The following is a 205,738-nucleotide window of genomic DNA, read 5'->3' on the forward strand; positions in this document are numbered from 1 at the left end:
CCAATTGGGCTCATCTCCAGTGCTATCATTACACAGGGCCTTCACTCACCCTTTAAAGAGAAATTGATGTACAAGCACGGGCAGAGTAACAATAAGTGTGAATAGGTGTCATTCAGGGGTGGTTAAGGATAATGCCTCTGTAAAGTGCCTCTTCTCATTGGTCAAGAGTTGAGAGCAGAGAGCATTTATCCTCATTTTCTTTCCCGTCTTTTTTTTTTCTTTGGAGAAACTGAGCGTCAGGTTTTCCTCCCAGGAGTTAAACCATCCACAAACTCGGTCAGATCCCTTGGGAATAAAGCATGCTCTTTCTCACCTTGAGTGTGTGTGTGTGTGTGTGTGTGTGTGTGTGTGTGTGTGTGTGAGTGTGTCAGAGAGAGTGAGAGAAAGAGAGAAGGAGGATGAGCGAGTTCTTTATGGATACCATCCATCAGGAGGAAAACTCACTCCAGACTGCCACCAAATTAGGCTAGCGAACTGTCTTAACCGCAGTCCCCACACAGATGTATTGCAAACGGCAGATATCCACTCTAAAACATGCACATTCACACACAAACACACACACACACACACACACACTCACTGACACGGATACATGCCAGTACTGCTCATGCCCATCTTGTCATGTCATGTTACATAACATATCAGCATGTATCCATAAATCAATGGCAGAAAAGATGATTCTTATGTCAGGGCCACTTCGGCTGGAAGATAAGGTGACTCATAAGAGCCTGTAGCTTAAAGCAAAAGATGCTGGCTTTCACTGCTGGACTGGAGTCATCAAAGCTACCTGACAGTTCATCATCAAAGCTACCTGACAGTTCATCATCAAAGCAAAATGACTGGAGAGATTCTGCCTTTGTTTCAGTGGTACAAAACGGACTTGAAGCCATATCAAATATAAAATACAGCCAGTAACAATGGACAATCTTTAATCTTTAAAAAGGTGTATCACATCACATCTGTCACTATTTATATACTTGATATATACTTGACTATATTTATATTTGTATTGCACAACGGACTAAAAGTAAATAGATGCTTAACTGAGACCTGGTGGTGCCTTCTGTATGTCCTAGGGCTGATAAGACTTCTGTTCCCCCACCCTTGAATGCAATGTTTCTGTTTCTCCGTGCCCCCTTTTCTTCCTCCAAGCCTCCCAAGTCTCCGCTGTGGGTCTCACTGGACACAGACAGGCAACCAATTAGCATATCCACCCCCAGGGCGGCTCCATCCGTGACAGTGGGGATATGGGGGTTGGGGGCAGCCAGACGAGCTGCTGGATTCAGAAAATAATTCCTTTCAGGAAGCAGGTCTACAGAGAGCTCGCCCCCTCCCCCTCCCCCTCCACCTCTGTCTCACCTGTAGGTGTCTGAGTAATGGACCTGTCCCACTAATGTTTCTCACAGCGTCCTGTGGGGACCTTCGAAGACCAGGATCTGTTCTCTACCACAGACAAGAAAAATGCAAAACGAAAAGTAAAAAAAGTAAATAAAGTGATTTTGCCGAGCACTGACCCCTGAGAAGCGGTTAAAAACTTCAATTTGAAAGACAAGTCTTGACATTAGCACTCAGACCATTTCAATTTCTTTTACCTTTGAGGCACCGCTAGAGAAGCATTAGCCTGCCTCCGAATTTCCTCCTGTGCAATTCTGATATTCATCACAGAGGACGGCGCCTGTTTGCCTCGCATCTAATGAAAACGGCACAATGGCTTATCCTCCCTCCTTGACCTTGAAATCCTCTGTTTTTGGGTCCCTTGGCAGTGGGGGGGGCGTCGATGTTCTATTGACAAATGAGCTACTGAATACCCAGGGCTTATTTCCCGGTTTCTAACCCCCAGCCCAGGGTACAAATATGCCACCTACCTCAAAAAAGCCAAGCAAAGGGGATGAGATGTAGCCCAGAGGCTCCAGAGAAACCTGACACATTACTAAAAGAAGACCCTTTTTTGTTTGTAAATTGTGCTATACAAATGAAACCGATCAATTTCCCAGTGTATCGAAGGAGATGCAAAAATCAATCACAGAGCTCAGATGTTCCCCACCTGTAAATAATGCTCTATTAATCGACTTTGCGAAAGAAGTGGCATAAAGAAAATCCCATGATTGATCTCTGGGTAGCACGTTGAAAGGAGGGATTAGTGTTAAAGGCACATTAACATTGTAAAAGTCAACCTAATCAATGGCAGATGAATTTGATCCCTTGTGAGTAAATATATTGAACTGTAGGACAATAACTGAGAGAAGAAGGCAAGGGCAAATGAGAGACAGAGAGCATGACGGAGAACCAGAGGAAGAGATAGAGAGGAAGATAGAGAGGAAGAAGGGAAGAGGACAAAAGAAAAAGAGGACAAAAGAGGAGGAAATGGAACGTGAACGGCACCGAGAGGAGCCTTCGTCCACACCAAACACAAATAATTTCCTCCACGCTGAGAAGCCCCCCAGGGCCGTGAACACCTGCACAGGCCACAGCCCTAATCCACCTGCCAGTGGACACAAACACGGGCCACCCGCCGTCTCCATTTCACCGCCACACGCCACACCACGGCGGGGGAGGGGAGGGGAGGGGCAGAGGCAGCAGATGCTATTAGATGCTAAGATTGGGCCAGGACACACTGTGGAGGCCGCTGGCTCGGTCACCAACAAGGACACGCACACATATGGCACGCGTGAGCTGAGCACAGACACACGCATGAACACACACACACACACACAAGTTTATGCACACACACACACACACACACACAGTCAGCACAAAGTCTGCTGAAATGCATAGAAATCAGTCAGGTCAGGTCTCTAAATCCATGCTCAACTGGCAGCATTGAATATGCAAGAGTATGCCATGATGCCGGCTGCAGCTATAGGTCATGAAACTGATCTGACAGTGAGTGCATGAACGTGACATATATATGCCATTGCGCCTTTTCTGTCTTAATCTCTTTACCTCAGCGGAAAGTCATGTTTACGTCAGGGACTTCTTTCCTGTAGATTGTCAGAAGCCATTACGTTTAATAATAGAGGATCTAGCTGCTTAGAGTCTGTACCACGGAGCGGACGTCCTCCTGAGAGCTCGTAGCCTTCCAAGCTAATGGAGAGAGAGGCAGGGGGTGGGGGGGGATCATGGTCACTCACACAGAAACATCAGCAGGGATGGCCAGGTAATAGGCACCCATTTATTGTAGAAACATGACTGTGCTAGTCTATTCATGATCATGACTGTACTGTATCTATATTTAGGACTTTTTATGCTGTACTAATTACAATGTGTAATTGGCACTCCAGTATTATATATATATATATATATATATATATATTATATATATATGACTTTTATTTCATAGGATTAACAGGAAATAACGTATTATTTATAGGCTGCTACTATGCAAGTGTAAAATGTTTGTTCTGCAGCACTGCATTATGCCTGTGCAGTAAGTCTCTTATTTCTTGTGTGAACGTGGGTTGTTCAATGGTTGTTGTTGGGTTGTTCAATGGTTATGGCACATAACTGAACAAAAGCCCTTCGCCCCCATCCACCCCTAAACAGAGAGATGACCAAGTCAAACGGACAGAATTGCTACAGAGGAGGGTCATGGCCTTTCAATGATTTTTAAATGCTGACATTAATCACTGCCCCAAGCGACAACTATTATTAACATGTAACCCCTGATTGGAACAATGGAAGATCTCTTCTCTGGATGGCGCAGTGAAATATCTGACTTTTCATTGACAAATAATTCCATCCGGCTGCTTCTTCAGTAGGAAAATATGGCTCATGAATCATTTATTAAAGACAGCCTATTTAGAATTCTCTCTCATTAACGCTTTTTTTTGGCTTGTGTTGTGTCTCGACAGATGTGTTCTTTATGAATGATCTTGGATTTGAGTGTTGAGTTCTTCAAAGAGCTTGTGAAAGAAAATGTAAAAATAATCCTTTCGAGGATGAGAGCATGTTTCACCTGCTATCATCATTATTTTCTCAACATTGCCTGCAAGAATTCAGAGATACACACCCATAAAGTCATAGCAATCTATACTGTGGTTGAAGGCGCAGGTGCAGATGGTGCATCTAAACCCAAGCAATGACCCGACTATTCGACAAGCCCAGAGGCAACACTGACATCTGCAATTCCTCAGAGACCTGCAAGTTCAGCCTATTTCTCTATTTGCAAACCAAACATCACAGACATACAAAGAAGGGTGGAGTAGTCTGTTCTTGCCAAATTTGACTTTCAAAGTTAAAAAAAAAAAAAAATCAGAAAAAAACAATGGTCCTCTTCTGTTTTTATGTACACAGACATCACTCATCGTAATATTCAGTTTGAAGGGCAGACATAACTGAGGTGATAATCAACATCTGCCATACATGTAATTACCTTATAGCACAGAGAAAGATAGTGTCAGTGTTGGACTATGACTACTTATGTATCTCTTATTTGTGGTTGAAAGAGGTGTATTTTGCTAATTTGCTGTTTGCTTTGATTGAGTGTACCTGCACTGTGTTAGAAAATGTGTATGTGGGCTTACGTTATTTCCTGTTAAAGTCACACATATATATAATACTGGAGTGCCAATTACACATTATAATTAGTACAGCATGAAAAGTCCTAAATATAGATACAGTACAGTCATGATCATGAATAGACAGCATCCTGTTGAGGTACAGATGAATTTAGTTATTGTGCTGTTGAAAAAAAAAATGTCATTACATTTAAGAAATGCAGGCAAGGGGGGGCTTTTACATGTCCAGGCCCAAGGGCCCATGGTTTCGTAATCCGTCCATGGATGTACATGAACTTTTATGTCTTCTGTCTAAAGTATGGGTCTAATGCTTTTCAAATAAAGCCCTTTTACATCCGACCAAACACAATACCTTTTTAATACATGTAAGACTGCCTAGTGACTCAGGGAGGAAAAAAAATAGCACACTCAATTAAAAGAACAGGCGAGTCATGGAAGAAAATAGCTGAAAATACTCTTCCATGCTCTCTGCCTCTGGCCAATAACAAATTGCACCAATGGGGGAAGACAAAAAAAAAAACATGTTCAGCGTCTTCCGAGGCGTGGTCTGACCGTAGAAGAGATATAGACACATGTCTGCGGGCTACTTTTCCAGGAGAAGCTGCAGCTGGCGCGCGGGGGAAATCTTTTCAGATCTGGTGCTCCGGAGAAGAGGAATACTAATCAGTATTTCAAACAGACAGGCACACAAAGCCTACTCGAACTTGAAAAGCCACTGTGACCTGACCGGTGCTGCGATTCACGGGAGTGGGGTCAGATAAAACAAGCTGTCTTCAAACACAACGCCGGTGCATCAGAACGGTGGCAATTTTCAAAGCAACTTGCTTGAATGCCACATAAACACATGATAGGTTACATCTAATGTTGCCAACCTTAATCCAAATAAACAGTCATTTAAAAAAAAAAAATAGAAATCGAAAATTAAGAGACAAACATTTACATTTTCATCACTTTCAGTAGTTCTAATTAATATAGAATGGGCGCACATCGCAATTATATGGTCGGGTGTATTAACATTAGTGATTTTCTCTGTAAACAACGCGGAATTAATAATGTGGTTGGAATCAGTATTAAACCTATAGATTTAGATAAGGTGTGTGGATTGGAGATAAGTCAATGTGTAGCGCAACTTCCAAACAACAGGATAGCATGCCGCTCTTTACGTTTTAGAGAGTTCAATGGAGATTCCCAGAGTAAATCGTACAGCGACTTCAAAATTACATGTAAGATTGCAGCAAATGCAAACGTATGCTTGAGAACATGCTCAAATAAACGGGCCATAAGGTCTTACCTTAAATTCACCGAAGATGTTGATGCCTTTTATGCATAAAGTCGAGGAGTAATACATGCACAAGAACGAATTATAATCAAACGCAAAAGACCTACGAGAAGTCAAAATGCAAATCACCTAGCACTCGTTTTCTGTAGACAAAAGGTGCAGAAGAACAAGCGTATCGCTGCGTATCGCTCTTTACTACAGCATCGACCATACCACTCCTCAGCTACGACTAGATGATGAGGGAGCACCTCCTACCTCTTATCTAAGCACGAGTCAGCGGGTTGACATCAGTGAGAATCGTACTTGAGCGTGGGCAAAGAAGACAGATCGGCTGCGTGACCGTAAGTACTTTGGGACACACGTGGTGTGAAATGAAACACCGAAAACATTGGGAAATATGTAACAGACTTGCAAAGCTGGCATTTCATACGGATTTTCAAATAATCAGCTTATTCTCGAGACCTTTTGTTGTAGTTATTTACCAACAGTTTATACTGCTTGTTTTACAATGTCTTAACTGAATACAAGACAGTACAATACAATAACATAATGTATAAGTACTTAATTTAACGTTTAATGAAATTAACAGTTAGGCTATAGATCCAGCCAGGGTGCCATTTGTGGAGGGGGAGGAAACAGGGGGAGGATGATTTTCAAACGGTTTTTTTTCCATGAAAATAAATCGCGAACCACAGTGGGCTGTAAAGTAGACTATGAAGCCTGTTGGGCTATTTCTTGCAGCTGTTAAAGCATGCTCTGGATTAAATAACTCACATAAAGGCCAGGTGTGCATTGCAAGCGTTAGCCAGCTGCTTGTTTATGTAATTAATACGATATTTTTTTTCTCTGCACTAATGGCTGAACTAACTGATCTAAAGAGCACTTTCGTTTCACCCTCCGCAAATTGTTAACCAGGTAGCTATCTAGACAGCAATATCAATAAATCAAGCTTACCAACTTGGTTACAGCAGATGTCAGACATTCCAACCATAAACGTTAAACACTTGGTGCAGCAAAACAGGGATCTGTCCCACACTAAGAACTTAAAAACGCATATTTTACCGTTTGACTTGTCCTTGACCTTACTGTTTGTTAATGTGAACTTGTTCATAACATCGTTTGATTCAGCCTGGGAGTTGCCCTCCGTCCTATCAACAGTAGCTCCTGTAGTCACATTCTCAGTTGTAATATTTCTAGGAATTTTTGTGAGGGTCCTGTAAAATACAATGATATGCTGCACTGAAATCTTTTCATTTTTCTTTCATTTGGCTGGCTAGCTGTCTTTTTCGCGCTTAAATAGGCTATTTTTCCTTGGTGACATAGTCTAAATTGTGTATGGATTAAAGACCTATGGAACCAAGGATCATCACGTAGCCTAGCTACAGAGAGCTGACATTGATAGTCACTATTGTTTTCTTACTGGGGATAAAATAATTCAGCAGAGGAAAGGATATATAGACCAGAGGAGGGGAAATATCTTTCATCCCCCCAACGAATGGCACCCTGGCTCCAGCTATGTCGTGAATGCCAAGCGATTGTGTAATACTAAGCTAACAAACTCCATCACACACCTTACACCAAAGGAATGGGATATGAAGCAGTAATTGAGTCAGACTCTGCATAACCTTATATCACCATCAGGAAACCAGAAGAAGCGGAAAAATAAGCTGCAATTTAACATCAAGGCAATTTTATGCGGTAAATAAGAACATATGCAGTGAAGAAATGAGGTAAACTGCTGATTTTGCATTGAATGCGCAAACCGCAGAATTGAGAAAAATTGGAAGGATTGATGTTTCCCACATTCCCTCTCTCTCTGTAGTAACCCCAGGCTTGTTTCCTCGCTGTCACTTCGCAAATAAATAGCTAGTGAATGTCTCATTTCCACAGTGGCAGGTTATTACAGCACTGTGTCTGATTGCAGACATCATTATTATCTCTTATAGGAACCCTTCCCCATATGGTAATGTGAATGGAGGCCTGCGAGCGGAAGCGCTGGATGTAGGCTACCCTCTCTGGTGAGGCACTGTCATAGCCTCTTTGCCATCACAAATGGTGCAGCATTGGAAATGGATTACAGTGCAGTGGTGATTGCGCGGTCAAAAAAAGCATGATTAACACTACTAACATCATAAACAGAAATGAATTAGCCTGTAAGCCTGTACATTATCAACATCATACGGAAGAAGAGTCAGTGGTGACTACCAGGCATCTGTTCTCACTCTGTTCTTCACCTTACTCTGTTCTTTAACCTTTATTTCCTAATCATGTCCTGCCACAGTCAGCACCTGCAAAGCACATCCGTGATTTACTAATCACGCTTGCAATGATGCTCTCAGAAGAAAGCATGCAAACAGATCAATGGCACCAGCAGTCGACTGCATCCATCAGTGCAGTCTCACGGCACCAACTCCGTGATGTTGTCTCCTTGTCTGCCAGCAAGGCTTATACACTACTCTCTATCTACATACAGTTACTTAGACACGATTCTTGACACAACACCCCTCTCCATCACAGGTTAACATGCTCTGCGTATCGACTGCCCCCTATGAACATAGCCTTCCTGAGACACAATTATCGACATCACACCTCTTCCATCACAGACTAGCATTCCTGTTTCAAACTCATGTGCACACACTGCTCTCTGAAACAGTATGCTTACTTAGACACGATTCCTGACAGAACTTCCCTTCGATCACTTCAATTCTGTTTTTCAAACCCGTGTTCATACACTTCTCTCTATCTGCCTATTCAGGAGACACTGTCTTTTGTCATAACGCCTGCAATCTGTGTTTCAAGCTCACGCCTATACATTACTCTCCTGGACGTACACGCTACACACTACTCTCTCAAACGAGACACAATTTCTGACAGAACACCCCTGTCCATCAACAGTGTTCTGTGTTTCAGGCTCATGCTCAGTCCCTGGAGCCTGTGTGATACCCACAGGAAGTGGAGCTGTGTGGCAGTCACCAGTCAGGCATCTAATACGCCGAGCTGCATCCCAACGCTTGAGAGAGAGAGAGAGAGAGAGAGAGAGAGAGAGAGAGAGAGCCTGGAATGAGCCGCTCGCGGGCTGAAGTGGGCCCGGTACGCTGCCCCGTAATTATACACTCTTCCTAACCCCAATTTCCCTGGAAAATGGAAAACATGGCAGAGAGTCTCTGACTGCATTCTGAGGCGGTGGAGTATCATTTTCATTAATGAAAGACTCCAGAAGGAGCTGATTGCTTGGTCAGATCCCACGCCAAATATTAGGCCACTGTTTGATTGCTGAGACACGATCATGAGTTTGCTGGGAAACAATCGGCGTACTTGATAAAAACCCCAAAGAAGAAGATGAATGAGGATAGTCATATCAGGGCTATTTTCTTCCTCTGCTTGGAGCCGCTCTTATGTAAGGCCGCCTCTGCCAACGACTCTCTGTATTTTGAGCATTAATTGCCTTTGAATCATGCTTTAGTCCAGCCCTTAGCATGCCAAGCAAACCACACTTTTAAACTTCACCCTTCACTGCACTCCCTGCATGGAAAACTTTAAAATGCATTATTTAAACCTTTAAAACCCTGTGATGAAACCACATGACATTACCACCTCCTCTGACACTGGAGGCATTCATTTTGATTTAGCGAGTGCTTTGCATGTAGATCCAAGAAAAATCACTGCACAGCACTTCTTTTCCCCACCACTAGCATCCGTGGCTTCCTGATATGGACATGGACATGGGAAATAATAGGCAAAGCCAAGTTAAAATGTAAATGTGACTTGTATGCCATAAAAAAGGCTGATTACTGTATGTCCTTTGTGCTATTACTCAAACCTGCTCCAGAAGAGGCCTCTGTTCCAGGAGGGTGGGGCAAGAGGCTTCATTCTCCAAGGCTGCAATTGCCCTGGTCCCTGCCAGCTTGGCTAGGAAAGAAAGGATTGCCGCTGCTACACTTATGCATATTTCATTGTGGAGAGCGTCTTTTATGTCCCAACCTAACCGAGATGAAGGTCTGCAACTGGAGGTGGCAAAGGGGCCTCGGTGGCTTCAGAAATTAGGTGAAATATTCATTAACATCAGATCTCCTTTTCAACAACCCCCCCCTCCCTCCCTCCCTCCCTCACACCGCCACATGTTATGTGTTATTCAAGGCCAGGAAGAGACAATGCATGAAGTGGCCTAGCTGCAGCACCTAATGGCTCTGTCTGGATGTATTTAGTGTATTTGCGGGGTCCAGCAGCCCACGGATCGGCCCCTTGTGAATGCAAAGTGCACTGTGAATCCTCTAACAGCACCATGTGTGGCCGTGTCAGAAGGCATCAGCCCGTCACCGCACAACACAGCCTCAGCCAGAGCAGGAAGTGTCACCCCATCACTCCAACTCTGAGCCGAAATAAAATAAGAGAGCCGATGACGATGTTACATAGGGACGGGGCTGCAAAGGCTTCACCAGGACATAATAGGAAGACAGGGCACAAAAAGAAAAAAGAAACCTTCAGCTGCTGATCGAACAGAATTGGATTTGCGCAAGTCGACAGTGGATCTCGTAAATGCGGTGGCTAGATCAATGAAACCCCGAGGATTGACTGCCACCGGTGGTAAAAAGGCCTAGGATGTGTCTGACTGTCAGAAGACAGAGATGAAATCTATTAAATTTCTCCTAAGCACTAAGGTCAGAAGACCTAAACTCGGGCTACATCCATTATCATGATCAGCAGGTGTGAGAATGTGTTAAAGCCAGAGCTAAGAACCACAAGGGAACACATGATGGAGTCGTTCTTGTTGTCCTTAAGTCTTCACAATGTGAGTTACAGTAAACTCAGTGATAGAAATGGGACACATTGAAAAAACATTTCTTTAATTGGAGCTGAAAAACATAAATAGCATTCTTTTGTGGTTCACGTCAATCACACAAGTTTCCTTTGAAAAAGGACTGCAGCATCAACTTTTTCCAGTGTAAGAAATTGCACCACAAATGCCATATCACTCACCGGGACCCACAAGCTCAATGAGAGCCTTCTCAACATCAGAAATGGCAACTACATTGTCCACTCAACAACGTGTTGTGACTAACATGCCAAATATTAGCTTCCCCACTGGTGATAAAATCAGATAAACACAATGCAATCCAACAGCCCAGCTGATAACCAACAGGCAGTACCCATTAAACTGTTTTCTATAGCAGACTGGCTGAACCAGCCTATTGCTTTCCCAGCCCAGTTGTGGTTGCAGTGGATGTGTGTCTGGCCTGCAGAAGGCCCATGAAGCCCAAACTCATCCCCTCGTCAGGCCAATCCGTAGAGTTTCCCCATGCACAGAACGGCTCCACTTTACCCAAACAAACCACTGATTGCCTCTAATGCCCTTCAGCTGGTTGCTCCTCTTTGGCTGCTCGGCTGCTCTTAAAGTGGCATGGCCAATTCTCCATGCTTTGTGTGTGTGTGTGTGTGTGTGTGTGTGTGTGTGTGTGTGTACGTGCTTGCAATGTGTGCTTACCACACATCCATACTCTTCCTCCTTTTTCACACTTTTCTTCTCCGAATCAGATGAATTATGCATGCATTCCCTTACAGCAGTTTTGGCAGTTGCATAATGTGTTGAGTAGCATGATCGGGGTAAAAAAGAGTAGGTATCTTGCCCTAAATGTTTCCCTGTCTGTATTTAGACAGATTCATATTGATGAGAGACCATGGCATCGGGTGCCTGAAGGCGTTTAGTTTGTCGTGCTCATAGTTAGTCCTAATAATGATAATTATACTGTGAATAGCCATAGAGAGGATGAGGCTGCTGTATAGTTCCAATGCTGTGATTCTGGACAACCACAATCAGTAGAACCCCAGCTTTTGCCCCCCCCCCCCAAAAAAAAATCATAGTAAATCCCCAACTCCTATTGATTGAGAACATCAAAGGAACCCCCACCAGTTCCTGCCCCCCAGAGGGGAGCACTCAGGCTGGAGAAACCCCCTTTGAATACCAACTGATTCGGTAGAGGGAGGTGACCTCAGAGCAGAGGCTCTCTAACCTGGTGCATCCACCCCAGCAAGAGAGGAAGAGAAAGACAGAGAGAGAGATAAACTGGCCCACCATGGCAGGCTGTGGAGGGGAGAAGAGAGAAAGAGAGAAGGGCAGAGAGAGGGAGGGGGAGAGAAAGAGACGGAGGGGGGAGGGTAAATATAGGGTGGCACGCAGTGCATTCATGGTGACTCACATGCCCTAATGACAGTCTTAAACACACATGATGCTTTTTTTCTCTCCCCGTGACTCAATAGCAGTATTGCTCTTAAGGCGGAGAGGAAAACAAAGCCAGAGCAGGAGCCTAGAAACAATCACAGAAAGCCCAACTTCCATTGACGCTCAAATTGGTTCTGGAGTCGCTGCCTTTTAGGGTGCGGATCGCCACCTTTCTCCGCCACAGCATCCTGTGATTACCAGGAAATAATAATAGCACAGCTGGGGAAAGAGGTGGAGAAGAGCCTGTCGCTGGGCCTTCATCCCCCCCCTCCCCAAAAAATCAAAACAAAAGAGCATAGCTTCTTAGTGGTGCATCCTTCAACACCAGAAAACAAGGAAAATATTTCCCCTCTGGTCAACGTGTTTCTGCCAACCAGTTCCCACATCCACTCTCTGTTTACATGACCCACTCTACTGTATTCTGGAGCCTGAGGAGTAAACACCATCTCATGTATTTTTCATGAGAGAAGCTGCCTCTATAACCCTGAATGGATAATGGATTAAAAACTGTTTGTTCCTTTCCTCACAGCCTGGAATTGGAGGTGTAAGCATGTAAACATCTCCCGTGTTAGACCACGCCAATCCCACGGTTCAATCAAACGATTGTAACAACTGAACAGGAAAGCCACAGATTGAACCAAGTCATGGAGAATCAAACAGACATCAAGGACAGGGGAAGGTCAGTCATTTCCATGTGTTTGCAGGCACAGATTGATTACACAGGGCCTGAAGAGATGGTGGTTGGACAGAGAACTCTTTGCCCTTTTGTGACTATAGTTAACATAATAGATCTGCAGGCATCATCTCATTCATAGCCTTGCAAAATCCCACTGAGGTTTCTCAGATGAATGTATTGGTCTGACAGCTTGTTAATTATTTAGGTGTTCAGTTGAATCTTGTGTGTTCACTGTACTAAGGGCTGTGTTGTTTAATCATGCTGCATCTGAGATGATCAGTCCACTAACACTAGAGAAAACATGGAAACCCAGACGTCCAGAGAGGATGTGTGAGGATGTACTGTGCAATCGTGTGAAGGAGCTCTGATTCGGAATGGTGAGGACACACTGTCCCCCATAAATGTTAAAATTACATAAAATATTTACACCCACACACACACACACACGCAGCAAGAGAGAGAGGGATGAAGAGAGAAGGTGAAAAAGAATGAGGAATACTACTGCATAATCTCCAACAAATAAGTTATGGTTAAGTTCACCCGTCTCCAAACCCGTCAACAAAAGGAGAGCGCTACATTCAGATCCATCGCCCCTCTGGGTAAAATGCTGATTATACTGTATGTATAGAGAGCATATCCAGTATATGACTGTATGCATGGGCTGTATGTTTGCATGTATGTATGCAAAGAGGAGTTCTGTTGCAGGGCAGCTTTCGACTCAACGCACAAGTAGCCTGGTAGAAATGAGGTTGAGTAGGGAGTTATTAAACCAAACCCCTATTTACGACTGACTTCTCATATTATGTAAATGACAAAATTAAAGTGCTCTTGAGGCTGCTATGGTTTCTTTACTGAAGTCTTGTCTTTACAAGACAAAGCTATGGATGATTACACATGAAAAACAATCTGTTTGTTACTGAGTACAACTGCAACTGCAACAGCTTGCATGGTTTCATTGTGAAATTAATTATGCTGCAGGCGGTGAGAGTATGTGCAAAGGAAAGTAATGACAGTCTCATTGTGGATGGATGGGGGATATAATGTTTCTGAGACTGATCGTAACCAAAGAGCAAATATAATTTCATTCCTGTGTGTTTGCCATGTTTTTGCATGGCGATGCTGGCCAGAGGCTTGTTTTGTCTGGCCGGTCTGTCTGCCTGAAACAAAGCCATAGAGGGGCCAGTCTAAAGGACCCTCCGAAGTGCTGCTTCCGTTGTGTTAACTGGGCCAACCTGTTCGCAGACCCGTAGCCGTTCTTGAATATGTTATGAGTAAGTAGGAGGAAATGTAATTAGGAGCGCACTGTGAAGATAAGGCTCGCCACAAGCTGTCTTTATGCTTCTGTCATTATGGGCACAACAAAACTCATTCCGTGGTCCAAAGATGGCTCAGAGCGCCGGCTTAATATGAAGTAAATTAAAAGATTTCCGTCTGCTTGCTTTCATCACGAACTTACAGAGAAAAAATGTCACAATATGTAAATGTGATTGGACGGCAAGCCATAGGTTTGTCCAGACTTAGACTAGAAGAGGTAGCATGTGCTCTCTCTCTCTATGTGTATGTGTGTATATTAGGGCTGTCAATAGATTAAAAATTTTGTTTGTTTGTCTGTTTTTTTTTTTTTTACTTCCAATGAAAAATATCTCAATTTCTATACATTGTCAATCAAATGAGCTGTGACACCCAGGTAATTGTCATTGCTGACTGATGGTCACCAGTAAGGGTGACGGTGGCAGCTTGCTCGAGGAGCTGAATTTTTCGTGCTCTCTCGCCGTCATAAAAGGAATGTATGCGAGACACAATGGTGCCCCTCAACGGTAAATCGTAAGAGTTGTCTCCTGAAGCAATTCGAATCACCTCAGTCAGCCCAACGTCCTTAACTATGTTGATGGTCCGACAGTCACCGGCAACCCAAACTGCTAAAGCGTTGGTAACCTTTTCACGGACTGGTCTAGTTATTTTACTAGAGAAGTCGTAGAGTGTGGGTTGGCGACCATCTAACCTGGGACTGCTTTCTGTCGGGTTCTTTGCATTAAGGTGATAACTTAAAGACGAGCTGCTTCTGTGATAGCTATTTTGCCTATTAAACAGAAACTTTCCACCCAACAATCCCTCAGCTCTCTCCATCTTCAATTACCGCAGTGGTTGTCAAACTTTTTCTGTCATTCCCCACTTTGAACAAGGGGGGCTATTGGTAGGCCAAGCCGCCTACTTACATTGCCCGAGGGGACACAGGTTCAAGTCTGGCCTGATGTAATTTCCCAATCCTCTCCCCACCTCTTCTCCGCATCGCTTCCTGTCATAATTATTATTTTTTTTTTTTTAAGTTGCGTTAATTGCGTTAAAATATTTTATCGCGTTAATTGCGGCCGCATTAATCGCATAGATTAACGCGTTAACGCTGACAGCCCTAGTGTATATATATGTATATATATATGTATGTGTGTGTCTGTTTGTCTATGTAATTGGCAACTCTTCCACAAATTGGTACTCAACAACCCATGCATAACCTTTTCACTGTTGATTCAAAAAAATCAATACCAGTTGCAAATGTCTTTGTCATAACATTCTGCAGAACCATTACTAACATCGCTGTCTCTTTCTCTCACTCACACACACACACACACACACACACCCTTTCTGTCATTATGTCGGCCTACACCACAACACCTATCATCCACCTACTTACATTTCGCAAATTCTATTCTTTTACCGCCATGAGGACCCATCAACACTAACTAAATCCAGCCTGATCATTTATTTCCCAATGTCAGACACATAGGGTGGCAAGAGGAACTCTGGGCAATTGACATCTGAGCATGACGTCAGTCATCAGAGCCCTTTCTCCACTCTGACAGTGTTACCAATAATACAATAGTCATTTGACTTGCCTTTTTCCAGGGGATTTGGAGCAGAAAGACCAGCTTTAGAGCCCAAAGGTCAACCATTGTAATAATTACTGATACATCTTGGCATTGGCAAGATCCCACTGTCGGACCACAAAATGATCACACACAGCTGGTTTTACAATGACCAAGGCATTTTACAGAACTTGCAACACCACTGTAAGGTTCTAAATCTAAATCTGTCCCTTACACCTTCCCTCATAGCTTCCTTTCATCACACACAACCAGAGTGTCGGCCAGGCCCCCTCCAGGTGGGAGAGAGACAGAACCAGGGGCAGGTCTGGGGTATGGGGGTCTGGGAGGTGAAGGGTGAGAGGACAAGTGCCAGACTCCATCCCAGTGTGGACTCCTCACTAGAGATGACAGAGAGTTGGCTGTGGTCCCAGACACAGCAGTGAGCAGAGCGGCGTAACCTTACTGGCTGATGGAAACAGGACGGAGAAAACACAAACACTAATGTGTGGAGCTTATCTTTAAAGTCATACTTGCAGTTTTGGGTTGACTTCCATAGCCATTGGAGCAGTGCAGTCTTTTCTTCTGTATGCTGTATAAATGCACAATAATTGATTGTCATGGATGCCATGGACATTTTCTATACATTTTTAGGGATATTTTCATATTTTCTTGAGAACACAGACGCACTATGGTGAAATACTCAGTTGCTAAGTGAAGAGGCCCATGGAATCAAACGTAATTGTATATATATAATCTCACAGAATCTATTTTGTGACAGCAATAGACAGTTAGCCAAACTAACAGTGTCTCTAGATATATTATCTAGCAGGTTTGATGTCAGATTATGAACAATATGGTATTAAGAGACTTGTGGAAAGCTTTAAACATATCTTTCCTATTGTCATGTGTGGATAATGCAGAGGAGAACTGAGGACAAATAAACTCCAGTAAGCCAATAAGCCATGAGGCCAAAAATCACATATTTGTACATATTTGTCTTTATTTAGAGTTATTGCTATTTATATTACATTGACTTACAAAAGAATGATAACTGTCAGGACAGTAATATGTCTTGGCACATTGTTTTACAGGATAATATCATTTTCTCCCATATTCCTTTTCAGACACCCCCTCCCCCCCAAAAAACCTAATTTGTATGTCACTAATCAATTTTCATCCTTCAAATACAGTAATTTATGAATGATTCTTCCCTGTCACACTACTTGTCCTTGCAGCAGATGGAACTTTCAGGCAGCAAGGGTATCACTACTTGGATCTGCATGTGATAACAGCCAGAGATGTTTCAACATGATTCATTCCACAGTGCCTGGAGTACTGTACTCTTTCCCAGTATTCCTTCCAACACGTGAACAGGTCTGGACCAAGACGTAGACGGAGAACAAAACACATAACATTGCAGTACTGTACACACACACACAGACACACACACACACACACACACACACTCAGTTACTCCGCTCATAGTGTGTGCACACATACATACAACTGGTTGGTGATGACAATCTAAAAATGTTAAAGAATAAAGTCAATAAATAAATCATTGATATTTTAAATATGAGATATAATTTGCATACATCTGGAAAATATATGACCATATGGCCAATATATTAGGCTTTGTATCTACAGTATTGAGAGAAAATGTGTGATACTACTATGACAGGGAAAAGAGACATGACACCTTGGTCCATTGGTGGTGATTAACCCGAACATCTCTACACACAAAACAATTGTGTGCAAAAGATGATAATTACCTCTAGTCCATTGTTTCCTCTGACAGCTCTGCTGTCTTCACATACATTCAGTATTGTCTACTTTTATCTACACAAATGATCGCGTATTACTGCTTATAATTTCACAGGTTACAGCGCATTAAATGTATATGGAAACAAATCTTAACATGTGCTATATCTGTCCAGTGTTTAAGGGCAGTCAAGTTCATAACTAGCTTCTCAGCATCCCCAATACAATGAATTCATAAAGTCATTCTGACACAAAGAAAGAACATTTCCTCTGTCATTGTCTTTCAGCTGGGGTTAAAGTAAACATGATGATTTCTGAAAATTAAAACAGCAATACTTCATGATTGTGTAATAACATGTAAATATCTTCTGGGGGGGAAAACACCATCAAATTAACAAGTAATAACCCTCAAAATGTTACAAAATACTATGCAGACTCAGATGTCTAAACATTTTGTCATAAATAAAGCATTATTATAATTTCTAATATGGACACTGTTATGACTGATATGTAACAAATCCACCAGTGAAGCAATTTCAAATGATTCTGATTACCCTGATTCATCACTACCACGACTGGTAGTCACGTATAATATGTGTATAAATATATCAGTAGCTATTTTTAGCCTGGTTACCTCATATAAAAATACTGCGGAGTGAAATATATTGGACCAGAGATCGGACTACGCTAGTGCATAAATACAATGTCAGTACAGACCCTCCTGTGCTGAAAGAGTTCAGACAGACAGAAATACACGGACCACATAAAACACGTGCCTTCCCATTTTGAACCAAAAAAACAAACAAAACAAAAACAAGACATCCCTTGGTGAAAGGAGACAGTCAGACGCGTTCTCTAGCCCTCTCCCCGCTTTCTTCCTGATGCATCAGCTCCGTCTGCATCCCCTCTTCCTCATCAGACACATACATTGCTTCAGTCTAGCCAGTGGGGCTACAGTCCTCTACATTTTTAAAACACAGTAGTCTCTATTCCTCATCGTTATGTGATCACCTCTGTGGAATGGGGGGTTGGTGGGTGAAGGGTTGGTGGGTTGGGTTGTTAGGGACAGCAGCATGAACACCCTCCACACCACCACCTTTCCCCTGGGTGCGCTCTCAGAACTGGGAGTCGGCGCCCAGGGTGTTGAAGTCATCCGAGGCGTATTTCTCGCGTCCAGACGACTGGCGGAAGCCGGCCGAGATCTCGTCGAACGTGCGGCCCTTGGTCTCGGGCACCTTGAAGTAGGTGAAGGTGAAGAAGCCGAGCAGCAGCACAGTGAAGATGATGAAGACGTACGGCCCACACAGATTCTACGGCGACACACAGAGCAGGGTGAGCGATGTAAGAAATGAACCAAATAAGAGAAGAAATCAAAACATACATACATACAAACATATATAAATAAAAATGTATGACCGCTGTCATTGGCAGCGGGTTTTGTGCTTCTAATTCACATCTTTCATATCATTCCGCAAGTAGTCCGGTCATTTAACGTAACGGAAAGTCATTATAACTTGAATTCAGCAAGTAATGGGTTGCTATGCAACACCTGAATCTCTATAGTTCTATTTGTGTGAAGAACAATTTTTTCTTAGCGGAAATCTCGAAACGGCAAAAAAAATCATTAAAAGGTTTTTTTTTTGGAGGAATGTCTTCCATCGTTTTGGTTAGTAACCAGATAATGAGCGGGATAATGTATAGTTCGGCGGTCATTATCGAAAAATAAATCCCTTCAAGACGAAACAAGTCGTCCCGTCGGTATTTATTTTTCGATAGTGAGCGCCGGACTATACATTATCCCTTACGTATTTCATCCAAACAGATTTATTGCACAGCATTATTGAACACAATGGGCCAGTGTACATCTATGCAGATCATCTGCATTTAGTGACGCAGATGGTGCTTTTAACCACATACTTCCTATACACGAGTGAATCCATTTTACCAGTACTTGAGCTCAGTGGAAATGTAATGCATGACCTAGCCATTGTTAGTGCATTTTCCTATCAGCAGAGTGACTGATGTACAGATGGAATTTGTAAAGGTTTTTTTTTTTTTCAGTAAACGCTCCCTTCCCAAGTGACAGTGCTTTCCATTAGAGTCCATTAAAGCCACAAAATCATCTGTACTTGTGCTGTGCTCATTCAGATTCGGATCGTTGACCTCGGCGCTGTTCCAGTTTGAGTTTTGTAGGTGACAGGAAATGAAAGTACCCAAAGTGCACTTACCGCTACATACTGGAAGCACATGCCCACCACGAAGTTGGCGGACCAGTTGAAGAAGCCTGCCACGGCGAAGGCTGACGGGCGAGGGCCTTGGCTGAAGAGCTCGGCCACGATGAACCAGGGGATGGGACCGGGCCCGATCTCAAAGAATGCCACAAAGGAAAAGATGGCTACGATGCTGACATATGACATCCACTTCAGCTGGTCCTGTGGAGAGCAGACGAGAGAAAGGAATGTTCTAGAATCAGTCAAATCAATCATATAAGCAAACTCAGTAGACGTACGTACGTTTCAGAATATTTCTGACATCTAAATTAAACATGGATTTTTAATAAAACAGGACGCATTACCAGGTGTTGACAGTGTGAGAAAGCATTTCAGCTAAAGAATATCAAGCTTTTAATGTGAACCGAAGGTATGGTAAGATCTCCCTAATATTGTTTAGGGACTGCACTCTGTTTTGAGCCTCTCCCTACTCTCACAACCTGTTAGGCAATTCAAAAAACACTGTTTTATTCAACATTATCTGATCTAGCTGTGCCAAGCTAATTGAGATCAGAGAGGAACACAACAGCACACCACAGCACTGCACAACAGTGTCCCGTGAGAACCATGGGGACACACTAACACTGTGCCTGACTAATCATCACGAGTGGCCCTTCATGAGCCGTAATGGCTGCTATGTGGCGGAGATGAGGACGTGTACAAGCCGAGCACACCCACCAGCAGCGCCATGGCGATGGTCATAAGCACGGCAGATCCTGCCATCCCCATCAGGCCAATCATGTGCAGCGACCGGCGGCCGGCACGCTCCACCACAAACAGCTGCAGGAGAGGGGAGAGGAGAAGCACAAGAGAGTAGAGGTGTGGAGAGAGGAGGAGAAAACAGGAGGAGAGAGTAGAGGTGTGGAGAGAGAAGGAGAAAACAGGAGGGGAGAGGAGAGGAGGAGAAAACAGGAGGAGGGGAGAGGAGAAGCACAAGAGAGTAGAGGTGTGGAGAGAGGAGGACAAAACAGGAGGAGGGGAGAGAAGAAGCACAAGAGAGTAGAGGTGTGGAGAGAGGAGGAGAAAACAGGAGGGGAGGGGAGAGGAGGAGAAAACAGGAGGAGGGGAGAGGAGAAGCACAAGAGAGTAGAGGTGTGGAGAGAGGAGGACAAAACAGGAGGAGGGGAGAGAAGAAGCACAAGAGAGTAGAGGTGTGGAGAGAGGAGGAGAAAACAGGAGGGGAGGGGAGAGGAGAAAAAAAAGAAGAGGAGTGAAAAGCGAAGGACAAGGAGAGAGGAAGGACAAGAAAGTAAAGGAATAGAGCGTAGAAGAAAAAGCCGAGAGGAGAAAAGAGGAGTGAGAAGAGACAAAAAGAAGGGATGAGTGGAGAACAGAAGAAATGACAAGGAAGAAGAGGAATTAAAAGGACAGGAAGACGGCAGAGGTGACAGAAAGACAGAGAAAATGGCAGGAAAAGAAGACAGGTCAGGCACTACAACCAAAAGTGACTAGGTATAGTCTGTCACACAACAGGAAATCAGCATTCATAAAGTGACTAGGTACAGTCTGTCACACATCAGGAAATCAGCATTCATAAAGTGACTAGGTACAGTCTGTCAAACAACAGGAAATCAGCATTCATAAAGTGACTAGGTATAATCTGTCAAACAACAGGAAATCAGCATTCATAAAGTGACTAGGTATAGTCTGTCAAACAACAGGAAATCAGCATTCATAAAGTGACTAGGTATAGTCTGTCACACTTTTTACACAAAAAGAGCTGCATTCTGGGCTCCATGTCAGGGGCTGAGAGACACGTACCGAGACCACAGTGAAGGCGGTATTCACCACCCCAGCACCAATGGTGGCATAGACTGGCTGTGAGACTCCTGCCTTCTCAAAGATGTCTGTCGAGTAGTAGAACACCTGGCAAACAGGTCAAGAGAAAATAGTGGCATTGTGTTGACAGAGTATATTTATGTTTGTTTGTGCATAAGTATGTGCTTGAGTGTGTGTGTGTAAGAGTGTACTTGTGTGTGAATGTTCAAAATGGACTATAGTCTGGATGTGTATCCTTGAGTTGAATGTGTTCTTTGAGTGGATTTGCACTGTTACTGATTGACCATTCAAGGCACTGATGCTTGCAAGCCCTTACGTATGTATGTTTGTAAGTGTGTGAATGTGTGTGAGTGCATGTGCCTGTGCGACGTGTGTGTATGGTTGTGTGTGTATGTGTGTGTGCCACTCACGGCATTGATTCCTGACAGCTGCTGGGAGAGCTGGAGCATGATGGCGATGAGGATGGGCTGGCGGTAGAGTGGCGAGCGGAACAGCTCAGCGATGGTCACCTTCTTCTCCCGCATCATCTGTCTGCTCTCCTCCCTCATTTCCTGCATGTCTGTATTCACGTCGTCCGACCCACGCAACTTACGCAGCACTGCGGGGGGTTACACATACTGTACAATAAGTCTCCATAACAACGCAACTTACGCAGCACTGCGGGGGGTTACACATACCGTACAATAAGTCTCCATAACAACGCAACTTACGCAGCACTGCGGGGGGTTACATATATACCGTACAATAAGTCTCCATAACAACGCAACTTACGCAGCACTGCGGGGGGTTACACATACTGTACAATAAGTCTCCATAGCAACGCAACTTACGCAGCACTGCGGGGGGTTACACATACCGTACAATAAGTCTCCATAACAACGCAACTTACGCAGCACTGCGGGGGGTTACACATACCGTACAATAAGTCTCCATAACTTACACAGCACTGCGGGGGGTTACATATATACCGTACAATAAGTCTCCATAGCAACGCAACTTACGCAGCACTGCGGGGGGTTACACATACCGTACAATAAGTCTCCATAGCAACGCAACTTACGCAGCACTGCGGGGGGTTACACATACCGTACAATAAGTCTTCATAACTATTCAACAGGCCAAATTCTCAAAGGTCATAATATGACACACAGAATGGGCTATACTATATTACAATATTATTGCCTAATGCTGTAGTAATACTGTACAAAATGAATATTAAGTTGATATAGTAATGAAATGCAATATCTTGCAATGAAATGAAATATCGCATTTCATATCATATTTTCTTTTTAAAATGTATTAAATTTATTGCCATTTTATTCCAGACATAAGTACTGAGCATTGGGTAGGCACATTATTATCTCCCTATTTCTCATCACAAACTATGGTATTAGTTGCAATTGTATGATACATGTATATTGCTGGCTATCCTAACCCACTGGCATACGTAAGCAGGTCTTACCGTCCTGGGCCTTGCCCTCCTCGTTCTGGTTGATGAGCAGGAAGCGGGGGCTCTCGGGGCAGAAGGGCAGCAGCATGCACTGCAGCAGCGCAGGGATGAAGGTGAAACTCAGCAGGAAGGGCCACAGCGTGGCATTCCCCATGATGGACTTCATACCAAAGATCTGCACACAACACAGCATGGGAGTTATGTGGTGAGATAGTATGGTGTGTTATCTCAGCAGTCTTATACTGTACAGGTTCATGTGGGAGGACAGTTTGTGTGTGCGTTTGTGCAGTGAATGCTTATGTGTGTGTGTGTGTGTGTGTGTGTGTGTGTGTGTGTGTGTGTGTGTGTGTGTGTGTGTGTGCAGTGAATGTTTATGTGTGTGTGTGTGCATTTGTGCAGTGTGTGTGTGTGTGTAGTGAATGCTTATGTGTGTGTGCACTGAATGCTTGTTCATGCATCATTATTTGTGTTTGTGTTTCTGCAATTTCCCAAGAGGTCTCCGATTGAAAAAGTACATAAATAAACTAAATAAATGCAAAATGACAAAACAAATCCACACTAATCCTTTATCCGTGATTTCCACACCTGTGCCATGAGGATGCCAACGACGACACCGAGCTGGTGCAGCGTGCCCAGCGCCCCCCGGAGGTCGGTGGGTGCGATCTCACCCACGTACATGGGCACGAATCCTGTGGAAAGGCCGGAGTAGAGGCCCACGATGAAGCGGCCGATGATCACCATCTCCCACGAGGCGGCCAGTTTGGAGAAGCCAAAGAAGGCTGCGGAGATGAACGCCAGGACGTTGGCAATGAGCATCGAGTTCCTCCTATGGAGAGAAAAAGGGGGGGGGGTTACTCTCTCCTCATGTGGATATTATGTGTACTTGGCAGACTGTCACAACAAAATCACATGATGATAACCACACAAGCAAATTACACGATATAATAAATAAAATAGGCCAACATGTTGTTAAGGCATTTTATTATGACCAGCGTGTAAACATAATGATGATTACCCATTACCCAATAAACCATTCACGTATGGACATTACTTACTTAGCAAACTAAAGGAAATAATTTGGTTGATATGCTAGATATTAGATTTAGCACATTTTTACCACAGGAAAGATAAAAAATAGACATTAGACTGGAATAGGTTTGGCAGTGCCAGGAAACAGAAATCCTGCATGGGTTATTTAACATATAGGCCTTGCAGGATTACTGCAGATCCACAGGTCACTGTAGCAGGTAGTAATCTTATTTGGGCAGTCTTTCGTAAGACGGCACGTGGAGCCATTGTTTACCTGCCCAGGCGGTTGACAAACAGACCCACGGAGAAGGAGCCGAAGATGCCCCCGACGGAGAAGATGGCCACCGATATGGACCAGAGGGTGGTGAGGGAGGACGGAGGGATGGATTCGGAGTACCTGTTAAAGTATGTCTCATTGTAGAAACCCTCAATGATCTACAAGGAGACGCAAAGAGAGGGGAAATGGGTCAGAGTTCACCTGTTAATCATAACTGATCATTGTGTACATTTTCAGAAAGGGTGACTATTGAAACAAAATGCTTCCAAACTTCTCACTCTTTTCAACATGTTGTCCTGAAATGCTTTAATGATTTTCATTGAGAGTATTCTTCAAATGACTTCAGGAGCCACATAATCATTGACACTGCCATACTAAAAACATCCAGCAGAGGGCGCACCACACCAGTAAACTGTGGTGTTGACAAATGCTGACTGATAAAAGTGACTGCTACCACCATTTCCAACAGGGTACACTAGCTTCCAATGCGGACTGTTTTAACCTTGTCTTATTAATCTTATCATACACTGTACACAGTCGTAAATGAAGGTGTTAAGCCAGTTAGTATAAATATAAAAGCTATGTTCTCTAGGAAAGATTTCACAAAGACAAGAACAAAGAAACTGCTCACTCATGACTTTGGAACAGTTACAACCAGCTGTGTCACTCTGCCCTGACCTTGGTGCCTCTTCCTCTTTCAAAAAAGTTTGTCTCGAGTACATATCGCAATGTCTGCCAGAGAGCACCAACTTAGAGCACCTTGAGCCAACATTAGCCCTAATCTGCACGTCCCTATTTGCAGAGGAGCTCAGAGTTGAGTTGCCCTCGCAGGTTCCTCATCTTACAGCATCGTCTCATCTCCTTATCCCCTTACAGCACCGCCGCCTCCGAGGCCACCGTTGCCCCGCATCGCATTTTGCCTTCCACCAAGGGGGGTGCCTTTCACCTCCAACCAGCTGAGTCAGACGGCCCAGAGGCCTGAGTCACGTCAAGGAGAGACGCTTGAAACACAACAACTACTGCCCCCCCCCCGCCATCCCTGCCCTGCCATAAACTCTATTACTTGTACAAAATGCATCCTTGTCTGTTAAGGCCCGGTCATGTCGTGATGATATTTACAATTCCTCAATCAGACTAAAAGCCTCTAACGGTGACGCAAAGCCCGGGGAAGCATGATAGCTAACACATACAGGGCCCATAATATCAGCTGAGTGCTTGGCTCACATCTCATCCTACCTGGCCTTTTATGGGTGGGAAAATGAGGCATTGTAGTGGACAGGCAGATCAGGACCTTCTTCTAGTACGGTAGGTCTGTGTGAAAGACGTGCCTCTCTATAATTAGTAGCAGAGTGGTTCATACACGTGGGGCAGAGCCTGGGCTGGTGTTCAGGGTGCTGCTGATGCTGTTTGAATGGAGTCCAGCGTCTGGATAAATATAGATCCCCTTCCTGTTCCTGCATCTCACTGCTATATGTGTGTGTGTGTGTGTGTGTGTGTGTTTGTGTGTGTGTGTGTAGGAGTGTTTGAGTGAGAGAGAGAGAGAGAGAGAGAGAGAGAGAGAGAGAGAGAGAGGGTGTGTGTGTGTGTGTGTGTGTGTGTGTGTGTGTAGAAGTACTTGAGTGTTTGAGTGAGAGAGAGAGAGAGAGAGAGGGTGTGTGTGTGTGTGTGTGTGTTTGTTTGTGAGCACTCACCTTCTGAGGGGCATTGATGACTCCAGTGTTGTAGCCAAACTGCAGGGAGCCAATGACAGCCGTCCCTACGGCCAGCATCAGATGGAACGTCACCTGCTGTAATGCAAAACAAAAAGGGAAACACACCTATTTAAAAGCAGTTCTACTGCATATAAACATGTCGCAAAGTCTAGGGGAATAGCAAATGGTAAGATGCCATATGCCATTTGTTTTTCCTCACTTATCGTGTTTTAAATTACATCTGGACATAGACTACAGCTGCTTATGACATCTGTTTGGCTTACTTGTCATGTCATAGATTACAATGACAACACCACGGCATAACATGATCAATTTTCCATGCAAGACACAATATGTGCACTCCAACACCTGTAACATTCCTCTGACAGGGCTAATATTGATGACTTCCATCTACCTAAAGATAATATAATGATCTCTGGCATACTAAGAACGAATGTATACATTAAGGTATAAGAATGAGACTAATTTCAAGGACAACATTTTGGTGGGACTACCCCAAATGATATTAAGGATACAGATGAAATGGTTTCTTTAGTATCGTTCTTTGCATTGAAAATAAATAATTGGCCTATTAGAAAGGCAACTGTTTTTCCAACAGCAAAGTACAGAAACAACAACAACAACATATGGACAGGCTTAATCCAGCAGATGCTAAAGATTAATAGAATTGTATTAAGGCCCTGAGTAAATCAGCAGTCAATTTAGCAACAGCAGTAATCTTGTTAAGGGACAATGGCGCATCTGAATCTGAACACGTACACATACCTCATTGAGAGAGGGACATCTGAATCTGAACACGTACATATAGCTCATCGAGAGGGGGACATCTGAACACGTACATATAGCTCATCGAGAGGGGGACATCTGAACACGTACATATAGCTCATCGAGTGGTGGGACATCTGAATGTGAACATGTACACATAGCTCATCGAGAGAGGGGACATCTGAACACGTACACATAGCACATCGAGAGGGGGGACATCGCGCATGCAGCAATGCATGCCATCACTGAACCGCACCGCATGGGCCAACAGCCTCCCTCCCTCCCTCCCTCTCATGACGAACGCAAAGCCAGCTGACGCGGCCCCATTAAGAAAGAGTGTAGGAACCCTGGAGGGCCCCGGGTGTAATCTAGTTAAGGGTTAAGGAGAGCATCGGTACATGGACACGTACACGGAGTTTCAGGCTAAGTTAGCAGTAGTTATTCCTGCTCCAATCCACTCGCCTGCCAACACTAAGCCTTTACGTAACAGGTTGGGGAGTTTCTGTGCACTGTGGGAGTGGGAAGCCGTGGGAGAGCCGGACCTTGAGAAGCGCTGGTAGTTGGTAACGTTAGACACAAGTGAGGGTTGAAATGACTGACTTTTCTTCAACGGTAGAATAGAAGTCACTGCCTGCTAAGACACTTTTGGCCTACATGTTTGAGAATAACTTCCCTAAAAAAAATATATAAATAACATCAATACTATTAATAACGTCAACACAATCACTAACACCTGCACTTTATCAATACTACATAGAATGAACTCTGCAATCACCGAAGAAAAATGTGACCCCTCTCAGGCCACACCTTATCTCTCTAAAGCTGATTGTTCCATCAGTGGTGGCCTTATAATAGTGTTCTAATCTTGTTTCAACCCGCCTACACTCGCACACACGCCACACACAAACACATATTGTAAACAAAAAAACAAACACACACACAGGTCTATGTGCGGATGGGTCACGTGAACCCTGGTTGAGATGAATGATGTTCCAGGAGTCATAGCCATGACAATAACTATTTCCCTGTATTCAAAGGTATTTCAAGAGAAAAACATTTCCCAGCAAGATCCTTCAAGTGAGTCCGGGGTGCATGCATTTCAAAGCATTCACTGACACGAGTCTGAGGCTAAATAAATCTAACCTTAAACCAAACTAGGGTTTAATTCCTCGTAATTAATTTGCCACAATCAATATCAGTGACCCACAGCTTTTTATCTTTGTTAGATCACTTCTATATGGTATACATAAACCTGTAATAAACATCATTATACACTGACAAGTGTCTTTCAATGGAAGGGAGTATTTTTTGTCTATTTTAGTCTATATTTAGACTAATAAATATATATATTTTTTCACAGTTTGTTTGTCTGTGTTATGTTATGACTGTTGAATATTGTAAGACAACAGATTCATACCAGTTTAGCTACAGCAGAAAAAATAAACCACATGTTGAGCTCAGCTTAAGGTTATGGCTTAACCCTAACTTGAAATGTAAACAAGCATGCATAAAGGCCGCTTTATTGGTGAAACTCTGCTGCTGCAGCTTAGCTGTTTCAATGGGGATAAGACCAAGCACACAGGGCAGAATGATTACCCTTTACACAGGGACAGATGTGTTCACGCTCCACGTGGACACTTCACAATTTCTATACACCTTTCACTACTTTTGTTTTTCAATCAGATGACCATCACCATCCTGGAGAAAAATGGGTCACCATAAAAAGGTCTTGATTATGTTCAGACTTCCACGCATCTTTAGTGATTTTAGGCTACTGGATAATTCGTTTTTACTTGAAATAATGTAAGACTGGAGTTCATACGCATGCCTTGAAAGTATGATCGTTCAAGTTTGGAAAGACTAAATATAATCTGTTATCCCTCCCTGTGTAGGGAAGCAAATGGTGAAAAGTAATGGTGTTTAACACCTGTTTGTGGTGTACAAATAATGGATAACATCTCAAATAAATGTACATAAATCTTCCATTTAAGATATACTAGCCGGTCTCTCTGTGAATGTTGCCTACTGTTAAATGTACTACCCAAAGGTATCTCCTTATCTGTTTCCGAAATTGATGTCTACTGACAAAAATGTTCTCTCTCCCTTATAGCATGATCCAATCGCTGATGGATGTGGAAACATTGCTCCTCACCCCCACTGCTCCACATACGCATATGGACAGCCAAACTCTACCCACTCACTCTGTTCTTTTTCTTTCTCTCCTAAACTAGACTATCTTCGCTACGGGACGCTGCTGTAGTCTCTTCACCCGATCTACCTGTAGAAACCCTCGGCCAATTGCACCCACCACCACCGCACTGCCGTACACTTACTCTACCCCATACCCTATGCTAGCATTTATATACACTATATATTATTGCCACCACCAACATGTTTCTCTGTTCCTACTCCCCCTTACCCCTGTAACAGTAACCCTATGAGCACAGTGTATACCTACTAAACTGGTCTGGTTTGTATCATGCATTTACCACCGGATGTCTGTATATATATTATGTACATCTACCAAATGCATGCTGTGTTCAACACCTTCTCCTTGTGCCACACAACCCTCCCCCATCCCCCCCTTCCTATCTCCACCCGGCAGACCTCAAGCAGATGGGTCCCCCCTTATGTGCCGTGGTTCTGCTTAAGGTTCCTTCCTGAATAACAGGGAGTTTTTTTCTTGCCCCTGTTGCCATTGTGCTTGCACTAAGGGGGTTCAGGCTCTGGGCTCTGTAAAGCGCGTTGAGACAATTGTATTGTTATGGCGCTATGTAAACAAAATTGAATTGAATTGAAATTGAATTGAATATATTCTGAAGGAAACCCGATGCTTTGTTCATCACCTAGGCCGATCGACTCACTGACAGCTGTCAATCTATCTGAGGACTTTGGCAGATTGTGTTAGGAGTTCTGGGTTTTTGTTGAAATGTCTCCCCAACAAAAGCATGTTAAAGACACCGTTAAAAGATAATGAAAGGTTTTGGATTGTGTAACAACTAATCCATAACTGTTAAGTGTTGTCATATCATCATATTACTACTTGAAAGAAAACTGCAGCACGCAAAAAATAAAGAAAATGAACTGAAACTAAAACCGAAATTGGGGTTCTTAGAATTTCTATATGAATTCACATCGCCAGTTATGGCAGTGTTTCGAGGAGCACATGTAGCTAATGTAAAGGCAGAGAGGAGGTCACTTAACATCACTTACTCACAAACACTATAATGCAAAAAGTAGGTATCAAAGGCCTGTGTTTCTAAAACATATAACTAAGTAAAACAAAAGATTTAGTGAGTCCAGAAACTCTAGGATACTGACAAAGGTCCAGAGATATGGCGAAACCGGTGTCGGTGTCACCCAATAAGCTTCCAGTTGACATACTTCTTAACTATTCACCCGAAAGCCTTGTGACCACTTATCTATTTATTTGATCGATGAGTGAACCAAGAGTCGATCATAATTCCATTATCATTATCGCACATCTACAAGCACATTTTGTTCTCATTAGCAATAGGCTATATCCCTACATTTAGTGTTATTTTACGAAATTCTATAATATTCTAAAATAACCATAATAGCCCACTGGTTTCAATGTCTGACCTAGGACACCTTCCATCACATCGCACATGGTATGCCGTAGACGTTGTCCATAGTTCCGTCATACTGTATTCAGATGAGTTAACCCTTACCTTGTCAGGATTCATGATGCTGTAGTGGTAAAACCAGTTTGAAAACTCCTGGAGATGTTTTTTCTTTTTTTGTCTTGGTCACCAATATCACAACAAAGACAAAAGCGGCTTCAAACAACGAATCCACCAAAGCGGTTACAACACTTTGCCATATGTGTTTAAACTCCCGAGATAAGACGCATTTAAGAATCAACAAATTAGCATTTCATTGCCATTTAAAAGCAACTTTATCTTATAGTCTTTGCCATCAAGGCTACAGGACAAGGTCCTTCCTCACATTTACTCCTCGGATATATTCCCTGTGCAGCTAAACCGGCAAATATATTAATCTGGGAGGACTGTGATTGGCTGGCTGAGCTACTTGCTGTGATGTGCAGAAGGGCGCGTTTGCACAGGCGCTGCGATTGGTTGTTGAATGTCACATTGTCAAGCGCTATGCGCTTCACAGACATAGTAAAGAGCCATGTGCTCTTGCACTTTATCAATTTATCTTTTTTTTTTATAAACACTGATATACTGATTCAACACTGCTGACGAATAAGATACTACTAGTAGTACTACTAATAATAATTGCTGGTGATGATAAACAAACGTGTGGATGTGGCACATCATCATGTATTTTTTTATCAGATGTGCAAACATAAGCAGCCACGCACAAACTCTGACATTATCACTGTTATATAAAAAGTTTGGATTACTTCAAGCTAGGCTTTAGTGTCTGAGCTTTTCGAGTTTTCAAACACTGAAGTAAATCCTTTGGAAATACTTCAGACTATTCAAATATGTAAACACCAGCATATATCATGTACAACATCCATTTTCTGAAGATTTCTGAAGATATTGGTTACAAAGCAGGAACAATGAATTCACATCCTTGCTCTATTACACAACCGTGTTCTACATAACCTGTGTGAGAATGTGTTCCAAAATGATATCTGGGTCAGTGTGTTTTTGATACGTCGTCACTTTGTTCATTCCTTTTTGTTTTTGGCAGCAGGGAAGAGTCCGGTGTGGCAGTATGTAAAATAAACGCCGGTGTGGTCCAGGAAAAAGCCTTTTGCATGGTAAGGCCCGACATGAGAGAAAAGAAATTAGGACCGATTGCAGCAGAGCTGAGCCCTTTCAGATAGAAATCTATGCTCTTTGAAAAGATCACCACAAACTAAAACAGACAGATGGCAAGACAAAGTCTGGGGGGATGTTTGGTGGGGTTCACATTGTTCAGAGGTTTATTTGTTCAGGTGCTTGTATTTACATCAACAGATGTTTGAGGAACAGTCGGGTGGCTAAATTCATGAAAAGTAGGAAATTGATGAAGAAAAGTGATTCTCATAGATTTTTGGACATTAACATGTTATCATGCTCCCTTCAAAATTGACAGCACATCAAAGTTTCTCATTGGAGAGAGCGAGATAGATAGATAGATAGATAGATAGATAGATATGAAGCTTTTTCTCTCTCTTTGTGTGTGTGTGTGTGTGTGTGTGTGTGTGTGTGTGTGTGTGTGTGTGTGTGTGCATGTGTTCAGCAGAGCAAACAGCTCTTTTGCAGCACACATTTCAGGGTGACACACTTCACATCTCAATTATTATAAATGGGCCGGCGTAAATGATAGAGACTGATAGGCACAAGAGCACAACTGCTGATGTGGCGATGTACACTGGTTTCCTCTTCAGCCGAGAGAGCAGGCTGTTCCACATTACAGAGGGCAACAGTCAAGGTTATAATAGCCATAGCATGGCTAGAAGGAGCTGGTATACAGCTGGTATACAGCTCCTTCAGTGAGAGAAAAGATGTATCACAAACTCTAGCCAAGCCTCTGATTCGAAGTGTTTTGGTTGAGCTCAGAGTCTAGGCTAGGGCCAGAACAGCTATCCTTGCATTTTGTGTATGAGACATAGATAGCAGAGGCATGCCTGACGCAAGGTCGTGCGGTTATCATAATTGGCCTAAGAGATTGTCTGTCATGACCTAAGCTGGCGGTTACAGCTGACCCATCTGTCCAGTGGACCAGACAAATGTCAGAAGAGCAAAGGGTCAATGTCCAAGGTCAGCCCGAGAACAGTTCTATGCCATATCAATACTGTGTGGCTTGCCTATAATGGCCTGACAAAACATTGTTCTTCGTCAAGAACATGTCAATTTAAGTACTGATGAGTTCTGACAAATAGCTTGGGAAAGGAATAGCAGGTTCGTGTTTTGGTTCATGCCCAGTAATACCGCCGCACCCCAAGGTCTGTTTTCTCGTCGAGTCCCAGAATATTTAGTTTGAGTGAGCAGGAAAAACTGTAGGTGAGGCGGCACTGGGGTGGTGCTCCAGTTGCACTGTCTCACAGATGGAATCTTATAGGGCAAAACCGGAAACATGATAGTGCTGAACTTGGCAGTTGGTAGTGACAAAGCAATTCTTCAGTGACCTCAGGCGAAAGGTCCTCCAGACAAAAACAATTGATCACAGCAACTTTCCTTTAAGCAAAAAGCTCGGAGGTAACCTCTTCATTATTCTATCCAATAAGCTCGGAGCTAACCTCCTGATTATTCTAGCCACTGGTTCACACATATACAGATGCTTTAGCAGAGTCCTAATCTTTTTTTTGCACACATCCTTTGTTTACTTAAAAGATGAAGTAATGTGGACTGTTATATGAACACGTCTCAAACAAAGACAAAAACTAAAACAGAACATCTTTAATTTGTAGCATTCCATCCCATTCCTTTCCATGTAATATAAGCCCACTTGTATCTCATTGGTGCTCAGGCAAAACTTCAGTGTTTGCCCACATGACAGCACAGGTGAGATGTAGTCTTAATCTGATTCGCTGTGCCTACAGGACAACATTCACGTATGTCTGAGAGGAGCTGCTATTTATAAATGGGACCTTATCAAAGGGTGCTGAAGTTACTGTGACAACACCTTCTCCATACAGATTATGGAGAGCAGCATACAGTAGAATGTCTTGCCTGGGGAAAACGGCAGCAACAATATCAACAACATAACAACAACCACAAGAACATCAGCTGTGCACATACTTTTTTGAATTACCTGAATAGTTCCTTAAAAACTTGACAACATTTGCTCTGGCAGAAGTAAGATGGCATTCTGTCCAACTCAATATATCAGTGTATCAACACAACGATATCATATTTCACATATCAGTATGTCAGCCTTGATGTCAGCCTTGATGTGTCCTTGCATGCCATTCGCCTCTTTAGCTGGATCTTAACACACTGTGTCCACGGTCATGTGTTTTGACTGTAATGTAAATGTTGTAAACTGTAAATGTAAAAGTGTGCAGCTAGCCTGCCTGCCACTGATGCTTGCCAGGGCTCTCCTCTCCTGGGGCAAGCTGAGTACAGACAAGGACAGTAGAGCCTGGTAATCCTGGCCGTCACGTGAGCCATGCGGCGGTGTCTAACTGAACATAGGCAGCTTCTACACTCCTCCCCCTCCCCACACACGACTCACCTTCACACGAGAAGAGCTCAAATCCTCTTTCACCGTTCTCTGTCCCTTTCTCCCTCTTGTTCACTCTCACTCTCTCTTGTCTCTTTCTTTCTTTCTTTCTTTCTCTCGTCTCTCTCTCTCTCTCTCTCTCTCTCTCTCTCTCTCTCCCTCCTCATACATGGGGCAGCAGAGAGACAGGTCTCATCTTTAATCCGTGTGCATGGCACAATCTAAGCTCTGTCTACCATGGAAGGGAAGGGTAGTTTTATGTCCTCCTTCTTTATGCTATTCTTAAACGTTAAAAGTTATAGTGTAGCTCTTCACGAGAGTAAATGCCATGGATTATGATAGAGCCAGAAATGCAAAGACAGTACAGTACAGCACGTGCAAGGAAAACCCAGTCTGTGTTCTGATAGGATGGATATGTTGTGTTCTTTCCTTATTGAGAGAAATTGAAAGTTTCACCATAGCTGGTATGACAAAGCCGAGACAAAGTAACTGAACATTTCATAGTGGGCTACATGATGACAGCAAACTGGATAAAGTAGATATTTTAATTTGAGATGAGAGAACAGCAAGATACTGACCTATTCCAAATTTCGTTGTATGTGAATACAATAACAATAAAGGCTTTTCTTTCTAACACCCGTGACAGGTCACAATACTGAGATATAGTGGACTTCAAAGCTGTCTGAAGCAGCATCGGTGCAATCTCCTCTAGACCCTGGTGGGGTCGTGCAGTTCAGAGAACTCACTTGGCCTCGGGAGGGAGCCGTGCAGAACACTAGCATGTAGCAAGGACACACACTCACTCACAGCCTCTCTCGCTCTCCCTCCCACTGTGATCACAGTGCCTGGTCATCGGTCCATCAGGACCCCCATTTCATTACTGACAGTGACAGAGTCAATTAGGCACATGGACCATCATGAAAAGGGACGTTCTTGTGGTCCGGTAGAGACTTTCGCACCAACAAAGAAGCTGACATAAGCACATCCCTTGTTCTGAAGCACCCGGCAGAAACAGGACAGTCAGGGCAGAGTCCCGCAGAGTTACCAGGACCAATTAGGGCCGCCTCCGCCTCTTTGTAGAAGAGAAGAGAGAGATAGAGAGAGAGCAGGGATGGAGAAAGTGTATGGCACAACAAGGTCAATAAGAGACCCATTACTGCTTGATGGCTCAGAGGTTTGGAACAACGGGAGCAGTGGTCCAGGGGACTGTGGGAGGTTTTGGCGGGGGGACACAGCACCCCTGTGTCCCTGCTCCATCATGGCCGCCCCGGTGACATAATAGTGGCATGACTCACTGCGCTGGGGTAGGCATGGTGACACGTCTGGTCAGGAAGATGAGTGTGCAAACGGGAGCGAGGGCCTGGTCCACCTGTGTGCATTGGGTCAGTGCCCTGCACTGTATACCATACGATGCACTCGGCTCTACTATTAGTGGTACTTTCAGCAGATTTCACCATCTGCTATTAGCAGACTGCTAATGATGAGAGTCAGCTCGTTAAGCATTTGTCCAGATAGTCTTGTGCTGACTGGTAGAAACCAACTATAATATTCTCCCATAAAGCAGATGTAATACTTAAGCAATACTGAGCATTTATGTCTTTTTGTGTTATATTTTACATAACTGTATTACAACCATCATTAAAAATAAAGGATTAGAAAAAATAAACGTGGTTAAATAAAGGTCTGGAGAGACTTAAAAAGGGCATGCTTTAATTTAATTGAATTTTCTTTCTTGCATTATCTTGTCGCATTCACTGAGCTTCTGTTCTAGCTCGACATCATTACTTCTACTACAAGCATCCTTACTCTCTTATTTATTCTGCTTCCTTTATCTAAATATTTGATGCAGTCTCCAAAAGCCATTACAGTCCTTAAATCCCCAAGCTTTCCTTTCTCTAATGAATTTTTGATGATTTGAGAACATGACAAATATTGACCCCACTGTTTGTCCCAGTGTCTGTTCCAAACCCACTTGAGAATGTCCACTTCAAAGATGGAACCAGAGAAACAATGCTTTTCCAGCAGTTGGAGGCCTATAATAATATGTTACCTAGGGTAACTTGAGACTAATCTATCCTGTACACCTTTGAAGAACAAACACAAGATGCTCTGACCTGTGACCTCTGACCTCTGACCTGTGACAGAGTATTGTTCTGTTGGCAAATCTGCTATCCCAACAGCAGGTCAATGGTATACAAACTCTACATCAATAATATATGGTAACAACAGATCTATTTGATCTTTTCATTGCCACTTGCCTCCACACATGACAAAGCCACTCTGACAAAACAAAAAACATCCAAGCTTTGGTAGTCCTTCATGGCATGAGGGAAATAAATAGATGCATTGCCAGGTCAAAACAGTCCAAGGAAGCAGTGCTACACAAGGGAGCAGCTCCGCCCTTCGCCACCACTGTTCCCTTGCAGAGCGGGGGTCTCCCATCTGGCTTTGGTCTCTAAGAGCTGGGGAGGAACTATCGGTGTGAGTGGGGAACCATAGGGATGAAAAGATCCAGGAACTTAGGAAAAATAACCTAAACTGCCAGAGTTCACCGTGAGTCAGTGTTGGGCTGTTAGATGGCCTATGTCATAAACAGCAGCTCCCTTGCTGTGAAAGTCCATCTGATGGGCTCAGTCCAGTCACTGATTACAGGGCTGTTGGACTCAAACACCCAGAGGACAGTCCATCATGTGGCAAACATCAGTAGGCCTTCCTCAGACTGTCTCAATGTCTCTTTGGTCTGAGTAGAGAGAAGGCTACAGGTGAGGAAGAATGCTACCGCCCTCTAGTGGACAACATTGAGCTTGCACAACCACATGGCCAACACCCAACTACTCTGCCACTGTAATTAAGTGAAATTAAGCAACACTGGAAGCAGACCACAAAGTCCATGGCCGCCTAACTGGTTATTTTGGCTGAACTGACACCTTGTAGTGAACATGGGTGGTCTCTTTGGTTTTGGAATGTGCCTCTCTCGAGTTTGTAGATGAAACTAACAGCCATTGCGATAACAGCAAAGAGACTGTGCTGCCAACATGTTCAGCAGCCCCAGCTTTCCCAGCCATGCCATGCTGGACCCCGCTGAGGCGCTTGCATATTTGTGGCTTTCCCAGGGCCAAAGAAGTGACCTTTGACAGAGCGACGCAGACCTGTGAAAACATGTGTTAATAACACAGTAATCTCCTTCCTCTAGGTCAGCCATGTTATGAGGCAGTCAGGGAGCCTCTGGTATGGAAACATCAGTGATACATTTATGGTCATTTTGGTGCAGAGATCGTGAGACGCCTCACTGCCTTTCAAAGGTGTTTTTCTGTCATCTGTTTCAGCAGATATCGGACTACTGCTAATAGTTTATCTGAACGTAAAATGTCGTGTAATTAAACAGTATCAGTTTTTATGTTCCCGAGATTCAGTCTGGCAATCAAAAAGGTGCTGAACAACACTGGTGAAATACCCAACATCATCATGAAGGCTGTCTAAAAATCCACCTAAGTTGAGAAACAGCAATGTCCACCAATAAATGTGCTCTCTCCTGAGTAAATTTGAAACCTGATGTGAAACACATACACACACACAGGGTTACAGAACAGAAGCAAATGGTCAAAGTTAAACTATCCAGTAGTTCTCCCTGACCTTGTCTCTCCTTTCTTAAGCACTGCAGTCAGTGTCACATCTTTATAAAACATTTCATAAAAGTATAAAACTATACAGCATCATTAGCAGGTCCATACAGATAAGGCCTTCTAAATCTTAATCACACAGCCCAGGGGTCCTGCACCAACCAGAGTGAAAACAACAGGAGGGATTATTGTTTCCATCACAAAGTGCTCAGCTAGCCTCCTGTGTATTAGCACATGTGCTACAACCTTAAAGAGACAGTGTACAACAATTTGTCACTTTCTGAAACATATTTGTATAGGTAACTAGTGCTGGTATTGTACCTTAAATTAATTGTTATGGTATGTACTAGGGGTGTAAAAAATAACCGATACGTATCGATATCCGTTTTTAGCGTGTAAGATACGACTACATCGATGCGTGAAGTCCCGTATCGGTATTAAAATGACATGAACCGGTCTTTGCCCGATTTAAAAGTTATGAATCGGTTCACAAGGGTTTGTCTCTCCATTTTTTTGCTGCGCAAAACACAAAACACTTGACCTGATGCATTTGATCTCAGTCAGAACAATGACAGCATGTCATTGGCCAAAGCCCGCATAGCATAAACCAATCAGGCTGTATTCTCACAAATAACGCCAAGACCTGGAGAGAATGACAGATTACAACTAGCTACGCTAGTCATTTCAATGGCCAATGCTATGCTAGCTACCCTATTCATTTCAATAGCCTATGCTATGCTAGCTACTTTAGCCAAGGAAGATAAATCGTTGTTGATTGCGTGTTTCTACAGACATCCTCGGATTTAAATAATTATAATAATAATAAATAGGAGACTATTTGTATCATTAACAATTATGTTTAACATGTATAGTCATGATTCCGAGACCGAGCCATCGTGATGTCCTAACATACATAAAAGCACTATATGAACACTGCAAATGGCAGTGAATGAATAAATAAATAAGCACTAAACTCAATCGCGTGGATATAGACATCGTGGAATAGAATGGACACATCTACATTCTGCAACAGTACCTCCACCCCTTCCCTGGTGAAATTAGGTCTGGGTTTACCGGTGCTTGCTTTGAAATGATTTTGATCAGTCTCTGAAGTTGCTTTCGCGTTGCCTGTGGAGTGTGCACACACACACACACACACACACACGTTGCAATAGCATGCCCTTATAAGGAGCTGGCGGGGCGTTTCTGTATGCAAGTTCAGGTGCATGAGAAAGCCCTTTCAATTAAGAACACATTTCCAGGCGTTCATGAATCTGAGATCTTTTCTGAGGTTGGTAAGAAGATATTTAATAAGACACAAGAAAATGTTCGAGAATGGGGTCCATTGTTTCCTCACAACTCAGTGTTTTCAATTATTGAACTGCATCGAATCGCATTGAATCGAATCGAACTGAATCGTTTTTATCAACATGCATCTTTTCTTGTATCGTATCGTGCCCATGTATCGAGATACGAATCGGATCGTCTTTGTCATGAGAGATTTACACCCCTAGTATGTACTCATGTGAAGTGTTACGGCCACATGTGTTGTGTTCTTTGTTTGTCACTTCCCTTCCCTGTAGCTCCGCCCAGGTTGTGTTCCCCATGATTGCCAGATGAGATCCACCTGTCCAGGTGATCAAGCAGTAGATAAAGGCCGTGTTCGTAATGTCTTAAAATGCCTCCTTCCTTCCTTCCTTCCCATTAAGAGAGCAGGGACTGTTCGAAATGTCTTCTCCTTCTCTTCCACTTTAATAAGATACCTTGAAATACGTCACATAACGGTCATTTTTCAAGAGAGCATATGAGCTGCCTTGATGTCTCGATGGCGGCAGGTATTACCCATAACTCTCTGCGCCATTCCCTAACCAGAGACAAATTTTTAAAAAGGATGGCGGATGAAATCGTCGAAGTTCCACAAAAGTATTCACCGATGTACATTTCTTTGCTTTTTTTGGTAATTTTTTTTAAAAGTTACCGAGAAATAAACAGTGTTCTATGTACTTATGTCATGATTGATTAACAAAAATAGTCTGATTTCATTAGCGATGTATCCGTTAGCCAGGTCGCTAACAGTAGCTGCTAGCTAGCAAATAAGCACACACAGCGTGATGACACAGCGTCATGTTGCCGTACATGCTATCTTAATAGACTGTTCGAAATCAAAGGTTTTTGAGATACCTTCCCCTGAAAGGACCTGTCTCGTCAGACACCTGTCCAACAAGAGATCAAGGATTAAGACAGCTATCTAAGAATCCGAACACGGCGAAAGACTCCAGTTTCTTGCTGCAGGAGGGAGGCTTCTAGCTTGGGAACTGCTGGTCTTGCTGCCTCTTAGCCTGGGAGTTTGTTGTACAGCTATGTTTGTCTTGTAGTTGTTAAATGATGTTGTATTAATAAATCCCATGAATTTGGTACTTTTAAAGGTGTTTTTAGTAGTTGTTTTGGGTCAGTGGTGGAATAATTGTTCGCCCATAGGGCCACTAAATTTGGGGCGTAACAATTGGGGGCTTGTCCGGGATTGAACATCCATGAGGTAGATAAGGTTTTAGCTAATGGCCTTTGTGTTGCGTAGTGGTCATCTTTTTGTTAGATAATTTGCTTCTTTAGTGCTTTTGACTGGTAGTTACCTCAGTGACCTGGAGTTTTTGAGAGCATCCTAATTAGATAGCCGTCGGGCAGACAATAGAGTCTTGCCACTTTGTTATTTTGCCTTTTTTATTTTTGGTGGTATACGTGGGTACGTTTTCTGAGTGTGGCAGTAGGCTTTGTATTGGGTCTGCTGCCTGCCTCCCTCCTGCAGCAGGAAACTGGAGTCTTTATCTACTGCTTGATCACCTGGCCAGGTGCATCTCATCTGGCAATCATGGGGAACGCAACCTGGCCGGAGCTACAGAAAAGGGAAGGGAAGTGACAAACAAAGAACACAACACATGTGGCCTTAACAGAAGGACAGATAAACACACCCGTTCTTCCAACTTGCCGCCTAGGCTATGCTCCATGCAGGTCAGAAAGAAAACCATCACCAACTATATCACCAAAAGACAAGAGTCGATCAGCCTTTTCATCAGTGCCAACTGTGCTGTTGTCGGTGTTCCTAAAGAGTTTGAATTAATTGAATTAAATAGTTTCATTGCTAGTTTTCAGCCAAAACACCTTACTGCAGCTTTACTGTAACAGCACATTCACTAGCCCTATACCCCAATCCACCCATCACTGGGGCACATTCACTAGCCCTATATACCCCAATCCACCCATCACTGGGGCACATTCACTAGCCCTATATACCCCAATCCACCCATCACGTGGGCACATTCACTAGCCCTATATACCCCAATTCACTGGTGCACAACAAACAGCAAGTTGCCTGAAGACACACTTTGAAAAGTTATCATAGCACAATAGATATGACAAAATTGCGTGACTCATTTTAGTTGAAATGCATACATATTGAATTGAACTGAAACAAAACCCCAGCAAATATTTGGTCTGTCAGTGATGCTGACCTTTTCCCCCCACAAATGTCTGCATCCAAGGCTTTATATGAACTACACAATGCAAAGCAACTGATTTTCATCCCAGACCAAACCTGCATCATCAGCAGTTCAACCCCCTGCACATGGATACTGTTTATGCTGAGACAACATCTGCTAGGAACTATCCTTGAGTACTGACCTACGCCTGGTTCACTGATGATAAACACACAATGCTTTCCTTCATGTGATTTTACTGCATGATACAGCAAATTGTCTCTTATTACTGGTAGTTCCAAAACAGCTGTTGCACGCAATACGTCAACACCTCTATTTCCCTGTACAGTCACAGTCCAGGTGACCGTGCGTAGCTCCGGGTCATGATGACTGGTGAAACAACACTGAAAAGGGATCTGCTCATTAGATGAATATCCAGACAGGATAGTGACTATAACAAGATTGTGATGTACTTATAGTCTATCGTGTATTAAGTTGGAGGCTGTTGACAACGTCCAGGCATAGAGATATGGCAAGCAAATGTCTGCTAACAGGATTATAGAGCACATAAGCACAATATTAGCAACCAGATGCGTGTACGTGCACACCGTGATCAGATTAGACCTGGAGCACAGAGTCAACTCTGACTCGAACTCTAGATGGGACAGACAATGCTTTTACCTTTTGATAGAATGAAAAATACTATGCAAAGTTGTTTTAACTAGTAGGACTTGTTAGGCTCAACTCTTTCTGTTTGTCTCTCTCTCTCTCTCTCTCACCTAAAAGGTGATATTAGTGTTAGACAACTGTTCAATGCTACAAAAGTCAAATGGGCCATAGTTTTGTTGAATCATTGTCTTTCATCCCCTATTCCTCTCTTACTCCATCTCTGTTTTTCTCCCACTTCCTTCTCTCTACATGCCTCTCTGTCTCCCTCTTGCCTATCCATAAATGTACATAAAACAATGTACATTCTATGCATTTATCTACACTTCAGTAACACTGCTATCATACGGAGAAGAGACTATAGGCCTCTTCTAAACCTTCAGCCTATGCAGTTCTTCCTGAGTCATCCAGTGTAGAGAAACCAAGGTGAAATAGAAGTGATGGAGGACAAAGGTACCCCCGCCCCCACTTACCTCCCTGCCTGACGGGCCCCTGACCAGGCTGGTGGACTCCAAGGCGATGTCCTTTCTGGGAGGGGAGTCCCGCTGTATATTCTCTGGGCTGCTCATGCTACTGCTCCTGCTACTGCTGCTGCTGCTCCGGTGTGGAAGGACTCAGGGACAGAGTGTGTGCGAGCAAGGACAGCTGCCTGATTCAGATTATTAAGAGCCGGAGGCACACACACACACACAGACCACAAAAGGCCCTCCCCAACTTGTGTGTGTGAGCGGCTCTGCCTCCCCTGCTTCCTCACTCCTCTCCTCGTCCCATTCATGCAGTGCAGCTCCACACCTGCCTCCTTTCACCTCTCATCACCTGTCTAAAGCCAGCCGCTGATCCAGGACCTGTCAACAACAGAGCCAAAAGAAACCCACATGAAATGGCCTTTCTGTATATTTTTGCATTAATAATATATTATTATATTGTGCAAGCGAAAAATAATTAAATGAAATTCCAGGTGTAATTTATAAACTGATGTTTTGTGTTTAACCAGAAGATGGCAGGCAAGTTTCTCCAAATTTTGGTTAAGTTGACCTTGCTTCGATCTCTTCCCAAACCAAATGTCTCACACAGTAAGTATTCCATTGTAAACAAATGGGAGTACAAATATGAATTAGTCAGAATGTATTTTTTATTTATTACCATTAGACTTGTCTTGAGACTCTTTGTTTTGATTTAGAAATTGGTGATTGATTTTAGTTCATCATTAGAATCAAGACGGTCTTGTGAAAAGTGGGCTTTAGATTGAAATCAATTATCTCGCTGAAACAATTCTGTTAACGAGGAACAGATTCCACTTCATATAATAAAAATGCAACTTCAACTTCTAAAGGAAACAATTACTTGATTTAAAATCTATTGATGCGGTCACGATTCGGAAGGTCGAGACCCAATTGCAGACCAGATGCAGGGACAGTTCAAGGTTTATTTACAAAAAGGTTTAAATGCAAAAGTCCAAAAGGCAAACACACAAAAGATCCAGGCAAAACACAGAAGACAAAGAAGATCCCAACTTAGGGACCCAAACACAGGCAGAGCCAAAAAACGTGGAAGCAAGGCAGAGCAGGAATACAGGAAAGCACACAGCCAAATAGAACAGAACTCACCATGCTAAAAATGACGAACCAACAAGAAACACAAGACAGACTGAACTTAAATACCAAAGGGGGAACTAGACAACAAGACACGGGTGAACTAAACAAGGGGAATTAACAAGGGAGAAACAAATCAGTCAAACAAACAGGGTGATAATTGGGAACAGGTGAGGGGTGGAGACACGGACAACAACAAGGGAGCACATGGCAGGAACAAGGAAGTAACATAAAAGGACAAAGGGGAAACAAAGTAAAAGCACAGGACAAAAACATAGCACAGACCTATAACCCCCCCCCCCCTAAGGGCCGGATCCCAGACGGCCCAAACCAAACCAAACAAGTCCACATAGGGTGGGTGGAGGGGGTCAAGAGCATGGCAGGCGGGCAAGCAGGGGCCAGGCAGAAGGCTGGACAGGGACCAAGGGTCAGGCGGCCGGCCCGAGTGGACGGCCGAACAGGGGCGGAGTGTTTGGCGGCTGGGCTGGTGGGCAGTCGGAATGGGGCAAATGGTCTGGCGGGTGACTGGGAGCCTTTTTGGGGGCGAGGAGACCACGACGCGCCTCCTCAACCAGGGCTTGGAAGACGTCGTCAGGGGAAGAGGCCGGTGTTGCAGCACAAGAGGTGGCTGGGACTGCAGGGTCAGTGATGGCATGGACTGCAGGACCAGTGGCTGGGGTAGTTGTGGACTGCCTGATTCACTGGGGCTGGCGGTGCCGGGGACAGGGACTGTGGCACCCGGGACAGGAGCAACCAGAATGGGGAATCCTGTGACACTGGAGACAGGGGCACGGGCGTCTGGGACAGGCGCCTGGGACGCTTGGGCTCTGGGACGCTTGGGCTCTGGGGTCTGGGTCGGCAGCGGTGGCTGCGGGGTCTGGGTCGGCAGCGGGGGCGACTGGGACTGCAGGCACTGGAGGCACAGGAGGAACAGCAGCAGTAGCCGCGGGAGGAGCAGCAGCAGTAGCCCGGTGTGGTGCAGGCCCTGGTACTGGGGTAAGTCGGGGTGCTCGAACTGAAGGAGACGAGGCCTGAGGTGGTGTCCTGAACGGGGTTCGCCGGATGGCCAACCGACTACCCTCAAACAGTGTGTCTCGGCTGGGTCCGGGCTCAGGAACTGGTGGGAACGTTTCTTCCTCCTCATCTGAACTGTCCCCATAGGTATAGTCTGTGTAGTCGCCTCCGTCTTCTGACTTTTCAAAGAAGCGATCACCTAGGATAGGACCTTCATCAATAAACCCACCTTCTGTGAGTTCGTCATCGGTGTCCCGGTCCTCCCCACTCGACGAACCACCGTCCCAGAAAAGTTCCCAGGGAAGCAAATGTAAGGCATAAAAGGACGAAGGGGAAACAAAGTAAAAGCACGGGACGAAAACAGAGCACAGACCTGACAGATGCCATATATTCCTTGTTAATAACCAACATAAATATAATTCTAGAAAATGCAGTGGTCAGACATTTAATGACTTGATAATTGATAAAACAAGGTTTTTCCTGTTGCCGACAACGTCCATGTAGACCCATAGTCATTTGCAATGGCTGTAATGTGATATCTTATAAAGTTGTATGCAAAAGTCTGGGCACCTCTGGGCAAATGACATCATGACATTTTCTTATCCTGAACTGAAAAGTAGTCAATATAGACACAATGCTAATGCAATGGACACTTTTTATTTCATGGAGGTAAAAATAGCAAAAAAGAAACAGTATTTGTGGTATATGCCCATGGATACTTAAATGTTATACAACTGCACATGGAGATGCAGATTGACTGACTGGATGTGTCTGTGTGGGTGTGTGAGAGAGAGAGAGGGGGGGGGGGCAACATTGCCCCCATTGTCTGAGGTGTGAGTGATTAACTGCCCTGTGCCGTACACCTGGCTGGTGAGGGCAGGAGCTCTCGTATACACGGGGGGCAATTACAGTGACACTGAGGCGTTTACAGCTGATCAGAAACAGTGTCGGGGACGAGGCTTTCTCTGGCCGTGACAGGGAGGCTCATAAAGAGTGATGGATGCTCTGAGCCCGAGCCCTGAGCCCTGGGCCCCACGCCAGCCCCTTTCATCCCTCCACTCAAATGAGACATCAGTAAAAGGAGGGCCATAAAAGGGATGAGAGGTGATGGGATGCACGCAGGGGGGCAAAGCCCACCAATTCTCTTCGCCTTTCTCTCTCCCTCTCTCTCTCTCTCTCTCTCTCTCTCTCTCTCTCTCTCTCTCTCTCTCCCTCTTTTTCTCTCTAACTGTTCATCTATTCGTCTCTTTTCCCTTCTTTTCCCCACCGTAGCATACATGTGTAGCACAGCTTTCCAAAAGATTTCCCTGTTGTACAGCATCTAATGTTCGTCACCATTTGGCAGTTTCCACAATCCGCTTTTTTGAGAAATGTGTCAGCTTTGAAGAGCTTGATCATGTATTTTATCTATGTATTTACTAGTAATGATTTGAATTTCTTTCCTTAACATGGAAAACACAATGACCCATTAAAGCAGTGCATGTGTGGAATGATGCTTTCTCTCTGGTCTAATATACAAACAAGTTCTTAAACAAGCACCCTGACAAATCCCTGCAACAAAAGAGGCTTTAACCTCTTTGAAAAAGAGAGCCTCATGTCATTTTACAAACGACTGATCTACCTGACTTGCCTGCGGTTTCCTTCAGTCTTTCTCACTTGAGACCTGGGGCCACAGGGGTTATTGTAACACCAGGGATTAGAGTCAACAGGGATCGTGCTGACAACAGGAAGTTGTAAATTATACACCAGGAAGCTGAGGTGGGGCACGGTTTGAAAGCGCAGGGTGTGTTTCTGATCAAAACTCCTTACTCTCTCTCTCAGCCGTGACACAATTTCACACACACATGTTCATGTCATATGTAGTCCAGATAATGTGGCATGCTCTGCTCTCTCAGGCCATGCCTTGCGTATGCCTCAGTTCATGCTAAATACTTAACACCAGCTTGTCCGTGCTACAGAGGCTCAGAATACCTGACAGCTTCGAACACCTGTTAAGGGCAATTTGTCAGCCGTTCCCATGTCTCGGACCAGAACAAAATTTTAATACCTTCGAAAAATGGGTCCAAAATCTACAGAAGCTGCTGTGCAAAGAGGCTTTGTTTGGGAACAAATCTTTCTTTCTTTCTTTTTCCTTCCTTCATTTCTGTCTTTCTTTCTCCCTTTTTTCTTTCTTTCTTACTTTCTTTCTTTCGCTTGTTCCGCTCTTTCTTCCTGTCTTTCTTATTTCTTGCTCTCTGTTCTGTTGTTTTTTTGTGTGTCTTTCCGCTATAGCACAAATGGAGCATGAGGAACACATTATCTGAGAGGAAAATAGCACTTCCTTCAGACCCCTTGCCATGTTGTGACCTGTTTAATTATGTCATTACTGCCAATGCACCTGTGTGCCCAAGACAATTACGCCCAGAATCACTTACCCTCTCCTTCCTCCCACAGAAGCCAGTTTCATTTCCGGACCGGCACAACCGCCTAGCTCCACTGTGGCAGACAAATCATCAACATTTGAGACGTATAAACTTTAAAACACCCCAGACAGTTAGCCAGTCTTGTTCTGTTGGGCACTCAAAGTCGCTGCCTATAGCGTTAAAATGCTGAATGGTTAAAAAGACCAGAAGTGCTAATAAAAGAAAGGTTACGCTTCAGAAGTACGTCCCAAGATTTCAGTCTGCAGCAACACCCTCGACACTAATGAAACACAGAGGCTGCTGCACAGACTCGCACACACACTCATTCACACACTTGCACTCATACACATATGCACACACTCGCACACACACTCATTCACACACTTGCACTCATACACACAGGCACACACACACACACACACACTCATTCACACACTTGCACTCATACATATATGCACACACTCACAAAACACAAATATACATAACTATGCACACATGTGCACACATAAAAGCATATTTATGCAGACATACACATATTTATACACATGGGTAACTGGTGTAAATTATAGTCTTTTAGAAACTAAGGAAACCATAGTATGCAAACTAATAATCTGTTTGGATTATCTGCATTGCAGCAGATATGCTGTCAATGATGTACACACTATGTTGCTGTCAGATAGCACAGCCACATTGACACTGCACTAAAAGCACTGGAATACAGCTCTGTGAACATGGACATTTTTGAATATCTTCTGTGTCTGCGCTTATGCAAATATAACTTGTTTAGCTCACAGCTTGTGCAAATATACATTTCTTTTATCTGCAACCACCAATAATTTCATGAAAACGTACACAATCCATACATTTATCTATGCCGTGACCATGTTTTAGTCAGAAGTTTAAACACAATGATACAACACATACAATCTAAATGTAAGGATTAAATCCCAATGTGCTGCTATGGAAACCATGGCAAAGTGTCAGTAGTTCCACCCCTGTCACTGAGAGAACAAGAGAGGAGAGGGAGGGACAGGGAGTGGGAGGGGGAGTGTCTGTCTGATGTAGGGCCTCCTCATTGGTCAGACATGGTTACATGGCTTCTTTCAGATTGCTAATTCATGTCAGGAAGGTTTTTTTCAGTTTGCAGCTCCTCCTCCCCTGTGCTGGTGTACTGTGTGACTGCCGGACAGAGCGAAGCCCAGAAATGGTATAGGATAACAGGAAAGACTCATGCAAGAAACACGTCAAGGAGAGACACCAGGGACAAACTGAAGGTATGGAAGTGTTGGTTTGTTGCTTTACGGTTTTAGATCTGTGGTGAAGACAGCAAACAACCAGTGAGTACTCAGTGGGTCTTCATTTGTGAGAATGTTTGTGTGTCTATGAGTTTGTGTGTGTGTGTGTGTGTGTGTGTGTGTGTGTGTGTGTGTGTGTGTGTGTGTGTGTGTGTGTGTGTGTGTGTGTGTGTGTGTGTGTGTGTGTGTGTGCGTGCGTGCGTGTGTGTGTGTCTAACTTTGTGTGTAAGTATTTTATGTGTAAGTGTGAGAGCATGCTTGTGTGAGTGTAAATGTAATCTCTGCAGTCTGTGTGAATCCTTTTGTGACATGAAATAATCCTGTGCTAGTATTTCATAGCAATGGCAGTGACTGCTGTTAAACAGGTTTACAACTACAGTGACTTGACCTCTCAGCCTTGTTCCTAGTAGATTCCTTGGTCATGCACATCTGAACACACTTTTGAAAGTTTCATTTGACAGTTGGTTTGTACTGAGACACCACCAGTCACAGAACACATTCCAAAGCAACACACTTCCTTGCTGGTGGGCTGTGTATGTGTGTGTGTGTGTGTGTGTGTGAGTGAGTGTGTGTGTGTGTGTGTGTGTGTGTGTGTGTGAGTGTGGGTGTGTGTGTGTGTGTGTGAGTGAGTGTGACAGTCAGAGGGCTGATACAATATATTTGGGGAGGGGGTTGGCGGGGTGGCGGCTGGTGGAGGTGGGTAACCTCTCAAATAACATGACCATCTGCACTCCTCACAGACACTTCAGTTTGACCCCTCCACTGTGTCCACACAGCCAGGGGGGGAGACCATGCCTGGCCTACACTTGCCTTTGCCTGGGCCTTTAACACTTTAGATCCATGATCTGACACGCTCACAGAAGACCCTGACAATCAGAATTAGACATTTAGGTTTTTTTACACGTCTTATTCAGAGTGGTTCAGTTCACATAGCAGAACTTGGTCAGGTCCTAGTGATCTGCCCCACTCACAGAATATACTGACAATAAACTAATTTACTAATACAAAATAAATAAAATGTAGCAAAATAATACATTAAATAAATAATAAATTAAATAAAACAAAATAATATTAGACATACAGTTTTTTTTACACTTCATGGTGAGAGATTCTCATTCAAATCCAAGATTCTAACGATTTCAGCCAGATTGACCAGACCTTTGTTTCCAAAGCCAAAAACATTTAGTGGCTAAATACCATCTCTTGTTTATGCGCCGTGACCACTTTCCAGTTGCATATTTCACCTCCAAAGCCAGAATAAACAAGCGGCCGCTGGGCAGAAGTACCTGTATGTGCAGGACTCAAGCTGCCCGAAGGGATGTATTTACATAAACTCATACTGTGCATATGTGTGATCTCTCCTTTGAGATTTGTTAGAGCTCTCTAGATGGGAGAGGAGAGCTGCCTTTGCTTTCATTTGATATGTAAGGCTCTTTTGAGGCTCTCTCCATAGATGGCTCCCATGACAGTGTGTGTGTGTGTACTCAGTCCATAGAGTAGGATGGCTCCCGTGACTTACTGTGTGTGTGTACTCCATGAGGGAGGAACCGCACACTTCACACACTTGGCCGTCCGCTAGCACGAGGGCCACAAAGAGCTAGAGTGTCTCCCCTTTGGCCCCCACGGGTCAGCAAGGGAATCAATCATGCTAAATCTGCTTGTTTGTGTGTGTGCACACGCATGTGTGTGTGTCTGTGTGTGTCAGTGAGGTACGGTCATGTCGGGTTGCATTTAGTTGGTCCACAGGTGTGTGTGTGTGTGTGTGAGGTTTCGAACATGTGTGACAGCACAGGAAAATGATACACTCGCATGTCAGGCTTAATCTTGGCAGATTACAGAGGTCCGTACTGAAATAAAAAACAGACGAAAAATGCTACGTTGAAGATTTTTCCAAGCAAACCTTTAACAACATTTTACCCAGTGAGGTCAGATATATAAACTGAACAGTACTTCAGTACTCAGAGTAACTCCAGAAAATACTGCCAACCATAAGGAAAAGAATCATGTCAAAATGTGCAGTGTTTGTAATGCTCTGACACTCTTCTGAATCATTTGATTAATACATTCGGTTTCAGGGTCCTAAAGAAAACAACTTATAGCACAGAAATTGATGGTGGCAAGGCTATTAGTTGGACTGATGAGTACAGGCATATGGACGTCTTGCGTCTTGAGCACCAGACTCCCATGAATGTTGTGAGATGAAGACATGTGATGGTGTGTGCAATGAGAGGCCTTATGAAAGTGAGCCCTGTTTCAAACACAGTCAGAAGAGGAACCAGATGAGCAGATGAGCTCCCCGCAGAGTTCAGTTCCTCTGCTCTCACCGACCCTTTCCCTTCTCCTGTGCAGTACAGTGCATGGGGCGTGCCTCACCGCACCGGGCCACATGGCACCACGCCGCACCGCTCCGCACCGCACCGCACCGCACCGCACCGCACCGCACCGCACCGCACCACACCGCACCACATGCAGACAAGACAAATGAAAGTGAACTCTCATCTGCAGCCTCACCGTGTCATCACACTTTGTCACGGGCGAAGGCCTTGCCTGCGGCGTGACCTCTCAGGAGCTCTCCGCGCACGGATTACGCTGTCAGGCTTCACGACCCTCCAGCTTCTGAAAAACACTCCACTCCATCTCTTCTCCTGCCCCTCCAGCCCCCTCTCCCATCCCTCTTCAGATGACTGTCTCAACATCTTAGGAATGTTTTTTAAAAGATTAGGGAACTTCCCAGCCATCCCTGTCTGAGAGGGCTTAGCGAGAACATGCTAGCACGCTAGAGTGCGGAGGCTTTTGCCTGGGTCTGCCCTGGGCTTTAGGGGAGAGCAGGCCGGGATGTACTTCCTCTGGCGCGGGCCCTCAGATGTCTGAGGTGTGTGAGCCGCTGACAGGCCCCCAATAGGTTATGAAGTGAGTGCGGACAGCTCTCGAGGGGACAGAGGAAGAAGGGCCCTCACAGTGGCTCTGGCCGGCAGCTCAGCACAGCTGGTCTAGGGCCACGCTTAAGAAGAAGAAAGTGATTGGTGCCTAAAAGGCTCCTGTTCTCCATATGCAGGTGTTCCCCCGCCTCCGCCTCCTCCTCCTCCTCCTCCTCCTCCTCCTCCTCCTCCTCCTCTTGCTCTTGCTTGAGGTCTTAAGGCCCACATGCTACCACTCAGATCCCTGGCTCTAAAGCCGACATGTAGAAATGTATGTATGTAAGCTTGCACACACACACACGTACGCTATCGCAGATAAGCACACACACACACACCCACACACAAACAGCTGTTTCAAATAAAGCCACAGAGGCCCAGTCTTTCTGCATTGGTGATTTAGCTCAGCACTGGCTGGCATGAATATCGAGGAATATCGTCCTTAGTGCCTGACCCAAAGTCACGGTTAGTTCTTTTTCTACTTTTCACCTCATGGCTGACGCTCAGGCCCTACCTCGGTGAATTAGGACATCAAGTCCGTTGTATTTCACCTCACCGACACAGTCACAGAGGAAACTAGGGGAAGCAAGCATTAACTAATTAAATAAGCATTTAAAAATGTATCAATACAATCAACTAGCGCTCATCAAAAGGTGATGTATCAGGGATTGATTTCTCACTGTTTGGAAAGTGGCCATACTAATCTGTGCCTCCTGATAGTAAGATATCACTGATGCTCCAAGACAAAAGTAATCTCTGGGGTTTAGTAATCTATAGCTACACAATTCCAGCGTGGCCTGTACATTAAAGCAATGGGACCTACACAGGGTGAAAGTCTGGCAGAATCTGACACCTTCTGATGGCTTATAATATACATTAAATCAGACATACGTATGCTGAAAGGACAGATGGTTTCCCCAAAGGCAAAAAATACAGGCACAACCAGCGCAACTGCCCAAACATGCTCTGGTTGCTATGTCTTATCAGTCAGTGATGCTGTTGACACAAGCACAATGGCCTCATAGCACCCAAACAGGTCGGAGCTGGTGAGGCCTGAGAAACACAGCAGTTAATTTTCTTTCCCGTCCTCTTCCACAAATGTATCTGCACTGCATTTATCGAAAGCATCATTATGCTAAGACCATTCAAACTAAGAGATAGATGGAGTTCAAAATGATAGACCCTCAGTTAACAATGACACTTTAGGGAAGTACCAACCTGAACATTGTCACTCAGGTGCAGCACAGGGGGTCTTGGCCAAATGCAACAGGAGCACCTGCTGATTGGTTCCCTTAGCAGCCAGCAAGGGTGCTGACACATGAAGCTGTGCCAGGCGACGGACCCGAACACAAGCCTCTGGGGTGATGCCAACAGCTGAGAAAAGCCTCTGGGCGGGTGTCCATGTCCTGTACTGCTTGAGCCTACTCTATTACAGTGATGCTACAATACGTCAAGCACAAACTGGCATCTCTCTTTTTCTAGGTCCTCTTGGTAAAAGCCCTTGAGGATTTGGCCACTGGATGTGTTTAAGTAAAAGAATGGAATCTTCACTTGAAAAGAAACATCCCTTCCAATGAAAGACTGTATTTCCAGTATGAAGAAAAAAACATTCATGAGAATCATCTGAGACCTCCAAAACACTGCTGAACGTTTGCCTTCTACATCGATCAACATACCCATGTCCTTCAACACTAACAACCTTAGTTGTACTAAAGTACTGAAGTACTTAGTCTTACTTTTCAATTTAACAGCACTATTCAATACTCTGCATCTTTGCATCTTCATCATAATTCAAAGTAGCAGCAACAGAGAGTAGAGGCGAGGTTGGTCTTTATTTGGAGATGCTAAAATCTTAATGTCAAATTGGAGATTGGAGAGTTGAAAAAGAAACATGGTGCTTCCTTCCTTTTAAACTTTAAAATTATCGATATCACGCTCAGGCAGACTCAGTGAACTCATATTGAGAGGTTAGAGAGGTACCATGATATTGGTGGAAGAAAATTGGTGCATTTATTTTGATTCCTGCCATTTCACGGTCCAGTTAGTCTCACCATACAGAACCGATTTTTTTCCCCCTGTATGATCAGTGAAGAGAATCGTACTTCTGCCAGACAGCTTTCAGATATCAATTCCTTCCTTTAGCAGGCCTGTGCCTCACCTGCTCACATGAAGAGGCAGCTCATTTACATGCTAATGTCAGAATTTATAAACAATGTGTTCAAAGCTTGATTACTGACAGTTACCAATTTGCTTAATTGCTGTCAGTGAGACAACACCCTGAGTGTTGAGGTGTGTGTGAGTTTGTGATATCAGTGCAGTTTCTGTCACCACAGATTTGCTTGTGGTCTGTTAGATGATCCTCACAGTTACAAAGAAGTTAGGATCATTAGTATGACTCTTGGATCTGTTTTCAGGTTGGAAATCGGGTAGGAGCAGTCCAGAGCAGTCTTTAATTACTGAAGGTCTCATTTAAAAGGCCGGAGTTTACTTTGTCACCATTGGCAGTTATATGAATCTGGCAGGGTGTCTATGACATGCAGAATCCCCCAGGGATCAGTTCTCTTCTGTTCAATATCTGTATGCTGCCTTTGGGCTAAATGGTACAGAACAATAACATTGATTACCATAGTTACGCAGATGATACACATATATATGTCTCTCTCACCCTCTCTCACCTGACTTCGGCTCAATAGATTCACTGTGTCAATGTTTAGAGCAAATCAATTATTGAATGAGCCAAAATTCATATAAATGAGGACAAAGCAAAGACTATTGTGTTTGGCAACAAAGAGCAGAGAATTAGTACTAGAAAACATTCCCGGGCTCCAGAAATCCTAAAACCAAGTGCACATCTTGGCGTCCAAATAGACTCAGATCTCACCCTCACCAGCCATATCAGAGCAATCACCAAAACAGCCAGAATCAAGGGTGTGGTGTCCCCAAAAAAACAAGAGACGCTCATCCATGCATCCATTATCTTCAGGAGGGTGGACTCCTATAATGGTCTCTTAACTAGACTTCCCAAAACAGCAGCAGCTAATTTTTTATTATTAGTTGTATCCAAGACCAAAAGAACAGAGCACTCCAGTTCTAAAATCTTTACACTGGCTTCCAGGTAGTTACAGAATGGAGTTTAAAGTGTTGCTACTAGTCAATAAATCACTGAATGGTTTAGGCAGAGAATGCATCCCTTTAAAGGATATAAACCAAGCAGGGCTCTTAGTCCAAACTAAACATGGTAAAGCAACCGTTAGCAATTATGCAGCATGCAACTGGAACCAACCGCCAAAAGATCTTAGATGTGCTCCAAATGAAGCCATGTTTAAATCCAGGTTAAAAACATCTATGATTGACCTCTAAAACCTTTTTCTTAATCTTACTGCACTTTCATTCTGGAGGTACAACTCTAGTCATTTCCGGTAAATAATTTCTTGGGCTGACAGCTAAACTCTCAGATTAATAAATAGAATGATGGTCAAATTTAGTGAGCACCATATATCCATACCACATGACGTAGAGTTTGTTGCTATACATACAAACATTTTCTACAGTGAAGCGTCACAGAATTCATGGGCTTTCGTAAAAGTGCTCATTTTGCTTCATACTGGAAATCAATGCCGAGAACACATTAGTAACAGGAACGAGGAATCCTTGTAGAAACATTAAAATACTCAGTGCTAGAATGTTCTACTGCTTCGGTTTCAGTCCCAAACCCCCCACAGTTGCTAACTAACAGACTCTGCATGGCTCCTCAATCAGGGGCGCCATGGCAATGGCGGCCATATTTCATTCCCCTCTGGTCAAGCAGAATGCCCCCCAGCAGAACAGAGCTGTCAGGTTTATGGCGGATCTTAAGGAAATTAGGGTCACAAATCACCCTCTGACCAGGTCCCATGAAGAGACTGCTCCAGCGACATGGGGAGCGAGGCAAAGAGTCCGTCAGCAGAGTGGCCAGAGTGATTCATTGATCTGAAGCCCAAGCAAATCTCTCTCTGGTGTTTGAAACATGGCCTTGTGTCATAGATGTCAACAGCAGAAGGCAGAGAACATCATTAATACATCTGAATGTCACAATGATTTGTGCAGGATCAAGGCAAGATGGAAGGCATTTGTATATTATAAAAAAGTGGGGGTTTAACATTCTGTTTGACAGAGTAAATATCAGTAAGTAATATCTGATATTGTCTTGAAGAGAAAGTAGTGGTTAACAGTTTTATAGGTCAATCATGGTTGTAATGTTCAAGAGTGAGTGCAGAGAATGTGAGCTCGTAAGAAGAGTGGAACCTCAAACTGAAGCTGCGAGGCCATGCTTTAGAGATCAATTACTGTGATGCTTTTGTGATGTGTATGCAAAACAAACCCACTATATTGCTGTTCTATCAACACCTTATTGAGAATGAATAGTTGGTCTTACTACATTCAGTAGTACCAGAGAGAGGGACTTAGGTGTGACTTGTAGCACTCACCATACTGTGTTCTTTCTCCCCCTTCCTCTCTTTTACAGACACACACACACACACACACACACACAACACACACACACACACACACACACACACACACACACACACACACAATCTCACACACACACACACTCACACACTCACTCACACACTCACACTCACACACAAATACATATAAATCAGATCAATTTTCATGCATAATCAGATAAACCTCCTGAATCTTCACTGAGAGCATAACTAACTTTAGAGACACTTAACTCTCTTGTGACGTGTTGTCAGGCTCTCAGCTAGCTAATCTAAAGTGCCTTGTAACGTGCTCACTGAAGCAGGAGGGTGCTGAAGGAGTGATGAAAGAGTGTCGGAGGAAGGAAGGAGCCGCTGCCTGTTTGCTCTCCCTCCCTCTACGTCCAGCCCTCCATTTACACGTGGGCGACACCAACAGCAGGGACAGCAGGCGACGTGGCAGCGCTAATATCCTGACCCGGGGTGTAATCAACCACAAACAAACAAACAAACAAACAAACAGCACAGGGTTAGAGTGATGGGAGTGAACCAGGCACCCACAGTCCTTTGAAGTCCAGTCAGCGTTGGTCAGCTGGGGTTTGTGGCTTTGCGAGGTCCTGCCACGGCTGTGGGTTTCCCAGTCACTCACTAATGGAAGATTAAGGCTGCTTCCTTCTAAGAAAACTTAACCGTAGACACAGAGTAGTTCAAATGAAAGCACAACCACAGTTTGTAACTGCACTGTAAGCAGTACCAAGTTCTCCTTGCCACCTATTTAAGTCTGAGCCTTCTCCCAATTTGACTTCAATAGTAATAGTAATAGTAACTTCAGCATCCTCAACCTCAACATCATTTCTATCATCATTTCTATTCAGTAGATCTGTTTTCAGTGCCCTGTATCATCAACATGTGCTTCAGATGTAGCACCCATAGGGATGGTCTTCAGCCAGACCACTCCCAGAGGATGACTCAGTACTGTGTGGCTTCAGTCAGTCCTGTCCAGACAAGCACAGATTGGGTGTCCTGTCCCATCCCATCCATTCGCTCTCCTCACGGTCGGCCTGAGGGCAGTCATGCTGTTTGAGGTGGGCTCTGCTTTTTCGAAGAAACCTGTTCTCCTGCGTTCACCACAGTTCTCTCCCCACTTCCTCCAGGGTTACTGTACACCGCTGACCAAAAAGGTACTGTTGTGTCTTCTCCTTCTCCTTCTTCTTCTTCTTCTTCTTCTCCTCCTCCTCCTCCTCCTCCTCCTTATTTTTCCTCTATTAAACTATTACATCTCTGGAGTTGAAACAGTACTGTGAATTCTCTTTCTCACACTGCTTTTCCAAGAAGGGCATAGTTTTGATGTCTTGTAGGCGCCGCGTTGTAAACAGATGGAGAAAGCAGGCGTTTAGTGAGCCAGGAGGGGCCTGTGGTCATTGAGCATCTGTGAACTGAGGATTGAGGGAAGCAAATTGAGTGAGATAATGTGCAGTGTGTAGAGAAGCCTGTGCTATAATTAGGTGAGAGGAGAGGGGGGAGAAAGAAAGAAAGAGAGAGAGAGAGAGAGAGCGAGAGGAAGAGTGCCCTTTTGAGATTTACCATCTAATCAAAGGTTAATCACTCATTCTCCAAAGATTTTTCCTGAATGTTTGGCAGGACAGGACCTGTGTGTGTGTGTGTGCATGAGTGTGTCTGTATGATCAACACTCATCATATAGCGCTGTACAGAAATGACTCATCCTGAGTAGATGTGAGCCAGGGTGAGGTGATGCAAGCGATGAGTGAGCTCTGGCTCTAAAGGACGTGTTGTGGCAGGTGGATTTCACATGTGCTTCTCCTTCCTCCATTTGGTAGTCTCTCTGGAGCTGAGGAGTGTGTGTGTTAGTGTAGCTGTTCATTCAGGAAGCCTCTGTCCCCCTCTCTAACCGCCACTATACACACACACACACACACACACACACACACACACACACACCCTTGCCCCCAACTTCTCTCTCTCTCTCTCTCTTTCTCTCTTTCTCTCTCTCTCTCTATCTCTCTCTCACACACACACGCACGCACGCACGCACGCACGGACGCACACACACACATATATAGACACACACACACACTCACTCACTCATTCATTCTCTCTCTCTCAGACACACTAGAAACCCAAACAGACACACACTCTCTCTCTCTCTCTCTCACACACACACACACACTCACACACACACACTCCCAGTCTCCCCTGCCCCCCCTCCAAAACGCCCTCCAGCATCCAGACTAAACCCCTTTGATGTGTGTTTGTTTAATGAGCACACACCAAATCCCAGCCACTTGTAATGGGAGGAGTTTTCTCTCTCTCTCCCTCACGGGAGCAGGCGGGGTATTGGGACTGATAGGTTAGGGTGTTTTTTACAGGAGCATGAGTGTGCTCTCTAAAACTGGCACATGGATAGGAACCTGACTGACTGACTGACTGACTGACTGACTGCTTAGCCACTGGGCCTCCTTGTTAAAGTGAGTACTGTTGAGGGGTGTGTGTGTTGCGTGCTGTTGTTTAACGGGAGCCCTTTACTGAACGGCTCAGTGACTCGAAGGAGCTGGGGCTAATTTCTGGACTTTATAGGTGGCCGGTGATTGTTCTTTTACGATGTCAGAAAGGGAAAGTGTGTGTTAGTCACTAGCGAGAGTAAAAGCAAGTGGTTGAATCATACATTCCATCCACCGATACTGGCATGGTATAACATGTATGGTAAAACAGAGTGTAACTGTACAAGGGCTGCTAGAGAAATGATGCCTGCTTCAATGTTTTGAAAAAGCTTTTCAGATATATCTTCCAATATCGACAATGAATGAATATTCAAAAGTTAAAAATCTAATAAAGAGACATTTTAAACGGAAACTTTTGAATACAAGCCTTCAAATATACATGTATGGTGTATGTGTAGTACAGCTAAATGTAATGATCTACTGATGCATCTGATCATCTACATATTACAGTGTGTCCAAGAGTTTATATTTCTGCGCTCAGATGAAAGAAGCCTACTGTTGTTTTCACTACTGAAAATAGGTGAAAAAACATCTATTCAGTGGCTCAGACCATTGTGGGAATGCATCACTCGAGAACTGATTGGAACATCTGTAAACATCTGCAAAGTCACATAAAAACACATCAATTTGGAACCTTCTGCGCTGAAGAAAACTGATTTTGTGAACCACAACAAAATGACATTACGGTCTTTTTTGTTGCAAATGCACTTTTGTTTTCAAAATGAATCAAACAATGAATGATCAACTAAACTTATGACCATTGTTGTTTGTCATTCTGCAGCCTAATTTCTCATCTAAATTCACCTCTTCCAACACAATCACTCGCAGTCACCTGACCCCGGCAGCAGCTTTTAAATCACTGGGGAGAGTTACATGATGCGGTCGGTGTTCTGGCCGTGGAAAAGAGTTTAGTTTGACAGCATAATAATACGCTGGCTGCTGGAGCACTTGTTAATGTGCTAAGTGACACGCCTCTCCTTCTCATCACGGAGACGGCCTCTTTCAGGGCCCATGATTTACATCGCTCAGGTTTCCCTGAAAAACGTTAAAGGCGGATAATTTGTCAGTAACCCGAGTCGCCGTCCTTTCACCTCTCACAGGTGAGAGAGAAGGAGGTGTGAGGCGGGGGAGAGAGGTCAGTTACCTGTGGGCTGAAGTGTTCTGGTACTTCCACACACTCTGCTTTTATGGGGAAACCAGAGAAAAACAGACAGAGAGAGAGAGAGAGAGAGAGGGAGGGAGGGAGGGAGGGAGGGAGGGGGAGAGAGAGAGAGAGAGCGATTTCAAGGCACCTGAAACATGTCAGACGGTTCATGGAGGAATGCGGTGAGAAGCACATGGCCAAGGCAGAGCTGAGTCCAGATGGAGGCCAGTGTGTTGTGTTGAGTGTGGTGAGAGTGGTGAGACTGGTGAGACTGGTGAGAGTGGTGAGAGTGGTGAGACTGGTGAGAGTGGTGAGAGTGGTGAGACTGGTGAGAGTGGTGAGAGTGGTGAGAGTGAGTGGTGAGAGTGGTGAGAGTGAGTGGTGAGACTGGTGAGAGTGAGTGGTGAGAGTGGTGAGAGTGGTGAGAGTGAGTGGTGAGACTGGTGAGAGTGAGTGGTGAGAGTGGTGAGACTGGTGAGAGTGGTGAGAGTGAGTGGTGAGAGTGGTGAGACTGGTGAGAGTGGTGAGAGTGGTGAGAGTGACTGGTGTGACTGGTGAGAGTGGTGAGACTGGTGAGAGTGACTGGTGAGAGTGAGTGGTGAGACTGGTGAGACTGGTGAGAGTGGTGAGAGTGGTGAGAGTGGTGAGACTGGTGAGACTGGTGAGAGTGGTGAGAGTGGTGAGAGTGGTGAGACTGGTGAGAGTGGTGAGAGTGGTGAGACTGGTGAGAGTGGTGAGACTGGTGAGACTGGTGAGACTGGTGAGAGTGGTGAGAGTGACTGGTGTGACTGGTGAGAGTGGTGAGAGTGGTGAGACTGGTGAGAGTGGTGAGACTGGTGAGACTGGTGAGACTGGTGAGAGTGGTGAGAGTGGTGAGAGTGGTGAGACTGGTGAGAGTGAGTGGTGTGACTGGTGAGAGTGGTGAGAGTGGTGAGAGTGAGTGGTGAGAGTGGTGAGAGTGAGTGGTGAGAGTGGTGAGAGTGAGTGGTGAGAGTGGTGAGAGTGGTGAGAGTGAGTTGTGAGAGTGGTGAGAGTGAGTGGTGAGAGTGGTGAGAGTGGTGAGACTGGTGAGAGTGGTGAGAGTGGTGAGACTGGTGAGAGTGGTGAGAGTGGTGAGACTGGTGAGAGTGGTGAGACTGGTGAGAGTGAGTGGTGAGAGTGGTGAGAGTGAGTGGTGAGAGTGAGTGGTGAGAGTGGTGAGAGTGAGTGGTGAGACTGGTGAGAGTGGTGAGACTGGTGAGAGTGGTGAGAGTGGTGAGACTGGTGAGAGTGGTGAGAGTGGTGAGAGTGAGTGGTGAGAGTGGTGAGAGTGAGTGGTGAGAGTGGTGAGAGTGAGTGGTGAGACTGGTGAGAGTGGTGAGAGTGGTGAGAGTGAGTTGTGAGAGTGGTGAGAGTGAGTGGTGAGACTGGTGAGAGTGGTGAGAGTGGTGAGAGTGAGTTGTGAGAGTGGTGAGAGTGAGTGGTGAGACTGGTGAGAGTGGTGAGACTGGTGAGAGTGACTGGTGAGAGTGAGTGGTGAGACTGGTGAGAGTGGTGAGAGTGGTGAGAGTGGTGAGAGTGAGTGGTGAGAGTGGTGAGAGTGGTGAGAGTGAGTGGTGAGACTGGTGAGAGTGTTGAGAGTGTTGAGAGTGACTGGTGAGACTGGTGAGAGTGTTGAGAGTGAGTGGTGAGAGTGGTGAGACTGGTGAGAGTGGTGAGAGTGGTGAGAGTGGTGAGACTGGTGGGCTCCCGTCTCCCAGCTCCAGGGGGATTGTCTGCACAGCGCCAGCTCATCCCCTTATGTTAGACAGGGATTCCCTACTCCGATTCTATGACTATGGGACTCCTCTGAGGCCTGAGCAGTGTTGTTGTGAAGGAGTTAGAGGAGACATTCAGCCTAAGCCAGAGTGACTGGTTTTCTTGTTCTGTAGTTGATCCTCAAACACAAATACTGGAGCAGAAATGTTGCTTCTTTGGGTTTGGTTCTGGTTTGGTGTTTGGACATCTTATGACGATGTTCAAGTGTTACATGATAATAATTACCACACTACTGCAGAACTTTGACAGTGGCAGTCGTCTTGGGATTTTGGGGACATGCTTTAACAGCTGGACATCCAGAACCTTTCATTCTCTTTCTCTCTCAACAAAATGTCAAAGTCTCATTAAGCCTTAAGCAAGTTAGAAAATTCCATAACATTCTGTCTGTGATGTGGTGGTATATTTCGGTGGATTTTTGCTGTTCCTGTTGAAGGAAAAAATGCAAAGCTGTAGGGTTGGTGTCTACTTATGCAAACTGTATGCCTACTAGTGCAATGTAAGCAGAGGCCTCCATGAGAATCATGAAACAGTATTACTGCTGCCCGGTAAAGTCAATTGGTGTGGGAGATGGTGCTTACAAATACCTTTCAGAGAGATCATTACCTGAAACACTCATCATGCACTGACAAGGCCTCTTTATCTTTACCATACGTATCACCATTCTTCCCTGATCATTGAAGAGATAACAGGATTTGTGGATAAAAAGATAAAACTAATGGAACCAGACTGCATCAACAAGCTGGACGCTGACTGTAGCCCAGTCCATCTCCTTATGAATGACTCATCTCCTCTCTCTCTCTGCCCAGTAGAAGACTGGAGGGTTCCTGGAGACGAGCAGAGGAGACAGCAGCAGTGGATCTCCACCAGGCAGGTGGAGGGTGTCATGGAGAAGGAGCAGGCCCCCCCGGACTGCAGCGCCAGCGCCCCCGACCCCCCCACTAACCCCCCTCCCAGCACCACCCTCAGCCGCCCAGCTGTGCCCCAAATCTCTATCTACGGGGGGATCCCAGACAGACAATTACAGGTAGGCAAGGCTTGCACTTTAAATGTCCAGTTTTCAGTCGATCTCTAATGTCAAAAGGTTTAATACTAATGCAATCAATTGCTGGATCAGTCTTTGACGTTGTCATTAAATTGTGTTTTCGGTTGAATATTATAAATACATTCCAAAAATCATCATGACCTTGTTCTGCATTCAACAGAAAAAAAGGAAACGAGAAGCGTGTTTTCATAGACGTATCATTGCTGCCCTCTGCAGGCGGTCTGAACCAGCACAACCCTCATGGTGCTATGTAGGCTCTGTGCAAAGTTTTGGCGAATGTTTGTGGATTTAACTTTTTGGTGCATGTCTAAAGGTCTCTGCAAAGTGTAGACAGCTGTTGTCTAACAAAGTGCGGTTTGAGAAGATTGATGGGTAAATTGGGGTCAAGAATGCTATTTGTCACGCCTCAAGAAAATGCCATCCATCTTGTTGTTTGAGGTGAGCTTGAGCAGTAACAGGTATGAACCATGACCTGCTAATGATTCCTGATGTCTTCATCCCCTTTGCCCATTAGTATTTCACAGAAGGACTAGTACGAGGCGGAGGGTTTTCATGTCATTTCATTTCAAGATTTACGGCAATAAACAAAAAAAGAACTTAGATGGTTCTGAATGAAACATTGACAGTGAATATGTCAATATTCATATTTTATATATACATGAATATATATAAAGGCTCTCAAGATCTTGCAACCAATACAAGGAAGACAGATACGTTTAATTAGACTAAATTAAATTAAATCATGTTTCTCTAGTGAGCAGATCATATTTCCCTTTACATTATGTTGGACTCACTCCATTTCTGACCTGCTTATACAACTTATACCCAGGCTTTGACCTTTGGTGAAGTCCTACTCTTGCACCCTGGTTCAGTAAATAGATGTGTAAACAGCATATCACAAACAGTTTAAGAGGGGAAACAGGACACATGCGTAAGACTCCCAACATGTCTTCCTTTAGACGGACGGGATTATGCAGTTTGCCCTTCCTTCACGACCCTGGGGCCAATGAGGAGGTCATCCCCAGTCAGGTTCATAGGTCAAAGGTCAAATTGCATTCTCTGCACACATTTGCCGTGAGACGCAGATTGTCACTCAATCAGAGATGTAACACAGCCTCTACGGAGAAAAGGGAGTGGTTAAGGTAGTCTTCAGGAACTATTGGCTGTTCCAGCATTTGGGATAGATCTTGTTTCATGTGTATGTTTCAGTCACAAGTTGTTTGGGATCCAACGTGAAGAAAGGGTAGTGTTACTGAGAACCGCTCCGGAACACTACAGTGGGAACTCTATTGCCCTGCCTGCTTCTGTTCTATGTTTGGGGGGGGGGAGCATGAGGAGGATTTAATAGAGTTGGGTGAGCATCTTCATTAATTTATTGTTTTCTTTTACTAGCATGACTGAATATTATAAAGATGCTAATCATTATTAATTCATCATTATTTTTTCTTATTGGTTATACTTACTTCTGCCTTGTAGTTTTGACTGGATTATATTTACTTCCCGTTAATCCCGTAATAATAATAATTCCCGTAATAATTTTACCAAACCTTTTCCCACATTTAAATGACTTCTGAGATTTTAAGAATGTGTTCATTGGATGGGATTGAAGTCTTGACAAGTTCTAAAGAGTTCTGTTTTGCGTCTGTCTAGAAGGCCTCATAACTTAGAGAGAACTGCTATAGAGGGGGAAAGTCCTTGAAGGATTGTGGAGTAAACTTAAAGGATTTAGCAGAGTTACACTTTGGTTCCTTTATGCAGACATATAGATAATTCACTTTATGTTTCCCAGAAATTGATAATATAGAAATATATTGATATGAATTTGACCAGTCAGATGTATGGTTTTACAGTGGCTTTGTGGTATTTTGTACCTGTACCTGTATTCAGAGAGTTCATATTACAGCACAAGGTGCTATAGACCTCTCAGATCACTGGAGAAAATCTGTTGGTAATACCTACTGTCAGAACTAAACATGGTGTAGCAGCCTTTAGCCGCTATGCTGCTCAACCTGCTGATGACATCATAAAGTTTCAAATTTAGACCCAACTGTTCCCAAAAGCTTTTTGTTAACTGCGCAAATGCACTCTTCTTTATCTATTTACTTTTTAATTTATTCCATATTCTATTTCTATGTACTTGTTATGAATGTTCTTTTAATTACGTTCTTGACTTTCTTTTAGTTATATTTTATCTTTTCACTTTATCTTTCCTTTGGATGTTTATTTTGCTTTTATTTATGTAAAGCACATTGAATTGCCCCTGTGTATGAAATGTGCTATATAAATTAACTTGCTTTGCCCTGCCTATAAAGTGGGTGTGCAGTATTGATAAGTACCATGCACATCTGGCTTTTATGGCTGCTTGTCCAAAGCAGGGGCCAGTTATTATATACGAGGGCCTGAAAATGAGGTTCGGAAAGAACTTGGTTTGTGTTGTCTGCCATATTTCTTGTTTGTTTTATGGTTTATCTATATTTTACGTGCAAAATGATGGTGTAAATGATTCGCATGCTGGACCCTGTCCAGTGACACAAATACAGATACGACATGTATTGTATGTATGTACATATGTAATCATATTTCATGTCTATGCACAGTACATCTTTTTTTTTCTTGAGATCTACAGATCAGCACAAAAGCTAGCCTCATAAATCTACTCTATCTGTTCTATCTCCTACTGTGTATAGCGCTGTTTGGCAAAGCCTAAGAGAACTCCAAATGGCCTCCCTCATTGCTCAGGCCTCATCCATTATATTAAGCCATGCTGCTCCCAGAGGGTAGAGAGATGATGGAGGAGAGATGATCCCATAGGTTTAGGCCTCACATGGCCGGAGGGGCCTCCCGGGTTGGTCCATCAATGTAAACAGGCCTTACGTGGTGCCTTGCCTCTCACAGATATACATACACACAGAGACATATAGTAACACACACACGCACAAACACACACACAGATGCATACTAACACACATGCTTCAGGCCCTGTTTTCTGAAGCCTGAATGATGGATCAGGTTACTGAGCAGGGGGGATTGGGGTGGAGGGGTTGGGAATGTGTTTGTGCTGTCAGAAGTAGGGGTGAGAGGGAGGGTGCTTTGACAGATGGGCTGCCATGATGGAGACCACTGACCCCTCCGGTGACAGGAGAGGGCTGCACTGCCCCTGGTAGCAGGGTAGTGTGTGAGTTTTTTTGTGTGTGTGTGTGTGTTTGTGTGTGTGTGTGTGTGTGTGTGTGTGTGTGTGTGTGTGTGTGTGTGTGTATGTGTGTCAGTGTGTGTGTGTGTGTGTGTGTGTGTGTGTGTGTGTGTGTGTGTGTGCAAGACTGGAGGGATGGTGGTAACAAGTTCTGCTGCGTATGTTTTTTTTTTTTTTGGACATAATTCATAGCTTGATGGCTTTTCAATTGAGAGAGAACTCCACAAGCTTCCAGAAAGACTGTACCATCTGTGCATGTATCATCCTACATTTGTGTCTCACTCAGCTACCTGCATATGTGTTTAGGTTTGTTTTTATGCTTTTAAATACATTGTGATTTTAGGTTTTTAAGATTACTGGACATTCTACTTCTCTAAATAGCAGAATGAAGTGTTCAGTTTGTTCTCCTCTCTCTCCCCTCTCTCTCCACTCTCTCTCATCTCTCTCTCTCTCCACCTCTCTCTCAGGTGCTCCAGCAGGCCCTCCACAGACAGCCCAGTACGGCGGCGCAGTACCTGCAGCAGATGTACGCGGCGCAGCAGCAGCACCTCATGCTGCAGACGGCAGCCCTGCAGCAGCAGCAGCACCTCAGCAACACGCAGCTCCAGAGCCTGGCCGCCGTGCAGCAGGTGTGTGACAATACACACACACACACACACACACACACACACACACACACCCACTCACACACAGTGACACCCACACACACACACACACACACACACACACTCACACACAGTGATACACACATTCACACAACACACACACACACACACACACTCACACACAGTGATACACACATTCACACAACACACACACACACACTCACACACAGTGATACACACATTCACACAACACACACACACACTCACTCACAATCACACATGTCAAATATTCTCATCCATTTATTTTAGTTTGGATAATAATGAGAATATACCAATTCTTCAGTGAGTCAAAATCATACGTCAACATCAAACGGTAGCATACAGCATTATTCTAAATGTTATCTCAGTGCTCTTCTTTAGCTGATTTTTAATAGAAAAATGTGATATGTTTTCTTGACCGTCTGTTTTAGTCTTGTAACCTAACCTGGCCCATTGTCAAGGACACCACTTGAGTGTTGAGCATAAAGCCATTAGCCTCATATCATATGTCTCTGGCTGTGGCGTTTTTCAGCTATATGATTTCATCTCTTTTTAATCAGTGCAAGCATCTTTTTTGTCAGTCACAGAGATACTAATAAGCAAAGTTAAAAAAAATGTGTAATAATGGAAATTATAATGAATAATTTTCTGTCATTAATGATGCATTTGTTTTCACAATGGTAAAACAGTCCAATACCAAACAGTATAATGCCTTACATAATATTCTATTAACACGATGTCTTACATAATATAATATTAATACAAAAGCTGTGTGAGCTGTGTGAGAAGCCTGAGCCCTGGGCCTGATGACAAGCATCACCCTCATGCGCTGTGACACTAATAGATATCTGTTTAAATGCCCAATCTGAGGCTCATTCCACCCCTTCACATAGCCCTAGAGACTTGCCTTCTTTATTTTTAGACTGACTCATTTGGTTATATTCTCATACGGCACCATTGTGAACTAACTCATGAAATGCGTAATGAAAAGACACATCATTTTCTCCCAGATGCTTTAAGTGTATTTGATACTAGCTATAAGTATTTATCAATGACAGGAAAAGCTGTTGGATATTATTCACAGTTAGCATGAGGCTAGCGTTGGTACGTTTGAGCTACTTGTCACAATTTAGCAAGACAGAGCGTGGTATTTAGCAGCTGAGATGTGAAAGGCTGAGATAAGTGTGTTTGATGGATGAATCCCACTGTTCCCCTCAGGGCACACTTGTTTTACACTAAAGTCTTGATTGTGGAAACCCCACTCCAGCTAAGAGCTACCACATCCTGTTTCCTATGGACAGTGCAATATTAATATCGCCTCAACTGCCTCTCACACATCTTGCTTTTATACTAGTCTTTGAGGCTCCACAGAACAATAAGTCATTTACCAAACACTCATGAAGCTCACTGATTGAGATTAATTGTGTATTGCTGTATAGTCTTGTTTTTTGTGTGTTTTTTTTTTTAAACGAATAGGTTAGATTTCCCCCGCAGTTGTTGTCAGTTTCACTGGGAGAAAAGGAATGCATGTGTTCATTCAGAGGAGAGGAGTGGGGGATCTGTTTCCTGCAGTGTGCTCTCCCAGGGTGCCGCTCTGTGTTTTGAAGTGCCAGGACTCTCACAGTGTTGATTAATGGGCAATGGGTTTGACTTGTGCTCCATGTCCCCCACCCCCTCCTCCACCACCACCACCACCACCATCAACCCTGTTTAAACTCTCTAAAGGCCAGTACTGTGGCAGGAAGGCAAAGCTTGAGCCAAAATGGAGCCACCTCCCAGCAAATGCTGTCCTCACAAACCACAGTGAGGTCTGCAAATAGGACACGAGTGTTTCTTTCAACAGGGCCTCTACAAATAGTAGCACATGTGTTTTTGGCTAAATGGCCTGATGTTAAAATGGGTGGACAGCCTGGGTGATCGTGCCCATCTGTAGCCTGCAGACTACAGTGTTGTTGGCAGCCCATCGGTAACCAGGATACATCCCCTTAAAGAAGCAGTCAGCCAATCTGGCAAAAGCCATTGAAATTACACGCCTCGCTTCTATTCTCCTGAATCAACATGTTGATTGGCTGGAATTATTTATGACTTGGTCCAAGACACTATATTTGGTTCCCACTTATAGCGCCACGACTGTAGGAACACCGGAGTTCTTTTGTGCTCCTGCGCCGAATGGAGAGCTGGAGAACAGTGACGAGCAACTCTCTGAATTTGACAACAAAATGATTGCATTAGAATCGTGGACTGGACCTTGAAACATATGATAATTACCATCATTAAAGTTACCCCCAGAAATACAGGATCAGTTCAAATCTACTTACATCAAAAGAGTGCCAATCACTCCCTGATATTCCTAGTTGACAGAAATATCATGATTGTAGTTTTTGTATCCAAACTGCTTAAATCTACACATGTCCCTATGGTTTGGTGAAAATGTTTCAAACAAAACTCTGTTGCTAAATTACTAAACGTAACCAGAAAATGGTTCACAATCACAAATACCATCATACACATGATGAAACTATATCAAATTTGGACTTGGACGAATGAAATCGCCCTCTCCTTGGTCACCCTTTCTCTCTCTCTCTCTCTCTCTCTCTCTCTCTCTCTCTCTCTCTCTCTCTCCTCTCTCTCTCTCTCTCTCTCTCCTCTCTCTCTCTCTCTTTAATGCAAACTCTCTCTCTCTCGTCCCCCTCTTCTCTCTCCTCTCTCAGATCACCCTGGCCACCTCTCCAGCCGCTACCGCCCAGCTCATCAGCCGAGCCCAGAGCGTTAGCTCTGCCCCGGGCAGCATCACCCAGCAGGCAGTGCTCCTGGGGAACACCTCTGCCTCCACCCTCACAGCCAGCCAGGCCCATATGTACCTCCGCGCACAGATGGTAAGAGCAGTGAGTGAGCGACTGATTATGGAGGAAACCTGAAAGAAACCTGAATTTTTTTACACAACTATCCATGGCCTACAGATTTGTTTCAGTTTCTCCTGAGGAAGGGATTGGCACATAAAAAGTGGCCAGGGAGACTGACAAAAGGGATCTAGCATTTCCCCCATAGACTTCAAGCATCCTCTCTCCCCTGTATTCAAATAAATACACGCCATGAAAACGTGTGAAACTGTGGCCTTTAACCACAAGGGTGTGGAATAACCTTTAGTTCATGATCTGACTTCTATTATAATTGGCCAATTGATGTTTCTTTCTGAATCGGTAAAAGGATACAGTTCCGAGAAGCATGTGTTTTTTTACTTGGTTGCATTTTTGGGGGTTTGGTGAAGAAGGCCACAGCCCGTGCATGCCATTAGTAAAGACCCCAGACATCAGTAAAGACCCCAGACATATTTCACTTGAATGAGTCAGTGGGTCTGCCATGAATCTCCCCCTTCAAACTCAAACCACATAGCTCTCTTCTTGATGCTGGAATCCAGTTATATATGTATATCTTATGTCCAAGTGACTTGAATAGAATAGTTTCTCCATGCAGACCGTAGAAAACTGGAATAACACACCCACAGTTTTTACAGTGGAAATCTGGACGTGCTCCCCTTCCTCGCAGCTATCCAAATGTCACATTTTCCGACCATGAGGCTTCTCTTTCTTGTGGCCTGAGCGTTTATTTCAGGCACCACACTGGCTCATTTAGAAAACAAATGAGACCTGGGACTGCGGATCCAGTGTGTTTCTCCTGGCACATCTGCTGTAGTAATCCTCATATAGCTTTTGGGACAAAAACCCCATCAGTGCATCTAAGGAAGATCATGAGAATGGAGTGCATTACTATAACATGTATATATATATACTGTACATATATATATATATTAATTACAAGTCTTAGAGCATCTTTGATAATCCATTTGTTCTTTTCACCATTAAAACTGAAAAGCTATTTACTTCCAATCAGTCCCTCAAGATTAATAAAATAACTGAGCTGTCACATATTTGTGGAGCTGCAACGAAAAAGGCTGAACGTGTTTGGTGTGATTTTCAGGCTCAGCAAAGTAACCTTGTGCAAGTAGCTAGGAGCCTAGGCCGCGCTGTTCCTTTGTCCCCTCAGCTCATATTCACTCCAACTGCCACAGTCACCGCAGTCCAGACGGAGGTGCCCACACATACAGCCAACCAGCAGCCTACCAGCACACAGGTACTCTTACCACACACACACACACACACACACACACACACACACAGTACACAGATGCGCACGCGCACACACACACACACACACACACACACACACACACACACACACACACACACACACACACACACACGCTAACACATTTATGCAGACACACACACACACACACTAAACGTACTAAAACAGCCCACAGCACACACACATAATTCCATTGAAAACATATAGGCAAACACACTGGCGGTCTCTGGCATTCTCACCTCCCTCGACAGTCAGTTGATTACCAGTCTAATTTCTGCCCAATGACTATGCCAACTCTTCCCTCCCAGGTGCCAAACCTGGCTCCCTGCAGCCAGCAGGGGGAGGCCTCCTCCTCCCAGGCAATGGTCCAGGCCCTGGGCCTCAAACAGGCCCCTGCAGCCCCTCTACTCCCCCTGGGCGCCCAGGCTGGAGCCCAGATCAAGAGCCTAGGCCACGCTACTATACTGAGGGGTGGAGGCCTTGAGGCCTCCTGTGTGCTTCCAGACGGAGTGGGTAAGATGGAGGGGGCTAATGAGCTAACGGCCCACATGGTGGCCATCAGCAGAAACGTTACTGGCTTCACCAGTCACCCTCTCCTCAGCTCAGGTATGACCGCAGCCTTTCTGATAATACATGATAATGCATATATACGTGGAATAATAGCACGCTGCTTTCAGTTACGTAGTGGATACCATGCTTTACAGTTTTACAGATCTACAGATCAGAATCGAAAAGCATTAAATGAAAATATGATATATGACACTCACAGTCAGAGACTAACTCTCTGTATGACTCTTCCATGTGCAGACAATGCAATAATACTACTGGTGTAAATGTATGGGTTTTCTAAAGGCCTGGAAAAGTGATTTAAGGACATTTTTGTGGGTTCCAACTACCCACTTATGTCCCAACCAGCCCTGTAGGTTTGTCACTCAGTATGAGATGGAGAAACTGAGATATGATATATCTATGAGAACTTTGCGTGGGGTCACCATGGCATAAGGTTGTCTGCCATGATGTTTTTTTTTTCAGCTATGCATTGGAGAAAAAGTTTTTGAGTGAGGGCGACAGCTGTTGACATACTAGCAATCCTCTGGGGCACGCAATGTGATGCTGTGGTGGTGACCCGCCCCTGTTCAGGGTGGTAGAATGTGATGGCTAACTTGCCGCTAGCATGGCGAGGGTATTAGAATGTGATAACTAACATACTGCTAGCCTGCTGAGAGTGGTATAATGTGATGGTTAGCATACTGCTAGCCTGCTGAGAGTGGTATAATGTGATGGCACAGCCTGTGTGAGTCTGAGACAGTGACTGCTCCACTGGTAGCCTGGTTTAACAAACCCAAATTCACTTTGTGAGTAGATCTGGTCTGGCCACACTCCATTGGAGTTCCAGTCGTTGCATCCTAATGGGTGTAGACTTCAGGTTCATTTTGAAATCACTGGACCACTGACCACTGTGGGATTGCTATACTTCCTACTTCGCCACTAACAGTGCAAGCTGATATATTAATCTTTTCCCCGTCTTTGTATGTGTCCCTTGATGAATACATTTACACATTCTTCTTGCTCCTGCTTCAATTCTACAATGTTGCTAGCTAGCGTCGCTATGATTGCTGGTATCACATTGTCTAGCTCAGAGGTAGCCAACACGGTGCCCACGGGCACCTGGTTGCCTGCAGGGACCACATGATGAGGCATGTTCTGAAAACACTACTCGCAGATGATAACACTGGAGAAGTTGGGCCAAGAAGCACTTCTTTAACAACTAGGCCTGACCCAACAGCTTTAAACAAAGACTCTTTCAGCTTCTTATCATCTGATGTGAGACTAGTCGAATAGTGATCTGTGCAACTTTGTTATTCAGGAAGTTTGTATCAGACAAGTAGTCCTTCGTACTACTTAGTAGCCTACCCTTAAAGTAGCTCTCAGTTTCAAAAAGGTTGGTGACCCCTGGTCTAGCTCTAGCACTGACAACATTGATGACACTACCACCTGTTCACACTAACGCTTCACTTAAACGCCATCGCACTGAGCCACCCTCACTGGTCGCTGATTGAAGGCCACTCAGAATGGCCCTGCAACACATCTTGCAAACAGAGTTTCCAGACTGTAATCAAAGCGAGCTCAAACTGAGCTGTGATCAACAGGCGGGCATAGCCAGACTAGCTCCACAGGGCTCCCGCCTCCCACACCGACAGTGTGTCACTGGAAAAAGCGGTCTTATTATGGGGTTAACAAGGCCTTCTTTTTTTCGTTGAGTGTGTGAAAAAAATGAAGAAAACCGTGCAGTCAGTGTATCTTTTGCATGGTTACAGAAACACCCTAGAAACAGTAACATGGGATGTTTGTTTTATGCTACATAAACCTCAATGTCTGTGAGGGCATACTCTGTTTCATTATAACAACAATTGGGGGTGCATGTGTTCAATTCCCGGACCTCAGTGTTGTGCACAGTCAAGCTGACTTTCAGAGCTATTTTACACACACAGCCTGCACCATGTCACCCTCCTGCTTCATCTCTTCTGAGATATAATGCTCTATATTAGTTGGGAACTGAACAGCTTGCCATGTGTATTTTCAGTCCATTAGCCTCATGGTGACCCATTCATTGACTTCTTACTTGAGTCTTCCAAGCCAGGCAGCTCACTAAGGCATTCCTAGAACAGTCGCTGACTACTCACGAATGGCACTTTGAAAATGCACACATGCTCATTGTCATCATGAGGAAACATAGACACATTAGGACTGTTATGGATATCACCTGTAATATTTCCTAAACAGGGGTTGAAATCCTTGCTATCAACTCTACCTATTAACGTCCACAGGAAATTGTAGAAAAGCTAAACGTTCCTGTTTCTGTAGCACATCATCAGTCTGTCTGACGTAAACATGTTGCCCTAAAGGAAAGCCAATCGTTCAGTACTCAGATTTGAACTAGTCTCATAGGAAACAAAAAAGGCTCCGTGGCCAGTGACTGGAAATGTATACATCAAGGGAACACTTCATAGCAAATGTCTTTGGAGTTGTACTTTGTCTAGGAGTTGTACTTTAGTTAATTTCAGGGAGTTCAGCAAGTCCTGTGGGCATCAGTATAATGCAAATAGTCACTTTGCAACAAGATGTTTACATGAATACAATGTGAATACAGGGATCATTCTTCACTGGTCCAAGATATCTAATCAATCTGCAGTCAAATGGATTGTTTGAGTTGTATTGCTTATCTGGAATCCCTTTTCACTTTCCTAGAGGGTTTCTGTTTGACTTGTTAATGGCAGGAAGTTGCCCTGGAACAAACAGCTGCACATAGCAGCGACTGTTAAAAAAGAGACCTTGTTTGTCCTCCTCGTCCACTGATTTTCCCCTTCATGAGGATCTCATTAGACTTGAAAAGGCCATAGCCAGAAGCAGAGACCTGGCTGCTGCATCGGACCATCACGGGCCCGCTGGCTGCTGAGTGGGGGGTTCTAAGTGGGAACAGGCTCTCCCCCGGAGTGACCCCTGCAGACATGGCACTGGGCTTCTGTTGGAACCTTTGACCAAGGGCTCTGACATGGGGGGGGGCATCAGATCTGAGGGTACTATAATGAGCTGAGGGACGTGTGTGTGTGTGCATGTGCATGTGCGTAAATCCATGTGTGCGAGTGTATATGTGCATGCATGTTTGAGCATACATGCATGTGTGTGTACTTGTTTGTGCACATGCATGGATGAGTGTGTGTGTGTGTGTATGCATGTTCGTATGTCCATGTTAAGAGCTGTTCAGAGAGGATGTATATGTGGCTGCAGGAATCAATATCTCTCAACAGCAACCCTTTTTAATTTATCGTTTCAGTTTGGCTTCAACATGTCTTGTAATGAGGAATTTGCTTCCTACAGTTTAGAACATGTGTTTAGAGTAAGCAAATATGTGTGTAAGAATGTTAGATTTGTGTGCACGTGTGGGGGAGAGTGAGAGAGAGTGAGAGAGAGAGAGTGTGAGATTGTGTGTGTGTGTGTGTGTGTCACCTCCATCCTGCCAATGTGTGTGTGTGTGTGTGAGTCTCTCCACGCTGATTCACTTTAAGTGTGCCTGCGCATACCAGCCCTCATAAGTGGTATGGATCGGGCCCCCGGGCTGAATGCAGCCGATTCACTCTCAGGGCATTTCCATGGAACCCTTCCACAGAGGTGCTGAAACACTACTCTAACATATGGGATTAATAGAACTCAGTCTGAATGTGTCTGTGGTGCAGGTGTTGCACAAGTCTATCTACCTAACTGACATGTGGCAACCAAAATAATCATAAAAAATGTAATTCAATGCAATTTTTTATTGATAGCGCCAAAACAATGAAATTGTCTTGAGGCGCTTTACGGAGCTCAGCCATATAAATTATATTACCACAAAAGAAAGAAACATTATACAGTAACCTGTGCTCAAAATGTCCTTCCTATTCATGATATACAGTGCATTTATGTAGATCTGAGAAAGTGAGTCTCAGCTATCCCCACTCTAGGGTACATGAGGAGGCACAGTCAGGATGCCTTCCTCTGTTGTGTGTGAGTGGGCACTTCTAACCTGCACAGGCCCACTTAGTGCCGGGCTGGAATTAATCATTCATGTGGGTGGAACTCGATCCAGATTGTCCACTCCATCCCGACCAACACACGTCTGCAGCAGCATCACTCTTTGATTCCTCTCAACCTGGTGTGGAATCATCGGCAGGATAGAAGAGGCTCTTAATGAAGCTTCACTGAGCTCCATTGGAAGTGTCAGAATATGGCTCTGATAGGCTTCAGACCACCAGAAATTGAATGTGTATACCCCAGAGTTTCCCCAGAGGGGGGAAAAGCCTCAAGTTCCCGGAACTTGCTGTGTGATAGAGACTGACTTACGGTTTGTCGGCCATTAAGATAAGGCACGTTTCAGATTTACCGGAACCTCTTGTCACTACGGTCAGGACCCATGCACCGTGGAGAATGCTGAAGCTTGTGCACTTAAACCAGCTTCTGTATTTGGCCATTATTTACATACCACCATGATCAATCTGACATAAACCTTTTTAGCTGCCTGAGCAGGCACTGGGGGAAAAAAGTAGTCCGACAACTTACACTGGAGGAAAAGAGGGGAAAGGAAAAAAATCTACTCTCCACTGTAGAGCAGGGAAACTCAAAACCACAGTGGCGTGTGAACTTCAACATGCCTATTTTATACCGTTTAAGTGCTTCTGGGTGTGTAGAAAGGGCAGGGGGGACTGGCATGCTGTGCGGGTACCCACAACAAAAGGACATCTCGCCCATGTCAGGGAGGCAGACGCGGGTGTGGACGTGATATCCCCTCTCTCGGTGCGGCACTCAGAGGGAACTCACTGTGCCTTCGCGTTCTGATGAGCAGTGCAATGCTTTAGGGCCCTGGGAGCTGGCATTGTGCTGTAAGGGGCTGAGTGAACCCATTAACCCAAAGAAAGGATGGTGTCAGTTTCAGAACTGCATGTTGGGGGGTGGGGTGCGAGGGGACAGCTCTCTCTGCCGTCGGGCTTGGCGGTAGAGGGGACTCAGGCTCACGGTGACATGTTTCATGGGGATAAAGTGGGGGGCTAATTTCTCCTATCAGATGTAGACACTTAGAGAATGGCTTGTTTTCCTTTGATTTTGATCTGAATTGTCACTGATTCCCTTTAGTGAGAGTGAGTGAGTCAGGGTTTGTGTGTGTGTGTGTGTGTGTGTGTGTATGAGAGAGAGAGAGAGAGAGAGAGAAAAAAAGAGAGACACACAGAAAAAGTGTGTGGTAGAAATGTGAATGACAGAAGGTTTGAATGAGGGACATATCTCTGAGACAGAATACAGCGTATGTGAGGTGTGGGTGAGAAAGACAGATGGAAACACGAGAGAGAGAGAGAGAGAGAGAGAGAGAGAGAGAGAGAGAGAGAGAGAGAGAGAGAGAGAGAGAAAGCTGTTATATATGTGTTCATGCCAGCACACTATTTAACCAATCTCCATGACTGTGGTATAATAGCTTTCACCTCTTCATCAAAAAGCAGGTTCAGTCTCTGATTCAAGCAACAGTGAAAACAAAACTGTCGAGTAATGGCTGCCATGTTTTTCTCTGTAGGAGAAGGGCACCAAGCTTCTGAACACCCCCACTTTTACATCTCAAAGGGATCCTTTTTTCCTGGTTGTTTGTTTTTCTCTGTCCTACTCTGTACGTTAATGTCTTTGCCCACTGGCTGTGTGATGTTTATTCAGCAAATACTCAGCCTCAACCTCAGCCTGCTTCTCTGCTCAGAACTAATTCAAATTCATAAAAGGTCACATGAATTTTAAATAACAATACAAAACAAATATATTTTCTTTCAAATACGTTCGTTACCAAGATGACCAAGATTTAACCCTTGCTTTCCTTTATAAACAACATGATGAAAAAGCAGTAAGGTCTTGTTCAAATGTTCTTTGACGTGACAGGGAAATGAATGAGACATGAATCTCATTTCAGTCGTCCTCAGTTTGAAATTCCATTTTGTAGTACCAGAACCACAAGGACCAGAAGTGATTTCAATAGCAACTGCCTTATATAAATCCCTGCATCGTGGGACTGTTGCATTTGAAATAAATGTAAGTAAGTTGTCTATTCCACTTGCCTGTTGCAGCATACACACAGATTCAGACACACCAGCTGCTCAAGCAGCACCAGCAGCAGTTTGTCATCCAGCAGCAGCAGCAGCAGCAGCAGCAGCAGCAGCAACAGCAGCAACAGCAACAGCAACAGCATCAGCAACAGCAGCAGCAACAGCAGCAGCAGCAGCAGCAGCAGCAACAGCAACAGCAACAGCAACAGCAGCAGCAACAGCAACAACAGCAGCAGCAGCAGCAGCAGCAGCAGCAACAGCCACTACAACAGCAGCAGCTGCAGCAGCCACTACAACAGCATCCACAGTCCCAACTGCCTCAGAGGACTCAGGCCCAGCTTTTCCAAGCCATCCCCATCCAACCCTGCCTACAGACTCAGGCCCATACAGCACAGGCTTTGGCTCTCCAACCTGTCACGCCTGCTCCACTGCAGAATCAGAACCATTATCAGAACCACAACCTGAATCAGAGCCAGAGCTCCATAGCGGTTCTGCCCAATCCAGCAGTGCCCAGCCAACACACCCCCATCTTCCACTGCACAGTTACACCCCAGGTGCTCCCTGACAATGGTCACCCCCCAGCTCTGAGCCCTTCCTCACAGGCCACAGCAAAGCCCATACAGCTGGCAGCTGCCACTCCCCAGGTCCAGCCAGCACCAACCACTGTAAGTCTCTCACTCTTTTACCATCTGCTTTCTCTTGAGGAGAGATCTTGTGTTGTCTTTGGGTCGTGTTCTTGTTGTTTTCAGACTCGGTTGATCTTTGTTGATTTGGCTCTGCTGTCACCCCTTGCTCAGGGTGGTGTGGGGCAAGACCAGTACAGACAGCCTACAGCTGAGGTGATGTGCCCTGTGTCCAGTCAGCAGCTGGCAATGCCTCTCCCAGCACTGGATGAGCCCACTGCAGAGTCAGGTCAGCTAAGCAGACGCACTGAAGGTAACTCTCATGCAACCTATTCAGATCATATGACCTGCTATAGGCCTACATATCCTAGGCATATATATGCTGCAAATACCATAAATATGCTACAGTGTAGTGATGTAGGCATTGGGTAAGAGGAAAGCTATTTGCTCCTTGGCACCATGTAATTGTCTAATAAATTCTTGAGGTAGAATCAGGATGCCTACACAAGTCTGTGACACTCTTATTACAACGTTGTCACCAGGACCACCACACAGTCATACTAGTCAGTGACTGAATATATACATTAGAGGGATATATATGCCTCTTTTACATAATCAATTATTTTGTCATAATCAATTGTGTTTTGTCAGTGCATGCCATCTGGGGACATAATTTCCTAACCAAGTAATTACATTCCCACTAAAGGGTGTACACACACACACACACACACACACACACACACACACACACACACACACACACACACACACACACACACACACACACAAACCGAACTGGAGCACACGCTTTTAACTGTCTTTAATATCTAAAATCATTTTGAAAACTCAGGTTAGCCTCAGATGTGATCAACTTCAGATTGCACGGTCTTCCACTGTAATGGGGTAAACTCACAATGAAATTTTAACGGAATCCCTCCTCATCTGATTTGAGTCTCTCTTCAGTAGTGTTTCAGATGCCTGCTGTGTGCATTTGTGCTGATTCACAGTATGCTGGACCTGCATGGCCAATTAGGAGAGATCAGTGGAGAATCATGATCATGGGAAAAAGCAAGTGATGAAACTGAACAGTGGCATGAAAAATCCAATTGTGTTGCATCTTGCTGCGTCAGAAACACATCCCATGTATGCCCACAAGGGAAGTTCTGTTCCTGTCTCTCTTTTCTGTGTTGATGCTAGCACTTTTAGTCCAAGCGATGAGCTCAGCCCTGTGTGATGAAAAAGCCTGGTAATGATTACCAGACTTTGATTCGAAGGAGCCTGAGTCGAAAGACAGACAGAGAGAGAGACAGATGGAGAGAGAGAGAGCGACAGAGAGAGACAGAGACAGAGACAGAGAGAGAGAGAGAGAGAGAGAGCGACAACATCACTGGCATCTGTAGGCCTGCCAAACCCGGACACAAAAGGGCCCGTCGGCCGCACTCTCTCGCTTCCCTCAAGCGGAAGGCTAAATCTGTTACGCCCCAGTGTCTATTGTCCGGGGGCCGGCACTTGGGGGGGAAGTGACAGCTTTTGCCATAATTAGGGGCGAGGGGGTTCTGCCTGGTGAGCCCCACTGGGACGGACGGAATAAAGGTGGACACAGTCCGCTTGTCAGGCAGGTGTGTTCAAGGCCCATCTAATCAGACCCATAATTAGGAATGATAATCAGTTACATCTGACGAAGACAAGAGCGGCCTAGTCTGTTTTAGTCAACGCCAAAAGCAGAAGAGGATTGCGGTGGTGGTAGTCATAAATCATGTGCTGTTTTTCAAAAGGCTGTCAAATGACTGAATGGCTGCAAACACAAACAATGAAATAATTGGGAAAACAAACAACAGTAGACAGTACTTAAAAGCTCTTCATGTGTGTCTGTAAAAACTGCCTTTGTGCTTTTGTGCTTGGATCTCAATTACATGTCAGAACGTGTTTTGAGTATGCAACATTAGCGTACCCGAAGGCTGGAGATGTTTTAGAACACTGCCTATTAGAACTCCTCATTGTTCCAGTGTTTGCCCTAGTTTTACAAATTGGTACATGAAGCAAGAGGTTTAAACATGGCCACATGACAACTTCATCTGAAGTAAACCAAAACTTGAATTAAATTAGTTATTTTTAATACAGTTCTAGCAGCATTTCAATATCCATACAGATGTTCCTCTGCATAAAAATGTTCATGACAAACATTCTGAATTAGTCCAGGAAAATGTGCCTCGTAATAGTCATACCATTTATAATATGAACTGTATACTCCCGTGCCTCTAAACATACATCAGTTGCTAATATTAAGCAGTTAGTCATTTTGCACCTGCCAGAAAATGTCAACTGGATTCTGATCCAGTACAACTGAGGTTGAAAAACCAAGACTGTTTGGGAGCTAAGTTCAGATTTCTGTGGTGTGCAGCAGTCTGCATACATGGTGCAACCCAGTGGCACGCTTCTGCTGGCTGAGTCTTTCAATGGCCTCTTCTGTCCTCATGGAAGATTGAGTTTCCATGAGCCTCTCCGTGTTATTCTGGCTCTCCTTTGTCACTGGGAGAACCAAGAGTGTTTATCAGAGGACTTGACTCAAGCTCTGTTTCCACTAAGACAGGAGCATCAGATGATTATCTGACAGCTCCTTCCAGCTAGCTGATGCGGAGAGCATCTGTGCAGACGGGGTCAGTTTCAGCTGTAGTGTGTGTGTCCTAGAACAGATACAGTACTTTTCAGCACAGTAATAATATCAGGTCCCAATCTTGTTTGTCAGATGTAAACGGATTGCTATAGCCTACATGTAAAATATCAAATTAATACCAAGATTGATTTGATCAGTTATCCTCGTTATCTGTTTTTTTAACTTATGTTATTTATGGTCTTCAGTGTTGATCAATTCTGTACAAATCTGCACAATACAATGTCACAATGTTGCAACAATTGTTTAAAAGTGTGTCAGTGGATGGGGAAAAATCAAGTTAGAACTTTTGTTTGGCACTTTGGCTTGTGCCGCTGTTAGTCTTGCCGTCTGTAGTGAGAGTGAGTGTTCTGATGCTTTTGGCCTTCCCTTCGTAATGGAAATAGATAAAATGCAGTCAGTAGCAACTGTTCCTTTCTGTGTCACTTAATAATTCCAATCATAATCAAACTCAAACAATTTAACAATTTGCAATTTAAACTAAATATATTAGACTATAATATATATATATATATGTCTATCTAAATGCATAAGAAACATTTGTATTCTGCTTACCTATGCCTTAAGTCGATTCCACAGCACACCAGCTAGGCCATGAAAGAATCAGGCTACATATTTTGCTATATGAAAGATTATGAACCATGATGCTGCCTGGTAGTTATTACTTTATCTTCAAAGTTTGTCTCAGTTTGGTTTTAGTGACCTAGAAAAGGAGTTCACCGGTCACACTGCACAGTTTAATTGACAGCCGTCACAGACTCTTGCTGGCCGCCTTCACTGATCTTTTCTCTGTCACTGGATAAAGCCAGGCTTTCGGAAAGCTTGGCTATGTTGCATTTGTATGAGCCAGGTTGCTGCTTTTGACGTAGCGAGTATAAATGCAGTATGCAGCAACGACATGAGCGAATCATATGACGGCGGGTAAAAAACGCATCCTTGTGTAATTATTTCTAACAAATAAAACCAAATGACCAATGAAAATGCGGGACATTTCCTCACTTTGCGAGATACGGGACAAAGGGTCAAAATGCTGTGTAGTAGAACGCAAAGCGGGCCACCTGGTCACCATATAATCTATAATATGCGCGTATTCATTGTTGTGCAATTGAAACCTCTAAGCAAATCTGAATAAATGAATTACACTTTTTTAAATCAGTGACTATTATAGACAGATTGTCAAAATTGGAATCACGAATGTTTTTCCTCTTCTCATGTGGGTATTCAAGAATGTACCATGCTCTCTCCCTCCTCGTATTTGTTGGAGCGCCATCGCGCTTTCTAAGCCAATCACAGACTTAGTAAATACAAGGCGTCATTGGATAGAATTCCAACTTCACCCAGCCAATAGCAACCCTCTTCTGTTTCCTATTGAGTTCCCTCATACAAAGGGGATTAGAGAATGTGCCCCTGCTGCTCATGCGGGAGAGTCGGTTTGTACAAACAAAACAAAAAAGTTTGGGCGAGTTTTGCCTGTCTTGTTCTGTATCTATTTATGGAACCCGTGTGCAACGCCGTGGAATACGCAAAAAATGGAACTCTTTGTCCACTTACCTCCTCTTTGAGCGGCTACTGGGAATAGTAGAGGAAAGATCCACTGGCGAAGTGGCGGAACGGAACAAAGGCGTGTGCTTGTGGAGGCTGTTGACTATTGTCAGGACCCCTGTATGTAAGCGTTTGTGTTGGGACTTTATGTGGCGGGTTTTTCTGTACCTAATGTCGCTGAATATTAACGTTAAGTGTTTGAACATGGGGAGGATATCAAGAGCTCCAATTCAAATGTAACTTTTGGATATTGTTTACATAATAAAGCAGTGCAGGAAAAGCTTTCATTTATCAATGACCGACGATTGTGTTAATTACGATGCTGGTCAATAATTCGTCATACGACCACATACGACTATAAATCGTGCCTCGAATTCACATAAAGGTGTTTGCAATGTTTGCATGACTACGTGTTTAATGAAAGGCATAATCAATCGATCTCCAAAGAGACCCCAGATACTAATAAAAAGTAGTTTATTTTAGTGCATTGATGACTATCTCAAATGAATATCTTGGACAGTAATCTGAGAGGCCCAATGGTTGAGTGACAGTCCAGATTTATCGCGACGTTGAACCTGCTTGTTTTCATGAATGGATTCACGAATTTACATTTTCTTGAATGGCCTTATCACTTATCACTCACATTAGTCATAAAACAGTGTTGTAGCATGAAAGCAGAAGTTCACTGCCTTTGATAAGTTGATGGATGCTACTGTCTCGTCCTCAGGCGCGGGTGTCGCAGAGGGGAGAGTGAATGCGAAACCAGGTGTGGGCTCACCTCCAGCCATGACCTCGGGCAATGGGAACAATGCTCCCACTGTGACCGGCAGTACTCCTCAAAATGGCGAGAATAAACCACCACAGGCCATTGTGAAGCCCCAGATCCTAACGCACGTCATTGAAGGATTCGTTATCCAGGAGGGAGCCGAGCCTTTCCCAGTGAGTCCACTGTATAGCTCCACTCCCCACCCACGTCCGTATGAATTGCAATCTCTAGGGAACAGTTAAGATGAAATGTCATAAATGAACCTCTGTTAAACCACAGTCAAGTCAATGTTTCAATCAGCTGTTAGTCTAATAGAATAAATCATAGCTTATCTGCTCAATCACCTTATGCATCTCCAGGTTGAAAGGATACATACTTCCCTCTAGTGGCCATTTCGACCCAGTGTGTCTTTACTGTACTTTCCTGAGCTCACATTAAAAGTTCTTCAGACTTCAGAGATGTCTTCACATCTGTGCAATAACTATACAGTGTATCATCACCTGAAATTAAGTTATTCACTGTGCTTGTTTATTGCTGTAAGTGGCTAGTGTGTTGTGTGTGACCATGGTCTAATTATCCTCAGGTGGAGAGAGCATCACTGTTGATCGAGAATCTAAAGAAACAGAAACAGCAGCAACAGACCCATTCAGACTCGGATAAAGCGGCACACGAAAATTCAGTAAATACCGCAGATTCTGAGATGGAGGATCTGTCACAACAAGGTATGGGCTTCCATTGGTTTTATTGCTTCAGAGATTTGCACAGTGCCAATATCATGGAAAAAAAATAGATGGTCAAAGTGACGCAGCCAAAGATGATGTCAATGAAAACTAGTAAATGATGTTACTGTGACACTTGATTGACTTGAAGATCAGGTTTTAATTTAAAAAAAATAGTTAAACGCATTTTGACTCAAGAATGTCTTTGTCGAGGCCACACACTCTGTACTGATGAAGCGCTCACAGCTGTCATTTGAATGTTTTTTTTCCAGAGTTAAAAAACCCGGACGAAGAGCCAACCCTTTCCTGTGAGCTGTGTGGCAAAGTAGACTTTGCTTATAACTTCAAGCGGTCCAAGAGGTTTTGCTCAACTGTTTGTGCGAAGAGGTAAATGCTTGTTTCTGGCACAGTATCTGGGTGAAATGCACTACGGGGGCCTGCAAGAAAAAATACATTTCCATCTGCTGTGGACCTTAATGGGGCAATTGGTTAATTTGTCAGATCTTTGTGTGCTTGTTCTAGGTATAATGTTGGGTGTACAAAGCGAATGGGTCTTTTCCCAAATCGTCATTCTACAATGGAAAAACTGAAAAAGCAAAGGTCCTCCAACACAACACCTGAGGCCAAAAAACTGGTGAGCGGACTCTCCTTCCTAACCTACTCGCATTCATTCAGATCACAGGTCCATCCAAACTGAAGTTAGCACACTGGTATACTTGTAGTGCAGTTGTTCGTGAGCACAGAGGTATAATTGTAATGCAACTGTAGTTAGCACACATGCTAACATGCGCTCCTGTTGACAGTCAACCCCCAACACCCAGCAGCACATGGCCGGCGCTCGCTCTTCTCCACACCTGGGTCGCGGCAGTCAGGGGGAGTCCAGTCAGTGTTCGGACATGTCCAGCTATGAGGAGCCCCCCTCACCTCTGTCCGCCGCCAGTTCAGGGGCCCAGAGGCCCCCCGTTAATGACCGGGGCTCAGAGCACGGGGAGAGGCACGACCACGACCACGAGCTCCCTCTCCTCAACCAGCCCTTCCTGCCCAGTGACCCCGCCAAATGGAATGTGGAGGACGTTTACGAGTTCATCTGCTCCTTGCAAGGTGGGTGTGGCACTGTTGGTATTTTCAGCCGCATGGCACATGTGCAGCAGAGCACAACTTTGAGAATATTTACATTCTTCCCATGTAGTTCATAAATAAAATTTGAGCACATTTACAATAGAGTTTTAATACAAAATACTTATCAACATCATACAGGTTGTTACTCATTAATAACCCTAGCCCTATCTGTGTGTAGAAGCCATTACCTCATGTACTTGTATATGTATGCTTGAATAAGTATACTAGATTGGTTAATGAAAGACTTTAATTAAGCACCAAAGGCTAATTAAAAATAAAGTGGCACCATTGGTAGTGGTGGAAACAGATAGGGGCTGATGGTTGGGCCTGAGTGAGGGTCATCATCGCACATTTTCTTCAACACGCTTTGGAGATCGACAAACCGACAGAAATCGGTAAAAAGTGTCACCAACAATAATCACCTAATAAGACAGATCACAGTTATCTATGAGCCACGCAGATGAATGGCTAGCTAGCCATGGAACATAACAGGGCTCGCGATAATAACACATGTGGCATTACCCTCCTCAGTGCGCACTAGTAGTACTAGCTGCCTGGGACAAAATGCTGCAAACTCCCTGGGACCCTGATGGATGGATGAATTTATTGTCATTGCACAGAGTACAACGAAATGCGGTCCTATGTCTAGGAGTACAGTTAATAGTTGTGAAGAGTATTATACTATTAGCACTGGCTTTTACTTCCTTCTCTAATTTATACCATGACAAATAATGATATACAAACATGTTTTGACGTGGGATGGATGTATTTTATGCATTCTTACATTGATTCCTGTTTTTCCTGATTTCCCTCCCTGCAGGTTGCCAGGAGATAGCGGACGAGTTTCGCTCGCAGGAGATCGACGGCCAGGCTTTGCTCCTGCTGAAGGAGGACCACCTCATGAGCACCATGAACATAAAGCTGGGGCCTGCACTGAAGATCTTCGCCCGCATCAGCATGCTCAGAGACTCCTAGCCTCTCTCTCTCTCTCTTTCTTGTTCTCTCTTTGGAAGACCTCAGATGACACAAGCACTCAAAACAAACTGGAAGAGTCCAAAGCCTCTGCACTGATTGCCTGTTGAAACATCTCCCCAAGGGCTTTGTATGGTGAAGAACACTACCACACATGAGCCACAGGTGAATACATCAATACTGTATTCGCAGGTCACCATGGAACTGTTGTCCCCAAGAGATTTGTCCTGTTTTTAACTGAAGTCAATAGGGGAATGGGTGGGTAAGGGGGGGGGACTGTTTCAGGACTATGAGCCCAAGTGGTTTTGCCCTTTGCATTGATGATGTTGGTAGGGGCAACAGGGTGGGCCAAACCAGTTTAAGGGGAAACAAATCTGAAATGTGAATAGGTGTCATTTCGGTTTAACTGGAACTGTGAACTCTGCAGCATACTCAAGAAAAAAAAGTTACTTGTGTTTTTCAGTCCAGTATGACTGACATGCTGTTTAAGTGGTCTTTGCCTTGCAACCACCCCAAAGTGTCCCTTTTAAATCAACTACAAGTATCAGAATTACATTATAATGTTTAAGTAAAGGGATGAACCCTTTAGAATCCCAACAATAACTAACTTTGATTGCTTGTCCCATTTGTAATGGTAGTCGAAGAGTTTTAAAATTGGCCTTGTTCTTCGTAATCAGTGATACAAGCTGTGTTTAAGTGAAGTGGTTGTGGCAGATGTTTTTTAAAGGAGAATTACTCTTATCATGATGTGCCTAATATTTATCTGAATGCATCCCAAAGATTTCCTCAACCCTAAGCTCACATTCACCAGCCAATTCCATAAACCCCAGAGAGGTTTATGGGCCAATCACTCTGCAGGGATTATAAAGGTATATGTAAAAGGCCTCTCACCTCATCACAAGTGTTCAGTTTAGAAGACTGGACTTGTGACCAGTAAATGTACATAGTGTTGTTAGCTGTTCCTTGTTGCCAGGATACACAGTGATACTTACACGCTGGAAAAGGATTACCAGGTTAGCGTTCCAGAAGCAGATTCAACAGTGTTTTCTTCTCCACAGTAGTCCAATGAGTTGGTGTGTTATGTTGGCATTGATAGTTCAGTTGTATGTACTTGTGTTTGATGTTGATCTCACACATACAAGTAGTAGTTGGCCTGCAGCACCAAAATGTCATCAAGCACATTTATGTGACAAGTCTCATTTTGTATATGAGGAATAAAAGGTTTACATAAAAATACAACACCTGTTGTGTCGTCTCAGAATGACTTGTATGCTTTGAAGGAGAATACATTAACCAGGGACCATCACTGTTAATATCGTCTTAGAGTGACCATGCCCTGTTTTTGTCTAATAGTAACCTCAGTCCGTTTGAGTTGAGATTTTGAGTGAGATTTCTGAACACTTAAAAATGCAAAGTTACATCAGTTACATCATTGTCATGTTCTGAAGGCAAATGACCACAGACACGATCTTGGTTTTGTTTTTTATTTCTTTTTTTCATTTATTTACAAGCTTTAGATTTGCTCTATCAGTATGAAGAATTACAAGCACTTTAGGTTCAGCATCATCTCTTAGTGTTTTTGTACAAGATGCTTGCTCTTTTAATTCCATTCATTCAAATGTTTTGTTGTTGATTCACGGCCTGTTGTAGTCTCCTGAATGCATAGTTCTGCCACTCTGCCGGATTATAAGTGTCGTAGAGCAAGCTAAAGCAGAAGGGATTTGTGTGGTTATCCCCTCGATAACCTTAAACTTTTTGACGTGCTAAACCATGAATCCTCCCTAGTACCCCTCCTTTGCCACAGAGGCGTCGCGTGTTCACAACCGAACAACTGGTAAATTAGGGAGGCTGTTTAGAACAACTTTTACCATAATTATTAATCATTAATATTATTAACATAATTTTAATTCATTATTTCTATATCCTCCAACGCCTTCACATTCTGACCACCTGCAAATGTTAAATACATTTCATATCTGCAGTTCTTAAAAAAAATAAATTAAAGAGTCTGAACTGATGTTTTTTTTCCTTTGTAGCATGTTTTTTCGTATTATTAAAGTCTTTTTTTTTCTTAAAAAGTAACAAAAGAAAGAAAATTTAAAACTTTTTAACTGAAATAGTTCTATAAATAATACATGTTTTTTTTCTTTTTTTCTTCTTTTTTTTTTTAGTGCTCCAACAAAGTTAAGTCACGTCGTTGCGGGAGTGGAAAACCGTACCATAAACCTCTCACCCTTCATCGCCATCATCCTCTTCCTCTCTGCCAGCCGATGCATATGTGTGGCTTTGTTACGTTTTTTTTGTTTTGTTTTAGATAATGCAGTTATCTTTTGCAGCGACCATTGTCCTTTTAGCACTAAATTGGCAAACAGGTCCATTTTCTTTTCCTATTGTTTTTTTTGTTTTTGTTTGTTTTTTTCCTTTTTTGTCCTACAGCCCTTTGTCAATTGTCCTCTGACTCCTCCTCAGCCTCGCGCAGCCAAGTGAAGAAGGCGGTGACAGACTTGAGGGCCACGCCCTTGCCCAGCTGCTCAGCAGGGTCTTTGCTCGTCTCCCATTTGTAGAACGCGTCCTCCGAGATCACGTCCTCGTCATACAAACAGTCAAAGAACATCCGGAGCAAGTCTAGGAAAGGACACAGAGAGGGTTGATAACGTAAAAAAAATAAATGAACTGAAAACCAACACAAAATTAAGACACATTGTGTGTACATAATGGCTCTTTTACGTAACATCTTACAAAGAAAAGAAACTGATTTTGAGTCACTTTACACACACATACCAGCAACTGATAAATGGTCGAGTCTTTCTTTATTGCACAACCCATCATACCATGTGACCTGCCCCAGGATTCCCTCAGTCTTTGCTCACAGACTTAGAAGAAAATGACAGTTATATGGAACAGAAGCAAATCCCAGTGACTGTCAACTGTAACGCAGTCACTGTGCTCCAGTGGTCATCCAAATGCCCTTAATTGGCTACATCTGGTGTGTTCAGGAATGTAGTCAGTTTAGTCAGGTGTGGTAGAGCAGGGCGAGAACATGCGCTTTGAATTGTACAACACAAGCAGGATTGAGATCCCCTGGTGTAATGCAAAGCCTTAGTGCCAGCCTTGCCCTGCCAAGACATAGCCCTCTTAAATATATGAGTGGCACTTGCAGAAGTATGCCTTTTTCCAAATCAGCAGAGCAAGAAATACACCCTTCCCTGTGTCTTGCATGCAGGCTTAACAGAGCAATGCTCTGGTTACAAATGTGAGGCAAACATGTTGTCCAACCATGATCCCTAGCAGCACAACAATACAGGACAAAGGGTCCCAAGCGTCCAGGCATTCAATTTAGGGTGAAGAGTCATAGGCAAATGTGTTTTACTTCCAAATTAATTGCGTAGATTTCTTTAACACATGCCCCACAAAATGCTTTGTTTACTTGCCAAATACATTTATTCAAAAAGTAAGTTCTGATATTTAAAAAAAAAATGTAACACAGAAAGTCTTGTATTAATGAGCAGGTAAAGCTGCATTCTGGTATTAGTCAAAGGGAATAATAAGGAGTGGCGTTTGACCTTAAAATGCCCTCCAGCTACCAAATGTTCAGAGTTGTGTCAGGTCGTTTAATATGGAGGAGCTTTACAGCAGCCGAGGCATGTCCTTGTTTAAAGGTGTGCTCCAGTCCAATTTTCAGTCCAATTTAGTCCGTCTTTTTTAAAATGGCGCCTCTCATTAAAAGCCATATGACTGGTTTGCACGCGTGTGTTGCTCTCTAACCGTGCCGTACTAATCTATCCATGTGCAGAGCTGCGATGGGACTCACTTGGAGGCTGGTCCAGTTTAACTATCAATGCTTGAAGTGCATAAAGTGCTTGCAACTGGCGCTCTGTGTCCGAGTTAAGGTACTTGAGTAATACAGGCAACCTCTTCTGGATGATGGCTGTGTCCACTCGACAGGAGGAGGCTTCCCCTGGGCATGAGAGGCGGAGAGAGAGAGAGAGAGAGAGAGCGAGAGAGAGAGAGAGGTGGAGGGATAGAGAGAGAGAGAAAGAACAGTTAGAGAGGTGGAGAGAAGATTACAGAAAAAACAACGATCGGTTAACCATTTCAACACCTCAATGAAAACAACATATAATATACATATAATTCCTAACGCACTCTCCAGGAAATTGAAACTCTTAATGTGCACACAGAACAAGACAGCATAGCAATGAAGGCACACTGCTTCATAAACGAATGCAGAACAGGTTTTCAAACGCTTCCTCTTTGAAACATCCTTAGCAAATCCCACTGCCCCAGGCTTGCTTTGTTCCCCTCTTTGAGCAGACAGTTACTAAGGAACACACCAGCTGTGTATTTGAATGTGTGAGTGTTAACGTGTGACTGTGTGTATGAGTGTACATGTGTGTGTGTGTGTGTGTGAGATTGAGTGAGTGGGAGGAAAAGAGAAAGAGAGAGACAGGCAGACATACAAAGCCTGGAGCTCTTGTTTTTTTCTGTCTGTCTGTCTGTCTCTGTCTTTCTTTCTTTCTTTCTTTCTTTCTTTCTCTCTCTCTCTCTCTCTCTCTTTCTTAGAGCCAGGAGTGCGTAGCACTTACATTTCACTGCTGCCTTGAACACAGCAGTCATTAAAGCTCTCAGGAAGGGGGGGGAGCTCATCTCAGCTTCATCCAGATTGGCCTGAGTAGGGAAACGAGGCAAAGGAGTAAACAGCTGGAAAAAGCCCAATTTACACATAGGCTCCACTTTACATGAACTGTCCTAAGACTGTAAGGACCTAATATGTACCCAAGTCATTAAATGGTATTAAAGTAGGTCTATACTGCTTATACAGATACATGAACACGTACTTGGAATTAGGATTAGGTTAAGCACAACAGGAGTGCTTACATGAGCTGAACCCATTGCTGACTTGCACACATTGTAATATGGACACTTAGTATAAAGTGTGATCACTGTGCGTAATCAAAATATAATGTATTTTATTAAGCCAGATATTGAGTTTTAAATCGCTATACCTTCTTCATCTGAAGCTTCGGGTGGGAGTGAAAAGAACTGTGTTATATAGCCATACCTCTACCCAGTCGAAGATTTGTTCATCGCCGGCCATGTCCTCTAGGAGTAGTTTTTCAAGTTGTTTGTTCAGCTCCTCAGGCGAAAGTGTTTTCTTCGAAGGGGCTTCGGTGAGGCTCAAGCTCTCCGATAGGGTAAACTCTAGTTTCTGGTGAGAGGCCAAGATAAAGCACGTTCACAGATACTCCAGTATGTACTTAGATACTCAGTACACATGTGACAAATACATACACACGCACTCAACAATCACGCACACAGACAGCCGTACACACACACTCACACACACACACAGAAAGTGGGTGTTTCTCACCTGCTCAGCAATAAAGCTTTGCTCATCGGAGCCCTCCGGTAGGAAATCTGCCCAACTCAGTCCTGATTCCCTCCATAAGGCCCCCACTTTCCTATGGCTCTGCAGGAGAGAAATGGCCAGCGCAGGTCAGACCAGGAACATGTGGCAGACAGGTGGAAGGTGCCACCATCATATGGATCTAGCCACGCATCACATCTCAACCTCATTTGTCAATGTACTCATGACACAAGTATGAAACCCTATGTTATATAGAGTTTATAGAAGTATTTAATAGAAGTAAGTAAAGGGCATACGTGTTATGGATGTGACTGTGAATTCTATTTCTTACCATTTGTTTGCATAGAAGGTGCAATATTTCAGAAAATAATATCCCAGCTCTTCCCACAGGGAGTAAAGGTTTGCTAAATTCACTGGGAATAAAACAGAAAAAGAAAACAGACAAAATCATTTTAGGGAGGACGACAACACGGTCTCCTTTTCACTCATCTGAAGTGTACCTTCACAGACTTGTTTCAGTCTAAAAATAGCCAAGGGACACGGTGCATGGAGTGTGCTCCGGGTGCTCACCTAAATAATTCTCTCATAGAGATTCCTCCTTCTCGGAACATGGGGTTGACCAGCTCCGCCAGATACAGCCATATATGGGGAATGTCAATGGCCATATCATCTGCTAGCTCCAGGGTGTCAGAGAACCTGCAGAAACAGGTTCGGGGGAAAAGGGAAACAGAGTTGATCCACAGGACATGACAGGAAAAACAAACACACACACACACACACACACACACACACACACACACACTAGTACAAACATGTGCACATTCTCTGTTTACCAAACACACAGACTTTTTTTCTGACACAAATCCACACTCTTATTTTCTGTTTACGGGACAAGTAGGCACGGCACACACACTCTCACTACACAAGCTCAGGCACAGCACACAGATGCCCCGAGTACAAGAGAAAGGATAGAGCCTCAGCTCCTCTCATCCAGACCGTCAAGGGATAAAATTACTTTTCTGGAACGCTCTAATGAGCATCTGTGCTCCACCCAACATTAGCTAGTCCACACTGGAGAGCAGCTCAGGCTGCTCATTGACAATGCACAGTATTGTGTAGCCTAGCAGCAAGCAAATGTAACAACAACTATGTAACAAATATTAATATTATTAATGTTATTATTTATAGTAATAATAATAGCTTCAATGTTCCTACCACCAAGCATGCATCTCAATACAAATAGAAAGCACACCACACAATATCTACACAACATGCGTCATGTTGAAGTGAATGGTTGAGCCTCCCGGTCCTGCTGGAGTGGTAGTGTGTGGGTGTGGGGGTGTGTGGGGGGGCTCTGGTGCAGTGAGTGTGCACAGGGCCTCACCCTTTAAAGAACTGAGGTTTGGAGAGGGTCCCAGCCTGCACCAGCTGGTGGAAGAGCTGACCCATGTGGTCTCGGGTGAGCTGGCTGCGCTCCAGCGTCGACTCCACCCCCACCCGCACAAACACGTGCAGCACGGACGCCTGCTCCATCTCCTCCACACACTGCACCGCCTCCTGCCAGAAAACACACAACACACACAACATCAGAGGCGTGGATTATCAGACAGGTATGCACATACACGCATACTCACAGTGAGACATATTAAAAATCACTCACACATACACACAGAGATTCAGAATTGCACACACACACACACACACACAATCAGTGCACAATCAAACACATACAAGCAGAAGGACCCATACAGGCATACGCATTCATACACACAAAATCAAACAAAAGCTGATCTATTCCTTTCAAGAGGCACACCCTCTTGAAAAACAGAGTTTCAACCTGTCAAGTGAACCACTTGGTCCAGATGAGTACATCAGACAACCCAGTGGCTTCGTACCTTAGAATCATTGATGTGCAGAAACTCATCAATGATGGCTTTGCACCTCCTCTCCATCTCCTCCTCTGACAGGGCAGGCTTGTCAGGAGAGAGGCTGGCTGGGGTTTCAACTTTTACTGGAGGAGAAAGGGCACACCATCAGTAGAAACCCAACAAGACCGTAAAAAACATTTAAATGGCATAAAATCAGGCAATGTAAGTGTACAATACAATAACTACCCCGTCAACCTTCATCTTTCCCTCTCTCAGTACTAGAGACTTGGGTTCCAACACTGCTGATTCCAACTAAGACCAAACACAGACCATATATGCCTAACCTTGGTCCAGTGCTCCAGCCATCAGCAGCTAAAGCCCTCACCTGAGTCCCTGGAGCGACTGCGGTCAGACTTGGCCTTGTCGCCGCCCTGAAGTTTGGGTGAGTCGGAGGCCTCCCTGCGGGGGTCCTCCTGTGACAGCTCGTCTGAGGCCTCCTTACTGCCCCCGCTGCCACCCAGAGAGAGGGACCCAGGACGGGATGGGGCCGAGCTCGCCGGCTTGTCGTTGCGCTCTCGCCCAGAGCTGCCGCGGCTGTTTGGGAACATCACAACATCACACACAGGGACACACCATTCAAAACTCATGCAATCTGTGTACCTGACTCTGTGTAAACCGCAAGAGGCACAGAAGGTTACAAAACATTAAGGTTCATGTGTCAGTCATTCTGATATAAGCCCATACAAGTCCTCTGATGCTCTTAATCAAAACTTCATGCAGTGCAGTTTTATTGTGCATTTGAAATGCGTTATAAGTCCGATACAGATCTGATTTTGGACCCATCTTTACTACTAGCTGCTAAACACATCCAATGTCACTGAAGAGAATGGAAGAGCAGCCATCAATGTACACATGAGGCTGAATGTTCTGCACACACGCGTGCTCCTGGTGCATGTCTGAATAAGGTGCAGTACCTGCTGAGGCTCCTCCTGGAGTCCACCTCCGTGGGGGGGGAGGTGCTGCTGGGGGCCTGAGAGCTGGAGGACTGCAGGGCGGAGTAGCGGTTCAGACTACTGGCACTGGTCCTGGACACGTCTGAGGAGAGAACAATACGACAATACGCATATCAATATGTGTACATGTGTGTGTGAGAGAGAGAGAGAGAGATCAGCACACCAACCTCTAAGAATATGTAACATAAGACAAGAGAGAAACATCAACTACTTCCAACTATTTCCACCGGCATTTTTGGTAGCTACAATCAGTGTTACACCCAGAGTCAGACTTAGTACTCTGACTCTGTGGTGACAGCAAGCATGTGAGTAAACACTTAATCAAATTGAGGGGTCCAGGCACCCATCTTCAGCCACGCTCCTGTGTGAGCACCCTACAGCACACTTCCACTCGGCCCCTGCTCTAGCAAGCGCAGGCCTGAGAGAGGCTGCTTAAGACCTCAGCCAGCCCTTTGCAGACAGGCGCTGGGCACCTCCTTACCCGACTCGCTGGCCTTGGCTCCAGCTCCCCCACTGCTGCCCTTCATCCAGTTCAGGGCTCCTGCCCGGGGACCCAGCTGGATCTTATCATCTAGGGTAGGCTGGAGATGTGCACGCACCGAACACACACACACACACACACACACACACACACACACAAATATGCAGACGCAGGGAAAACACACACACGCACACACACACAAACATCAAAACTTGTACACACAGAAAAAAAAAACAGACACAAAATAACTTGAATGAAAAAAAAACCCAGCAGGAGCAGATGTTGCACTGCAACCACAAATACCACAACTTTCAGCAGATGGCGCTGTTGTACAAACTATCTGTTCTTATGAGTTTCAGATGGGAGCACTTGGCATTGAGAGCACCTGCTACACACACACACACACAGACACACACTGGTGCATCAGCATAGGGAGCTGTCCAATTACATCAAAAGCTGCAGCCTGAGAGGTGAATGACTGTCCTCGAGATGTTTTAGTACTTCTCTCCCACTTTACATCAGGAGAAATAAATATATATGGTGCTGCCCTGCAGCACTCCTAGAGCGCTCCCTCTGAACATCCTGTGTGCTGAAGGACTGAGCACGTCCCGGGTGGTGTACTAAATGACAGGCGCCTCTTATCTACCTTAGAGATTTTGGGGATCTTGCTGGGGTCTATTGTCCTGCTGTTCTTAGTCATGGGCACAGTGTTCCAGGTCTCTTCTCTTTGCACCACTTCTCTTTGCACCACTGGAGAGATGGAGAGATGGAGAGATGGAGAGAGATGATAAGAGAGAGAGAACAAAAAGACACGTGTGAGAGGGAGGGAGGCTAACAGCATGAAAGAGAAGAGGTACTAAAGGGGGAATACAGTGGAGGTCAAAATAAATAATCATGAAGATTTCGCAGTTTAAAATACATCAATGCTCAATTATTGTTACACCTAAATAATCTCGACAAATGACGTTCAGTCGGTAAACGATTAGAATGATAGCAGTGGTCCATTTCTGATCAAGTGCCTGGGCTCAGTGGGGGGTGAAACCGCAATAGGTGCAGGTCCAGCTCAGGCTCTGGGGGGAAGGAGAAACAGAGGACTAGTCTAAGCCGTAAAGAGGATTAGGCCTGGGGCCCGCCTGACCTGGTCTTCTCTTATTGCTGTCCTTCGACAGGAGCTGCTGCTGGACCTTCCTCTGCTCCTCCTGCTCCTCGATCTTGGCATCCTTGTGGATCTGCTCAATGGTCTTGGGGCCCTGGTCGGCTCGGCGTGACACCCAGTTGTGCTGGGTAGCAGAGAGAGAGACAGCGAGGGGGTTCTTTTTAAATGGCCAAGACTAACATTTTAGAAGTAGATGAGGAAAAATGCAGAATCATACTTTGCCTGCTTGTCACGTGCACATGGTTGAATAAGACGGGCCTTACACACACACACACACACACACACACTCACACACACACACTCACACACACACACTCACCAGTCTCAGATCGATGATATCCTGCAGCATAAAGCGTATGCGGGAAGATGTCTTCCGCTCTTTGACAATCTTCTCCATCTGGTTAAAATACTGATCCATCCGGGGCTGTGAGGGAAGTCCAGATGCAGGGACATGATGGTCGATTGAGAAAGGGGGAGGGAGGGAGGGAGAGAGAGAGAGAGGGAAAGTGTAGAGGGAAGACAATGATTTAGCAAAACAACCGTATCTGTTGGACCTTTGCAAACTCTCCCAGCTGTCTAACAGTGAGATCAGTGCCGGGGCGCTCCGTGAGACGTCTCCCTCAGTAGGTATGCAACATCAGCAGCCTACTGCATTCTCTGTCCCCAAAAGCAAACCGTGACTCAGCCACAGTCAGCGAGCAACGCTGGCACAAATGATCTGTGAAAAGAGAGTCCCATATGGCCAGCGGGGGGGGGGGGGGGGGGGGGGGGAGAGAGGCAACACCCTCCCTTCCTCATGCAATCAGTGGACCTTGGCTCTGCTCTGCCCAATGGCAGCGGGAGCGACAGACAGCAGACAGGAGGCGTTAGAGGGAGAGAGACTGGTGCTCAGGCAGCCAGGCAGGGAGGGAGGCAGGCAGGGAGACTAGGGAATACAGGACAGACAGCCATGCTGGCCTGTCAGGAGTGCTACACTGCAGGGAAGCCCAAACAGGCAGCCGGTCTGGAGCAGTTTAACGATATACAGGTAAGGCACCGATGCATCTGTGGATAAAGAGCTTAATTACTAGGCTCCTTGGCGGAACTTTCTACTGATCTTTTAATCAATCCACAACCAGACCCTAACACCCCACTTGGAATTAATGAAGTACTTTCCTCTTATCTCCAAATAAAGACATAATTTCCCATCAGTACCCCATAGGGCTGGGACTCCACATGGACTACATTGCCCATCTCTCCTGAATCATACGTCTACATCATCTTTCTCTGCTGGATTCACAGCCCAATCCTGCCCCCCACCCCCGTCCAGGGAAGCCTTTTCACTTCAGCAGCCTCTCAAATACTGACAGATTAGAGGAGCTAAGTCAACACCACAGCCCACCTCACACCACAGGGACAAAAATAAATAAATAAATAAATAAACTTTTCTGGCTCAGACCATCTTGTGCACTTTTTATCTATCTGACACTGCCTCAGAGGTCATTTGGTTTGGGGGGAAAAAGCACAACAACACAGCAAAGAGGTGCCAATGAGGGGCCAACATCTCGGACAACAACTGACTGATACAATGAGAAAATGAGGCAACTTCAAACCCTCAATGGAGAGACACAAGTTGCATAAACATACATATACCTCCACCTGTGTCCCTCTTGTTCTCTGACCCTAGCAAAGAAAGACAGACACAATGGACGTGATGGGATGAAAAACAACAACTTGTAAACCCATAGACCTGTGACTAAAGTACGCAAACAAGGCAAAGTGGTAGGCCAACACAGGCCTGCCCCTCACCTTGGCCTTCTCAAAGTCCAGGTCCTTGCCGATGGTGGTGAGCAGGCGGCAGAGGCACTCCAGACTCTCCTCGTCGTGGTTCTTGAGCAGCTTGACCACGCAGTCGTGCATGATGGCTTCGGTCAGCATCTTCAGCTTGAAGAGCTCGCCGATGAACCTGATGTTGCCGATGGAGCGTCGGCGCGCCTTGTCCTTGGCCTCCTCCAGCTCGGCCTGCAGGTGATCCCGCTCGCTGGCCTACAGCAGGACAGGACACAGTTGGAGAGGGCAGGACTGACACTCACAATACAGAGAGGGCTGATTCTTTACATCAAAGGGTTGGTACTTCACACAAACAGACTGGGAACTTTCAGAATCAATAGATGATGTAGGTAGAGGATACGTATTTCCCATGGCCTGAACAGCCAATCACTTGTGTGTTTAGTCGTATGACTTCGTAAAAGTTTGGTTAACAAGTCAGTTGAGTATTGAGCCGTATAACTTCGCAGAAATATATATATATTTTTTTTAAACGATAGTTTAAAAGTCAGGCGATCGACACAATTTCTCAATGAAAAAGTAAAGGTCCTGGTATTAGCCAGTCAAACGGAGTAAAGTACCCACCCACCCAGTTTCAATACGGATCCCATAGGAAATACATATCCTCTACCTACAGATGATGTTCACCGATCTAACAATTATATTTAATCAAGTCGGTGTTACACAAAGAGTGACCGCTCAGACTACGGACAAAATGATTATAACATGAACCAAAAATGAACTTGTGAATTGAGTATTTCCACCTTGGACCTGCAGTGTACCAATGACAGTTTCAACGACACAGAAACAGACAGCTTGAGTTTCATACGTAACAAACCTAAGGGCACATCTCGATGTTTATCATTTCAATCTAGCCAAGTCTGGTGATTGGGACCAAAGTTTATCTAGCATTAGCGACGCATTATTAGCCGTTTGATAACACAGTCAAGCCGAAGGCAGAAAGATAAAGGCAGGCTAATTTGCATATTTATAGATCCGTGAATGCTTAATGAGGAGAAGGTGTAGTGCTACATCCAAGCCATTTTTAGGCCATGAGGAGATTTTTTGTCATTAAAAGATATGTCACACAAACCCAGCAATGCAATGAACCCAGAAGCTCCTTTTTTGGGAGCCCATGTGTGTCAGCTCTGTGTAGGGGGAGAGGAGTTAAGAGGAGCCCATGTGTGTCAGCTCTGTGTAGGGGGAGAGGAGTTAAGAGGAGCCCATGTGTGTCAGCTCTGTGTAGGGGGAGAGGAGTTAAGAGCAGCCCATATGTGTCAGCTCTGTGTAGGGGGAGAGGAGTTAAGAGGAAGGGATGGTGGCAGAGAGAGCTATGAGAGCAACACCTGATGCTGGCCATCAGCTCACTACCATCAGACACCTGAGTCTCCCACAGCACTGTAGCCGTAGCTGCTGTAGCACGGACAGACAAAACACCAAACACCACTTCACTGGGAGTGGCTTTGGATTAAACACATTTGTGGAGGGACTGCATGTGCAGGCAGATGGCACCTTTCATATCAAAGTGCCCACCTGACCACCTATCCAATTCCAGACAGGTCATTAACATGATGAGTTAGTTTTGCATCTAGCTCTGAGTGAGGAGGAGTGAAAGGTCGTTACCGAGGCAGCAGATTCCAGCTCTTTCTGCTTCTTCTCGAAGGCGTCGTCGTCCACTTTGCCCTGCTCAAACTCCTTCTGACAGCGGTTCAGCAGCAGCTTGCGGAAGTTCACTGTGCCGTTAGGCTTGTCTGCCATTGGCACTTTCAGCTGGGGAAGAAGAGGTGGTGTTTTAATAACACATCAACACATGTTAGGGTATTTACAGGAAATAGATCATTCAGGCATTCTTATTCCTAATTCAATCCAACATGCCCTTTCTGTTGGATTTCACTAAAAGTAAAGTTTCATTTAGATCAACCTGAACCCATGATGAAATGTGAAAGACATTTCATGAAATAAGGTCATTTCTGTACTTAGGAGTAGGGGATAACAAATAATGTAAGTGATTCCTATACAATACAATATAAATCACACAACACTACTGGAATGGACAAAAAAAAGGACTGGTCTTTGGCTTACTGTGGCGAGGCAGCGGCACATGTTGCCGTAGGCAACTGAGAAGCTGGGCTCATCGATGGCCTTCTCGAAGACGAGGTCGATGACGCCCTTGAGACGCTCCTCTGTGTCGATGGTGAGCTCCGTCACCTGCTTCATCAGCTGGTTGAACATCTGCGGCGTCAGCTTGTTCAGGATGCTGCGCACCTTACGGAAGAGGTCCTGAAGAACACAGAGATCGGAAGGTCCATCAAGATGCTCTCATCCTCATTCATACTATATAGAATGCCAGGGAAGAATACTTTCTGAACCACCAGCAATGGTTGGTCAATCTGAACGAAGCACCACAAATGTGTAGGCCCTGCCCTTTGTGGTTGAGTACGGACAGAGGCAGACTCAGGAAGTATAGATGTCAACAGGTTTTTAAACAGTTCCTGGGTTCAAGTCTGCCCGCTTCATTGTCCTTGATCCAGTAATCAAACCATAACTAGTGGGCACTTAGTGATCCTGAAGTGCAATACATTTCCCTGTTATCGTATGATTATGTTCCATCTGCCCAATTGAGACATCTCGCCTCCCTTGAGCTCAATCTCTCACCCTCTCTCTGCGGGGGGTCACCCTAGTAGAGGTGACTGTTGGGTGTCTCACCTGTCCCCTGACTCTCACCTGTGTTTTGGTCATGTCAGGGTCCTCCACAGCGCCTCCTCCAGTCACCTCCCTCTTCAGGCCGGGCTTCCAGGCGTTCTCGGACTTCTTCAGCTGCACCTCGTCCACCGACACGTTCATGATGATCTTACGTGGCGGGGGCCGCCGTTGGCCACCCACATTCAGCATCTGAGGGGGGAACACACAAGCACAGACATGCAGATGAGAGAAATAAACACACATTCACACAAAAACAGGATTTTCTCATTTTGTAAATAATAACATTATGTTTAGTAAGAGTGTGAATGTGGAGGATGTGGATGTGCACTTGTATATGAACAAGAATGTAAGTGTAAGTGTGACTGTGTGTGTTACCATGTAAAGTGTGTGTGAGCATGTAAGTAAGTGTGTGTATGTGCATGTGCGTGTGTGTGTGTGTGTGTGTGTGTATGTGTGTGTGTGTGTGTCTACGTAAGTGTGTGTGTGAGTGTGTATATATGTATGTTGACATAAGTGTATGTGTGTGTGTGTGTTCGTGTGTGTGTGTCTTGTGTCTGTAACCCACCGGTGCTCCTCTGCTTCCTGGTGTCTGCCTGCTGAAGTCAGCGAAGGCTGGGGTGAAATCTGGCCCTCGTGAGATGACCCGCTGATCCTGCCGCTGTTCCTGTCGCTGTGGCACCTTGTTCTGGTTAACCTGGGGGTTGGAACACGAGTCAGTCAGGCGGCCATGATGGCTCTGACCCATCAGTTAACAATGATTTGGTCATAGCACCATCTGATGTTCCGTCACGTTCAAAACCGGTGATGTGATTCACCATGACACTATCATCCTAGCATCAGTGCACATCATTATACAATACTGAGAAGATAGACTATTGGTTCGCACATTGGCTTGGTTCTGGTTTGTGCAATCCAGTATGCTTGACTGTAATGTATGCAAGATCCTTCTGGTCTGAACATGATGTCATGATTAGCAGTTGCATTGGTGGCATAAGGCGCCATGTTGTTAACACCCAGCATATCCGTGTGTATGTGTGTGTATGTTTGTGTGAATGAAAGCATATATGTGTGTGTGTAAACGAAAGAGTGAGAAAAAAGTGAAAGTGACGGAGCTCTGAAGGATGCACTAATATAACAGTTTGTGGCATCTTCTTCAAACCTTGTCCAGAACCACGTCAGAGATGGGCGGCAGGCCCTCTGGTTTCTGCACGCAGGCGGGCATGAACTGGAAGCCCAGCAGGAAGTCCCGGTTATACTGCTTCTTCTTGTCCTCTTCAACTGGCTCTGCAATTCAGAATTAAGACTCCTGTCAGAATGGTAACAGATGTACTGATGCTTTTGGGTAAACACTCGAGTTCACTCAAATTATTCATAGTTTTTTATTGCGTGGATGCTGTTTAAGCTGCGCTTTAGTGTGCAAGAACACTGCTTTTGTCTGAGGCCCTGGTGAGAGATAAACAAGCACACACTTCGGATTTTTCCATCTTGACACGGCAAAAAAATACGGGTGTAATTGAGGTTTTATCCAAGTCTAGATCTATAATTGAGTTGGTGGAATCCAGTGCCCAGTAGTGTGGTTTGTCAAAATTGAGTTGTAGTACCACAGCCTCTAATGCTTGGTGGATCAAATCCATTCTGACTGCCCGGCCCATAAGACTACACATTCAGGGAGGCAATAATGAACCCTTTGGAGAAACTAGGGTGTGTGGTGGTGTGAGCCAAGCTGATTCAAAAAGTAAACTTGACAAGAATCACCACCACAGTGGAACCCCATGAGCTCTTCAGAGAACGTTGTTGTGAGGAGAAACAGGAGCGTGGGCCGTCGGGCTGAGGAGGTGGCCACTCACGTGCGAGAGGGTCAGCGGAGTCGTCCCCGGGGCCTGGCGTGAGGCCGCTGTTGCTGCTGTCCGTCTCGGACGTGTGCTCGGCTCCGTTTCTCAACGGCTCCGGCTCTTGCTCGCCGTTCTCCTCCACCACCACTGCCGCTGCTGATGGAGATGGAGATGGAGATGGAGACGGAGACGATGAGGCCACCGGCTGCTCCTTCTCCTTCTTCTCAGCCTCAGCATTTACCTCCACGGGAGGTGGGCTGGGGCTGGCCTTCTCCACGACCTCGGCAGATGCACCCTCCTGCGCTTCCTCCAGTGCTTCCTCCTGCAGGAAACAGACACACACACACACACACACGTTTGTTGCATTCATTTTGTTTAGAATTGTTAGGCACTAATCTTTTAGGGAAGGAGCAACCAAACAAAGACAGATACACACACATTGTATTTTCTTATTTTCTACAAAAACAGAAACTGTTTCTACAGTCATTTCTTTACAGTTATTGAGGTAAACAGACACACGTCTATCTCTGCAGGGATCTTTTCCATGTTGTCAGACACTTATAATAACATTATGAGCTTGTCAGTGGCGAAAACAACGCAGATGCTTGTCCCATGGGACTACATTGTATAGCCATTTTGCGGTTGCCAGTTATAGACTTCCAACTCAATACTGGACCGATTTCAATTGTTAATTGTCCTTATTAAAAGGACTTATTAATTTAGACACAAAGAGATCGAAAAAATAGGGCCCAGGTTAGAAAATCCAGAAGTTTCCCTTTAATAATGTGGAGTTATGAACTGATTGTAATTGAGAAAGCAGGCCTGTTTAAAGTAGTTCAAGAAGAGGCACTCATCTCACCTCTCTGTCCGCACAGACAGGTCCTGCAGAAAGCTCCTCTTTTGGCTTCGTCCAGGTCTTTGGTGCACTAGGTGTAGCTGTGGAGGCACATTAAACCAATGATGTTAACAAGAACTCACGTGATCTATGAAACTCATATGAATTAAGCTCTGCAAAAAGACAGTCACTGGATATTGCTTCCTCTTTGAAGAAGTATCCAATTGGTAGCGAATAATGCTAGCCAATAATAACTGAACAGATTTAGTCCTAGTGTGCACATGAAGTGTACATGAAACAGGATTGTCCCCTCACCTTGATTTGAGCTTTTTCTCGACATCTGTAGCTGAGCTTCGGCCTTGTCTTCCGGTGTGACCACTGCTTCTCTCCCAGCCTTGGGAGCCTCCGTGACCTCTGTGGGCCTCTTGGCCTGGGCTACTGCCTGTGGGATGGGCAGGCCCGGTGGGGGCTGCAGGCCGGGGGGAGCGGCAACAGGAGCGGCAACAGGAGCGGCAACAGGAGCAGCAACAGGAGCAGCAGCAGCGACGACAGCAGCAGCAGCAGCAGCGATGGTGGAAGTGTTTGTGGAGGAGATGGGTGGAGTAGGAACCATAGGAGCAGCAGGCTCTGCAGCAGCCTCAGGGCTCTCCTTGGGCACCGGCGTGGTGTCGGGCTCCTTGGGGCCCTGGGTGCTGAGACTCGACTCGGGCTCCGGGGCCAGTTGAGCTGGGCTAGCCCGGCCAAGGGCAGGCAGCTGGGGAGCCTCGGAGGGCTGGGGGCTGGAGCTGTTGCACAGAGAGGGTGCAGAAGGAGCAGCAGCAGCAGCAGCGATGGTGCTTGTGGTGGTGGTAGTGGCCATGGGGGCAGCAGAAGTGTCTGCATCAGCAAGTCCATTAACAGCCTTGAGGACTGGGCAAGGAGAAGGGGACACCGCGGGACTGATGGGGGCCAGGTCAGTGGGGTGGGGGCCACCCTCGGGCTGAGAGGTTCTCTGGAGGTTCAAGCTCAGGGCCAATGGGGCAGGTCTGGGCTCCTCAGAGCAGGAAGCAGGCTCAGGGGGGGTCTGAGCTGTGGGCTCTGGTTTAATGACAAGAGTAGGACCCGGGCCTGAAGCTGGGGCTATCGAGGAGGAGGAGGAGGAGGAGGAGGAGGAGGAGGAGGAGGAGGAGGAGGAAGGGGCCACCTCCGGGCTACTGGCGGGAAGCTCAGGTTTCTCAGATGAAGAGGGGGAGGAGGAGGGGGCAGACACGGAAGTGGAGGGGGAGGTGGTGGCGGTGGAGGAGGAGGAAGAGGAGGGTTCGTGGGGTGGGAGAGGGCCTCTGACGTCCCTTTGCTCTGATGGAGGGTCTGGTTGCCGCAGCCCTGGGGATGAAGACTTGAGCACTGCGGGCTCCAATTTTGGCTTGTCATCTGGAGATCACAGGACAATACCAGACATGCAGAGATGAAGATATCAAGGAGTGAGTATCAAACAAACAGGTAAACAGTAAAACACAACGAAAATTAGAATTATCTAGACTAGAATATCTCTTGTTTATCAATTTGCATCAAGCCCTGGCTGCATTAAAGAACTTTATCACTTTAAAGGAAAAACTCCCTGTGAAGAGTGAATGCTGGAGGAGAAACAAAAAGATCAAAACAGACATCCAAATTCACCCAACACTCAAAACACCATGGTTGACTAGCAGCCGTGTGTGTGTGTGTGTGTGTGTGTGTGTGTGTGTGTGTGTGTGTGTGTGTGTGTGTGTGTGTGTGTGTGTGTGGAGGCGTGGGAGCTGACACCATGCCGGTGGTGGAAGAGGCCTGACCTGGTTTCAAGTCAACGGGGGGAGCGTGGCTGAGTGCGATGGCAGGAGCGGGAGCGGGAGTGTCCACGTTATACATGACGGGTCCGTGATCCGAAACCTGGCTGCCCAGCTGCTGGGATTTGAGGTAGAAAATGTGAGGATAATGAGGGTGTGGACATAAAAACTAGCAACACGGAGAGACAGAGAGCGCACAGACATGGACAGCGCACACACACACACACACACACACACACACACACACACACACACACACACACACACACACACACACACACACACACAGACATAGACAAACACATAGGCGCAGACGGACGGACGGGGCAGAGCGGAAAGCAGCAGGGGTGGAGGTGAGGGTTGGGATTGTTTGGGTGGAGAGGAGTTGGACCAGTGGTTTGAACAGAACATAATTACAGAAGGAGAGACAGAGAGCAGGAGAGAAAGAGAGGAAGAGAGAGAAAGAGAGGGGGGGGAATAACAGGAATCATAGAGAAAGAAATGAGGAGGAAGAGAGAGGGAAAGAAAGAGAGATAGAACAAAGACAGTGTGAAGGCAGATCAGGCAAGACAGAAGAAAGAAAGAAAGTAAGAAAGAAAGAAAGAAAGAAAGAAAGAGAGAGAGAGAGAGAGAAAGCAAAAAAGGGAGAATATAGATCAGGAGATAGGGAGGGGGGGAGGGAGGGAGGGAGGAAGAGAGGCAGACAGGCAGTGGTGGCGTACACACACACACAGAAGGTCAGAAGCAGCAGACAAGAGGAGGCAGGGGGATGTGTGGAGGGGGTGGGGTGGGGTGGGGTGGGGTGGGGAGGTTAGGCAGAGTGGACAACAGAAATGGGGAAAGAGAGGAGAGACGAACACTGTTAACATCAAGGGAGAGAGAGAAGACAAGGAGCAAAGAGTCACAACACAGTAGTGGGTGTTCCCTTCACAGAGCCCAGCGAGCGTGAGAACAGGGCCTTGCTGAGCCAGTTGGAACCGGCTCTCTTGTGGAGGGAACACGTGGGGGGAGAGTAAGGATGACACGGACATTAAAGATCTAGAACATCAGTGGACAAGCACAGCTCATCTAGCCCTTTTCATTCGGCTTCAGTTACTGCCTTCACTCCTTCAACAGCACTGAACAGAACATGAGCGCACAGACTCAGGGAAAAACAACTAGAAAAGTTTTACCGTTTAAACCGCAATGAATGTCCTGATCAAATGTTGGTCAGAGTGAAGTGCAGCAGACTGGCCTAGTTCTTTGTAGCACCCTGTGTTGGCAACCACAACACCACTAAACTGGAGAGGGTCATCACACAACATGCGAATAGGAACCACCAAGGCACAGAGGCCAGGCCATTGGTTGTGCTAGCCGTGGCACAGGAGATATGCCATGGGGCACGCATGGAGGGAGCAGAGGCTCACATGGAGCCAACAGGCAGCCAATAGGAACATTGTGTTCAGCCAAAACAGCTATGCAGCCCTGTCTGTTTTGTTACAGTGGGATTCCTACACTGATATATGTGAAGGAAAGAGGTATGGTGGGAGAGCGAGTTTTATCACATTTTAAAGCTATATTTTCAAATACGAAGTCTGATTTACTTTTTAAAGATTTTAAACCTAGCCATTTGTACCCTGACAAACAGAGGCTTCATTGGTCATTGCGGCTGATGGCCATCGAATGCCTGATCATAGCAAAGTGCAGCTTTCAGGAGTGTGCACTACCAGCTAAAGATCATGTAGTGGGAGATTTACAGCCTCATAGGAGATGGACAAGGGAGGTTGTGATGGGTGACCAGAGATGGTGCCGAAGAGATGGCTGGATTCTGCCACAGCACTCTTACCTGTGGAGGTGTGGGGGTGGAGGAGGGTCTTCCGACAGGTGGGGTCGGGTTACGGCTCCCACCGACCCCGGACATGATTTCCTCCGTGATGTCCTTGCCGCCCTGGTTGGGATCTCGGATACGGATCTTGGAGGACAATAATGTCGAGAGAGACAGAGCCCATCACTAAAGCACCGGGAACTACAAGAGACCCTCCCACTGTATTCATTATGCAATCTTTATGACCGCTTACTTTGGCATTCAAGAGCATTTGACTGAAGCTCATCATTTCGAGCGGCTCATATCCAACACTAATGTAAAGACCTCCTTCCCAACAAACCCCTAGTGAGAGCGCTAAAGAGGTCTTTAGTAGAGTGACTCAGATACTCACTGTTTTCTTCTCCCTCTTGGCAGGTGGAGGTTGCTGTGGTGTAGGCACTATTATGGGTTGTGAGGGGGTGTACACAGGCTGTCCAGGATAGTAGGAGGGGGCTGGACACAGAGGAGTCAGAGAGTCATGTTTCCGCACACGGAACAAGCGTAAGCACACACTGTAGGGCAGGGTTCTGATTAGGGCTGGGCAATTAACCAACACTTACCAATGCAGTAATATCATAGCCTATCTTACCTACCAAAGTCTAGGGTATGTCAGGATGTCAAAATAGAAATTCCTACGTTTCAAATTTCATAACACTGAGTGTTGATGTCCTATAAACAGAGATTTGCCACAGACTCTGTTGTAAAGGCATTTCTTAAAAGTGGTATTTTGAAGCTTGATTAATCCATAATAATGTATCTTGTATTCGGCATTACCAATGTAAATCTCTAAAATCATCATCATACCGTAATTTCCTGACTATTAACCACGGTATAGAAATTGATTTTGCGACATTTCTGAAGCCCTGCGATTAATACTCAGAGCTATCAATGGGAATGCTACAGAGACACCTGGTAGTTGGTAGTTGGATGCGTGCAGGGAGGGTGTAGTATTTTTGCTTGAAATGCCTTTCCCTACTTCATACAACTTTTAAGTGGCAAGTAGCGCTCACACCACAACCACATGGCATTTCGTTTTACACTCGTAAAATTTGTAAAATTACAGTTTATATACAGTGCGGTTAATAGTCAGGAAGGTACGGTATTTCTTATAGGTCAAATCACCCAGCCCCAGTGTGTATATCATGTAATCTGGTATGTCTGAGTGGTTGAGTCTGAATGATATACAGGGCTGGAGGAGGGGCAGATTCAGAGGCAGAAACTCAAACTCACCATATGGCGTGGGGAACTCCCCTGGACTGGGCCCGGGGTAGAAGGTACTGGGACCCGTGGGCTGCACTGAGTACTGCTGCGGAGGGCCCACATATGGGGTACTGTGGCGGTACTGTAGATACACACACACACACACACACACACACACACACACACACACACACACACACACACACACACACACACACACACACACACACACACACACACACACACACGTTGAATTTAGTTAGGGTTCCTGAGCGATCAGAAAATGATGTCTGTGAAAGGTAATGCAGTCTGCTACATCATCAAGAAAAGTAATATACTACCACAAATTTACCTGAAGACCAGTCAACAGCTTTATGCTTCAGTGAATAACTGAAGATTACCTACATACCATTGGGTGACACAATTTTAAAGGTTTTTGAACCAAAAAAACAACACTATCTATATCTCTGCATGTCACTAAACCACTTCCTTCCAAGCTAAAGTAGTTACCAGACTGCACTGTGCTTTGGACCAAGAGTATGCTGTAGACCAAATAGTGCAGGACAACTCTCCATCCCATATGTATGTGGACACATGAGGATATGTGTAATAAAACACACAAACAAACACGCACGCACGCACACACACACACACAAGCACTTTTGCAGTGACAGAGGAAGAGAACTTGTGTACACATGTGTGCGCACACACACACACACACTCCCCCCCCTCCAGAGGAAGAGAGCTTGGGTGCACTGACCTGTGGGATGTAGTACTGTGGGGCCTGCGGCGAGGGGAAGGGCATGGCCGTCATGGTCATCATGATGGGCTGGTTATGGTTGTAGACGGCCGTGGGGTTCTGGGAGGCCGGCCTGATGGAAGGGTTGTTGTTTGGAATGGTGGGCCGCGCCGTTTGCATTTGGGTCCTCTGAAAAAACTGGGGTGGGACATGGATAAAGTGAGATAGAAAGATAGATAGACATAAAGATAGAGAGAGAGAGGGATAGAGAGAGTGAAAGAGAGAGAGAGGGATAGAGAGGGAGAGAGAGAGAGAGAGGCAGGGACAGGTAAGTTTCTAAAGCTCAGCACAACACAGCTGATCCCCAGAGTCTAAGATGCCCATACAGAACAGGGTTCGCCCACACCTGCTTGTGTCCACCCACACCTGCGTGTGCTTTAGGTCTGTGCCTGTTCACACCTCATCAACACGCTGATGGGCTGGACTAGCTCAGTGTGTTTAGGCCATTTACTGCAGGGGAACCAGAACACTAATCCATAGCCTTGAGCATTGATCCAGCACATCAGGACTCTCAATCCTTGTTAGAGGGAAACTTCACGTTTCATACCATTGGGGTGCAGTTGGGTAGAACATCACACCTGCAAGGGCAGTAAAAGCTCTTCTAAATTCTTTAAACAGGGTTCTGACTAATGCTTAAACAAAACAAAAATTCCCTACAAAATCCAGTGACTGGTTGTAAAATATGTGCATGTATGACGACACCAAACTTCAGCTAGAAGTAACTTGTCATAAGAACATTATATGCCAATACCCCTGCAGGGTGGCTGGAAATCAAAGGTGGGGTTATGTGTCTGAAACAGAAACTGAACTGTGAGGTCAGATGTTGTTGTAATTATCTGTTGCTGATAAAAGCCACAGCGGGGGAAGCCCTGCCGTAGGGTCCTTGGGTCGCCACGGTAATGATAACATATTCCAAGGGGCCCATCTTGGGATTTACAGGAAGCGTCCCGGACATCATTCCCGACAGCAGCGGGGCTTGGAGTAGAATACAGTAGCAGAATGCTGAGGTCACTAATGACATGCAGAGGCGAGGGGAGGTCGTGTACACACACATCCACCTACAAACACACACACACACACACACACCTCTCCCTCCTCCATCACACACAGTTAATGGCTCTTCTGCACGTTACTTGTCTGTGCTGACAGGGTGTTGATGCTGAGGGGCCCATCTATTTACTGGCCTTTCCTTTGCTTGAGGTACAGGACTCTCACTGGGTGAGGAGGGCCCAGGGTGGTGTCTGAGGTACAGGACTCTCACTGGGTGAGGAGGGCCCAGGGTGGTGTTGGCTGAGTGGGCATCAAACAGTGAGGGCCAGGTCAACTTAAGCCCGGTCAGGGTCAGGGATGGACTGTTATAGGCTACAGGCTAAGTGGACTGAGCTTCGAGAAATGTCAAGTTTGAAGAGGATTATTTTGTTTGGATAATTACATCAGCTATTTAATATTCTCGTTGTGAGCTGGATGTGTGACTCAACATGCACCTTGGTACAGTATACGAGAGCAAGACAAAATGCTCTAGATTAGACTTCATACATTCATTTATATTAATGAAAAAAGATAGAGGAACAATACATGAGTGATTGAAATACTATCAAAACCACAGAGGCGTGGAGGAGAGGCTGAAGAAGGGGATTCAAAAAAGAAAGAGATAAAAGAAAGGAGTTGTTTCCTCTTGGGTGGGAACAGGATGGCATTCTGGGACAGCATTCTGGAGTGTGTGTGTGTGTGTGTGTGTGTGTGTTGGGGTGGCGGAGGGGGTAACGGAGATAAAAGAAACGGGAGCGTCATGCCATGCACTTCTGGAGACTTTTCTACATTACCTGAATGGGTCTGAATCCTCCCTTGAATATTGAAGCAGGGAAAAAGAGAAGAACTAGTGGGACACTGTGCTAATTGGGTTGGCGGGACAAAGAAGACTAATACACAGACCACACACACACACACACACACACACACACACGCACACACTTGTGTGAGACCCTATTCAAGTGAAAGTCTGTGCTCTGAATAGGGCCTGCTCTCCCTGTGCATCGACACACTGGGACCAGGGACTATGGCCGAGGGCAACGCGGTGATATCATCCATGTGTGAACACACACACACACTCTCTCACACACACACACACACACACACACACACACACACACACACACACACACACACACACACACACACACACACACACACACACACACACACACACACACACACACACACACACACACACACACACACACACACACACACACACACACTCACACAGGAAGCTTTGAGCTGAACTTGGCTCACCCCCTCTCCTGCACACAACACCCCACCCCCCTTCCATAGCCCTTCCAGCGACAATGAGCCTGCATTCCTCTAGGCTAGCCTTTCTAGAATACAACACAAGCAGCTTTTCAGAGACCCCGCTAGCAAACAGGAGCAAAAGAGACCAGCACCTCCTGGAGATGGGCCATGTTGGTGAGAGGCGATCAGACAAGTCACGGCAAGTGTGTAAAACACATACAGACAAACACACCTTAAAACCACAGTCACTTAAAAAAAATAAAACTATCCACGCAGGTTGATGGTAGATGCCAGTTACAAGAACGCTTGCATGCTTGATGGATGCAGGAGGGGAAAGATTGCATCATTTTAAAGAGGTGTGAATGAGTCGACTAAATCCTGAATGTATTTAAATGGAGCTTATTTAAACATCTGACTCAAGTGAATGAGAGAAGTTGGCAGTGACAACTGCTGATGGCTCCCTGTATAAACAGACTGCTGGGTAACCTAGGCAAACTGGATGCAGGTTATTTCCATAAAACAATGCCCTCCCTTGAGAAGCTGTGCTACCCACCACACACCTGACATGGACACAGGGCCAAAGGTGTGGTACAGCACTGGGGCCACAGTTATGATGGGACGAGCTCTCAATCTCTCAAACAGCAGCTGTTTTGGATAATACTGACTGCTTGGAAATTATGCTTTTTCTAGGCTATAACATCAACTCTTCATAGTGAAATTCTCAGATGTAAACAGCTCTGGAATGAAAACCGAGTCGACGTCACATAGGTCTGCCAGATGAAGTGAATAAACGTGTGTATATATACTGTAAGTGTCTATATACAGCCAGGCACATCCATTTGTGTGATGTGTGAGAGTGTGTATGTGCCTGTGAGCACTGATCTTTGACTAGACGCCACCAACTTCAAAACCATCTCCTGCCAGGCTTCATTTAAGAGGACACATAAAAGACTATGTACACACTCCTCTGCTGTCTGTCTCTCTCACACACACACACACACACACACACACACACACACACACACACACACACACACACACACACACACACACACACACACACACACACACACACACCATTTATCTTCTCAAGGATGGCATCGAGTCAAAGCCGCCATGGATGTGGCTCTTTAAAAGCACTTATGTCAAATCGATCCCTCCAGGGTGATCAATACTGACGGCACACCACGACTTCAGGACAGCAAATCAACACTTTACGAGCACCCCAACGCACCACCCCCCGCCGACCCCAACCAGTTCAGTTTCAGACTGGAAAAATCACACACACACACACACACACACACACACACACACACACACACACACACACACACACACACACACACACACACACACACACACACACACACACACACACACACACACCTGCACACACATACACACACACACACACACACACACACACACACACACACAAGCTGAGAGAGATGCAGGGTGTATGTTACCTGGTGGTGGGTAGGACGAGGCCCGGGCGCATACTGTGAGGAGTGGTGGGGGTGGAGGCAGGGAGCAATGCAAAGGAGAGAAAGAGAGGGGGGGGGGGGGGGGAGGAGAGAGAGAGGGAAGAGAGACATTAAAATAATCAGTGCAGTACATAAAGAGCAAGATATAACCACAAGCTCTGCAAGCCACACACACACACACACACAATCTGCAGAGGCATTGTATTAACTGAATCATACCTTGGGACAGCACCAATCAAACTCTATGGTGGAACACAAACACACACATACACACAGATTTCTCCTGTTTTGAACTGGGAGGTGGGAAGCTGAGCTCCACGCTCACATCTGATTTGTGGTTATACGCGGAGCCTCCACTGTAGCCTATGCAAGTGGCCTACATCATTGTTTGCATTTATACTTGTGAGCTGGTGTCTGCGTACAAAAATAAACAAAGATGGCAGACCTCACTCCGTAGATGTCCGTGTTTGTATGTAAATTAAATTAGTTTGGCTTTTTCTTTCCCAGTAAATTTGATTTTTAAAGTTACCAAGAAACAGACACTGTACAATATGATTACCCTCGTTATTGTAACCAAAAGTCTGAGGTGATTTGCGAGGTATCACCACATTAGCATGTTAGCTTACGTTAGCAAGTTAACTACCTACCTACTACTTAAGTAGACAGCTTACTAACGAAGTAAGGTCAGTAATTCATAGCAGAGGTCAGCAATTCACAGCAGAGTGACTGGTCCGTTTGTCTGACGTATGGGGGTGTGTTGATAATCACAGTTGCTGTGGTCTGCGCTGCTGCAACATATAGTTCCATTTCTGGGCAGGTGCACATCAGGCTACGGCGTAGGCTCCTTGGCTACGCTGTACCAAGGTGGCATGTACCAAGCATACATCAGCCTTTAAGCTGTTCCTCTGCTGGACACACCACTTGGGTTGGCCCAGGGCCCTGGAGGTAAGCTGGTGTCCCCTTGCATACATCCACTTAGCTTCTTACATACAGACTAACATGTCCAACACACATTAAGGTCAGGGACTTCGGTTTGGGCAATTAGTTAAACACCAGACTTTTGTTGTGAGTTTCGTTGCCAGACTGGAGTTTGGAACAATCCCTAGAAGCAGTGCGTCTCATCAGCAGTGATGATCTTTATGACGCCATGCAGCAGGGTGGAGACAAACACTGAACACACTCGAACACACTCATCATACTACACCTTTAACTGGGGACTTCAGTGCACAAGCCAGCCTAAAACAAACACTAACAATCGGAATGAACGGCGGATGCTGGGGTCTCAAACCCAAAGGTCTTCTCTGCACCCCTCTGCCCCAGTAAAGGGGTAGTAGAAGGAAGAATGGGGCACTTACCGGGCGGCTCTGAGGCTGTGCGTTCATTGGCTGCGTCGGCGGGGAGTACACCAGCTGGGTGGTGCCTGCATTCTGCCCAGAGCTGTACGGAGACTGCAGCAGCACGAGGAAGAGGAGGAGGAGGTGGAGGAGGAGAGGGAGATGTCCAAAAGAAGGGCAGGAGAAAGAGAGTGAGAGAGAGAGAGAGAGAGAAAAGAGGATTTTAAAAAAATCAGTGGTTAGTGATCAGCTTTGAGATACCAGAAAAGATACCACAAGATCACTCCAGGGAGAATGAGAAGCCCCAGTAACCTGCTGGGTTTCTGTGTGAGGGTGTGAGTGTGAGTGTGCATGTGCGTGTGTGAGAGAGAGGCTGAGTGTGTGAGTCGTGTGTATGGGGGTGACGAGGCACAACGAGCGTCCACTCCCTGCCGGCTCAAACACTGCGGTCTGCTGACACTGACAAATCTGCCATCCACCCTCACTCACACTGCCGTCCAGAGAGAGAGAGAGAGAGAGAGAGAGAGAGAGAGAGAGAGAGAGAGAGGGATGGAGAGACACATAAAGAGATAGATATGGATTGAGTAAGTGATAAAGAGCAGATAGAGAGAAAGAGGAGAAAGGGTGAGTGAAACCAAAAGAGGCACGAGACTGAGGGTACAAAGAGAGAGATGAGGAGAAATGAGCGCTAGACAGAGAGAAAGAGAGAGAGAGAGAGGGAGAAAGAGAAAGTGAGGGTGGTATGAGGAGAGGCATAGCCTGGACGCGTGGGTGCAGTGTGAGCTGATGCGACAGGACACGGCCCAGCCTTCAACACTGTACAGTACAGCACTTCACCTCTCCTCTCTACTTGTTCACCCATCTCTCCGCTCCACTCTCCCTTCCTCCTCTGCTTTCTCCATCGCTACTCTCCTACACTTATACATCTTCTCTCCTGTCCCACACTATTCCGCCCCTTCATTACCCATCTCTCCAGTCTTCCACTCCTTTCCATCTCTCTTTGCATAGCCTCCACTCCTCTCCACACATGCCCTCTCCTCCACTCCTTTCCACACATCCCCTCTCCTCTCCACACATCCCCTCTCCTCTCCACACATCCCCTCTCCTCTTCTCTACTCCTCTCCACACATCCCCTCTCCTCTTCTCCACTCCTCTCCACACATCCCCTCTCCTCTCCTCTTCTCCTCTCCACACATCCCCTCTCCTCCACATCCCCTCTCCTCTCCTCTTCACACATCCCCTCTCCTCTCCTCTCCTCCTCTCCTCTCCTCTCCTCCACTCCTCTCCACACATCCCCTCTCCTCCTCTCCACACATCCCCTCTCCTCCACATCCCCTCTCCACACATCCCCTCTCATCCACATCCCCTCTCCACACATCCCCTCTCATCCACATCCCCTCTCCACACATCCCCTCTCCTCCACTCCTCTCCCATGTCTCTGCTCTCATTTCCTCTCTGACAGGCTCATGCTGTGGCCCTCTCTCTGCTCTGCACCTCTGAACTGAATTCTGATTAGCCTGTGTGTGTTGGTGCGGTTTGTTGGTCAATGCATGTACTTTGAGCTAGCTTCTGTGTCTGCATGGACTTGCACTTGGTTGTGTTTGTGGCCATTTTGTATTTACATATGTATGGCTCTGCATGTGCTTGGTGTAGCATTCCCAAAAGTTCCAATGTGTTGAAGAATGATTGTATTTTTTTCCACTATGGGCAATGACATTATGTGTCAGTTTTGGCCAGTTTCCACTGTAGTGTGTGTGTGTGTGTCTGTCTGTGTGTCTGTGTGTCTGTCTGTGTGTCTGTGTGTCTGTGTGTCTGTGTGTCTGTGTGTCTGTGTGTCTGTGTGTCTGTGTGTCTGTGTGTCTGTGTGTCTGTGTGTCTGTGTGTCTGTGTGTCTGTGTGTCTGTGTGCTAGAGAGTGAGTTTTGGGGCGCTGCTCCTGTCTGCCTCCGTGTTTGTTAATACTCAGGGTTATGTGTGTGCATGTTTGTGCACAAGTGTTTGTGTGTCAGATGGATGTTGCATGGTGATTCAGGTTGTGCCTCCTGGGAACACTCACTCGTGGGACTATTAATAGTGGCGTCTGAAATCCCCCCCAGAGGCAGGAGCAGAGGCGGCTGAGGGTGCAGTTCCCTACCCAGCCGTGGTGCGGAAATGTGAGCACTCTGGTTTGAGCGGAGAGGGGAGTGGAGGGGAGGGGAGGGGAGTGGAGGGGAGGGGAGGGGAGGGTGGGAGCAGCCCTAGAACAGCTGAGTCACTGTGACATCTTTTCTATTCCTGGTACAGAACGGAGCCACGCACTGTATGGGCTCTCAGGGAGTGGGAGTGTGATACGAAGTGAGACTGTGTGTGTGTGTGTGTGAGAGAGAGAGAGAGTGAGCAGGTGGGTGGGAGTGTGTATGAGTGTGAGTGAGTGAGTGAGTGTGAGAATCTGAACACAAGATACAGACGTTAAGGCATGACAATCACTGGACTGGACAGACTGTGTTAACAACACTGTGACAGCTCTGTGAACAGACACATGGCATGCATGCTGTTGGTGGTGGTTTTCAGCTATTTATGTACTTGGATCAAAGCTTCTCGCTCAGATTGCAAAAGAGAGACTCAACATATTAGACTAGGAGATAGTAATCACTATAGTAACACTACAAAATAATATTCATATGATAGCAGCAACGTGTTTTACTGGATACTATTACTGATAATACTAAAAATGAAACTGAAACGGTTCAGATGAATCACTGTTAACTGTTCACTGTTAATTTCACGTAAAGGGCAGGTTTTCAGTAAAAGAAAAACTAAAAGTACATTTCCTCACATTACACAAGCCAGCAGCAACAAGTGTCAGCATGTTGATCTGGTCACAGGTTAGATTAACAGGCCATATGGAGGTGGCCAGACAGTCACAGTCCAACAATTCGATCAATACCAACAAGAAACCATAGGAATAACAACAACAACAAACGGCCAAGTGGCAGCGAGAGGGACGGCATCACCAGACACCAGCAGTGTTTAAGCAAGACAGACACACAGAGACTCTGTTAGGATCTCCAGTTGGCAACTATGCTCGCAACCAAAGTCTAGGGTGTTCTAAGGTGCCCAACCTAACCTAAATGTGTGCAATAGACGTGTTGGTCAGTATGTAAGATGCTACATGGATGAATGTGCAAGGAGACACCAGGTTACCTCCAAGGCCCTGGGCCAGCCTAAGCTGTCTCCTGTGGCGAATAGCCCAAGTGTGGACTCATCTCGCCTCTTAACTTTAAATAAACCAAAAGGGGCACAATTCCAAAATAAATCCAAAACCAGGGAAGGGAATCCACTCAGTTGGCCCAAACTGGGTGGGGTAATCAACACTGAAAGTACGGTGAGCCAAATGTGAGATTCCACCATGCTGAATCGTTCGCCATCCACCTTGCTTCAGGGCCTTTTCTAGCTAGCCCAACAGGTAAACAACAAGCAAGCTAGTGCCCCCTTGTGGATGAAGTGTTGCCCAGAAGCGCACTAAAGTTATCATGCTAACCAGCTAGCCCCGGCAGGTTCTCTCTCATATTACCACATTGTACCTCAAGAGGCGCTAGTCGATCAGTGTAGCAAAAACAGCAAAGCAATAGATACGGTCACTGCCTTAAACCCACACGAAGGTGTCAGGAATGGTGTTTTTGAAATCGCTAACATCCCATTTCAGAGGCTAAGATAATGACATCCATCATACCAGATTGCCCAACCTTAACCTGAACCCCATTACCAGGATTCACTTGGTAGGAATGCTGCTGGCGTGGACCTACATCACAGGTTATCAGGTGAGTGTGGCTTGGGGTGTCCCTAAACAAGCCTTTCTAATGAGTGGACAACCCAACCACATCCTCTCGGTTATGTCATATTTGCCAGCTGCTCAGGTAACCACTCTAGAGTCTGGAAATTCCTGCCTGCCTAACACGGACTCAGCAGAACAAACAGTCATCATCACCCCCTTGACTCTCTGGGCCTGGCTCAGCACCGCGATAGCACAGTAGCTCACAAGTCTCTTCAAAACTAGAGGCAGCTGCCCTTAAGGGTACGACCAAAGGACTCTTTACCTGCTCTGCAAGGAGAGCCTACAACTGCAGCCAACTCCGTTCCAATGGTGTCCATACATATAACAGAAGAGTTCTGCGGAAGACATCAAACAGGTAACCGTGTCCAGATGTTCTACTGAAGAGCCTTGTGCCATTGAGGCCCCATTCAGCAGCACACAACTCTGCACAGGTCTCCTCACATACAGAAAAGAATCCAGGTCTATCTGCGGTCTCTAGCCCCTCACCCTAGAGGTCGGACACACTGGGGACCCAGCCACTTCCTTGCCCACAGCCAGTTTGCAGCAGCCAGCACCATTTCTCCTGTGGCCAATCTAGTTCTCCAGCTAGCTTCTCTGAGCAATCAAAGAACAAGCTGACATCATCCTCACATAACTTTGGCACCAACATCAAACAGCTATTTAAATCAGAGCGAATCTCATGCTCACCCTCTTGTTGATTATTTTTCGCTCTTGCTAGTTTGGACAATTCAACTTGCCAATGTTACCTTCTTCTCTTTACGTTAATGTGATTAAAAAACAGCACCGCAAAATCCTTTGGCATCAAATACTGCCATACTTAACAAGACGGAAAAGTTTTTACAAGAGAGAGTAATAAACTGCTAATCTTACCTGGAGCCAAATCTGCTAGCTACCTAAGTGCTAATGCAACACCAGCACAGTTGCAGACCAAAGACACGATTCTTCCGACAACAAACATTGCCTCAAGTGCTGAGTTATGACCAAACTCAAGCCACCGGCCTAAATAAACAGTAGCACAGTACCAAACACTTCTCACAGACTCTGCCTCCACCGTGTTGACATTATGCCTCAAGGCTGATAGCATTGCCGATTTAACGGACCAGTGTTAACTTACCCTATGTTACCCAATGCAATGTTACACCAAAAAGAAATAAAAACATTACATAATTTTACAGATGTGTGTTTGAGGTGGAAAAAAACCTAAAGCTATGTGGGTTGGGTACATTAAAGATAGACACATAATTAAAGGGCAATTTCTCCCCTTTATTGAAAAACAACAATGAAAAACATGCCACCACATACCTTTGCACCAATACACACATGCCATTACACTAAGGTGAACAATGAGACAGCCTGTCTGTCTGGTAGAATTATTTTGAATTATGAATATTCACACTTGTTGCAACTTGCAACTATTGCAATTGTTTATGCACTTATTACAACTGAACTATTTACACACTTTACAAACTATTTACACACTAACAGAAACACTAACTCTATAAATTAACTGAAATGTATTTTGTGATGGTCTTGTTAGCAACTGAACATGTTCTGACAAAAAAATGATAATAGTCATGACGATAATGTGCATTGTCTCATTTTCTGGACAGTTCTTTTGCCAGATGAAGCCACTTGCTTGATGTTTGACTGTGTTAGGAAAGTCGTTGGCAACCTAGCCAACATGGCTATCACAATAAGATTACAAAGAGCACTTAATACTAGCATCAGGGGTGAAAAAAACATAATACTAGCATCAATGTCCAAGCCTGTTATAACAAGCTTGCTAACATCGCTAACGAGATGTCTTGCTAGCGGCTAAATTTAGCGAAACCTGTTAAATTTGCTTACTTTGTTTATGACAAACTAGCAAGTCAACAACTTTCCTAACACAGTCAAACATCAAGCAATTGCAACACAAGACAAAGCAGACGTCCTCTTTTTCGAGACCTAAATGTGTCCGGGTAAAGGAGGACGTCTGGTCACCCTAGCTAAACTAGGCTACTCGTGTTAGGCTGTATATGGGTGAGCTTGGGGGTGTTCATGTTTATAATCACATTTGCTAACCTGTCGTTCTTTGAACTTTCTGAAAAGTTTGGGGTGTCTGTCTGATAGGTGCTTAGCCATATTCGACGTGTTCCCTCCCTTTGCCTGAGTGGATTTGAAGTGTCTGTGTGTGTCGATGGGTTTTCCTTCGGTGTCTGCTTCGTACCCGAAGTATTTGCATGTGTGAGAGCTGGGCAGCCCCGCCCTTGCAGTCAATGTGTGCAGGCAGCCTGACAGGGAGCGGAACAGTGAGTGCGCTCTGATTGCGTGCTTTTTTAATGAAGTACCGGTACCAAACATATGCAAAATCGTATCGTTTTTAACGTAAGGGTACCGCGGTACTTTTCTAGTACCGGTACACCGTGCAACACTACCACACACCCTAACAGAGACACGGATACACACACTGATAGACAGATGTCCTCAGTAACACACACACACACACACACACACACACACACACACACACACACACACACACACACACACACACACACGGATACACCGACTGACACAAACACACAGTAAAACACACACACAGACCGACTGACAGACACACACAGTAACACAGACAGACAGACAGACAGACAGACAGACAGACAGAGAGAGCGCGGACGACCGGTGGGCTCACTCACCCCTCCTCCTGCCTCCCAGCTCTTAGGATGGCCATACAGATGCGCAGTGGACACTGAGGACACTGATACCTGAGAGAGGCCGGGAGACGAGGCGTGGCCTGGCGGTGTGGCCGCTAGGTTGGGGTGGGCCTTGCCGATGTCATGTGCTGTGTAGGGGGGGCCGGGAGGTCTCTGGACCTGCAGAACACACAACACAAGGGGAGAGGGGAGTCAGCGGGGAGAGGTGGGACACGTACACACACACATACACACCCATTAGTAGTACACTCTACATGTTCAAGCTGGTAAGAGGCTTCAGAACTAAATAACACAAATGAAGAGAAATGACAAGCAAACACACTAGGTGTCATATGTTGAGGTCTCTAACATTGAGCCACATAACACAGAGACAATACAAATCAGAACAACACACTCACTCAGCCATTTACTCACGTGCACAGTCCTTCTCCCTGTACTCTTGCTTAATCTTTCACTCTCTCACCCACCCACCCACCCACACACACACCCACCCACACACACCCACACACACCCACACCCACACACACCCACACACACATTCAAAGGCCTATACATCTGGACCTGAGGCACACAATACTACTGGGAACAGAAAGTGTCAGAAGCCCTGAGCTGCGAACCACAAAACAAATCTGAGTCAAAGTGCTGAGTGGACAAAACTCAGAGATGCCTGGAGCTGACTAGAGAGAGCTGACTAGAGAGAGCTGACTAGAGAGACATGACTAGAGAGAGCTGACTAGAGAGAGCTGACTAGAGAGACATGACTAGAGAGACATGACTAGAGAGACATGACTAGAGAGAGCTGACTAGAGAGAGCTGACTAGAGAGACATGACTAGAGAGACATGACTAGAGAGAGCTGACTAGAGAGACCTGACTAGAGAGACATGACTAGAGAGAGCTGACTAGAGAGATCTGACTAGAGCAGTGGTCACCAAACTTTTTTGGCCAAAGATTACAAACTCTGCCTTGCTGACAGGCAAGATCTACCTATTGAGGTGTTGAGAGAAAAAGACTGTCCAGACTGTACTTACAACTTAACTTTTTATTTAGCCTAATTGTAATTGAGTGAAATTAAACACTTTGGTCCAGCTTTCAAGTTGATGTGACCAAGAACACACTAAATCACTTAATTTCAGTGCAACATAAAAAGGAAAATATTTGTTAAACGCACTCAATATGAACAAGAAAAAACACATTTGCAATGAGCAGGCTGGATATGAACTGCTTTATTTATCAACTGAAGTTACAACACAACACTGACCATCTTTGTTTTCAGATCATTTGACAGTTGTTTTGAGGCCATGTTGCCACTCTTCAGAGGAGAATCAAGGAGAAGCACATCTTGCAATTGGCTACCTTAGATAGTTTTTCTAATGATTGAATGCACCTTTCTATGGAATTGAAGGCTTAACAAGCTAATCAGACTAATTATGTGTTGCAATTATTCAGTATTGAGTAGTTACAGGTATTCAAATCATGAAAATTATTAGGGTGCCTAAATATTTGCAGAGCCTATTTTTCACATTGATTTCAAATACTGCTACACTAAATATCTTTGTCTGGAAAACACCCCAGTACTCAGTGTTAAATAGAAAATGAATAATATCCCACTGTGATCTTTTTTTGGTGAAGACAGAGTAAATTATCATGCAGCCTCAGAGGGTGCCAAAACGTTTAATACGACAGCGTGCATATTAATATTTCGAAAACCAACACGGTAATTGGAATGAAGTGGGAGTGGCCGATAACTAACATAAGCGCAAACGTACTCATGTAACGTCACCTTTAACATTAATATTAATATTTAGAAACACGTTGCAGTGTTAAACGAGTCGTAGAAGTTAAAATAGACAAATATCTGTCTCGAAAACAGTTCATTTGGGTAAGCTAATACATAACGTTAATCTATAAATAGACTTAGGATATCGGTTTATTTAACAAACTGGCCGATAACCAAGATAACAACGACCAAGATCCAAGAGAGCTCGAGGATTTTATGCACGCGAGTTGAGCCTAGTTGCGAGCTGTCAGACGAGCTGTCAGAATGTTGGAAATCTCTCTACATTGCTCAGACATTCTGCAACTTTACCCAATCCGACTGAACATGTTGAACTCTTCCGACAGTACCCGACAATGACCAACAAACACCAACTGCTGGCGCACACTGACCCAACTGTTGGTGTTTGTTGGCGTTTGTCAGGGCAGTGTGCAAGCTGCTTTAGAAGGGGCATTTAGTGGGAAGGCCTGAATTTGTGAGAAATCGTTGGTGATTACGTTCATATCAACTCTACGGACATCCTTGGATTTAAATAGCTGGCGTTCATGAATCAGGCGGAGATCTTTTCTGACGTTGGTCTTCCGAAGACCGTTAGAAAACATTTCAGAAAATGTTCAATTTTTTTTTTTTTTTTTTCTGTATTTAAAAAAAATAATAATTTGGTGATCGACAGAGAAGGTCTTCGAGATCGACATGTCGATCGCGATCGACAGGTTGGCGACCTCTGGACTAGAGAGCTGACTAGAGAGAGCTGACTAGAGAGAGCTGACTAGAGAGACCTGACTAGAGAGACCTGACTAGAGAGACCTGACTAGAGAGACCTGACTAGAGAGACCTGACTAGAGAGCTGGCAGCACACATCTGAAATCAATAGAATTCAGATGAGAAACACACACATACAGACGAGAAGATCAGAGAGGACAGCAGCACATACACAGGTTCTCTATCACATTCTCTCTCTCCCTCCCTCTCTCTCACACAGCCTCTCTCCCTCCCTCTCTCTCACACATTCTCTCTCTCTCCCTCCCTCTCTCTCTCACACACATTCATTCTAACAAACGCGGACATAATCATACATACAACCTCTCTCAGTCACACACACATAGCAGGTAGCAAATTAACTCCTTGACTTACTGCACAGAGACAGCAGTTGGGATTACAGGAGAGAGGAGGGGAGCAGTGGGGAAGAGGGAGTGTGAGTGTGTGTATGTGAGTGTGTGTGTGTGTGAGAGAGAGAGAGAGAGACAGAGCCTTACTCTTGGCTGGGGCTGGATGAGGACAAGGCCTCACTGAGTTTCACCCTCCCTCTCTCCCTTTCTTTCTCTCTCTCTCTCATTCCTCTTTTTCCTGGGCCGGGCGCCAGCTCTCTGCTTCAGTTACACATGCTGCTAGTCAGCCATCCACCCTCCACAGACAATCCTGCGCTCTGTATGAACAGTCATCCGGTGGAGCTGAGGCCTTCCCCCCCCCCTCCTCCTTTAACCCTCTTTTCTTTTATTACTCACAGCTTCAACACCAGGCTCCCCGCCTCTTGAGTTTCACCCGATACTCGCTAAATAAGCACAAAGAAAAAGCTGCAAACATGCCCACTAGGAGAGCGCTGAGAGAGCCACTGCTGCTGCTGCTGCTGGTGGTGGTGGTGGTGCAGCCCTGGGTTGTAACAGCAAGCAGAGGAATGATAAGCAGATTAACCTGCCCCCTGCCCCCCTGTGCTGAGCCGGGTCGTGAGAGGGCCGACACCTGTGCCTCCGCGCTGCTTGTTAGCGGTAGCGACAGGGTTGGAAGTGAAAGGCAGCCAGATGAAGGGATGCCGGTCACCTTCAAAAGGGAGGCTTTTTTTTTTTTTTACTTTCAGCATTTCTTCTCACCACATCCCAGCTCTCCTGCAGCATGTTTTTGCTACTCTCTATTAACAAGCTTTCTATTAACCAGCCGTCTGTGACAGAACAGGGTAAAGCCTCAGCTACGCAAATGAATATGTGAGTCTGGGTCGAGATTGCGCTGACTGCTTCATGCTTGTGCGCATGTTTTTCCCTTTCCTCTTTTGCTCTCAAGCAAATCTCTCACACCCAGGTGGAGATGGACTTGGTAGGGTGACCCACTTGTGGTGGGTGGTGTTAGCGGAATGGATTACGCAGCTTTATCCGTCAGCCCGGGAGGGCAGGGATGGGGGTGGGGCGGGGTGGTGGGTCAGGTGTGGGGTGCAAGGGAGTGGGCATGTGTGAAGGCGAGATCACAGGGACCAGAGCTGTGGCTCAGAGATTGTAGGGAGTGTGTGTGTGTTTGTATGAGTGTGTGTGTGGGGTTGAGGGAAGGGAGAGCAGGTCTGGGAGTTCAGACCACACAGCACAGGAAACGCCACCGGGGCAAGAAAAGACCAGCTCGACAAAGAGGGAAAAAAAAAGAAATCAAAGTAAACAAAACGCAGGCACGACAGTGAAACTGCTCCGCCGCGGCCATATTGGATGGATTTGAATTGCAACCGTTAGAAAGACAGCAAGCCTGCGTTAATAATTCATATTTTTTTTTAAATGCGGTAATAGTTCGGAATTTTCCCACTGCACGCTTTTGACGTCACGCTATCATCAATGTTTTGGGTGGTAGTTGGATGTTAGGTCTACAGCCTCATCTCGGAGTTTGTTTGTATACAGTACATAACCTCGCTTTCCAGTTTAAGATGGAAAAATCCAGAATTTTAGAAAAGTTTGAGTAAAAAAAATGTATTTAACTATGTATAGTACATAAAAAAAACATTGCATTTCACCAAAGCAAAGCAAAGTTCTAGAGCGCAGGTTTTGGGTGATAGAAGTTCCCAAGCAGGCAAGATTTAATCAGTGCTTACTATGGCATACTTGTTGGTGTAGTCTGGTGTTACCGGAGTTAGTTAGCCCACTAGTTTTAAGCCAAGCCACACCAAACCGACATCAAAGAGCTTGCGGTGACGAAGGACGACTGTTGTGTCGCCTCACGTTGCCTGTGTCAGCCCAAACAATTGCACTTGCACACACTGCAAAGACTACAGCCAACGGCCAACTAGCCTGTACGTTCTGCACCTGCATGAGGAAATACCTTTCCATACAAGCAGGTTACCATTTTACCACTACTCTCGCTCACAACAGACAGTTTTGTATAGCTACTTCTAATCAAGAATATGTCTGAAGCCCAAGTTGCAAATGGGACTGACGTTGTCAGCCCTTGGTCTTTTGGTTGCTGAAAAAGAAAGGAAGAGGCGGAGGCATGAAATAAGGATAAAAACGCTCTAAATGGGTGAAATCATGGATATTTCAGCTCAAGGGGCTTTTCTGAACCTAGAGCTGGAGATAAATTAGACCTGCGTTCCTTTTTATTTCGCTCGGGTCTGTCCTTTTCAGTTCCACACGTTGAAGGAATTTATCAATCCAATCACCCAGAAGGCAAAACAGTAACACAAAGCTGAACAGCCAATCAGAGTGATCTCTCTCACAGATGGGCTCCACCACTAATTCAACTAATTAACTTGGCCAAAAAGCTGCCGCCAGGGGTCCGACTAGTGCCACCGGTGTGGGACACCCCACAAAGACTAGGGCCACAGACACTCACTGATGGCCGACATTATGGGTCATGGGCTTTAGAAAAACTATGAAATAGGTTAATAAGGAATAAAAAATGTGTTCTTCCTTAAATAAAGTTTAATTGAAGTATCTGTTGTTTGCTATTAATGTGTGGTGAGCAGGATTTCCCATATTTTTTTCAGATTTATATACTAATTTATATACTCATATTTTAGTCCTTTAGTAAAAGCACATTAAAAATGCACTCAAATTTTCAACTGGAAATATTGAGAAACAAGGATTCAATTGTGTTTTACCTACCAATCACATCCATTATAAAATGGGCTTGTTGATGATGATGATGGTTAATAAGCTGTAGTTTCTTTAACCGTAGGGCTAGAGACATCATTCTTTTTGTATTTTGCTTTTACTGTCATACCTACAAAACGAACACGCAGACCCTCCCCTCCAACTTCCACTTCCACCCAAACACCATCACCTCAGTGGAGCCTGAACCCTACTCCACCAGTGCTGCTACTGCTAACGCTACCACATTAATTCAGAATGGGATGTGTATACTCACTCTACTGCTAACGCTACCACATTCATTCAGAATGGAATGTGTATACTCACGCTGTACACTGCAGCGACTTGCTGCGTGGGGAAGATTCTGTCTTCCAGCGGTGGCTGTACTCTTGGGATCCTAGGGTTGAACGCATTGAGGAAAACTCTGGCGCAAAGATCCTTTAAGGCCAAAAATCAATCAAGGTGGGAAAACAGACAAAACATCCAATACAAACACAACATGCCCTGAGCATTTTAGGCCTATCCTAGGAAACTTTGCTTCAGTTGGAACATCTAAACAAAGCAAGTTGGCAAAATGTGCCAAATAAGGTTAATCATGTCATTTTTGTCTGTTGTCTTCTTCAAATGGTACAAATCAGTGTCTTTTCAGGGGATTCTTATTACTTTTTTAACAATTTGCTATGAAACTCCATCATATGATGTCATGGCAACACTAAACAATTCACTGGAATCCTTCCTTCCTCAGCACCAAGTCAATGCTTTGAAAGCATCCCTGTTGGTTAAGACAACAGTGGCTGCAGCGTGAGGCTCTGTGCCCCTGAGCAAACAAACGGAGCGGAGGGAAAAGCTGGCACCACTACACAAGCATAAACACAGAGGGGTCAGGGAGCACTCCAGTGCTTAAGTCATCATTCCGCAAAAGTGGAAACTTAGAGGTAGGCTTTTCTCTTTGCCACTTTTTCCACCTGGACTTTCTCTGACTCAATCACTCACCCCAGACTCATTCTCCTACTCTCTCCCTCTCCCTCTCCCTCTCCCTCTCACACCTTCTTTCTGCCCCGCCACCCTGCTTCCCTCTCTTTTCTTCTGCTGGTTCAGAGTGTGCGTGTGTTTTTTCTGCAGCAGTGATGGAGGCAGCTGTGTGTGCTGAGTGGACAGGAATTCACAATGTTGTCAAGACATGCCTGCTCCCATTAATATATAGAAACTGGGCCAAACTACAGCACTGGCAGCAGCTACAGTACACCAAGGGATGCTGCAGTGGGGGAATCATTCTTCTTCCATTCCCCTTTAAGTCAGGAATTAATGCAATTAATTAAGATCAGATAAAGGGTGATTAGGCTGAACTGAACTAAACTAAACTAAACTAAACTAAACTAAACTAAACAGCAGTTTTCACAAGCATCATTCTGTCGGAGCAAGTGTTTTAAAATGATAAATCTCTAACAGAAGGTAAACTGAGAGTAAAGAGTAAATGACTCAGACCAACATTAAACTACTCTATTTTAGGCTGTTCCCTTGCCACAACAAAGGGCTACAGGGAACTGAAGATGCCTCTGCCATCTCCAAAGGAGGGTGGGCTAGGCCTCCACCCTCTCGGTCTTCAGGACAGACCGGCCTTCACAACTGGGTCTTTGTTGTGAGGGAGGGAGCATAAACTCTTTCTTCCCTCACATTCCTGACTCACGGAGAACACTATGAGCCCAGGAAATGGTATGGCACAGCTGCGTATGGACAGGAGCCAGATATAAGAAGCAAGATTATTGGATTTGGGATTTGCATTTATTTTAGCACAGGTTGCTGAGCTATGACTCTCCTTCCCTCTCCCTCTCCTTCTCTTTCCCTCTCTCTCTCCCTCTGCCATTTAAGACTGAGCCAAAGATAGGTATATAGGTTAATGGTTCAGATATACTTAGGCCCTCCAAGTGTACTGTGTCGATCACCATATCATCTCTATCTACACAGAGGCCACGGCATGACGCAGCAGCAAGCAGTTAGGTAAGATCAGGTGTGGAGGTTATCGTTTCCAGACTGTATACGGAGCTTCCAGAATATTGCGACATCCAGCTATACAATATAGATTAGCCAACTGCCTCCAAACCAATTCAATGCAGTACCTGAATACGTAACTATAGTGAAATGTATTGGAATAGATATGGAATGAACACATAATGAATGGAAAACACTTTGCTAAGAACTCTCGGAACAGGTACACTGTGTGGGTATCAAACTTGTAAGATTTCTAGCAACTCATCATGTGCTCACGTACAAGCTGTTCAAGGTGGGTCTTGGAGTCCAAATGTGAACTGAAACTTCCAGCAGTGGCCCCAGCCATTGAAAGGTGGTGATCGATGAAGTATCACTCCAAAATCTCAGCCCTGCATTCAAAGAGGTCCAGCCTTTGTCTTGCACACACACAGGCTTCCGGAAGCACAGAGTGGCCCACTATTGATGCCGAACGAGGCAAGACTCCCGACCATTACACTGTATTCTTCAGCTACACTTCACATTAGAGGCTACGGGTGAGAAGCAACACAGCCACGAAACCACACCGTCTTTTTTACTGGTCTAGTTCCTCATTGAAGTCTACGAGTGGTTTATACCAATCCAACAATTTCCTCTAGGGAGTATGAAGGTTCCAAGGAAAACAAAAATAGACACAGCCCAAGTTCAGTGCAAGTTAACAGAAAGCTATAAGGTAAGTAAACATTACCAGTAAGAGGTGGGGAATCCCCCACAGTTGCCAAGGAGAAATGGCACACACACAGGGACTAAGTCAGACAGGTCATTGCTCTCAATAACAGCTGGTGCATTCACTACCCCCACCCCTTCGTGGGTTAATTCTGTAGTACAGGTTTCAAACCACTTTTTTTTTCCCACTGTCAAAACTATTTGGCTATTTTAAATATGTTTGTATATGCGTTTCTCAATTCTAGCTTGATTTTGAACTCTCTCCTTGTTACTGTAAACAAACATCTTACAAAGCTGCCAGAGGCAAATACCACTGAATATCACAGATGTGCTATCTCCATTCATAAAGTTTGGCATTCATTACTAAAGATTACCGGCACAGAGTTAAATTCTGTTATCAGATGCAACTGGATCTAGGATAAGGATTTATCTTTGACTCGAGAGACAGTCATATGCATTGCAGATTAAAGAAATGCCAGTCACCTTTCCCACCTTAATGTAATGGCATCAGCTCTGTTCAGTTTACGTAAGACCCTACTGAATAATTAAAAGAGATTTAGGATAGTAGCTGGTTTCAAATGAAGGCCTCTAGTCTAAACTCACTACTTGATAACGCTTTAACAGAAGTGACAGATCAACGAGAATGCAACTGAAAACATTTACTGTGTGGATGTTTAGGCAGACATTTACCATAATATCGTATTCACAATGCATACATTGAATATAAGAGTATTGAGCTGTAATTGCGTAACTATATAATTACTGCAGAGCCAGTGGTGAACTCATTTGAATTGTAAGTGTGCAGAGACATTTTGACAAATAATCTGTAATCACATATATTCCACATCATGCACGAACAAGTAGACATCCATGTGATGTGTGATGACAGAGGTGAAACCGGACTACAACATCACTTTAACATAGGGGGAGGGCGTGAATGAATATTGCTTTGGCGGCAGCTAGCATCCAGCCCGGTGAAAAGTGAAAACTACAGGCTTGTTCCAAAATGTAGCAACTACCGTGCTAAAACTAGACATTATTGTTCAGTTGATCACATTACTATATACAATGTATCTATCCCCACCGAATGCTGATTTGGCTTCCTTCCTGTGAAGCTTGGCTGAAACAATGTAACTAGTGAGCTCATGGGATAGCTCACGTCAACTAGATATTCAGCTAGGTGGATTTCCACCCAAATGATTGGCAGCCGGCTAATCATGCTTCAATGAAAGACTCCACGTAGACTAATAAACTGCCAGACGCTGACCCGCATCGCGTCTCTTACCACTTCTTGCCCCAAGGCAAAGCTCCATTGCAATATTAAATAGCCAGATTGAAAATGTTAGTTTAGCTGACTAAGGCTACAGTAGTTTGTTGTGAAGCAAGAGTTATCGAGGCTATCCTGGCTTAATCTATTGGCAGCAAGCTAAGCAACGTCCCCCTCCACAACTGAAGGGCATCTCGAAAGATACACACGTTATTATAATCAGTTAGAGATGCGACAGCTCCTCGTCTGCTTCTTACCTTACCTTAAGTCTATAAATGTTCACACAGAGGTCTGCTAGCCAATATAAAACACACGGTATTTGAGAGAACGCCACAGCTAACGTAACGTTAGCTTGCCAGCTAATATACACAGATCAACACTTCCAACCGTTCTAACACTTCCCTTCAATCCTCTGGGCTATCCCTCTGGTTCGGTATCCAAAAAGTGAAACGGACAGCTTTTCCTTTTCAATAGAGGGGGAGCTGTTATCAAGGAAGGATACTGCGTCGGTGGTACTGCAGGCTGCTGCTGCTGAGCGACCGCGGGCCCTGGGAGCTGTACGGTGGTTAGAGTAGCCCGTAGCTGACTCGAGGGAGACGGCCCGGTTCCAGGTCCACTTCCTACAGCAGCGGCTGATTTCGGTACCGCTTTCGGCGGCAAACTCATTGCAAAATGTTACAAAATAAAATATGTACAGTAATAAATAGCTAACTAGTTACTTATCTAGTTTAAAAAAAATACACATAAAAACTAGCTAGCGAGTTGCGCCAATGCCGGGCCTTTTCTTGTACAAGCAGGTTGCCGGTGGCTAAATGGGATAGAAAAAGCCTTGAAAACTAGCTTAGCTGTAGTTTAGCGAGCTAATGCTAGCTAGCTAGCGGTTATTGTGGTTTATCTTCATTTTGGAAGGTAGGGGGCTGTTCCCCCTCCCCGGCCGGGGTTCCCGAGGATCCAGTTCGATTCCCGTTGCCAGGGTATTCTTGACGGTTTCCTCTACGAAAAATAAGTAGAAGCGTTATCCCCGAATGCTATTTTACGAGCCCCTTTTCACTGAGAAGGGAGATTTCGTTCAACATGGCGCTGTGGCCGCCTCCAGCAGTCCGACAGGACGGACCTTTCGTATAATATCGTGTCGTTTCGGAAGAGCTCGGTCAGCGAACGTTTATGACCTCAAGCTGTGGTGTTACGCTGGAATTAAACACGATAACTCGTAGAAATTATATCAACAAACACCAATTGCAAACTGATGCAACTGAAAATCTTACGGGCTAACACGTTTCTTTTTTTTAAAACGTCCACTGCGCAGGATGAGTGTAGCCTGGGGTGTGCTATCAAAGAAAGTAAAAGAACAGTGACATCTAGTGGGCTTATACTCTAAGTACTCCTAAAGTTGGTCCTTGGTGGTGAAAGGAGTTGGCTACTATGAATATGACTGGTTATATAGTTGCCACTGGTGGTAAGTACTAAACACATTCTGATGTCTGTTATTAAAATGAAGAATGATTGTGTATTACGGCACAAAACTTTACAAAAAAAATCAGCTCCTTGATTTAATTTGAGAAAAAGGCAACTCTGATCCGGTCTGTATGAAAATCCATCATGCACATCATGCATATATTATTGTATTAACCCCAGCTAAAAAATGTCAGTAGCACAAATGATGACCTCTGAGGCTGCATTTAGATTTTAGATCTAAATTGTGTGTGTGACCTTTCTTTTCTGATTTAATCTGGGACTGACATAGATGTTGCCACTTTTTCTTACTCAGTGTTCAATGAAGCAGAACATGTTTCTGTTTTCAGAGAACAAGCACATGTTCAGATAATTTATTTGTGATACTGCTCAAGAGCATCATCAATGGAAATTGTTTTAAAATACTTTATTTTTATAAACAAATATACTGGAAATCATCTTAATTCCTTGTAGAAATCCTCCTTTATGTCATGACAGTAGATCTCAGAAGTATAATTGTGTGGGTATAATGATGTTTCTCGGCCAAAGACACAGAATATGACTCTCAAAATCAAGTGTAAAGCAAAGATTAGTTTGGATTGTGAGCCATCTGTGTGGCTGCACCAAATCAATAATGCCATCCTGTTGTGTTCCAGATTTGACATTTTTAGAAATCCTCAACACCACTACATTACCACTGTTACATTCTTAAGGGGGGGGGGGGTTCTCGCACATTGCAAGCATAGGTGGTCAGAATCAGTAATCTTGGTGTTTGTAGCATCTCTTTAGTAACTGAGTATAAATAGACTGAAGTCAGTGTTTAATCCAGTGGTGGCAAGTCTATTTGCTTATTCTTTTAAAAGAGGACAATCTCATTTTTCATTTGCGTTTAATTTTTTTCAGAAGTGCAAAATAAAAACTACATACAACTAAAATTATAGAAAACAGAATGTGATAATAGCAGGTTTCACATAGATATTTACAAACTCCATACAAATACAACACCGAAAACTAATGCCATGAAATTAAAGCAGGCAAGTATCTAAATGATTACTCCTCTAAGAAGTATGCAAAAAAAAAAACATTAAATATACTTAACACACTTGGAAAGTAACCATAGTATGGAAGTAACCAGAGTAAGTATGTAACCAAGACAATTCCGTTTTGAAGTATTAAATCAACAAGAAATGGAAAATTCACTGCATCTGGACAAAAGATACTTAAGTATTTCATAAAGAAGTCAAAACATCAGTCTGTAGATATTTGTCCATCCTCAGTCATTCAACAGCCGGTGCAGGCAACATAGGCACAAACCTCACAGACATCCATGCGGGTAGTGACCAGTGCTGCCAACAAACAATCAGAGAATCAGCCTTTTTAGAGTGCTACAGTACTGCGAGTTCAGTGCACACTGTTATAATACTGCCAAGCAGATTAGCAGATGATGATAAAATATGGACTTTCAACACTTTTATGTCTCTCCTGATACAAAAATTAAGTACATTTCCTCATGTTCTTTAAGCATAGAGTGTCTTGAAAGTGTTTATCGGAGAAGGTGTATTTTACCGAGTCTGGTGAGGGAAGCCCTGGCATTTTTGCTTTGGCACACAGGTTTGAATTCCTCAGGGAAGCCCGGGTTGGAACACATGGCCGCTGCGTTGGAGAGGCCGCTCCGGGCATTCTGTTTGAATGTTGGCTCCTGGTCCAGAAAACCCTTCAGTTTCTTCACCGCTTCCAGTGGAAAAGAGAATTCTCCCTCCTAAAAATTGTATATGAGGACACCCAGTTGAGATGCAATACACACACGAACGCCATAGTCTAGGATTAAAAGATATCATAATAAGCATTATTAAAACATATTAGTACGTAGGTTGGCCTTACAATTACCTTGATAACAACATTTTCGGCTGGCTGGTAGAAAAGCACTAAGGCCAGAGCGAGAGGTATTAAAGTCTTCATGTTGGCTGGGTGATCCCTCTCTGAGATGTGTCCCTGGTTTGTGTTGTGGCTCTACCCGCTCACTTTCCTTTTAAATGAGACGCTCCATACTAATTGGCACATGCTGTTGGATCCCCCTGACCAGTGTAAAGGTTCTTCTAGTCTAGTTAATGATTGTTAGACATAATTTATCACACAGTGGAAAACACACAGTGTCACAACATATAGTGTTTCTATAAAAAGAAAGAGATTAAAAACAATTGTGTACAGTGCACATGATTATTGTATAAAATGATTTGATTGTGCCGCCAGTTAATCCATCTTCTGCCCTTGTCAGACGGGCAGATTTACATATTTGGATCAACACAACTTGATAGCATAGAATCTTTCTAGTTCCCTACTTGTGTGCCAGTGTCTGCCCTTCCATCTTCAAATATGAACCCATTTCGATATGTAAACATTACATACTGTATACTGTATCTAGTTCATCTCAAATAGATACATATTTTGTTTTAAAGGAAGTATTTGACCATTTACTTTCTTATTTGACTCAACTGACTATTATATGAAAAATGTTCATCTGCAACACACGTATTATTATTAACATGAGCTATTTCTCTTTCTGCATTAATGGTTGTTATCTCAGAAGTTTGTCATTATAAGTTTCTCAAGTAAATTTGATCAAGAACATGTTTTGTTGGCCATACTTTCCAGAGAAACGTGACTGTGGACCATAGATATTGCCGCATAATGCTGTCTAAAGAATGTCTGCGCTTTTGAAGCACACAGGCCAAAGCTGGTAATATGGGATTAGAAGAGTTTTTAAGTTGTCTGGCAAAGACCTTTTAAATCCTTAAATGTCAAGTGTCAGGCCATGTAAATGTTTCCATGGCAGGATTTTGCAGGCGAAAAAGACTCGCTTTAATCAACTTGAATTGTGTAATCATCTGTCTATTGTTGTTAAATTCTTATTATTAAATACCTGCCTTTGCAGTGCTATATAAAAATACACAGGATGGGATAAACATTTTTTTTTTACAGAACCATAAAGGTTAATATGTTTTAACAGGATATCTGGTTGTCGGTGTCTGTGGTTAGGCAAAATTGATGTTATCTACATGCTGTAAATCTTCCATTTTGAATTATTTATAGCCACAACAAGACATAAGCCAATTAGTACTGATTTAAGGCTATTCAGTGCACTTTAAATAACACTGAGGTCTATTTGATTAATTTTCGAGGCAAAGCAAAAAATGTTTTTCCTTTGAAGAAAGCGGCCCAGCGATAACGAAGACAGATTTATTTGATCTTTGCCCTTCGGGACTGGTTAGTAAATGTCAGAGGTAAACAATACTAGCCAACACATTAATCACCCTCGAAGGGTCTCTTGACATGAACAGAGTTAACACATATTGCCAACAGCTATCAGTAATGCCAATGGCAAAAAGGTGAAAAAGGGCATTTTAAGTATTTTAGGTATAAAGGTGCACACGTGGGATGAGACTGATGGGTGGATGGGAGTCATGTTAATATGCTGGACAGAAATGTGCAAATGAAATCAAACAGCAGGACAGGGACAAATAAACATGTAAATACAATATATTCCATTTTTATTATATACACAAGTTATAACACATGTATTTACACAATCACACTCTTAATTTTTACACATTTTTACATTTTTATTTCATTGTTTGATTGTTTCATTATCTCTGTGACTTTACGCGCGTGTGTGGATAGGTTGGCTTGCTATTCACACCTATAGAAATTGTGTATAGACCTCTTTGAGTTGTAGAGTGGGTAAGAGTGGTTAACAATGAATAACTATCACGAGATATATACAATTTGCCGTAAACTTGGTCACACAGTTCTCTTGAAAAATTCTGATGTTCGGCAATGTGAAACTTCCAGGTCTGCACTCTGACAGCATGGTTTATCATATATATCATACAGAGATGCTGAGGGCAAGTAGTAATGTACAGTTATTTCTTCCTTTTACATATATAGAACTGATGATACTAGGTTTTTATAAATGGTTTTCTCATACATTTTCCTTCAAAAAGGGTTCCATAATGATAAAGAGAACCACTCAAGATTGTGGTTGACACATGCGAAAGGCACTTTCTCTGCCTTAAGACATCTTTCAGAGACAACAATGATAATTGAATAAGGCCATATTCCTGCAAAGTTCACTTTACAGAAAGAAAAATGGCCTAACAAAAATGTACCCTGAATTAAAAAAAAAAAAAACCATTTAAAAAGGCCATTACTGAAGTCTATTTACACGGTTTCAGACAACAGTACAAAAATATGGGATAGCTTTGCCAGCTTCTGCTCATATCCTTTTTTTTGTGCAATTTCCACAGCAGCAGTAGTATTTGGAGCTGATTTCAAAACAAAACATACTGGTGGTAAACCCACTCGCAGAGAGTGATTTGTCCTTTTCAAATTCCAAACCTAGTAACAGAAATGAAGTTGTGCAGACAGTTTTATCAGTTTGACACTTTTATCATGGGAAGGTAATTCTTTCCCTCTGTCAAGTGCTTCACAAACATTTCTCAGAAACAAAAAGGTTCACGAGCTATTCTGATAACACTGAACCTGTTGAGGGTTCGACTCATTTATCATGGTGAGGTCCCTCTTTCCCACCATCATGTGCTGTGCTATGCTAACGTTATCTGGTGAAAAAAGGTTTACGAGAAATCCTGACGACCCTATAGGTATTTAGTCCCGGGGCATCAAAGCCAGGCGAGAGACCCTTTCTGTTGAAGGAGTAGAAATTGAAAAGTTGTCTGTCTTGGTTCTCCAGGGAGACAGAGGCAGAATTGACTCTCAAAACACAGGGGTACTCCTTCTCAAACACGACCCTAAACACCCTGTCCTCCAGATAGCTGAGCCTGATAGTCCTGTACTGAGCCGGGACCATGGTTTCCACCTGGGGACCGAACTGCTGCATTATCAGAACGCCGTCCTCCCCTGCTCTGATCTCATAGAAGGTCATGTTGCCGTAGGTGAAGTACCCCTCATAAGGGCTCGGGCTGGGGGGAGGGGTGAAGACGCGTGGGGCCTCCCGAAAGGCACTCTCCATGGCGGGGATGAGGAAGCTGTAGGCCTTGGTGACAAAGTCCTCGTCCTTGGGCTTGGCTCCCGCCATGAGGATCACCAGGCCCAGCTTGAGGCGCGGCACCAGGGAGAAGGTGGCAGAGTAGCCGTCCAGCTCCCCGGCCTTCTGCACCAACTCGTAGCCGAGCAGCTCGTCCACCTCCCACGGCGTTCCCGTCTGGTTGGCGAAGTAGCTCTTGTCACAGCGGAACACCGGTGTCAGCATGGTCTTGAGCGTGTCGGGCTGCAGCAGCGGGCGCGGCCGCTTGTACGACCCAAGTAACGCCATGCCCAGCTTGGCAATGTCCGCCGCCGTGGAGAACATTTGACCAGACGGCTGGTACCAGCCCAGGTCGTAGAGTGGCGCTTTCTGCCCACTGGAGTAGAACCCCACGGCCATCTGGCTCTGCACCTCCGGTGTAATGACAAAGCCTGTGTCCTCCATGCCCAGCGGGTTCAGGATGTTTTCAGTGACCCAGCGCTGGTACTTAGTGCCTGCCACCTTCTCTGCCAAAACGTGACCCAGCAGAGAGAAGGCCAGGTTACTGTAGTGGCATCTGCAGAGATGGGAGAATAGGACATTACTTCCATCAAATGTGCAGAGAAGTCAGAAAACATACACCAATAATCAGATCCTCATAACACGAGTGCTTACAATTAAAGAATGTCTATACGGTGGCAATCCATCCCCCTGTCCCCAAACTGGGAGTTTATTTCTAAGTAAAGAACTGATATAGACTTATATGCTTAATATACTTGATATAGTTTCTCTACATATTCTCAACATATTCAAGGAAGTCGCAGAGTAGGTGATAGAAAGGATTGAACCCCATAAGCAATATGGTTCCTCTTACTTGGTTCCTGGGTCTGCCACGAGGACGTCGTCCTGGAGTAAACTGACAGCAGCCTCGGTGCTGCCCCGCCAGAGAAGGTTGGTTGACCTGAGGCGTCTGGGTAATCCTGTGGTTTTAATTATGTGTAAATAAAGACATTAACATTGCTCCACAAAGACTGCTCTATTATCCTTATATACATAGTTGTAAAAACATAAAAATTATGTTTGGGCCCCAACCTATAAAAAGAAAAAAATCTAATAAATGTTGACACTGTGTTACTGTGACACTAGTTCTTCTTTGAATAATATATTTTCACAGAAAATGTGTGTAGATACCTGTAAATTATCACTTTCTAATTTTAACTTTTTTAGAACTGTTTAGAGTCCAAATTATACTTCATTAGACATGAATATCTTCCTTATTTTTCAACATATATTCCCTATGCACATTTCCTTGTGGGTTATTTCAGCACACACTACATCCAATATAAGCTGGCTATGGTCTAGTAAGGCTGTTTTCTGTTCTAATCCTCTAGGGAGATCCAAGGCCTGAAGGGATCTGGTTTTGTAGGTTGCGTTCAGGTAATACAGCTATTCACATTCACATAGAGCTATTTTTAACCTCAGCACTGAGCCATATTGGGCCACTCCCTGATGGCTACTAGATATTGTTTTACCAGAACAGGATGAAACAATAGCTTCCATGACTACTCTGTCACCTAAATTAATGGAAATACTGTTTCATTATATTTACCTCCTTATATTCTGCTACTGTTGGATATAGTACACATTCTAATAAGGGCTATAAAACGTGCACTATGTCTTGTATGAATGTATTCCTTACCAGAGAGCTGGCTGGCCATCCTGCGCAGGGTGACGGAGGAGGTGCGGGCCCTCCTCTCCAGGGTGTTGGAGGATCCATCTGGTTTGGACTTGAGGTCAGAGTCTCCTGCCTTTCCCAGTGGGTTCTTTATGGTAAAGTTCTCCATATACTTCTCCAGAGGGTCATCCAGAGAGGCCACCTTACCCTCTTCCCAAAACTTGTACAGCATAAGTACAGGGAATATCTTTGACAAACTAGCAATTCTGTAGAGATAAACCAAGAAAGGTGGACAACTTCTTAAATGGCAAATAATCAGCGTTTCCTAATTAGACATATACCTATACACATATCAGACACATACATGTACACTAATTAGACATATACATATACTCATATTAGACACAAAAAACAGCTTCAGCTACACAAAACACAAAAGTCTCTGACCTGTACACAGTGTATTCATTTGGTAGTGGGGAGAACGGGTCACTTCCATTCTTTCTCCCAAAGTTGCCATTCCACAACACAGAATCATTGAATATGACGATGGCAGAGATGGCTGGTAGGCTGGTGGCATTAATACTTTGCCTCAGAAGTCCATCCACCTGGTTTGGTAAGTTAGAACCTCACATTATAAAACTGTAAAGGTACAATAATGATATTGCTTTATATATTGATTCGTTTTAGTCATACTCGAAAACGAGATGCTGCATCTCAAGGGGTTATCCTCCAAACAATACATTTCAAATATAAGTGTATAACTACTGAAATTCAGTTACATATTTTTTCAAATCCGCAATAAAAGTTTTCAAAGCAACCTTTTTTAATGCAGATAAATGTCTACTACTGAAATGTGCAACAACGTTTTCACTGGATACCATCACAGTATCTACAGCGGTGTAGCCCCCCACCTTTTCCAGTGCCTCTTTGAGAATAGGGATGGGGTGCTGCAGGGGAACAGGCTCTGGGAAGCGGGGACACATCTCCTCCTGCTGGGCGTCGTTCACCATGATCTCCTCTACTAGAGAAGAGAGAAGAGAGACCACAGGGGACAGATGAGGAAATGGATGAAATCTGCGTGAAACATAAGTATTATACCTTTCACTGCTATCCCATATGCTATCAATGGATAGCTGTAGTTCCTGAAGATTTTTAGAGGTTTAATTACACATTAAAGTCCTTTACTACGAGGTGAAATGGTTACTTGTGCAGTATCTCGGGTTTGCTGTGTATTTTGCAGGATTACAAATGCTTTCCTCTCTTAAACCCATAAGGCATGGATAACATTTTTTAATACCACATAATACAAATATAGATATCATCTTAATTTAATCGTAATGTAATCATAATAATCACATCCACTACTAATGTCCTGGCACTGTATACCGTATGCAATCGCCGAATTTCAATCAAGGAAGTAACTGGAGAGCTCTTTTTTTTTTTCTCAGAAATGATGATCAGTGTTTTTCATCTGATCATACTCTCCACCATGGTGTCTTTTACGCTAAGTTGGAGCTGGGCTCTCCTCTCCTACCCCCCACTGATAATCAGGCTTTGCTGTGCGCTGTAAGCTGGGAGCCACTATGTCGAGCTTTGTGTAATCTCCAGCCATCCCCCGCAAATGATCAATTAAGCATAAGGAGATCAAAATGCTAAATGTATAAGTGCAGGACCAGTGCCCAAAAGAAGTCCATAGGAATTCTATATGTATGGATTCTATACCATTTCTTAAAATATGGTGAGTTGTAGTTCATTCCTCTGGTTTGTACAAACTGGTGCAGGGATCTGTGGGAAGAGAGTGATGTGAGTGAAGTTATTTTAAGCCATCACAGAGAGTTCAGGACTCTTACCGGTGCTCTGCTTGGGCTGTCTGTACTGCCATATGAAGCAGCCAGTCATGACGAGGGAGAGCAGCAGGAAGAAGACCAGGCCCAGTGTGGTCCATTTCACTTTCATCTTCTCTGTGTGGTGCTCCTCACTGCCTACAGATAGCTTTCAGGAGGAAACACAACAAATACAGACTCAGTTTTTAATAAGACCAGTCTTCACAGAAGAAGGTGTTGATTACACATCCTCCTTCAGTACGTTGTTGGATATTCTCAAGCACAGACATTTCGTAAAGTTTTTGGCATGATAAACATGATAACGACTATTATGGCATGATAAAGTAGTAGAAAACAGTCAATGTATCAAAAGGTTAGCATGCCATGTACTACAACTACAACCACTGAACTGAGCAGACTTACCACTGAGTATGAACTAGAAGAGGCCACTCAGAGCGCTCCACCGCTCCACATGCATCACAGTGTCCTCTTAGCAGACTTACCACTGAGTATGAACTAGAAGAGGCCACTCAGAGCTCCACTGCTCATAGTGTCCACTTTTCTTTCTCCAGCCAAGGGTTGATCTCCTATTCTTTTTGTTTGAAACAGCAGAAATGTCGCCTGTCAAAAGAGCAGAGTGTTGAAGTTGGAAGTTGTGAAGGAAGAGTCCACAATCATGCACTCCCTTGGCATGTTTTAATCTCGGCAATGACCTCTCAACTGACATTTCTATTTCCTCTCCACCAACTGTAGCTCATCACGTCATAATCTGAGGATATCCTCGACTAAAGCCTAGTGGCCCTCACAGACGAGGGAATCCTGATTGCGGGGGAGGCATTAGAAATCAATTCACTTCATTCGCCTCGCATCCCGCGTGTGCAAATGAATAACGCTTCAATTACTCTTAAAGCTTTATTTAGACTAGATTTGTCCCTTTTTTTTTGCTCAGCAACAACAATATACTGGTTAGTGGCAGGGAATCCTATTGCCATGGATTTCTTTAATATATAGTATTACATATAATGATGTTCACAGAGACACACACACAATATTGTATGTAAATAACATATATTAATCATATACATTTGTCTGAAATATAATAAAAACAGAAAATAATGTGGTAGTGTGATAATATTAAAGGTCATATTATACATGCCATGCATACTGTGTTTGTGGCACATCTTTTTTTTTTCAACAACAAATAACAAATGACAAACAAATAACAAATAACAAATGACAAATGACAAACAAATCCTGCATTTTCAGTTGTCTTCGGACACCTGTGTCAATTCCTCCATCAGTGCTAAATGTAACAGATATAAATCTTCATTGGAAACACTATGTTTGATTTCTTCTCACAAATTATATATTTAATATATACAATATACAATGGAGTATAAATATATATATAGATATATAGACATAGTCTACATACATAAATTACATCGTAACGTTTTAGCATAGGTCACATACAGTATTTCATTAATACATGTACTGCTGATTTATGACTGAATGTGTCCTGTTGTTTAACATAAAGCACAGGGTTCTTTCCCATAATGTAGGGCTCTCCTCGCAGTAAAGGCTTGTAAATGTGTCAGGACTGATGTACTGCACCACGAGTTCCACTATCTCACCAACACCCAGAGCTGCCCTCCCGCTTACCACCTGCTTAGGAGTGACAGGGTCATTACACCTCACGATGCATCAGCTGCACATATGGTGGATTTTTAAATATTTGCCTTGAAGGAGCAGCGCTTCGGTTATTCGTGTTACTATGCTCTGAGAGCATGATCATTTATGATAATTAATGCTCTCGGTAGGCCTGCTTACATAATTTCAAAATGATTAGAAACTATAAAAGAAAAAAAGCAAACATTTGTTCATGCAAATAGACACCATATGATAAAGTCAAGATAAGATGCTCTGACGAATGTGAGCTCTTGCAAACAGTTAACAGCTTATGACATTAGGCTGGATTTATGGTAATAAATGTAAAAAGGTGGGCATGTGACCTTTACACGTTGCATGCTATGCATTTAGCTTTGAAGACAGTACACGGTTCTGAAACAGTAGTTAGCTGTTTTAAAGCAATACCCCTAGGTGGCAGCAGATCCACAGCTGCTTTCCCCAGTTCCCTTTCTTTTCTCTCCTAAACAGATATACTAAAAGCAGTCCATTAATTGCAGTACAATGCTCTCATTTGTTACTTGATTGATTGAAGTGTGATAGCTGTAAGTCATACTGTACATATCCTTAATGTCAGCTTGTCCTCCTGCCAAGTGACAGCTGCCATTCTCTGTCCTCAGCAGTTTCCCCTCGATCCTTTAAGGGGGTCTGGTGGATATCAGTGCCAGCTCAACATGTGTTCAGCTGACCTCTGCATCTGAGCCTGTGGTGATCCCATTTTCCATCCCTCTCCCTGGGGTCAATCATGGCTGGAATCTGACTGAGGAGGTGTAGGTCTAATTCCTCGTAGCTTAGTGTAGGTTTCAGTGGTTCAGTCTTACAGTCATAGATTTTTTTTTTTAAATACGATATGTGTGTATGTCAATACAATTTTTGTGTCCTCACCCAATTTGTCAACAAAAAGTCCAAAAGTCAACAAGACTTGTTTAATTATTTTCTACCAGAACGTTTATGTTTCGTCGTTTAGCAGATGTTATGATGAGGATGATGTTATGAATCGTAAATGAAGGTCTGATTTTTACGTGGTTCTGGACCAGCGGGTTATTGTGCACTCCACAAAGGCATGTCTGGAGATGACATTGACAGTCAACATGAGAGTGGATGTTTTAAGATAAGAAGTGACGCTCCGGTGGAAGCTGTGTTGGTGCCTCACTTCTTTCCTACCACCTGCTGCCACTCATAGTTGCTTGGCAGGTGTTCTATTCCCAGTGTCTCCTGGCGACCTCAGTCTCCTCACATTCTCATCCCTTTCTATTTACAGCACACAATTATGATAGGGCCATGCCCATGATCTAGATATTAAATTACTCGTGAAATATTTGCTTGTCCTCAAGGCTTTATGGTATTCTCAGCAGACAACAAACTTCCCCAAGTGTCTCAGAGAGCAAATCGCGTGTCACCTCTGGGAGCAAGGTCAATTTTTTCAATTTAGAACAGCAGCATTAGTGAGCCAGACACACTTCACTGTGTGTTACAATCAAACTTCCTGGATGGGTTGAGTTGGGTGTATTGGTATATTGGTGTGTGTGTGTGTGCGTGTGTGTGTGTGTTTTCGTGTGTGGGCGTGTCTGTGTGTGTGTGTGTGTGTGTGTGTGTGTGTGTGTGTGTGTGTGTGTGTGTGTGTGTGTGTTCGTGTATGGCGGGGTAGACTGATAATATGAGTCTATGAGACCGGGTGAGCTATTTCAGCCCCTATTATCTCCAATGTGAACCACGCACCACATGCGCACAACGGGAGAGCAACGGCAAATGATTTTTCTCAAGATACTACAATAATGCTAGTTTAATCCAATTATTTAATCCGAAATCAATATCACATTTAGCCAGGAAGCTTGTTTTGGCTTATCTCAAAACATCTTTTATAGTATAGTATATAGATAGTGTTAGAGAAGCTCATCTTCAGATGGTGGATGCCTCAGGGACAGGTGAGTGGTTGAGCTCTGTCATGCCCTGCAGGCAATCACTGCCATCTTAAGCTATCAGCAGCACTGCAGCCAACGCTACCTATTAAGTTAGTAATGAATAGTTAATTATTAATATATGGAGCTGTATTTCCAATGTGTGCATTTCATATACAGTTTTCCTTCTACCTGAACACATGTATTTTACGTACTCGTATCACATGTTGAATTTGTATGTATTTAAGTCTTTTTGAGTGCTACTTAGATAAAAGATTGATTTGGCTGGAGCACTCCCAAGGTCTTATCAAGACCTATAATTGGTATAGTCACATGCTCACGCACGCCTAAACATTTACAAAAGCATGCTCTCATGCATATATACACATGCGCCCACACGCAGACTAAGCTATTGACGTATTTCCATTGTGCAGTGTAATCAATATCAACTAATGATCAACTAACGACCAACTAATCAATACTCCTCCTCATATCTAAGTCCCCTTAAACACATGAACAAATCTGTGCGTCAGTGATATGAGCCAGAATAGAAACCAGTTTCATGGTTCAATTCATGACCCGCAAGTCAAGACAGATTAGACCTGATTGGGTTGTTGGTGCCATATGTGACCTACAATCTGTGCTCTGCTTGCATTAGCAGACAGGAGGGTCGCCGATCTCCCTGGGCAAAGGTTTCCATGGGAACGACCCCTGGACCCTGTGGTCTGCCGTTTTTCAGCCCTCACTCATCTTGAGGCTGAATTATCCTAGATTCCTTTATGTCAGTTCCATATTCTTCTGCTCTATTTCCTCTCTCTCTCTCTCTCTCTCTCTCTCTCTCTCCATTTCCCCGTGGTTCAACCCCCTCCTTATCCGCTTCACACACAGCACTCTTGCACACAGTGCAATGGCTTCTAAAAAAGATCAGTGCATTTTGCTCTACTTTTACAGTCATCATGTCTTTTGTTTGTTTTACAATCCATCTGTGGTTTTTCCACTTACATACATTTGTAAAATGAGCAAGGCATGTGGTCAGTGCCTGAGGTATTTTAATCGGTGAAAAAAAAAGATATATATTAGATGGATTACTGCTGTAGTGGCTGCTTTATGGTAATACAAGTTAAAATGTCTGTTTTTTAAATGTTTTAAATTAAAGTACTGGTTTTAAACAGCAAAAAAGACATCAAATTCCTTCACAATAGAATTAATTTCCAAAGTCAAACAGAAAAAAATAACAAAGCACACTCTTTCACAGCGCTATAGGTGGCCGCTGGCTTTCCAGCAGGATGTTAATAGTTAGGGGTTAATTCGCGCATTATAAGCCACTCAGTCTGAAACGCTGAGTGGATTTTCTCAGGTTAGGGTCAGGGATCATGTGTACACTTGTGAAGAAGCAGGCCAGTTTTCTCCGTCTGAACGCCTTATGATCTGCCAGTAACAGTGATGGCCGTCTGTGGCCGTCAACGCCAGACGAAATCCGATCATTTGATTCACATTGATTTGTTTTGTGATTTAGGATGAACGACCAACACGTGTGCTTCAAAAACGGTCCGAGTAGCCAGCTCCACTTTAGATTTCTAACTCAAGATGGCAGTGTTGACGCAAAAGAGTGGTTGCTACCCGACTGGTTTGAAACGGCGCAATAGATCCACGTGTGTTGGAGATTAAGTGAAAGGCCGCTTCGTATTTCTATCCTTATTTAGTTTATGTGTAGGCTGTTATGAATAAGCACTGTGCTGTATGTTCTGTCTCCATGTTGCAAATGAGCTAATATCATAATTGCACGTTCTGATATGGAACTATATCATATAACTGTCTTGCGCAAACAGTTTCGTGATAAGTTACGATTACATTTGTTTTTAATTTTACGTTTAACTTTTCAGAATGATCGTTAGGTGGTCGAATTACTTGTAGTAGCCTCCCATCTATTTATATGCCTTGCACATATATATTTTAATTTAGTACAAATCTATTCTGTTGCCCATAGCCTATAATAATAACATGCAATTAAATACAAAATTATTATTTCAGGCTTAATGTTATTTCAGGCTAATTCAAAGTAGTCTCTTACTTTTATTTCCCCGACACTGAAGCAATCAACCGTCATTATTATCATCACCAACAGCATCATCCCATCGTCATCACCATCACCACCATCATGCAATACAAGCTTATAAAAGAGTAGCCTAGCCAATACTTAATTCAATGATTTATGTGCTTATTATATCGTGTATGGCAATCAAAGCGTTAGAGGGCTATAATTGTGAAGTTGAACAGTCTGGTGCAACATATTTCTGGTGCAACACATTGCCCTCCCCCTCTTGTCTGACTGCATGGTTTCGTCCAAACTTGGCGTATTCTACTGTAGATGTATATTCATCCCACAAAATGTGGTTTATTCTGTTGGCTGTGAAGGCTGTGTTTCTTCCGATGGCTCACTGGACGAATATTTAATGAATGCCCCGTTTTTTTATATTCACTTTTTAAGAAATCCACTAGTTATGGATATCTTATATTTTTTATGGATATTGCCTACTGTAATGGGTGTCGAAGGTAAGAGTTAAGAATTTTCTTGAAACACATGTGTGTATGTTTCCTTTGAACTATCATGAAGTGGACGAGTTAATAAACTGTTTGGGAATGCTAATCATTCAGCTTGTGCGATATAATTTTTAGAGTTTTTATAATTATTCATTAATGTATATGCCGTTTAATAGTGAAAATATATAATGGTTATTATCATTGTTTCCCTCGAATTCCTGAGAACAGGTGTAACGTTACACTCTTCTCTGATTGACATAATTTGATCATTATCCACATTATCATTTAAACACGAGACATGCTGCTGATAAAAAGCATCTTCAAAAAGCTAACTATGCATGAAAGCTTGGAGTAGTTCCATTCAGTCCCACTGACACACCAAGGGCTACTGTTTGTGTACAGCCTACCTTACACAACAGATCAAAAAGTTACATTTGGTTGACATATTCCATTCTTCTAATTGGTAGCAAATTTGAAATGTACGATAGAGCTCCGTTCGTATGCTTTTCGAATTAGTAGGTTCAGTAATCTTTCAGTTAGTTTTCCTTCACTGTATTGCAGTCAGGCTTTCAAGTAGACTCTCCACGGTTATCCAGTTCTTCGATAATCTGGCTAGTTTACGCTACATAGTTGTACATAATGGGTTGCGCGTGTCCTTTAACATTTAAAGCACTTTATTTTATAATTGTATACTCATTTAAGAGGAAGAATTGTGTGTAGTTCATGATTAATGTTTCTTAGGCATTTGTTTGTGAAAACACTCACACGCTTGACCTCGCCTGCCGGTACGGGGCCATTGTCCATTAGATATGTGTGCCTATTTCGTTAATGTTGTTATCAACGGAGGTGCTTGATGCTGTTGATGGTAACCAATGGTGCTAACCTTCTATCAATTAACCATCAATTGTTTTTTTCACCCCATCACAGACTGGAGTCTAGAAATGAGCACATAACGCAAAAATGAGTAGTTGCCTTTACGATATCTGTGACAGATGTCTACGGGAACTATCACCTCAGCCTATTATAGTTATTCTCTATACAGAACAGATATAAAGAAATAGACCAACATGAATCCTATACAGCCTTTACAAAAGCTTTACTGCTAGGTTAGACGTTTTTCAACTTCATATTGTTATGGTTGTATTTTTTTTATTATCAATGAGTAAAATCAAGGTGTTTGCGGTTAAATCTCATTAGTAGATCCAGAGTAATAGATCACGTATGACATTCATATTTTCATAAGTTTACATCACCCCTGACCGACATGTAGCTTGGGATACATCCAGTTTAGCAAAAGTTGTACCCGTGTATTGTTACTAACGTGGGACATATTCATAGGTATTTGTAGTTATTACTAGAAGACATGATATGAATGAGATCTTTGCCTGGCACCCTAAATAAAGACAGAAGGGGACAAGTGGATTATTTTGACCTGTTGCTCAGGTGTTTGGTCATTTGATCATGTCCAGACTTTTTTCTTTGCGTGGTAAAATGAATTATTTGAATTCGAACTAAATAGAGCATTCAAGAAAAATAGTGAAATGTATACTTCATGATTTTTAGGACCAAATTTCACTTCATGTCCTTTTGACTGACAATGTTACATGATGTCATGGCATATTCTCCTTGTCTATAATTGCGGCAACATCACAGATGTATAAGCTAGTGCACTTCCTCTTTGGTTTGGCTGTTGATGAGCCTCTTTGCTTTGTTTGGTCTGTGTTATGGATTTCAAGAGGTCTACAATTAAAGCCACTTATTCCATTGTAATTGCCGCATAGGGGATTTGTTTTGCAAGTGGTGTGATTTGGTTTTCCCTTGGCAGAAGGCCCACATCCCTATAATATGTGGCAAATTACCAGTCATCAGCAAGACTGTATGACTGATTAGAAGGGCCCTTGTGTTTGTGTGTTGGTGGACTTTTTTGTGATCAAAATGCATAATCATGTTACCTGAATAATCATAATGACACTGTCACTAATCCGCAAGTAGAGACCCACTTCATCTCCAACGTCAGCAGCAGTTCATGGTGGCAACATGCAGTGAGCACCAGATCTTAGCAAGAGATCTTTTCATGGGATGAAATAGTATAACAATCTATTGAGCAGATGTATGTCTACACCCACAGTGTGAGAGAAGATCTTACCTTGATATGATCAGTTTAGAGCTATTTGGAAGAGTGCCATTGGATTCCGGTTGATTGTGTACAGTAACCGTACTCCTATGCTCCTTCTCAAGACATTTAAATAACCAATCACATTTCATACGTGTTTCCCTCCGTCTTCCACTCTCCTTATTCCACGCCACATTGCAATTCATGCAGCACGTAATGATGGTGGACCTTCACTTACTTACTCATAGTGAAGATGGATATGTTTTTCAGTACAGCCACTATCCGCAATCAACAAATGTGAATTTTATGAAAAACATGAATGCCACATACCTAAACAAAAGGCCTTAAACTAGTGTGTCTACACTGTTGAAACAGTCTATCTATGTCTCCTTGGCGTACGGTGCAAGCAAACACACGCACAGACATAGACACACACTCACACACATCGTTACAATTCTCTGTTCCCTGTCACATTCCAGTCCATCATTGATGGCAGTGTCCATTAATCCCACAAATGGGCAGTGGCTTTTTGACGTTCCACAGGCACCTGAGCACTTGATGTATGTATGATGGAGTTGGTGATGTGGTGGTGGCATGTGATCGTGTAGTGTGTGGGCGAGCACTGGGCACATGTGATGTCTGTCAGCTCTGTCTGCCTGCCGCCGCTCTCTCCCCCGTCCCTCTCGATTAGGAGCAGGACCATCCCCCCCTCTGGCTCCTCTGACATCTTTCCAAGACTTTACGTAAGCAGGGCAGACCCTGACCGATTTCAGGCCTGTCCGACTGGGCCAAGTGTCCCCCAGCTCCGCGTAGCACTAGAACGGTGAATGGAGGAGGTGTGTGTGTGTGTGTGTATGTGTGTGTGTGTGTGTGTGTGTAAGCCCCAGGTGTAGACTTCAGTGTAATTACTGCTGAGTGTCTCATTAGTTCAATGCTTCACAATACCTGTCCATTAGGAAATGACGAGAAGATCCTAATCACTCTCTATTTACACTGTAGAAAACCCACTGAAAGCACAGGCACGTTTTCCGGAATAAATTCACCCTCAAACTATTTAATGGCTCAATTACCTGTGTGTTGAGTAGGAAAAGAACACAATGGGATTTTAAAACAGTGGGACTGAGAGCGAGACATAGAACGAGTATGAGAAATATATTGAAGATTTCTCCTTTTTTCCAGGCAAAAATACTGTGCCTGACAGACTTCACAAAGTTGTCATTTCATATACAAAGATAGTTTATGTGAGACATTTCATATACAAAGGTAGTTTATGTGAGACATTTCTTTCACCAAATTCAAGCTCCTAATTTTCACTGACTAAAAGTGAAGTGAATAGCCTCTATTACAACACTGATTTGACTGAAATCATATTAACAGAAGAAAGATTCACCATGTAACATGTAACAGTGTACCTTCATTGTGAAGTACTGAGGTTGAAGTTGCTGTGCTGTGTGAACCCCTTGAACAGAGTAAATTACCGGGTTGCATTTGATTGACTACTGGGTGTTCTGACTGACACCCCAAGAAGATACCCATCACAAACGCATTTCACTATAAACCATCCAACCATCTAGCATCACTGAAACACCCATTCAACAGCTGTACATTTAATATCAACTATTACATTTGTCGGTAGCAGCAGAATGTGGGTGGGAACACAACTGGCCTTGGCACGCACTAGCTCGCCTGAATTTGGTCCGAAGTAGAAACCCGGCTAATGTACACTGTAAACCAACACTGGTACTCAGAGCTGTGCCTAAAGTGTGGTGTAAATTTAGGCTGAGTTTAATCTCAATTTGACCCATTAAATGCTGCACAGACGTGAACAATATCAATCTCAAATCCAATCAATATCCAGGACTGGAGTTCTTATCACAGTGCTGATGTCCCATTTGGGACAGACATATAAAATATTGAGTACAAAAACGTGACCTACTTCTCCTTTGCCCCATGTTGAGATCTTCGACCTCTGGTTATTCTGAAACTGCAGAACACAAGGAGTCATACTGAATTGCACAACCATGTATAGTTTTAAGCTTTTTACAAAATCTTAAGCTCATTGCATTATTATTTATTTCCAGATAATAAATAAAAGAGAGTAACTGACTGAGGTAAAACATACATACATACTGTACACAAAAAAAACATGCTGTACCTAAAAAAAAGACTAATTCTATGATACACCCATTAGGAATGGATATGAAATTATATGACAGACATGAAAATATAATATATTTTCTAACTGGTGGAATTTGCAGTATTTGCATTATATAGAAAGTAGTTTTTTTCTGGAATCTGGAAAACTCTTTTAAACTTGTAAACTTGGTTAAAACTGTTTCTACTACAGTTGTTTCTTAGAGTAAACTTTTATTAGCATAGAGAGTTTTAGCAGTCCGTACATCTGCTCTGAACTGAAAAAAGGACATTTTCTCTCTATAATGGCTTTATCAGTCAGGAGCTTTTGCAAACGCACAACAGAATCATTCAGATTTGTTCAACACAACATACAATAAGTGTGTATTAAAGTAGGGTTACAGGCTTTAGACTAAGGTTTGATATTCTGAATTGTTTATTCTAAGCGTGTACTAACCTCAGCCCATATCACATATTGCAGTTTGAATGTGACGCATGTTATATGTGAGTAGCCATCTTGAATTCTTAGTTTATCCTGTATGATCTGAATGCTGTGACCTTAATCACTAGTTAGTGGATAGGATTAACTATAGTTTGAAGTATAATAATAATAATCAGTATATCAGTATAACAAATCTGAAGCAGTTTTGGGAGCTTCACGAATCATGAAGATCAAAGTTAATCTTGATGTAGATGTAGTTATTCCATGTGACTACAGTCACCAACATCAGACCCTAATAACAATGTGCCACACAAGCAAGTTATTGGTTTACCTGCTTTGCTAGATGCATTGTGGATGGCTCTCAGTGCTCCTGTATGTAAGTGTGTGCTGTTGATGTACTGCTGAGCATGGTGGGACAGTTGTGTCTGGCAGACAGTGTCAGCCGGGGTGGCCTCTCTGGCCCCTGCCCCACATTGACATGGAAATGAGAGGCATGGATTGGATGACGTGGGGATTAGGCTAGGAGATGTGCTTCCTGACTAGCGCTGATTCCACTGTGCAGTGCATTGTGGGAAATGCACTTGTTTACCGAAGCTAGGTGTTGTCATTGAGACAGTGAGTTTGCTGGTGAAAAATTTAATTTGAGAAGTTGAAGTGACATTTTTTTTACCCTCCTTTGCAATTCACAGTGGCTACTTCCTTTGTAGTGGTGGGTATTGCTTCACCATTTCACACTTGTGACCAGTTACTGTTCGTCTATTCACAATATATTGCTATTTATGGAATACGTGGCACTTTGTTTCTTAGCCTTTAAACCAATTTGATTTTGCCCATTATATTTGGAAAATAAACTTGTCTTATGTGCTGTTTACAGCATGCAGACTCTTGGTCAGTAAACCCAACATATTGAGCCCTTATTTCATTGAGGGGCAACTGGCAATAAGCAAAGCAACAAGCAACGACCAAAGTCCGCCGCACATGACCTAAAGTTCATTAAAAAACTTGCCAAAATAATTTTAATACCGTGAGCCGGATCCTAAGCGCAAACATGGGTGGGTCACTGCAATGCTTCCACACGCCATTAAGTACGTCATTGTATCACTTTCAGAGGACCGGCACATCCTAAGTGACATAACTAGAGCAATGGAAATCAATGAGTTTCCCTTATTGTCAACAAGGTTGTTTCTCTCGGTGGTGAGTTTATGGGACAGTTAGTACATGCATGCTATAGAGTGCTATAGAGTAGAACATGTATGGATCCACTCATTACGCACTTCATTCATTTGGACCATGAAAACACACACACACACACACACACACACACAAACACACACACACACACACACACACACACACACACACACATAACACACACACACACACACACACACACAAACACACACACAAACAAACACACACAAACAAACACACACACACTCACACACAAACAAACACACACACACACACACATTCACACACACAAACACACACACACTCACACACACACACACACACACTGCATTTTCCAGTATATTAATGCAAATCAGAGGATGGAAAGACCAGAACGGAATGCATTGTTTACCACTTTTCTTCCACATAAATGGAATTTTGCCTCAAAGAAGATATATTTTGTGAGGGGTGCGTTGCTTCCTCCTGTCATGTTTGATCAAAGCATGCAGTGAATTAATTAACTTCACATGAATTATTCAGCACGTTTCAAGTGTAATCTATGACACTTTGCTATGCCCCCTCCCCATGGAAACTAAACAAAGCTCTGCTAATGTTGTATAATGTGAAAGTAGCTTTCTTTTTGATTGACTGACACCATGAATAAACTCAGCTCTTTTTGAGCAATGTTGTACCTGTGCAGAAAATAATTATTCTCCTATTCAAATTCTTGTAATCTTTCTTTTTTTTGTTTTTTGTTTGTTTTAAATAATAACAAGAAACTGAAATTCTCTTATCCTGAACATTCTGAAGGCTTTTTGCTGAAAAGTGTTGAAAAAGTTAACTGTTTAGGCTAGTTAGTTTTAGGCGATTTGACCAATTCCGTTCTACTGTTGTTGTATGATATGATTGCGTGTCTCAAGAAGATTTAACAGCCCGTCCTTAAAGACCATTTCAGGTATCACAAATAACATCACATCATAACATTAGCAATCATAATTGAATTTCTGTTTCATGTCTGCAACAAATGTAACTGGACATCGCATTATAGAAATTTGTTCAACTTCAATGCTGCTGACAATATGCTTCTAACGTTCTAATTTGGTTATGTTAATTTCATCATGGCCCCATGTGTGCTCTCCATGTGTCCCTGTGTCACTTGAGTGATGCGGAGCAGCAAACCAGAAAAATCTCCCCTCTGTGTGCATGTGTGTGTGTCTGTAGTGTGAGTGTGTATTTGTGTGTGTGTGTGTGTGTGTGTGTTTGTATATTTGTGTGTGTGTGTGTGTATGTGTGTGTCTGCATGCGTGTGTGTGTTCATGTCTGTATGTATGTGTGTGTATGTGCGTGTGTGCGTGTCAGTGTGTGTGTGTGTGTGTGTGTGTGTTTGTGCGTGTGTGCGTTTATATGTGTGTCTGTGTGTGTGTGTGTGTGTGTGTGTCTGTGTGTGTGTGTATATGTGTGTCTGTGTGTGTGTGTGTGTGTGTGTGTGGCACTCTGCAGTGCCAGGGTCTCTGACCTCAGCTACTCCAGAAGAGCCTAGCTCAGCCTCTGCTCCAGCCCAGCCCAGCCCAGCCTCCCTCTCTCCCTCCCTCCCTCTCTCCCTCTCTCCCTCTCTCCCTCTCTCTCTCCCTCTCTCTCTCTTTCCCTCCCTCCCTCTCTCTCTCCCTCTCTCCCTCTCTCCCTCTCTCCCTCCCCTGCTCCCCCTCCACTCCCTGCCTCAGCATCACTCTCAGCGTGGGTGACACACAGCACAAACAAGAGCAGGACTGGAAAAAGAATAAACAAAAAATATGGGACTGAGAGAGAGAGAGAGAGAGAGAGAGAGAGAGAGAGAGAGAGAAAGAAAGAAAGAGTGAGTGAGAGAAAAAAAGTTACGTCTTGGCACGCTGACCTAAAATCCAGAGGAGACTAGCACAAACGTTTCCCCCGTGGGATTAATCCAATGTGGCGCTCAGAGCGTGGCGCAGCCTGGAAGGATTATATGTGCTGCACTTGGGCTCCTGTTGGCCTACTTTTCATTACAAATATTGAGAGAATGAGGGAGAGAATGAGCGAGCAAGGAAGTGAGAGAACAAGGGAGTGATAGAGACATAGAGTGCATGTGTGTATGTATATGTGATTGTGTGTATGTATGTGTGTGTGTGTGTGTGTGTGTGTGTGTGTGTGTGTGTGTGTGAGAGAGAGAGAGAGAGAGAGAGAGAGAGAGTGTGTGTGTGTGTGTGTGTGTGACAGAGAGAGGGAGGTGGAGATATAGGAAGGATGATGGACTGAAAGAGGTAGCGAGAGAGAGAGAGAGAGAGAGAGAGAGAGAGAGAGAGAGAGAGAGAGAGCAAGGGAAAGAGGGAGAGTGTCCTATCTGTTTTGCAGGAATGCGTGGACAGATGGAGTGGGGGTTAGTTCAGTTTCTCACTCATTAAACCCATGAGGAAGGGGAGGAGGAGGAGGAGGAGAAGGAGTAGCCACAACTTTCCCTGCTTAAACAGCAACCATCCACATTTAAGGCGAAAGGTTGATGATGTTTGAGCTCAACAGCCAATCACATGACACACCTCTCTTTCAGTGATCCTGAATCGACGTCTTGATTGGCTGGGAAAGTGCACCAGAGCGCACACACAGAATGGACAGCTGGAGGTCCATGACGAGCAATTCGTTGATTTTGACAAAAAGTGTAGTAAATTTGAATCGCGGACTGTACCTTTAATTATTTTTAAACGTAAACAGCAGATTTGTCTGGAATAACTTTGTGTCATTCATTTCCTTTCACCATTCCACCGTCCGCACCGTCTCACGTCGTTTCATAACCTCAACCCCCCACGACAACGCAGCGCTGTTTGACTCACACACACACACAGCCACTGCACTGTCACCGAGAGGGAGGGCCTTGCTTTTTCCACTAGCTGCAGAGGCTCCTGAAATATAAATGAGACACTTAAGAGCTGGGCCTGTGTTGAGCCAGTGTTTAACATGGATCTCAGGAACGGCCCTGCACAAGGGCTGCCTTCCACGGGCGGAAGCCTCCTCTCCACGCGCCAAGATCTCATTATGGCCATGTGTGTGCCCACGGCCACGTTGTTTTTTTTTTTTTTCAGGTTCCATGGCAGTGTCCCCATAAACCCTTGTAGTCGTTTTGTACTGTTAGAGTGTATGATAATTACTTGAACTCAGAAGGTCACACATTTGCTGTCTTAATATATGGGGAAAGACATAATTGGAGTGAAATGGTCTCCATAGTTTTCCAGATTTACTCCGGGAAAATCTTCTCTCAGGGCTCCTGATGTTTTATGCAAGCGCTTATTGCAATATTTAAAATGACGTGGGGAGAGTTGTCGTGTTTGCTTTGTATTTCTGTTCTTTGTGCGACTGTGCTTGCAGTTGAGCACGTTTATTCACAAGCAGTCTTAGTTACCATCTTGAAGGTGAACAGCCGATGCAAATGAAGATGGCTAAGCCAGGTGTCCTCATACATTTCCATCTCATCTTTGAAAATTTCACCTCGATTTAACACCCAGATTGAACACCTCAGGGCTTAGGTTCCCAATCCTCACGCTAACTCTCAACAGTACTCCCACAGTTTTTCCCCCCAACGGCTCGTCAAGTCCGCCTCGGTACTCGAATATGGCCGGCTGAATAATTGAATACGTGTCGGACGACATGGGCGTTTTAGAGGGATCCTTGTCCTACTTGCTCGGGAGGGGGAGACACAGCGAGCAGCGGCAGCGGCCCTTGTCTGGACACTGGGCAGTTATAAATTGGCGTCGCTGTGCCTGAAAGGAAGAAACAGATGTCAGGAGACAGGGCCATCCATCATCCCCACAGTGGCACACCTCTGATCTATCCAGGCCCCGGTTACTGCAGCATATTAATAACAGCGCCAAAAGAAGGAGGCACAGCATGTTTCTTTATCGACCCATTAAAATGACCCAATATTATTCAGCGCGGTGCCTTTCTCTTAGCTGTAATCACTGCTTTATTATGCTGCAGGACCACCGATAATAGACTGTAATCACTCCTGAGGTCTGGAATGACATCAGTTCTTTTTACGGATTTAATTAAAACTGAATTGTAATGATACAAATGACTCTGGCTAATGCTAATGTAGACATAAAGAAAGAAAAAAAAAACATTATAGCAGATTGATGGATCGGTGTTGGTGTGACATGTCAATCTGTTTGTGTACCCTATTGATTTTTTTTTGCTCCTCTCTGCAGAGATTTTAATGGACTCCACAACAGCCACAGCAGAGTTGGGCTGGACTATATACCCGTCGTTAGGGGTGAGTTGCATTGGGATGAGGGCTGGGATTATGCACACCATTGATCAAATGTGAGACCATCCAAGAGCATCATTAGATTTTCATCAACCACAGATATTCTCCATATTTGTTAAGAGATGAATGCACAATACGAAGGGTTGGGCTTTTCTTCCACATTTCTTACCAGCCCACTCCACAAATCCTTCCAGTGCATGTGTATGATGCATGATTATGCTCCATCTGTTGTGTGTAACCAAGGGTCTGTGCTTTCTTCCTTGGCAGTGGGAGGAGGTGAGCGGCTACGACGAGAACCTGAACACCATCCGCACCTACCAGGTGTGCAACGTCTTCGACACCCACCAGAACAACTGGGTGCGCACCAAGTTCATCCGCAGGGGTGGAGCCCAGCGCATCCACGTGGAGATCAAGTTCTCCGTGCGCGACTGCAGCAGCATCCCCAATGTGCCGGGCTCCTGCAAAGAGACCTTCAACCTCTACTACTTTGAGGGCGACTCGGACATCGCCACCAAGGTGTCGCCGGCCTGGATGGAGAACCCGTGGATCAAGGTGGACACCATCGCCGCCGACGAGAGCTTCTCGCAGGTGGACCTGGGCGGCCGCGTGATGAAGATCAACACGGAGGTGCGCAGCTTCGGCCCCGTCTCGCGCAAGGGCTTCTACCTGGCCTTCCAGGACTACGGGGCCTGCATGTCCATCATCGCCGTGCGTGTCTTCTACCGCAAGTGTCCCCGCGTGGTCCGCAATGGGGCTGTGTTCCAGGAGACGCTGTCGGGAGCGGAGAGCACCTCGCTGGTGGCGGCCAGGGGCATGTGCGTACTTAATGGAGAGGAAGTGGACGTGCCCATCAAGCTGTACTGCAACGGCGACGGCGAGTGGATGGTGCCCATAGGCCGCTGCATGTGCAAGGCTGGGCACGAGGCGGTGGAGAACGGCACCGTCTGTAAAGGTAAAGCTCCTTCGTCTCATAACACTGCAGTGTTTCCATTGGCCATGCTGAGTTGCACACTCCTTCCATTATGTAGCCCCAAATGGGATCTGTTGTTGTTGTTGTTGTTTGTTTTGGTTTTGGGGTGGGGGATAGGGACACGTACATTCACTATAATGTTGACGTTAGTGATGACAGAAAAGCAGAGTTGAATGACAGTGCTTTTTACACGCAAATTTAACTGCTATTGACACAGCAAATACTTAATAAATAAATGCAAATAAAGAGCTACATGTAGTAGTAAAAAGAGGCAAAAGAGACCTGATATGTGAGCATCACAGTGATCATTTTAATGAAGTGAGCTCATATTGTACCTCTGTGGGTGATCATGTGTGGATGAGCGGGAATCATCAGCATGAATGATTAAATCAAGGCAAAAAGCCTCAGTAGGGAGCTTATTTAGGATTTCTTGATGACACTTAACGAGTTGATCAGCAGTCAGTGCTTCTACACTGACTAAATGCATGGACTTTAGTGAATTATGAGCATGAGGCCAAAAATAGTAGCAAAACTTCAACATATATGTGAGTGATTCATTAAATATGACATTGCCATTCTGGATCTGCCATCCATCACTTAATTGAATAATGCATACCCTCAGTATAGACGAGAGGGTATGTACTGTATGTCACAATGTGAGGAATGTCCAGCACATTACATCCGATATGTAAGGTTAACACGCTTTCCACAGGCCACTAATGTGGCGATATATGATACATATGCCTTTTCCCAGACTAATTGGGTAGAAGGAACACAGTGTCCCTTCTCTGTAAACACTGGGATGTGTCACGCTGCTGCCATGCCAGAGCAAAGACAGGCCCTGCAGACAGACAAGCCCTGCAGACAGACAAGCCCTGCAGACAGACAGGCCCTGCAGACAGACATGCAGCATTGACTCAATCTCACTGAAAAGAATTGGGTGGGCATCTGGCCATAATATCTCTCTTTCTTTTCCTGTTTTTGTCTCTCTCTTCTACTTTCCTTCTGTAGCTCTCTCTCTCTCTCTCTGTCTCTCTCACACACACACACGCATACCCTATTTCGCTCTCACACTCTTTTTTCACTCTCTCTCTCTCTCTCTTTCTTTCTCTCTCCCCTGTCTATCTTTTTTTTGCTCCTGTCTGTTCATATAATGCTCACAGTTCACTTCTTTTGTGTCCATTTGATTTGGAGTAATGAATGCAGTGCCACATGCACACCCCGATGCAGGCACGCACACAGACACACTCACAGAGACACACTCACACACACACACACACACACACACACACACACACACACACACACACACACACACACACACTCACAGAGACACTCTCACACACACACACACACACACACGCACGCACACACACACACAGAGACACTCTCACACACACGCAGACACACACACAGAGACACTCTCACACACGAACACACACAAACACACACACACACACACAAACACACACACACACACACACACACACACACACAGACACACTCTCACACACACACACACACAAAGAGAGAATGAGAGACTGAAACATCAATGGGAAAAATATACACACAAGACAGTATACAAGACAACACGCTCAGAATATACAAAAACGTGAAGGTTAACAACATGCCAAAGGGATAAAGTCAACAGCGCGATGAAAAGACCCCCCTGCTATGTCAGTTTCAATACTGGCCAGGTAGGTGGGAATGAACAGAGGGGTTTTTGTGAAAAGGTGGGGTTTTTTCTCTTCGTTTTTTCATCCTTTTCTTCTCTGGTGACAGGCAGATATGATTACTCTCCTGGAAAAGCGAGCTGAAACGCGGAAATGATTTGGGCAGTGTTCTCCAGAGCACTGTTGACAGAATATAAATTACTAATGTCTCCCCATCTGGGGGGAGGGGGGGTTCAGCAGCAGTGGGGGGTGTAGGGGGTTGAAGGATGGAAATCGGCAATATCCTGGGCGAACATGCGGCAGATTGTCTCTTTTATTTCCCCTGGTGTTAAGCCCCCACACTGCCACCACTTTAATGGCAGTACTAATTGCCTAATTTGGAGTGGGGATGAGAGCAGACTGGATGGGCACACACGCACTCTCCCTGGCGGTTTGATTGAAATATCACACACACACACACGTGCACGCACACACAGACACACACACACGCTGACATGCACACACACTCACACAGACAGGCTCAGACCCACACACAGACATACACTTACTGACATGCGCACACACTCACACAGACAGACACACACGCAAACACACACCAAAAAATCTAATGAATCTATCTGGGGCTTGTTATGGAGGATTTGCATGCAGACAAAAGAAGGGGATTTCAAATCAGTCCTCGGGCGGCGAGAGCGTGGCCTGATGATATCACAATGGCTTAATCGAGCAGGAACTGATCATGTGACCTTGATGGGCGGATGTTTTAGGAGTAGGTCAGTGGCACAATTGCTGTCATTGTTGGGAGTCAATGAGACGGTGAGAACGAAACCCAGAGAGCCCAATTTCACCTCTTGGGGAAAAGCACATCACTGCTCTGGGACTGTGTCTATATTTAGGGAATTGAAGTAGGAATAAATGGTAATATTTCAATTATGAGCATCTGAATCATATAATTGCAGAGACTGGATTTTCTTCTTTTAATTTTTTTTGGAAGTGGAGGGCAGTGGGCTGTTTGTCCAAAGACACACCAAGGTCACAGCCGTAGTCTTCCTCCGATCAAGGCCTGAACACGTGGGAGGAGGCGCGCAGTGACAGTGGCAAGGACAAAAACTCAAGACAGAAAGGGAGCTTTTGAGAAGACCTTGGTCACAGACTGCCAAAGCTGACCAGGAGGAATCAAAGCAACAGCGTAAAGAGACATCATGCGGTACAAGAAGCACTCATTTCCACCATAGTACCCTCACTGTTTCCACTCTCCATGAGATTAGTGTATGATTAGCCCTTTGAGTGGCTGTCTGGGGAGAGGGGGGGAAGGTGCAGCAAAATAAATCCATCTTGTTGTGTTGTACATTTGTGATTGCCAGAGTCACACATCATCTCTGGTGAGGGGGACGGGGTTGTTTTTTTGTTGCTAGGATGTAGAGGCGGGGTGAGGTGTAGCCCCTCCATAAATTACCCGGTGGGAGGTCCACACAGGCCCGATTGTGTAATGTCTCCCATCCCAGCGTGTTGTGAGGGGAAGGCATCCGTCATTAATCCCTGAAGAGCTCTTAGGCGCTGGCTCTGTTTGCAACAGCCCCTTCTTGAGTGGGTTTTACTGCTCACACCTGGGCAGCCAGGGGGCCGCTGAGCGAGCGCTGCCAGGCCTTTTAACGCCTCCCTGGGCGCTCATCAGCTGGTTAATGCACAAACATGAGCACAGGGCCATGCTCGGCCTCGGACGAATCAAACATTTCAGCAGGTCGCTGGAGAGCTTCCACAGCACAGGCCTGGACGTACTCTCATGTGACTGACCTGGGGTCTTCTAGAGGCTCCCTCCAGAGGGTTCCCCACACCTCCAGTAACCTGTCCCTCAACCTCACGAGAAGCCTCTGTTGGGTGGATCCTCCATGCCTAAGTGATACAGGCTTTGTGATGCATGCAAAGGACCTCGGCGTCCCTGTAACATGTAGGTAGAGAGTGGTGCTGTGTGTGTTAATTGTGAAGGCATGTGTTACGTTGGCTCTGCAGTTCAAAATTCCCTGGCCGAACATAATGTAACCTCTAGCAGATCAAGGCAAACTCACCCTAATCTCTAAAAGAACTCCACTGTGCAAAGATTGAGATGTTCATATAGCTTACCTGTTTAAAAAACCCCACAGATGACCATTTCTTAAACATTGTTTTTACACTCGAACAGCTAACATGTTTTTTAATACGGCTCCTCAGAATGTTGCAAAAAGTTCCTTTGAATTGAATGGGTAATGTTCGGAGGTCTGATATTTCTTTATATTGACCAAAAAATTAATGGCCGCTCCCGCTGGCAAAGGGTTTTGTGCTTTGTGCAACAAAATCACATAAAAAGAGATATTTTGGAGGAATGTATTTTATCGTTTTGGCAACCGTAATAACTGGCAACGGGTTTTGTGCTTTGTGCAACAAAATCACATAAAAAGAGATATTTTGGAGGAATGTCTTTTATTGTTTTGCGGGTCAGTATCGGAAAACAAATCCCTTCAGGACGAAACAAGACTGTCCTCTGGGTTGTGTCCTCTGTCTCCCCATGGCGATATGTGGCGATATATTTGCACCAGAATAAATGGATAAAAGTGTGATTAAATCCACATTCAGGTTTTGGTGTAAATGCTACAGATATGCATGTTTGTCTGTTATGTGTGTGAAACAGTATTGAACTCAGCTTTTCTGGTGCACTGTTTTGTGTGATGGAGGTGTGGCAGGGGACTCTGGCATCAAACACACCCTGACCAGTACCTTTCCAATTAATGTGTACATTTCCTTGCAGACAAATAGCAAGTCAGAAGTGCAGAAAAGGCAAATAAAGGAGGGAACTTTAGTTCACTTAGGGTATAATTTCTGGGTGTTGTTAGATTTTGGTAGCCCGATGGGGAAACTTGATTGTCCCGGGACATCGGGCTAGTGATTTATTCAAGCCCTAATTCTCCTGTTTTTCCGCTCTCAACCAGCGCTTCCCTTGCTGTAAGTCTGCACCCCCCTGGGGGGCCCGCCCCCACTTTGGGAGGCACTGCTTTAGAACATCAGGTGAGACCAGGAGGAGAAAGTCATTTTCATCATACTGATGTCATGGGTAGGCAGTGTGGTCTGGAAATCCCCTGAGATAAACACTGTTATTTTCAGCCGCTTTGATTGAGATGTTAGGGGAGAATATAACAGGTACTGTCAAGAGCAGGATCCGCTGCCCAGCATAAGAACACCTCAGGTCCCATTACAGCCAGAATTTATTGGCCAGTTGCATTATTTATGTGGCTAAGTCATTACTGTAATGAATGGTGAGGAAACAATGACGTCAGCCAAGATGATTATAATCCAGAGAGATGCCATGACTCTTCCTCCAGTGTTATGGAGAGCAGAATGGCCTCCTTCCCCTCATGCCACTCCTCCCCCTCCGGTACAGTGATACAGCGGTCCTCATGATGCGGGGGAAAACAACATGTGTGTGACAGTGACGGTCCCCACAAAGGCAGGTCACATTGAGATTAGCAAGACATTAGCATGAGGTTTAAAAGGCTACCTTGCTTATGGAGTATATAGCTTAGCCTCTCAGTGTGCAGATGGCTGTGGAGAGCCTAGTTCAGCCATGAAAACATTCTGTGGACACGGCCATAGAGGTCCTAAACAACCATAAAATCAAGTCATCTGTCAAGATGGGGTTAGCTTGTCAGGGCATCAGTGGAGCTAAATCTCTAAATAGATGGGCATGTCATGTTTTTATGATGATCCTCCTTTAGTCTGTAACAAAATACACAGAAGTAGAACGAGTAGAATCTTTTTCTGACAGAGTTATTTACAATTTTCCAACTGGAGAGCATTAAAAAGGGAAATGTGAGTAAAAGGGGATGCTTGTCTCAAAGGATAAGACAGTCTTATCCTTTCATGCTTTCATTTCTCTCAAACAGAAAAACTGCTGGAAACATCTGTTCAGACCCACAGATAATCAAAAATGTATCATGATACTGAGAGGCTTAATGTGAAATGGGAGCAACAAATACTGTTTTTTTTTTTACTCAATCCTTCTTCCTGGCCAAGCCTGTTGTCGAAGACCAGAGGCAGAGAACATTTAAAGGGGACGTGAAGTGTCCTGACATTTTACAGCCCTGTTAGAATGTGACATACTTTTAAAGGTTAATGTTTCAGTTAACAGCTCCACAGTTCTGCCATACATATTTTAGACGCTAACCAAAGAACTCGCTCTCCTCTTGTGTATCTCTTATTTACAAGCGTGAGCAGAGGAACACTCCCTTGATGTCCAACAGTGTTTGAGTATTGTGCTATTTCCCCCGCTGTATTTCTGTGTGTGTGTGTTTGGACGGAGGTTTTCATGCGTCCCGGTTTCTTTGGTCTTATTTCCCCTGGCTGCATGTTGTCGGAACTGAAAAGATTGCACGACAGCGATATCAGTGACGCTCGCTGCTGGAGCTTTTGTCCGCTGCGTTAAAGCAGGTCAAACAAGCACTGCCCTTCTCCCCCGCATCTTCCTCAGTGCACGAAGGACAGCCTGTGAAGACGCTGAGGAAGGAGAGGCTTTTGAAGCCTGCATTTGGTGCTATCTGGTGTTTTCTTTTGCAGCTTATGATATGATGTGACAGTGCTCTTGATGTGAGTGTTAATTTTATTATATCAGATGCTCCAGACTCTAGTCTATTCAACTACACTCATATCATGCAAGTGTGTCAGGATCTCTCACCACTGATCGTCCTTGTAAATCACCAGATAAAATGCAGTAGTGTTTCCTGTCAGAAGGTTCCAGCTCTCTTCTGCAGACCTGTGCTGTTTAGCATGCTGTTTAGTCCATGATAAGACCAAGGTCAAGTAACATCTTCAAAGAAGAGAAATATGTAGTTGTTTCCTGTTGACAGAGGTCTGCTGTTGGTCATGTGCCTGCCATTTGAGTCATGCCCAAAAATGTTAAATACAGAATACGATCTTTTTAAGCACATAATAAGTATTCAGTTCATAGGACAGATAGTTTCATCAGGAGGCATCTTTAGCAAACTGAGACCCAATGCCCCGTGATTATACACATTCCAGGAATCCAAAGGCAAAATCAAAAGGGGGGGGGTGAGTTGTGGATGTGTGTGTGTGTGTGTGTGTGTGTGTGTGTGTGTGTGTGTGTGTGTGTGTGTGTGTGTGTGTGTGTGTGTGTGTGTGTGTGTGTGTGTGTGTGTGATGTCATGCATGGAGAAGCAGAGGGTCCTGGTCTGTTTTGACTGATGGCTGTCTTTTTGTGGGGACCCTTTGATGGGGACACTTCTGTCTTACTGACACCAGTGATGGACCCAAAGGGTCCTCAAGTGTTGTCCCCTTGTCCATCAGCCTGTAGTAGCTGGACGATATCAGATGCTGACGTGCCTCGGCTGTGTCACTCCCAAGGGTACTATGCACAAGGATAAAAGAAACTGGGTTTGGAACTAATACACCCACAGAGATGCACACAACCTAACACACACACACACACAGCACACACACACACACGCACACACACACACACACACACACACACACACACACACACACACACACACACACACACACACATATACTCACATACACAGACATGCATGGATGAATACACATAAGCGCATAAAGGCATTCAGACATGTCTGTAAATACACTAACACAAACACTCAAACACATACATGCATGCACACACACACACACACACATGCGCGCGCACACACACATTCATATATTCACACCCATCTACTTCTTTCATGAACCAAATGTTGTGCATGTTTGGGATTAAAATTGTATCCTTCCCACCATGTCACACATGTTTGACCCGTTACTATTAGAACTGTGATCTGATGAGAGTTCCATGGAGTCCTAGCGTGTAAATAATGTAGCCTTTCACTGGTAACTGACCTATAGTGTGGGGGAAAATGGGGCTTTAAAAGGAATGCATTGAATCATTGAATGCTCTCCCAGCGCATCACACATCTGCTCAGGCTGGTACCCCTACAGCACTGTGTTGGAGAGGAAAGAGGGTGGAAGTGTGGAAGTGTGGACGGAGAGAACATGCACAGCCAGCAGCTAGTCCAGTGCTGCAGCTAGACCAGTGCTGCAGCTGTGAGGTTGGAAAAAATAGCAAAACTTAGCTAGCTTCTTTCTCTATGATGGATTGATGGAGAAGGTCAGAGTTATCTGTTTGGATTGTTTGTTTTAGTCCTGAGAAGGCATTATATTGTAATGCAACCCTACATACTGTGGAAAATGGCACTCGTTAATGATGCCACACTGTCCATAAGGCGGTTAGCCGCATATGTGCCTGTCTCCAAATGTGCCTTGCCACGGGCATTGCCAAGCTGATATAGCATGCAGGTTGCTTAATGTGCCCTTAATGTTTTGTAGTCCATTGAAGGTTCATGTTCCCATAGTGCATGATTTAGACATATAATAAGATTATGTTTTTTTATGCTTTATACTACCTCATAGTGATTTAACATGCACTTATGATGTAACACATCTTACTCTGGGCAGGAATAGAGAAAGTGAAATACATTCTCCTGCCACCCTGTGATGATGGATGATTTTGCTTTTCTGGTGTAGTTTCCACACCACAACCACTGTCTGTAATGAGGTTTGGATACGCTGCTGTATGGCTGTGCATTTCTGTCCTGTGCAACTGTGGACGTCTGTGAAATGTGAAGTTAAGCACGGTGGGGATTTTTTTTTGTGGTGAATCGCAGTGGATCCATAATCATTAACTGTAAAGGGAAGATTTCTCTTCAGAAATAGAGATAGTACCCAGCTGACTCTGAGGTCAGGTCTGTGGTTCCACATCATGCTTCAATTGGCCATAATTAGCCATAGAGGGCAGAATGCAGCAGCCTCTTTTTTTTGTGCATAGTTTCATTCAGGATGAATGCCCTATTGTGAGTGAGTGTGTGTGTGTGTGTGTGTCTGTGTGTCTGTGTGTCTGTGTGTGTACGTGTGTGTGTGTGTGTGAGTCAGAGGGAACGGGACATCCAGGGTCGCGATAGTTATTCTTTCATCTGACTGCACAGCTTTAACACTCATCCGAGTTGACGCAGCCAGTTATGACTTATGCTGTGATTTGCCTTATCCGGAGTGTGTGTTGGGTTCCCTCTGTAACACAGTGGTACATTCCTTCATTAGCTCACTAGTGACAACTGTTTAGGCGGCATGAAAGCCCAGCGGTGCCGTTGTTGAAGTCAGTGCTTGATTTATGGCGTTCAGGTGGAGGCGAGAGCAGACTTAGCATTATCGATCGTCACAAATGATTACAAGCGTCCCTTGGGTGCTGTGTGCTTTGAGTTCATCTTGATCCATTTAAAAGTCTGCCTTTGCTTGTGAAGGAGGTGTGTGGGAGAGCAGGCTCAATTGTGTCATGTCTCAGTGTTGGGGAAGTGGCAGGTAATCACTCCACTGCTATTAGCACGTCCCTGGGTTATTTCTTATGTGTGGGACTCTCTCTCTCACTCTCTCTTCTCTCTCTCTATCTCTCTTTGTCACTCTCTCTCTCTATCTCTCTTTCTCACTCTCTCTCTCTCTCTCTCTCTTCTCTCTTTCTCTCTCTCTCACTCACTCACTATAGATCTTGCCAGGTCTGTGGCAGAACAAAAAGGGCAGCCACAGGGCTGGTTGCGTCTTATTTGTGCATGGATAATCACAGCGTTCTTTATACGTGCACACACACGCACACACACACACTAACACACACACACACACACATGCACACACACACTCGCACACACACACACACACACACACACACACACACACACACACACACACACACACCACACACACACACACACACACACCACACACACACACACACACACCACACATACACGAACACACACACCACACATACACAGACAGGCACACACACACAGGCAGGCAGGCACATACCAACACATACACACACACACACACACACGTGTATATATAGAACTGGAAATAGCAGCATACGTTTTCTCTGTCTAGTCAGATTCTTTGTCACAAGAGTGCAGTGTTATGACAATGTCACATATAATCACATAGTCCTTCAAACAACTTACTATGAAGGTGTCTTATTAATTATCCCGTAGGTAGTCTTGAGGTCTCGTGTGGATGTTGCATTCCAGGTTTTATTATATGCTGTTATGTTTTGTAAAGCTATCATCTCCTTTTCTAATTAGCAGAACTCATGCATTGTGTCCAACCAACTGTGACAGTTATCATGCTCAAGCTACACTTTTCTAGGGTTAAATAAATGAAATGATTAAGACACCTTTTTACTTTCACACGAAGATATTACTTATCAGTGAGAGTCGACTCCTCATTAATATTTACAGAGCGTTAAATGAACTGAATGCTTTAAACAGTTTTGGAACAAAGGGAGGCTCCCTGCTCTGAATCGGCTCCCCGAGGAGTTTTTTCAGACGCCTAGAACTCATAAAATATTTACATAAGACATTGACAGTAAATAAATAACGCTGTTTCACTTGGATAGAAAGAAATGGTCCAATTTGTAGGTCAGAATGATTTGACACTCTGGGCACTTGCATAGACAAGAGGAAAAGCCTTTTTTCCCCCTCGTCTCATTCACTGGACCGGATCCTGCGACCTTGGTCTCTTGGCTGGTGAATAAGTGGCTTGTAGATAGAGAACCTACACAACTGACTACAGCAAAATGCACTTCTGTCTAGAGCATGGAAATACAATAGAATATATATATTTTTTAAAGAATAAGTGTGTACAGTGATACCCAAGGAAATTAGGTTTTCAGTCGCTCGTCTGTCGGGCTGATGGGCCGATCTCCGACACAGGAACAGGAGATTTCGTAAGCGAACAAGGCTGGGGAATGTCTGAGGCTGGACCTGAGCCCTGAGCTCATCATTCCTCGCGGTGTCACTGTCAGAAGGGCTGTTTGCTAGCGCAGCCACAAAGGAGGATCTGTGGCTCAGGCCCTGCCCACGGAGGTATCAGTTCTGCTCCGGGGCCTAACCTGTCAGGCTTGCTGTTTAAGCACCGCTAAATTGAGCTGCGCTCGACAGATTCTGCTTGTCCTTGATACAAATCAAATATTTGAAGCCGCAACATGGGCTGAGCGTCTCACGTTTCTGCATGTGATCTCAATCCAAAATGTTCACAAAAAAGAAAGGGGTGCCATCAAAAGCAGTCTGGGTTGAAGCTGGTTATGTGAGAGCGCGTGTGAGTTTTGTGGTAACCTTGAGTAGTCAGTAGGCATAGTTAGAAAAAGTGAGGTCGAGTTTTGTTTTTGAAATGTAGCTGGCACCAGGAAAGGAAATATTTCTCCCCTCGGTGTAGACCACACATCTGAATTTTCCCAGCTCCGACTTGTTAAGCCCTGTGATTATACAAATTCCAGGGAGCCACTGGCGAAATAAAAGGCTCTGTGAAGTATTTTTGTGTGTGTCTGTGTGTGACTTCACTTTTTAGAGATTCCCCTCACTTTATTCTCCTCTGTGCTGAAGGCTTTCTTCATGGGCCACGGAGGGGGCTTCCAATCATTACACCCTCTCATTCTCCAAGCTCCTGTCGCCCCCTCTGTCTCATTCGCACTCAGAACAAGAGATCTCTCTCTCTGTCTCGTCTCCGTCTCCATCTCCGTCTCCGTCTGCTAGTTGCCATAGAGGCTCCTGCCAGTCCCGCTGGATTATCTGGCCATCTCGAGGAACTCGGGGGGACTAATCCTCGCCCGAGTCTTTCATCCAGACCCTCCGCTACTGCTGCCACCACCACCGCCGCCGCCGCTAGTGCGATAAGATCAAGTAGAGCTCCCTTACAGGTCATTCTCCATTTAATGACCCTCTCACGTTTGGCTGAAAACAAGATGTTGGCTGCCGAGCCTGCCAGTGCTTGGCTTAGAGCTCTGTTAACAGATGTGACAACTGCCCTCCAAGCACACGCTTCCTCTCCAGTTCCCTGTCAAATATTTATGAAGCCCATAATAATCCCCGTCTTTAGCCCCCCCTAATGAAAATGTAACATCTACCTTTAAGGTATGAAAGGGGTGCTAAATCTGTCAGGCTCTGCTTTGCAGTGGTAGTTAATCATTGTGTTCCGGGACAGCGGTTTGAATTAGGGTCATGTGCTGGGGCATTAGGGAGAGCCTCTGTAGGCCGCAGTATACAGTATATTTGTTGTGGAGTGAGTGTCACAGGGGAAAGTATGTAATACGCATAATGTCATGCTCATGAGTAACTTCAGATTTCTCAACTCCTCGTAATAGACTGAACTGACAGTCTGTAGGTGGCATATGTTGTGCTTATGTGAGTTTGGGCATGCAGGAGTGTGTGTTTGTGTGTGTGTGTGTGTGTGTGTGTGTGTGTGAGTGTGTGTGTGTGTGTGTGCATGTTTGTGCATGAATGCGTATGTGCACATTTGCTTATGTGTGTGTGTGTGTGAGCGCACACTTGCATTTTCTTGTGCGTTACTATGAGACCCAGCTGGTCCATGAACGCTCATTAATTAAATATTTAAATTCAGCCAGTTTGTCCTGGGGCACGAGGTGTGCGTTTGAGATGCTGAGACAATGAGTCATTTGGGCAGTGTTTGTTTTATGGGGTGAAGGTATCTGATGAGCTTCTGTTCCTAGGCAGACTGACACTGAGGCTGTGATTTAGGGCTGATTCAGCTGCAGAGGCAGGAGCCTTCTGCGGGGCTTTGTCCTTGATGACCTGCTGCAGTGGCTGCCAAACAGCATCCTGCGGAGGGCCTGGACACTGGAGGAAAGCAAAGGTGGCAGCCCGCTGACCCTGTCGGTCTGAAGGGCTGTCTGTGCAGATACCTTAAAGTCTGCATATATCACAGAAAATAGCTTTTTTAGTCACTGCATGCCCTTTACATTATGTGGACGGACATACATTGAGAAATTATGCTGACTCTCAGTGGTATTTATGCATGATTGCCAAATTTCACCAGAGTAAATGCAGTGAAGTAACAAATGCAGTGAAGATACAATGTTTTTGTTATTGCTCCAACACTAAGGGGAATCTTTCCAAAAAGTGTTTTATGAAAAATAATGTTGCACAATTGTGCCATTCTGTAATTTAATGTTGTTAATGTCTCATTATAATTTATGTGTCCACTGGTCTACTATTTGATAATATTTGTATACGTCTTATGACTGTCATAGTTAATGCAATGAGAATGATGTAGCAGAGCCCATGACATATCAGATAAACACTGCGTTTGTTTTCAATTAAGCTTCTGAAAAAAATGTATCTTATCTTTCAAGATCCCCACGGCCAGATCAGATCTTTGCCTCAAATCAATTTAATATCCCCTTTTCCCAAGGTAAGAGAGAGAGTAACCTATTGAGAGAGAGAGTGGATCGGCCATGTGGAGAGTATGTTGTATGGCCTCTCGTGATATTCACACCGCTGTCAGTGGCGGGTCCATGCGGGGTTTATGGTGGGATCCAAGGACATGGATTTGGATTGAGGACCAGCTGCTGCCTGAGCTCCACTCCGCTCCTCTCTGCTCCGCTCAGTCCCCCACTCAGTCCCCCACGACCCCCATTATGCTGCTGTCAGCCCAGCCCTTTATCTGGCCCCTCCACCAGCCAGCACAGACAGCCCACTGGGCCAGTGCTGGGGATCTCAGGGGGGACTGAATTCAATGGAGGCTGTGTTGTGTTGTAATGATGTGTGTGTGTGTGTGTGTGTGTGTGTGTGTGTGTGTGTGTGTGTGTGTGTGTGCTCATACGCGTGTGTGTGTGTGTGTGTGTGTGTCTGTGTGTGTGTGTGTGTGTGTGTGTGTGTGTGCTCATACGCGCGTGTGTGTGTGTGTGTGTGTGTGTGTGTGTGTGTGTGTGTGTGTGTGTGTGTGTGTGTGTGTGTGTGTCTGTCTGTGCGTGTCTTTGTGCTTGTGTGTGTCTGCCTCCTTTTCAGAGCTCACCTACTCCCATCTTAGCTTAGCTGGATGTTATGTTTTTTTTCCCTATTGATCCACTGCCGTGCACAGATAATAATTTGACTCATAGCATCTGTGAACGACTCGTCACACACAGATAAGACACAGAGAAGGGAAGCTTCTTTAGAGGTTCATAAATAGTGCACAGTTTTCCCTTTTCTGGTATTAATCTTTCATCCTCGCAGTTGGCAATACGCTAACCTACTTGAAATATGGAGGATGCATTTTTCAGTGTTTACGTGAATAATAATTTATGCTCCTCCGGCTCGCAGATGAAGCAGAAGTCATAATGCACAGGCCATCTAAAATGTATCGATTCTCACAAAATGTCGGTCCTTGCTGTTGACCTAGATGTAACATTTCAGTTACATACCTCCTAGCTATGTCAAACTGTAAACTGACATGACCTGTAGTGCGTCTTTTTTATTTTATAGGGCACAAAATGCTAAAGTGTACTAATCCTCTCTGATTTTACCCTCTTATCAAGTAACTAAAAATACACTAAAAGCCCATGAGATTTGATCTCTCTGAACGCCCTCCCTTTGCCATGCTCTCATTTGCCTTAACAGACATTTTCTGTGACATCTCATTTTGCCAATATAGGGCTTCACAGTATTCCAACCAAAAAATCTACTGCTGTCGTGTTGATATTTATGGGTGGTTTGTTGCTGAATTTTTGGGTCATTTGGATAGATTTGGATTCGTTTTTTATTCACTCGTTCCCGACTTCTCCTTTGGGTGACACATGAGCTTCAGTACAGGAACATAATGATGCATGCGGCTCAATCTGCACCAAAATGAATGCACTATAGTTACGGGGATCGTTAATCTAACCTGCCCAGGCTGAGCTTTACTAAACAGGTACTCCATTTTGACAAGAACCTGAGTCCATTGATCCTTAGGTAACCACATCAGGTGGACGGAGCACTTTTAATGGATAATAGTTCCTCTCCTGCGGTCTGGCTTGGCAGGAACAGGCAACTGAATTGTTTTGTTTTTTTCACCCTCACAAAAGTTGGGAAACCTGATGAAGGCTTGTGTGCAGTTGTGCTTTTCCATCAGGTGCTTTTGCCATGAGTTTTAGCCATTCTGCAAACATATGTGGAAGAAGGAGGAACGATTTAGTGCTGGCCTTTGCTGGGATTGGTTTTCTTCCCTCTGTAATATCCTAGTGTCAATCCCAACACACAACACTTCCAAATAAGAGCTAACAGGAGCAGACTGGTGTAGGAGCATGTCAGAAAAGCAGGTCTCTCGGCCCTGTGATGTTCCTTTCCCTGCTGTCCTGTAAGGTGGGCTCAGACTCTCTACTTCTCCCAGGCATCAGCGATCGTATGAATGCACAGCCAGGAGTGTCTGACCTAGCTGCTTATTTCTTAGTCATCCAACATCGCTTTATGATCGTCACCATTTTTATGTTCTTCTCTGGAGGGCAAATATTCTCGTTTTTCATTCATATCCAATATGACAGATGCACATTTAGGTACATATGTCAATATCATATATAATGCATATGCCTTGAAGACACGGTAATGTGTGGGTTTCTCATGTCAGTATAAGGAATCATCCCACTCCCCCGGTCACAGAGCTCCAACAGTACACTGCTCACTTTAATTGTCTGTTTATAAGAGCTGATTAAAAGGTCTATTACCTAATTACCTCCAAACTCCATGTTGGATTATCCGGTTGATCTCTGCTTCAGTGGTGGGCATGAGAAAAGATTAACTGTATAAGTGGTCACTGGGTAAGTACAAAAATATCCAAACACATTTTGCCATGGCTAAATCTAAGTTGCAGAAAAAGAAATGGATATTTTATTTTCCCCCTCTTTTTTTTCCTCGGTATGTGGTCTTAAATAGCAGCCTTGAAGACCTCATAACAAACATCACATGTCTCAGTATCTGACATGAGTACATTTGGGCAGTATTCTTCCCAATGAAAAAAGCCATGGGAACATAAGTGTGGTGTGACATTCATAAGCAGGGCTCCCCTACTGTATGTTATTACAGTAAAATAAGCCTGGCTCTCCCGCAGCTGTTGTAATAAAGCCGTCACATGGGCGCATCAAGCTGAGGACCAGAGGAGCCATGAAAGCTCTGGCGGGCCGTTCCCCACCGTCACGGCCCAATCATCCGTCATCAGCACACAAAAGATTGCGTCTTCCAAGGATAGGGATCTCAACTTTCCTTCCACACACACACACACACACACACATACATATACACATACATATACACATACATATACACACACATACGCACACACGCACACACACACACACACGTATGCACATACATATACATATACACACGCGCACACACACAGACACACACACACACACACACACACGTATGCACATACATACACACACGCACACGCACACACACTCTCTCTCTCTTCTGGTGCCTCTCCATGGTAGCTATTGAATTCCAGTCCTGTGCTCCTCGGAGGGCTGACGACTCAACCCCACACGCCATAACTGTACCCAACACCTCATACGGTCCGGGGGCCTGCAGCCTGTCATGTGCTCTTAGCCCAGAGACATGCACTGCCAACCCCATACTCCTGCTGATGGGCTTGCTACAGTTTTTCTGTTATTAGTTCTTCTCCGCAACGAGGAGCGAGCCAAGACAAATATTAGGTTGCCACGGCGATGATGGGGACCGCAGTGTATATGTATATATATTTAATGAAAATACGTGTTTCATTTTAGTGCTCTCCTCTCCTAAGACGAGGTGCGTATGCTGCTGAGGAGCACCTGCTGAATAGAGCATGACACGCTGCATTTACCACCAGCGTTCGGGAAAACAAGTCTATAAGTGTACCTCCTCGCTCTCGCTCCTTACTCTCCTTCTCCTTCCAATGGAGGGATTATTGCCTACTGAGAGTGGATGTGTGCACGTGACACGGGGTGTAGAGAGTTTGAAGGAGGGCATACAGTGGATGGGTGTGTAGGGGGGATATGTGTGTGTGTGTGTGTGTGTGTGTGTGTGTGTGTGTGTGTGTGTGTGTGTGTGTGTGTGTGTGTGTTGGGGGGTGGGGGGTGAGGAGACAGTAATTCGCCTCTCCTCATCTTATTTCCTGTCCATTATAGAAAGACTCATCTTCTCTTGTGGGTAGATTACATGCAATCATCCGAGCGGCACTTTGACAAGCACTTCACACCTGTCATCTTTACTGGTGTGTGATGGCCCTTGGTGTGGAGGGGCTGCTTTATACCCTCCCCCAGAGTGGAGGTGGGACAGTGCTGTTTGGCTGCAGGAGTGTGTGTGTGTGTGTGTGTGTGTGTGTGTGTGAGTCTGTGAGTGAGTGTGTGTGTGTGTGTATGTGTGTGTGTGTGTTTGTGTGAGTTAGTGAGTGTGTGTGTGTGTGTGTGAGAGAGTGTGTGTGTGCAGGGGGTGGTGGGGTGTTGAGTTAATTCCTCTCGCCTTTGAAGAGTAACAGCTATTGGATTTGCAATTTCATTTGTTTGTGCACCTGTGGTTCCTCCAGCATTGGTGCCTGGAAGGCACATATATTCTCTCACACACATGGACACACACACACACACACACACACACACACACACACACACACACACACACACACACACACAACCTTATCAGTCTCAACACACGTGGCTTTTTTAACAATTTAGTTGGAATTTATAGTGAAATTGCGATTGCCGATTGCACCTTGGAGAAGCATCCATTTTTGGTCCTCCTCAGCACGTCTACATAGTGTCATCCAGTGCATGTGTTCTCCATCCGTCTGGATAGCATCAGACCACACTGTATAACAGCAGGAGAGAATCTGAATACCTGGGTCTGTGGTTCCTGTCGGATTGCTAACACAACTCGACCATGTTCAGATGAACTGTTTGGGGATTGATTTAATGCATCCAAGTTGCTGGATGCTAACCACAGCCACTGGATGCAGGAAACATTGCCAGACCCACAGCCATTTTGACAGTGTTAATTGCATCTAAAAATGTTTTGAATGGAAATATTTCCTGTTTAAACTGCGTCACTTGGCAGATACGGACCCAGCAAAGTTACGGGTCACTGGTCAGTGTTGGGGTTTGAGATTTTGTCTGAAAGCTTATTTTTTTCCTGTTTATCCTAAAAGGATGAATGCTCATTGAATAACAGCAACAACCCAATAACAACTACATCAGCAACTGCAAGACCAATAATTATAAAATGAATTCTTATTATTGATGTTGTTGTTGTTGGTGTTTCTGTTGCTGATGCTGTTGTTGTTGGTGATGTTACTATTATTATTATATGCATTATTTTGTTGTTTTGGCAACCCGAGGGTGACTAGTAAGCTGCCAGCACTGTTTACAAGCCAATGCGATCATTGGGTGATGTACACAGTAATTAGTGATGACGAGATCTTCGTTTGGCTCTAGTGAAGGTGTAGTTATGTGTTGGTTGGTGCAAACTCAAATCCAGCCTGCCATCTCACCTAAGAGCAAACCAAAAAAAATGAGGCCAACTGTGTTCCCATGGGCCAGTAGACAGACGGAAACAGTGGCACAGTTTACATGGAAGTCGGTGATCCGAGCAAGAGAGAGAGACATACAGAGAGAAAAAGAGTGAGAACTAGAGAGAGAGAGAGAGATAGATACAGAGAGAGACAGAAATACAGATAGAGTGAAAGAATGCGAGAGAGAGAGAACAAGAGATACGGAGAGAGAGAGATACAGAGATAGCGAATCGGAGAGAGAGAGAGAGAGAGAGAGAGAGAGAGAGCAAGCACGTCATCGCTAAAAGAACATTGCGTGTTTGGCGTAGGAGGTAGACAGTAGGCTGTGCCATTTCACGGTTGGTCTAGCCCCATTGACCAGCTCGGTGTGCTCTGGCATGTCATGGTATTGTGTGTGGTAGGCTATGACTCTACAGCTCTCTCTTACCATCTCTGTCTATTCCACATGGCATGCGTGAGACAGTAATGAGTTCCACCAGGCTGACTCTGAAGGCATTTCTCACTGAGTAGTGAATTCAGCTCAGTCCTCCCATGGAGTGGTCTAGTTCACATGAGCTCCAAGGCAAGGGCTCAGGAGAGAGACACACACGCTTGCACTGAAATTATGGAGTAAACTAAATACAAATGGAAACAACTTTCAAGGTGAAGCTGAATAGTGCATTTTACAAAATTACATAATTGACTAACATTCCATTTAATTTCATTTTAGAGCTTATATAGAAAGGCTTCCAAATTAAGAGCAGTAGCAATCGGCGCAAATATCATTGACTTCTTTCAGTGTATGCGCTGTATTGTAATCTTTATAGGATCCTATAAGAAAAGAAAAATCAATTCCTCAATTAAGGTTGGTCAAACCCATCAGTTGGGTCCTCTCAAAGCCTTGTAGCCCTGAGGGGGAGCGTATGATGATGATCTACAGACCCTGGATCAGCGGCGAAAATGACTTAACCTTCAACATGCTGACATCTGTCTACATGAATCATAACACACTGCACTTGTTACTCGCTAGCACATGTGTTTTTCTCATTGCAGTTCTTAGTTAGTTAAACCTTTGAAGATATTCTAATAGATAGTCATACTATATACAAATACTATAAAATATAGCAGTTTTATTTTCAGCTGTAGTGTTGGAACTGTTTCCTCCCATCCTGTGTGCCATTGGCCTCAGTGTATCATCCCATAACCAATCTCAGATAGAGTCACACTCCATATCCATGTTGTGTAGCTGTCTGTGTTATTCCATAACCAATCTCAGATAGAGTCTCACTCCATATCCATGTTGTGAAGCTGCCATAAAGGAGTAAATAAACATTGAATGGGATTTGGCTTTCTTTTGCACATCATGTGCTGACAGGAACACTGATTTGTGACAATTTAATAGGTTTATAATTGAATAGGTGTCCTGCCATGTTGTTTATGCATTGACTCACAAGAACCCCTGTGTGTGTGTGTGTGTGTGTGTGTGTGTGTGTGTGTGTGTGTGTGTGTGTGTGTGTGTTTCCCCTCGCTGCAGCCTGTCCCATGGGCTCCTTTAAAGCGGCCCAGGGGGACCACTTGTGTCAGAAGTGCCCCATCAACAGCCGCACCACCACTGAGGGGGCGACAAACTGCATCTGCCTCAACGGCTACTACCGCACCGACACCGACCCGGCACAGATGCCCTGCACCAGTGAGTATCGACCAGCCTTTCTCCCCAGCCTTTCTCCCCAGCTCATTATGTCTCTGGCTCTTATCTCTGATCAGCAGTCAAATTAATCACAAACAAAACATCAACAAAAAACACACCAGCGCCATAGTCCACACAAGAGCCCAGTTCAGACACAATCACGAAGATTAGCCTTTTAAATCAGAGCCATTGAACTCACTGACCCCCCCCCCCCCCCCCCCCCCCACACACACACACACAGAAGATGATGAACCATGTCTGTACTGTGAGCTGTACTTTATCTCCAGATATGCTTGTCCTCTCTTTTATATTTTGAAGTTACGTAGACCTATCTTCATTTTTGTGTGATACAATAGGGAGAGGAGTAAAAAAGGATGCAGAGAAAAATGGCTGAAGTAAGATTTGCATAAGCCTCCTCTCTCTTTGGTCGAGGGGGGGGGGGGAACTCTGCCAGTGGTATTGATTTTGGGCTGGGCCTGGGTATGCTTAAAAAGAACAGATAATAAAAGGGAACAGTTGAGTGGCATTGTTCGCCTGTGCTTAATGGACCTGGGCCACGCTGCTCTTTTCATTTGAATTCCCATTAAAGAATTGTTAATTAGCTGCAGTGTTGTGCAAAACCCACAAGCCCCCACATCCTTGGGAATAAATGTCACTAATGGAGTGATGATTACCGGCTCTGGCACAAATGAAATTGTTCGGATTGCTTGGAGACAATCATCCTCTCAAGAGAGAGAGAGAGAGAGAGAGAGAGAGAGAGAGAGAGAGAGACACACACAGAGACACAGAGACAGAGTCAGAGAAAGGCAGACAGACTATGTGGTATAATTGTATTTCCTCAATTATATCAACGTGAGTGAGTTTTCTGATATTGTCTTTCTATTTCCTCTTCAAATTAGATGTCCCTTTTTAGGTAGAAAGAGCAGTTTCCCAATTGTTTAAGACATCTTGAGATTCTTCTTCCAGGGAATGTAATACTATACGACATAGCACAGAACCCCTGTTTAATGCAGTGCAGTATGACACAGTCAGTCTTAATGTTACCACAACCTCAATTGATAGTGTGTTAGTGGTTTCAAAGTGAACTCCAGTATTCTTGGTTTGCCATCACTGTATATTGTGAGAATTTATTGTGTTTCTGCAGCCGAATTTCTGGAGTAAGACGCTAGCAATGCCATGGTCATGAATTCTATTTCCAGATATATATCTCACTGACAATCTCAATACAACCTCAGCCTGAATTGTTAAGTCCTGAGGGGGTGTAAATCTTTGGTTTGAAAGTGAAGGACACTATGTTTTGTTGGGCATCACTGTCAACTGGTGAATATGACCCTAGCCAATGCATGGCAATGACTGTTTCCAGATAGGACACAAACTCATAACCGTTACTTACTGTAGGTTGACACTTAATAAAAGCCTCTGCCACGTATTTAAATGAGACTGGCATTGCATTGACATTTGTGGAGAAGCTGTGGCGGCCATGGGTGGATATAAACTTACCACACAACAGTGTAAGCTTTGTGGGGAAGCGACCCTATTAGACATCAGTGTAAAGTGTGTAAGCAATGTGAGCCACATCCAGCTTGTTAATAACCTCCATAGGCACCACTGTAACATGATCTCTGAGAGTATCTGTCTGGCCATAGCTTGAATTGTCATCTGTCAGTATGGAGTCTCCTGCCTGAAATATGAGGCTTGTAATGCCAGCTAGACATGACTGTAACTAATGCTTGTTCTCTTGTTTCTCTGTTCTTCTTCTCCTTTTTCTTCTTCTTCTTCCTCTTTTTCCTCTTCTTCTTTTTCTCCTCCTCCTCCCCGCCGTCAGCGATCCCCTCCGCAGCCCAGAACGTGATCTCCAGCGTGAACGAGACGTCTCTGCGGCTGGAGTGGAGCGCGCCGCGGGAGTCAGGCGGCCGCGACGACGTCGTCTACAACATCATCTGCAAGAGCTGCGGCGCGGGCCGCGGGGCCTGCACGCGCTGCGGCGACAACGTGCAGTTCATGCCACGTCAGCTGGGCCTCACTGAGCCGCACGTGCACATCAGCGACCTGCTCGCACACACGCAGTACACCTTCGAGATCCAGGCCGTCAACGGCGTGTCCGACCAGAGCGTCTACTCACCGCACTTCTCCTCGGTCAACATCACCACCAATCAGGCTGGTAAGTAATCAGGCCTGTTAGTGAAAAGCTGAAGAGTCACAGGCATATTTTTTTCTACACACACTGTTTTGTTCTTTAGTAATTATTAGGATATTATGAAAATAAGATGGATGAAAATGTACAGAAACTAACATTGCACATAAAGGCTTTACTGATGTGGAATACAGTGGGCACCTTCATCTATATTTATGTCGTTGTTTGGGAGGGAGGGGAGGCAATTTATGTGCTGAGTGCACACATTTTCTCCCCAGCAGCAGTTTTCTGTCTCAGCATGACTCCATCATTAGACTATCTGGGCTGGATGTGCAACTCCTCAGAGCCCTGTCTGGAATTAGGCCTGCTGCTCTATTATTCCTGCTGCTGCTTCTGCTTCTGCTTCTGCTCTACTCTACTCTACTCTACTCTACTCTACTCTACTCTACTCTACTCTACTCTACTCTACCCTACTCTACTATACTATGCTTCACTTCAATTCACTTCACTCTACTCAACTTTACTCTGCTCTACTCTACTCTACTCTACTATACTATACTATACTATACTATACTATACTCTACCCTACTCTACTATACTACACTCTACTCTACTCTACTCTATTCTACTCTACTCTACTCTATTCTATTCTACTCCACTCTACTCTACTCTACTCTATTATATTCTACTCTATTCTACTATACTCTACTCTACTCCACTCTCCTATACTCTACTCCACTCTACTCTACTCTACTCCACTCTACTCTACTCTACTCCACTCTCCTATACTCTACTCCACTCTACTCTACTCTACTCTACTCTACTCTACTCTACTCTACTCTACTCTACTCCACTCTCCTATACTCTATTCCACTCTACTCTATTCCACTCTACTCTACTCTACTCTATTCTACTCCACTCTGTTAGGCCCACTGCTCCACTTCTGTACAACACTTGGGCCAAACGGAGATGACGGAGTCGGATGCTCTGAACCTTAATGCTGAGGTTGTGACATGAAAATGGTATAGAAGTTGGCATGCTATGAGGCATTTTTTTATTTTCAAAAAAAGAGTGGAGGGCTGAGAGCTGGTTGAGGCATTGGTGGGGGGTGTGGGGGTGGCAGGGGGTTAGGGGTTAGTGGAGCATTTTAATGAGGGCTCTGCCCAGGGCATTTCCACTGTGAACTCACTGGCCCTGCCAACGGAGGCTCTGTCTCCACCGGTGTTCCTGTCAGCCCGTATTACCGCCTGGCTGCTGCTGTGCGAAGACAAAAAGTGCAGTTCACACCATTAACACCCATGGAAGTGGGTGCAGGGGAGGAGGCAAGCAGGCCAGCCAGCCCCAGTGAAGAAAGAAATAGGAAATGGATTGGGGAGAAGATCCAGAGCTAGGGATACTGGATGGAGAGAGGGACAAATAGCATTGGCTTGCTGAGTTTGCCACTGAGGGATTTAATCCCAAATCCACAGTTAGAAGGTTCACTGCTGTGCTGGAAATGGGGAATTTAGAGTTCAGAGGCGTTACAGTGTTGCCAAAATACCAAATAAGCCTGATTCAAAAAATTAAGCACCAATGTGGGGATGAATGTTTTAATGTTTTAATTTTTTTTTAGAGGAACAACTGATGGGTATGTGAAAGAGAGAACCAGATTTAGTCTGTGACTTCTTAGAGTTGCATGAATCCCTGAGATCCTCAGAGAAGATCCCATTTAATCAGAAGCACTGCATGTTCTGTCACACGCCACAAGAAAAGCCCAGGATATGCCCATTTTCAAATTGCACACTTCACACTCAAGTTGAAGTCCTCTGTGTTGCAGACGCTTTAAAGCGTACTTTGTACTTCACAGCGGGGGGAAATACCAGTGGCGAGAGAAAAAAAAGAGAGATAGAAAAAGAGAAATCCCCCAAATCCATTGCAGATGTAGAGCATCGTAATTGCCTGTCTGATTCCCGTCCAGTGTGCCATAAGGACATATGATTTTTTTATGCCGGGCGCGTCAAGAGCACTGCTTCTGCCTCATAAATTCAACTCCAAACAGGGAGCGCTGCATGATAAAGTAGCCATTACTGTAATGTATGTGCTGCTCTGATGGCTTGAGCAGTGGAGAGGAGTGCCTCTAATGAGGAAAGAATCGGAATTTATTTGCTTGTACCTGTCGCTGGTACTGCAATCTCTGTGCATAGGTACATTGTGCAAGCTTTTTAGCAGACACGTTGCGTGAGCTATTGGGGCGGCCATTACTTAGACAAATGGTATGAGAAAACCATTCCAAAATGCGTCCGAATGAAAGCAGAACTACCCACACATAATTTCCCATCAAGGACATATTGACATCCGGCCATTCGAATCCCTCAGGTCTACACACAGTGTGTTAAATATACATAATCCATATGCTATATTAGGGTTAGAGGGTTAACTTTAACATTGAGTAATAGGAAAGATACTGATATATTATGGCAGTAATGTGAAATACAGGGCTATAGTGCTAGACAGACCACTGCTATCATATTCTATGGTCTTACCACAACCGTCTCGTTCCTCCTGTGCTTCAGTGATCTCCCATTCTCTGCTGCCCACTACTGGGTGCCATGGAAATGCCTCCCGACACGGAGGCTGTCTCGTCCCGTGCTGTTTTATGAACTCCATCATATTTTTAACCTGTTTTGATATCTCGCCCCCGATATTTTTAGACTTCTTTTTTTCTCTTTTTACGAGGCTGGCTCTTCAGGGACGGCGTTTTAAAAATTAAGCCGTTCTGATTTCTCATGCTTTTATGTCTCCCACAGTAAGCAAAGGCGCCCTGCAGTTCGCTCTTTATGGAGATACTTGAAACTCTGTTGCAGCCAAATGCCTGTGTGCATTGACAAAGAGCCAGTTAATATAAGCCCCCGCTGGAGAAAGCCAAAGGCATGGCTTGCTGTCCTCAGCTGAGGGTTTCTATGGGCCATGTGCTTTATCCTCAGGCATTTTACGAATCCTAATTAAATTTACAGTGCCACTGAATGACAGCCTTGGTTTCCAATACATCACTCTGCTAAATGTAGACAGGGCCTCGCTGTTGCTCCTGTTAGTTTAGCTTATTTCATGGCAAAACATTCAGTAGTTATTGCCAGCGCTGCAGAATTAAACATTATGTCAACAAATTACCGATGGAGACCTAATGGGCTCTCTATCTCTTTTCTCTTTCTCTGTTTCTGTCTCTTCCTCTCTCCCTTTCTGTCTGTACTCTCTCTCTCTCTCATTCTCTGTCTGGATCTGTTTCTGTCTGTCTCTGTTACTTCTCTCTCTCTCTCTCTCTCTCTCTCTCTGTCTCTGTCTGTCTGTCTCTCTCTCTCTTTCTCTCTCTCCCTCTCTCTGTCTCTCTGTCTCTCTCAGCCCCATCCTCTGTGTCTATTATTCATCAAGTCAGCAGGACTGTGGATAGCATAACGCTGTCCTGGTCTCAACCAGACCAACCCAACGGGGTTATCCTCGACTACGAGCTCCAGTACTACGAGAAGGTACACACACACACACACACACACACACACACACACACACACACACACACACACACACCCACACACACCCACACACACCTCCAACCTGTGAGTGTGCTTGTTCTGAATGTAGTTCTGACTATACGATCCTGTGTATAGAACTAAAGATGGGAAAATGTCATTTTTAGCTGACCTTTTGCTTCCATATGATTTCCTAAACTGCAGCTTTTAACATTTCTTACACACTTCCTCCATTCTCTCTTAATTAAAGAGTAGGTCTAAGTGTGTGCGCGTGCATGCGTGTCTGTGTCTACGTAAGCCAAAGTGTTGTAGCAGTTGTCCGTGGTGTTTCCTCAGAGCATGGCGGAGTTGAACTCCTCCACCACGAGGAGCCAGACCAACACCGCGGTCATCTGGGGCCTGAAGCCCGGCACCATCTACGTGTTCCAGGTGCGGGCCAGAACCGTGGCCGGCTTCGGACGCGTCAGCGGGAAAATGTACTTCCAGACCATGACCGAAGGTTTGACAACTTCCCAGAACCCAGTTTTATTAGACTGAAGGTAGACACTATGCAAGATCAGTAGAGTGTAATGGTCCATGATAAAGTAGCAAAGTTGCCACATTAAAAATTATTAGTTTCACTAATGATCCATTGTAAGTGGCCATGGTAGTGAAGTGCACAGTCAGACACAGGGAGGCAGATCCTGCAGCTTGACCAGATATTAGCTACTGATCCTTTGCCAGGCATCAGTGAGTCACTCAGATGGACAGGGTCGATAGATCAGACTGGCAAACCCAGAGCTCAGCACCAGATCTGGAGCCAGAGCTCAGCACCAGAGCCAGAGCCATTAGCTTGCCTCTCGACTGGAGTGAAAGCCTGTGACAGGGCACTGATGCAGTGTCTGGCGATCTAAAGCTGTGGAGAAATCTAGACTGAGGTGTTGATATGTAGAAGAGCAACAGAGCTTTCACAGTAGGGAGAGTTTCTGTATGGATGTGAGGATGTGAGGTTTTACACAAAGTGAATGCCAGCTGGATGATTAAAGTGGTCCACCTTTTCAGTGACTTGACAGATTGTCCTCGTTATATTTGGCGTGCTTGTGCAATGGACAGCATGCTTTTGTATCTGTTAGATTAGATTAGATTCAACTTTATTGTCATTGCACAGAGTACAGGTACTGAGGCAACGAAATGCAGTTAGCATCTAACCAGAAGTGCAAAGTAGAAGAGTGCAGAGTATGTGCAAATGGTAATATAAATATAGATAAATATGGTATATACAGTATGACATAAGATATAAGTGGTATGAGCAGTAAGAACATGAGCAGCAATAAAGGTGATTAGTGCAGATGTGATAAAGATATGTGTAAAGTGCAGATGAAGTACAGGTGAAGGTGGCAGTAGAGGTTATAAGTTATAAATGAGGTAGGAGACATGATAAGATATAAGTACGATGAATATGGATGACAACAATTTAACATAAATAGATATATACAATGAACAATTTAGTGCAAATGTTCAGTGGCTGGAGGTAGGTGTGTGGCAGTCAAGCCAGGGTAGAGAGGGGAATACAGGAAGGAGTGTGAGGGGGTAGCCAGGGGGAACTATCACCGTGGTGCAGAGTTCAACAGGGTGACAGCCGCAGGGAAGAAGCTGTTCCTGAGCCTGCTGCAAACAGTCTGTGGTTGGGATGGGAGCTGTCCTTCTCGATGCTGCGCGCCTTCCGCAGACATCTCTTGAGCTGGACAGCATCGATGGTGGGGAGTGGGGAGCCAGTAATGCGTTGGGCAGTTTTCACTACCCTCTGGAGTGTTTTGCGGTCCGCAACAGAGCAGCTGCCAAACCAGACTGAGATGCAGTTGGTGAGGATGCTCTCAATGGTGCAGCGGTAGAAGTTCACCAGAATCTGAGGAGACAGATGGGCCTTCTTGAATCTCCTCAGGAAGAAGAGACGCTGGTGAGCCTTCTTGACTATGGTTGAGGTGTTGAGGGTCCAAGAGAGGTCCTCGGAGATGTGGACACCCAGGAATTTAAAGCTGGCGACACGCTCCACCTCCGTCCCGTTGATACAGATCGGGGTGTGTGCGCCACCTTTGGTCCTCCTGAAGTCCACAATGAGCTCCTTGGTCTTCTTGGTGTTGAGAGCCAGGTTGTTATTGGCACACCACTCTGCCAGGTGCTGAACCTCCTCCCTGTAGGCCGATTCATCGTTGTTGCTGTTATGTGTGTCTGTGTTTGTGGGTGTACGTTTTCTGCTTTTTTGTGTGTCTTTTTTGTATTTTTGAGCCTCTGTGTGTTTCTGCGTGTTTGTGTGTGTGTATTCATATGTATCTTTACCTGTATATGTGTGTGTATGTGTGTGTGTGTGTGTGTGTGTGTGTGCCCCCACAGAGGAGTATAACTCTAGTCTGAAGGAGAAGCTGCCTCTCATCATCGGCTCAGCGGCTGCAGGCGTCGTTTTTCTCATAGCCATCGTTGTCTTTGTCATTGTGTGCAATAGGTGAGTCAGCCTCTCCCTCTCTCCTTCTCTCTCTCTCTCTCTCTCTCTAGCCTTCCTCTCTCTCTCTCTCTCTAGCCTTTTTCTCGCCCTCTCTCTTTCTCTCTAGCCTTCCTCTCTCTCTCTCTCCCTCTCTCCTTCTCTCTCTCTCTCTCTCTAGCCTTCCTCTCTCTCTCTCTCCTTCTCTCTCTCTCCTTCTCTCTCTCTCTCTTTCTAGCCTTCCTCTCTCTCTCTCCTTCTCTCTCTCTCTCTCTCTCTAGCCTTCCTCTCTCTATATCTCTCTCTCTCTCCTTCTCTCTTTCTCTCTCTCTCTCTCTCTCTTCAACCTCCCCCTCGCTCACATCAAAAATGTAGCCCACATGCATTTTTAAGGCCCGCCAAAGATGCCAGAGTAGTGAATCACACCACAAATGACAGTGTACCTTGGGTGGCTGTTCACACATTGTGTTTTCAAGTGATGTGTTTAACATTAGGCTGAATGTGTGTGTGTGGGTGTGGGTGTGGGTGTGGGTGTGTACTGTGCAGGAGGAGCACTGACAGGACAGAGTCGGAGTACACAGACAAGCTGCAGCACTACACCAGCGGCCACAGTGAGTAACTGGGCCCCCGGCCCCCCCGGCCCCCCCAACCCCCCTCTGTCTCCTCCACTCTGACATGCCAGACGTCGCCACATGACATCTTCATTCCCAGCGGGCACAGGGCTGAGCGATGCCCAAGAGGGCCGCTCCTGATTTCTGAGCAGAGCAGGGAATGAGCATGAAGTGTGCTATCTAGTACATTCAGTCAGTAGGTTGCTGCTCAAAGCAAGTGGGAAATAAACCTAAGACGCTAAAGCACACATGCACTTCCTGCTTTTGTATATAGCAAATAACCATTTAATCACAATTAAGAAAACGTAACAGAACATTACATGAAAGTAATGTAATAAATAACATCACATAACATAACGTAACATAATGTACCGTAATGTAACATAACACAAAGTAATGTAATGTATCATAAATGCAAATGAAATGTTACTTGAGGAACTAAGCCAAGATATTGACAACTGCAAGAATTACAGCTTGTGCTTTGCTTTCCAAGTGTCTCCAGGAATGAAGATCTACATTGACCCCTTCACCTATGAGGACCCCAATGAGGCAGTGCGTGAGTTTGCCAAAGAGATCGAGACGTCCTGTGTGAAGATCGAGGAAGTCATTGGTGCAGGTGAGACTCACTTTATGGGAATAAAATTAAATCTAAAATTGTTCTTAATGTTAAAGTACTTAATGTTCTTGAGAAATTGCATGCCTCTATACATTTATGTGTATGTGCCTTCTCCGAAAACCCTTAGCTTCTCTCGCCTTGAAAAAGGCTTTAATTATCTCCATAGTAATACCCTGATAATGTCTGTAATATCTCTCTCTGTCTCTCTCTCTTTCTTTCTCTCTGTCTATCCAACAGGAGAGTTTGGAGAGGTGTGCAGTGGGAACCTGAAGCTCCCGGGGAAGAGAGAGATCCTGGTGGCCATCAAGACGCTCAAGACAGCCTACACCGAGAAGCAGAGGCGGGACTTCCTGTCGGAGGCCAGCATCATGGGCCAGTTTGACCACCCCAACATCATCCACCTGGAAGGGGTGGTCACCAAGAGCAGCCCCGTGATGATCATCACAGAGTTCATGGAGAATGGTTCCTTAGACTCTTTCCTCAGGGTGAGAACCTCTGTGCTGACCTATGAGCGCCCCCTCTTGGTGGAACGCAATAATTACCGCAATGACATGAATATACTGTACTGCGAAAAACACAATCGTCTCCTCTATACTACATTTACACTCGGCTGTTTAAAGTCAACAATTATCACAGTTCCCTAATATTCCATGATAAACATATATTTAGCAACACAGTATTAAGGGTGCTGCTGCATCACAGTACACTTTGAACATCTGAAGATATGTTTCCCCTTTAAATAGACACAGCACAATACAGCTGGCTATATTAGAATCAGCAAAAAATGGCATATACAGCACTAACCAGTCTATATCTGGGTACTTGTGCACAGCATTTTTTAGCAGTCATGTGCAGAGTGCTGTGTGAGGGCCTGTGTGGCGGGCCCAGCTGTGTGCAGCTGGAAGCACAGCTGGATCAGGCCAGTGTCTGTGCGTCCAGATGAGCAGCCCGAAAGGGGTGTTAATAAATTCACACCACAGTGCTCCGCTCCTCGTAGGGCAGAGGACGCCATTGCCAAGAAAGCTGGAAATGACTTCGCTCCCAGGGTCTTTTTAAAGGAGATGTTGTAAAAGTGTTCCACATTTCATATATCCTCCCTGAACAACTCAAGCTGGGTGGGAATGCAGCTCTGAGGGGATTTGGTCAAAGGAATGAATATCCTATAATTGACTTCCTGATGCTCAGCTCTTTTTAGCAGTGCTACTGAGTCTCCATTTTCGCTGGGAATGTAATGAATGTTTGAGCTCTGAAGGGATGTTTTCAAGGACATGGCAATAATACGCTCATATCTACACCATGTAGCTGAACACACAGCTTGACATACACTGTAGTAAAATGAACTAGTTCTCTGTCGGATTTGTCTTTATATTAGTGTTCAGCTTTATGAGTCTGTGTTTTTACCAGCTAAATAACTCTGAATAACAGCTTGCAGATTGGCACCAAACTGTGCTGTTTTCACTCACCGAGGTGCTCTGTATAATTATGGAAAAGTGGCAGGTAAAGTGGCTCACAGAAAATTCCCTTTTCAGCAAAACGACGGGCAGTTTACTGTCATCCAGCTGGTGGGCATGATGCGTGGCATTGCAGCGGGCATGAAGTACCTGTGCGACATGAACTACGTGCACCGTGACCTCGCCGCCCGCAACATCCTGGTCAACAGCAACCTGGTCTGCAAGGTCTCTGACTTCGGCCTCTCGCGGTTCCTGGAGGACGACACGTCCGACCCAACCTACACGAGCGCGCTGGTGAGTCTGGTGGTTGGTGGTGAGTGGTGCTTGCCTGGAAGGCCTTCTGTGTTTATTCTATGTTCTATATGCGGGTGGTGTAATTATATAAACAGCCCAAGGGCCAGAATCCATCTCCTCCTTCTGTCCCATCGCCCCGCTGTGTGTGTGTGTGTGTGTGTGTGTGTGTGTGTGTGTGTGTGTGTTTGTGTGTGTGTGTGTGTGTGTGTGTGTGTGTGTGTGTGTGTGTGTGTGTGTGTGTGTGTGTGTGTGTGTGTGTGTCTCTGTGTGTGTGTGTGTGTGTGTGTGTGTGTGTCTGTGTGTGTGTGTGTCTGTGTGTGTGTGTGTGTGTGTGTGTGTGTGTGTGTGTGTGTGTGTGTGTGTGTGTTGTATTGTCCTTCCCCTGAGCTGACTGCATCTCTCCTTGCAGGGAGGGAAGATCCCCATCAGATGGACTGCGCCCGAGGCCATTCAGTACAGGAAGTTCACCTCCTCCAGTGACGTGTGGAGCTACGGCATCGTCATGTGGGAAGTGATGTCATACGGAGAGAGGCCGTACTGGGACATGAGCAACCAAGATGTAGGTTTCATTGCAATCACATTAGACCATTAGAGTTTGCATGTAATACATTACATTTCTATTCAGTATATATATATATATACAGTATATATAGATTATGCTTCCTCTAATGCTCAAAACACATTCATATTATCTAAATGTAATCTGCCCCTCAGCAAGTCAGTATTTTTATGGTTGTGTGACATTACATTATATATTACATTGCCATAATATCAAAGCAAACAACAGTGTAAATGTTAAAGGCATTACAACCTTCAATCCCTTGGTGACCCACTTAGGTCATCAATGCCATTGAGCAAGACTACAGGTTACCGCCCCCTATGGACTGTCCCACGGCATTGCACCAGCTCATGCTGGACTGCTGGCAGAAGGACCGCAACAACCGGCCCAAATTCAGCCAGAACGTCAACACCCTAGACAAGATGATTCGTAATCCCAACAGCCTGAAAGCCATGACTCCGCTCTCGTCAGGGTAAGACATCCATCACCCTGGAGAGGGAGGGAAGCTGGCCAGCAACAAACAGTAAAGTGGCATGTTGTCAAGCAAGTCTGATATGAAAAGTGTACTTCAAATAACACCATGCAACAGTTTGCTTCTTTTTGAGGAATGTTCAAAACAAATGAGATTTGTCACAATGTCACCACCCATGTCACAAACACATCTGTCATTCCCACTTCCGTTGGAACACCCTGTGGATGATGATGAACTGATCAGAAGTTAACGAAGAAAGGGGTGTAATCAGTCGGTCTTGCTTACCCATTTGGAAAAAGTCTGTAAAAAACATATAAATCACACTTGTCATGTACAATACTTGTATGATACATCTCTGGTAAAGAGCTTGCATATAAATGTCATACAAAAATGTCACAAATGCAAGGTAGATGTATGTTACTGTAAATGAAAGAAACCGTTTGTCTTGCCACTTTTATAGCATGATCTGATTTTAAGAAAAGGATGAAAACCCAACCAATTAAGGCCCTCACAGTGCCTTTGTAGTGTGACATCCCGAAAGAAGCGGGGGGTAATATTAATATTATTAAGGACTCCAAGTGAGGGAACAACTCATGCCACCCTCACTCCACACCCCCTGCCCCACCCTCACGCCACACCCCCTGCCCCCCAAATGTTCAGATGTATGGGGAAGCAACTTCAACTTCAACTTCAACCTCAATTCAATGGGGAAACCACTTTAGTGGGGCAATGTTACTTTAACACACTGTTATGGGGACTATAAACTCTAAATAGAGACACCAGTACTAAAACTAATTTCTGTCATTCTGCATAGTGCATTCGAGTCCTGTTCTATGTGTTATATACACTGTGCTTTCGAGTCCTGTTCTATGTGTTATACACTGTGCATGTCTGAAGGAATACATAATAGATTACACAACACATAATAGAATGGTATTAAGTCTATACCATTACTAATGAACATGTCTCACTTTTCTCTCTTTTTATTATCTGCCAGCTTCTATATGAAATGAAAGTTTGAAGTAAAATGCTGAATCATTATCCTCATAACTCAACGAGTGTCAGATCTCAAGCGAATGCCCTTTTGTTCTCGCTCCATATTTTCCTTTCCCGACACTGCAAGTTTTCTAATGTGATATCTTGGCCCTGTCTCCGTGGTGATTCATCTTTACATCTCTCTCTGTCTCTCCCTCCCTCCCTCTCTCTCTCTCTCTCTCCATCTCTCTGGCCTGATGCAGAGCACATCTACCTCTGCTGGACCGCTCCACGCCAGACTTCTCCAGCTTCAGCACCGTGGACGAGTGGCTCGAGGCCATCAAGATGGGCCAGTACAAAGAGACCTTTGCCGAAGCAGACTACATCACCTTCGAGGCCGTCTCCCAGATGACCATGGAGTAAGGAACACCTGCTTCCTGTGACCTGTTCCCAAATCAACTCAAACACTCTCAGGCACTTTTGTACAACGCTCTTCTAGCAGACTATATATCATGGTCAACACCCTGCTGTTAGACTGTAAAATTTAAATTAAGCTCATCATTATATAGTATAACATGGCATAACATATAAGTAACAGCACATTGTTAATTTGCACTGATATGCACTAGGGTTGAGGAAATCATTGCAGATAGGATCAGGTTAGGGTACATATGAGTCTCACTGTGTTACACGGTACTTTATGGTATAATTACAATGTTACAAGGGGACTGCAGTATAAAGTCCTTTGGTCAGTGTGATTGGATGGGAGTGTCTGTCCGTGTCAAACCCCCTGTCTCTCTCCTCCCAGTGACATCACGAGAATCGGGGTGACGCTGGCAGGCCACCAGAAGAAGATCTTCAACAGCGTCCAGATGATGCGGGCACAGATGAATCAGATCCAGTCTGTGGAGGTCTAAGACTCTCTCTCTCTCCCTCTCTCCCTCTCTCACACACACACACACACACACACACACACACACACACACACACGCAGGAAGGAAGGAAGGGCACGGGGTGTGTGCCCCCTAAATGGCAGCGCCCACCATCCACTCCTCCTCCTCCTCCTCCTCTTTCCTCCTTCCTCTCAGACTGGTCTCCCCAGCCTCCCAGTCTTGCGGTGGCAACAGCTCCTGTAGGAGCTCCTTCGCACCTCCATGCTCCTCCTCCATCTTCTTCGCCGGCTCCTCTTCTTCCTCCTCCAGCCTTGAGCTCCACAGCCACCAGCACAGACCAGACCAAGTCTCCAAGTCTGCCAAACCCAGCGGCCAAATCAGTGACTGTCAACAAAATTCCTCAGAACTCTGAACCAGCTCACTGTCATTTTGTTTATTGTTATTATTATTATTATTATTATTATTATTGGGTGTTACATGGAATCCCTCCTGGACGAGAGCTTACTTATTTAGAGACAAGTGCACATTGTATGCGGAATTTGAGCATGAGTTTCAAGCGCTAACTTAAATCCCTTTCAAACTATGTATTTGGACTATTTTATCTTAAAGCATATATTTCAATTTCACATTTTCCCTTTCAACCCATCCATCTAAATATACCACCTACGACACAGTCTTTCACATATCAGACGCACTTAGTTTTCTCACGTCACCCATGCCTGCCAGTGCTTTGCCATTTGAAAGGAGAGATTTCCCAGGTTATTTTGATACTTTTCCCGTTTCTGTTGACTCCTCTGATGTGACTATGTGCACCTCAGTGGAGAGATCACTGGTGCCACAACTCCCTCAGTGGATGTTTATGTCTGAAGAGTTTAAGGGACCTTTTATTTGATTTTGTTTATGTTATCGTCATGTTTGGGATAGTGCCATAGCGAGTGAGATATTCCCTCCATGACGATAACTCTCGTCTCTCTTGTGAAATAAGGGTGCTGTGTGGTACTATAGACTAATGGCAGCTCACAAAGCCTGAACAGCAAATGAGGAGACCTCTAGGGAGAGTGATGTGAAGACACTTTACAAATCTTTTTTTGGTATTGTTTTGCTTTTTTTTTTCAAAGCATCTTTTGTAATGGTGCTTTGTGATTTTTAATACTGGAATCTGTCACATGATAAAAACAATGTCCTTTCCATAGGTGTAGTGTAGAGCAGTTGATCTGTACAAAATCTGTGCAAAATGTGTCCAAGTTGTCATGATGTTATGTACATACAATATGTTTGTTATATTTGCTACAGCTCTTATGCACTCTCCTGTGGACGTGCATTGTGATGTTTTATGGATGGAGGCGGGTTTTTTTTACTTTCTTTTTTTCTTTTTTCTCTTGTTGTTCCGGTCCTCTTGGTTTGGCTTTTCAAAGTAGTCATCGGAGACGTGTGAATCGATCAAACTGAATGAACTGGAGGGTTTTGTGTCCCAGTTTCAGATGAGTGTTTGCGTGTTGGGCCACTCAGTCCCACAGGCTGCTGAGTCACGTTTGGGTTGTGTATTTCTTCTCGGAGTCACACATGACTCGGGCTAACTAAAGCCGGCTCAGTGGAGCTACTCTGCTCTAGTGTGTCTCACCCTTCTGTGTGCTTCCAGTCGGAATTCCTCTCTCAATCTGCAGTGTTTCCCCACATTGACACGTTACATTGTTGAATGGCTCAAAATGGTACAGTTTAATATTACTAGAACGGCTGAAAACACCCAAAAATGAGTGGATGTATGACAAGGGGAGAGACCATTATCAGAGCCCTGCCCTCCAACTGATTGTCTTGGAATCTCCCAGCTGCATACAGATGAGATCTAAAATGCCTCTCATGACCTAAATAGACCTGGGCTGTGGACCAAGTAACTCATGGTCATCTTAGTCCACCCATTGGCCCATGCGTCACCCCTGATCAGTCATCCTTCGCTGGCCTCCTCTATTCACAGCGTATGCCACTGACCCCCCCGAACCCTCTGCCACTTTGCTTTAGATTGAAGTCAATGTGCCCCCTAGTGTGCATAGAAAAGTGATTGTGAGACGTTTCACTCACCATGGTGTCAAAGAAACGTTCGATTTTTTTCATCGATTAAGGAAATATTTATTTGGTCTCTCTGTACCAGATGCAAGTGGCCCTGCCCTGGCCCTGCCCTTGCCCTGCCCTGGCCCTGCCCCCCCCCACCACCACCACACTACTGTAGAAGAGTGAGTGCCTGAGAGAGCAGCACAGAGGAGATCATTGGATCGTATTTTAAAAATCAGTATTAGTCTTTTGGCCACATGTTTGGATATAGTACCAAAAATTGATCAGATGAATAAGAAATTAGTATTTTTCTGTGTCTATCTGAATATGAAAGCTGACCTGCAAGCGTATATTGTGATATGTGAAGAGTTGAAGAGATTATTGTCCATATGGGCAGTTTACCACTTTTAAACTGGAAAACTGGTATTGACAGTATATTAAACAGACACTTATTATGTGCAAGCCCTCCTTTCAACCCAACAAATGGACGACTGATGTAATCAGTGAAACATTACTTTTGCCATTGTGTTTCTGATATGTATTATATGTTGCTGTGTTCATCATCTCATTGGCACTTGCATTGTGGGATGCAGATACCTCCGACTGTCAGTCTGACTGACTAGTTTTAGTAGCCCACAAACATTTGCACTTGAAAAATGCTAGAATGACTTAAAATCTTTGGGTTCACTTTGCTTTGTATCTTGCTACCACATAGCCTCCCCATTTTTCAATTAACAAAAATGTCGGGGATGGTATGCAAAGCTCTTAAGTCATTGCACTGCAGACCCAGAACGTACAGAGAAAGTAACACCTATGTTGGAATTGAATTAATTAATTCTAATGTGGAAATGATATGACATGTCTGCCTTTGGAATCATTTCCAGATCATTTTCGTGTTATTTCATTTGCGGGATGCAAAAAAAAATTCAGATATCTGAAGACCCTTTTACCCTTTTTTCCATTTGTCAAAGATCCACGTGTTTGTTCTGTACTTTCAGGAGCTACCTTCTGTATGAGTTTGAGAATGCAATGGTATTTCCAATGACGAACAAACTTCCTGGAAACATGTTTACTGATTTGTTATTTCCGTGTTTCTTTATTGGTACAGAAGTGTTGTGCTATGGTGTATGATAGAGGCCTAAAGCAGTTTTGACGTCGTGAGGGTGAATTACAGAAATTCACACTTCACTCCTCCACTTTCCAGGTTTAGTAGGCCTATGTGAAATATCTATGTTTAGTCCACAGCAAAATAGGGGTATTGTTTCTTGTAATATAGCCTACATCTTTCATTTTGTTGCTGTAGAAAGGATAAAAAAAAAACGAAAAGAAAGGCGACGCACCCACATGTGACTCAGTAGCTCTGTGAGCTAACGAACTGATGAAACCAGTCTGAAAACATTATGCCTAATGTGCAACATGGATTCTGACACACAATGATGCCCACCAAATACAAGTAACGCCTGAAATCCCAGCTCCGAGGGACAGGTGTTTTGTACACACCGGGCATGAATCTCACGCCGTTCTACGTGATTAACCTGCACCGTGTCTTTAGCCTATTCCCCTCCATGAACTCCCGGTTCTAACGGATCCAGTCCGTCTCAGTCGATGCCGTCGGTTGGCTGAGCAGTGCAGCCTGTCCAGACCGCAAGGTTGCCAGCAAGACGTCCTGTATTCTGTATAAATGTACATTTGCTGTAACCCTGTGAATGATGTTACAATCAAAATTATTTGTAATATTGTTATTGGTTTATTTTCTAAAAAAAAAAAAAAAGAAAGAGGAATAAAAGAAAAGAAGATGGAAGCCTGTTATGACTTTCCTCAATAAAAAAGGAAACACTGAAGGTCGTCTTGTCACTGACAACATCTGTCTGTGTGTTTTTACGGAATTTTATTGTCATAAAAACTCTGACTAAGACTAAACTAAGAACTCAGTCACTGTACACCTCACCTACCCGGGAATATGACCAAATATGAAGTAACATGCAGTTTACAGTTTACCCCACTTGGGGGCAGCACAACCCAGCACCCATCCGCACCCTTTCTTGTATTTACAGTGGGCTACATGTTATAGTAACAGATTATGTTATTTAAAAATGTAACATAAATATAGAAACGGTCAATATTGCAATGAATAAGCAACCTTTAGAAGTTTTCCTTCAGACACCATGGGTACTGTGACTGATGAGGTGAGTCCATTCCCTCCAGCTTTCATTAATAAAACTGTCAGATGTTTACTGCAGTGAATGCATTCCTCTATAAAGAGAGAAAGGAAGTGTACACACTGGGCTGAATAACCAGAGACAATAATGTGATACATTTAGATGCTCTGAAGAACTAGGTCAGTTTGTCCTAGATGTCACATCATAGATCAAATGCCACATTAAAATTGGGACATTTCTTCTCTTTGCATGAACATTATCGTAGGGTGAGCCGGTTCAGGTCTTTAAAACAATGAGGATTGGGGACTGGTATGGGTGGCTTTCTTCTGAAACAATCAATGTTTATGATTAGGATGGTGAGAAAATCCAAATCCAATATGTTTCTTTGCATATGTGTGTCAATGAATATTTCCTGGAAGACCCTTTTAGCAAAATGAAAACATCCATTTTGCATGATGAAACAGTTCGGAGTAGCAACATGCAAGCCTGAAGAATCATTTGGACAGAACAGATGTTTCTTTGAATTGTCCCCAGTGCGCGTGTCAGAAGGAAGCTGGCAATCACGGTTTCATTTGCAAGTTGTTTACCCTCCATCTTAATCTCAATCTAGGCTCACTGGGTGTGTGTTTGTCTGCCGCGTCCTCGAAAGTGAGCTGGGGGTGATCTCTGCATCTGATCGAAATCTCCCCCTGAGGAGCAACATACAAGCCTGTCTTGTCAAGCAGATTCAATCGTGCTGAACAAGGTGTGTGAATTCATGAGTGGATCAAGAGTTTCTCTTGCTTTTCTTCACCATCTTCCTCTTCCTCCACTCACTCTCTCTCTCTCTGTTATTTCCCCTGCTGCTTGTCTTTGCCCATTTGAACAGTGGTGAGTTTGGAAAGCAGGTCCAGGTATAAATGCGTTGCATACATGATGAAAACTGTGAACATCTGCTAAAATAACTGTCAGTTTTGTTTTTGCTTCAGTACGCCAAGACAAACTCATTTGGTAAAAGCAATTTGCTGGTGGCATAACAAAAAAAAGAAATGCTCAGGTTACATTTTCTTCATTTAATCTTTTTGTGCAATAAGGTGTAGGTTCAACTAAAATTCAGTTCAAATGACAATTCTGGACTGATATTATTTAGTACTCATGGGGAATCATTTGAGATGAGATATGGTTTGACCTAAATCTCACTGTTGTGGCATTGAAATAAAGGTAATAATTTTTTTTACATTAAAAACAGAATCTTCATAAAGATATAGAAAAAAGTATTGAAAGCTCACTCCATTAATAAGTTAATTCCCCTTTCTTTCTTTCTAATGGGCACTTAGCACTAGGTCCAGGATACCAGACATGCTTCCAAACACTTCATTGCCCTCATAAATCATCGCTATTTTAGACTGACTGCAGGCTAATAATACCATTTAATGCACCTATCTTTATTTCTACAGTGTGTTGACTTTATATTGTTTTCAAAGCACCCCAGGAACTTAAGTAGGGGGCTGTTATGTTCCCATTGCCAGCAGTCATTCAGCTCCCAGTCATTTCAATCCACTGCTAAGTACACAGCACACTACCAGGTGCAAATGCTGTGTTCCGTTAAAGTACACCCTCTACAATGTATTACCCTGTAGGGAAACATTATTCTCTTTCACCTCTCTCACACCATGATGCACTTCTTATTTTTTGCTCCAAGGCCATGACTGAAAAGCTCAGGTGAGGCGGTGCTGGATGAGGATGACTGTGGTTTGGCAGCACTGTGCCGGGTCCCATGAGGTCAGGTTAAAGGTGGGATTTTTGGACCGGTGCCGGAACAAAGGTACAGTTTCAGTGGCGTGTAGGTGCTGTTGCCAGCATGGTCTTTTGGCTCCTGTTGACAGGTGTGCTGTTTTAGGACACTGGCACAAAGCACACAGGAGGCTGGCACGCACTCACACTCTCTGCTTTTCATTCTCTCTCTCTCTCTCACAGTATCATAACCACACACTCAAACCACTAGCACACAACCCACACACACAAACACATTCCCTCTCTCTCGCTCTCTCTCACACACCACACACACACACACAAGCTCACACACACACACACACACACACACACACACACACACACACACACACACACACACACACACACACACATACACACACACACACACACACACACACACACACAGACTAGAGACACATACATAAACACGTGAATGCTCCTGCACCATAGGCACTCCAAAAGGTTATCTCAGGTTTCTTCATTGTGAAGCCCTGATGAATATCCCAAAGCTGGCAGTGCCTAACCTGGCACGGCACGAGCGGGACAGACAGGCGGGCAGGCAGGCGGGCAGGCGGGTGGGCACCCTCACACCTGCTTCCACTCCGCTAAAGACCCAACAGCTGCCTCTTCTGTCTTGGACGTCTGCAGCATTCTGAGACCGTTTAAAAAAAACAAGCTGGCATTTGCGGTGTGGTGCCTCCACTGCCACTGCGGCCATGTTTGAGGACCTTCACTTTACGGAGGACTCAGCTGTCTCAGAACCACGGCGGCCATGTTTGAGGACCTTCACTTTACGGAGGTCTCAGCTGTCTCAGAGCCTCTGCTGCTTAACTTCCATGCTGCGCTTGACATTCATCATTTATTTACAGAGTTTTAATTATGCGTGGAAAATCAGCTTGCCTTTTTGACAACCTTTGCCTCTCCCTGCATGCTCACTAGACAGGCTCAATTGAAGTCTTGGTATCCTGTCAGAAAAGGCCTCAGTGTAGACCTAGCATTCAAGCTTCTCAGAGTTGGGTTTTTACTTTGCTCTTTGAATGTCATGATTGTATAACAAATCTGACTAAGAGCGGTGACGTCTACGGTGTGCAGAGAAACAGGTCTCATTCTGATTTCAGGACTTTTTCTTTTATTTAGTTTTTCTTTTATTTATTTATTTATTTATTTTGGTAAAAAGGTCAAAAACAGCATATCAAAGCATGGGATATTTCATTGGTCTGTGTCAAGGTTATCCTCAAGCCCATGTGATGTAACAGGAAAAGCCATTTTTGGACAAGGCAAGCTTTCCGACTCATCTGAGATTTACGACAACACAGGGGGGTAAGCACCAATTCAACCCATTGTGAATCTGAGATCATCAACAACAACAACAGGAGAGCTTTGGAACCACTGAAACAAAACAAAAAACACACAGGGAGGCTTAGATGATCCCACTTGCTGTGGCTGCTCTGATTTTTGAGGTTATTTGTTCTGACAACAGCAATTTGAATAAATGAAGAAAAAAAAGAAAAAAAGCAGGATGCATCACTGTGGGATTGCTTGTGATGGATTACAGATTGGTTATCACAGTCACTGCAGAGGTGAAGAGCTGTGACGCTGTTTGCCGTGACAAGGCAACATCCCCCTTTGACGTAAGAGGAGCATTTTCACATGGACACTTTTCACACATTTCAAACAACCATAGCCACGACATGTGAAGTCGCCCACGGAGGACGTCTCCCACGAGATCTTGTTGTAATAGTTCTTCTCTTCACTTCACCCTGCTTGCTCATGTTTGGTCTTGCTCTAAGAGACTGAAAGGTTATGTGTTGGGCTGTGTTGGGTCCTTGTTCTTACGGGACATGTCCTCTCTCCAGGCATCTGTGTGTGAAGGAGGCATGGCATAGCCGGCAGGCATCATGCCACTCATGTCCCAGACACGCCTGAGGGTGGCTCTCAGGGGCGGACGGAGAGGGGCCGTATAGAGAGTGGGGGATCTCACGCGATGTCTACTGGGAGGCTGGAACGGAGCTGACAACGGTGCCTGAGCCCAGCCAGCCAACTAACTATCTCTCCTCACAACACCCCCTTTCCCCCCGAGGGCTGCCTGTTCCCTAACACACACACACACACACACACACACACACACACACACACACACACACACACACACACACACACACACACACACAGCTTTCCCACTCTCTGCTTCGCTCGTTTCTATTTACCTCCGTACTAATCCCTCCCATCCTCCTTCCCCTCCCCTTCTCTCGCTCTCTCTCTCTCACAATCTCTCTCTCTTTTTCTCTCACTCACCCACTCTCTCTCTCTCTCACAATCTCGGTCTCTCCTCCTCTTACTCACTCAGAGCCAACTGGCTGCCACTTGATCCACACCGCCTGCTACATGATCTCCTGGAAAACGGCGTTCGGTTTCTCTGTTCCTGCTCGTCGCCCGAGCCCTTTTAGATTGCTATCGGAGAGAAAAAAGATGCCTTCGTGGGGACGTTGATTCCATCTTTTTTTCTGCTCCCCCTCCCTCCCTCTCCTCCTCCTCCTCCCCCTCTCCCGACCTCCCTCCCTCTGTCCCCCCGGCCCCCATCCCTCTTCCCCGTCCTCCCCTCTCTAACCCCCCCCAGTCTTCCCCATCACCTCTCACCTCTCGACCATGTTGTCATGTGTCCACTGGCTGCAGCCTCTCCTTGCCTTGCTCTCCTCCTCCTTGGTGTCTTGTGGACATAGCTGCCCGCCCAGCTGCCTGTGTCCAGACCACCACACCGTGGACTGCACGGGCCAAGGGCTCACCCGTTTGCCTGACTCCATCCCCCTGGACATCCGCAGGCTGCTTCTGTCCGATAACTGGATTCCCTGGATCCCCTCCGATTTCCTCGTGCTCTACAGCGACCTGGTCTACTTGGACCTGAGGAACAACTCCCTCTCCAGAGTGGAGCCCGGGACGCTGAGCACCTCGTCCAGGCTCGTCTTCCTGGACCTGGGCAGCAATAACTTGACAGAGATTCCCTCCGGCACCTTCAGGGACTCACGCAGCCTGATCAAGCTGCGGCTGGGAAACAACCCTTACCTGAGCATGGTCAGCATGGACGCCTTCTTGGGCCTGACCTCCCTGCGGGAGCTGGAGCTGGACCGGAACGCCCTGTCGGGGCTGGACGTTGAGGTTCTGAGCCAGCTGCCCTCGCTGCGGGTGCTCCGCTTGGAGGGCAACCCCTGGGTTTGCAACTGTAACTTTGCCAAACTCTTCCTATGGCTCCTGGAGAACCAGCACAAGCTCCCCACTGGTAAGCCGCTTAAGCCTATTCATGCTGTGTTCTGCGTGCCTTCTGCACTCTGGGACTCTGTGTTGTAATAATGTTGATAATGAAAATAAATAAAACCCCAGCACCATGCGCGGGCCTGCCTCAAACATGCGAGACAGCCGTCTGAATGACGTCCTCGGAAGAGCAGATGGACGCGGTCTCTGTGGGCCCCGTAGGTGCTTAGCACTTCATGTGGTTTCTGCCCTCATCTTTCTGAAAAGACATCATACAACGCATCCATCCGGGGGATGATTATGAATGGGTGAGAGAGAGAGAGAGAGGGGATGCATGAAGGAAGACACATTTCCTTTTAGCACCTTTAACATACCGTGACATCTGTTTACACAGAAATGCCCGCAGGCATGCAATCAAACATTTCTCACTGTATTCCGGAGACTGGATAATAAACAAAAAAAAGAGTAGAGTTTTCATAAAAAAAACAGTTGTCTCTGAAAACATCATGGACATGTATTTGTGTGGTTTGGCCTAGTGCTGTTGTGTCTGGAGGACAATTTAATTTAAGGATAATGACGTTTTTTTTCTCACTGAGGACCAGCTCAATATGGCTCCAACAATATGGGCACATTTGCTGTAACGTGCATAATTCAAGAGGCATATGCCCACTGGTACTGTCTCTCAATTTTGTATGTCAACCCTCACATCACACCACGTACCGAATTAATTATTAACTTTGCCCTCAAGAGCATATTAGTTGGCTGTGTAAAACAAGATGTCTTCTTTGTAAGCAAGAAAGAAAGCCTGTCCTTAAACATGATGACTTTTACTTTAAGGAGTGACCAATTCATTGTTTTTATTGTTTGCCTCTGATATTCTCACTAAATGTGTTCAGAGGTTACTAGACTCACCTGCCTTGCTGCCACACCCAATATTACACATGTGTTCACTCTTTCAGGCTGTCTCTTCTCCTGAAGTGTCATTTAAGTTTTATTGCAGACTGCATAATTTTACTATCGGTTTGAATTTACCAATGGATTTAAGTGGACATGACACTTCTGAACACCTTTGTGACACCTACCATCTTATGTTGGATGATTCATCAGAGAGTCTGACACACAGGTTAACTCATGAGGACCATGTATTTAGCTTTAGGACCAGAGAAGGCAATGACTAAAACAGACAAAGGCTTTCATTCCCAAACACACTATCTCAGATTAAATAGTCACGGCACTTGCAATCAGTCTGCAATAAAACATTATCATCTGTCAATTTAATACACTATCTGATCCATCCAAGACCATGTATCCAAGACCACAAAATAGGAATACGAATGATTGGATTAAATGGAAGCTTCTAGAGCCGGCACGCCAGTTCTTTGATTCCGTGCTTTACGACCGTGTCAAGTTCGAGTTTCATCATTCCAGTCACAACAGACTGAAGAGCACCTCATAAACCCCAGCCTCTCCACTCGCCCTGGCATCCACAGTGCCAATAACAGAGTGTGAACAAGCAGATGTATACCATGCTGGATGCAATGGAAACTTCTCCCACCCAGGGCACCCTGACGTGTAAAAACACGACGCATGGGCGCCAAGCACACAGATGCTGTGATGGGATTGTCTCAGTCACATGCATGCACGCTATGGACACTGGCAGCCCGGGATGCACTAATGCTCACCTGGGTGTGAAGACGAGCGCGAGCGCACAGCACGCTGAGGCAGAGAGACGAGACGAAGAGAGCACGTGCGGAGAAGAGTGAGGAGAGCTAGAATGTGGTGTTTTTTCGAGGATAATTCAATATGTAGCCTGATTTTAAAAAAAAGAAATACTTTATTTTTCTATTGCCTTGCAGACTAACAAGTAATCAACAAATCTTGTCATTTGTGAAAAATGTTCAGTGTTTTGATTTGCACGCTTGTAGTTGCACACTGACCGACACAAAATAGCGTATTTTTTAAATATCCACATTTTTTAGACTATTTGGAATCACAATTGACTCGAAAAACATTCAATGTTGGCTCATGGGTGAATGAATACAGGGATCCATTCTGACAAACATCCACCTCCTTTGGTGAGGTCATTCAGAAGTAGGTGGCCTTGGCGGAATTAGAAATTCTAGAGTGTAGTTACTTTGTTTCCTCCACAGCACTTGGATTAATGATGAGCGTCCGCACATGTATAATTGAATGTGACACCAAACAGGACACCGCTGACAACACCCCTACTGAGTGTCAGACAAGCATGTTGCCCCAACATGGTTTTCACCCCCGCTAAAAGGCGACAACCAGCAAGCCATTGCAGGAAACCCTGCTTTGTTCTGTGGGCTTTTTTAGGAGGCCATTCTATTTCCAACTGGCCCCTTTGTGTGCCCAGCTGAATCCACGTGGCAAGAACAGCACAAAAAAAACAACAACAAAAAAACCATCGCATGGTCCTCCAGCAATGCTCTGCTTTTGTGCTTTTTCGGGGGCTTTGATGTAGTTCCAGAGTAAAAGACTTCTCTGGCGTGGCACAAACAACTGGGCTGAGCTTGTTGAGCTGGGAGGACGTCCACGTGACTTGGACAACAAAGGAGGCTGAGGTCGCCGAGTCCCCTCGCATGTGGAAAACCCCTTCTGGTCTGAGTGACTCACCCATCCAATCACGGCCCTGCGCTCGGCTGATAGTGATGTCAACTGACTTTTGCCAATGACAGCGAGGCGAAAGAGCAGACATTTCCTCGCAGGGGACTCTTTCTGGTTTAGTTTTGTTTCCTTATTTAAATAACCATTACAGATAACGTGACACTATTAAAACAATTTGCGGTGAAACTGTGGGCTTGTTCCAGGGCAAACATCATGAGACAAAGAGTGATATTACAAACAACAGGACACACCTACACACCTCTCATTGTACAAGCGACACACAGTGAGCTGAGAATCACATAACACTGCCGTGACTCCTGCTCCCGATGTACTTCTAGGCGTGTGAAAGATGAGCGTGTGTCTCATACCATGAAAATTCACACACCCACACTGTACAGAAAACTATTCAGAAGACCCACTAAGTCTTAAGCAAGGTGTTCCTTTGTACTGGCTGGGGTAGTGTTAGAAACTCAAAACAAAACAGGAGTCTGTGCTTCGTCTGTATTGCAGAGGAAGTCTTCCTCCAGCCACTGCAGGGTTGGTTCTGTGCAGGGGTGATTAATGGGCGTGCGGCGGCCCTACAGCTGCGTCTGTCAGTGGAGCGTTATCACGTCGGGGATGTTCCCCTTTAAATCTGTCATCTGGTGTCCGATGACCACGCTCTGGTAAAAGCAGATTAAATTCGGCTTCTGTGAAAACCGAGGCGAAGACCAAATGGGGGAGGAAAAAAAAACTAACAAATGATTGTTTGGCTCAAAGAGCACAGGCACAAATTGGAGACAATCCCAGCCCACATCTTCGCAGGGTTATATAACTTTTGGTCTCTAAATTATAGCCAGTCCCACATACTGCGAGACTAGACACCCATTGCCAGTGGGGTGCACAGAGTCCAACAAAGAGCTCCTATTTCAGCACAGAATCACTGTTTATGGGCTCGGATGGGTTTGTGTATATCTTGCACAGTGCAATAACATTGCACTTCCTAAGAATATGCTTGGCAATGCAATCTTGCAGAAGAGCTTAAATCATTTTGGTACAGTGTGTAGTTTGAGGTCGGCAGGCATGTTTTCAAGCTGGCCTTGAAAACCCATCTGAAAAGTTTGCTGTTTTTTTCTTTTTCACCTGACCTCACGATAAATGTGTCAAATGGGATGAATGTTCAGCGCCCCGTGTTACATCTCCAACCAAGCTTCAGCAATGTGCTTTTGGCCTGGTTCCAGGTGCTCCATCTGAGGCAGTCTTCATTTCAGGAATATCTGCATTCTCACAAGAACAGAACATGAAAACATCATTACAGTTGTAACATGCAATGAACTTAGTTGTAATAATTATAACAATAATACAAATAATACAATTTGTATTATTTACAGCTTGTACACTGAATAATAAATATGATGTAAGATATGTTACCTAAGCCACAAGAAATACTGAAAAGTTGAAACGTTTTTCCTACTGTAAAGGCTGAACTGAATTAGTTCAGCCTCAGCCTACATCACCTACATAAGCCATCAGCCTCAACCTACATCACCTACATAAGCCATCAGCCTCATGCCTCAGTTTGCATCTATTGACTGATAACAGTCAGACTGTGGAAGCGTCAAGAATAAATGTGGGTCAGATGTATCATGATCAGGATATCAACATAAATACTCACATTTTCAGCACTAAAACTTGGGCTCATTGTTTTGCTCATTGACACTGTACTAAGTGTATGTAATGTAAGTAATGCAGTGCTGAAGTTCCAAGACTTCACAGAAGTAGTAGTCTAATTCTTTAAGATGTGTGGATTTGTAGTGTTCTCACGGATCTGATTGAGTGGAATGTTTGGCACTCTGTGTCAGCATCATGAAGATTCAGATTCAGGCCAGTAAATCTCTCTAAACTGATCACCAGAGAAAAAATGTTATCGGCTCACACCACACTAGGCCCTGCTCTCTGAGGACACGGAAGGATGTGCAAATGGTCTGATCTGGAATCATTCTTAGCGCAATCTCCATTACATTTTCACGCCATTTGCCGGGCCACGTTGATGTGTGAAATGGAATTTTCACAGCTATTCTTCTGATTTTTTTATGACATTCTGAATCGTGTATCAGGGACTTATTATTACTTATTCTTCACATTGCAGTGCATTCCTCCACCAGCTAAATTTTTTTTAATTAATATTCAGGTTTTAGTCTTTATTTGTGCCTTGTTGACACCAGAAAGAAACATCCAAATGTACAAAAGATTTGCTTACAAAACAAATGAACAGGAAATATGTGTCCAATCTAACTCACTTACAACATGGAGATGAAATATTATGACCCTCATTTCAAGATATAATACTGTGGCCACTTGCAGAGCATAACTTGCACTGCGTTTTAGAAAGGCATTGTGTATACTAAACTTAATTAAATCAGGGGCTTAGAGCTTTATTGTACTGCAGTACCGAGTACTTCTGCATATTACAATCAAGTAATGGAGCACTTGTGCAGATCTTTGTGTACATCTGTCCCATTCCCTTCGAAAGGGCCCAGTATTGGCATTAGCAATAGCAATATTGTTATTACTGTGCTTTTGTCCAAATACAGACGTCATCACACTGATTTTAAAACATAAATCTGTATTTGTTGCATCGCATAGCAGCTGCCAGTCAACCCTGGACAGTAAACCTGTTACAAGTAAACAAGAGGCTTGTATATACCAGAGGTCCTTTTATTGTTTTAATATCTCAAGCATATTCAATCAAAAGGTGAAAAGGCAGAGGACAGATTGGACTGGCCATGGTCCTGCACCCTGGGGCTCCAGTGTGAGCATATGTCCCCTGGAGACTGGCACCTGATGAAGGCCTGGGTGTCTGCAATGTGGTATTTTGTCCCTGATCAACCTTTGAGCCTTCAGCAGTGTGTGAATACCTTTCTTCCACTTTTTGCTTCATTAACCCAGCCTGTATTAGTTTCAGAGGCACTGCAGGACAAGAAACACCAATCTGAAATGTGCCTAAAGAGAAGGTTTCAGAAATGGAGAGCATGGCTAATCCTTCCAGACTACTGGGGTTGACCTTTTCATACCAAAGACAATGAACAAATACTTTTACACTATTACTTGTAAGGAAGGCAGCTGCTAACATAAGACCATTGGGCAGCTACACTATTTCTGGTCAGAATCTTTGAACAAAGACAAGGGAGAAAATCATAAAGGGGGAGTAGTCTCGATGAGGGTACAACCAAGCTCTCTGACATCTTAATTTAACTTCTTGAAAATCAGATCAGTACAAGTGACACGGGCAAAAGCCCATGCTAAAGGGGTTTGTGGATTTGAAATAAAGGGGGACCTCATCTACACACTTCCTGGAATGCTATTTAATAGAGGGGTGAATTGAAGAGTGTGCCTGCCAGGGGCATCAAGTATGCTAGGACCACCACTGACTTCAGTGCCAAAATTGGAAGCGGGACTGTGGATATAAACAAGTAGACATGGTGAGGGGGGAAAGAAATGGCATGGAGTGGACAGTGAGGCACCAAGTAGATGACCTTGCCCTCATCTCACACACACTACAGACACACACACACTACAGGGTTTGACAGATATGGATGGGGACATTCATTAGTATCTTCTGTATCCTCAAGCAATAAAGGGTTTGAGAAGTTGAGTTGTGTCTGATAAAGAGAAATTGGGTATGAAGCAGTTGTAAGAGCCTGTGTGCACTACAGTAATGAACCTTTTCCACCTCGATGAATGCCTGTATGATGCTACTGTCTCTGACAGTGTTTGTTGTAAGTTGCCCTGCTAATAGAGTCTGCAAATAAGAAACTCATTTCACTGAAATTAATCTGCTATCCACATTATTTACAAAATGTTTGAAAAATGTATCCAAACAACACATTCCATCACACAGATGTTAGTCTTCGTATTGAGATGATATTGAACAGTTAGGAATGTTGTAATTTTCAAACATTTGAAAAACTGCGTGTGCTGGATCAGGCACCGTACTCATGTCTCTGCCATCCAAGAGGACCTTGGTATTGCCTGTTGCTAAACCCAATCGCATGGTGTTTAAATCTGCAATTTCAACCACTTCAGCACTATGGAAACGTCATATATCATTTTGTAAACTTGATTGCGTTGAACAAATGTAACAATGCTGCAGTGTGTTGTTTGATTGATATTTGATAATGTCATGAACTTCACTGCAGGGATGGAGGGGATGGAATGCTCCCTGCCGGTGGACGGGCGCCAGCTGCCTCTCAGTATGCTCTCGGAGGACAGTTTCCGGGAGTGCCGTGGGATCCTCACTCTCACAGACTATCTCATCGTCATCTTCTCTGGGATCTGCGTCTCGGTGGCGGCCATCATGGCCAGCTTCTTCCTGGCCTGCACCCTCACTTGTATCCAGCGCTGGAGCAAGTTCACCAATAAGGACGACGTGGACGAGTGAGGAGAGGAGAGAGAGAGAGAGAGAGAGAGAGAGAGAGAGAGAGAGAGAGA

General features: G+C 44.6%; 8 protein-coding genes across 28 annotated transcripts in view; 3 read left to right on the plus strand and 5 right to left on the minus strand.

Moving 5' to 3' along the window:
* Nucleotides 1-6,229, minus strand: part of rap1gapa (RAP1 GTPase activating protein a) — an 88,454-nt gene extending 82,225 nt beyond the window's left edge. For both annotated transcript variants that reach the window (XM_031566646.2, XM_031566644.2), the window contains exon 1: nt 5,809-6,229. The gene's annotated coding sequence lies outside the window, so the exon portion shown is untranslated. The remainder of the gene's footprint in view (nt 1-5,808) is intronic.
* A 10,303-nt stretch (nt 6,230-16,532) lies between these two features.
* LOC105894262 (solute carrier family 2, facilitated glucose transporter member 1-like) lies at nt 16,533-43,285 on the minus strand. 2 transcript variants are annotated; one of them, XM_031566648.2, is made up of 11 exons: nt 43,103-43,285; nt 41,969-42,340; nt 25,808-25,903; nt 24,114-24,274; nt 23,396-23,636; nt 22,823-22,985; nt 21,771-21,958; nt 21,343-21,447; nt 20,260-20,361; nt 19,540-19,743; nt 16,533-18,621 (listed from the first exon to the last, which is right to left on the minus strand). In XM_031566648.2, exons 2-11 carry the CDS (start codon nt 42,062-42,064, stop codon nt 18,427-18,429), a joined length of 1,551 nt encoding a protein of 516 aa, XP_031422508.1. In that variant the 5' UTR covers nt 42,065-42,340; nt 43,103-43,285; the 3' UTR covers nt 16,533-18,426. The 2 variants fall into 2 exon arrangements, with proteins under 2 accessions (XP_031422508.1, XP_031422509.1); XM_031566649.2 differs by lacking the exons at nt 41,969-42,340; nt 43,103-43,285 and adding an exon at nt 30,286-30,611.
* Nucleotides 43,286-80,932: 37,647 nt separating this feature from the next.
* Nucleotides 80,933-85,921, plus strand: phc2a (polyhomeotic homolog 2a (Drosophila)). The gene is made up of 7 exons (XM_012820736.3): nt 80,933-81,226; nt 81,834-82,045; nt 82,456-82,594; nt 82,864-82,978; nt 83,114-83,225; nt 83,395-83,692; nt 84,531-85,921. The coding sequence occupies exons 2-7, from the start codon at nt 81,893-81,895 to the stop codon at nt 84,683-84,685; spliced, it is 972 nt and encodes a 323-aa protein (XP_012676190.1). The 5' UTR covers nt 80,933-81,226; nt 81,834-81,892; the 3' UTR covers nt 84,686-85,921.
* A 231-nt stretch (nt 85,922-86,152) lies between these two features.
* On the minus strand, nt 86,153-129,892 carry eif4g3b (eukaryotic translation initiation factor 4 gamma, 3b). Of its 15 annotated transcripts, none has more exons than XM_031566654.2 (36): nt 129,077-129,892; nt 124,944-125,046; nt 118,987-119,163; nt 112,517-112,609; nt 111,144-111,176; nt 109,212-109,232; nt 107,350-107,526; nt 106,620-106,731; nt 105,742-105,842; nt 105,372-105,506; nt 103,553-103,664; nt 102,060-103,154; nt 101,769-101,845; nt 100,925-101,231; nt 100,237-100,361; nt 99,643-99,771; nt 99,099-99,266; nt 98,457-98,654; nt 97,998-98,144; nt 96,357-96,593; nt 96,201-96,230; nt 94,888-94,992; nt 94,551-94,692; nt 94,059-94,147; nt 93,413-93,512; nt 92,893-93,013; nt 92,304-92,512; nt 91,946-92,061; nt 91,435-91,607; nt 90,621-90,746; nt 90,382-90,463; nt 90,054-90,152; nt 89,745-89,891; nt 89,269-89,350; nt 88,494-88,640; nt 86,153-87,307 (listed from the first exon to the last, which is right to left on the minus strand). In XM_031566654.2, exons 1-36 carry the CDS (start codon nt 129,238-129,240, stop codon nt 87,126-87,128), a joined length of 5,661 nt encoding a protein of 1,886 aa, XP_031422514.1. In that variant the 5' UTR covers nt 129,241-129,892; the 3' UTR covers nt 86,153-87,125. The 15 variants fall into 15 exon arrangements, with proteins under 15 accessions (XP_031422514.1, XP_031422513.1, XP_031422512.1 ...); XM_031566653.2 differs by having other exon boundaries at nt 94,059-94,162; nt 103,553-103,661; nt 105,372-105,497; nt 129,077-129,890; XM_031566652.2 differs by having other exon boundaries at nt 94,059-94,162; nt 105,372-105,497; nt 129,077-129,890.
* A 546-nt stretch (nt 129,893-130,438) lies between these two features.
* Nucleotides 130,439-132,056, minus strand: LOC105894306 (guanylin-like). Its single transcript, XM_012820793.3, has 3 exons — nt 131,914-132,056; nt 131,593-131,785; nt 130,439-131,372 (listed from the first exon to the last, which is right to left on the minus strand). Exons 1-3 carry the CDS (start codon nt 131,983-131,985, stop codon nt 131,308-131,310), a joined length of 330 nt encoding a protein of 109 aa, XP_012676247.1. The 5' UTR covers nt 131,986-132,056; the 3' UTR covers nt 130,439-131,307.
* A 1,491-nt stretch (nt 132,057-133,547) lies between these two features.
* On the minus strand, nt 133,548-139,510 carry lactbl1a (lactamase, beta-like 1a). Of its 3 annotated transcripts, none has more exons than XM_031566663.2 (7): nt 139,048-139,510; nt 138,572-138,713; nt 137,633-137,742; nt 137,169-137,326; nt 136,746-136,987; nt 135,921-136,026; nt 133,548-135,623 (listed from the first exon to the last, which is right to left on the minus strand). In XM_031566663.2, the coding sequence occupies exons 2-7, from the start codon at nt 138,675-138,677 to the stop codon at nt 134,639-134,641; spliced, it is 1,707 nt and encodes a 568-aa protein (XP_031422523.1). In that variant the 5' UTR covers nt 138,678-138,713; nt 139,048-139,510; the 3' UTR covers nt 133,548-134,638. The 3 variants fall into 3 exon arrangements, with proteins under 3 accessions (XP_031422523.1, XP_012676150.1, XP_031422522.1); XM_012820696.3 differs by having other exon boundaries at nt 137,633-137,739; nt 138,968-139,510; XM_031566662.2 differs by having other exon boundaries at nt 138,968-139,510.
* Nucleotides 139,511-144,461: 4,951 nt separating this feature from the next.
* On the plus strand, nt 144,462-193,321 carry ephb2a (eph receptor B2a). Of its 3 annotated transcripts, none has more exons than XM_031566665.2 (16): nt 144,462-144,681; nt 154,736-154,800; nt 155,062-155,746; nt 175,322-175,477; nt 177,300-177,635; nt 180,984-181,108; nt 181,445-181,607; nt 183,479-183,587; nt 184,083-184,174; nt 184,668-184,790; nt 185,028-185,275; nt 186,320-186,535; nt 186,945-187,094; nt 187,373-187,566; nt 188,805-188,960; nt 189,350-193,321. In XM_031566665.2, the coding sequence occupies exons 1-16, from the start codon at nt 144,462-144,464 to the stop codon at nt 189,456-189,458; spliced, it is 3,147 nt and encodes a 1,048-aa protein (XP_031422525.1). In that variant the 3' UTR covers nt 189,459-193,321. The 3 variants fall into 3 exon arrangements, with proteins under 3 accessions (XP_031422525.1, XP_042563615.1, XP_012676188.2); XM_042707681.1 differs by having other exon boundaries at nt 184,677-184,790; XM_012820734.3 differs by having other exon boundaries at nt 184,110-184,174.
* A 4,682-nt stretch (nt 193,322-198,003) lies between these two features.
* Nucleotides 198,004-205,732, plus strand: lrrc38a (leucine rich repeat containing 38a). Its single transcript, XM_012820697.3, has 2 exons — nt 198,004-198,668; nt 205,447-205,732. Exons 1-2 carry the CDS (start codon nt 198,041-198,043, stop codon nt 205,686-205,688), a joined length of 870 nt encoding a protein of 289 aa, XP_012676151.1. The 5' UTR covers nt 198,004-198,040; the 3' UTR covers nt 205,689-205,732.
* The last annotated feature ends 6 nt before the right edge of the window (nt 205,733-205,738 follow it).

The sequence above is a fragment of the Clupea harengus genome, chromosome 4 (assembly GCF_900700415.2).
Source record: "Clupea harengus chromosome 4, Ch_v2.0.2, whole genome shotgun sequence".
Classification (NCBI taxonomy): Eukaryota; Metazoa; Chordata; class Actinopteri; order Clupeiformes; family Clupeidae; genus Clupea; species Clupea harengus.

Bases quoted from the DNA above. Each gene is read 5' to 3' on its own strand.
- ephb2a (XM_031566665.2), top strand. From the start codon at position 144,462: ATGGTTTCGTCCAAACTTGGCGTATTCTACTGTAGATGTATATTCATC. The intron at 175,478-177,299 runs GTGAGTATCGAC...CCCCGCCGTCAG, and splicing joins GGCACAGATGCCCTGCACCA to CGATCCCCTCCGCAGCCCAG. The intron at 186,536-186,944 runs GTGAGTCTGGTG...CTCTCCTTGCAG, and splicing joins CAACCTACACGAGCGCGCTG to GGAGGGAAGATCCCCATCAG.
- lactbl1a (XM_031566663.2), bottom strand. From the start codon at position 138,677: ATGAAAGTGAAATGGACCACACTGGGCCTGGTCTTCTTCCTGCTGCTC. The intron at 137,743-138,571 runs GTAAGAGTCCTG...TCTCTTCTCTAG, and splicing joins ACAGCCCAAGCAGAGCACCG to TAGAGGAGATCATGGTGAAC. The intron at 135,624-135,920 runs GTAAGAGGAACC...CCATCTCTGCAG, and splicing joins GTGGCAGACCCAGGAACCAA to ATGCCACTACAGTAACCTGG.
- phc2a (XM_012820736.3), top strand. From the start codon at position 81,893: ATGACCTCGGGCAATGGGAACAATGCTCCCACTGTGACCGGCAGTACT. The intron at 82,595-82,863 runs GTATGGGCTTCC...TTTTTTTTCCAG, and splicing joins GGAGGATCTGTCACAACAAG to AGTTAAAAAACCCGGACGAA. The intron at 83,226-83,394 runs GTGAGCGGACTC...TCCTGTTGACAG, and splicing joins CACCTGAGGCCAAAAAACTG to TCAACCCCCAACACCCAGCA.
- LOC105894306 (XM_012820793.3), bottom strand. From the start codon at position 131,985: ATGAAGACTTTAATACCTCTCGCTCTGGCCTTAGTGCTTTTCTACCAG. The intron at 131,786-131,913 runs GTAATTGTAAGG...TACAATTTTTAG, and splicing joins CCGAAAATGTTGTTATCAAG to GAGGGAGAATTCTCTTTTCC. The intron at 131,373-131,592 runs GTAAAATACACC...GTTTGTTGGCAG, and splicing joins GGCTTCCCTCACCAGACTCG to CACTGGTCACTACCCGCATG.
- eif4g3b (XM_031566650.2), bottom strand. From the start codon at position 129,240: ATGAGTTTGCCGCCGAAAGCGGTACCGAAATCAGCCGCTGCTGTAGGA. The intron at 106,732-107,349 runs GTCAGTGCACCC...GTGTATCTACAG, and splicing joins CACAGTACTACATCCCACAG to TACCGCCACAGTACCCCATA. The intron at 90,153-90,381 runs GTAAGAAATAGA...TCTCTCCTGCAG, and splicing joins ACCTTCTATGCAAACAAATG to AGCCATAGGAAAGTGGGGGC.
- lrrc38a (XM_012820697.3), top strand. From the start codon at position 198,041: ATGTTGTCATGTGTCCACTGGCTGCAGCCTCTCCTTGCCTTGCTCTCC. The intron at 198,669-205,446 runs GTAAGCCGCTTA...ACTTCACTGCAG, and splicing joins CCAGCACAAGCTCCCCACTG to GGATGGAGGGGATGGAATGC.
- LOC105894262 (XM_031566648.2), bottom strand. From the start codon at position 42,064: ATGAGCAGCCCAGAGAATATACAGCGGGACTCCCCTCCCAGAAAGGAC. The intron at 25,904-41,968 runs GTAAGTGGGGGC...TTTGCATTACAG, and splicing joins GGGGCCCGTCAGGCAGGGAG to CAGGTGACGTTCCATCTGAT. The intron at 22,986-23,395 runs GTGTGGAAATCA...TGTTGTGTGCAG, and splicing joins TTGGCATCCTCATGGCACAG to ATCTTTGGTATGAAGTCCAT.